This window comes from Salmo salar, chromosome 06 (assembly GCF_965601325.2).
Source record: "Salmo salar chromosome 06, fSalSal1, whole genome shotgun sequence".
Classification (NCBI taxonomy): Eukaryota; Metazoa; Chordata; class Actinopteri; order Salmoniformes; family Salmonidae; genus Salmo; species Salmo salar.
The window spans coordinates 53,456,657-53,745,014 of record NC_138296.1 but is presented as its reverse complement, the minus strand read 5'-3'; the positions used below and the strand labels follow the sequence as shown (position 1 = coordinate 53,745,014).

General features: G+C 42.6%; 4 protein-coding genes, 1 long non-coding RNA gene and 1 other non-coding gene across 7 annotated transcripts; 4 read left to right on the top strand and 2 right to left on the bottom strand.

Annotated features, from left to right (window-relative positions):
* Window positions 1-24,675: 24,675 nt before the first annotated feature.
* Window positions 24,676-32,261, top strand: tagap (T-cell activation GTPase activating protein). Of its 2 annotated transcripts, XM_045719475.2 has the most exons (10): window positions 24,676-24,812; window positions 25,459-25,543; window positions 26,260-26,313; window positions 26,814-26,862; window positions 27,186-27,349; window positions 28,900-29,061; window positions 29,270-29,379; window positions 29,892-30,072; window positions 30,342-30,438; window positions 30,627-32,261. In XM_045719475.2, exons 2-10 carry the CDS (start codon window positions 25,517-25,519, stop codon window positions 31,877-31,879), a joined length of 2,097 nt encoding a protein of 698 aa, XP_045575431.1. In that variant the 5' UTR covers window positions 24,676-24,812; window positions 25,459-25,516; the 3' UTR covers window positions 31,880-32,261. The 2 variants fall into 2 exon arrangements, with proteins under 2 accessions (XP_045575431.1, NP_001135194.1); NM_001141722.1 differs by lacking the exons at window positions 24,676-24,812; window positions 25,459-25,543; window positions 26,260-26,313; window positions 26,814-26,862 and having other exon boundaries at window positions 26,987-27,349.
* A 40,421-nt stretch (window positions 32,262-72,682) lies between these two features.
* Window positions 72,683-129,789, top strand: LOC106607585 (ezrin). Its single transcript, XM_014204663.3, has 15 exons — window positions 72,683-72,853; window positions 74,010-74,115; window positions 87,944-88,027; window positions 104,616-104,711; window positions 109,829-109,951; window positions 110,023-110,174; window positions 110,600-110,683; window positions 110,993-111,139; window positions 117,410-117,506; window positions 118,832-118,995; window positions 119,955-120,085; window positions 121,387-121,547; window positions 126,991-127,083; window positions 127,288-127,572; window positions 127,887-129,789. The coding sequence occupies exons 2-15, from the start codon at window positions 74,104-74,106 to the stop codon at window positions 128,049-128,051; spliced, it is 1,794 nt and encodes a 597-aa protein (XP_014060138.3). The 5' UTR covers window positions 72,683-72,853; window positions 74,010-74,103; the 3' UTR covers window positions 128,052-129,789.
* A 69-nt stretch (window positions 129,790-129,858) lies between these two features.
* Window positions 129,859-148,891, bottom strand: LOC106607586 (synaptotagmin-like protein 3). Its single transcript, XM_014204664.3, has 16 exons — window positions 148,242-148,891; window positions 141,040-141,617; window positions 140,506-140,721; window positions 140,132-140,199; window positions 136,941-136,992; window positions 136,112-136,178; window positions 135,933-136,011; window positions 135,449-135,570; window positions 134,960-135,082; window positions 134,461-134,633; window positions 133,815-133,917; window positions 133,516-133,683; window positions 133,264-133,372; window positions 133,033-133,138; window positions 132,341-132,546; window positions 129,859-130,339 (listed from the first exon to the last, which is right to left on the bottom strand). Exons 2-16 carry the CDS (start codon window positions 141,135-141,137, stop codon window positions 130,248-130,250), a joined length of 1,782 nt encoding a protein of 593 aa, XP_014060139.1. The 5' UTR covers window positions 141,138-141,617; window positions 148,242-148,891; the 3' UTR covers window positions 129,859-130,247.
* A 121-nt stretch (window positions 148,892-149,012) lies between these two features.
* LOC100380852 (ectonucleotide pyrophosphatase/phosphodiesterase family member 1) lies at window positions 149,013-224,766 on the bottom strand. The gene is made up of 25 exons (XM_014204667.3): window positions 224,387-224,766; window positions 216,020-216,092; window positions 215,526-215,651; window positions 214,322-214,447; window positions 213,282-213,345; window positions 211,969-212,066; window positions 209,035-209,114; window positions 208,452-208,571; window positions 201,024-201,133; window positions 200,752-200,817; window positions 200,550-200,622; window positions 189,932-190,040; window positions 188,196-188,327; window positions 182,769-182,800; window positions 182,499-182,626; window positions 179,023-179,092; window positions 167,961-168,048; window positions 167,320-167,504; window positions 167,046-167,085; window positions 166,799-166,953; window positions 164,922-165,057; window positions 164,606-164,680; window positions 151,133-151,265; window positions 150,807-150,951; window positions 149,013-150,225 (listed from the first exon to the last, which is right to left on the bottom strand). Exons 1-25 carry the CDS (start codon window positions 224,522-224,524, stop codon window positions 150,073-150,075), a joined length of 2,655 nt encoding a protein of 884 aa, XP_014060142.1. The 5' UTR covers window positions 224,525-224,766; the 3' UTR covers window positions 149,013-150,072.
* On the top strand, window positions 170,776-174,522 carry LOC145879856 (uncharacterized). The gene is made up of 3 exons (XR_014392691.1): window positions 170,776-171,774; window positions 173,302-173,359; window positions 173,520-174,522. It is a non-coding gene; the product is annotated as an uncharacterized LOC145879856 (long non-coding RNA).
* Window positions 189,783-189,858, top strand: trnaa-ugc (transfer RNA alanine (anticodon UGC)). Its single transcript has one exon. It is a non-coding gene; the product is annotated as a tRNA-Ala (tRNA).
* Window positions 224,767-288,358: the final 63,592 nt, after the last annotated feature.

Sequence of the window (288,358 nt, the reverse complement as noted above, 5' to 3'; positions counted from 1 at the left end):
TCGCACTAGCCTTGGGGTGCGTGTCTCCAGTCTGGTACCTCCACTACCAGCCCCACGCACCAGGCCTCCAGTGCGTCAGCCCAGTCCAGCTCGTCCTACTCCTGCTCCTCGCACTAGCCCTGTGGTGCGTATCCTTTGTCTGGCACATCCTAAGCCAGCTCCACGCATCAGGTCTTCAGTGCGCAGTCCCCGTCCAGAGCTTCCGGCAACAGTGCCTCGTCCAGAGTGTCCGGCGACAGTGCCTCGTCCAGAGTGTCCGGCGACAGTGCCTCGTCCAGAGTGTCCGGCGACAGTGCCTCGTCCAGAGCGTCTGGCGACAGTGCCTCGTCCAGAGCGTCCGGCGACAGTGCCTCGTCCAGAGTGTCCGGCGACAGCGCCTCGTCCAGAATGTCCGGCGACAGCGCCTCGTCCAGAGTGTCCGGCGACAGCGCCTCGTCCAGAGTGTCCGGCGACAGTGCCCCGTCCAGAGTGTCCGGCGACAGTGCCCCGTCCAGAGTGTCCGGCGACAGTGCCCCGTCCAGAGCTTCCGGCGACAGTGCCCCATAGAGAGACGGCCCACAGTCCGGAGCCGAGAGAGATGGCCCACAGTCCAGAGCCGAGAGAGACGGTCCGGAGCCGAGAGAGACGGCCCACACTCCGGAGCCGAGAGAGACGGCCCACAGTCCGGATTTGTTTTGTTGTTTTAGGTGCATCCGGGGTCTGCACCTTTGGGGAGGGGAACTGTCACATCCTGACCAGTAAAGGGGTTATTTGTTATTGTAGTTTGGTCAGGACGTGGCAGGGGGTGTTTGTTTTATGTGGTTCGGGGTTTGTTGGGCTATGTACTTATGTAAGAGGGGTGTTTGTTTTATGTGTTCCGGGGTTTTTTGGTCTATGTTCTATGTTAGTGTATTTCTATGTTCAGTCTAGTCTATGTTTAGTTCATCAGCTGTTCCTCGTTGCCTCTGATTACATTTACATTTAAGTCATTTAGCAGACGCTCTTATCCAGAGCGACTTACAAATTGGTGCATTCACCTTATGATATCCAGTGGAACAACCACTTTATAATAGTGCATCTAAATCTTTTAAGGGGGGGGGGGGTAGAAGGATTACTTTATCCTATCCTAGGTATTCCTTAAAGAGGTGGGGTTTCAGGTGTCTCCGGAAGGTGGTGATTGACTTCGCTGTCCTGGCGTCGTGAGGGACCTTGTTCCACCATTGGGGTGCCAGAGCAGCGAACAGTTTTGACTGGGCTGAGCGGGAACTGTGCTTCCTCAGAGGTAGGGGGGCCAGCAGGCCAGAGGTGGATGAACGCAGTGCCCTTGTTTGGGTGTAGGGCCTGATCAGAGCCTGAAGGTATGGAGGTGCCGTTCCCTTCACAGCTCCGTAGGCAATCACCATGGTCTTGTAGCGGATGCGAGCTTCAACTGGAAGCCAGTGGAGAGAGCGGAGGAGCGGGGTGATGTGAGAGAACTTGGGAAGGTTGAACACCAGACGGGCTGCGGCGTTCTGGATGAGTTGTAGGGGTTTAATGGCACAGGCAGGGAGCCCAGCCAACAGCGAGTTGCAGTAATCCAGACGGGAGATGACAAGTGCCTGGATTAGGACCTGCGCCGCTTCCGGTGTGAGGCAGGGTCGTACTCTGCGAATGTTGTAGAGCATGAACCTACAGGATCGGGTCACTGCCTTGATGTTAGTGGAGAACGACAGGGTGTTGTCCAGGATCACGCCAAGGTTCTTAGCACTCTGGGAGGAGGACACAAGGGAGTTGTCAACCGTGATGGCGAGATCATGGAAAGGGCAGTCCTTCCCCGGGAGGAAGAGCAGCTCCGTCTTGCCGAGGTTCAGCTTGAGGTGGTGATCCGTCATCCACACTGATATGTCTGACAGACATGCAGAGATGCGATTCGCCGCCTGGTTATCAGAAGGGGGAAAGGAGAAGATTAATTGTGTGTCGTCGGCATAGCAATGATAGGAGAGACCATGTGAGGATATGACAGAGCCAAGTGACTTGATGTATAGCGAGAATAGGAGAGGGCCTAGAACAGAGCCCTGGGGGACACCAGTGGTGAGAGCGCATGGTGCGGAGACAGATTCTCGCCACGCCACCTGGTAGGAGCGACCTGTCAGGTAGGACGCAATCCAAGCGTGGGCCGCGCCGGAGATGCCCAACTCGGAGAGGGTGGAGAGGAGGATCTGATGGTTCACAGTATCAAAGGCAGCAGATAGGTCTAGAAGGATGAGAGCAGAGGAGAGAGAGTTAGCTTTAGCAGTGCGGAGAGCCTCCGTGACACAGAGAAGAGCAGTCTCAGTTGAATGCCCAGTCTTGAAACCTGACTGATTAGGATCAAGAAGGTCATTCTGAGAGAGATAGCAGGAGAGCTGGCCAAGGATGGCACGTTCAAGAGTTTTGGAGAGAAAAGAAAGAAGGGATACTGGTCTGTAGTTGTTGACATCGGAGGGATCGAGTGTAGGTTTTTTCAGAAGGGGTGCAACTCTCGCTCTCTTGAAGACGGAAGGGACGTAGCCAGCGGTCAAGGATGAGTTGATGAGCGAGGTGAGGTAGGGGAGAAGGTCTCCGGAAATGGTCTGGAGAAGAGAGGAGGGGATAGGGTCAAGTGGGCAGGTTGTTGGGCGGCCGGCCGTCACAAGACGCGAGATTTCATCTGGAGAGAGATGGGAGAAAGAGGTCAAAGCACAGGGTAGGGCAGTGTGAGCAGGACCAGCGGTGTCGTTTGACTTAGCAAACGAGGATCGGATATCGTCAACCTTCTTTTCAAAATGGTTGACGAAGTCATCCGCAGAGAGGGAGGAGGGGGGGGAGGGGGAGGAGGATTCAGGAGGGAGGAGAAGGTAGCAAAGAGCTTCCTAGGGTTAGAGGCAGATGCTTGGAATTTAGAGTGGTAGAAAGTGGCTTTAGCAGCAGAGACAGAAGAGGAGAATGTAGAGAGGAGGGAGTGAAAGGATGCCAGGTCCGCAGGGAGGCGAGTTTTCCTCCATTTCCGCTCGGCTGCCCGGAGCCCTGTTCTGTGAGCTCGTAGTGAGTCGTCGAGCCACGGAGCAGGAGGGGAGGACCGAGCCGGCCTGGAGGATAGGGGACAGAGAAAATCAAAGGATGCAGAAAGGGAGGAGAGGAGGGTTGAGGAGGCAGAATCAGGAGATAGGTTGGAGAAGGTTTGAGCAGTGGGAAGAGATGATAGGATGGAAGAGGAGAGAGTAGCGGGAGAGAAAGAGCGAAGGTTGGGACAGCGCAATACCATCCGAGTAGGGGCAGAGTGAGAAGTGTTGGATGAGAGCAAGAGGGAAAAGGATACAAGGTAGTGGTCGGAGATTTGGAGGGGAGTTGCAATGAGATTAGTGGAAGAACAGCATCTAGTAAAGATGAGGTCAAGCGTATTGCCTGCCTTGTGAGTAGGGGGGGAAGGTGAGAGGGTGAGGTCAAAAGAGGAGAGGAGTGGAAAGAAGGAGGCAGAGAGGAATGAGTCAAAGGTAGACGTGGGGAGGTTAAAGTCACCCAGAACTGTGAGAGGTGAGCCATCCTCAGGAAAGGAACTTATCAAGGCGTCAAGCTCATTGATGAACTCTCCAAGGGAACCTGGAGGGCGATAAATGATAAGGATGTTAAGCTTGAAAGGGCTGGTAACTGTGACAGCATGGAATTCAAATGAGGAGATAGACAGATGGGTCAGGGGAGAAAGAGAGAATGTCCACTTGGGAGAGATGAGGATTCCAGTGCCACCACCCCGCTGGCTCGATGCTCTAGGGGTATGCGAGAACACGTGGGCAGACGAAGAGAGAGCAGTAGGAGTAGCAGTGTTATCTGTGGTAATCCATGTGTCCGTCAGCGCCAGGAAGTCTAGGGACTGGAGGGTAGCATAGGCTGAGATGAACTCAGCCTTGTTGGCTGCAGACCGGCAGTTCCAGAGGCTGCCGGAGACCTGGAACTCCACGTGGGTCGTGCGCGCTGGGACCACCAGGTTAGAGTGGCAGCGGCCACGCGGTGTGAAGCGTTTGTATGGCCTGTGCAGAGGGGAGAGAACAGGGATAGACAGACACATAATTGACAAGCTACAGAAGTGTTGTTTCTTGTATTATTGTCTCTTGTGTCTTTAGAGAACTGTTTCACTTTGATATCCTTTTTCTTCTGTCCTGATTTTCTCTTTCTTTTCTTCTGTTAACTAGATATTCTTTGTTGTTCTTCGTTAGCTAGCTAGCTTCTTCCAAAAGAGTGATTGAAGGTCCTATGTATAGGGGTGTTTTTGTAATGGGATTTGTGGGTAGTTGTCTCCTGTTTTGTGTCTGTGCACCTGACAGGACTGTTTAGTGTCGTTCGTTGTTTTGTATACGTGATTTGTTTGTTTTTCCTTCTTTTGATTTAATAAAGAAGATGAGTATACACGTTCCCGCTGCACCTTGGTCTAATCCTTACGATGCCCGTTACAGACTGTCCTTCACATTTACATTTTATAAAGGAACATTGGGCCTTTATTTTTCCAACAAATGTAGTAATCACAATTTACAATACTACATTCGGTAATGCTTTCTGGGCTCTTGTGCTCACCTTTATCTAATACATACAGTGCATTCAGAAAGTATTCGTACCCCTTGACTTATTCCACATTTTGTTTTGTTATAGCCCAAATTCAAAATGGATTAAATACATGTTTTCTCACACATCTACACACAATAACCCATAATAACAAAGAGAAAACAACATGTTTTTAGACATTTTTGCAAATGTATTAAATGAAATACAGAAATATCTCATTTACATAAGTATTCACACCAATGAGTCAATTCATGTTAGAATCACGCTTGGCAGCGATTACAGCAGTCTTTCTCTGTAAGTCTCTGGATTGTACAATATCTGGAATGTACAATATTTGCACATTATTCTTTAAAAAATGTTAAGCTCTGTCAAGTTATTTGCGATCATTGCTAGACAGCCATTTTCAAGTCTTGCCTTAGATTTTCAAGCCGATTTTAGTCAAAACTGTAACTAGGCCTCTCAGAAACATTCGATGTCATCTTGGTAAGCAACTCCAGTGTATATTTGGCCTTGTGTTTTAGGTTATTGTCCTGCTGAATGGTGAATTTGTCACCCAGTCTCTGTTGGAAAGCAGACTGAACCAGGTTTTCCTCTAGGATTTTCCCTGTGCTTAGCTCTATGACAAACATACCCATAACATGATGCAGCCACCACCATGCTTGAAAATGTGAAGAGTGGTACTCAGTGATGTGTTGGATTTGCCTTAAGCATAACACTTTGTACTTAGGGCATAAAGTTAATTTCTTTGCCACATATTTAGCAGTTTTACTTGAATGCCTTATTGAAAACAGGATGCATGTTTTGGAATATTTTTATTCTGCACAGGTTACCTTCTTTTCACTCTGTGGAGTAACTACAATGTTGCTGAGTCATCCTCAGTTTTCTCCTATCAAAGCCATTCAACTCTGTAACTGCTTTTTTACCCATTGACCAATAATTGCTTTTCTTTGCGAGTCATTGAAAAACGTCCCTGGTCTTTTGTGGTTAAATCTATGATTGAAATTCACTGTTCGACTGAGGGACCTTACAGATAATTGCATGTGTGGGGTACAATGATTAGGTGGTCATTCAAAAATCATGTTAAACACAATTTTTGCGCACAGAGCCCATGCAATTTATTATGTGACTTGTTAAGCAAATTTTTACTCCTGAACTTATTTAGGCTTGCCATAACAAAGGGTTTGAATACTTACTGAATCAAGACATTTCAACTTTTTATTTTTAATGAATCTGTAAACATGACTAAAAACATAATTCCCTTTTAACAATATGGGGTATTGTGTGTAGGCCAGCGACACAATCTCAATGTAATCTGTGAGGACAGATGCTGTAGACGAGAAGCAAGTACAGGGAGTGAACATGAACAGGAACAGGGGGGAAAAAACAACAATAATGCTGACACGGGGATGAAACAGACAGATATAGGGAAGGCAATCAAAATGTGAAGGAGTCCAGGTGAGTCCAATGAGTGCAGATGAGAGGGGAAGCAGGATCAGGCGTGACAATTCCACCCCCCTCTAGGGGCGCCACCTGTCCTCCCACCTGGGCAAGCCTGACGGGCCGGCTGAGGCGTAGAAGCCCGACGAGCCGGCTGAGGCGTGGGAGCTTGATGGGCCGGCTGAGGCACGACATGGGATGGGAGCATAATGAGCCGGCTGAGGCGTGGGAGCCCGACGAGCCAGCTGAGGCGTGATGTGGGATGGGCGCCTGCCGAGCCAACCGAGGCAAGGAAACCTCTCGAGCCAGTTAAGGCATGGAAGACCGACGAGCCAGCTGAGGCACCCCTGGTTCCTATGGCAGCGGCACCCGGACCCGACATCACCAACAAAACAAAAACCTCCCTGATGTTTTGAATATTGGTGTCAGCATTCTGTGAGGACAGATGCTGGAGACGAGAAGCAAGTACAGGGAGTCAACATTTAATGAAACATGGACAGAAACAGAATACGGACAGTGTCTGGACAGGAGAAAACAAAACGACAATAATGCTGACATGGGGATGAAACAGAGGAAACAGACAGATATAGAGAAGACAATCAAAATGTGAAGGGGTCCAGGTGAGTCCAATGAGCGCAGATGCGCGTAATAAAGGTGACAGGTATGCGTAATGAAGGGCAGCCTGGCGCCCTCAAGCGCCAGAGAAGGGAAGCGGGAGCAGGCATGACAGTAATTCATTTTAAATTAATACTTTCGGAAGGCATCTGCAATATTATGACCACATTCAAAGACCGGGCCGCCACACCCTCAGCCTGGTACACTTTGTCCAGCTGATTTGCTGAGAACCGGCACTGTTTATTTGGAAGCACTGTGCTAGGATTAGCCCTGGCTAGCCTTTTTGAAATTACTCTTACCACTAGCCATCTTACTCAAGCACGGAAGCACTGGCTACACAAGCAGAGCAGAAAGTAGTGGGTTTTTAGCGAACACAAAACCAATACCAAGAGTAAAAACTTGATTACTCTCACCCCACTAACAGACACCTAAGTTGGAGCCAAATCTCTTCATGTAAATTGTAAATTGCGTTACACGTTATTCCTTCATGCTAGCTGATGAGGGAAGACTTGAGGAAATGAATAAGAACTCCGATATTATAGCCAGGAAGGCCCCCGAGGGCGGGTGGGCTCAGCATCCATTGGTCCGTTGGGGGTGATTTCTGTTTTGTCAGGTGAATATGATAGGTCGTTGACTCTCCATAGTTATACAGAATGACCGACTGAAAGGGAACTCACGTCTATAGCATTCTTTAAAAAAATATATGGGGTAGATCAGCTTTAATATTGCAGAATGATTGTAGCTTCCATCAATGTAATTGTCTGAGCACTCGTTGGATGCTTTTCCTTTACTCTGCGGTCCAACTCATCCCAAACCATCTCAATTGGGTTGAGGTCAGGTGATTGTAGAGGCCAGGTCATCTGATGCAGCACTCCATCACTCTCCTTCTTGGTCAAATAGACCTTACACAGCCTGGAGGTGTGTTGGGTCATTGTCATGTTCAAAAACAAATGATAGTCCCACTAAGCGCAAACCATATGGGACGGCATATCGCTGCAGAAAGTTGTGGTAGCCATGCTGATTAAGTGTGCCTTGAATTCTAAATAAATCCCTGACAGTGTCACCAGCAAAGCAACATCACACCTCCTCCTCCATGCTTCATGTGGGAACCACACATGCGGAGATCATCCGTTCACCTACTCTGCATCTCACAAAGACACGGCAGTTGGAGCCAAAAATCTCAAATTTGGACTCAGACCAAAGGACAGATTTCCACCGGTCTAATGGCCATTGCTCATGTTTCTTGGCCCAAGCAAGTCTCTTCGTCTTATTGGTGTCCTTTAGTAGTGGTTTCTTTGCAGCAATTCAACCATGAAGGCCTGATTCACGCAGTCTCCTCTGAACAGTTGATGTTTCGATGTGTCTGTTACTTGAACTCTGTGAAGTATTTATTTGGGCTGCAATTTCTGAGGCTGGTAACTCTAATGTCCTCTACAGCAGATGTAACTCTGGGTCTTCCTGTCCTGTGGCGGTCCTCATGAGAGCCAGTTTCATCATAGCGCTTGATGATTTTTGCGACTGCACTTGAAGAAACTTTCAAAGTTCTTGACATTTTCCTGATTGACTGACCTTCATGTCTTAAAGTAATGATAGACTGCCATTCCTCTTTGCTTATCTGAGCTGTTCTTGCCATAATATGGACTTGGTATTTTACCAAATAGGGCAATGTTCTGTATACCACCCCTACCTTATCAGAGCACAACCGATTGGCTCAAATGTATTAACCTCTAAAGAAGCGGTCCCCCCCCCCACGCGCAAGATGGTTGAGCTAACGTAAGCTAATGTAATTAGCATGATGTTGTATGTAACAAGAACATTTCCCAGGACATGGACATAAATTCTTGTTAATCTATGTGCACTCACTGTCCAATTCATAGTAGCTATTACAGTGAGAGAATAACATTCTATTGTTTGAGAAGAGTGCACAATTATGAACTTTAAAATGTATTAATAAACAAATTAGGCACATTTGGGCAGTCTTGATACAACATTTTGAACAGAAATGCAATGGTTCATAGAATCAGTCTAAAACGTTGCACTTACACTGCTGCCATCTAGTGGCCAACATCGAAGTTGCGCATAACCTGGAAAAGTACATTGTGACCTTTCTCTCATTGTGACCTTTCTCCATCAAAGATGATGGGGAAAAAAGAAACGCACGTTTTTTTCTTTGTATTATCTTTTACCAGATCTAATGTGTTATTCTCTCCTACATTAATTTCCACAAACTCCGGGATGCTGGCCTTCTAGGCAGAGTTACATAGAAAAAGCCATATCTCAGACTGGCCAATAAAAAGAAAAGATTAAGATGGGCAAAAGAACACAGACACTGGACAGAGGAACTCTGCCGAGAAGGCCAGCATCCCGGAGTCGCCTCTTCACTGTTGACGTTGAGACTGGTGTTTTGCGGGTACTATTAATGAAGCTGCCAGTTGAGGACTTGTGAGGCGTCTGTTTCTCAAACTAGACACTAATGTACTTGTCCTCTTGCTTAGTTGTGCACCAGGGCCTCCCACTCCTCTTTCTATTCTGGTTAAAGCCAGTTTGCGCTGTTCTGTGAAGGGAGTAGTACACAGCGTTGTACGAGATCTTCAGTTTCTTGGCAATTTCTCGCATGGAATTGCTTTCATTTCTCAGAACAAGAATAGACTGACACATTTCAGAAGAAAGGTCTTTGTTTCTGGCCATTTTGAGCCTGTAATCGAACCCACAAATGCTGATGCTCCAGATACTCAACTAGTCTAAAGAAGGCCAGTTGTATTGCTTATGGGTCCCGTGTGGCTCAGTTGGTAGAGCATGGTGTTTGCAACACCAGGGTTGTGGGTTCGATTCCCACGGGGGACCAGTATGGGGAAGAACAAAAAAATGTATGAAATGTATGCATTCACTACTGTAAGTCGCTCTGGATAAGAGCGTCTGCTAAATGACTAAAATGTAAAATGTTATTTAATCAGAACAACAGTTTTCAGCTGTGCTAACATAATTGCAAAAGGGTTTTCTAATGATCAATTAGCCTTTTAAAATGCTAAACTTTGATAAGCTAACACAACATGCCATTGGAACACAGGAGTGATGGTTGCTGATAATGGGTCTAAAGATCTGCCGTTTCCAGCTACAATAATAATTTACAACATTAACAATGCCTACACTGTATTTCTGATCAATTTGATGATATTTTTATGGACAAAAAATATGCTTTTCTTTCAAAAACAAGGATGTTTCTAAGTGACCCCAAACTTTTGACCGGTAGTGTATATGCCAATCATCTGGTCCGACCGCATTCTGTCCCCTATCAACACTTTTTAAACTTTTGGTGCCAACGAGAATGACGTAAGAATACAGTCAAGACGACAAGCTTGACTGAGCCTCCGCCATGTACTATATATATATATCTCACTAGGTCAGGATATTTAAGCCTTCATATATCCACTAGTTCCAATATATCCATGACATTCATGATTTCCTTCAGAGCATGAGGGTGATTGATTTCCTTTACGGTCCATTGAGGTATTTAAAACAGTATTATAATCTCCCTCCTTATTGCTTGTAGGGTTGATCATTTATTATATATATTGTTACGATCGTTGTTGGAAGGATTGGACCAAGGTGCAGCGTGGTAGGCATACATCTTACTTTATTAAATGAACACTGAAAAAAAAAATACAAAACGAAACGTAACGTATAGTAGGGCTAAACAGCACAGTACCAAAACAAGATCCCACAAATTACAGGTGGGAAAAAGCTGCCTAAGTATGATCCCCAATCAGAGACAACGATAGACAGCTGCCTCTGATTGGGAACCATAACCGGCCAGCAAAGAAATAGAAAACATAGATTGCCCACTCTAGTCACACCCTGACCTAACCAAATAGAGAATAAAAAGGATCTCTAAGGTCAGGGCGTGACAGTACCCCCCCAAAGGTGCAGACTCCGGCAGCAAACCTGAACCTATAGGGGAGGGTCCGGGTGGACATCTCCCCTCGGTGGCGGCTCCGGTGTGGGATGCAGACCCCGCTCCGCTTGTGGCTCCGCCAACTTCGGTGGTGCCTCCGGACCGCAGACTGTCGCCGGAGGCTCCGGACAGCAGACCGTCTCTGGAGGCTCCGGACAGCGGACCGTCTCTGGAGGCTCCGGACAGCGGACCGTCTCTGGAGGCTCCGGAGAGCGAACCGTCTCTGGAGGTTCCGGACCGTGGACCGTCCCCGGAGGTTCCGGACCGTGGACCGTCGTTGGAGGTTCCAGACTGTGGAACTGTCGCCGGAAGCTCTGGACTGGGAACTGTCGCCGGAAGCTCTGGACTGGGAACCGTCGGAGGCCTGGTGCGTGGAGCTGGCACAGGACGTCCCGGGCTGGGGAGACGCACTGGAGGCCGGGTGCGTGGAGCCGGCACAGGATGTACTGGACCGTGGAGGCACACTGGAGGTCTGGAGCATAGAGCTTGCACAACGCGTCCTGGACAGATGACCACCTTCGCAGGGCAAGTGCTGGGAGCTGGCACAGGACGCACTGGGCTGTGAAGGCGCACTGGGGACACAGTGCGTAGAGCCGGCGCAGGATATCCTGGACCGAGGAGACGCACAGGAGACCAGGCGCGCTGAGCCGGCACCACCCGTCCTGGACAGATGCCCACTTTCGCACGGCAAGTACGGGGAGCTGGCACAGAACGCACCGGGCTGTGGATGCGCACTGGAGACACCGTGCGTATCACCGCAAAACATGGTGCCTGACCGGTCACACGCTCCCCACGGTGAGTACGGGGAGTTGGCTCTGGTTCAAACCCTGGCTCCGCCAACCACCCCGTGTGCCCCCCCAAAAAAATGTTTTTGGGGGGGCTGCCTCTCGGGCTTCCCTCGTGGTCGTGAACCCCGGTGTCATCGTTGTTCCTCCCTCGCTGCCTCCGTCTGCTCCCATGGAAGGCGATCCTTTCTGGCCCCGATCTCTTCCCACGTCTAGGATCCCTTACCGTCCAAGATATCCTCCCATGTCCAGGATGTCTGCTCCTCCTGGCCATGCTGTGCGGTCCATTTGTGGTGGGATCTTCTGCTACGATCGTTGTTGGAAGGATTGGACCAAGGTGCAGCGTGGTAGGCGTACATCTTACTTTATTAAATGAACACTGAAAAATACAAAACGTAACATATAGTAGGGCTAAACAGCACAGTACTAAAACAAGATCCCACAAACTACAGGTGGGAAAAAGTTGCCTAAGTATGATCTCCAATCAGAGACAGCGATAGACAGCTGCCTCTGATTGGGAACCATACCCGGCCAACAAAGAAATGGAAAACATAGATTGCCCACCCTAGTCACACCCTGACCTAACCAAATAGAGAATAAAAAGGATCTCTAAGGTCAGGGCGTGACATATATTTTCAAAGAAATGTGGATCATCATTATTTGGTCCGTAAGGTTAATGAGCCATATCTGTTTATGGTCCAATAAAATATTTCAAATCATTCATATATTTTGTGGATCAGTTTTGACAATTTGCACATTCGGATCATAATTCATGTTAATTAATATCATCACCCCTTTTGAGTTTGAGCCCATAGGAGGAGTATATTTCACCACCCCCCAGTCCTTTTTCCACACAACTTCATCTAAAATTGTTGAATGAGTTTCCTGTAAACAATATACATTTGTTATGTGTGCTCCCTCTCCGGCCTCAAGGTCACCAAGCTGCTCATTATAGCGCTCATCTGTCACCATCATTACGTGCACCTGCGCGTCATCAGACTCACCTGGACTCATTCACTTCCCTGATCACCTTCCCAATATATGTCACTCCCTTTGGTTCCTTCCCAGGTGTTATTGTTTCTGTTTCATGTCTCTGCGTTGTTCGAGGTTCTTGGTTTGTATTACGTTTATTTTATTGAAACACACTCCTTGAACTTGCTTACCGACTCTCAGCGCACATCGTTAATATTTACCGGATCTTTAAGCCGGTAAATATTGTTTGTCTTATTATCTGCTAAGCCATTATAATTTGAACTGGCTATACTTATTTCACCTTTGACCTTTCTGATTGGAACATATGTCAGTGATGGCTTTGGTATGCAGATAAGGCTGTTTTTCTAGTACCTGAAGAGTGAAATTTCTCCCAGAAAGAGGTGGGCTGTGTTCCAGGAAAAGAGACAGCCTTTTTCAAGATGGATTGAGGAAATCCATATGTAGTTGTTTAACTGGGGAGATGAGGAGGAAGTAGGACAACAGGAGAATGACTATCCAAACCAATTGGACCTTTCTTGACCATTTTTTTATTCTGGGGCGGCAGCGTAGCCTAGTGGTTAGAGTGTTGGACTAGTAACTGAAAGGTTGCAAGTTCAAATCCCTGAGCTGACAAGGTACAAATCTGTTGTTCTACCCCTGAACAAGGCAGTTAACCCACTGTTCCTAGGCTGTCATTGAAAATAAGAATTTGTTCTTAACTGACTTGCCTAATTAAATAAAAATGTCTGTTTGTAGACCAAAGAATCATGCCTACTATATTTGTAAGTTCAGATACATTTTACCTACTGTAAAGTTGGACACAGCTTTCACCCTATGTGACTCCTCCAAAGCTATGTGTGTGGTGACTTTACAAGAACCCTCATTCATTTCTAACAAAGAATATAGAGCGACAGATGAGGGTGGTGAATTAGGGAGGCTGTGTTTTAGTTTTCCCATGCCTGAACAAGCTGTCATTGTTTTAGCCTGAGCCTGTTTGCTCTAGAATGTTGTGGGCCTGACAATGGGACTGGAGCCCTGGTTCCACAGTGATGGGGTGGGGGCTGGGGAAACGGGCTGGACAGAGTCTGTGTACCAAATGGCATCCTACTGCCTATATATGGGCCCTGGCCTTAGGTTGTGCACTATATAGGGAATAGGGTGGCATCTGGGACACAGACAGAATGTCAGTCCATTTCCCTCAGGCACTCATGTAGAACAATCTGGACGAGAACGGTCTAAATCAGGCTTTGCCAAACCAAAACATAAACACAGAGGGGACACAGGACTGAGTTTCAGAAACCCTGATCTGAATGATGGCTGTACAAATGAGGTCCAAATGAGGTCAATTTGGAGGACCATTATAGGTCCAGCTTTGTCATAATGAGCCTGTACAAAGATATGGCTATAATGGATTTCTGAAATCCAATTGAAAATGTCACAAACTCAGTCTGCAAGTTACTGTATCTATGAATCCAAACCTTTTAACATTTTTCTGTTCCTATGCCGTTTACCCTGAAGTAATTTATTTGATCCACTTACTCAGAGAAAGTGTGAAATGGCAGGGATATGTATGTGTGACAATGTACAGTATATGCTAACATTATGATCAAACCTTCTGTTCTCTCAAAGCACCTTCGCAGTTTGGCCCAGAGGCGTCGTTCCGCCCCGTCCCTGGCTTTTGAGAAGGCTCTGGGCAGCATGCCATGGTCCTCCATCAGGTGAGTTTGCTCTGCTCCTCCTCTACTCTGTTATCACTGTAGTATCTGCTGCCACCACCCGTCCCAGGGGGCAGTAGAAACCCCCTCCACTCACAGCCAGCTGCCACTTTGTCAGATTCAATAGATACAAATTGGATAAAAAGATTTCAATGGAAAGAAATAGGATAGAAAGGTGTTTCAAACGTCAATGGATAGACACACCTCTTATTGGTTACGATCTTTTTGTTCGAATTTTATCACTTTGATACACATTTATGAACTACGCTTCTAAACCACCCTCATTTACATGTGAAAAGACGACTTATTCATTACCGTTTAACTATTTCTTCAAAAGCAAAGCACAATTCCAAGAGACATGTAATTTACACAAGAACACATTATTTTATTGCAACTCTAAACATTATTTCACAGCCTTTCATACATTTGACATACAGTACCAGTAAAAAGTTTGGACACCTACTTTTACTATTTTCTACATTGTAGAATAATAGTGAAGACATTAAAACTATGAAATAACACATGGAATCATGTAGTAACCAAAAAAATGTTAAACAAATCAAAATATATTTTATATTTGAGGATCTTCAAATAGCCACCCTTTGCCTTGATGACAGCTTTGTGCACTCCTGGCATTCTCTCAACCAGCTTCATGAGGTAGTCACCTGGACTGCATTTCAATTAGCAGGTGCGACTTGTTAAAAGTTAGTTTATGGAATTTCTTTCTTAATGCATTTGAGGCAATCAGTTGTGACTAGGTAGGGGTGGTATACAGAAGAGAGCCCTATTTGGTAAAAGACCAAGTCCATATGGCAACAACAGCTCAAATAAGCAAAGAGAAATGTCAGTCCATCATTACTTTGACTGACCTTCATGTCTTAATCAGGAAAATGTCAAGAACTTTGAAAGTTTCCCTAAGTGCAGTCGCAAAAACCATCAAGCGCTATGATGAAACTGGTTCTCATGAGGACCGCCACAGGACCGGAAGACCCAGAGCTACCTCTGCTGAAGAGGATAAGTTCATTAGTCACCAGCCTCAGAAATTGCAGCCCAAATAGATGCTTCAGAGTTAAAGTAACAGACACATCTCAACATCATCTGTTCAGATGAGACTGCGTGAATCAGGCCTTCATGGTTGAATTGCTGCAAAGAAACCACTACTAAAGGACACCAATAAGAAGAGACTTGCTTGGGCCAAGAAACACCAAATTTGAGTTTTGTTCCAACCGCCGTGCCTTTGTGAGATGCAGAGTAGGTGAACGGATGATCTCTTCATGTGTGGTTCCCACCATGAAGCATGGAGGAGGAGGTGTGATGGTTTGGTTGTGCTTTGCTGGTGACGCTGTTGCTGATTTAGAATTCAAGGCACACTTAACCAGCATGGCTACCACAGCATTTTGCAACAATACACCATCCCATCTGGTTTGCCCTTAGTCCCACTATCATTTGTTTTCAGCAGGACAATGACCCAAAACACACCTCCAGGCTGTGTAAAGGCTATTTGACCAAGAAGGAGAGTGTTGGAATGCTGCATCAGATGACTTGGCCTCCACAATCACTCAACCCAATTGAGATGGTTTGGGATGAGTTGGACCACAGAGTGAAGGAAAAGCAGCCAACAAGTGCTCAGCATACGTGGGAACTCCTTCAAGACCGTTGGAAAAGAATTCCAGGTGAAGCTGGTTGAGAGAATGCCAAGCGTGTGCAAAGCTGTCAACAAGGCAAAGGGTTACTTCTTTGAAGAATCTCAAAACATTTTGATTTGTTTAACACTTTTTGTGGTTACTACATGATTCCATGTGTTATTTAATCGTTGATGTCTTCACCATTATTCTACAATGTAGAAAATAGTAAAAATGAAGAAAAACCCTTGAATGAGTAGGTGTGTCATCTTTTGACTGGTACTGTACGAACAAACATAAGATCAAACTTCCCCCTGCTGTGACCACTAGTTGAATGGTGTCACTATGACTACACCGACTGAGGTGTCATTGGGAAAGGGGGCTACAATGCCCACTCTATGGTAACTGAGGACACAGATCTGGCCACTGTCTTAACCCACTCAGAGCTCCCTCATCACCCCCAATGTTCAAGACTAGGGGAACTCTGAAGAAACAGACAGATTAGGGGGGATGGAAATTGAAATCAGAAAACAAACAAGTGTGGGGTTGTGAGGACTGGCGAAGATAAAGTAAATATCACGTTTAAAAAAATTCATTAAAAAAATGTTTTAATGAACCATATAAATATCAGAAGGACATAGGGGAATAATCTAATAACCCCAGCAATAACTGACTGTCCATCACATTACATATTCAAGGTCAGTCTTCGAACATAAAGTGATCTTCCCAGCCTGTGGTTCAAGGGATTACTAGTAAATGCAATCCATATAAAGTTGATCTAATGTGGCTCACATTAATACAGTACTTTGACAACTGGTTGCTGAGAACTATACCCATCTATTTATTTCTCTCTCATATAGAACACTACCCAGTGGTGGAAAAATGACTCAAGTGAAAGTCACCCAGTAAACTACTAATTGAGTAAAATTATTTGGTTTAAAATGTACGTAAGTATCAAAAGTTAAATTCCTTATATTAAGTAAACCAGATGCCACTATTTTATTTATTTCCAGATAGCCAGGGGCACACTCCAACAACCAGACATAATTTACAAACGAAGCATGTGTTTTAAGTGATTCAGCCTGAACAGCGGCAGTATGGATGACCAGGGATGTTCTCTTGTTAAGTGCATACATTTGTCAATTTTCCTGTCCTGCTAAGCATTCAAAATGTAACGAATGCTTTTGGGTATAAAGTACATTTATTTTCTTTAGGAATGTAGTGAAGTAACATAAAAAGTTGTCAAATATAAATAGTAGGGCCTCCCGTGTGGTGCAGGGGTCTAAGGCACTACAGTGCTTGAGGCATCACTACAGACCCGGTTCGATCCCAGGTTGTGTCACAGCCGGCCGTGACTGAAAGACCCACGAGCAATGCTCACAATTGGCCCAGCGTCATCCGGGTTAGGGAAGGGTTTGGCTGGCCGGGATTTCGTTGTCCCATCGCATTCTAGCGACTCCTTGTGGTGGGCCGGGTGCCTACAAGATGACACTGGTCACCAGCTGGACGGTGTTTCCTCCGACACATTGGTGCGTCTGGCATCCGTGTTAAGCGAGCAGTGTCTAGAAGCTTAGCAGGGTTGTGTTTTGGAGAATGCATGGCTCTGACCATCGCCTCTCCCGAGTCCGTAGGGGAGTTGCAGCGATGGGACAAGACTGTAACAACTACCAATTGGGAGAAAAAAGGGGTAAAAGTACAAAAAATATAAATAGTAAAAGTACAAAAAATATATATACCCCAAAAAACTACTTAGGTAGTAATTTTAAGTATTTTTACTTATGTACTTTACACCATTGACAGTACCCATCTATACCATCTCAAATTCAACCAACATATTATTACAAATGTTTTTTAAACAATTTATAAACTATACAAAAAAATTAACAGTTTATAAAATACTTATAAACCCTTTCATAAAGTATAGTGTTATGAAAATGTATATGGTTTCATCACGTGGATTCATTTATGGAATTTTCCATATGACTGAATGATGTCTGGAATAAAAACCAGTCTTTGATCAGCCTCAACAGTAGTTCACACCAAGACCACCACAGTTCCAAACGGACAGGTGGGGGAGTCCACTCCAACCAGACAACTTAACTTCATCAGAGACGTCACACTCCCACCCGTTCAAAACACAAGCAAGTGAACCCTAAGCTACAGTGAGGGGGCGGAGGATGCTAGTTTCACTACAGTGGGTGGGACAAGCTTCTTTGACGTAGAATATGATCTTTAAGCCTATACTGATAATGTTTAAGTATGCTAAGTAGTGATGTCGTGTAGGCACTGTGTCTAGTGGTAAGGCCAAGTAGGTCGGAGAGTGTAACCTAGGAGAGTCCCTCTGTGATATCAATTTGAATATGTGTACAAAAAACACACATTGAAAGAGGGACATGAAGACAGAATGAAGACATAAGTTCCACATAGAATACAATGTGAATTCTCAAAACCATTTCTCTAATGCAATTTAACTTATACGTTCTCCATAAATGCACAAAGCATGGGAATGATACTGAGTGTTTTTGTTTATACTGTAAAACATTATGTAATGAGTGAATATATTTTTGTTCTGAAGAAGATTAGCAACATTGTAAAATGCTACTTGTTTTCCATGAGATACAAACAAGCAACATCTTTATGGTTAATAATTATTGTGGGAGGCAAGAAAAAGGCCTAAAAAGTCAGAGGAAACCTGAGAAGAGTCATAGCAACAGGCTGGAAGCCAATTGTCATGTGTGCTCCCTCTCTGGCCTCTAGTTCACCAGGCTGCTCGTTATGGCGCACACCTGTCACCATCGTTATGCGCACCTGCGCATCATCAGACTCACCTGGACTCATCACTTCCCTGATTACCTTCCCTATATATCCTTTGGTTCCTTCCCCACGCGTTATTGTTTCTGTTTCATGTCTGTGTGCTGTTCGTGTTTCTTGTTTTGTATTATGTTGCGTTTTATTTATTAAAACACTCACTCCCTGACCCTGCTTCCTGACTCTCAGCACACATCATTACACCAATATGAAGATATATGTATTTGCTCTACGTTTTGCATACGTGGTCCTCTCATTCTGTGTCTATGTTCAAGAAAAAATAAATGTCTGCACTCTGGTATGCTCCCATGGTGATTTAATCAGACACACACAAAAGACAACATTTTGATCCGAGTTGGATCTTCGTCAGGTTATCCGAAACGTTGTCTTTTTTATGTGTCTAATTAAATCACTATAGGAGCATACCAGATTTGCTGACATTTTTTTTTTCTTTGATACGTTCTTCTGTCCTGTTGGATGTGGATGTGCATATTATTAAATGTGTTGTCTTTATACATTACCGTACATGATAGTTTCATCTGTTGCTGGCCCTAAAACAACCAATGGGATAAAACATGGGAAATATGTGATACAATTTCCAGTATACATCACAACAACCTCTCAATAATGAAAACCTGTGCAAAGCCCATGTTCAGTAGTGGTAACACACCCAGTGCTGTTACATTCATGCCTCCCCACCGGAGATCGGGTTTCAATCCCTGTGTCCTCCTTTCTTTATCATCCCCATTTACTTCTGTGCTGTTTAAATAAAGAAAAAAAAAATCCTGTTGGTCTGAATAATAAAATCTATAATTTAGAAATAAGTCATAGTGAAAAGCTTGCCTAACATTGATCTGCTGGTAGTGTAGGCCCTGTGTGTTGAAATAACTGACCTGAAATACCCCCCAAAATGTATGAAACGATTCTGAAGTTCTGATGACAAATGATCCGATGTGGTCATATGGCAAAAATGAAAACTGACCCTTAAATCCACCCACACACGCACCGTGCAGGCACACAAACATAGTTCCTCCATAGTTCTGACCCCCACTCTCTCTACCCTAGGGAGGAGGCTCCGTGCTGGGTGTCGGTGGAGCAATGCCCTTTCGTCCTGGGTCTTAGCAGTGAGAATGCAGAGCTGGTCCTGGACGCCTGTGTTCAGATCACAGAAGGCATGAAGACCAGAAGGAGACAACTCTTCCTCTTCAGCGACGTGATCGCCATCGCCATGCTCAAGTAAGATATCTTCTTGGGGCTATGTGGGACGCTAGCGTGCCACCCGTGGTGCACCCTATCAACAGCAGGTGCATTTCAAGAGCGGCAAATTTGAAACCAAATAAATGTCAAAATTCAAATTTTTCAAACATACAACTATCTTACACCCTTTGAAAGATAAACATCTCCTTAATCTAACCATGTTGTCCGATTTCAAAAAGGTTTTACGGCGAAAGCATAAAGTTAGATTATGTTAGGAGAGTACATTGACAATAGCTGTGTGTAATGTTTTGTCAATTCAAAGACAGGGTCACCAAAACCATAAAACCAGCTAAAATGATGCACTAACCTTTTACAATCTCCATCAGATGACACTCCTAGGACATTATGTTAGACTATGCATGCATTTTTAGTTCTATCAAGTTCATATTTATATCCAAAAACAGCGTTTTACTATGGCATTGATGTTGAGGAAATCGTTTCCCTCCAATAACCGGCAGTCAAGTCAGCACCACAAATTAAATAATTAAAATTAGAAAACATTGGTAAAATATTATATTGTCATTTAAAGAATTATAGATTTACATCTCTTGAACGCAATCAACTTGCCAGATTTAAAAATAACCTTACTGGGAAATCACACTTTGCAATAATCTGAGCACTGCGCCCAGAAAAATATGCTTTGCTATACAGACAAACGGCCATGTTGGAGAGATCTAAAATCGAAAATACTATGTAAATAATCCATTACCTTTGATTCTCTTCATCAGATGTCACTTCCCGGGATCCCAGGTCCATAACGAATGTAGTTTTGTTCAAAAAAGCTCATGATTTATATCCAAAAATATCCGTGTTGTTAGCACATGATCTAAGCAAGCCGGACTTCTCGTCATGAACGAGGGGAAAAAATATATTTACGTTCGTTCAAACATGTCAAACGTTGTATAGCATAAATCATTAGTGCCTTTTTTAACCAGAACATGAATAATATTCAAGGTGGACGAATGCATTCTCTTTTATAACGTATTGGAACGAGGGTACCCAACATGAACTCGCGTGCCAGAGTCTAATCGGCCATCACCGTTCCATGGCTCTTGTTCGGTCAGATCTCACAGTAAAAGACTCAAAACACTTTGTAAAGGCTGGTGACATCTAGTGGAAGCAATAGGAAGTGCCAAAATATTAATCAACCCCTGTGTGTTTCAATGGCATAGGCTTAAAGGTAATTCAACACATCAGGTATCCACTTCCTGTCAGAAAATGTCTCAGGGTTTTGCCTGCCAAATGAGTTCTGTTATACTCACAGACACCATTCAAACAGTTTTAGAAACTTTAGGGTGTTTTCTATCCATATATAATAAGTATATGCATATTCTAGTTACTGGGTAGGATTAGTAACCAGATTAAATCGGGTACGTTTTTTTATCCAGCCGTGAAAATACTGACCCCTAGCCCCAACAGGATATGGAACATGATAAGAACACAAACTCAGCAAAAAAAGAAACGTCCCTTTTTCAGGACCCTGTCTTTCAAAGATAATTCATAGAAATCCAAATAACTTCACAGATCTTCATTGTAAAGGGTTTAAACACTGTTTCTCATGCTTGTTCAATGAACCATAAACAATTAATGAACATGCATCTGTGGAACGGTCGTTAAGACACTAACAGCTTACAGACGGTACGCAATTAAGGTCACAGTTGTGAAAACTTAGGACACTAAAGAGGCCTTTCTACTGACTCTGAAAAATACTAAAAGAAGATGTCCAGGGTCCCTGCTCATCTGCGTGAGCGTGCCTTAGGCATGCTGCAAGGAGGCATGAGGACTGCAGATGTGGCCAGGGAAATAAATTCCAATGTCAGTACTGTGAGATGCCTAAGACAGCACTACAGGGAGACAGGATGGACAGCTGATCGTCCTCGTAGTGGCAGACCACGTGTAACAACACCTGCACAGGATCGGTACATCCGAACATCACACCTGCGGGACAGGTACAGGATGGCAACAACAACTGCCCGAGTTACACCAGGAACGCACAATCCCTTCATCAGTGCTCAGACTGTCCGCAATAGGCTGAGAGAGGCTGGACTGAGGGCTTGTAGGCCTGCTGTAAGGCAGGTCCTCACCAGACATCACCGGCAACAATGTCAGCCTATGGGCTTTTAAACCCACCGTCGCTGGACCAGACAGGACTGGCAAAAAGTGCACTATATTGACGAGTCGCGGTTTCGTCTCACAAGGGGTGATGGTCGGATTCGCGTTTATCGTCGAAGGAATGAGTGCTACACCGAGGCCTGTACTCTGGAGTGGAATCGATTTGGATGTGGAGGGTAGTGTCTGGGGAGGTGTGTCACAGCATCATTGGACTGAGCTTGTTGTCATTGCAGGCAATTTCAACGCTGTGCATTACAGGGAAGACATCCTCCTCCCTCATGTGGTACCCTTCCTGCAGGCTCATCCTGACATGACCCTCCAGCATGACAATGCCACCAGCCATACTGCTCGTTCTGTGCGTGATTTCCTGCAAGACAGGAATGTCAGTGTTCTGCCATGGCCAGCGAAGAGCCCGGATCTCAATCCCATTGAGCACGTCTGGACCTGTTGGATCGGAGGGTAAGGGCTAGGGCCATTCCCCCCAGAAATGTCTGGGAACTTGCAGGTGCCTTGGTGGAAGAGTGGGGTAACACACATCAGTTTATGTTTCAGTTGTTGAATCTTATGTTCATACACATATTTACACATGTTAAGTTTGTTGAAAATAAACGCAGTTGACAGTGAGAGGACGTTTCTTTTTTTGCTGAGTTTATATATACTGTCTGCATAGCAACACACACAGACACCACATAGATTGTCTGAGTTTGCCTTCAGAGAACAGAACTGGTTAACCTGCATTTCCTCTCCCCAAAGTCCTTCAATCTCTCTTTCCCTCCCATCACTCTCTCCCTCCTTCCCACCCTCCATTAATTCTGCATCCTAAATGGTAATGTATATAGCCCAGCTCATATAGAGGGAATATGGTGCCAGGCGTACCGGTTTGTGTCAAGAACTGCAACGCAGTTCAAGAATGGTCCACCACCCAAAGGACATCCACCCAACTTGACTCAACTGTGGAAAGCATTGGAGTCAACATGGGCCAGCATGACTGTGGAACGCGTTCGACACTTTGTAGAGTCCATGTCCCGACAAATTGAGACTGTTTTGACAGCACACTTGTGACTGAAGACAGATCCTCAATACAGTTGATGCTAGGCTTTACACAAAATCACGTTCCCTCGACAAGGCCTGCAGTAAGTGCGTGGGTCTATGGATCCACACGCGACAAGGTGACAGTTTCAACGTTGTAGCTAATCAAAAGTGGTGAACTAGGCCTTGAGCGAGTGCCTTCCTACTCACGAGCTGACAGGCAGGCAGACAGACACAGGAAGCTGATCATGGAACACAATGCATTCATAAAGAGAGAAATCAGATCATTTCCTGTTTCTGAGTGATAAGCAAACAATCACTGATTTAGAAATAGATTACAATAATGAGGAATACATTAGTACCTATAGCAACCATTGGGATAGAGCAGTGGATCATGCAGGTTTCTCGGCTTGATGAGCTGAGATACAGTCCTAGCTAGGCCTGATGAAAACATTAACTGACTCTCTAAATTCTCAACCTGCTAGCCCTCATACCATCCATGATCACATAATCCTCTCTCTCTCTCTCTCTCTCTCTCTTGCTCTCTCTCTCTCTCTCTCTCTCTCTCTCTCTCTCGCATATTTAGGTCCAGTGCTAGCTACCGTCTGAAGCACAGGGTGAGTCTGGAAGATCTGTGGCTTTATGGCTTTGAGGACGAGCCAGAGGAGGAAGAGGGAGAAGGGGGAGAGATTGACCTCAGGACGTCCCTGGTCCTGGCCTGGCCCCTTGCCTTCTGTGTGGTGTCCTTCCAGTGAGCATCAGCCATCCTCTGTGTGCATACATGAGTGCACACTCATACATGTGCACACACACACACACAGACACGCAGGCAGACACTCAGGCAGGCAGGTGCGCACACACACACACACACACACACACACACACACACACACACACACACACACACACACACACACACACACACACACACACACACACACACACACACACAAATTTTCTTTTTAACCATTTTAATCATGGTAAGGTACTTTACTGTTACCCAGAAATTATTTCATATTGAGATAAAAACAGCTGCATTGCACCTGGTTTGGATGGTTTCCATAAGATTATGAATGAAGTAGGGAAATCAGAACAGTCTACACCATCACAAGATAATGGCTGGTGAAAGAGGAAATGTTGAAGCTGACCATCAGACCTAGGATCACATGTCAGGGGCTTTACAGCACTTTATCAGAAAGATTATCTTTGAAATATAGAGGGAGTGTTGAAATTGCATGGTCACAAATAGACACAACATTGAATAAAATAATTGAAAGGGGATAGAATAGTGACTGAGTAACAATGAGTGTCTGTTTTGATCAGTAATAATAGCTATCCCTCGTTGGTCTAGATATGGGTCATTTAGTCATGTTACTGGGGTCTGAGTCATGGACTCCCACAGTTTCTTTTCAAGCAAACAGTCAAATAAGACTGTTTGAACGTTGTTGACTAGAGTCATTCTTAGAGTCTGTGGTTCAACAGTTTATTGCACTACAGATTACCAGTAAGCACCAACAGTATATGAACTGGTCAATCCGTATAGTGTCTGTAATCAAAATGTAGGCACAACCAAAGATGAAAGAATAGACAGGAAAAATTAATACAAAATATGCACTTTTAAAGGCCTAACACAGTTATTACTATCATCTATACAGGTGAGTGAGGATTAGTTTAAGTTAGTCTCCCTCATGTCTCTTTCCACATGGCGACAACAGCAGCAGCCCCAACACATAGAGGAAGTGGAAGGTGTTTTGGTCGGGGCCGCCATGACGCTGCTTCCTGTCCCCATGACTGAGCTACAGTTTCCATCGCTCTAGTTAAAAGAGCCAGAAGGTGTGCTGTGTCTCTTTAGTCAGTCTGTCTGTCCATCCGTGTGTTTGCTTCGTTCCTCTTTCACTGTGGATTAGTAACGCCCATGCTGTTATTTTGCCTGCAGCTCACCTGAGGTAAAAGAACGCTGGTTGGATACTCTTCACAGGTAAACACTACTATTATCTCCATATATAATACAAATGCCACTTGATTGAGCCTTAATGGGTAACTTGGGTTACTGGGTTATACTATATGAAGATAGTCATTATGTGTAGTAACTTGCAGTATCAATGGGACTGTACTGCTAATCCCATTCAATTAGATATAATAACTATTGAAGGACTGTGAATAGAATTAGTATTATAAGCATACCTGTGTTGGAGATGGGAACTGTATTTTAGTGAATATTACAATATTCTTCATGATGTCAGAACTTATAGTTCAATATAGCATATAGTTCCAATATTTTTTTCTGTCATACAATTGTTAATGGTTATCATTATTTTCACTCATATTCAAATTAAGATTTGATCATATTCAGAATATCCATTTGATCCTCTTTTAAAACACACCCCGCAACACACTCGCTCACACACACACACACGCACACACGCACACACAACGGCAAACACACCCTTTTGACACATACAGAGAGCGGTTGTGTAGAGACCACATGTACGACAACATCCATCTAACTAGGGAGTTGTCACCCTCTATTATGGCTCGTGAGAATAACTAGGGACTGACTGGAGATCAGTGAAATATTTGTATATAGATGTATATATTTTATATATGTATTTTCCTCATTCCAGGAAAATTAAAGCAGCAAAAGAGAGGGCAGGTTCTACCACACCACCCCCAAGTGTCCTGATGAAGGTGCTGAGCGGCAGTATCACAGTAAGTCTATCGCTTAGGTCATGTCCCAAATGGCAACCTATTTCCCTATACAGTGCAGGGCACTGGTCGAAAGTAGTGCACTATAGGGAACAGGATGCCATTTTGGATGCAGCTTTATCCTATTCTCCAGTGTGCAAAATTTACAGAAACAGCTATCAGAACACCTGAAACAGAAGAAAACTGTGAACTTTATTACCATAGCGCATACTTTGTAGACTGTAGTCATAGTCCCTGATACATCGCACAGATTCTTGTTACCAAAGGCGGTGATGGCAGATACTGTAGAAACGATGGTTATACTTTCACCTGTGTCCAGCCAGTCCTTGATATCGATTTACCAGTGTTCTGCTCTGTCATTGATATCAAGATATCATTGTATTGCACCGTATACAGCCAATTTAGAGCATTGACTTGCATTCTATCTCTTGCTCTCCTGTTGATGGCTCTTGTGGCTCTGAAGAGGCATATTACCTCTATAAAGGGCCATTATCAGTAAAGACGGAGTATCAGACATTCTTAGAAAGGCGCTCAATGCAGACACACTTTGCAGCACCATTCAAGCATAATAGGCTTTTGTTTGACACCATTCAAATTGTATTTATAGAATTGGAATGAGCATACATTGACCTTTGCCTAATATATAGTATAATTGCTTCTGGGAGGAGTCACAACTTTCATCTGCACTATAAATAATAATCTCTTTCTCTTCGTTTCAGGCTAAAACTCTAACAGGTGGGGGCATGGAGCCTTCTATCAAGTTTTCGCTTGATGTGAGTTCCGTACAGTACACTTTCTGCTTCTTTCATCCATGTGTCAATTGTTCTGGTTCAACATGTGTTGGGGAGAAACACCATGTATGAGGTTATATCAGGCTTATTTTTAGGGTTTTGGGGGGAATTCAGACCACTGCAATCTGTTTATCAAATAGAAGCACTTATATAACCCAAGTGTATACATTGTAACACTTTATTGATACTGTACAGTGATTGTGCTTTTTTTAAGGAGGGTTTGTGTTGTTTCATTCAAGTGGAGGACCTTGTGTTGTTCTTGAAGGGACATTAGTTTGAAAGTGGTGGGCTTTTTTGATGGGTGTTATTGAAGGGTAAATTGTTAGGGTGATTGGGGAGTTTGAGGAGGGAGAGGGGGCGGGTTAGATAATTACCACCCCGCACCCTCACATGGAAACAGGCATGCAAACAGAGGATGTGGCTCCCCTGCCACATGTTCCTCATACATGCTCATGACTACATCTCCTGTTTTGCGTTTCCAGAGTGACGCAAAGATCCCCGCCCTGCCCAGCGGTGTAACACAGCCCATTGGTGAGTTTGAAAAACAACATCTCTGAACCACAAGGTTGGTTAAGGGCCCACAGTGTGTATATGAGTGTGGGTGTGTGCCAACTTAGGCAGAGAAAATAATTCAAACCATAGGAGAGAGAGAGAAACAGGACATGCCAATGATCAGTGTGAATGTCAAGCTAAAATAAGAATGTCAACTTATATCATGTGTTTATCTCTCTCTCACACACTCACTCTCTTTCTCATGAATGCTATTAGTACACCATAAACCTTAATGCCTCCTTTATAATAGTGTATGCTATACCTACACAAATTGCCTAAATGTTTGGCTTCTTTCGTAACAGAAAATGGTAGCAACAGTAAGTGGAGCATCTTGAGGAAGTTGAGGAGAAGCTCCACCCTCACCAGCATGCCCTCCCGTCCAGACACAGACTCCAAGAGCCATCTGTTTGGACAGTCTCTCTCCAAGACCTGCCCAGAGGACGGGACTCTTCCGAAGCCCATCAAGGTACGTCAGTCTACCAAACTGTACCACAACTATCTTTGTTCTGTAATATCTTTGTTCTGTAATATCTTTGTTCTGTATTATCTTTGTATGTCAGATTTTCATAATTTGTACAAGGTGTGGATTGAGTGAGAAATAGACAGCTGTAATGAAACATAGTGACAGCTAATGATTTGATCTGCACCTCATTCTACCAAGGTGTTTAGTTCAAAGGGTTTATTGACTAGGGCACTTGATCAATCAGGCCATTCAATTGTTACTAATAAGTGCAGTTAGTTACCAAAGCACTTGGTAATGGTTGCTAAGGACCTGCTTGTCTGCAACCCAACCACAGATTGAATCTATGTGATGTTCCACTTCCAGCTGACATGCGCAACGCACCGTTTGTCTCAGTTTGCCCCTGGCCTACCCCTCACAGAATCATTTAAGCATATAGGGCTCCCGAGTGGTGCAGCGGTCTAAGGAACTGCATCTCAGTGCTAGAGGCGTCACTACAGACCCTGGGTAGATTCCAGGCTGAATCACAACTGGCCGTGATTGGGAGCCCCATAGGGCGGCACACAATTGGCCCAGCGTCGTCTGGGTTTGGCCTTGGTAGACAGAGTTGCAAAGAAAAAGCCATATCTCAGACTGGCCAATAAAAATATAAAATGAAGATGGGCAAAAGAACACAGGCACTGGACAGAGGAACTCTGCCGATAAGGCCAGCATTCCGGAGTCGCCTCTTCACTGTTGACGTTGAGACTGGTGTTTTGCAGGTACCATTTATGAAGCTGCCAGTTGAGGACTTGTGAGGCGTCTGTTTCTCAAACTAGTCACTAATGTACTTGTCCTCTTGCTCAGTTGTGCACTGGGGCCTCCCACTCGTCTTTCTATTTTGATTAGAGCCAGTCTGCGCTGCTCTGTGAAGGGAGTAGTACACAGCGTTGTATGAGATATTCAGTTTCTTGGCGATTTCTCGCATGGAATAGCCTTCATTTCTCAGAACAAGAATAGACTGACGAGTTTCAGAAGAAAGAACTTTGTTTCTGGCTATTTTGAGCCTGTAATCGAACCCACAAATGCTGATGCTCCAGATACTCAACTAGTCTAAAGAAGGCCAGTTGTATTGCTTATTTAATCAGAACATCAGTTTTCAGCTGTGCTAACATAATTGCAAAAGGGTTTTCTAATGATCAATTAGCCTTTTAAAATGATAAACTTGGATTAGCTAACAATTGGAACACGAGTGATGGTTGCTGATAATGGGCCTCTTACGCCTATGTAGATATTCCATAAAAAATCTGCCGATTCTAGCTACAATAGTTATTTACAATATTAATAATGTCTACACTGTATTTCTGATCAGTTTGATGTTATTTTAATGGACAAAAAATGTGCTTTTCCTTCAAAAACAAGGACATTTCTTAGTGACCCCAACCTTTTGAACATTAGTGTGTATATATATATAACATGTACACACGCACATCCACAGCAGGTTGTTTGACTTGTTCATGCCATTTCTCAGCCTGGTTTGACCTCTTTCCTCCGTTGTTCCTCTCTCTCCCCACCAGGATATATTGGTGCTGCTGTGCAAGAAAGGCCCCTCCACAGAGGGGGTGTTCAGGAAGAACGGCAACAGTAAGAACCTGAAGGCCATCAGGGAGCAGCTCGACAGCGGGACGGAGGTAGAGATGGAGGCCTTGCCTGTGGTTCTCCTGGTGGGACTACTTAAGGTAAAGAATCATCCATGTGTTCACTGATTTGTCCTTTCCTTTTCCATGTCCGTCCATCTGCCTGTCCACCTGGAGCAGGGAGACAAAGGGAGAAGCAGCTCTATGACCTCCAATTAGACCTGTTAGTGTGTTAGCACCTATTGCTACTTATCAGCAGTCTTCTACTGTATTATGTTCTAACCCCCGACACCTTCCCTCCTAATTGCAGAGTTTTCTGAAGGAGCTCCCGGGTAGCCTGCTAGTGTCGGATATGTATGAGACCTGGATGAAGGCCCTGGAGACTAAGGAAGTCCACCACAGAAGCTTAGAGCTCAAAAGGTAAGGTACCAGCCATTAAAAAAGAAATAACCTAGAATCAGTTTGTTTTTATTTTTAGTGCAGCATTACCAAGTTACTACCAACTACTAGTGAGCTGATGCTAGGCTAAATGTAGCTTTAGCAACTGTACCACCTGTTAAGCCATCCCCATTGGTGAACTATATTACTGTTGTACTTGTGGGGCATAATCTTATATAAAACTGTAGGCTACATGAGAGGCCGTAGCCGTAAACATTATGCTAATGTAGGCTAATGTAGGCATTTTGGTTGAAACCCCCCCCCCCCCCCAAAACGTATTTGACATTTAGGTGTTGCAAAGAATAGATTCAGGGGGCTTTTCAATGGAGTTTTTTAGAGATTCAGACAATGAGGAAGTAGTGCCTCTACCCTCAATGTGTACACTTATTTTTAGTTTCCTCCCCCTCTCAAAAAGAGAAAACAAATTGCGAGCGGCAAACTGATCTACATTTTTTTCCTGTTCTTTCTCTCCTTCCCTCCCTTTCCCCTCTCAGAGTGGTAGACAAGCTACCAGGACCTAACATCCTCCTGCTGCGGAACATTCTGTGTGTGCTCCGTCACATCACGGAGAGCGCGGACGCCAACATGATGGACGCCAATAACTTGGCATTGTGCATTGCACCCACTCTGCTGCAGAAGGACATCATGTCCTTAGATGTGCAGACCGTGGAGAAGGTGAGAATCCGGTTCTGACTGGACTCTTTGAAGCTGCCAGTGTGGTTTTCATGTACGAAAACAACCGTGTGTGTGTGTTTGTGTCTGTGTGTGGGCCTATAGCTTTGCATTAAATGTATCCTACTATAGTCTGTGCTGAAACAGGACTGAGTTGTTTAGCAAAAGGAAATGCCAAATCTTCACACTTTAACACAATGTTACTTTCAATCACTCAACCATTGTTCTAAGTAATATTAAAATGTTTGTGTTCTTTGTGATGTTTCCTTTAGGTGATAGAGCTGACACAGTTCCTGATCGAGCATTGCTGTGACATCTTTGGAGAGGACGTCCTGAGCCTTTTGGGAGATCCTGAAGAGGATAACTCAGGTAAGTTAACTGTGCTGCTTTAGGTGCGACTCTCTGCAATGCTACACATTCTTTCACAGAAAATAAAAACATTCTGTGAACACAGGTTTCTGGGAACATGTTTCAAAAAGCTTGAAATAAAATAGAACAATGGGAATAGGAATCATACATTGTACACTGCAACTCATCAATGTTCTCTTTCTCCTCAGATTCCGTGTCGTCACAGCAACATGATTCTGCGTATGACAGCAACGACCCAGACGCTGAGGGGGACAGTATGGGGTCCACGCAAATAGAGGGTGAGGGGGAAAGGGGCGGCTCGTCCCCATCTCTCCTCTTTGCGTGCGGGATGCAATGCGGCCCTATCCCTTCCAACACCATCTTCCACACCTTCACCAACAAGAAGCCCTTCAACCGCCGCTGCTCAGAGCCAATCATCTTCTCCTCTGCCGAGAAGAAGAGCCTGATTGGCCTGGCCCGTAGTAACGACGATTTCTCCGTGGAGGGGCGGGACTTTGAGGAGCATCCACTCAAGAAGCAGATCTCTGACTCTTTCCTGCTCCCAGAATGTGGTGTTACCAACACCAGGCACGCCGCCACGCTGTCTCTCCCCAAACTCGGTGGCAGCCAGACGATGACTTGGCGGCAGCTTGACCCGTCATGCCTGTCATCCTGCTCTCTGGAGAGCGCCTCCTCCAACACATCAGACATCTCCCTGTTCACCAGCCCGCCGCTGACATCCCCAGCCTGCCAACACAGGGGCCAGTCCACACTCCATACTCCCCTCTCCGCCAAGCCCAGGGCAGAGCCCCCGAGGGCGGACACGACGGAAGTGGTTGAGCGAGGCACCCAGTCCATGAACAGTAAAGCCCTGATGAGGACCAAGAGCCTGGGGGCCTTTGGCTTCGCCTGGGGCAGTCTCAAGAAAGGCGACCTCCAGAAGGAGAAGCCTTTCTCTTGCGGGACCCTCGAGGAGGACTCCCAGAGTGAGGTGGAGGCCCCAGTGGCCAAGGCCCCTCTCAGGCAGAAGCGCCCCCTGTCTGCGGTGGAGGTCTTCCTACAGGTGGACAGCAGACTGCCCTCCCAGCCCCCTTCGTACGAGCAGGCAGTCCAGAGTGCGACTCAGCCCTCCCCACCGCATTATGGCTCCATGACTGTCAGTGCCGTCGCCGCCACTCTCAGCAGGAAGTCCCGCCCAGCCTCTATGAACGCAAACTTCCTGTACTCCTGTTCCGTCAATCAATACACAGACTGCTTCTCTCAGGGGATAGATGGTGATGTCACTGCAACCCAACAGCATTCGGTCGGGTTCCGCCAGCGAGCGATGTCTGAGTCCGTGTCAAGAGCACGCCACGAGACCCTGTCACACCATGAGACAGCGTCACGCCATGAGACTGTGTCACGGAGGTGCAGCCAGCTTGTGTTCGAGGAGTATTCTTACACCAAGGAGTCCTACGTTTGAAGGCCTTTTTCAGACAATATGTTTCACTTTTTTCACTTTAAATGTACACAAATTAAAATGTGCAACTGATAGGTTGGACTTGCTGAGTAGTACTGTTTAGAGTACAAAATTGCGATATTTTACCTGAAAAGCTATTTATAAATAGACTCCTAGTTTATCTACAGTAAAGCTATGTAAATAATCACAATCTGAATCTGCAGGTATAGAGGGTAACAATATGCTATTGTTGGTATTATTTCCATTGTTTTACTTTTGTTAATATACTGCTATGTACTGTACATAAATGTGTAAATTTGTGAAAATGTTTTCTTCCCTGTGTCTTTTTGTATGTCTTGACTCTACAACATCTTTACTTCCACTACAATAAAGGACCTTTATGTAACATTGTGATTTTGTTCTCCAGTTCTTACGGTAGGAGCACTAAAGTCCTTTGACTTGGTAATTGCATCCTCAAGCATGCAGGGCCAGTCAAACAACCATGTGCTAATGCTAATACAAGAGATGAGCTCCCATAATTACATAAGCCATACTGCTTTCTTAGTTCTGCCATTAGTGAACTCATTAATGAGGAACTAACTGGGATGGCCTCAAAGGGTCGGGGCGGTGAGCGTTAGACCAGTTAGGTCCAGCTTGCTCCTCCTTTCTAGGCCAGTTGTGCAACACCATCTAACATCCTTCATTGAGAGAACAGTATGTTCTGGCTGGCTGCTCGAGAAAGAGGAAGCCAGAAGCTGATCACGTGGACGGATTTGGTTTTTCTCTGAATCGCGCGTTGTTGCGGATGCCTTGAGCTGATCCGATGCCACTGCTTCCTCTCTCAACTTTTTAGTGAGAGAGATTTCCTCTCTTAGCGTTGGTCTCTAATTCATTATTGTTCAGCTCTAGTAGGCTCTCATTTTCCTGCAGTACAGACACACGTAATGTACTAAAGTATTAATTTAACTATTATTAAAGCCTTACTTATTCATGACTACTCTCACCAAGGAGGATTCATTTTCAAGACTTTCCTAGATTCATTTACTACGAGCATGATTAATTTCCTCAAATCAGATACTGACTCTTAGACCAGTAGCTAGCTGTAATGAAAAAAATAGTGTACCAAGCTAAGGCTCTGGTCCCAAAGCTGCCAAGTTTGTATCATGCCTCGGAACCTCACACTGCCCACCCGAAACGTCACATTCGTTAAAACGCAACATTAAAAAAGAGTGGTAAGGAGAGTTGGAAGAAGACACAATGCATGCCATTTGTTTTTGGAAGTTTCTATGGACAGTGTTTATAGAATATGAATCCATGTACAGTGGGCAGTATGTATGTTGTGTTTCATGACATTTATCATGCCTTCTAGAACACTCAGAGACTTGAGCACTTCTAATGTTCATTGTCTTGCATCAGATAGCGCAACATTTGTCTGCACTAATGGTTGAGGGACTAGCATCGCATAGGACGCCGCCCGACATAAGACAATGTCCTGTTATAGTATATGATAAAATAACATTACAGTAAATTCATACAGCACATGACAAATCAATGTTTGGTTATGATGAACCCAACCATTATATATAAGCCATACTGACCATAGAAGACAATGGAATCAAGCACTTAGCTTGATGCAGGCTGAGGCTGAAATTGAAGCTACAGAGAAGGGGGTCAGCCAAGTTACTGTGCCTGGATGCATTTAGGGCTCTATTCAATCAGATCTGCTTTAACTAACTCTTGCATAATGGTTGTTTTGGCGGTGTCGGAGGTGGAACTGAGTTAGAGCTGTCGAAACCACATGTGGCTCCTGGCATTATACCTAAAGTGGACATTGTCATTGGCTGCACAGAGTTGCATTACGAGAAATCCCATGCAGCCAAGTTTACAAGTTTGAACACTGGAATGTGAGATGTAATCTAGACCTCGATTAGGCTGATAGAAATCCTCATTATTTAGTTGAATGATTTTCAGTTTGAGCGTCATTATTTCTATATAGCCTACACTTTCTCGTTGTGAACTTCTAACTCGAGTGGAACGGGTGATGCTTTGTGACAATGATCAAGAGCAGCTGCTCACCGATTTGACATCTCCAATGCAGTTACACCTCCGACACCATCGAAAACATCAGCAGGTTTTGGCTATTGCCAGTTAACGCTTGATCTGACTGAATCAAGGCCTTAGTTTCAGAACATCGTTTTACTAGAAAAGAGACAAACGACTCATGGCTATTTTCAGTCACTATGACTGTGTGTAGACAGGCAGCCTAATTCTAATATTTTTCCCACTAATTGGTCTTTTAACCAATCACATCAGATCTTTTTCAGAGCTGAACTGATTGATCAAAAGACCAATTAGTGAAAATAATATCAGAATTGGGCAGCCTGTGTAAAGGCAGCCATAGAGCCTTACATAATGTGGGCAAGATTGACTGATTGACAAAATTAATGGATGGATAGATGTCCTGGTTTTTACATAACTGTAAGAACATGGCAGTCTACAGAAATGACTAATGAGCAGAGAGACACTATAGTACCAGGCTGTATCCTTTTACAACCCTTAATGATGACAGACAGCAGTAAATAATGTACACGCAGACAGAAGACAGGGTGAGGGAGGGCGACGGAGGAGGTCAACAAACATCAATACAGCTTCCCAAAGCCTTTTCAGAAATGGGAGATCGCATCCCTCCATCTAATCAAACAAGGATGTGAAGAGATGGTTTGAAAATAGCCCTCCTGAGAATTTTTTATTAAATATTCATAGTCTATTATTGACATGTTATTTCCACCAGTTTGTTTTACGTAAATGTTGACCATAGAGACATTGTCTATGATATTGACCCCATGACCCTGACAACTGAAAAGGGCAGGAGTAGCTCAATGCACTGACTGACAATATTTCCCAAGGGAAGATTTAATTAATTTGCTCAGTGTTGTAACACTTTCGGTTACATAAAACTTTAGCTAATAATACACACAGCACAAACAAGCAATTATGTCGTAATATCTTCACTGTGTCATACCTGCTAGCTTATAAATACAAAGTCGAAGGGATAACCTAATTGAAAACATAATTGAGAGTGTACCATAAATATTGGATAATTACTGTTAGTACAAACTTGCATCGTTGCAACCAATCACTGGCATGAAATAAAGGCATTGAAATGCAAAGCATCTTATGCAATGTTTACTTTTTTCACAGTGGTTTCACTTTTGTTACTACATAGAACTAGCCTCTCTACTTCATGTGGCTTAGATTTCTTTCTGTCACTTTTGGGGACATTTAGAGAACTGATAATGTTGTTTGTGGTTGACATGCACATTTTGTGTTGCAGTTTCATATAGTCTTGTGGCTAAGAAAGGTTTTGTGCTCCATATAAGCAGAGCAAAACAAAAACATTTCAAATGTTTGTTTTGTTTGAATTCAGGGTTTTCAAGTGAGAAAGTTTGAAACAACAAGTTGCTGTGGTTTCATGTCACTGATGCATCGACTAGTGTTCTCTCTCTTCACTCTGAAACCACAACTGCTTCTTTGTCAGAGTGAAAATGTTCAGAATGCTGTAAAATGTCAACAAGTACTACAAACAGTGTGTCAATTCAAAGTGTCAATTCAGTATACAATATATATGCCTACCACAAACAAAACCTAAAGAGAAAGTAGGCCTAACAAACCCAAAAGGAGAAGTAGACTTGCCTACAGATCAATTTTGCACACGGTTTGGATATGCTTTTAAATGACTTTGCTGGAGTCTGGAGCAGAAAAGAAATGTATAAATAACAACATATGTTGGAATCAGACAAATGCAATTCCCAAGATTACACATCCTTAGACAATTGGGAAGACTATTGGTTAGTGGACAAACATTGATAATCAGAAAATGTGCACGCCAAGGTGATTTTTCTAAATGTGAGAAGTAACAGACAAAAAAACATCTTGTCTCATTGACAGAACAGGAGAACTGGAGGTTCCCTCGGCTGATCAGAATGAAAGAATATCAAACACACAGGGATCTCATTAAGATATTTGTTAGGTTGCGTCAACAGCCTTAAAACTCAATTACATGAAAATACATAAAGAGAGTCGCACACCAGAGGGGCGGTCCCGAGGACCAGGAACGGGCCGGTCACTTCTGCTGAGGTGCGGGAACCTGACGAGCTGGCTGAGGCACGGGAGCCTGCCGAGCCAACCAAGTCTTGTGAACCTAACGAACAAGCTGAGGCATGGGAGTCTGACGAGCTAGCTGAGGCATCCTCGGTAGACTCGGCAACGGACGCTTGCCGGGGCAACCGGGTCTTGTAAACTTGACGAACCGGCTGAGGCATGGAAGCCTGACGAGCCAGCTGAGGTATCCCCGGTTGTTCCGGTAGCGGCACCCGGATCCGACGTCACCTACACTCACAAAAAAAACTCCCTGATGCTCCCCTTTGGTGAGGCGTTATTCTGTAACGTGTATGCTGGGAGTCGGGAAACAAGTTCAGGGAGTGACTTTTAATAATAAATAACACAAGGAACAAAACAAGAGTAGGGTACAGACATGAAACAACAGAACAGAAATAATAACACCTGGGGAAAGAACCAAAGGGAGTGACATATATAGGGAAGGTAATCAGGAAGGTGATTGAGTCCAGGTGAGTCTGATGAGGTGCTGATGCGTGTAACGATGGTGACATGTGTGCGTAATAATAAGCAGCCTGACGACCTCAAGCGCCGGAGAGGGAGCATACGTAACTTTCTAAAATCCTTCTATGGAAGAGATACATAGATGATGTCTTTGTGCTCTGGGGAGGAAGTCAGAAGGAACTAAATGAATTCCAAACTCTTCTAAGTGAGAATAACTCAAATTCACCATGCAGACTGATGACAGAAAAATTAACTATCTGGACTTATGGATCATTAAAGGGAATGATGCATTACACACAGACTTATACACAAAGCCCACAGACCACAACATCCTGCTACGTTCGGACAGTATGCATCCCCTTCCCCTCAAAAATGGTTTACCGTGAAGACAGTTGTCCAGGGTTAAACGCATCTGTGTCTAACAGTCAGATGTTGACAACAATGCTAAGAAAATGAGAGGCTACAAGGACAAAACTCTTGTTGATGCAATTATGAAAATATCACAAAAACCAAGAGAGGAATTGCTGAAAATCTAAACCAAAGAAGAAAAACAACGCACAGTCTTTTGTACTAAGTACACCAAGTGTTCAGAGAAAATGAAATCAATCCTGAAAAGCACTGGCATATTCTGCAAACAGACAAAAAAATTGCACACCTCTTCAAGAAACCCCCACTGGTGGTGTACAAGCGTGGCTGAAATATTGGAGACAGCCTAGTGAGATCTGACCTGGCCCCTGAGCCCACTCAGACACTCTTGGCACCCATTCCAAATGGGAACTACAAATGTGGCTCATGCGCACAGTGCAACAATACTACAAAACATATGTTAGGGGTTTTATCTATCTCATAGGGATTAATCTATCTCATCACCTGTCCATGTGGGAAAGCCTAAGTAGGACAAACAAAAATACAATAAAAAAAACACATAGCTGAACACCCCAGCTCAATCAGATGTATGAACAATGACTATCCAGTAGCAGCTCACACCCTCAAATACACAGGTATCGAGCATGTTACTCTACCAAGGAGAGGAGGTAACGTCGAGACCCTGGTACTACAGAGGGAGGCTTACTGGATCTACTATCTAAAAACACTGACCCCTAGTGGTCTGAACATTGACCATAACCTCAGGCCTGCTAAATTAAGTCTGCTAAATTAACATATTCTTTCTACAGTTGTAGTGGGCAGTAATATTCGACATGTGTATATAGAGTATATATGATATTATAAATACCTCATGTGACTCGTAATAAGACTAAGCAATTAGCCAATTAGCCAAATGTTATTGCGGGTGTTGCGAAACACTTGTGTTCCTAGCTCCAACAGTGCAGTAGTATTTAACAATTCACAACAATACACACAAATCTCAAAGTAAAAGAATAGAATCAAGAAATATATAAATATTATGATGAGCAATGTCGTATTGGCATTGACTAGAATAAATTATATACATATAGTAATTCACAGTTCATCCTGTCCAGACACAAGTTATCACACATCCATATACAGGCCATTTGGAAAGTATTCAGACCCCTTTGACGTTTTCCACACTTTGTTATGTTACCGTCTTATTAGAAAATTACAGTCTTATTCTAAACCTAAACACAAAACCCTACAATGACAAAGCAAAAAATGGGTTTTTAGAAATGTTAGCAAATGTATAAAAAAATAATAATGAAATATCACATTTACATAATTATTCAGACACTTTACTCAGTACTTTGTTGAAGCACCTTTGGCAGCGATTACAGCCTTGGGTCAGTCTTCTTGGGTATGACGCTACAAGCTTGGCACATCTGTGTTTGGGGAGTTTCTCCCATTCTTCTATGCAGATCCTCTCAAGCTATAGGATTGATGGGGAGCGTCACTGGACAGCTATTTTCAGGTCTCTACAGAGATGTTTGATCGGGTTCAAGTCCGGGCTCTGGCAGGGCCACTCAAGGATATTCAGAGACTTGATCCGAAGCCACTCCTGCGTAGTCTTGGCTGTGTACTTAGGGTTGTTGTCTTGTTGGAAGTTGAACCTTCACCCCAGTCTGAGGACCTGAGCGCTCTGGAGCAGGTTTTCATCAAAGATCTCTCTGTACTTTGCTCCATTCATCTTTCCGTCGATCCTGACTAGTCTCCAGTCCCTTGCGCTGAAAAACATCCCTACAGCATGATGCTGCCACCACCATGATTCACCATAGGGATGGTGCCAGGTTTCCTCCAGACGTGACACTTGGCATTCAGACCAAAGAGTTCAATTTTGGTTTCAGAGAATCTTGTTTCTCATGGTCTGAGAGTCCTTTAGATGCCTTTTGGCAAACTCCAAGCGGGCTGTCATGTGCCTTTTACTGAGGAGTGGCTTCCGTCTGGCCACTCTACCATAAAGGCTTAATTGGTGGAGTGCTGCAGAGATGGTTGTCCTTCTGGAAGGTTTTCCCATCTCCACAGAGGAACTCTGGAGCTCTGTCTGAGTCACCTCCCTGACAAACGCCCTTCTCCCCCGATTGCTATGTTTAGCAGGGCGGCCAGCTCTAAGAAGAGTCTTGGTAGTTCCAAACTTCTTCCATTTAAGAATGATGGAGGCCACTGTGTTCTTGGGAACCTTCAATGCTGCAGATCTGTGCCTCAACACAATCCTGTCTCGGAGCTCTACAGACAATTCCTTCAACCTCATGGCTTGGTTTTTGCTCTGACATGCACTGTCAACTGTGGGACATTAAAGAGACAGGTGTGTGCTTTTCCAAATCATGTCCAATCAATTGAATTTACCACAAGTGGACTCCAATCAAGTTGTAGAAAGGATTATCAATGGAATGCACCTCTCAATTTTGAGTCTCATAGCAAAGGGTCTGAATACTTATTTAAATAAGGTATTTCTGTTTTTTATTAGTAATACATTTGCAAAAACTCCTAAAAACCTGTTTTCGCTTTGTCATTATGGGGTATTGTGTGTAGATTGATGACGGAAAACATTTATTGAATCCATTTCTGTGGTCTGAATACTTTCCGAATGCACTGTATAGAGACGATGATCAAAGACAGGAATTTACTAGACTGTTTGTAATTAAACAAAAATAATAATAATGATATTCATATTAAGAGCAATTACAACAAATAATAAAGAATAGGCAAATATTAATAATCACACTATACTTCCCACTGGCTGTCCCTCAGGTTTGGCAGCCACATATTTGGCTGCTAAAACGACAGCATTTTTTTTTTCTCGCAGAGTATGTATTTCATTTAGTTTTCATCATTTAGGTTTTCAAATTCTTCGTTGTTTTATTAATTTTGTGGAAGAAAGTATTTCTGATATCAGAACATCTCATATCAGCTCTGTCTCTCTCTTCCGGGGGGCAGAATGAGTGCAGCTTGTCTGTCCTCTCTGGGCAGCCAGTCTATGGCCAGGCTGTGCTCATTGAGTCTGTACATACTGTTTTCCTCCTTGCTTAGTCTTTCAGTTTATTCACAGCCAGGTTGAAGTTCCCTGTGGAGCAGATGTATTTTGGATTTTTTGGTCCCAAATACTGTGTGTCTGTGTTCTATATGAGTGGAGCCCAGTAAAAATGGACATCGGTTTCCCTAACATCTGGATCTTTTCTGGGATGTCCTAATTTGTCTTTTTGAGATTGACTGTCAGGGCCCAGGTCTGACAACTGTTGCAGACGATCTAATTGCTGCTAATTGTAGCCCCACTTTTGTGGGGACAGTAGCACCAGCTGTTGATTGTTCTAGTGCAGCAGTTCCCAAACTAGGGGCCGCGACCCATATCGCCTGATATGAAAATGGGGTCTCGGGAACAATTTCACAAATCCTGAAAAACATCAAAACAAATATGAATAAATAAATATATTTATTCAGCCACTGCCTGTTCACCCCGCTACCATCCAGAAGGCGAGGTCAGTACAGGTGCATCAAAGCTGGGACCGAGAGACTGAAAAACAGATTTTTTTCTCAAGGCCATCAGACTGTTAAACAGCCATCACAGAGAGGCTGTTGCCTACATACAGACTTGAAATCATTGGCCACTTTAATGAATGGATCGCTAGTCACTTTAATAATGCCACTTTAATAATATTTACATATCTTGCATTACTCATCTCATATGTATATACCGTGTTTTATACCATATATTCCATCTTGCCTATGCCGCTCTGTCATTGCTCATCCATATATTTAAATGTATATTTTTATATTCCATTCCTTTACTTAGATTTGTGTGTATTAGGTAGTTGTTGTCAAATTGTTAGATTACTTGTTAGACATTGCTGCACTGTCGGAACTATTTAATTTTTTTTTCACCTTTATTTAACCAGGTAGGCTAGTTGAGAACAAGTTCTCATTTACAATTGCGACCTGGCCAAGATAAAGCAAAGCAGTTCGACACATACAACAACACAGAGTTACACATGGAGTAAAACAAACATACAGTCAATAATACAGTACAAAAATAAGTCTATATACAATGTGAGCAAATTAGGTGAAATAAGGGAGGTAAAGGCAAAAAAAGGCCATGTGTCACGTCCTGACCAGTATAGAGGATTATTTGTATTATTTGGTCAGGGCGTGGCAGAGGTATGCTTGTTTTGTATGGTGGTTTTTTTGTGTATAGCTTAAAGGGGTGTGTTATTTATGTGTTCTGGGGTTTTGTGGTGTATGTTTTAGTATGAGTAGGTTCTAGATTAAGTTTTCTATGTGCAGGTTTGGTTGCTGGACTCTCAATTGGAGGCAGGTGTTTCTAGTTGCCTCTGATTGGGAGTCCTATAAGTAGGTGTGTGTTTTGTTTGTCACTTGTGGGTAGTTGTATGTTAGCACTGCTTTTGTTTAGCCTGCGACACTGTTCCTGTTGTGAGTTTTGTTTATTGTTTTTTCCTCGTGGTCACATTTAAAATAAAAGATGATGAGCACGCAATCCGTTGCATATTGGTCCACTTTGTCCGACAGCGATTTCAACATATCTTCTGACGAAGAGGAATGTGACACCATGGTGGCAAAGTAAATGCAATATAGCAAGTAAAACACTGGAATGGTAGATTTGCGGTGGAAGAAAGTGCAAAGTAGAAACAGAAATAGTGGGGTGCAAAGGAGCAAAATAAATAAATACAGTAGGGGAAGAGGGTGGGCTAAATTATAGATGGGCTATGTACAGGTGCAGTGATCTGTGAGCTGCTCTGACAGCTGGTGCTTAAAGCTAGTGAGGGAGATAAGTGTTTCCAGTTTCAGAGATTTTTGTAGTTCGTTCCAGTCATTGGCAGCAGAGAACTGGAAGGAGAGACAGCCAAAGGAGGAATTGGCTTTGGGGGTGAACAGAGAGATATACCTGCTGGAGTGCGTGCTACAGGTGGGTGCTGCTATGGTGACCAGTGAGTGGAGATAAGGGAGGACTTTACCTAGCAGGGTCTTGTAGATGACCTGGAGCCAGTGGGTTTGGCGACGAGTATGAAGCGAGGGCCAGCAAACGAGAGCGTACAGGTCACAGTGGTGGGTAGTATATGGGGCTTTGGTGACAAAACGGATGGCACTGTGATAGACTGCATCCAGTTTATTGAGTAGGGTATTGGAGGCTATTTTGTAAATGACATCGCCGAAGTCGAGGATCGGTAGGATGGTCAGTTTTACGAGGGTATGTTTGGCAGCATGAGTGAAGGATGCTTTGTTGCGAAATAGGAAGCCAATTCTAGATTTAACTTTGGATTGGAGATGTTTGATGTGAGTCTGGAAGGAGAGCTTACAGTCTAACCAGACACCTAGGTATTTGTAGTTGTCCACATATTCTAAGTCAGAACCATCCAGAGTAGTGATGCTGGACGGGCGGGCAGGTGCAGGCAGCGATCGGTTGAAGAGCATGCATTTAGTTTTACTTGTATTTAAGAGCAGTTGGAGGCCACGGAAGGAGAGTTGTATGTAATTTATGCTCGTCTGGAGGGTTGTTAACACAGTGTCCAAAGAAGGGCCAGAAGTATACAGAATGGTGTCGTCTGCGTAGAAGTGGATCAGAGACTCACCAGCAGCAAGAGCGACATCATTAATGTATACAGAGAAAAGAGTTGGCCCAAGAATTGAACCCTGTGGCACCCCCATAGAGACTACCAGAGGCCATCCGATTTGACACATTGAACTCTATCAGAGAAGTAGTTGGTGAACCAGGCGAGGCAATAATTAGAGAAACCAAGGCAATTGAGTCTGCCAATGAGGATGTAGTGATAGACAGAGTCGAAAGCCTTGGCCAGGTCAATGAATACAGCTGCACAGTATTGTTTCTTATCGATGGCGGTTACGATATCGTTTAGGACCTTGAGCTTGGCTGAGGTGCACCCATGACCAGCTCTGAAACCAGATTGCATAGCGGAGAAGGTGCGGTGGGATTCGAAATGGTCGGTAATATGTTTGTTGACTTGGCTTTCGAAGACCTTAGAAAGGCAGGGTCGGATAGATATAGGTCTGTAGCAGTTTGGGTGAAGAGTGTCCCCTCCTTTGAAGAGGGGGATGACAGCAGCTGCTTTCCAATCTATGGGAATCTCAGACGACACGAAAGAGAGGTTGAACAGGCTAGTAACAGGGGTTGCAACAATTTCGGCAGATAATTTTAGAAAGAAAGGGTCCAGATTGTCTAGCATGACTGATTTGTAGGGGTCCAGATTTTGCAGCTCTTTCAGAACATCAGCTGACTGGATTTTGGAGAAGGAGAAATGGCCTTCCGGCTTGGGCGAGTAGCTGTGGGGGGTGCAGTGCTGTTGACCGCGGTAGGGGTAGCCAGGTGGAAAGCATGGCCAGCCGTAGAAAAATGCTTATTGAAATTCTCAATTATAGTGGATTTATCAGAGGTGACAGAGTTTCCTATCCTCAGTGCAGTGGACAGCTGGGAGGAGGTGTTCTCATTCTCCATGGACTTTACAGTGTCCCAGAACTTTTTGAGTTTGTGTTGCAGGAAGCAAATTTCTGCTTGAAAAAGCTAGCCTTGGCTTTTCTAACTGCCTGTGTATATTGGTTTCTAACTTCCCTGAAAAGTTGCATATCACGGGGGCTGTTCGATGCTAATGCAGAACGCCACATTATGTTTTTGTGTTGGTTAAGGGCAGTCAGGTCTGGGGAGAACCAAGGGCTATATCTGTTCCTGGTTCTAAATTTCTTGAATGGGGCATGCTTATTTAAGATGATGAGGAAGGCATTTTTTTTTAAATAACCAGGCATCCTCTACTGACGGAATGAGGTCAATATCCTTCCAGGATACCAGGGCCAGGTCGATTAGAAAGTCTTGCTCACTGAAATGTTTCAGGGAGCGTTTGACAGTGATGAGTGAAGGTCGTTTGACCGCTGACCCATTACGGATGCAGGCAATGAGGCAGTGATCGCTGAGATCTTGGTTGAAAACAGCAGAGGTGTATTTAGAGGGCAAGTTAGTTTGGATGATATCTATGAGGGTGCCCGTGTTTATGGCTTTGGGGTGGTACCTGGTGGGTTCATTGGTCATTTGTTTGAGATTGAGGGCATCAAGCTTAGATTGTAGGATGGCTGGGGTGTTAAGCATGTCCCAGGTTAGGTCACCTAGCAGCACGAGCTCTGAAGATAGATGGGGGGCAATCAGTTCACATATGGTGTCCAGAGCACAGCTGGGGGCAGAGGGTGGTCTATAGCAGGCGGCAACGGTGAGAGACTTGTTTTTAGAGAGATGGATTTTTAAAAGTAGAAGTTCAAATTGTTTGGGTACAGACCTGGATAGTAGGACAGAACTCTGCAGGCTATCTCTGCAGTAGATTGCAACACCGCCCCCTTTGGCCGTTCTATCTTGTCTGAAAATGTTGTAGTTAGGGATGAAGATTTCAGAGTTTTTGGTGGACTTCCTAAGCCAGGATTCAGACACGGCTAGGACATCCGGGTTGGCAGAGTGTGCTAAAGCAGTGAATAAAACAAACTTAGGGAGGAGGCTTCTAATATTAACATGCATGAAACCAAGGCTATTACGGTTACAGAAGTCACCAAAAGAGAGCGCCTGGTGAATAGGAGTGGAGCTAGGCACTGCAGGGCCTGGATTCACCTCTACATCACCAGAGGAACAGAGGAGGAGTAGGATAAGGGTACGGCTAAAAGCTATGAGTATTGGTCGCTTATGACGTCTCGAATAGAGAGTAAAAGGAGCAGGTTTCTGGGGGCGATAAAATAGCTTCAAGGTATAATGTACAGACAAAGGTATGGAAGGATGTGAATACAGTGGAGGTAAACCTAGGCATTGAGTGATGATGCGAGAGATATTGTCTCTAGAAACATAATTGAAACCAGAAGATGTCATAGCATGTGTGGGTGGTGGAACTGAAAGGTTGGAAAAGGTATAATGAGCAGGGCTAGAGGCTCTACAGTGAAATAAGCCAATAACACTAACCAGAAGAGCAATGGACAAGGCATATTGACATTAAGGAGAGGCATGCTTAGCCGAGTGAACATAAATGTCCAAGTGAGATTCAGACAGCTAGCCGGGCCATAGGTAGCAAGTTGGCAGAAGATGGAGGGAGGTCTGTTTTTAGCCACCTCGTGCATTTCTGTCTGTAGATTCGTGGGGTTCCGTGTGGTGGGGGGGACCAGTCCAATTGGCAATATAGTTATAGTTATAGTGGCCCAAGAAAATTGTCCGATAGACCTATTAAGATAGCAGTCGATAAGACAGCTAACGATTAGCGGGCCGCAGATGGGCATTCAGGTTACGTTGCGACGGAGGGGCCAGTTGGATAACTCCCTCGGGCAGATAATGTCGGTAGTCCAGTAATGAAGGCCCGATGGGGCTCCGCATCGGCAGTAAAATGGGTCCGGATAGGTGATTGTAGCCCAGGAGTGGCTGATGGAACTCTTCAGCTGGCTAGCTACGGAATAATTGATGTTAGCTCCGGGACCAACGTTAGCCAATAGTCACTCGGTAGCAGCTAGCTAGCTGCAAGATCCAGGGATAAATGTCCAGAGCCTGCGGTAGAAATCCGGAGATATTGAGAGAAAAATAGGTCCGGTATGCTCTGGTCTGAGTCGCGCTGTACAAAACTTTTGATAGCTTTTCGAGCTAAGGGATAGCTGATGACCGCCAACCATGGCTAGCTGAACTCCAACGTTAGCCAGTGAACTGGCCAGCCTCTGGCTAACCTCTGGCTAACCTCTGGCTAGCTTCTGTTGTGGATTTCAGATTTGAGGTAAATAATACTTAATTTTTTTTAATTGGTGAGGCACGTTGCAGGAGTGTGTTTTGAGGTTGAGTTTTTAGGAAAAAATATATAAAAAGATATGCGAAGAAAAGATGTAAATATATATATATATACACGGGACACGACAAGAGGAGGACAACGGACGTCTGACTGCTATGCCATCTTGGAATGATGCGATTGAACTAGAAGCACAGGCATTTCTCTACACTCGCAATAACATCTGCTAACCATGTGTGTGACCAATAAAATTTGATTTGATTTATAATATTATAATATCGTATTTGTATCTCAAAATCATAGTAATATGGTTAACCTTAAAAATTTGAATTAAAAATGATTCAAATCTAAAAGATACAATTCAACCAGAGAGTGCCATTAGATCATGGGAAAAGACTGTTGCACTTGACTCATTCCCACAGTGAATGGCTATGCTCTCTATGCTATGAAACCCCACACTATTGCAGAGACTTTGATATTTCCGTCTGGAATTGATATGGTGAAAACAATATGAAACTTACATCTACAGTATATAGCCCCCAAACAAAATATACAATGCCTTCAGGAAGTATTCATACCACTTGACGTATTCTACATTTTGTCATGTTACAGCCTGAATTCAAAATGGATTAAAAATAAATAAATAATTACCCATCTACACACAATTCCCCATAATGACAAAGTGAAAACATGTTTTTAGAAATATTTGCAAATGCATTGTCTACTTCACTGTCTACTTGGTAAGCAACGCCAGTGTAGATTTGTAATCCTTAGTAATCCTTCTAACCCCCCCCCCCCCTAAAAGATTTAGATGCACTATTGTAAAGTGGTTGTTCCACTGGATATGATAAGGTGAATGCACCATTTTGTAAGTCGCTCTGGATAAGAGCGTCTGCTAAATGACTTAAATGTAAATGTAAATGTAGATTTGGCCTTGTGTTTCAGGTTATTGTCCTGCTGAAAGGCGAATTCATCTCCCAGTGTCTGGCGGAAAGCAGACTGAACCAGGTTTCCTCTAGGATTTTGCCTGTACTTTTTTTAAATCATGAAACTCCCTAGTCCTTAATAATTACAAGCATACCCATAACATTATGCAGTCACCACTATGCTTGAAAATATGGAGAGTGGTGCTCAGTAATGTGATTGTATTGGATTTACCCCAAACATAACACTTTGTATTTAGGATAAAAAGTTAAATGCTTGCCACATTTTTTGCAGTATTATTTTAGTGCCTTGTCGCAAACAGGATAAATGTTTTAGAATATTTGTATTCTGTACAGGCTTCCTTCTTTTCAATCCGTCAATTAGGTTAGTATTGTGGAGTAATTACAATGTTGTTGATCCATCCTCAGTTTTCTCCCATCACAGCCATTAAACTCTGTAACTGTTTAAAAGTCACAATTGGCCTCATGGTGAAATACCGGAGCTGTTTCCTTCCTCTCTGGCAACTGAGTTATGAAGGATGCCTGTATCTTTGTAGTGGGGATATTCATTGTCTGCTTTTACATTTTATACCCATCTACCAATAGGTGACGTTTTTTGCGAAATCTTACAGATAATTGTATGTGTGGGGTACAGAGATGAGGTAGTCATAAGAAAATCATGTTAAACACTATTATTGCACACAGTGAGTCCAGTGAGTCCAACTTATTCTGTGAAGCAAATTTTTACTCCTTTTTTGTGGGGTGTGACGTTTGCACTCATGACGCAGGTACATTTTCAGCCAACTTACAAGCAAATACTTTATGAATTTATTGTTATAAATCAGCTTGCAAGGTTGCTAGCCAACTAGCCTGCTAACTGTAGCCCTACCAGCCAGCTAATGTTACCCTGGCGTGACGTTTTGCTTTGGCTGAATGCTTGGGGTCACTGTCCTTTTGAAACGTACATCTTTGCCCGAGTCTTAGGTCGTTTCCACACTGAAGCAGGTTCTCATCAAGGATTTGCTTGTATTTGGCCCCATTCATTGTTCATTTGATCCTTATCAGTCTCCCAGTCCATGCTGCTGAAAAGCATCCCCATAGCATGATGCTACCACTACCATGCTTCACGGTAGGGATGGTGTTAGAAGGGTGATGGGCTGTGCCTGGTTTTCTCCAGACATAGTGCTTTGTATTCAGGCCAAAGAGTAACATTTTTGTCTCATCTGATCACAATATTTTGGGTTACGGTTAGGGTCAGATTTAGGGTTAGGGAAATTGTTTTAGACCGTTCCCCAGACATATGCCTCATCACAATTCTATATCAAAGATCTACGGACAGTTCCTTGGACTTCATGGTACAGTTTCTGCTCTGACATGCACTGTCAACTGTGGGACAGGTGTGTTTCTTTCTAAATCTTCTTCCGACATGCTGACCACACCGCTCATGTCGCGTGCATTGCAAAATAAATGTACACATACATATTCCCACATGGATGATTGAAAATGGGTGATTGAAGGATTAACTGAGGTCCACACTCCAGTCCAGTTGGTAGTGGTAATGTATCTTAAAGTTGGTTGTCAACCGACATATAAAGTCCAAAGAAGAAGTCGAAGCCTGAAGGAGAAGAGATTACTAGAAACAAACTTTTACCCAAACTTTAGCAACAGCAAGCTAGCTAGCTAAATTGCCATAAATGTTTAATGCTTTTTGACTTGTCCACAAATTACTATAGCTGGTTCAGAGTTCGTTTTGATATTTCAACCTGCGGATCCTGATCGTGTCTGGTGTGGGTGGACAAAATCAACATGCGCGCGATAGCGGACGCACGAGCGTGAGCAGTCTGGTCAGCATGTTATTCTAAGAGTTTAACGGTGGTAGGCATTCAATATGTTGCATTACTGCACCCAACTGGACTATACTATAAATCCATTATCATTTTTGATCTAAAAAAAACATTTTAAAAACACCCTTCCAACTAACCATACACTCATTAAAAAACACACTACCCCATTCCACTACTTTGACCATATCTGCTCCTGCACTGTGCCAACGAACTGGGATGATAAAACACCACCACTCAACACACCCTGGAAATTTTCTCAAATCTCGTATTCCCAAAAATTTCACTGCAGCCGCCACAACATCAATTTTTTTGTGATTACGTTCCATTTCGGAGGTACTGTTAATAACCATTGCTCCCTAACCTAGACGAAGCTGGGCCAATTGTGTGCCGCCCTATGGGACTCCCGATCATGGCCGGTTGTGATACAGTCCACTACAGGTTACCTTCACTGATTCAACTGCACCCAAATCTTTTCCCACCCACCCTGAAACCACAAATGGATCCGCCAAAAGGCAAGGATCCACATTCCAAAAATGTAACTCCTACTGGACCAGATTCTTCTTTATCATGTACATTGATGCTATGCTCGTGTTCCAAGCTTTTCACCACACCTTCCACCTCACTTAACTCGCCCTGATTCACTTCCATTTCACCTAAAGAACTCGGTCTGGTGCACGGCTCACTCTGTTTGCACTTGACACCAATCCGCAATGTTCCTCAAAATCTAATCCATCGTCTGCTTTCCTCATTCTCTTCGACTTCTTCTTTTTCTCCCCTCTATTCCTCCTCAGAAATCCACCTTTCTGTGTCCCTGTCCCAAAATTCCTCTTCTCCTGACTTTGCTTGCGTCCCGGTGGCATCCCGATGTAACTCCATCTCTTAATTGTCCTGCTCACCTCAGAAACGTGTCTTCTCCAGGCGCAAACAATTTGAGAGCATGAGCAGCGGCCACACACAGAAAAACAACCCCCAAACTCAACTCTGTTCTACTCTCATCGTGGCGGAAAACCTTCAGCTCCCCGCTTCTTTCGTCTCTCTGAACACTGGACCTCGTTCGACGCACTCCCTCACTTGCAGCTATCAAACTCGTTTCCCCAAATAATGTATTCTGTTGCTTGCTGTTGTTCTTCTAGCTCTGAAGGTCACATTTTTCTCTCCTTCATGAGAAGGAATACTTCGAAATCATGTCCAAACAATGTAATTGGCCACAGGAGGACTCCAATCAAGTTGTAATGACATCTCAAGGATGATCAAAGGAAATTGAATGCAGCTCAGCTCAATTTGAAGTGTCATAGCAAAAGGGGTGTGAATACTTACAGTGCCAGTCAAACCCTACTCATTCAAGGGTTTTTCTTTATTTTTGCTATTTTCTACATTGTAGAATATTAGTGAAGACATCAAAACTATTAAATAAGACATATGGAATCATGTAGTAACCCAAAAAGTGTTAAACAAATCCAAATACATTTTAAATTTGATATTCTTCAAAGCATGCTCTTGGCATTCTCTCAACCAGCTTCACCTGGAATGCTTTTCCAACAATCTTGAAGGAGTTCCCACATATTCTGAGCACATGTTCGCTGCTTTTCCTTCACTCTGCGGTCCATTTCATCCCAAACCATCTCAATTGGGTTGAGGTCAGGTGATTGTGGAGGCCAGGTCATCTGATGCAGCACTCCATCACTCTTCTTCTTGGTCAAATAGCCCTTACACAGCCTGGAGGTGTGTTGCGTCATTGTCCTGTTGAAAACAAATGATAGTCTCACTAAGCGCAAACCATATTGGATGACTTATCATTGCAGAATGCTGTGGTAGCCATGCTGGTTAGGTGTGCCTTGAATTCTAAATAAATCACTGAGTGTCACCAGCAAAGCACCCACACACCTCCTCCTCCATGCTTCACAGTGGGAATGACACATGCAGAGATCATCCGTTCACCTACTCTGCGTCTCACAAAGACACAGCAGTTGGAACTAAAAATCTTGTGTTTCTTGGCACAAGCAACTCTCTTCTTCTTATTGGTTTCTTTTAGTAGTGGTTTCTTTGCAGCAATTCGAACATGAAGGCCTGAATCACGCAGTCTCCTCTGAACAGTTGATGTTGAGATGTGTCTGTTACTTGAACTCTGTGAAGCATATTTGGGCTGCAATCTGAGGTGCAGTTAACTCTAATGAACTTATCCTCTGCAGCAGAGTTAACTCTGGGTCTTCCTTTCCTGTGGTGGTCCTCATGAGGGCCAGTTTCATCATAGCGCTCGATGGTTTTTGCGACTGCACTTGAAGAACATGTAAAAGTTCTTGAAATTGTTTATCTTTGCATATTTGAGCTGTTCTTGCCCTGATATGCACTTGGTCTTTTACCAAATAGGGCTATGTTCTGTATACCACCCCTACCTTGTCAAAACACAACTGATTGGTTTAAATGCATTACACAAATTGACTTTTAACAAGGTATACCTGTTAATTGAAATGCATTCCAGGTAACTACCTCATGAAGCTGGTTTGAGAGAATGCCAAGAGTGTGCAAAGCTGCCATCAAGGCAAAGGGTGGCTACTTTGAAGAATCTAAAATCTAAAATATATTTTGATTTGTTTAATACTTTTTTGGTTACTACATGATTCCATGTGTTATTTCAAAGTTTTGATCTCTTCACTACTATTCTACAATGTATAAAATAGTAAACATAAAGAAAAACCCTTGAATGTGTGACGTGGTGAGGTTGTACCCAGGTGCAGAGAAGAGACCAGACGAGGAATCAGTAGTTAAGGATAAACATAAATACTTTTGTAAATACTTTCTGATAAACAGTAGCCGCGGGATCACAGTACAATGGGGGGGGGGGGGGGGGGGGGGGACAAACACTATGTCTCTGTTGACCAAAAATTCAATGACCTCCAAACTAAAATTCCTCTCTTCTTTGGCTTATTTCTGAGGACAGATTTTTGGCAGAGTAAAACCTCTCGCTTTTCCTTTTCATCTCTGACATTAACCAGATAGAGCTAGCAAACGCAGAGTAGATTCTCCATATGACGTTGCAAAATAGTGCATTGCGGGTAGTTAAGAAGATATCCAGAAATTTGTTAAGAAAGGAATTGTCCATAGAGCTCCGAGACAGGATTGTCGAGGCACAGAACTAGAGAAGGGTACCAAAACATTTCTGCAGCATTGAACGTCCCCAAGAACACAGTGACCTCCATCATTCTTAAATGGAAGAAGTTTGGAACCACCAAGGCTCTTCCTAGAGCTGGCCACCTGGCCAAATGGAGCAATCGGGGGAGAAGGGCCTTGGTCAGAAGGGTGAACCCGATGGTCACTCTGACAGAGCTCCAGAGTTCCTCTGTGGAGATGGGAGAACCTTCCAGAAGGACAACCAGCTCTGCAGCACTCTACCAATCAGGCCTTTATGGTAGAGTGGCCAGACGGAAGCCACTCCTCAGTAAAAGGCACATGACAGCCCGCTTGGAGTTTGCCAAAAGGCGCCTAAAGGAAGATTCTCTGGTCTGATGAAACCAAGATTGAACTCTTTGGTCTGAATGCCAAGCGTCACATATGGAGAAAACCTGGCACCATCCCTACGGTGAATCATGGTGGTGGCAGCATCATGCTGTAGGGATGTTTTTCAGTGGCAGGGACTGGGAGACAAGTCAGGATTGAGTGAAGGTGAACGGAGCAAAGTACAGAGAGATCTTTAATGAAGGTCCAGAGTGCTCAGGACCTCAGACTGGTGTGAAGATTCACCTTCCAACAAGACAATGACCCTACGCACACAGCCAAGACAACACAGGAGTGGCTTCCCAACAAGTCTCTGAATGTCCTTGAGTGGCCCAGCTAGAGCCCGGACTTGAACCAGATCGAACATCTCTGGAGAGACCTGAAAATAGCTGTGCATCAACGCTCCCCATCCATCCTGACAGAGAGGATCTGCAGAGAAGAATGGGAGAAACTCCCCAAATACAGGTGTGCCAAGCATGTAGCATCATACCCAAGAAGACCCGAGGCTGTAATCGCTGTCAAAGGCGCTTCAACAAAGTACTGAGTAAAGTGTTTGAATACTTATGTAAATGTGTTATTTCAGTTTAAAATGTTAATACATTTGGCAAAAATGTCTAAAACCCTGTTTTTGCTTTGTCATTGTGGGGTATTGTCTGTAGATTGATGATGGGTGAAAAAAACATTTACTCAATTTTAGAATTTGGCAGTAACGTAACAATGTGGAAAAAGTCAAGGGGTCTAAGTACTTTCCGAATGCACTGTAAATCTGAAATGTCAGACTACAAATTGCAATAAAAGATCACTGTCTTAAAAAACACGAAATCACCTTTAAGTAACATCAAACCAAATATGGAGTTGATTTGAATTGATTTCAGGTGATTTAGACATTCTTTTTTAAACATGCTTACCTGCCCCCATCACTTCCATAGATTTTTAGCTAGCAGTGGCTAAAGTTAGCTGAAGAAAACTGAACAATGGATTACAGTTTCTCTTGGCCCATACTACTTTCAGGGTGAGGAACCATCTAACATCAAGTTGTAAAATAGCTTAAAAGCCAATTTATGCTTGACCCAAAATAGAGTCTCTGGGCATTTCCATGTAATAGGACCCATGAGCACCAACATGTGAAGTTCATAGGATCATGTCAAATTGGGTGTCAAAAGAAAGTCTATATTTTTGAGAAATCGGCAATGGAGAAATGCCACCGTGAGGATAAGGTACGGGAACGGGACCATCAGACATGGCTGATGCCACAGGGATACATGTAACCAATTCTCAGCACAATAGATTAAATAGGTCAGTTGAAAAAGTAAATATCCATTACCATGTGTAACAGAGGTGGTTTTTTAGGGTGCTGAGTGGTGGTTTGCTCGTGTGATGAGTAACCTTGCCTGAGACCTGAAAACGTACAGTATATTAGCTCTCCGAGTGAATGCCAAGGCTTAAGTTCAGAGGGATAACAGAGGCTCTCTTATGTGCTCGGTCACCATAGCATGAGGTTCAAGACAGACTGTTTGGTGGGAAACAGAAGTGAACTATGACTTTCTTTATCTCTATTTTCTGAACAGGATTATCGGATCGCCCAGCAGCCAGAGGTGCTGGAGAGGGAAATGGTGGAGAAGATTGCGGCACGGGCATTTGCCCAGCACTTCCTGGCCGACCTGCTCCCCACGGTCTACACCACGCTGAGGGATCATGGCTACTTCTACGACCCTGTGGAGAGAGGTCAGTCTACCTCCAGGGCCTTGTGGATTGTCCCTTGACCCTTTCCCCCAACACCTTCCCTTAGACTTACAGAATCAAGTTACATAAGAGGTCATGGTACATGAGACGGTTAATGCACAAGAGAGTAGAGCAGGGACAATTTCTGTGATTTTTCTACACCTTCCTGTAGATTGTTCTAAAACCATTATTTGGTCAACAGTAATAGCCAATGCATTATGTTGATTCCTGCTATGAAAGTATCTGCCTGTCCATACTTCGCGTTTGACTACTGTGTGAACGAGCCACACACTCCCTCTCTCCACTGTGCGCATGGAGGAGAGAGAGATGCATTCTGAGAAGCACAAGCATATACAGTACCAGTCAAACGTTTGGACACACCTACTGATTCAAGGGTTTTTCTTCATTTTTATTATTTTCTACATTGTATAATATGGAATCATGTAGTAACCAAAAAAGTTTTAAAGAAATCAACATATATTTTATATTTGAGATTTTTCAAAGTAGCCACCCTTTGCCTTGATGACAGCTTTGCACACTCTTGACATTCTCTCAACCAGCTTCATGAGGTAGTCACCTGGAATGCATTTCAATTAACAGGTGTGCCTTGCTAAAAGTTAATTTGTGGAATTTCTTTCCAACTTAATGAGTTTGAGCCAATCAGTTGTGTTTTGACAAGGTAGGGGTGGTATACAGAAGATAGCCCTATTTGGTAAAGGACAAAGTCCATATTATAGCAAGAACAGCTCAAATAAGTAAAGAGAAACAACAGTCCATCCTTTCTTTAAGACATTTATTTTATATTTAAAACCTCTTGAGGATACCCTAGGATAGGGGGCGCCACAGCGCATTTTGAAAAGAAATCGTTCCCATTTTCAACGGCCTACTAATCAAACTCAGAAGATAGGGCATGCATATACTTATTATATATGGATAGAAAACACTCTAAAGTTTCTAAAACTGTTTGAATGGTGTCTGTGAGTATAACAGAACTCATTTGGCAGGCAAAACCCTGAGACATTTTCTGACAGGAAGTGGATACCTGATGTGTTGTATTGACTTTAAACCTATCCCATTGAAAAACACAGGGGTTTAGGAATATTTTGGCACTTCCTATTGCTTCCACTAGATGTCGCCAGTCCTTTCACAGTGGTTTGAGCCTTATAGAGTCAAAACTCAGTGAATGACAGGAGTTTGAAATTGCTCACAGGGGATGGGCCATCACCATTATGACGCCGGCGGCCATGTCTGCCCCCACCTTTGGAAACGGTTTTAAAGGCCATGACATCATCCCCCTCGAATCTTATTGGCTCTCTTGGTGTTAGAGGCCCTGAAGATTTATTTTATACAACGTTTGACATGTTTGAACGAACCTACATGCGCGAGGATTGCTTTCATTATGAACTTCAGAGCTGCGCTTGGAGAGAGCCATAGGACGCGCTACCAACATCAGGCTAATGGAACGTGAAGTATGGACTTTTTGACCGAAAATACATCTGTTGTGGACCTGGGATGCTTTCTGATGAAGACAACTAAAGGTAGGCGATTATTGACAATATTATAGAAGATGAGATGGTTCATACTGTTGCGTCCAAGATGGCGCCGAGCACTGTATATTAGCTCATTTTCTGAGTATCGCATCTCCTTTTATCGCAAAGTGTGATTACCCAGTAAAGTTAATTTAAAATCTGGTATGACGGGTGTTCTCAAGAGATATTCATCTATAAATGTTAGATTGACAATATACATTTAAAAAATCGTTATAGTATAGCAATTTATTGAAACGTAGCATTGTTTACCGGGACGCTTTTGAGGGGAAATTAGGTAGTCAACGTCAGACAGAGATGTAAAATGCTGTTTTTATATATAAATATGACCTTTATTGAACAAAAGAATGCATGCATTGTATAACATGATGTCCTAGGGGTGCCATCTGATGAAGTTTGTAAAAGGTTAGTGCTACATTTAGCTGTTTATTGATTATATGTGATGGAAGTGGTTGGTCGGAAAATGGCTATGAAGCTGCTTTTTACGATGGACTCATCTAATATAATCTAATGATTTGCTTTTCCTGTAAAACCTTTTTGAAATCGGACGACGTGGGTCGATTCAGGAGAGGTGTATCTATAAAAAAAATATATATATATTTTTTATTTTTGTAAAAAATTATGATATTTTTTTAATGCTAATTGGCGATATGATTTTTCGCTGGATTTTGATCCCGCTAACGGGATCAGATGCTCAAGAGGTTTTAATTAACTAACCTTTATTTAAAAACACATTCTTATTTACAATGACAACCTACACCGGCCAAACCCAGACTATGCTGGCCACCCTATGGGACTTGTGCTTTTGTGTGTGTGTCCTCTTATCATCTCCAGATATTGAGACTGGCTTCCTCCTGTGGCTGATGGCTCATGCCGGTAACACTTTGGAGAAGAACTAAGTGGCCAGAGCAGTGCTGGACAGTAAGTCGATGGATGCACTTCTGAGATTTTTCAAAGATCAATACTTGACATGTCCAAACCTGTGCAGTTATCATAAGCCTACCATGAATGCATTTGCTGTGAGGCACTCTGAGATTTAACTGGCCATAAACATTATTTTAGCACCATCTAATGGGCATTGTTTAATACTACAGATGCAATTGCAAGTTAAGAGTTAGAGGACCAGCCACCCTGGCATTGACATTGCTGCAGTGCTGATCTCAAATATCCTACAAAGACCATGATGCAGAAGCAACATATGACATGCCATTTTAAAGACATGTGTTATACCTATGTAATATCTGTGTTGAACCCACAAGAGTGCTAGACCCACAGGGGCTAAACCCACCAAGGTACTCATATGCAGACCAACATAGTTATAACATACAGCATAGAACAGAATCTAACCTGTCTGTCTTCGTTACAGTTCTCATCCATGATGTCACCCAGAAGAGGCTGGAGCTGTTCAAGCAGGTGGAGTCCCAGGACCCCTCGTTCCAATGAGGGCCTGTACCACTATGGTGGGACATACAGGTAATATCAGCAAATCCAAAATAACCAGCAATTGTTGATGGTATAAAAGCATGAATAAATCCACTGTCTGTATACTTATTAATGTTAGTTATTTGTTTTAGTTTAGTTATTTGATATTGGTGTCAGAACCATTGATGCTGTGAGGGTGTTTTTTTAATGAAAGAGACCTCCCTATTCTGTCAGGCCTGAATAACTCGAGTTTTCATACACATTTTTCATTCATGATGCATGCAAAAGTCAGACTTAAGAGCGCCCATCTCAAGTTTGGATTCAGCCGAACGATGTACTACATGTTTCTCACTCTGGCCTACACCACTCAACAGCACCTCCCTCAAGAGTTGCAATCAAAGTGATGATCGTAGGACGACATATATAGCTGTCTGAAATCACAGCCATGTATTTAGAGTTGGGCCATTGAGGTTTCTGCATTATGATGCATTTACACGACACTGTATAAAGAATTCCGTATGGAAGCAATTCTACTGGGCACAAACTGGTTAAATCAACCTTGTTTCAAGGTACATTTGTCAATGTATTGTGATGTGGACTACGTGGAAAATACATTGGATTTGAAAAAAAGTAATCAATGTAAACTGTTTTGAGGGTAAAGTTTCAACCAGAGAATTATGTCATCATGGTAACACATTTTCAACATAGACAAATCTTGTATAAAACAGGTTGAATTACACCTTTGAAACAACGTCAGATCTTCTACGTAATATCCACTATAAGAAAAAAAACTATAGACCGGGCAGCACTTCCTACTGGGGAGTTGATAGATCTACAGCTATCCCTTTGGACTCCCATCTAGGGTTTTAACCAAGCACAGCTTTGATATTTGTCAATGACCATAACCAATGTGCTATCGTAAGATTGATTGTTGATAAATCTCCACTTAATAGATTCCTGTTGATATTGAAGTCATTCCAGAGGGTAGGTTCAACAGAGCAAATTAAATGTAACCATACTTTATCAATCATACACTACATGGCCAAAAGTAGGTGGACACCACATCTAATTAGTGGATTCGGTTATTTCAGCCACACCCGTTGCTGACAGGTGTATAAAATCGAGGACACCGCCATGCAATCTCCATAGACAAACATCGGCACTAGAATGGCCACATTGAAGAGCTCAGTGACTTGGCAACGTCATAGGATGCCACCTTTCCAACAAGTCAGTTCGTCAAATGTTTTCCCTGCTAGAGCTGCCCGGTCAACTGTAAGTGAGGTTATTGTGAAGTGTAAACAAAAGTTTTGGAGCAACAATGGCTCAGCCGCGAAGTGGTAGGCCACACAAGCTCACAGAACGTCCTCGGTTGCAACACTCACTACCGAGTTCTAAACTGCCTCTGGAAGCAACGTCAGCACAACAACTGTTCGTCAGGAACTTCATGAAATGGGTTTTCATGGCTGAGCAGCCGCACACAAGCCTAAGATCACCAGGCGCAATGCCAAGCATCGGCTGAAGTGGTGTAAAGCTCGCAGCCATTGGACTCCGGAAAAGTGAAAACGCGTTCTCTGGAGTGATGAATCATGCTTCACCATTTGGCAGTCTGACAGACGAATCTGGGTTTGGCGGATGCCAGAAGAACGCTAACTGCCCCAATGGATAGTGCCAACTGTAAAGTTTGGTGGATGAGGAATTATGGTCTGAGGCTGTTTTTAATGGTTCGGGCCAAGGCCCCTTAGTTCCAGTGAAGGGAATTCTTAACGCTACAGCATACAATGACATTCTAGATGATTCTGTGCTTCCAAATTTGTGGCAACAGTTTGGGAAGGCCCTTTCCTATTTCTGCATGACAATACCCCTGTGCACAAAGCGAGGTGCATACAGAAATGGTTTGCCGAGATCGGTGTGGAAGAACTTGTCTTGCCTGTACAGAGCCCTGACCTCAACCTCATGGAACTCAAACGCTGACTGCGAGCCGGGCCTAATCGCCCAACATCAGTGCCCGATCTAGTGGAAAGCCTTCCCAGAAGAGTGGAGGCTGTTATAGCAGCAAAGGGGAGACCAACTCCATATTAATGGCCATGATTTTGGAATGAGATGTTCGATGAGCAGGTGTCCACATACTTCTGGTCATGTAGTGTATATCAATTATGTTATTTAGGCCTTTAGTATATAGCATTTGGGATGTCATCGACAGCTGTTGTTTAGGGGCTAGGGGGCAGTATATTCATGGCCGGATAAAAAACGTACCCGATTTAAACTGGTTACTACTCTTGCCCAGAAACGAGAATATGCACATAATTAGTAGATTTGGATAGAAAACACTCTAAAGTTTCTAAAACTGTTTGAAGGGTGTCTGTGTGTATAACAGAACTCATATGGCAGGCCAAAACCTGAGAAGATTCCATACAGGAAGTGCCCTGTCTGACAATTTGTTGTCCTTCTGTTGCATCTCTATCGACATTACAGCATCTGTGCTGTTACGTGACACTTTCTAAGGCTTCCATTGGCTCTCTAAAGCGTTTAGAAAGCGGAATGACGTGTCTCCTGTCTCTGGGCAAAGTACAGCAGCAGAGTTTGTAAGTGGCCTGCCTGGAAACAGTGAGACTGAGATGCGCGTTCACGAGACTTCTCCATTTTTTTCTTTCAGTCTTTGAATGAATACAACGTTGTCCGGTTGGAATATTATCGCTATTTTACAAGAAAAATAGCATAAAAATGTATTTTAAACAGCGTTTGACATGCTTCGAAGTACGGTAATGGAATATTTTGAAATTTGTTGTCACGAAATGCGGTCGTGCGTTACCCTTCAGATGGTGACCTGAACGCACGAACAAAACGGAGGTATTTGGATATAACTATGGATTATTTGGAACCAAAACAACATTTGTTGTTGAAGTAGAAGTCCTGGGAGTGCATTCTGATGAAGAACAGCAAAGGTAATCCAATTTTTCTAATAGTAATTCTGAGTTTAGGTTGCCCCAAACTTGGTGGGTGTCAAATTAGCTAGCCTATGATGGCCGAGCTGGTAAAAAGCTGGTTTTTGATATAAATATGAACTTGATTGAACAAAACATGCATGTATTGTATAACATAATGTCCTAGAAGTGTCATCTGATGAAGATCATCAAAGGTTAGTGCTGCATTTAGCTGTGGTTTGTGTTTTTGTGACATATATGCTTGCTTTGAAAATGGCTGTGTGATTATTTTTGTCAGGGTACTCTCCTGACATAATCTAATGTTTTGCTTTCGCTGTAAAGCCTTTTTGAAATCGGACAATATGGTTAGATTAACGAGAGTCTTATGTTTAAAATGGTGTAAAATAGTCATATGTTTGAGAAATTAAAGTTATTGCATTTTTGAGGTATTTGTATTTCGCGCCACGCGATTCCACTGGCTGTTGACTAGGGTGGGACGCTAACGTCCCACTGGCCCAGAGAGGGTAAATTCAACCCAGGATTCAACAAAACATTGTCAAAATATAAAGGCCTAGGTTTGAAGCTTTGGTTGATTTCAAATGGAATCTACAAGTTAATAATAAATATTTTTGAATCACGTCTCCATCTCAACCAAAAAAATCTAAGTTAAAGAATAGGACCAAATCAAACTTTATTTAAAGTGCATTTGAAATTTGATTTGATTTAGTCCTATTCTTTAACTTAGACTTTTGTTTGAAATGGAGACACGAATCCAACATATCAGTTATTAATTTGTAGACAAACTGAAATTAAAGCCAGACTCAGTGGCATTCTTCTACCCAAGTAGAAGAAACATCTTCTTCAAATGTTGATATTCGGTTGTGTTGATAAATTCAATATCCCTTTTACAATACGGTAAATAGCCTCTTAACTTGTCGACAAGTTCACAAATTATACATATATGTTGGATTCATGTCTCCATCTCAACCAAAAATACAAGTTAAAGAAATAAAAGAATATGATTAAGCCTGTGGCTTAGATCTAACTATACAAGCAATAGATACATCTCCTTTTAATGTTGATATTTGGTTGCTTTGTCAACCATACACATATTACTTTTGTAAGACAATAAATAAACGAATGTAACAGTATGTATTCAACCTTAAAATCAGTAACACATCCATGGCCACATTTGGAGGTTACTGTAACAATAAATGTCTTATGTAATCATAGAAAGTGTGCATGTTCAGGGTCGCAGGTCTGTGGAAATCTTCACGATTTGTAACGGTTGTCGTCGGATTGAAACCAAAACGCAGCGGGTATATGTGTACTCATCTTCTTTTATTAAGGAAAGAAGGAAAAACCTAAATAAACACGTACACCAAAAGAAACATAACGACGAATAAACAGTCCTGTAAGGCCATAAGCTATACATGGAACAATCTCCCACAAACTACAAAACAAAACACATACCTATATATAGGACTCTCAATCAGAGGCAACTAAAAACACCTGCCTCCAATTGAGAGTCCAACACCCAAACCTAGACATAGAAATACAAATAACTAGAAAGAACATAGAAATACAAACATAGAACATAACCCAAAACCCGGAACTAACAAATCAAACCCCCTTTAAATACAACACACACACACCCCAAACCACATAAAACAAATACCCTCTGCCAAGTCCTGACCAAAATTAAAAACAAATACTCCCTCTACTGGTCAGGACGTGACACGATTGCTATAATAATCTGCACAGAATATCAAATGGCACTGATCACTTGCACCATGTAATTGAATGTAATATCAACTGCAATACAGGTCATTTGGTTGTGCTATAAAATGAAGCACAGTGATAATACATTAAGTTGTTTTATAAATAAACCAAATATCTAACATTGTATTCTGATTTGAATTTTGTTGTGCTTTTAGATGATTGAAAGCATAGTGACAAACCATTGGGAATTCAACAAACTTGTGGCTATCTTTCTAAGTGGGGGGAAATAGATTGGAATCTCATTAATCAACGTATCTACCAAATATTACCCAATTCTCAATGTTGAAATGACATGGTGTGCCCAGTGGGATGTTCGCTCCCCATGGCAAATATTGACCAATAGCAGATCATGCCATTTTCATGTGTAAGTAAATTAGAATCCAAATTAGAGCCCTGCACGTGAATGAATTTTAAGCCCTACCCTACCCAGGCACGCTTGCTTCTGCCAAATTTAAGGCCTGGTCCTGCCTGAAGTCCGAAATCAAAAATAACTTCCTCCATTAGTAAATCCATTAGCTGCTCCTCTCTGTCTGTCACTCGCTCTCTGCGTGAAGCTCGCTCTGCATGCGTGATGCTTGCTCTGCATGCGCCCTGCTCATGGCGGCTCTGAGCCTGAGTATCCATAGCAACGGCTCCACTTGGAATGCTCTGCTCAATGAAGAGACATGAGACAGCATTTAGCTGTTAGCTACATTTCATCACTCAACTCCGACAATAATCTCTCCTATCTTGTATTTTACGAGGGTGAAGCACTTCTGACACCATGTTATGATCAGCAGAACATGTGCAAATGGCTCAGCTTCCAAATGTTAGTGATCAATGTAGTAATACCCAAGCCCTGCCTGTACCCTACTTATTGATGGAAAAAACAGGACCTACCCGGGCCTAACGCGATGTATAATGTCGGGGCACTTCGGGCTCGTGTCGGGTAGCAGTGCTCTAATCTAAATTAAAGTTTTTAACCACACAATTCTCTAAAAAGTGGGGGAGGCTTTACAGCAGTCTTTACACCTGACAACACATGCCAACTTTGCTATTGCATATAAATAAACCATTCTATTATAGCAATTCTAGTCTGCTCCCAGATCTGTTTGTGCTATCTAAAGCCTCAGTATTTTTGTATCTATTTGTATCAGCATGTTAATCCAAGGGTCCTGGCTAAATGCAAAAATACATCAGGATTACTGATTGAGCATTCCGCTCCATTCAGACAATTCCATCACTCCTATCCGTCTGCCCTTTTTCCAAACAGAATTTAATTACACTATTGGTTGATATCCTGAATGAACACCAATGGATTATTACGGATCACTGAATGTTCCCCTTTTTAATGTTTAATCTAACCCAGGCAGCACAGCACCTTTTTAATGATATGTACCATACATAATGTAATCCATTACAAAGTTAATCTCTGCTTCTGTGACCTGAATGTTAACACAATCCATTTGTCTGTTTTCTTTACAGGGAATGCATTTCTATACTAAATATTTGTATTTTCTATTATGTTTAGATTTTTTTTTTTTTAACTAGGCAAGTCAGTTAAGAACATATTCTTATTTACAATGACGACCTACCCCAGCTGGTTGTGATACAGCCTGGAATTGAACCAGGGTCTGTAATGACACCTCTTGCACTGATGAAGTGCCTTAGACCGCTGCGCCACTTGGGAGATATAACTCTTACTTTTTTACACAAATCCCATTAATCTATGGATTCATGGACAGTGCTTTTATACTAGTTTCTTATCCTTACCCTTACTCAAATCAAACTTTATTTGTCACATGCACCGAATACAACAAGTGTAGACCTTACCGTGAAATGCTTACTTACACGCCCTTAACCAACAGTGCAGTTCAAGAAAGAGTTAAGAAAATATTTACCAAATAAAAAAAATGAACACTATAAAATAACAATAACGAGACTTTATACAGGGAGTACGGTACCAAGTCAATGTGCGGGGGTACAAGTTAATTTGTACATGTAGGTTGGGTTGAAGTGACTACGCATAGTTAATAAACAGCGCCTAGCAGCAGTGTAAAAAACAATGTAAATAGTCCGGTGGCCATTTGATTAGTTGTTCAGCAGTCTTATTGTCACGCCCTGATCTATTTCACCTGACCTTGTTCTTGTCTCCACCCCCTCCAGGTGCCGCCAATCTTCCCCACTTATCCCCTGGGTATTTATACCTGTGTTTTCTGTCTGTCTGTCGGTGCCAGTTTGTCTTGTTTGTTCAAGTCAACCAGCGGTTTACGTCTCAGCGCCTGCTTTTTCCAGTCTCTCTTTTCTCGACCTCCTGGTTTTGACCCTTGCCTGCCCTGACTCCGAGCCCGCCTGCCTGACTACTCTGTCTGACCTTGATCCTGCCTGCCGACCTGTACCTTGCCCCCCTCTGGATTACCGACCTCTGCCTTACCCTGAGCCTGCCTGTCGCCCGGTACCTTTGCCGCTACTCTGGCTTATGGACCCCTGCCTGCCTTGACCTGTCGTTTGCTTGCCCCTGTTGTTGCAATAAACATTGTTACTTCAACAGTCTGCACTTGGATCTTAACTGAAACCTGACAGTACGAACTGGCCATGACTGACCCAGCAGACTTGGACCAGCTCCGCAACGCCATCTCCTCCCAAGGAGCCATCTTTAGTAGACACGAGAAGTTGCTTCACAGTTTGATGGAAGGGTTCCAGGATGTGGCCAAATGTCAAGACCTAGCTTTGGACACATTGCGGGAGCAATTCTGTGGGTTGCCTACCATTACGGTAACCTCCTGCCCCTCAGTAACCCAGCTGGTAGCAGCGGAGTCACCCCGGTTTCCTGGGAACCTTGCTTTCCTCCTCTGGAGCGCTACGATGGAGATTCCAGAACCTGCCGGGCCTTTCTTGTTTCTTCATTCCCCTCGGATTGCTCGAAGATAGCGTACATTATTACGCTGATGTTCGGGAGGGCACTCACCTGGGCCAAGGCGGTGTGGGAGCAACAATCCGCCATCTGCCTCGGTCTGGAGGTATTCGTGGCGGAGGTGAGAAGTTTGAGGCCCCGGTGTCTGGGAGAGAGGCTGCCCGGAAGTTGCTTCGGCAGGACAACCTCAGTGTGGCAGACTATGCGGTGGAGTTCCGTACGCTAGCAGCGGAGGGTACCTGGAACCCGGAAGCGCTGTTCGACACGTTCCTGCACGGATTATCGGAGGAGGTAAAAGATGAGCTGGCAGCCCGAGAACTACCGACGGTTCTCGACTCACTCATCGCTTTAACCATCCAGATCGATGGTCGGCTACGGGAACTTGGAGGGAGAAGATGTTCGATTGCGGTCCCAATCGCTCACTTAGGGATCCCACCTTGCATCTGATGAACTCCGGAAGTCCCCGTTGTCTACGTCCCTGAGAGGATCCAAGCTCACACGAGTCCCTCCATGAGCCTCCAGAGCCTGCCGATTCACCTCTTCCCAAGCCAATGCAGGGCTAGGGTGTCTCCAGCCGAACGAGTATGCAGACTTGAGACCCAGAGTTGTCTGTATTACAGTAATGCCGGTCATTGTGTCTACCTGTCCCTTCAAGAGACCTAGCTCATTCGTTGGAGTGAGTACTCTGGTGGGCCTTAAAGATCATTTTTTGTCTCCCCTTGCTCGGCCCCCTCTCCGTGCCATCCTGTGGTGGCGCGACCAGTCCAAGTCTCTCCAGGTACTCATCAACTCGGGGGGGGGGGGGGGGGGGGGGGGGTGTGATATGACATTACCCTGGCATCCGAGTGGGCATCCCCACTCAACCCCTCTCTATTTCTATGGGTGTTAGAGTGTTGGACGGGCGCTCTATAGGCCGGGTCACCCACCAGCCCCTTGTCTCCTGTTTCCAGGCCCACCCCTCTCCCCCAACTCATCGACGGCTGACTGGCGTACATGGTGAGATGGTGAGATGTCTCCTGAAGGTTCGATCTCGGGGCAGGGGATTCCAGTACCTGGTTGACTGGGAGGTTTATGGCCCGGAGGAGAGGTGCTGGGTCTCTGCTAGGAACGTCCTGGACCCAGGCCTCAATTCTGAGTTCCAGCACCGGCACCCCGCTCAACCAGGCACGCGCCCAGGTATGCAACGCTAGAGAGGGGGTGTACTGTCACGCCCTGATCTGTTTCACTTGTGCTTGTCTCACCCCCCCCCCCACACTTATCCCCTGGGTATTTATGCCTGTGTTTTCTGTCTGTGAATGTTCATCTTGTTTGTTCAATTCAACCAGCGTTTTGAGTCTCAGCTCCCGCTTTTTCCAGTCTCTTTTCTCGCCCTCCTGGTTTTGACCCTTGCCTGTCCTGACTCCAAGCCCACCTGCCTGAGCCTGCTTGTCGCCCGGTACCTTTGCTGCTACTCTGGATTATCGACCCATGCCTGCCTTGACCTGTCGTTTGCCTGCCCCTCTTGCAATAAACATTGTTTTTTCAACAGTCTTACCTGATATTTATGGCTTGGGGGTAGAAGCTGTTAAGGAGCCTTTTTGTCCTAGACTTGGTGCTCCGGTACCGCTTCCCGTGCAGTAGCAGAGAGAAGTCTATGGGTGACTGGAGTCTTTGATAATTTTTTGGGCTTTCCTCTGACACAGCCTAGTACAGTATATAGGTCCTGGATGGCGGGAAGCTTGGCCCCAGTGATGTACTGGGCCGTACACACTACCCTCTGTAGCGCCTTACGGTCAGATACCGAGCAGTTGCCATACCAGGCGGTGATGCAACCGGTCAGGATGTTCTCGCTGGTGTAGCTGTATAACTTGGTGTTTTTGGACCATGATAGTTAGTTGGTGATTTGGACACCAAGGAACTTAACTCTCGACCCGCTCCGTTAATGTTTATGGGGCCTGTTTGGCCAGTCATTTCCTGAAGTCCACGATCAGCTTTTTTTGTCTAGCTCACATTGAGGGAGAGGTTGTTGTCCTCCCTATAGGCTGTCTCATCGTTGTCGGTGATCAGGCCTACCACTGTTGTGTTGTCAGAATTTAATGATGGTTTTGGAATCATGTTTGTTCGTGGGTGAACAGGAAGTACAGTAGGGGACAGAGCACACACCCCTGAGGGGCCCCAGTGTTGACATGTTGTTGCCTGATTTGTTGTAGGCTCATGTTTCAGTAGCCTATAATCTGCAACTGGTTGCTTGTTTTATTTTCCCACTGTTAGTCATTTTACCAAAATGCTGTTTGTATGTCTCTTTAAATGATGCTGGTGTTCAATCACTCAATTCCTGTTTCTTTTCACAACAGGTCTGTGAAACTTTAATTTCATAATTTCTCATACATCCTCAACAACTCTATTTGTACTAGCCTATAGTTGAATGTAATCTCCTACCCTTTGCATTGATGAAAAGTAATGTTAAGGCCTAAAGTGCTTGACATGGTCAGGAGCTCACTGGAGCTGAGTACCATCACCTCAAAGTGTCTACTGCTTGAGCTCCTGTTCCTTTTATAGAATATTAGCTCAAAAGTATTGTGGAGCTTCTGCACCTAAATGTAAACAGTACCAGCACCCAAAATGAGTTCAGCCAACTATTTTAGTCCAAGTCGAGCACTGAATGTTTAAAACAAAATACAGTATGCTATATTTTAAAATGATTGAAAACAAAACCTTAGCTCTGGTCCGTCATATTATCCTAAATCGTTTTTTTTGTCTTCAAAACCAACCAGACATCTGCTGGAAAGTACATCAAGTTTCAGGACACATGTACAACATCTTTGTTTATTAAGAGATTGTAAAGGATTGCATCACCGCAATTACATTTTTACAAGTGGCCGCACATGTGGTGCGCTCTGACCTGTAGTTTCACTTCAGGATTTATCTCCGATATATACTGTTCTATTTTAATCCTGCTCAACTATTGGTCGGTGTACAGTTATGAAACCTCCCCAACCCCGTCACTGCGCTTCCTAGGTTGCGTTTTTACAAGGACTTGTGATTCTGACGCGCGCTATTCCTCAACTACACAAATATAAATGAAAGTCTGGTAATGCAAATATACACGTGCATTTAATATTCAGCTTTTGTTTGGTTATGACACCCTGGCTATTTTGTTATGCCCCGTTTATACTAGGAAAATATAGCGCGGTGAAACATTGTAAACCATTGGGCTTGTTCAGCCCACGAAGTGAGGAATTTGTGTATGGAGGTAAATGAGTGTCGAATTTGGTAAACCCAAAACATAATTTCTCATTTGCTACGTGAGGCTTATTTGACCGAATAAAAGTTTGGTAATGGTTGGGTAGTTACAAATGCACTGATATAGGTGGACGCACGTGTCATTTCGGCAACTTTGAAAAAACAACTTTATCTGAGTTGTGCTGTTTCAGAAAGAGGTCTCATGGATATAACCTGTATTTGCGTGGAGAATTTCTATTTAAGGGCTTCCATCATTTTAAAGTAGTCAACTAGTTAAGGATTCCTATGCGTTTGGAGCAATCAACCAATTAAGAAGAAAATGGACTAGTTGAAAATTGAGATTTCCTTAGTGGCACTTCCCATGCTGTCACAGACGCAACAATAGCACAGATACAAAGATTAATCCTCTGTCTCTATGGCCCGTTTTTCACTCGGGTATCTGCCCTGTCATTGGCTAGAACTGTCCCACCTGATCTTGCCTCCTCCCGCCTGCCTTCCATCATTCAGGGCATATATTTCCATTGTTGAGCAGTCACCCGAATATCTAGTCAATATAATAGACAATCTTTGGCTTGTTTTGTTGCAACTGAAGCAACTGACTGCAGACGAAAGTTGAGGAGTGAAGTCTGGGGAGGTGCGTCTGCTACAGCCGAAAGTCGGCGACTGGTGTGAGTTTTCCAACATCAAGGCTCAGTGCAACATGGGAGTGTTGCCATTGTTTCAAAAAAGTTTTATTTGTAATGTCGAAATAAACATGTCTCCAACTACCGTATCACACACACACAAACCATTTGTAAATATGTGTTTACATTGTACTATCAATTGGGGAGAGACTCAAATATCACATTGAATTTACATATCCACTGTATACATATGAATCGCAGCAAAGTTGCTTCCTGTTTCAGTCACATCTTTGGTCCCGTTTGCATGGGTCAAACAAAAACACTAATGATTGGTTGAAAATGTGTGCCTCCCAGAATGCAGGCGATGGTTGAGAGGCAACTGCAAAAAATTGAAGTCAACTGCAGTTGAAACTAAATGACCTTTGATCACATGGATGTCATGCAGTCGACATGTAGGCACATTTCGGCCAATTGTTATCCCCATAATGTAACGAACTTTGAAAGGTGGCGACCAACGATGGTCACAGAGTTGACAAAAGTATCCGCTTGAACACACCCATTCACTTTCAATGGAAGGAAAGCAAGAGAAGCGGAGTGGGCAGGGACCATTGACAGAAGGTTTTCACCAACAACTAATTTGGCAGGAGAATTTACAACCCCATTCATTTTCAACAAGGGCACACAGAGAAATGTGCAGGGGATTATGGGAAGGTGAGCGGGAACCCTGCTAGCTGTAGAAAAAGGTGAGCTCTGCTCTATTTTATGCAAATTTCAAGCGAAGCATTGGTGCAAAGCATTTGTCAAGAGGAGGCCGCCTCTGGTCAAAACCCACTGTGAGCGATGCGAACAGGGGCGAGGGAACTGAACAAAGTTGGGAAAGCTGAACGTTATCTTCATTAATATTGCGGTGTTGGTGACCAATCGAAGCAAACCATAGATTCCAACCCCTACCTGACCCAACCCCTACCCTACAGCTGACAATGGCTGTTGACACATAGCACAGCCTAACATACTTGTTGGTACCCACATGAGGGAGACTAACAAGGCGAGTGGCGCTTGTGAGCATGATGACTGAGAGAGCAGAACAGGGCAGGACTAAAGTTGCAGAAAGCTGAACTTCATTCAAATCCTCTGCAATGTTGCGACGCAAGTTACCAATCATAGCTCACCATAGCTTCCAACCCCGACTGGATTGGCTGGCAATGGCAGTTGACACTACCTAGCTCGCTTACACAGTATATACAGTGCATTCGGAAAGTATTCAGACCCCTTGAATTCTCCACATTTTGTTACGTTACAGCCTTATTCTAAAATGGATTAAATAGTTTTTTCCCCTTTATCAATGTACACACAATACCCCATAATGACAAAGCAAAAACAGGCTTTTAGACATTTTTTGCACATTTATTAAAAATAAACAAACTGATATCACATCTACATAAGTATTCAGACCCTTTGCTATGAGACTCGAAATTGCACTCAGGTGCATCCTGTTTCCATTGATTATCTTTGAAATGTTTCTACAACTTGATTGGAGTCCACCTGTGGGAAATTCAATTGATTGGACATGATTTTGAAAGGCACACACCTGTCTATATAAGGTCCCACAGTTGACAGTGCATGTCAGAGCGGAAACCAAGCCATGTGGTCGAAGGAATTGTCTGTAGAGCTCCGAGACAGGATTGTGTTGAGGCACAGGCCTGAGGAAGGGTACCAAAAAATGTCTGCAGCATTGAAGGTCCCCAACAACACAGTGGCCTCCGTCATTCTTAAATGGAAGAAGTTTGGAACCACCAAGACTCTAAGCAATCGGGGGAGATGGGCCTTGGTCTGGGAGGTGATCAAGAACCTGATGGTCATTTTGACAGAGCTCCAGAATTCCTCTGTGGAGATGGGAGAACCTTCCAGAAGGACAACCATCAGGCCTTTATGGTAGTGGCCAGACCGAAGCCACTCCTCAGTGGAGTTTGCCAAAAGACTCCTAAAGGACTCTCAGACCATGAGAAACAAGATTCTCTGGTCTGAAGAAACCAACATGGAACTCTTTGGCCTGAATGCCAAGCGTCACATCTGGAGGAAACCTGGCACCATCCCAAACGGTGAAGGTTGGTGGTGGCAGCAGCATGCTGTTGGGATGTTTTTTGGCAACAAAGACTGGGAGACTAGTCAGGATTAATGGAAAGATGAACGGAGCAAAGTACAGAGAGATCCTTGATGAAAACCTGCTCCAGAACGCTCAGGACCTCAGACTGGTGTGATGGTTCACCTTCTAACAGGACAACGACCCCAAGCACACAGCCAAGACAACGCAGGATTGGCTTCGGGACAAGTCTTGAACCACTTGAACCAAATCGAACATCTCTGGAGAGACCTGAAAATAGATATGTATCGAAGCTCCCCATCCAAGCTGCCAGAGCTTGAGAGGATCTGCAGAGAAGAATGGGAGAAACTCCCAAATACAGGTGTGCCAAGCATGTAGCGTCATACCCAAGAACACTTGAGGCTGTAATCACTGCCAAAGGTGCTTCATCAAATTACTGAGTAAAGGGTCTGAATACTTATGTAAATCTGATATTTCAGTTTTTTGTTATTAATTCATTTGGAAAAATTTCGACAAACCAGTTTTTGCTTTGTTATTATTGACGAGGAGGCAAAAAATTATTTAATCAATTTGAGAAAAAGGCTGTAACGTAACAAAATGTAGAAAAAGTCAAGTGGTCTGAATACTTTCCGAATGCACTGTATCACTTGTTGCCCTATCCCTCTGTACTGGTACAGATCTACTACTCACACCACTCCTTTCAGGATCCCTCCACCTTGACACATCTTCCTCTACTTTCTTCACTGTCTCAGCATACAACAATTTCTGCACAACTCTAACCCTGAAACTCAATCTTCCTCTCTCGCACTGGACATTTCTGATCCCCAGCCCCATGGGAACTCTTACAGTTAACACATACCACTACTTTCCCCAATGCTACACATTCCTTTGTCTCATGCCCTTCTGTACACTTCTCACACCTAGGATCCTCCCTCCTACACACTGATGAAACATTCCCATAAGCTTGACATCTGTAACAATGTAATTCCGGAACAAACGCTCGTACGGGATAACTTATATATCCTAACATCACTTTGGCGGGCAAAGACTCAACATCAAAACTCAAAAGAACAGACGACTTTTGTTTCACTACTCACGCTACCCTATCTGTGTTGCACTAAATGACGAGTATCATCTTCCCCTTCAGTTGATCAGCTTTCACATTTACAGCTACCCCAGTAATCACTCTTTTTCTTGAGAGCAAAACAATTCACATCTCTTGTCCCCATTTGTTTAACGCAGAGCACCTGCTCCCTCTGACCAGCAGAAACACAACAAATTATTACCAGACCACTTCTGGTTGCCTTCACCATTCCACAGCACCCAACTTTGTTTTCACCCACCATGAAACCACAAATGGATTAGCCAAAAGGCAAGGGTCCACTTTTTCAAAAAATGGCACTCCTACCGTCACAGACTCATCTTTATCCTGACCCTCTGTGCAAGCCTAGGAACTTCATCACACCTACCCCTTCCAAACTCTTCCATCACACCTACCCCTCACTCACTTCCATTTCTCCTCCTCTCTTCGATCCGGTGTACAACTCACTCTGCTTAAACTTTCTACCATTCTTCTTTAACAAACCATCTCCCATTTTCCACCATTTTTAACCAATTCAAGCTCACCCTCTTCCTCCCTCTCTCTCTTCGACCTCCTCTGCCTCTCTTTCCCCTCCATTCCTCCTCCGTATTCCAGAATATGTCCCCTCATGATAATACTGCACTTCTCCTGACATACACCTTGTTATTGCCCTCTCAAGGGATGCCATTTTTTGTGCTCAGCCTTAGCTCCTACTGTCTTTGCTAAGGTCTGCCGGACTTTGTGGTTCATTATGAGCAGACAATACACAGGAAGTCAAAACTTTCAGAATTTATTTTACCAGGTAAATTGACTGAGAACACATTCACAGCAACAACCTGGGGAATAGTTTCAGGTTAGAGGATGAATGAGCCAATTGTAAGATGGGGATGATTAGGTGGCCATGATGGTCAGATTGGGAATTTAGACAGGACACCAGGGTTAACACCCCTACTCTTACAATAAGTGCAATGGGATCTTTAATGATCTCAGAGAGTCAGGACACTCATTTAACATCCCATCCGAAAGACAGCACCCTACACAGGGAAATCATTGCCCTGGGGCATTGGGATATTTTTTTTTAGACCAGAGGAAAGAGTGCCTCCTACTGGCCCTCCAAAACCACTTCCAGCAGCATCTGGTCTCCCATCCAGGGACTGACCAGGACCAACCCTGCTTAGTTTCAGAAGCAAGCCAGCAGTGGGATACAGGGTGGTATGCTGCTGGCATAAATTCTACCAGTGAAATGAAAATGTGCTAGTTCTAGCTTGTGGTTTGGATAATTGTGATGTCTAGGATAAAAACGTCTATGATAAAAAGAGCCAGGCTGAAATTCCCCTTTAAAATAATGTGTCCCTATTATAATTTTTTTTTAGTTGTTGGCATATCCCTACTGTAGATCATTTGGGTCTTTATGCACTTTTCTACAAGCTTGCATGACTTCAGTTCTTAGTACGTGTCATTGATGGGAGTTGCTGGAGTACGAATGACAAACAGGAACTCATGCAAGCAGGCCGTAATAGTAGGAACGCTGAAGTGAGCGGTGCAGCCATATTGCCGCGCTTCGAGTTCAGCAGAGGGGAGTATCCGCGGCTGCAGCCTTGCCATAGAACCATCTCATGTCAAATCACACTTGCTCTGGTAAGACATTCTACAAAGTAACAATGTATAGCGTTATTTATACATCCAATATTTATGTGAACGCGAGGCTGTTGAGCAGAATAGGGATGCCCACTACTTTGTTTCCGCACTTGTTGCAGTACTTCTGCTGCCTCTTCCCTATAAGGGGAAAAACATCTCCAACAGGTGTCTGGGATTATTATAGTGGGGATGTGGCTCGGTAGAAAGCTAGTAGTTGAAGATTATATAGATTGCATGTGTAAAAATGTATCCTTGATGTAACGGCTACATTTTAGTCGTATTATTCCTCCAGAATCCTAAATAATAGCCTATTCGAGTCGGGTCAAATAATTCACTTTTCGATAATATCATGACATTTTACAAAAAAAAATCGCTGATTAGCCGAGTAAGCTAGCTGTTTTAGGTTAGCTGTAGATTTGGGTTTGGTAGGTGGACTCAACATGTTTTCTTTGAACAGAACAAGCGAAAAAATCCCGACCATGCGCGTGGAACATTGTATCTATTTTAACACACGTCGTGCAGCCTAACCGAGTCGGATTTGTTACTTTTGAAATAGCAGTTTTGGGTATTATTAAATACCCAAATATGTGTATCTTCTTCAGAAGTGAATCAAGCTCCTGACTATCTTGTGATTCCAACTGATCAAATTGTTACACTTGTTGCGATTAGGGTCTGTTACAAATGTAAGTGTCTGTCCCTGGCGGATAGACTACTTTGTATCCGCTTTACACCCAGTAGTAGCCAAGATGAATAAGGAAAATATATATGTTGTACACGGTGCAGCATGTAGGCTACATCGAACGTCCCCCTCATCATTTTATCCAAGCAAGGTTCACACATTGATACAGTTGTGGTACTGAAGTAAGGATCACACCTTGATGCAGTATTGGTACTCAATTAAGATATTTCCCGAGAAGGGTGGAGACTCTTTTTTTTTTTTTAAATATATATATTTTTTTACCGTATTTTTGTGATTTACGGGTGAGGCTCGTTTAATCTAAACTTCCATATTTATTCATAATAATGACTCATACAGCTATATACAAGGGCCGCGTCAACCAATCTCTATTTCGCAGCAGCGTTTTAAAGAAGGAAAGGTAGTCCCGTTTGACTAAGTATCACCGGGGGTGGCTGAAACTCGTTTTTCCTCTTTCAGGAAGGCATTGTGGAAACGTCATCTAGTAGACTACCCGAGGTATTTGGAAACCAAAGTTACAGCTCCGCGCACAGACCCAGGAGAAGGAAACAACATGCCTAAAGCTGTAAGTATTGCTGTAGTTTTATTTATTTCAACGCTTTTCATGTATTCAGAGTGTTTCTGAGTTGCCTGAAACTATGCTTGGTAAGTATTGCCAGTCATGAGTCGAGATGGGAGTAACCCAGGCAAGCAAGATACTTATTGCCACGATGTCTACACGTGATGAGAGGAGGTATTCATGGCAGTCTAGAGATAGGGGCTATTTGTGCTATAAACATGTATCATGTTTCTATGATTTAATTTGTCGTGTCACACAACTTTGTCCTCACTTACAGAAATGCATTCTCCTGAATTGAGAATATTGAATGTGAGAATAAGAATTTGGCCTCTTGTAAGTGATCACACTGTCTGAATATATGTGGTTTCTCACATGAAGTTGTCATTTTCACTAAAGTCTTACTCTCACAACCTCTTTATTTGACCTAATGAAATATCTTAGCAGTGACCTACCTAGGTACACAACTACTCAGCTTTTTGTTGAAAATTTGTCTTTGAAAGCAATTCCCACAAGTGTTGCAAAACAATGGACTTTCATTACTTTAGCTAGAGAGGCAGTAAAGGATCATCTGACCAAAATGGCCAGGGAAATAAAACGTTTATTTGATTTATATGGAATATCACACCAGCCTCTAAAATCATGTGCTCTGCTTCAACTGAGACATTTCTACTTTGCTTTTCCTGGGGTGCTTATAGCCGTAATGGTGTGAGATCTAGAGAGAAGTTGCTTGTTGAACAGTACACTGTATTGTATTCACAGTTAGTCCCCCACTTGGCCAAGACACCCCCTAGTCGAAGACTCGAGGAGTGTTGTTGGTTTGTTTAGAAATTGCCCTAGGGTTGTTAAGCGCGTCACACTAAACTGGGAAGTAGCGACATCATCAGTGTGGTGCTGGCTGCATGACACAGTTGCACTTTCTGTCACTCCTCTGTTAGGCACAAATCTTGAAAACCTTGCCTAATGGCAGATTGATATCATGGAAAAGAAAACAATGAGGCATAATCCTTGATATACTGCCACTGGCTCACTTCTCTCAACATGAATAACTGAAACTTAAGAGTTAGAGCAAGGCATTAAATATAATAAAGGCAAGTTATTACAAAGTTTTAAGTCTATTTTTAGTGAACTTGGTCTTATTTTTTTGTTTTGACGTCAATCATTTTGCAACTCAAATTAATCCTCAAAATGCTGAGTTGTTTAATTCATAGCATTCGTTGGTCAACATAGGTGTTTATGTTTTGGCTGTGGCTGCTACACACTGACTGGAAGGGCTTTCTAGAAAACTGACAGGTAGTTTCACATGATTTTATTGAGATTCTGTATTGTGCTTTGTGATGCGAAGTCCTTTTTACTGTGAAAGGTACATATTAAACATTTCTCTATTATATAGAGCTAGTAGAGTAGGCTAGAGTTAATTTGGTTAAGAAGATAAATAAATCTGACAAAAGAAAGTTGAGCAGCTGAGATTGAGTTCCTGGTTTGGTCTCGCCTCTCTCTCTGGCTCGAGTTACACTTGTTAAAAGAACACATTATCACCAAGTGTGGGACAGTGTTCACTCCTTGGCTTTCCCTAAATCCTCTTTCTGTGCAGTCGCGGCCCCTTGAACATCCATGTGACAGTCAGACAACACACACACAGCCACACAAGCCGTGGCCTTAAAACCTCTTACAGCTCCGACAACACATACTGTATGGGTGTTCCCTCCTCCTGTCCGAAACCCATTGCTAACAATTTGTTCTCTTCAATAATTGATAATTCAATGATATAATGATGCCTGCTGTTACGGCTTCTGGGCATGTTACTCTGACTAGTCGTCATGTTAGCACTTACCACATCATTATATATTTAGACATTATATATAATGTAAATACTATAGTATTTATTTCCTAATATAAGTTAATACACTGTTTAGTCAACAAGTTGGCCAAGCTGAGGTACTGGGCCCCGGTCTGCAAAACAAATCCACATATTAGAGGTTTCAGTCCTAAATACCTTAATGAAAGGGGCTCAGTAGGGGGTGTATACTACCCCCTCGCCAGTCTCCATGGGACCTAGTGCAGGGAGGTAGTGCACTGCACGTCAGCAGGTTGCACCCAGCACATTGGTTGTTTATGGCTATATGGCTCCCATGACAACCCCACATTGCAACAGCCATGCAAACCATGCACGTGGTTAAATATTGAATGGTTCACAGCACAGGGGAATGCAGGTGATGATCACCATTGGGACCAACTCATTAACTAGTGAAGGGTGTTATATACTAGACAGTGGGGAAGTGAGAGGTACTGCAGTTACTTTATGGAGTGTTTGCTCCTGTAGGGCTACGCTGATGCAAACTGGTACGTGTTAGTTTGTTATAGGCAGGCAAGTATAGGTAAAAAGTTGGATAGCTCTTTGCATACAATATTAGTTGATTCATATATTTAGGTCCTTTTCGAGTCAGTTGGGAAGTTTGTCATCAGTCTACTTCTCTTGTGGTTTCAGAATAAGAATTGAAATGTGGGTCTTTGTCCAGTTTATTTTTAGCATTAATGTTATGTTTTCTGGTAACGTTCTGGTCGACTGATACTGATTTTTCAATGCTGATACCGATTTATTGGAGGACCAAAAAAAGCCGATACCGATTAATCGGACGATTTTATTTATATTTGTAATAATGACAATTACAACAATACTGAATGAACACTTTTATTTTAACTTAATATAATACATAAATAAAATCAATTTAGTCTCAAATAAATAATGAAACGTGTTCAATTTGGTTTAAATAATGCAAAAAGTGTTGAGGAGAAAGTAAAAAAGTGAAATATGTGCCATGTAAAAAAGCGAAATATGTGCCATGTAAAAAAGCTAACGTTTAAGTTCCTTGCTCAGAACATTTGAAAGCTGGTGGTTCCTTTTAACATGAGTCTTCAATATTCCCAGTTAAGTATTAGGTTGTAGTTATTATGGGAATTATAGGACTATTTCTCTCTATACCATTTGTATTTCATATACCTTTGACTATTGGATGTTCTTATAGGCACTATAGTATTGCCAGCCTAATCTCGGGAGTTGATAGGCTTGAAGTCATAAACAGCCGTGTGCTTCAAGCATTGCGAAGAGCTGCAGGCAAACGCAGGAAAGTGCTGTTTGCATGAATGCTTGCGAGCCTGCTGCTGCCTACCACTGCTCAGTCAGACTGCTCTATCAAATATTAAATCATAGACTAAATTATAATATAATAAACACACAGAAATATGAGCTTTTGGTCATTAATATGGTCAAATCCGGAAACTATCATTTTGAAAACAAAACGTTTATTCTTTCAGTGAAATACGGAACTGTTCTGTATTTTATCGAATGGGTGGCAACCCTAAGTCTAAATATTGCTTTTACATTGCACAACCTTCAATGTTATGTCATAGTTATGTAAAATTCTGGCAAATTAATTACGTTCTTTGTTAGGAAGAAATGGTCTTCACACAGTTCGCAACGAGCCAGGTGGCCCAAACTGCTGCATATACCCTGGCTCTGCTTGCACTGGAATGCAAGAGAAGTGACACAATTTCCCTACTTAATATTGCCTGCTAACATTAATTTATTTTAACTAAATATGCAGGTTAAAAAAAATCCACTTATGTATTGATTTTAAGAAAAGCATTGATGTTTATGGTTAGGTACATTGGTGCAACGATAGTGCTTTTTTCGCGAATGCGCTTTTGTTAAATCATCACCCATTTGGTGAAGTAGGCTGTGATTCGATGATAAATTAACAGGCACTGCATTGATTATATGCAACGCAGGACAAGCTAGTTAACTAGTAATATCATCAACCATGTGTAGTTAACTATGTTAAGATTCATTGTTTTTTATAAGATAAGTTTAATGCTAGCTAGCAACTTACCTTGGCTCCTTGCTGCACTCACGTAACAGGTGGTCAGCCTGCCACGCAGTCTCCTCGTGGATTGCAATGTTATCGGCCATAATCGGCATCCAAAAATGCTGATTTACCGATTTTTGTTATGAAAACTTGGAATCGGCCCTAATAAATCAACCTCTAGTTCTGACTGAATGCCTTCACTAACTTGCATGAGATCAGATGTCAGTTTCAGTTTGCCTGTGTTTGCATGCATACGTACAGTGAGGGGGAAAAAAAGAATTTGATCCCCTGCTGATTTTTTTACGTTTGCCCACTGACAAAGAAATGATCAGTCTATAATTTTAATGGTAGGTTTATTTGAACAGTGAGAGACAGAATAACAACAAAAAAATCCAGAAAAATGCATGTCAAAAATGTTATAAATTGATTTGCATTTTAATGAGGGAAATAAGTATTTGACCCCTCTGCAAAACATGACTTAGTACTTGGTGGCAAAACCCTTGTTGGCAATCACAGAGGTCAGACGTTTCTTGTAGTTGGCCACCAGGTTTGCACACATCTCAGGAGGGATTTTGTCCCACTCCTCTTTGCAGATATTCTCCAAGTCATTAAGGTTTCGAGGCTGACGTTTGGCAACTGTCACGGGTATCGTAGGGATTGGACCAAAACGCAGCGGGAACGTGTAAACTCATCTTCTTATTTTATTAAAGAAGGAAAACAAAAAACACGTATACAAAAACAACAAACGACACTAAACAGTCCCGTCAGGTGCACGAACACAAAACAGGAAACAACTACCCACAAAGCCCATAGAAAAAACACCCCTCTTAAATAGGACCTTCAATTAGAAGCAACGAGGAGCAGCTGCTTCCAATTGAAAGTCAACCCAATAAACACCACATAGAAATAGACATACTAGAACTAACATAGCCCAACAAACCCCGAAACACTCTAAACAAACACCCCCTGCCACACCCTGATCAAACTACAATAACAAACAACCTCTTTTACTGGTCAGGACATGACAGCAACTCGAACCTTCAGCTCCCTCCACAGATTTATGGGATTAAGGTCTGGAGACTGGCTAGGCCACTCCAGGACCTTAATGTGCTTCTTCTTGAGCCACTCCTTTGTTGCCTTGGCCGTGTGTTTTGGGTCATTGTCATGCTGGAATACCCATCCACGACCCATTTTCAATGCCCTGGCTGAGGGAAGGAGGTTCTCACCCAAGATTTGACGGTACATGGCCCCGTCCATCGTCCCTTTGATGCGGTGAAGTTGTCCTGTCCCTTTAGCAGAAAAACACCCCCAAAGCATAATGTTTCCACCTCAATGTTTGACGGTGGGGATGGTGTTCTTGGGGTCATAGGCAGCATTCCTCCTCCTCCAAACATGGTGAGTTGAGTTGATGTCAAAGAGCTCCATTTTGGTCTCATCTGACTACAACACTTTCACCCAGTTGTCCTCTGAGTCATTCAGATGTTCATTGTCAAACTTCAGACGGGCATGTATATGTGCTTTCTTGAGCAGGGGGATCTTGCGGGCGCTGCAGGGTTTCAGTCCTTCACGGCGTAGTGTGTTACCAATTATTTTCTTGGTGACTATGGTCCCAGCTGCCTTGAGATCATTGACAAGATCCTCCCGTGTAGTCCTGGGCTGATTCTTGCATGGACCCCCAGGCCGAGGGAGATTGACAGTTCTTTTGTGTTTCTTCCATTTGCGAATAATCGCACCAACTGTTGTCACTTTCACACCAAGCTGCTTGTCGATGGTCTTGTAGCCCATTCCAGCCTTGTGTAGGTCTACAATCTTGTCCCTGACATCCTTGGAGAGCTCTTTAGTCTTGGCCATGGTGGAGAGTTTGGAATCTGATTGATTGCTTCTGTGGACAGGTGTCTTTTATACAGGTAACAAACTGAGATTAGGAGCACTCCCTTTAAGAGTGTGCTCCTAATCTCAGCTCGTTACCTGTATAAAAGACACCTGGGAGCCAGAAATCTTTCTGATTGGAGAGGGGGTCAAATAAATGCAAATCAATTTATAACATGTTTGACATGTTTTTCTATTTTTTGTTGTTGTTGTTGTTCTGTCTTTCACTGTTCAAATAAACCTACCATTAAAATTATAGACTGATAATTTCTTTGTCAGTGGGTAAACATACAAAATCAGCAGGGGATCAAATACTTTTTTCGCTCACTGTGCGTGTGTGTAGTGGTTCCCACTCATTCCACTCTCTGTTAGTCTGGGCGTGTTATCTTAGGATTTCCATGGCCGAGCAGCCATGGAAACATCAGCTGGAGTGGTGTAAAGCTCACCGCCATTGGACTCTGGAAACGTGTTCTCTGGAGTGATGAATCACTCTTCATCAAATGTTATAGGTCACATACACTTGTTTAACAGATGTTATTGCGGGTGTAGCGAAATGCTTGTGTTTCTAGCTCCAACAGTGCGGTAAAATCTAACAATTTCACAACGGTACACACAAATCTAAAGGAATGGAATTAAGAATCTATAAATATTTTGACGAGCAATGTCGGAGCGGCATAGACTAAAATACAGTAGAATAGAATACAGTATAGACATATGAGATGAGTAATGTAAAATATGTAAACATTATTAAAGTGACCATCTGGCAGTCCGACGGACAAATCTGGGTTTGGCGGATGCCAGGAGAACGCTACCAGCCCCAATGGATAGTGCCAACTGTAAAGTTTGGTGGAGGAGGAATTATGGTCTGGGGCTGTTTTTCATGGTTTGGGCTAGGCCCCTTAGTTCCAGTGAAAGGAAATCTTAACTACAGCATAAATGACATTCTAGACGATTATGTGCTTCCAACTTTGTGGCAACAGCTTGGGGAAGGCCCTTTCCTGTTTCAGCATGACAATGCCCCTTTGCACAAAGCGAGGTCCATACAGAAATGGTTTGTCAAGATTGGTGTGGAAGAACTTGACTGGCCAGCACAAAGCCCTGACCTCACCCCATCGAACAGCTTTTGGGATGAATTGGAACACCGACTGCGAGCCAGGCCTAGTCACCCAACGTCAGTGCTCGACCTCACTGATGCTCTTGTGGCTGAATGGAAGCAAGTCCCCGCAGCAATTAAGGATGCACCAATATGACATTTTTTGTCCAATACCGATATCTGATATTTTCCTTGCCAAAAAAAAACGATACAGATTATTTTAAAATTTTCGCAGTCTTTTTTAAGCATTCTAGCACAGTTGAAACAAAGTGTAATATGTTCATTTGTTCAGTTAGGAACAGATTGTTTAATAACTTGTAAATTAGAAAAACTACACATCATGAATGTATTTTATCGCACAACAGATATTCATGACAAATATCTTAGCTGCCCTCATTACAAAGATGGTTAAGTTGTTGGTGGCTCTTCTTTACTATCCAAACTTAAATGATTTGAAAGAAATATTGGTTTTAACTAAAATGCAGTTAGTCATTTCAGCTTTAACTGTTTAAAAAAATGACACTCTAGGCTGTCATAAACTGCTATAAATGGCACATCTTAAACTTCAATTGTGCGTGACTAGTAAAATGAGAGCAACTTTTCAAACACCTGCTTTGTTTTACATTAAATGAAAATCTTGACCAATACCGGCCATGAATGACTGGCCTCTTCTGTTGTGGGTCCTCTTCTTTGGTGCGCACTGTCACTGTGTCTGTTTCCATCTTGTCCAGCTGTGCCTAACATTTCACGTAAACCCTTTCTTGTCTGCATCGAAGTAGCGATCCTTGTACCTAGCATCGAGCAGTAAAGAGGCTCAGAGAGAATGCCACCGAATCACTTGTTCACAGCGTCTAGTAGAGTACTTTTGCAAGTTTTAACCCCACGGTCTATGTCGGCACTTTTGTTTAGAAGGCGCTTCAATGCCATGACAGAGGGTATCACATCTGCTACAGAGGGTATCACATCTACTGCAGACACAGTTGAAGAGCTTATTTCTCGAGTCAGTTGTTCGAATGGAGCTAGGAGTGTTTTCATGTTTTCAATGAGTCCTCTGATTTGTACTGATTGTTGAAGGTAACTCAGTCAGCTGTGTACACGCCAAGCACTCGTTTTTGTTCCAGCAGGCTCTCTCCATCATGTAAAAAGTACTTTATCTGGTGGAAACGTCTTGCTTAAGTTTTCACACCAAGCTGCTCCTGTATTGCTCCTGTATGCTAGATGTGAGTGTTTAAAATGACCCACTATCTTCCTACCTGTTGCCACTGTGTCAGATATGCTGCGTTGGGTCAAAACACCTTAGTTCACAGCCAGTTGCAGCGTGTGTGCCATGCATGGCAAACTGGTGACTCCGCATTCTTCCAAAACCTTTTATCACGTTACGTGCATTATCACGTAGCACAGCGTGTACTTAGTTCGTGGGGATTTTCCAAGTTTCAAACATCTTCTCAAATGCCATTTTTAAATGGCAGCAGTGGTATGCGAACCAGTACATTCTTGAGCATGTAAAAGTTTTAGAACAACAACTCGTTCAAGGGTTTTTCTTTATTTTTACTATTTTCTACATTGTAGAATAAAGTGAAGACATCAAACTATGAAATAACACAATGTATGGAATCATGTAGTAATAAAGTGTTAAACAAACAAATCAAAATGTGTTTCAGATTCTTAAAGTAGCCACCCTTTGCCTTGATGGCAGCTTTGCACACTCTTGGCATTCTCTCAACCAGCTTCACCTGGAATACTTTTCCAACTGTCTTGAAGGAGTTCCCACATATGTTGTTGGCTGCTTTTCCTTCACTCTGCAGTCCAACTCATCCCAAATCATCTCAATTGTGTTGAGGTCTGGTGATATTGGAGGCCAGGTCATCTGATGCAGCACTCCATCACTCTCCTTCTTGGTCAAATAGCCCTTACACAGCCTGAAGAATCTCATGTTTTGATTTTAACACTTTTTTTTTTTGGTTACTACATGATTCCATATGTGTTATTTCATAGTTTTGATGTCTTCATTATTATTTTACAATGTAGAAATTAGTAAAAATAAAGAAAACCCCTTGTATGAGTAGATGTGTCCAAACTTGACTGATACTCTGTGTGTGTTTTATATTTATTTACATTTTAGTCATTTTAGTCATGGTCTTATCCAGAGCGACTTACAGTAGTGAGTGCATACATTGTCCTACTTTTTTTTTGTACTGGTCCCCCATGGGAATCGAATACAGAACCCTGGCGCTGCAATTGCCATGTTCTACCAACTGAGCTAAACGGTACCGGATTCCAGTCCATTTCCTCCACTTAGCTGATCCGGTGTCAGTTGAACTTTGTCGTCAGATGGAAGATTACTATCTGGCTCCTTTACACAGCTCATCTGGAGTCAGTTTGACTCTGTGCAGTCTGGGAGCTGGGGTCCATTAAAATTCATAGTGGTGCAGGAGAGGGACCACTGGTGAGGCCCAGCTGAAAAGGGATCTTTGTTTTGCTGTGTAAATGGAGTTTTCTTTTCCCTCTTTTTTTCCCTTGCTATTTTGGATGCTGTTTCCCATAGGAGCTCCTCCCCTCCAGGTTTGGTGGTGATAATATCAGTCCTGGGTTGTGTTCAATATGGGGAAAAGCATTTTGAAATGGAGTGAAATGAGTAGGTACTTACTAAATTTGTCTAATAACATGATAATTTTCTGTTGCAACACATTTTGCTAGTTTGCCCTACTGAACAACTCCTCTTGAACTTCTACCACTCCTATTGTTTGGACTCCTACATGCAGACGAGTCCAGTCACAACTGCAAAATGGGGCTGCCCACAACAATATGTAGATTAGGCTTTTCCGACGCAAAGAAAAATAAACAACCTTTCATGCGCTTTTCTCTTGTAGTCAATTCACGTTCACTTTGAATTGTTCTTTCTATGGAGTAATTGATTTGGCCATATCTACTGCCATAGTCAAGTCAGTTATTATGTATAGGCTCAGTATGTTGCCTGAGGCAGCTAGACATCATGGCAGTGAGTAAACAGTCCGGTCAGAGCCCAGGCCCCAGCCCAGAAGACATCCCGTTAGGCCGTTTCCAGTGGGCGTCATTGTTTGCTCACTTCAATTTCTCCAGACCAGCTGCTTGAGGAGGAAATGGTAGACTGCAGGCCATGAGGCGAGTAGAGTACTGCCGAGGCGAGCCTTACTCCCTCTACCCTTGGCCTGCAGCCATCCTCCCTTGCCGCCAGCTAACACACCAGTACCACCTTGAGCAGATCAACAGAAAGAGACCAGACCATCACCACCAGAACCAGAGGAGTGGAGGAAGGACCAAAGACACCAACCTACACCTGGAGTGAGCATCCCACAGAAGGGTGCCTCCATTGAACTCTGTCACGGGCTACCAGGTGTGTCTGCTTGCTCTGAGGCTGTCCATCCTCCCCCTGCAGGACCGGAGCAGACCAGTGACCAGACAACCCCCAAGACTCAAACCGGACAGTTTCTCCTCATCTCTTCATTGAAAGACTCAATCATGGATACTCTTACTGACAGTTGTGGCTGCTTCACGTGATATATTTTCTCTACCTTCTTGCCCTTTGTGCTGTTGTGTGTGCCCAATAATGTTTGTACAATGTTTTGTGCTGCTGTTGTGTTGCTACCATGCTGTGTTGTCATGTGTTGCTGCCATGCTACTTACTGTATGTTATCTTAGGTCTCTCTTTATTCAGTGTTGTGGTGTCTCTCTTGTTGTGGTGTGTTTTCTTATATATTTTGATTTTATTCTTAATTCCAGCCCCCGTCCCCGTAGGAGGCCCTTTTGGTAGGTCGTCATAGTAAATAATAATTTGTTCTTAACTGACTTGCCAAGTTAAATAAATAAGTAAAAAGAGCCTCAATGGCATTCACAATGGCCAGGAGATGACAGAATACCCCAAAGACTCTGCTAGCAGCAGTCTCCCTCATACCGGAGTCCACACACATCTCTATAGGGTTGTCAGTGCACACCAATAACCTGGGTAAATACTGTAGGCCTCGTTTTCTCAACTGAAACATTAGACCTAGAAGCGAAAGGTGTTGGACTAGGGTTTGTTAGTGAGCTTACAATGCTGATATTGTAATGAATATTATATATTGTAGCAGGAATTTAATCGTGATGAGAACTAACCTACATGGGATTAAAGTCTTTGAAAGACTACAAACTTGACGTCATGCCTGATTCATGGAAATCAGAGGGCGCTCTCATTGCGACATACAATATTTTAAAAAACCATTTACCTCAGTGGACCTCCTTAAGCAGGCAGTCATGCCAGGTTTTTTCCTGGTCAAAAATGGGTGTAAGTGGTGGGTGTGACAGGGGGCGTGGCAATGGGCTCGGTCAGCGCAGCTCTATTTAAACATATATTTTTTATCCTGCAATTCTACACATTTCTCCATGGAGCTGAGATGCATTTTAGCAATTTTAAAGCCAATTTCCTGCAATTCTACACATTCTGCCATGGAGCCGAGGAAAAATGTTGCAGTTTTAAAGCAATTTTTTATTTATTTTTTTTATTTATTTATTTTTAATTAAAAATAAAATTTAAAGTTTACATTTTTTTAAATTACGCATTTTGCCATGACTAATGTTGTTCTTTTGCTTAAACATATAACAAAATCAATACCGGTAAATTCATTGTTTTACAGACCGAAATAGCTCATGAAACATGTAACGTGTTGGTTACGTTTTATATTTTTGTTGCGTTTTATATTTTTGTGACTTAGGAGTCCATAAACATTCCTGCATGCTCACCTCATAAGGCAGGCCTAAAAAATAATGACTTACCATGTTCGTGCGGCATACAGTAGGTCAGTCTTATCAATTATTAAACGAAGAACGGAATGGCATACCTTTTCTCTCAAAACGGAAGTGAATGGATGGCTATTGTCCAATACAGGCTAAACTCCTGATTAGCTGGTCTGTGTTGAGGGGTTATGACACTGTTGCCTCTCCACCTATCGCTATCTCCGTTAGGGGTTCCCTTCTAAAATCAACCATGTTCCTTTTACTGTAACTAACTACAGCTGCTATGGCATCCCTCGGAGTCTGTTTCCTTTCTAGGTTTCTTTCGATGTTCCTGCCTTCTAGGGAATTTTTCCTAGCCACTGCTGTTACTCTTTCGGGTTTTAGGCTGGGTATCTGTAATGAACTTTGTGACAACTGCTGATGTAAAAGGGGCTTTATAAAATACATTTAATTGAATTTGACTATAGGCCTACATGTGCAGTAGGGTTTTCACAACCATACACCAGTTTACCACACTTGGTTAGTGTGAAACGCCTCGTGATTTTCACACTCAGTTCCCTCTGATCAGTCTTTCTGTCTATTACGAGGCATAGACCTTTATTTATTTTATTTTATTTAACTAGGCAAATAAACATGGTCTGTTTAGTCTGTACATATCATCCCCGTTGAAGTACAGTACATTTATTTTTTTGTACATTTACTCTACAGCTGCTCATTCATTGTTACTTCCTAAAGCGTTTGAACAGCTACAGTTGAAGTCGGGAGTTTACATACACTTAGGTTGGAGTCATTAAAACTCGTTTTTCAACCACTCCACAAATTTCTTGTTAACAAACAACAGATTTGGCAAGTCGGTTAGGACATCTACTATGTGCATGACACAAGTCATTTTTCCAACAATTGTTTACAGACAAATTATTTCACTTATAATTCACTGTATCACAATTCCTGTGCCTTTAATCAACTTGGAAAATTACAGAAAATGATGTCGTGACTTTAGAAGCTTCTGATAGGCTAATTGACAACATTTGAGTCAATTGGAGGTGTACCTGTGGATGTATTTCAAGGCCTACCTTCAAACTCAGTGCCTCTTTGCTTGACATCATTGGAAAATAAAAAGAAATGAGCCAAGACCTTGTTGTTGTTGACCTAGACAAGTCTGGTTCATCCTTGAGCACAAATTCCAAATGCCTGAAGGTACCACGTTCATCTGTACAAACAATAGTGCGCAAGTATAAACAGCATGGGACCATGCAGCCGTCATACCGCTCAGGAAGGAGACGTGTTCTGTCTCCTAGAGATGAACGTACTTTGGTGCGAAAAGTGCAAATCAATCACAGAACAACAGCAAAGGACCTTGTGAAGATGCTGGAGTAAACGGCTACAAAAGTATCTATATCCACAGTAAAAAGAGTCCTATATCGACCTAACCTGAAAGGCCGTTCAGCAAGGAAGAAGCCACTGCTCCAAAACCGCCATAAAAAAGCCAGATTACGGTTTGCAACTGCACATGGAGACAAAGATTGTACTTTTTGGAGAAATGTCCTCTGGTCTGATGAAACAGAACTGTTTGGCCATAATGACCATCGTTATGTTTGGAGGAAATTGGGGGAGGCTTGCAAGCTGAAGAACACCATCTCAACTGTGAAGCACAGGGGTGGCAGCATCATGTTGTGGGGGTGCTTTGCTGCAGGAGGGACTGGCGCACTTCACAAAATGGATGCAGTCATGAGGAAGGAAAATTATGTGGATATATTGAAGCAACAGAACATTTGTGGGCAGAACTGAAAAAGCGTGTGCGAGCAAGGAGGCTTACAGACCTGACTCAGTTACACCAGCTCTGTCAGGAGGAATGGGCCAAAATTCACCCAACTTATTGTGGGAAGCTTGTGGAAGGCTACCCAAAACGTTTGACCCAAGATTAACAATTTAATTGCAATGCTACTAAATACTAATTGAGTATATGTATGTAAACTTCTAACCCACTGAGAATGTGATGAAATAAATAAAAGCTGAATAAAATAATTCCCTCTACTATTATTCAGACATTTCACATTCTTAAAATAAAGTGATCCTAACTGACCTAGAACAGGGCATTTTTCCTTGGGTTAAATGTCAGGAATTGGGAAAAACTGAGTTGAAATGTATTTGGCTAAGGTGTATGTAAACTTCCAACTTCAACTGTATCTCTCTTTTACTAAATAGTAAATACTAATGTTTTTGTTACTAATGTCTTTCTGTCATGTCTCTCTCTCCTCAGGTCAATGTTCGCGTCACCACCATGGACGCTGAGCTGGAGTTTGCCGTTCAGCCCAGCACCACTGGCAAACAGCTCTTTGACCAGGTCAGGGTTAACAGTACACTAATGACTGTCATATTAACACAGATGTAGGCTCTTAACTTGAGCCAGTTTGCTACAGCAGGAAAATAACCTTGCAGAAATGTGGATTATAATTAATTAACTTTTTTTTTAGGGGTCGATCATTTTCTTAAGGTAAAATCAAGTCTGAAACGTCAAAGTGGAATATACATACTACATGTTTTAACCTCTATGGGCTAGGTGGGAATCTGCGTTTACTTACTCAACAGCCAGTTGAATCCTGTGGCGCGTTATTCAAATCCTTAGATATGCTATTACTTCAATTTTTTTTTTAAATGACTATTTTACACCATTTTAAAGATAAGACTCTCGTTAATCTAACCACACTGTCCGATTTCAAAAAGGCTTTACAACGAAAGCAAAACATTAGATTATGTCAGCAGAGTACCGAGCCAGAAATAATCAGACACCCATTTTTCAAGCTAGCATATAATGTCACATAAACCCAAACCACAGCTAAATGTAGCACTAACCTTTGATCTTCATCAGATGACAACCCTAGGACATTATGTTATACAATACATGCATGTTTTGTTCAATCAAGTTCATATTTATATCAAAAACCAGCTTTTTACATTAGCATGTGACTAGCATGTGACTAGCATTCCCACCGAACACTGCCGGTGAATTTACTAAATTACTCACGATAAACGTTCACAAAAAGCATAACAATTATTTTAAGAATTATAGATACAGAACTCCTCTATGCACTCGATATGTCCGATTTTTAAAATAGCTTTTCGGTGAAAGCACATTTTGCAATATTCTCAGTAGATAGCCCGGCATCACAGGGCTAGCTATTTAGACGCCCGGCAGGTTTAGCACTCATCAAAGTCAGATTTACTATAAGAAAAATGTTCTTACCTTTGTTGTCTTCGTCAGAATGCACTCCCAGGACTTCTACTTCAATAACAAATGTTGGTTTGGTCCAAAATAATCCATCGTTATATCCAAACAGCGGCGTTTTGTTCGTGCGTTCTAGACACTATCCTAAAGGCTAAATAAGGGTGACGAGCATGGCGCAATTCGTGACAAAAGAATTCTAAATATTCCATTACCGTACTTCGAAGCATGTCAACCGCTGTTTAAAATCAATTTTTATGCCATTTTTCTCATAAAAAAGCGAAAATATTCCGACCGGGAATCTGCGTTTAGATAAACAGACAAAGGAAAACAAAGCATTCGGTCGAAGCGGGCACGCGCCTAAGCCCATAGTACTCTGAGTGGCCACTTGCCAAAAGCGATAAAGTGTTTCAGCCAGAGCCTGCCTCGATATCGTTCAACGTTTTCCCGGGCTCTGAGACCCTATGGAAGACGTAGGAAGTGTCACGTTATTGCACAGATCCTGAGTCTTCAATAAAAAGAGCCAAGATGAAACACTACTTCTCAGACAGGCCACTTCCTGCTTGAAATCTTCTCAGGTTTTGGCCTGCCATAGGAGTTCTGTTATACTCAGACACCATTCAAACAGTTTTAGAAACTTTGGAGTGTTTTCTATCCAAAGCCAATAATTATATGCATATTCTAGTTACTGGGCAGGAGTAGTAACCAGATTAAATCGGGTACGTTTTTTATCCAGCCGTGTCAATACTGCCCCCTATCCCCAACAGGTTAAATGTCCTGCAGGAAAGTTCTCCTGGAACAGGGTAATCAAATTAAGATCCTACATCTGTTGCCATATGTTTGGTATTGTTATCAGTAGTAACAAAACCCGTACCAACACCACAAGTATGTATAACAGGTTTTTACTTTTGCAATAATTCTCCATTACAGTAATAAGACAATCCATTTAGTGTGTGTTTGTTTGTGTGTGTGTGTGTGTGTGTGTGTGTGTTGGTCCTGCTCCAGTGACCCACCCTGAACCCTACTCCCCCACCTCTGTCTTCATACCTTCAGGCATGTCCTGTCCCCACACACACTCATTAATATATTATCTCAAGGAAGGTTTCAAGAGATTTTAACTGGAACTGTTCTTATCAGACCTTCCCTTCTCTCCTGGAGCTATGACGACCAGGAATGGTGCTGTGCTAAGAGCCAAGAGTTTACTGAAACTGATTAACGGTAGTGTGAGAAAATGGAGTATGATGAAAGTCTTTATTTTGATCAGATTACAATATATCTGACAATATGATTGCCAAATTGACAATATTTATGAAAGTGAATCTTCCCAAACATTGTCCTTCCCACGGAACCCAGAAATATACTGTATCTGTTTGAGTCAGTTCCTGACATCAAAGTCCGTTGACTTTGTACAGCATGTTTTCTGTACAACTTTTGAGTACAGCGTGTTTGTACGGTAAGTTCAGAGGGACAATAGGATAATGATGTATTGTTATCAGATTACTGAGTACTGTGCCTTTAGAAAGTATTCATAACCCTTGACTTATTCCATGTGTGACTCACCACCTGGATTTGGTCTTATGTAGCAAAATTTGAAATTGGTTTTTTTACATTGGTAGAAAGTAGAGACTCAGAGCTACAAAAGGGTATATCATACACGGCATTTTTGAGGAACAATGGGAAAGTAATTCTGCTTTGAAAGTTGATACACTTGTGACCTCACTTTTGAGAAAAGGGCCTTTGAATGTTTTGGTACTTACTGGAGAGCTCTCCTTTGTCTACACCCATTCAGCATTGTTCACACCCTCTTAAGCCAGCCCCAACCAATTCTTTAAGGATTCACATGTGAGGTCGTGTGCTTTACAGTGAATAGTGTAGTAAAGATTAAGACTAAAAGTGGTGGTAGCCTACAATAAGGAAAAATTCCAGGTAAACATAGTGTCCAGATGTAAAGATTCCTTAATAGAAAATTACTGAAGTAAAAGTAAGTCACCCAGTAAAAATACTACTTGAGTAAAAGTATTTGGTTTTAAAAATACTTAAGTATCAAAGTAAATAGAATTGCTAAAATGTACTTAAGTATCAAAAGTAAAAGTATAAATCATTTCAAATTCCTTAGACCAGACAGCCCAATTGTATTATTTTTTTTAAAATTTTTTTTATGGATAGCAAGGGACACACTCCAACACAGACATAATTTACAAAAAAAGCATTTGTATTTAGTGAGTCTGTGTGGTGTATGTAACAAAATAATGTTACGACCACACATCAAAATTCATTTTATATATCAATATTTTGCTAAGTGGATGGGTCTCTTCAGAAGGTGTAAACTGTACCGCCTATGCTTACTTGCATAGCAGTAATATCAGAAATAGTGTTAATATAAATAAAATATACAGTATGTACATGAACAATATCAGTAACGATAGTGATATGAGGTAGTTGTATGCATACAATCAGGGGTAAAGTGGCTGAGCAGCAGGATAAAAAAAATAATAGTAGCAGCAACGTATGGTGTGTGTATTAGGAGAGAGTCATTTGAATAGAGGGACTGCAGATAGTGCTGATGACTGGTCCGTCCAAACCACGCATGAACAAGGGAATCTATTTTCGGAGAGCCTGTTTCTGTCCTGCCCTTGACTTTGGTGCGGGCATGTGATGTCCATAGCCTTTTCGTCCCTGACCTCCCTGATCTTCTCAAAAAGATACGTTTGTCTAGATGTGTCCAGTCCAGGTGGCGCTTGTACAGGCAGACCATCTATGGGAGTAAGGATGTCAGCATTGCGCAGCAGCTGAAACGTGGTCCCGACTGAGTCGGAACGCTCCTTGGCAACAACACCAGGCTCCAGAGCATCGACGCTGTAAAACAGGAAATAACAAAAATGTTGAAGACATTACAACCTTGCACAACATCAATTCACCTCCCAAGTTTAAAAGAAGAATAACCACATACAATGCAATGAAAATGTATGAAAATGTATTCGCCTGAAGTGCTGGTAATGCTTGATCTGAAGCAGCGTCCTGAAGTACGGAGTCAGGTGTTGTTGCCAGCCATAGCTTTCCATCAGCACCGTACCATTCTCCAGTCCAACCAGCTGTGGAATGTTGACCCCTGTCACAGAGCTGTCCTTCACAATACCAGCAATCTCCAAGCAAGCCACACTTGCGAGGAGTTAAAAAGTAGATGGGACTTGGCTGCATAGGTTCAGAAGGATAGTGCACCTGCAAACAAAGTAACATTAAGATAAATTACAACTAATTGTCTCAACCCTGTCAATCTGTCTTTACACCGCTCGGTGAAATGTATTTGTTGCCTCCATTCATATACAGTGAGGGGAAAAAAGTATTTGATCCCCTGCTGATTTTGTACGTTTGCCCACTGACAAAGAATGATGATCAGTCTAATTTTAATGGTAGGTTTATTTTAACAGTGAGAGACAGAATAACAACAAAAAAATCCAGAAAAACGCATGTCAAAAATGTTATAAATTGATTTGCATTTTAATGAGGGAAATAAGTATTTGACCCCTCTGCAAAACATGACTTAGTACTTGGTGGCAAAACCCTTGTTGGCAATCACAGAGGTCAGACGTTTCTTGTCGTTGTCCACCAGGTTTGCACACATCTCAGGAGGGATTTTGTCCCACTCCTCTTTGCAGATCTTCTCCAAGTCATTAAGGTTTCGAGGCTGATGTTTGGCAACTCGAACCTTCAGCTCCCTCCACAGATTTTCTATGGGATTAAGGTCTGGAGACTGGCTAGACCACTCCAGGACCTTAATGTGCTTCTTCTTGAGCCACTCCTTTGTTGCCTTGGCCGTGTGTTTTGGGTCATTGTCATGCTGGAATACCCAGCCACGACCCATTTTCAATGCCCTGGCTGAGGGAAGGAGGTTCTCACCCAAGATTTGACGGTACATGGCCCCGTCCATCGTCCCTTTGATGCGGTGAAGTTGTCCTGTTCCCTTAGCAGAAAAACACCCCCAAAGCATAATGTTTCCACCTCCATGTTTGATGGTGAGGATGGTGTTCTTGGGGTCATAGGCAGCATTCCTCCTCCTCCAAATACGGCGAGTTGAGTTGATGCCAAGGAGCTCCATTTTGGTCTCATCTGACCACAACACTTTTACCCAGTTGTCCTCTGAATCATTCAGATAATCATTGGCAAACTTCAGACGGGCATGTATATGTGCTTTCTTGAGCAGAGGGACCTTGCGGGCGATGCAGGATTTCAGTCCTTCACGGCGTAGTGTGTAACCAATTGTTTTCTTGGTGACTATGGTCCCAGCTGCCTTGAGATCATTGACAAGATCCTCCCGTGTATTTCTGGGCTGATTCCTCACCGTTCTCATGATCATTGCAACTCCACGATGTGAGATCTTGCGTAGAGCCCCAGGCCGAGGGATATTGACAGTTCTTTTGTGTTTCTTCCATTTGCGATTAATCGCACCAACTGTTGTCACCTTCACACCAAGCTGCTTGGCGATGGTCTTGTAGCCCATTCCAGCCTTGTGTAGGTCTACAATCTTGTCCCTGACATCCTTGGAGAGCTCTTTAGTCTTGGCCATGGTGGAGAGTTTGGAATCTGATTGATTGCTTCTGTGGACAGGTGTCTTTTATACAGGTAACAAACTGAGATTAGGAGCACTCCCTTTAAGAGTGTGCTCCTAATCTCAGCTCGTTACCTGTATAAAAGACACCTGGGAGCCAGAAATCTTTCTGATTGGAGAGGGGGTCAAATACTTATTTCCCTCATTAAAATGCAAATCATTTTATAACATGTTTGACATGTTTTTTCTATATTTTTGTTGTTGTTGTTCTGTCTCTCACTGTTCAAATAAACCTACCATTAAAATTATAGAGTGATCATTTCTTTGTCAGTGGACAAACGTACAAAATCAGAAGAGGATCAAATACTTTTTTCCCATCACTGTATATATCTCTTTCTCTCTCTCGGTCAAATGTTTTAGAACACCTACTTGTTCAAGGGTTATTCTTTATTTTTACCATTTTCTACGTTGTAGAATAATAGTGAAGACATCAAAACTATGAAAAAGTATATGGAATTATGTTGTAACCAAAAAAGTGTTAAACATATCAAAATATATTTGAGATTCTTCAACTAGTCACCCTTTCCTTGATGACAGCTTGGCATTCTCTCAACCAGCTTCATTAGGTAGTCACCTGTAATGCATTTCAATTAGCAGGTGTGCCTTCTTAAAAGTTAATGTGTGGAATGTCTTTTCTTAATGCGTTTAAGCCAGTCAGTTGTGTTGTGACATGGGTGGGATGGCGTATCGCTACAGAATGCTGTGGTAGCCATGCTGGTTAAGTATACACCCTTGGGGGTGTATACAGAAGATAGCCCTATTTGGTAAAAGACCAAGTCCATATTATGGCAAGAACAGCTCAAAGAGAAACGACAGGCCATCATTACTTTAAGACATGAAGGTCAGTCAATACGAACAGTTCAAGAACTTTGAAATGTTCTTCAAGTGCAGTCACAAAACTATCAAGTGCTATGATGAAAAAGGCTCTCATGAGGACCGCCACAGGAATGGAAGACCCAGAGTTACCTCTGCAGAGGATACGTTCATTAGAGTTACCAGCCTCCAGAAATTGCAGCCAAGTAGATGCTTCAGAGTTCAAGTAACAGACACATCTTAACATCAACTGTTCAGAGGAGACTGTGAATCAGGCCTTCATGGTCGAATTGCTGCAAAGAAGCCACTACTAAAGGACACCAATAAGAAGAAGAGACTTGCTTGGGCCAAGAAACACGAGCAATGGAAATTAGACCAGTGGAAATTTGTAATTTGGTCTAGAGTCCAAATTGGAGATTTTTGGTTCCAACCGCCGTGTCTTTGTGAGAAGCTGTGTGGATGAACGGATGATCTCTGCATCTGTATTTCCCCACCGTAAAGCATGGAGGTGGTGTTAGTGTCACCAGCAAAGAACCCCCACACCATCTGTGATTTATTTAGAATTCAAGGCACACTTAACCAGCATGGCTACCACAGCATTCTGTAGCGATACGCCATCCCATCTGTTTTGGGCATAGTGCGACTATCATTTGTTTTTCAACAGGACAATGACCCAACACATCCTCAGGCTATGTAAGGGCTATTTGACCAAGAAGGAGAGTTATGAAGTGCTGCATCAGATGACCTGGCCTCCACATTCCCCCGACGAGATGGTTTGGGGTGAGTTGGACCGCAGAGTGAAGGAAAAGCAGCCAACAAGTGCTCAACATATGTGGGAACTCCTTAAAGACTGTTGGAAAAGCATTCCAGGTGAAGCTGGTTGAGAGAATGCCAAGGGTGTGCAAAGATGTCATCAAGGCAAAGGGTGGCTACTTTAAGAATCTCAAATATATTTTGATTTGTTTAACACTTTTTTTCATCACTACTATGTCCTTAATCAGTATAAAGGAGGAAATGTTGCTTACGCGTTGAGCAAAATCAAAAGCTGTAATCTATCCTGATGTCTTTGCTTGCTGGTTCAGTGGGGGCCCACAGAGAACTGCAGGTCTTGACAGGTGGTCTTGCAGTCAGCAACTATCTTCTGGTAGACAGACCGCTCACTCTGAACAAGCAGGAGATGCTGCTCTTGCTTCTTCAACTTGGCTGACCTAACAGCTTTTGGCAGATCTGAAGAGCCGATAGCACTTGTCTGTCCTCGGCTTGAGATCTGGGGCAGACAGCCCGACTACACGTACCTCTGGAAAACTCAGAAAAAATGTGAGATCAATAAAAGTAGTGCCAATCATGTTGGAGGTCAATTAAATAGTAAAATGTTTATGCTTTACATACCAAGTGTTGTCATCGATTCCTTGTAGATATGCCACACTGCTGCTTTTGTCACACGGGATGGCAGCAGCTTTCCACCAAAGGTGTTTGTCTTGGGTGGTGTCCTGGTAATACTATTGCATTATCCTCTGTGTAGTTGAGGTTCACCACTAGCTGCAAGTCCTCATGCTTCAGGTGTAACCTGTGCTTGCTTGGGCCAGCTCTCTTTTAGATGGGAGTCATTAGACCATTCTCCTTGCATGACTGGTAGAGGAGAGTCAGGCGTGTTCTACTGATGCTGAAAGACAAATTCCAGATACTAACGTTACACAAAAAGACACCCCCTTCATACATTAACTTAATGTTAGCTAGCAAGCCAGCCATCTAACCACAGCTAACGTTATCTAGCTAACAGCAAGCTTTAACTTGATCTTTTGTTTAGACATGTAACGTTAGCTAGCCAGCCATCGAACTCCAGCTGGGTAGCTAACAGCAAGCTTCAGCAATACAAACCGATTGCCATGGCTAGCTAAAGTTAACCAAAATAGGTTCAATGTTAGATTCTTACCCGTATACATGGATGAAAGCTTCACGGCAGACTGCAACCCCTTTTATTAAATAAGACGTCCTGTGTCTTTTCCCTTTAGTTTGAACAGCTTGTTTGGCCCATCGTGTCAAGTCACCCTGGCTCACACTGACCGTGTGCAATGCCATAAGAATCATAAGATCTTTCTCCCTCTGTCAACGATGCGATGGGGGTTGCCCTCAGTCAACTTCTTCTGTGACAACAACACTGTTGATTGTCACCTTTTCTTCTCCATCACTGTCATCAGAAGACTCTACAATGTCTTTTTCAATAAATGTTTTTACCTAAATCAGGGATTTCCTCATCGTCTGATTCATTTTCAGAGTCCGAGAGAGTCAGCATGGCACGATCGTCCTCCAGAAAGTAGTCCATCACAACTTTTTCCCACTGGCCTTTGTCGATAGCGTCTGATAAATTCAGGGCAGCAAGGTTCAGGGAGAGCAGTAGCAACACATTTGCAGTTCTCCATGGCTAACGTTATATCTTTAGAAAAAAATACAGTAGAAAGGATTATCTTCGCATTACGAGCAGCTCATTTTATAGACACAAGGTGTTACATCTCAGACCAATCCAAACTCATCTCTCGGAATATCCAGCCCACTCATTATCTCAGCCAATCATGGTTGCTGTCCAACTAGGCTCGTAATTTTAAATGTACTATTCGTATTGACAGATGGCATACAAGTTTGATATTAAGGCACATGAAAGTTCACATGTTCGAGAATGCATTTTGATAAACACTTTTTTTACGTTTAAATGGCTCTCCTGTGAAGTCGTGACTTGCGACATATGCCTAGTTTCCTGAATCGGCTCACATTTTGTTGTTACAGCCTGAATTCAAAATGGATTCAATAAAAACAAATCTGACCCATCTACACACAATATCCCATAATAACAAAGTGAAAACATGTTTTTAGAAAGTTTAGCAAATCTATTAAATGAAATGCAGAAATATATAATTTACATTAGTATTCACATCCTTGAGTCAATACTTTGTAGATGCACCTTTGGCAATTATTACAGCTGTGAGTCTTTCTGGGTAAGTCTCTAAGAGCTTTCCACACTTGGATTGTGAAACATTTGCCCATTATTATATTCAAAATTCTTTAAGCTCTGTCAAATTGGTTGTTGATCATTGCTAGACAACCATTTTCAGGTGTTGCCATATTTCAAGTAGATTGAAGTCAAAACTGTAACTCGGCTGCTTAGGAACAATAATTTTCTTCTTGGTAAGCAACTCCAGTGTAGATTTGGCTTTGTGTTTTAGGTTATTGTCCTGTTGAAAGGTGAATTCATTCCCCAGTGTCTGGTGGAAAGCAGACTGAACCAGGTTTTCCTGTAAAATTTTGCCTATGCTTGGCTCAGTTTCTTTTTTTTATCTTGAAAAACTCCCCAGTCCTTAATGATTACAAGCATACCCATAACATGATGCAACCACCACTGTGCTTGAAAATATGGAGAGTGGTACTCAATGTGTTGTATTGGATTTGCCCCAAAGATAACGCTTTGTATTCAGGAAATAAAGTTAATTGCTTTGCCACATTTTTTGCGGTATTACTTTAGTGCCATGCAAACAGGATGCATGTTTTGGAATATTTGTATTCTGCACAGGCTTCCTTCTTTCCACTCTTGTCAATTACTGTAATTTCTGGACTATTAAGCACACCTCAATATAAGCCGCACTCACTGAATTAAAAAAAGAAATATATTTTGAATATAAATAATCCGCACATGTCTATAAGCCGCAGGTGCCTACCGGTACATTGAAACAAATGAACTTTACACAGGCTTTAACGAAACACGGCTTGTAACAAAAATAAATAGGCTTTAACGAAACACGGCTTGTAACAAAAAAATTATAATTAGCAGTAAGCTTAAGTTGTCTTTTTGCACTGAGTCAATTCCTCACGCTGCTGTTTCCGTCTTATCATCGACTCATTAAGACCAAGCTCCCGTGCAGCAGCTCTATTTCCTTTTCTAACAGCCAGATCAATCGCCTTCAACTTGAAAGCTGCATCATATGCATTTCTCCGTGTCTTTGCCATGATGAGGGTGACAAAATGACTACCGTAATCAGAATGATGGGACGTTTGAGAGTGCTCGATTTAATCTAAACAGTAAACAAAAAAGTTGTTTGACCATAACCCGTTCGGCAATTTCATTGGTCTAATGAAAGCTTCAGGCCGCCAAAAAACTGAGCACGTCACAGAATGTGTTTTTTTGGAAGACATTTTTTTTTGGAAAGCGGGAAAAATCCATATATTAGCCGTGTCATTGTTTAAGCCGCGAGGTTCAAAGCCTAGGAAAAAAGTTGCAGGCTTATAGTCCGGAATTTACGGGAAGTTAGTATTGAGGAGTAACTACAACAATGTAGTCATTTAAAAATCATGTTAAACATTAAACACTATTATGTCACTCTGGGTGAGTCCATACAACTTATTATGTGACTTGTTAAGCACATTTTTACTCCTGAACTTATTTAGGCTTGCCATAACAAAGGGGTTAAGTAATTGACTCAAGACATTTTAAATTCTTAATTTGTACACATTTTGAAAAACATGATTGCGCTTTAACATTATGGGGGGTATTTTGTGTGTGTGTGTGTGTGTGTGTAGACCAGTGATGACAAATCAAGGGGTGTGAAGACTTTCTGAAGGCACTGTACATTGACAAGATCTTGTAGTATGTTGCTGGAACCCCTTATTGGTCCATCAGTGTACTATTACTGTATGTTCTTATATAGTGGTTGAGTCCCATGGTGTCACATTCTGTAGCTACAGCGTGGGCTGGATTCCAAAGGCACCATGGGATGTAGCAAGCCTCTAGTCCACCACGCAACGGGGAGAGGAAAGGCATTGTCTTGGCTTGCCATAGCCACTTCCTGAATAACTTGTTTGTCGGTTGTGTGTACGTGTGCGGAAACATGACCTTCAGGCCCTCTGCAGTGATATTAGCACTAGATTCCGATGTCATTCAGGATTGTCAGCATTAGATTCAGACGTTCCACTTTAGTGTCACTAAGAATTCCTTTGTCTTGGCAATTTTCCATCTGATAACCACAGGTGAAATCCACTGACGACTACTTCCTCTAGTTAGCAGTGTGTTTGTCAGAAGCCTGTGATCTAACTGGATTAGAAACCTGGCCTGGACTGGTGAAGTCGGTAGCAGAAATACCCTGCAGACACAGACCCACAGACTGACAGATAGGCGCACACAGTCAGACAGACTGGCGGTTGGTTAAGTGGAAATGCTGAGTAATACCAGTGGTGAGCTCATCCCTGGGGTGTTCCCCTGTTAAAGTGGACTGGCGTGGGGCCCTCTCTGTGGTGGGCCCTGATCATAGCCTCGCTGCCTTAGCGACGTGCAGCCCTAACGGGACGAATTGCTGCTGGCCCGCCACTCTTCAACTCATACCCACTTTGATTTCCCATAGAACTACTCAAATGCTTTTTCCTTTTAGTTTTTCTTAGGATACTTTACAAATGGAACCATATTGTGGGCCCTGGTCAAAAGTAGTGCACTGAAAACATTTACAATGTAGTCATTTTTTTACCTTGGCAAGTCAGTTAAGAACAAATTCTTATTTTCACTGATGGCCTAGGGATAGTGGGTTAACTGCCTTGTTCAGGAGCAGAACGACAGATTTGAACCTTGTGAGCTCGGGGATTCGAACTTGCAACTTTTCTGTTACTAGTCTAACGCTCTAACCACTAGGCTACGCTGCTGCCCCATAGCAGACTCTCAACCCTAATTGCTCCTGTAAGTCACTTTGGATGAGTGCCTTGCTCAAGCACATAATAGGAAATGGGGTGGGATTTGGAAAACAACCTTTGATACTGTGTATGTGTACATTCGGGACAGGCCACCTAAATAGAGGAAGGGGTAGTTCAATAGGTGGCCCACTCATGCAGTAATAACACAATACCAGAAAACGGGCTAGTCTTCAAACAGGATTTTAGTTGGTTTCTCTGTCTCCACTCACAATGCGTGTGGTCTGGATAAATAGCTATACATTAGCCATTTATCCTTTGGCCACTCTCTCTCTCTTACTGCCCATGTCTGAGTGTGCCCCTTGCCCTGAGTAATCTGGAACAATTAGTTGGAACTTTACGTTTTTCAGCGGATGCAGTGAGTAATGCCGTTTCGGAGTGGTTGCATTCCTCTCTCTCTTTCATCACAGGGCTTGGGCCCTCATAAACACTTGGAAGACTGACTGCAGTGAGAAGGCCAGGCGTGGCGGCATTTACAGCCCTGTGTCACTGTTACGACTGCACGTGATTCAGAGTACGGTATTCTTCAGTTATCCAGAGCTAGTTCTCAATCGTTTTTGTATCCTCCAGTTTTATATACATCCTTTAGATAATACTGCACATTTGATTGATGATCTGCACCCCAAAGCTAAAAAATGAGAGATTGTTTAGACGTCCTCCTGCGTGAAATAATTTTAGGATCTATTCTAGGACCCAGATAACCTAGGTTTTTTTGTGTTAGGTGAGAACAGCTCACAGGTAATCTACAGTTTGAGCTTACTTGACTCAACTGCAAATGTTTGTTTTAGACATGTTCAATGATTGGCTGATTTGAAGTGGCCTGGCAGTGAGTGGCACATTTAGTTTGTAACTCTTTGGTGCGGCCTCTACTCAAAACAAAAGCCTTTTAACTCTTGGAATGTTGATTAGTTCATTCCAGTACTCACAGTGGGGATTAGCCCTTTCTCTTAAATACTGGTATCGTCTTCGATCAGAAATACTCTTATTTGATTAAATGCTGTTTCACCCATTCGTAGAGGGACATTTTTTGGCCTCAAAGGCCTCTCGTTGTACCAGAACTCCTGTAGCTTATCCCCCCTGGGAAAAGGAATCCTTCATTTAGAATCCCCCCCCCCCCCCTTCCCCCTTTGTGTGGTTCCTGGATGCAGAAACACCATGAAAGGGCCTGTTTGTGTCCTGAAACCCTCAGGACTTTCATTCCAGGTTAGACAACACTGTCATAAACGCTCTCTCGTTTCAGGCCCGACCACTCAGTGCTCGTTGTTGTAATGCAACCCCGTCAGGTTACCCGGACCCGTATTAGGTGGTGGCTAAGTAAGTGCGGGGGCGCTTTATTTAATTTTAACCTTGGCCACTGCTTATTGGATAGGAATGGGCTTGGCATGAGTGCCTGCTGTGTGTGTTGACTGAAACTGCTTCACCCAGGCAGCTAAGCACCTGATGATTGGGTGGGGAATTTGGCAGTAGCACAAGCAGAACAGGGCCTGGCGACTGGTGAGAGTTTCTCATCCTAAATGCACGGGCTATAGACTCTATAACCCATATAGAACAGGTAAGGTTTCCCAAACACCGATTACTCCTAGCCGCAAATTCAGAATCATTCTCAATTGGAGGCACTTTTTAGTCCAGGGGTAGGCTTATTTCGTGTCCAGGAAACCTACCCATAGGTTTTGTCAGAATTGTGCACCATAGTCCATATAGAGGGTATCATAAGTATTCACCACCCTTGGATTTCTTAAAATGGTATTGTGTTACAAAGTGGGATTGAAATATATTTGTCTTTTTTGTAAACAATTTCCACAACGCTGTCAGTTGAATAATTTTGTTTTTGTTTTGATGAATGAAAAATAAAACACTAATATATTCACCCCTCTAAGTCAATGCATGTTACAAACACCTTTGTCAGCGGTTACAGCTGTGAGTCTTCTTGGGTAAGTCTCTAAGAGCTGAATACTTATTGACTCGACATTTCAGCTTTTCATTTTTTATTAATTAGAAAAAATTGTGACAATCATAATTCCACTTTGAGATTATGGAGTATTGTGTGTAGGCCAGTGACAAATCTCAATGTAATCCGTTTTTAAATTCAGGCTGTATGCAAAATGTGGAAGAAGTCAAGTGGTGTGAATACTTTCTGAAGGCACTGTATGACTCCTCAGTAATAAAACAATCCAGACGTATTGTTTAAGACCATTCCTTCTGATTGTCCCCGTGTGTGGAGGTTTATAGACCTGTTTGACACAAAAAAGAGAACATACGAAGCTCATAGAAGGAACTCTGAATGACGTGTCAGGAAACCGTGATAGAAAAGTTAAGATCACACACTATCTACTGTAGCTCTCACCTTTCTTGTCAGAAATCGCCCACTTACTGTATTTTCTGATTTTATTGGAACAACTGAATATATATGATGTTGTGGCTAGCTACTCGCTGCCTTCATTCAGCGTGGATTTCATCTGCACTGACTAACTGCTTTTTCCATTACATCTCCTGTAGAGCGGGAGCCTGGTCCCAGATCTGTTTGTGCTGTCTTTCCACCAACTCTTGCAAGACGGCACAAACCGATCTTGGACCAATAGGAGTTGGCAAGACAGTACAAATGGATCTGGGACCGTAGGTCCGGGTCTGGGAAAGATGTAATCCTATGAGGCCTGCCCAGATTTAAGCTTGGTACCTGAGTATGCCATTAACGATCGGCGCTCCCGGCCATGCCGACATTAATGCCACTGGGCTCAAAAGCCTGTTTATACAAGATGATGTACTCTGCTGGTGGTCATGCAGCCCTGGTGGTACAATGTAGTTTATTTCATACAGATGACCATTGTTTTTTACGGTGTGAATGAATGATGGTTTGAGTGGTTTCGGTTGATTACTGTCCCGAATGTTACCTCATCTCTGAGAGAAATAATGTGTTTTGGTGATAAAAGCCAGTTCTGTGTTCCAAGATGTTCTCGAATGTGTACATTACTGCTGCGTGACAGTTGTGTAAATTAGAGGTTTGAATATATATAGAGGAAATATATAGTGCCTTCAAAATATTCACACTCCTTGAATTTTCCACATATTTTTGTTTTGTAACAGACTGAATTTAAAAATGTATTCAATTGAGAGTTTGTCTTACTGTCCTACACACAATACACCATAATGTCAAGGTGGAATTATGTTTCTGGAAATGTTTACAAATTAATAAAAAAACGAAAAGTTGAAATGTCTTTAGGGAGCTGCCATAATCGACATCCACGTCTTCGGCGCCCAGGGAACAGTGGGTTAACTGGTTTACTCGGGCCCATTATCAGCAACGTCACTCCTGTGTTCCAATGGCACGTTGTGTTAGCTAATCCAAGTTTATCATTTTAAAAGACTAATTGATCATTAGAAGAGTTCCTCTGTCCAGTGTCTGTGTTCCTTTGCCCATCTTAATCTTTTTGTTTTTATTGGCCAGTCTGAGATGTGGCTTTTTCTTTGCAACTCTGCCTAGAAGGCCAGCATCCGAGTCGCCTCTTCACTATTGACGTTTTTTTTTGGGTACTATTTAATGAAGCTGCCTATTGAGGACTTGTGAGGCGTCTGTTTCTCAAACTAGACACTAATGTACTTGTCCTCTTGCTCAGGGCCTCCCACTCTTTCTATTCTGGTTAGAGACAGTTTGCGCTGTTCTGTGAAGGGAGTAGTACACAGCGTTGTACGAGATCTTCAGTTTCTTGGCAATTTCGCATGGAATAGCCTTAATTTCTCAGAACAAGAATAGACTGATGAGTTTCAGAAGAAAGGTCTTTGTTTCTAGCCATTTTGAGCCTGTAATTGAACCCACAAATGCTGATGCTCCAGATACTCAACTAGTCTAAAGAAGGCAGTTTTTATAGCTTCTTTAATCAGAACATCAGTTTTCCACTGTGCTAACATAATTGTAAAAGGGTTTTCTAATGATCAATTAGCCTTTTTAAAATGATAAACTTGGATTAGCTAACACAACGTGCCTTTGTACCACAGGAGTGATGGTTGCTGATAATGGGCCTCTGTATGTCTATAAAATATATTTTGATTTGTTTAACACTTTTTTTTGGTTACTGCATGATTCCATATGTGTTATTTCATAGGTTTGTTGTCTTCTATTATTCAACATTGTAGAAAATAGTAAAAATAAAGAAAAACCCTGGAATGAGTAGGTGTCAACTTTTGACTGGCACTGTATCTAAATAAGATTTCTGTATTTAATTTTCAATAAATTTGTAAACATTTCAAAAAACATGTTTTCACTTTGTCATTATGGGATGTTGTGTGTAAATGGGTGAAAAACATTGAATCCATTTTGAATTCAGGCTGTAACACAACAAAGTGTGTAATACGTCAAGGGGTATGAATACTTGCTGAAGGCACTTATTGAGTTCATTCAATTAGGCCAGAATCCTACATTTTTCACAAACTTTCAATGACATCGATACACGATTTTAAATTCACACATTTCAAGGATTCTGCCGTTGTGGTATATTTTAATTTTTTTGTGGCTTGTGTACAGTTTGTCAGAAAAAGAGTTAATTTACTTTTATTTACTTTCTTTGCCATCCACAGGTGGTAAAGACCATTGGCTTGAGGGAAGTCTGGTACTTTGGCCTTCAGTATATGGACGGCAAAGGATACCTTACCTGGCTGAAGCTTGACAAAAAGGTAAGGTTAATCTAATAGTACCTTTAACAAATATTTGTTGATATCTGCTCAGGAATTCTCAAACCTTTTTCCACTGTATTAATTCTTAAATCGCATATTCTTTTGCAATACCATTCTACAGTAAACAAAACCAAATGGGCCATACATTCTTTAGAGAGGCAGGTCAAATCACTCCACACTATATTTGCCTACCACTCACTCAGTCAATTAGTAACCACTCACTCACTGCATTATGGGCACCCTCTCTCACTCCTACTTCCTGTGCAGGCCAGTTGCTACTTGTTAATCTCCCTTCATTTCAGTCCCTTTTCAGTTAATTGTCATTTTTTTATGGGATTGTAGTTGTTATTATGGCCCCCCCAAAAAAACGATGAGCCCCATGGCGCTCTGGTGAAACGTAGTGCACTAAATAGGGAATAGGGTGCCATTTGGGACGCAGAAATCCAGCCCCCTGAGGTTCCCGTAATCAGCTGTGAACTCTCAGTGACTAGATAAGATACTTCTTCTCTGGGGGAGCGAGTGCTGTGTACCCAATGCAGTATGTATCGACAGTATAGTTGAAGCACAACCACCTGTTTCGGTGGAATGTAGATGTGCCTGTTTAGATGTGCAGAATTTCCAAATGCGTCAATGGTTCTCACCAGAGCTGTATATACAGTCGTGGCCAGAAGTTTGGAGAATGACACAAATATACATTTTCACAAGTCTGCTGCCTCAGTATCTTTAGATATTTTTGTCAGATGTTACTATGGAATACTGAAGGATAATTACAAGCATTTCATAAGCGTCAAAGGCTTTTATGGACAATTACATGAAGTTGATGCAAAGAGTCAATATTTGCAGTGTTGACCCTTCTTTTTCAAGACTTCTGCAATCCGCCCTGTCATGCTGTCAATTAACTCAAAATTGTGAGTGAGCCCACTCCCTTGGCTGAGAAGCTACCCCACACATGAATGGTCTCAGGATGCTTTACTGTTGGCATGACGCAGGACTGATGGTGACGCAGGACTGATGGACTGATGGTAGCGCTCACCTTGTCTTCTCCAGACAAGTTTTTTTCCGGATGCCCCAAACAATCGGAATGGGAATTCATCAGAGAAAATGACTTTACCCCAATCCTCAGCAGTCCAATTCCTGTACCTTTTGCAGAATATCAGTCGGACCCTGATGTTTTTCCTGGAGAGAAGTGGCTTCTTTGCTGCCCTTCTTGACACCAGGCCATCCTTCAAAAGTCTTCGCCTCACTGTGCGTGCAGATGCACTCACACCTGCCTGCTGCCATTCCTGACCAAGCTCTGTACTGGTGGTGCCCCGATCCTGCAGCTGAATCAACTTTAAGAGACGGTCCTGGCGCTTGCTGGACTTTCTTGGGCACCCTGAAGCCTTCTTCACAACAATTGAACCGCTCTCCTTGAAGTTCTTGATGATCTGATAAAAAGTTGATTTGGGTGCAATCTTCTCAACTTGCCTGTGAAGCCTTTTTTGTGCAATGCAATGATGACGGCACGTGTTTCCTTGCAGGTAACCATGGTTGATAGAGGAAGAACAATGATTCCAAGCACCACCCTCCTTTTGAAGCGCCCATTCTGTTATTCGAACTCAATCAGCATGACAGAGTGATCTCCAGCCTTGTCCTTGTCAACACTCACACCTGTGTTAATGAGAGAATCACTGACATGATGTCAGCTGTCCTTTTTGTGGCAGGGCTGAAATGCAGTGGAAATGTTTTTTGGGAGATTCAGTTTAGTGCATGGCGAAGAGGGACTTTGCAATTCATCAGATCACTCTTCATAACATTCTGGAGTATATGCAAATTGCCATCATACAAAATGAGGCAGCAGACTTTGAAAATTAATATTTGTGTCATTCTCAAAACTTTTGGCCATGACTGTAGACACGTACTGGTATGTACTGTATGTAATGGCTGTGGGTATCACGTCATGGAGGTCTCACAAACCCACCAACTTCACCTTACTTGCAGTATTTGGGTAGGGCTGGTTTATATTGCGTGGCTAATAAACTGTTTCTTCTTGCAGTATTAACAATGTGAGGAGCTAGACTATTAGCATGAGTGTATACGTAGTGACATAAGGGTAGTATAGTAAATACTTCGTTTACAGTGAAAGGTGTTAGGCCGGTTGTGGTTTCACTAGGACGTTTGAAGTAGAATATTATAGTGTACTGACAACCCAAATCAAATGTATTTATATAGCCCTTCTTACATCAGCTGATATCACAAAGTGCTGTACAGAAACCCAGCCCAAAACCCCAAACAGCAAGCAATGCAGGTGTAGAAGCACGGTGGCTAGGAAAAACTCCCTAGAAAGCCCAAAACCTAGGAAGAAACCTAGAGAGGAACCAGGCTATAAGGGGTGGCCAGTCCTCTTCTGGCTGTGCCGGATGGAGATTATAACAGCACATGGCCTAGATGTTCAAATGTTCATAAATGACCAGCATTGTCAAATAATAATAATCATAGTAGTTGTCGAGGGTGCAACAAGTTAGTAACACAAGAGTAAGTGTCAGTTGGCTTTTTCATAGCCGATCTTTGAGAGTATCTCTACCGCTCCTGCTGTCTCTAGAGAGTTGAAAACAGCAGGTCTGGGACAGGTAGCACGTCCGGTGAATAGGTCAGGGTTCCATATCTGCAGGCAGAACAGTTGGAACTGGAGCAGCAGCACGGCCATGTGAACTGGGGACAGCAAGGAGTCATCAAGCCAGGTAGTCCTGAGGCATGGTCCTAGGGCTCAGGTCCTCCGAGAGAGAGAAAGAAAGAGAAAGAAAGAGCATATTTAAATTCACACAGGACACCGGAAAAGACAAGAGAAATACTCCAGATGTGACAGACTAAACTAGCCCCCCGACACATAAAACTACTGCAGCATAAATACTGGAGGCTGAGACAGAAGGGGTCAGGAGACACTGTGGCCCCATCCGATGAAACCCCCAGACAGGGCCAAACAGGTAGGATATAACCCCACCCACTTTGCCAAAGCACAGCCTCCACACCACTGGAGGGATATCTTCAACCACCAACATACCATCCCGGGACAAGGCTGAGTATAGCCCACAAAGATCTCCGCCACGGCACAGCCCAAGGGGGGGCGCCAACCCAGACAGGAAGACCACGTCAGTGACTCAAGTGACGAAGAACACCAGTAAGCCAGTGACTCAGCCCCCGTAATAGGGGTAGAGGCAGAGAATCCCAGTGGAAAGTGGGGAAACCGGCCAGGCAGGGACAGCAAGGGCGGTTCGTTGCTCCAGCCTTTCCGTTCACCTTCACACTCCTGGGCCAGACTACACTTAATCATAGGACCTACTGATGAGATATGTCTTCAGTAAAGACTTAAAAGTTGAGACTGAGTCTGCGTCTCTCACATGGATAGGCAGACTATTCCATAAAAATGGAGCTCTATAGGAGAAAGCCCTGCCTCCAGCTGTTTGCTTAGAAATTCTAGGAACAATTAGGAGGCCCGCGTCTTGTGACCGTAGCGTATGTGTAGGTATGTACGGCAGGACCAAATCGGAAAGATGGGTAGGAGCAAGCCCATGTAATGCTTTATAGGTTAGCAGTAAAACCTTGAAATCAGCCCTTGCCTTAACAGGAAGCCAGTGTAGGGAGGCTAGCACTGGAGTAATATGATCAAATGTTTTGGTTCTAGTCAGGATTCTAGCAGCCGTATTTAGCACTAACTGAAGTTTATTTAGTGCTTTATCCGGGTAGCCAGAAAGTAGAGCATTGCAGTAGTCCAACCTAGAAGTAACAAAGGCATAGATTAATTTTTCTGCGTCATTTTTGGACAGAAAGTTTCTGATTTTTGCAATGTTACGTAGATGGAAAAAAGCTGTCCTTGAAACAGGCTTGATATGTTCTTCAAAAGAGAGATCAGGGTCCAGCGTAACGCCGAGGTCCTTCGCAGTTTTATTTGAGACGACTGTACAACCATCCAGATTAATTGTCAGATTCAACAGAAGATCTCTTTGTTTCTTGGGACCTAGAACAAGCATCTCTGTTTTGTCCGAGTTTAAGAGTAGAAAGTTTGCAGCCATCCACTTCCTTATGTCTGAGACACAGGCTTCTAGCGAGGGCAATTTTGGGGCTTCACCATGTTTCATTGAAATGTACAGCTGTGTGTCATCCGCATAGCAGTGAAATTTAACATTATGTTTTCGAATGACATCCCCAAGAGGTAAAATATATAGTGAAAACAATAGTGGTCCTAAAACGGAACCTTGAGGAACACCGAAATTTACAGTTGATTTGTCAGAGGACAAACCATTCACAGAGACAAACTGATATCTTTCTGACAGATAAGACCTAAACCAGGCCAGAACTTGTCCATGTAGACCAATTTGGGTTTCCAATCTCTCCAAAAGAATGTGGTGATCGATGGTATCAAAAGCAGCACTAAGATCTAGGAGCACGAGGACAGACGCAGAACCTCGGTCTGACGTCAGTAAAAGGTAATTTACCACCTTCACAAGTGCAGTCTCAGTGCTATGATGGGGTCTAAAACCAGACTGAAGCGTTTCGTGTACATTGTTTGTCTTCAGGAAGGCAGTGAGTTGCTGCGCAACAGCTTTTTCTAAATTTTGAGAGGAATGGAAGATTCGATATAGGCCTATAGTTTTTTATAAATCCTGGGTCAAGATTTGGCTTTAAATCCAGTGGTCCATTCCTAATAAATAAGGGCGTGAGATAGAGGCCAGTTGGAGTGCAGTGAGCTGTGTGCTGACTCTGCGCAGCTCTACTATACAGTAGCTCTTTCAGCACACATTCCCCCGCCACATTTGCTTCCCATTCACCCTAAGACATTTTGGTTCCTGTTTTGGAGCGAACACAGAGGAAGAGGCCAAAGTCAGTAAATAAACAAATTTATCAGCCCATGCATTTTATACATCCTCTTTTACAGAGGAATATGACAGTGCATTTTTTTATGCAGCACTGTGCATCAAAGACAATTTAACTCCTCGGGTACAATAATGTTTATCCAATCCAATCCTCATGAAACTGGTTAGCCCAAATGGCACCCTATTTCACTAAAATCATGTGAAAACGTGTTTTTGGAACACTTCACGTGCAGTTTTGAATGAATGAATCCTCTCTCTCCAACCCAGGTGTCGTCCCAGGATGTGAAGAAGGAGAACCCGCTGCAGTTCAAGTTCCGCGCCAAGTTCTTCCCCGAGGACGTTTCTGAGGAGCTGATCCAGGACATCACCCAGAAGCTGTTTTTCCTGCAGGTAACACGCACGCACACACACACACGCGCACACGTACACGTGTACACGTACGTTTTTTTTTGTGTGTCCAGGTGAAGGATGGCATCCTGAGCGACGAGGTCTACTGCCCCCCAGAGACCGCCGTACTGCTGGCCTCCTACTCCGTCCAGGCCAAGTTCGGAGACTTCACCCGGGACCTCCACCGGCCCGGCTACCTCACCTCAGACCGCCTGCTGCCCCAGCGGTAAGCACCAGTCCACTCCTAGTCCCTATGGGCCCTGGTCAAAAGTAGTGCACTACATAGGGAATATGGTGCCATTTAGGAAACAACCAAGAGCTTTTTTCTAATAGCTACTCTAGCATGAAGCACTCTACTTTCTTCATATGCAGCAATGTATTGGGGCCATGCATTCTAAGTGGTATGCTAGTATAGACATTGGAACTTAGCCAGGAGTCCAGACAATAGCTGACAGTATTGCTGTGATTGACAGGAACAGGATCACGTTTTGTGTTCGCATAGACCAGAAGAAATACATGCCATGACAAATCCAATATTGATCATAACATGAGTACCCTTTCTTCATTGTACCTCCTCTCTTTTTGCCAACTCTTCTATTCTTCCTCTATTGTTCTTCCTTTCTGCCCTCCCTCATTCTCTCCCTCTCCCAGTGTTCTGGAGCAGCACAAGTTGTCCAGGGAGCAGTGGGAGGAGAGGATCCAGGTGTGGCACGAGGAACACCGTGGAATGCTCAAGTGAGTTCCTCTCTGTGTTGGTTTGTATGAGTCTGTATGTTGGTGTCGCTTTCATAATAAAACAGGTTCCCCTGATTTGCTCTACCTCAGCTAGCAATCAGTTTAGTTTTTATTTATATTAATTTATGAAGATGCCTATTAGTTGATCAGGTCTTATCTCCCTGGGTTCATTCATACACATACATACGATACATGATGCAGTACAATAATACAACACACCACAGTACCTTACACAAGGACACAATAATAAAAAAAATCTAATTCCAAATCCCATACCATTCCTTTATTTCTCCATGTCTGATCCTGCAGAGAGGATGCCATGCTGGAGTACCTGAAGATCGCCCAGGACCTGGAGATGTACGGAGTCAACTACTTTGACATCAAAAACAAGAAGGGAACCGAGCTGTGGCTGGGTGTGGACGCCCTTGGACTCAACATCTATGAGAAAGAAGACAAGTAAGAAATAGCCTTCAGGGTTGTGTTCAGTAGGTCACACTGTAGCAAAAAAAACATTTAGCAAATAACCATTTTAAATGAGCATTTCTTATTGGACAAGTCCAGGTAGTCCCTCCCTGTTTCTGTTTCAAAATATTTTCTCCCTACTTGACACCACCCAGGTTCCCTCACTCTATTAACTAGTGCAGTGTTTCTCAATCCTGGTCCTGGGGACCCAAAGGGGTGCACATTTGAGTTTTTCCCCTAGCACTAACACACTTATTCAAATAATCAAAGGTTTGATGATGAGTTGATTACTTGAATCAAGTGTGTTGGTGCTGGGGCAAAAACAAAAATGCATACCTTTGGGTGTCCAGGACGAGGATTGAGACTGCACTAGAGGGTCAAGTCATGCAAAACTGTGTTCAAATAGTATTTGATTGCTGCTGCCTGGGGTGCCACTGACACTTATCCATGACTTCCATTGAGCCAGGCTCAATCAAACACAGCTAAAGTATTTGACAGATTTAAAATACTATTTGAGCCCAGGTTTAAATTCATGCAGTCCATCTACCCATTCTTGTTCTGCTTGACAACGATACCGGGTTGTTTTCCGGCCTTCGTTACAGTTCTGTTTCAGACATTGTAGCCTCATTCCAATGGACTTCCGTCCAGGTTAACCCACATCTTTAGTTAATCAGTACCAACGAAGAACATTCTTACCACAGCGCTCTTCCCTTCAACTGTCTCTCCCCTTTTGATGAGCTTTTACTGTTCTGTCGTACCCAAGGTTGTTATGCGAGTCTGCGCTTCACCAAATACTTTGCTAAAGCTCAAGATAAAGATACAGATTTGATCAGATTACTCACGCGACACAAGCGGTAACTGCATAATTATTTGGTAAATACTTGTTCCCAGTCAGTTAAATTACTGGGTTAAAGTAGATTAAGACGTAATATAAGTGTTCCCTATATAGTCGATTGCCCAGGGGTCACTGACCAACTGGCAGCAACACTGGTTGAGTGACATCAGACCAGGTTTCAATAGTTGTTTCGTTTCAAGATGGGCTGGGTTTGCAGTTGACACTTTTGCGACTACTCCATTGGCTCTATCGGGCCAGACAAACTCAATTAAGCACAGCAAAGTAGATAATGAAATACTATTTGAACCAATGTCTGGCAGACGTGCCAAAGTAGTGTTTTGAGTGCTGTGCACTAACCTATTGCTGGGTTGTGTTGTTGACAACGGTCGTTGCTCCCTAAGAGCTCCATGCACTGTTTGAACTCTCCATGCCAAAAGTCTATTCAAAGCAGTGTGAATACAGCTCCTTGGGCGGTTAATGAGAAAATGTATCGACTCAGCCGCCCCCAGAGGACTCTGTCTGGCTAACATTTGGTAGTGCTTTAACTCTAACTTGAGTGTGTCTTTTGGGATTTCCCACTGTCTTACTCTCTACCCACATTATTGTGGCTTGTGTCCAAATGCTTAGCTATGAATCCACACATAGCACAAATGGACAGATGTTTGAGTGTTTATTTACGACTACAATTGTTCCATAGAATGGGTTTAAAGTGAATCTAACACTCTTATTTTTACTTGTGTGTAGTGTAGTCTGATACCTGTAAATCTGGTGAACCAAGTAGAAAATGGGGCGAGAGAGACACGCAAACACAGGGCTGTGTGTCTGTGTAAGGCTCCGAGTGTCCTTGAATATGTGGGTGTGTTTGTGTTTGTGCACTCTGGGGCTCGGCAACAGAAATGCCTCTATGCTGCTGTAACCATGGTGACGCCTACTGGTTTTTCAAGCTGTGCGGGACTTAAGAATGCCAGGCTGACCTAGAGTGCATGCCCCTCAATGAAGGCGGCAGGCTACAGACAATACATAGCAGTACTACTGCCAAGGCCTCTGAGACAGAGTGCATAGTGTAGACTCCTTAGACCCTGCTGAGGCACACACACACACACACACACACACACACACACACACACACACACACACACACACACACACACACACACACACAAACATACACTAGCATACCATTGCTCCTTTTTATGTCAGATATGGCCATCATGCCAACGTTTTACTCCTTAGGCCGTTTGTCAAGAAAACGCACACACCCTCATTCAGTATAAGACATATAGCTAGCTATCAGGACAGGGTTCCATTTTGACCCTGTACTAGAAAGGAGGGTATTGGATGTGTATAGTCGTGGCCAAATGTTTTGAGAATGACATAAATATTCATTTTCACAAAGTCTGCTGCCTCAGTTTGTATGATGGCAATTTGCATATACTCTAGAATGTTATGAAGAGTGATCAGATGAATTGCAATTAATTGCAAAGTCCCTCTTTGCCATGCAAATGAACTGAATCCCCAAAAAACATTTCCACTGCATTTCAGCCCTGCCACAAAAGGACCAATCATGTCAGTGATTCTCTTGTTAACACAGGTGTGAGTGTTGACGAGGACAAGGCTGGAGATCATTCTGTCATGCTGATTGAGTTCGAATAACAGACTGGACGCTTCAAAAGGAGGGTGGTGCTTGGCATCATTGTTCTTCCTCTGTCAATCATGGTTACCTGCAAGGAAACACGTGCCGTCATCGTTGCTTTGCACAAAAAGGGCTTCACAGGCAAGGATATTGCTGCCAGTAAGATTGCACCTAAATCAACCAGTTATCGGATCATCAAGAACTTCAAGGAGAGCGGTTCAATTGTTGTGAAGAAGGCTTCAGGGCGCCCAAGAAAGTCCAGCAAGCGCCAGGACCATCTCCTAAAGTTGATTCAGCTGCGGGATCGGGGCACCACCAGTACAGAGCTTGCTCAGGAATGGCAGCAGGCAGGTGTGAGGGCATCTGCACGCACAGTGAGGCGAAGACTTTTGAAGGATGGCCTGGTGTCAAGAAGGGCAGCAAAGAAGCCACTTCTCTCCAGGAAAAACATCAGGGTCCGACTGATATTCTGCAAAAGGTACAGGAATTGGACTGCTGAGGACTGGGGTAAATGCTTTCAGATTTTTCATTGCAATGATAAATGTGGTGTGTGATTTGGTGCATCCGGTGCATTTCCAATTTTGTTTGGGGCATCCGGAAAAAAGCTTGTCCGGAGGAGACAAGGTGAGCGCTACAATCAGTCCTGTGTCATGCCAACAGTAAAGCATCCTGAGACCATTCATGTGTGGGGTTGCTTCTCAGCCAAGGGAGTGGGCTAACTCACAATTTTGCCTAAGAACACAGCCATGAATAAAGAATGGTACCAACACATCCTCCGAGAGTAACTTCTCCCAACCATCCAGGAACAGTTTGGTGGCGAACAATGCCTTTTCCAGCATGATGGAGCACCTTGCCATAAAGCAAAAGTGATAACTAAGTGGCTCAGGGAACAAAACATCAATATTTTGGGTCCATGGCCAGGAAACTCCCCAGACCTTAATCCCATTGAGAACTTGTGGTCAATCCTCAAGAGGCGGGTGGACAAACAAAAACCCACAACTTCTGACAAACTCCAAGGTTTGATTATGCAAGAATGGGCTGCCATCAGTCAGGATGTGGCCCAGAAGTTAATTGACAACATGCCAGGGTGGATTGCAGAGGTCTTGAAAAAGAAGGGTCAACACTGCAAATATTGACTCTTTGCATCAACTTCATGTAATTGTCCATAAAAGCCTTTGACGCTCATGAAATGCTTGTAATTATCCTTCAGTATTCCATAGTAACATCTGACAAAAATATCTAAAGACATTGAAGCAGCAAACTTCGTGAAAATTAATATTTCTGTCATTCTCAACTTTTGGCCACGACTGTATATGTTTACATTTCTATGAGATTCTACATAACCCAGAACACACCACGCACAGTTGAAGTCAGAAGTTTACATACACCTTAGCCAAATACATTTAAACTCAGTTTTTCACAATTCCTGACATTTAATCCTAGTAAAAATTCTCTGTCTTTGGTCAGTTAGGATCACCACTTCATTTTAAGAATGTGAAATGTCAGAATAATAGTAGAGAGAATGATTGATTTATTTCAGCTTTTATTTCTTTCATCACATTCCCAGTGGGTCAGAAGTTTACATACACTCAATTAGTATGTGGTAGCATTGCCTTTAAATTGTTTAACTTGGGTCAAATGTTTTGGATAGCCTTCCACAAGCTTCCCAGAATAAGTTGGGTGAGTTTTGGCCCATTCCTCCTGACAGAGCTGGTGTAACTGAGTCAGGTTTGTAGGCCTCCTTGCCTGCACACGCTTTTTCAGTTCTGCCCACACATTTTCTAGAGGATTAAGGTCAGGGCTTTGTGATGGCTACTCCAATACCCTGACTTTGTTGTCCTGAAGCCATTTTGCCACAACTTTGGAAGTATGCTTGGGGTCATTGTCCATTTGGAAGACCCATTTGCGACCAAGCTTTAACTTCCTGACTGATGTCTTGAGATGTTGCTTCAATATATCCACATAATTTTCCCTACTCATGATGCCATCTATTTTGTGAAGTGCACCAGTCCCTCCTGCAGCAAAGCACCCCCACAACATGATGCTGCCACCCCGTACTTCACGGTTGGGATGGTGGTGTTCGGCTTGCAAGCATCCCCCCTTTTCCTCCAAACATAACGGTGGTCATTATGGCCAAAGAGTTCTATTTTTGTTTTATCAGACCAGAGGACATTTCTCCAAAAAGTATGATCTTTGTTCCCATGTGCAGTTGCAAACCGTAGTCTGGCTTTTATGGCGGTTTTGGAGCAGTGGCTTCTTCCTTGCTGAGCAGCCTTTCAAGTTATGCCGATATAGGACTCGTTTTACTGTGGATATAGATACTTTTGTACCTATTTCCTCCAGCATCTTCACAAGGTCCTTTGCTGTTGTTCTGGGATTGATTTGCACTTTTCACACCAAAGTATGATCATCTCTAGGAGACAGAGCGCGCCTCCTTCCTGAGCAGTATGGCTGCGTGGTCCAATGGTGTTTAAACTTGCACACTATTGAAGTCTTGGCTGATTTCTTTAGATTTTCCCATGATGTCAAGCAAAGAGGCACTGAGTTTGAAGGTAGGCCTTGAAATACCTCCACTTGACTCAAAGGGTGTCAATTAGCCTATCAGAAGCTTCTAAAGTCATGACATCATTTTCTGGAAGTTTCCATGCTGTTTATAGGCACAGTCAACTTTAGTGTATGTAAACTTCTGACCCACTGGACTTGTGATACAGTGAATTCTAAATGAAATAATCTGTCTGTAAACAATTGTTGGAAAAATGACTTGTGTCATGCACAAAGTCCTAACCGACTTGCCAAAACTATAGTTTGTCAACAAGACATTTGTGGAGTGGTTGAAAAACAAGTTTTAATGACTCCAACCTAAGTGTATGTAAACTTCCGACTTCAACTGTAAGTAAAATCTCTAGAACCGGCTTAGAGCTTCTGACCGTAGCAATTTGACTGGTAAAATCATATTTTTTTTCTATGAAACACAACTCTGTGGATAAGTCATTTGGAGATGTTACCTTATACAGCACCTAACCTTTTGTTTAGAGATGACTCTAAATAAGAGTCCTTTACATTCCTTTGTAGATTCCTCATGTGTCAGCACGGGTCTGTAATTGATTGAAATACCAATTCAGGCAGCAGCAGGGTTTCCAGTTTGTCACTGTAAGGCGGTTCAGACAACATCCTCCGTATGGCCTAATGTATGTGTGTCCATTTTATATTTAGCAGGTGCTATTATCCAGAGCGACTTACAGTAAGTAGTGAGTGCATACGTTTTCATACTGGTCCCCTGTGGGAATCGAACCCACAATTCTGGCATTGCAAGCACCATTCTCTACCAACTCAGCCACACGGGACCAAGTAAAGAACCAGTCAATGTTTCTTTCTCCTGCACACAATGGACGAGCCCCGCCCGAAATTCCTCACACCTAGCCCTATTGATACAGAGGCCAGGTACAATGCAGTAGTACGCACAGTCCTGCCTCAGACATTTACATGGAATTAATCCTATCCTATTTGCACTTGTTTCCTACAACAGATCCCATGCTGTGTCCCAAATGGCAACATTTTCCCTAAATATTGCATAGCCTATAAGGTGCCATTTGAGACAGCCCCAGTGTTTCCACTAACATTAAAATAATTTGGCTTCAGTTGGTTTCAATTAAAATATTTGCCTACCAATACCCTGGATTTTGATTTGGGATATAATCGGGAATAAATCTACAGAAGAAAATTAACTAATGTCCACTATTAAGCCATGTAAAAACAATACTATACTAACACTGGTTTGCCTCATTTATCCCATCAGACTGACCCCAAAGATTGGCTTCCCCTGGAGCGAGATCAGAAACATCTCCTTCAACGACAAGAAGTTCATCATCAAGCCCATTGACAAGAAGGCCCCGGTGAGTTAGGCCTAAACGCTATAGATTCACACAAATAAGGCCATGCCAGGCTAAGCCCAACTGTACCGGGGCTAGCCTGGTTACACATCCAGCATAGTTTCTGGAACTCTGCTGGAAAGGACAATATCTATGCCAACACGTTACAGTTTGGGTCAGCCCTACAGTGTGAATCAAGCATCGGACACAGGTCTCTGTGAAGCAGGATCACAATAACACTGTTTTGATGATCGATACTATTCACCAAATCACACACCACATTTAACATCACAATGAAAACAATCTGAAAGCATTAGCAAACAGCTGCAGCAGATGTCACGATGGACCAATATAAAAGACAGTTATCCTGGTCCCAGATCTGTTTGTGCTGTATAGCCAACTTCTATGGTTGGTGTTATGAAAAACAAACAACCATAGGAGTTGGCTATACAGCACAAACAGCTGTTTGCTAATGCTTTCAGATTGTTTTCATTGTGATGTTAAATGTGGTGTGTGAAGATGGTGTGTGTGATTTGGTGAATAGTATCAATCATCAAAACAGTGTTATTGTGATCCTGCGTCATGGAGACCTGTGTCCGATGGTACAGGGAGCTGTTTTACTTTGCATTTACTGTTATTGTGTGTGTGTGTGTGTGTGTGTGTGTGTGTGTGTGTGTGTGTGTGTGTGTTGACTACCTCACCTCCCATGTTCCCAGCTCTGCCTGCTTGCCTCCTCTCTCCTCTCCTGCTCTGTCTCCTTGGGGCTATCCTCAAGAACCCTGGCTCCAGCCCCTGCTTGCACACACAGGGAGAAACACAGACACACAAAAGTTGGCGAGGACACACGTGCACAAAGACCCTGAGTGCTCTTCTAATGTTCATCAAGCCTCTACGCTCAACAGACCTCATCTCTTCTGCTCAAGCCAGTATTTGTGTGTGTGTGTGTGAGAGAGTGAGCATGCGGTCAGGCTAACTGGTCAGTAAGCGCATATGGGCAGTGTCTCCTTCAACTGAAAGGTTAAGTCATTCCTACTGCTTCCTTCAGCTGCCATTTCTACTTTCCATCCAAAGCAAATGGTCGCCGTGCACGTTGTCATGCAGAGTGTAAGACTCTAGCACAGAAGACATGATGTCTGCAAAACCGTTTTGTCTGACCCAAGTTGTTCTTTGCTCCACCCTCCTCCACCTCTTTTTTTCCCCCCCCACATCTTTCTATTTCGCGCCTCTCTCTCCAACAAATCTCCCCACCACCTTTTTTATTTCTGCCACCCCTCCTCTGTCTCATGGTCTCTCTCGCCCACTCTCAATCTCTCATCCTCCCTCTCTCTCTCACGCTCTCCTTCTCTCAGGACTTTGTGTTCTATGCCCCTCGCCTGCGCATCAACAAGCGCATCCTGCAGCTGTGCATGGGCAACCACGAGCTGTACATGCGCCGCCGCAAGCCCGACACCATCGAGGTGCAGCAGATGAAGGCCCAGGCTCGCGAGGACAAGCACCAGAAACAGATGGAGAGGTGTGTGAGTTTAGAATAGGGATGGTCAACACTCCTGGAGAACAACTGGAGGTGCATGCTTTTGCTCCATCCCTACCCAAACACCTGATCAGATTCAGAATATCACTCACAAAAAGAGATCTGTTGTATTAAATTTTATTGGTCACATACACAGGGTTAGCAGATGTTATTATAAGAGTTGTCCCCAGTAGCAAATATATGCCGTTATTCATATCCTCGAATGAATCTCTTGCTCCAAAGCTTAGCATGCTCTTCATTACAGCAAGACATGCTCAGCACCTTTTGTAGGCCTCACAGGTACTTGAAGTACTGCAGCGCTAGGTCACTAGCATAAGTAGATTACACCCAGCGTAGCGCTGATAATTCAATAACATGACCTCATTCTGTGAGTGAAGCAACATGTGTGTGACAAGGCTGTGGGAGCTGGCTAGTGTTATCTGGACAGTATGGCCTCTGCACAGCTGTTCAAACAACATGATGTAACAGTCTTTCATGACGCTGTACATGGCCGAGGTCTGTCACATACAAATCGCCTGTAGGACTTTCCCTACACTGCCAACCCCACACAAAAGGGAAAGGGGAATTATCTATTGGAGAATGTTCATTGTGTTTTTGGTCTAGATTGTTATCAATTACAATGTAATGTACATGTGTACACTAGCTGCATTGTATAATGAAAGTGAACCAGCTTATTTAAAATCACAGTACAAACTACAAAGGGTATGTGTAGAATGACAGTTTGTCTGCTACACTGTGCCCCCGAAATGTGTTTGCTTGCTTTTGTGTGTGGGAGTGCGTGCCCATGTGCATGTGATTGTGTGTACGACGTGTGTGTGTGTCTACTCAATGTGTTTAAAATCAGTGTGTGCCCTCACACACTCCGAGAGGGGCCAGTTTAATAGTTTATTAGCCAGCACACGTCATCCCTTTGTCTCACACTGGGCCTCCCTTATCTGCAGGGCCCAGCTGGAGAACGAGAAGAAGAAGAGGGAGGCCATCGAGAAAGAGAAGGAGCAGATGGAAAGAGAGAAGCAGGAGCTGGTGATGAGGCTCTACCAGTTTGAGGAGAAGACCAAGAAGGCAGAGAAAGGTAGGACTGGGAGAATAGGGTCTGACTGGGAGGACACTAGGGTCACCCAGAGCACATTTATCACCTAAATGTGTATGAGAAGGACCGGGGGTGAGAGAGAGTGTGTGTGTGTACCTGTAGAATTTGTGTGTGTTGGTGTGCATTCATACTTTGTGCGTGCATCGTTTTTATACTGCATAAAAGAGCCTAAAACAGTAACGATATTTGAGAAAATTGCTCTGTTGACGACAATTTGCATTTCAACAGTTTTAAAACTGTGGTTGTTTCAATTCCGAGGTAATAAACAGGTGGCCTTGTGCTATGTGTGACTTTGTCACTGTGGACCTTAGATAGCCCGGCGGTACCGTTTTTACAGGGTTAGATATCAGCAATCGGGCTGATAAGGCATTTCTCATCGACCTTTGTTTGTAACCCTCTTCAGTGTTCACCGTATAGTGCGTTCTCTCGGATTTACGTGGCACACAGGATTAGTATTTCCATGAATATAGCTGTGGAAAGGTTTTACAAATATACCATGGAAGTAGAGCAGCCGTGTAACTACAGTAAGTGTCGGATGGTTTGATAGTAGTGCGTTTTGCAATCGTAAGTTTGTAGTATTTCGTACTTCGTTTTGAAGGCCTGCTTCAGAGTTCGGTCCTTTATCCTTTTTTGCAGGCTGTTTTTTTTAACAGCATTTTGCAGTACTGGACATGTAGTGTAATTTGGAGGTTTCTGCTGGGCAGAATTTTCACTTGGTCATTAGTCTATCACCCTCAAATTCAAATCTGGACAACTGCTTTTTCCCCCCATTCTTCCCCTCTAATCAGGAGCTGTGTTAGACCTGGGACACCAAGTGGGTGCAATTCATGATCAGGTAGAACAGAAACAGCAGTACTTAGGACCTCGTGGGGTAAGATAAAAAAAAAAACCTGGTCTGTCAGTTAGTAATCCAGGGAGCGGTTTACATTCTCTCTGTGTAATGCTAGAGAGTTGTTAGGAAACTCATGTTTGCTACATGTGGTTGTAGTGTTTGTCTTGTTCTGTATGTTTCTCAGTGTAGCTATGTAGTGTGCATCTGTGTGCCTCACACTGTATGTATATTTGATTAAATATCTCTGTCTCATAGAGGTGTATCTGTCTATTCCTGTCAGTGTCACTCATCTCTTTGAGGCTCTCTCTCTGTGTCTGACCCGCATGAGTAGCATGTGTGTTTGGGTGCTTTCCAGGTCTTCTTTATTGCCCTAGATAGCGTAACACGTTGCAGAAATGTAAAATCTCACAACGTGTGTGTGTGTGTGTGTCTCACCTCTCCGTCTCTACAGACCTTCAGGAGCAGATGCAACGTGCCATGCAGCTGGAGGTGGAGAGGAGGATGGCGGAGGACGAGGCAGCCCGCCTGGAGGCTGAGCGTCAGGCCGCCCTGCTGGCCAAGGAGGAGCTGGCCCGCCACGCCGAGGACCAGATGCACAACCAGGAGCAGCTGGTGAGAACCACCAAACAATCATGTTACAAACATGTCACAACCCCCTTATAACCTTGCTAATTGAAACCCAACTATAACCCTACTATACTGTACATGCTGAAATGGACTTATGTATCTATATGTGACTGACCAGAGTTTGAACTCTGGCCTTCTCCTGCACGCCGCAAGACTGTTAGCCCACTGAGCTAAAGCCTAGGCACCATCTCTTTAACATATACAACTCTGAACTACACCTCACTGCAGCGAACTGTGTAGAGCTGAAATAACCACTGTTCAGTACTGAAGAGCAAACAAAACCTGTACCAGACTGCTCCTTAAGACAACGTAATAATGTCCTTCAACACCGTATAACTGGACCGCATCCCATTATGCCAGACAGTGCCCACCCTGCTCTGCACCAGACCACCCACAGGGTCACTATAACAGGCCTGACAGTAAACCTGTAGACCAGTGTGCTCTCACTAGGCTATTGACAGTGGAACACTGAGTCTGTTTTAATAGGGGCAAGTTGGACCCAGGTGATATTTTTTAACAACGTTTCGACCCTCAGGTCTTCATCAGGCAACAGCCACTCTGAACAAACCCCATAACAGAGCCCTTTGTCATGATAAACAGATATGCACCAGATAAATACACGATGAGTAACGATATATACACATGGCGCCAGTACTGAGTTGATGTGTGGGGGTACGAGGTAGTTGAGGTAGATAAAGTGACTAGGCAACAGGATGGATAATAAACAGTAATGTAGGCTACGGTGTTTAAATAAATACATTTAAATCAATCAAAAGTATTTATAAAGCCCTTTTTACATCAGCAGATATCACAAAGTGCTTATACAGAAACCCAGCTTAAAACTTCCAAAAGCAAACAATGAATATGTAGAAGCACAGATTTATTTGCTCTAATAGGGCTTTCCTCAAACATGTAATGCATCGTCATTACCCCATAGGCCCTACTAGTATGAACATTGCAACATTATCATCTGTTTTTCTCAATCTCCTCAGCTCCAGTGACTAAGCACTAGTCTAGCTTAGCAACCTGTTGAGTGTTTTCAATGGAGGCTGTGTTGGGCCTTTTTCAACCAGCCACCAATTTTACAGCTGAGAACACTTCAGAGGTTTTTTATGGTCAGACATCCACACTGTGTGTGTCGTGCTTTTGTGCTGGGCTTTGTGTGTGTGCAGTATTTACAACCCTAGACTTGACACACACACACACACTGCAAACAATAGATGCAGGTTACTCAGAACCCTTGCTTGTTTGGCTCTGGTGAAAACCAGTCAGTTACAGATGTTGTTTTGGTGCATTGCAGACAGAGGCCACCTGGTGTAGGATGAAGTTGGCCCTAGACGCTGATCTTGGATCAATACAATTTTTCCCACTAATGGTTAAGGGGCAATTCCGCCACTTTTCAACCTCATGTTCATCATCTGCAGCACCAGACCAGTGTCTACATATGCGAAAACAGCAAGTGTTTCTATGATTTGAGGTTAAAAAGATAAGGTACAAAAAAATGCTTCTGTGGCATCAGAGTAGGATTAAAAGTAAAAAAGTGATTTTCAAAATCAACGGGTTTCTAGTTTTTTCTTACTCCCCATGTCATCGTGGTACTGTGTTTGAAAATGACTGTTTTTTAAAAGGAGTTGAGTGTAAGCTGATCCTAGATCTGTGCAAAGGGGGAACTTCATCCTGTAGCGATGCCCCCTCAACTCCTTGGAGGCTATTCAGACAGAGCTCTCATGTGACCACCCTATGGATCTTGATGGGAATAGCAACTCCCATCAAGATCCATGTAGAGAATGGAGATCCAAGATTACAGACAGTGACGCTCTGATAAATTACTAACAAAATGAATGTCATACTTTTATGGATGTCAAGCTCTACCCCAGGTCCTGAAGTGCTGGGCCCTACACTGAGCACTGTACTCTAATGTATATAATACACTGCTCAAAAAAATAAAGGGAACACTAAAATAACACATCCTAGATCTGAATGAATTAAATCATCTTATTAAATATTTTTTTCTTTACATAGTTGAATGTGCTGACAACAAAATCACACAAAAATAATCAATGGAAATCCAATTTATCAACCCATGGAGGTCTGGATTTGGAGTCACACTCAAAATTAAAGTGGAAAACCACACTACAGGCTGATCCAACTTTGATGTAATGTCCATAAAACAAGTCAAAATGAGGCTCAGTAGTGTGTGTGGCCTCCACGGGCCTGTATGACCTCCCTACAACGCCTGGGCATGCTCCTGATGAGGTGGCGGATGGTCTCCTGAGGGATCTCCTCCCAGACCTGGACTAAAGTATCCGCCAACTCCTGGACAGTCTGTGGTGCAACGTGGCGTTGGTGGATGGAGCGAGACATGATGTCCCAGATGTGCTCAATTGGAATCAGGTCTGGGTAACGGGCGGGCCAGTCCATAGCATCAATGCCTTCCTCTTGCAGGAACTGCTGACACACTCCAGCCACATGAGGTCTAGCATTGTCTTGCATTGCATTAGGAGGAACCCAGGGCCAACCGCACCAGCATATGGTCTCATAAAGGGGTCTGAGGATCTCATCTCGGTACCTAATGGCAGTCAGGCGACCTCTGGCGAGCACATGGAGGCCTGTGCGGCCCCCCAAAGAAATGCCACCCCACACCATGACTGACCCACTGCCAAACCGGTCATGCTGGAGGATGTTGCAGGCAGCAGAACGTTCTCCACGGCGTCTCCAGACTCTGTCACGTCTGTCACATGTGCTCAGTGTGAACCTGCTTTCATCTGTGAAGAGCACAGGGCGCCAGTGGCGAATTTGCCAATCTTGGTGATCTCTGGCAAATGCCAAACGTCCTGCACGGTGTTGGGCTGTAAGCACAACCCCCACCTATGGACGTCGGGCCCTCATACCACCCTCATGGAGTCTGTTTCTGACCGTTCGAGCAGACACATGCACATTTGTGGCCTGCTGGAGGTCATTTTGCAGGGCTCTGGCAGTGCTCCTCCTGCTCCTCCTTGCACAAAGGCGGAAGTAGCGGTCTTGCTGCTGGGTTGTTGCCCTCCTACGGCCTCCTCCATGTCTCCTGATGTACTGGCCTGTCTCCTGGTAGCGCCTCCATGCTCTGGACACTACGCTGACAGACACAGCTAACCTTCTTGCCACAGCTCGCATTGATGTGCCATCCTGGATGAGCTGCACTACCTGAGCCACTTGTGTGGGTTGTAGACTCCGTCTCATGCTACCACTAGAGTGAAAGCACCGCCAGCATTCAAAAGTGACCAAAACATCAGCCAGGAAGCATAGGAACTGAGAAGTGGTCTGTGGTCACCACCGGCAGAACCACTCCTTTATTGGGGTTGTCTTGCTAATTGCCTATAATTTCCACCTGTTGTCTCTTCCATTTGCACAACAGCATGTGAAATGTACTGTCAATCAGTGTTGCTTCCTAAGTGGACACTTTGATTTCACAGAAGTGTGATTGACTTGGAGTTACATTGTGTTGTTTAAGTGTTCCCTTTATTTTTTTGAGCAGTGTATATATTGTCATCGTTGCACTTTACAATGGAGTGTAATGTTCTGTTTTCTCTTTTCAAAACTCGTTGAAGGGCTATTTTTACCCTGTAGGCACCTGCAATTTACCATGGGTGAGAAATTACACAGGGAACGAGAATTACCTGCCTCAACCAAATTCGTTTGAATTGAAATTTGTTTCGGTTTTGTGTTTCTTGGTCCTGTGCAGTTGTAAATCAAACAATACACGTGTAAACACCCAACCTTTTTCATTTTCAACTTATTCGAGAAGAAATTCTGAATCGTGCAAGGGTGCCAATATATTTGACCGTAACTGTAGGTCTTTCCACTCTGGTGCACCCAATGTGTAATGCACTGACACAAATGACTGATCATTGGTTGAAAGAAATGTAATAATAAGAAGATTGTGGGAGCTGTACTGTTAGATTTCAGTGTAGCTTTTGATATTATTGACCATAACTTGTTGTTGAGAACTTATGCGTTGAGAACTTGTGGTTTTTCAACCTCTGCCATTTTGTGGATTCAGAGCTATTCAGAGCTAATAGAACTCAGAGGGTTTTCTTTAATGGAAGCTTCTCTAATGTCAAACGTGTAAAGTGTGGTGTACCACAGGGCAGCTCTCTAGGCCCTCTACTCTTTACTGTTTTTACCAATGACCTACCACTGGCATTAAACAAAGCATGTGTGTCCATGTAAGCTGATGTTTTTACTTTTTTTGGAGTTACAGTATGTTTTGGAATGGGTTGCCAGTAATAAACTGGTCCTGAACATCTCTAAAACTAAGAACATTTTATTTCGTAAGTTCTAGACCTCAGCTGAATCTGCTAATGAAGGGTGTGGCTGTTGAATAAGTTGAGGAGACTAAATTACTTGGTGTTACCTTAGATTGTAAACTGTCATGGTCAAAACATATAGATTCAATGGTTGTAAAGATGGAGAAAGGTCTATCCCTAATAAAGAGACGTTCTGCTTTTTTGACACCATACGCCACAAAGCAAGTTCTCACAGTTCCTAAGAGTTGAGGAAAGACTGACCGCTTCACTTCTTGTTTTTATAAGAAACATTGTGTTGAAATTTCAAATTGTTCGCATAGTCAATTTACACACAGCACTGCCACACACACTTACCCCACCAGACATGCCACCAGGGGTCTTTTCACAGTCCCCAGGTCCAGAACAAATTCAAGGAAACGTACAGTATTATACAGCACCATGAATGCATGGAACTCCCTTCCATCTTATATAGTGCAAGTGAACAGCAAACCTGGTTTAAAAAAAACTAATAAAGCAACACCTCACTGCACAACGCCTCTTCCCCATGTGACCCACTTGTTGTGTGTATGTACTGACGTATGTGTTACTGATAGATGCACACACACTACATGTTAATGTTTTTACATGTATGAACATTTGTCTTTTGTCTGCAATGTCTTTTTCGTTGTCTGTCCCCAGTAAGACTAGCTGTCGCCATTGGTGTCTGCCAATGGGGGTCCTAGTAAATCAAATCAAACGATGTTGGCCCACACTGAAATCATTATACCTCATCACCAGATTATTAGCCCTAGCACATGTTGAGACAGACTGGCCTACTCACTCTACTGCACCACAGTACTCTCAGCTTCTCTTTTCTCTCTTCTGGAAGGTGACTTATACATTCCCCACACAGTGTCCATCCATCTCTGTCCTAATATTCACCTTTTACTCCAAATGTCTCGCCCTCACTAAAACTTGAAGTTCTCCTCCACACTCCCGTACACCCCTCTTTTTCTCCATCCCCTCCCACAGACCTGTAGTCCTTTGTCTACTGTACCATGACTGTCTGTGGCCTGTAGCCCTCCTCCGTCGTCCTCCGTCCCTCTCCCAGATGTTTAAGTCCTCTCCCTCCCTCCTCTCCTCTCTTCTGTTCTCTCCATCAGGCCGCGGAGCTGGCCGAGCACACGGCTAAGATCGCCCTGCTGGAGGAGGCCAAGAGACGCAAGGAGGAAGAGGCCGACACATGGCAGCACAGGGTGAGTCGCCCACACACACACGTGAACAAACGCATGCACACCTAATGTATGTATGCACGCACAATTGGATGTGCAAACACGCTCGCAGGTGCCAACACACAAACACAGTCACTTAATATTGAAGGTTGCATTTGTAATGTGGGGCATTCTAGGGTGTTCTGTATTAATAACTTCTGTGAGCACCATCCCCCTCCCTTCCCGCAGGCCCAGGAGGCCCAGGACGACCTGCTGAAGACCAAGGAGGAGCTGCACATGGTGATGACGGCTCCTCCTCCGCCACCCCCTCCCCCCATGTTTGTGGAGGTGCCCATGTTCGTGGACAACCACGAGGTGATGACTATGGCGGAGGAGCAGAACGACCACGACAGTGAAGAGAACAATAGCACATACAGCGCCGACCTGCAGAACGAGGGCTTCAACGACCACCGCCTGGAGGAGGAGCGTCTCACTGAGGCCGAGAAGAATGAGCGCGTGCAGAAACAGCTTATGGTAAGAGAGAGGAGTTCGCAAAGAGCTGTGTGAATTTGCAGGGATCGGTTGGTTGGTTGATGGGTTGAGTGATCGATTTGATTCATTCATTAAATCATTGTCTTGAGTTTTGTATTACTAGTAGCACATCAACCTATATGTATCTGCTGTCCTAGACCCACCCTATTCCCAGGGTGAGCTTAGGACATTTCCCCCTCTTACTCTGAGTACAGCTTGAGTTAAGTTGTTGTCCTCTTGTTGACTTAAAGTATGTCCTTGGTTTGTTCTTCCCTTGTTTACTTCTTGTTGACTCATTGACTTGTTCTTCCTTGCAGGCCCTGAGCTCGGAGCTGGCCCAGGCGCGTGACAACACTAAGCATACCCAGAACGACCTGCTCCACACAGAGAATGTGCGCGCCGGCCGGGACAAGTACAAGACCCTGCGGCAGATCCGATCGGGCAACACCAAGCAGAGGATCGACGAGTTTGAGGCCTTATAAGAGGGCCCTTTCCCCTAGGCCACGAGGGCCTCACAGCCACGTACCCTTTCTGAATAGTGTCTGAACTAATCCCGCCACTGCTACACGCACATGCAGACACACACACACGCAGACACAGAGACAGACACACTGTACATGCACGTGAGTGCACAAACATTTGACATTTTAGTCATTTAACAGACGTTCTTATCCAGAGCGACTTACATTAGTGAATTCATCACACCTACAAGAGCAGTATAAAGAGTGAGTGACACATCTGCATCGCCACTTTTACTACAGTAGTTACCCCTTAGCTCCCTAACTTACAACTTTAATAAACTGTCAGGCGGGGGGGGGGCTTTTCACATTCTTGTAAGAAAACATACTAGTGCCAAATCTTCTTTTCTTTTAGCATAACAAATCTTCTTTGTTTTGATCGCATTAAATTACATACAATCACCATTGTTTTTAACCAAAGGTGTGATGATGAGTAGTGGGACTAAACCCTAGCTTTTGATTTTCTTAAATGTTGTGTGAATGTTGAAAAAGGGCAATATGTTGTTTTTCAAAGGGACCACTCAGAAAGGGGAAAATACAGTATAATGAAACTTTTACTCTTACTCTCAGAAAAGTGTACCATGTTCTGTTTTTCCATTATATTTTGAACACTTCATTTGTTTAATATTGTTCTACAGTAGCTTGCAAATCATGAATAGTTTATTTATACGGTATATGGATCATTTAATCTTGGTATGTATATTTTTGCTATTCTAATGATCATGAGAACATTTAAATGTATCAAAGGTTCTATATCGACCAAAATAATTGTTTCATAAGGTTTTCTTTTAGATCATTAAATTAAAGAGATTTATTTGTATATTATTACAACTTTGTTTTCTTAAATGGCTGCATTGGACCTTTTTATCTCAATATGAAATTATTTCTGGGTATCAATTAAGTACTGTGATTTGTTTTAAATTAATATGGGCAAAGATCAATTTCTCAAGCAATAATTTTGCAAGGACTGTCTGGGAGTGGTCTGAGTGGAGACCGAAAACTAGCTCTTTCTTATTGGTCTATTAACTAATTTACTGCATAGTGATGTCACCATGGAAAGGCCAAAGCTCCATCCCACCAAAATAGGCTAAAATTTCAGGTGGTCTTTTCATCTCCGTGTGGAAATGTATATTTAAAACACAGGAAATCACATTTTTGACTGCACTGGGCCTTTAATTAAATATTCTGTTGCATGTCATCAAATCAGGATAAGGAGATCCTATAGGTACTTTAGATTTTTGCCATGCAGTTCACGGTAGCTAGCAGAATGTCCGAGGCATAGATGCCGCTTCTCCAGGAGCACTGTGCTTATACAAAAACATTTACTTTTTTCCCTTTGTTCCCAATCACGTCACTCTTAAGTGAGGGATAAGAGGATATGTTTTTAGTCAGTATGTTATGACATCACCCAAAACTGGTTGAAACATTGTCATTACAACCAGAAACTAGTTGAAATGAAGTTATGACATTTCAGCACATGGTGGTGGTTGTAACCCCACTAGAGGCCTTCTATTGGATGTTCTGCTTGAGGCTTCAGTCCCATCTCGCCATTGACTCTTCTTTCTCTGGATGTGTACTAGACTAGTTTTTACTGACCTTGTAACCGATGACGATGCACAGTGCAGCCGCTGTCCTTTATTTAAACTGGATTTTAGAACGAGGTGTTCAACATATTGGCAATAAAGATTATGATTTCACTTTCTGATTTTTGTCTTACTGACTTGAGGCAAATGTTCCTTTTTATTATAACAGAAACTCAAATAAAGGACAAGAAGAAACTAAGGGAAGGAATGAAAGAAAAACACTTGTATAGAGTCACCTCACAATGACTCATTAAAGAAATGTCATCAGGTGAGCATGCTTAAAGCACAAGGCATATTCCACTCAAAATACAATCTAACATGATTTCCCATTTACCTCAGTTGTTTTTGATGTCCCAAAGAAAGTATAAAAAACATGTTGGGTTGTATTTTGAATGGAACATTCCTTAACACAGAAATATAAAAACAGGTTTCATTTTGAGTGGAACATCCCTTTAATACATAAGTCATCAAATGGTACATAAATATCTAACTGGATGGACTTTCACAAAGCGAAGGCCTGAAAGTCAGTGCAAATGGAGTTAAAGGTAGCGTTAAAGTATGGCCTTTTCTGTTGACATCATGTTCTCCTGCTGTTGACATTGGCTTGCATGGGTAAACTGAAGTCATGCCACATGTTGGGCATCTGCAGCACCAGTTGCCATGATGACCCTGGGAGACACAGGGTTAACAGAGAGTGCAAGGTCAGTGACATCAGTCCTTCCTAGCTTCTTCTCACAAACAGGGAGAATCTCAATTGCATACTCCTCACGTCCTCTCTCCTCACCTTCTCAAAACCCATTGGGGAAGGTCAGAGGGGAGAGACCTCTAGCTTCCTCATCCACTGGGCTTTTAGAAAGAGGCAAGAGGTACAGTGCATTCGAAAGGTATTCAGACCCCTTGACTTTTTCCACATTTTGTTATGTTACAGCCTTATTCTAAAATGGATTTTAAAAAATGTCATCAATCTACACAAGCAAAAACAGTTTTTTTTAGACATTTTTGTAAATTCATAAAAATTAACAGTATTCAGACCCTTTGCTATGAGACTCGAAATGGAGCTTTGGTGCATCCTGTTTCCATTGATCATCCTTGATGTTTCTGCAACGTGATTGGAGTCCACCTGTGGAAATTTCAATTGATTGGACATGATTTGGAAAGGCACACACCTGTCTAAATAAAAGGTCCCGCAGTTGACAGTGCATGTCAGAGCAAAAACCAAGCCATGAGGTTGAAGGAATTGTCCGTAGAGCTCAGAGACAGGATTGGGTCGAGGCACAGATCTGGCGAAGGGTACCCCAAAATGTCTGCTACATTGAAGGTCCCCAAGAACACAGTGGCCTCCATCATTCTTAAATGGAAGAAGTTTTGAACCTCCAAGGCTCTTCCTAGAGCTGTCCACCCGGCCAAACTGAGCAATCAGGGGAGAAGGGCCTTGGTCTGGGAGGTGACTAAGAAACTGATGATCACTCTGACAGAGCTCCAGAGTTCCTCTGTGGAGATGGGAGAACCTTCCAGAAGGACAACCAGCTCTGCAGCACTCCACCAATCAGGCCTTTATGGTAGAGTGGCCAGACGGAAGCCACTCCTTAGTAAAAGGCACATGACAGCCCGCTTGGAGTTTGTCAAAAGGCACCTAAAGGACTCTCAGATGATGAGAAACAAGGCTGTGGGGATGTTTTTCAGCGGCAGGGACTGGGAGACTAGTCAGGATTGAGGGAAAGATGAACGGAGCAATGTACAGAGAGATCCTTGATGAAAACCTGTTCCAGAGTGCTCAGGACCTCAGACTGGGGCGAAGGTTCACCTTCCAACAGGACAATGACCCTAAGCACACAGCCAAGACAATGCAGGAGTGGCTTCAGGACAAGTCTCTGAATGTCCTTGAGTGGCCCAGCCAGAGCCTGGACTTAAACCCGATCTAACATCTCTGGAGAGACCTGAAAATACCTGTGCAGCAATGCTCCCCATCCAACCTGACAGAGCTTGAGATGATCTGCATAGAAGAATGGGAGAAACTCCCCAAAAACAGGTGTGCCAAGCTTGTACTGTCATACCCAAGAAGACTCAAGGCTGTAATCACTGCCAAAGGTGCTTCAACAAAGTACTGAGTAAAGGGTCTGAATACTTGTGTAAATGTTATATTTCTGTTTTTTATTTATGATAAATGGTCAAATATTTCTAAAAAACAGTTTTTGCTTTGTCATTATGGGGTATTGTGTGTAGATTGATAAGGGGAAAAACAATCTAATCCATTTTAGAATAAGGCTGTAACGTAACAAAATGTTGATAAAGTCAAGGTGTCTGAATGCTTTCAGAATGCACTGTATGCAATTGATATTCTCCCATAGTTTTCTACATAGACTCCCCAGAGAGAGCGGGGGATGGATATGCAGAAGAGAGTTCCGTCAATACCTAAAGAAATAGGTGAAACCCGTTTCCTCAGATGGCTTTTCTCTAAATTCTATTAGTGTGATTAATTCAATTCTCATTAATGTTTGACTCAGACTGTCTGACATTTTGGAGAACTGGAGTTGGTCACTTCTATTCTATTTCATCCCCTTGTACAGGCCTGGTCAAACCTTTCCAGTTAGGCCCTTTAATTGTCATGCAAACTGATTAAAATCTACTGTAAAGGTAAAACAGTCATTGATAGACAGGTAGCCATCTTACCAGCTTCCATTCTAACCCAGCCCAGGAGACGGTCTGAGAAGGTGAAGGGGATATGGTTCCAGAGATCCAGCTCCAGAGTGCAGATCTGGAGGTCGTAAGATGTGACCCTGCTGAAGAGCAGCTGGTGAGACCACTCTGGACTGGGCTTCTTCTTCAGGACAGGGGTCCTCTGGACCAGCTCCCTGGACCCGGGGAGAGTCAAGCACCTAAAACACACACAATATAAAGATAAATATATAGATGAAAACACGCACACAAACATTTTGTTCTATCCTCAAAATCCTAATCCCTAACCACTAAACCCTTACGCTAACCTTAATTCTAACCCTAACCAGTAAACTTAAAATAGCTTGTTTCCTCATGGGGATGTGGGAAATGTCCCCACAACTGAGAATGTTCCTTGTTTTACACTCCCCACACACACACACACACACACACACACACACACACACACACACACACACACACACACACACACACACACACACACACACACACACACACACACACCACACACACACACACACACACACACACACACACACACACACACACACACACACACACACACACACACACACACACACCTAACTGTATAGTAGATGAACACACATAAGTAGAAACAAAAATACACCAGTACACACACAACAATATCGCACCCCAGCAAACCCACACACTAGTCATATATTTACCCTTTAACATAGGTGTTCTGACAGGTGTTTGCTTTAGTGGGTAGGTTTTTGACACCAGTGACGAGAACAGTCAGTTGGCCAATGTCATGTGGTCCAATGTGAACCTCTGTGTGGAGAAAGAAAGAAAACAAGCTAATTTCAATATAAGGGATCATCTGACCCCTACTGCTGTAAAAACACACTGTATAGCGTCAAGTGTGTGAGGCAATGAATTGTAGAGAGCCAGCCTACCATCTGTGTGGCAAACCCAGGATGGCTGGGACATAGAGCTGAACTTCACTCTGACCAGGAGTTCTCCTGCTGTATCATGCTCTACTCTACTCCTTTCTGGGCTCTCGGGCTATAGAGAGAGAGAGAGAAGAGACATACCCGTTTTTTCCCCCCCCTAACCAACACTGCTAACCATGTTTAAATACATTTATTTACAGAGATATCAAAGGGTATTTTGTGAACGTTGCTTAATGATCAGCAGTTTTAACCTACCTTGGGACACAGGGGGTACCAGCTGGAGCCCTGGGTGGTGCTTTCCTCAAACATCCACCCCTCCAGAGGGACGAGAACCTCTCCCAGAAACACCTTCTTCAGAGTCCCAGAGTGCCACACAGACACCTGCAGAGTACTCCTGGACAACAGGGGGCGCTCCATCTGGCACTGTGTATCAGGGAATACAACACATTGGTGGGGGAAATACAGGGGATTCCTTAACAGTGCAGACTATTTCACTATTTTTACTATATTTTGTAGTGTTTCCTAATGAATATGACAGAGATTTTTCTCCTTACCTGTAAAACTTCATTATAAATGGGATCCGTCGTGTTCCTCTTGACAGTCGTCTTCAGTTTGGTGCTCTGAGACTTCTCTGGCAGTAGATAAACCTTTACATACCTGCCCATGAGGGTGACATACAGTACAAGATAAGGAGATCTAATATGCTAATGGTTCACAATACAACAGAGAGTAATAATCTGGTATCATAGGCATAGAATTACTAGAATGGGCCTCCCCATTCAAGTCAACGTTCCATGATGGGTAGGCCATCTATTTCTATCACAGGAGGTTGGTGGCACCTTAATTGGGGAGGATGGGCTCATGGTCATGGCTGGAGAAAAATCAGGGGAACGGTATCAAATACATCAAACACATGCTGCCATTCCATAGCCGTCCTCCCCTCACCAGCCTCCTGTAATTTCTATGATCTAGTGCAGGGTTTCCCAAACTTGGTCCTGGGGCCCCCCCTGAGTGCACGTTTTGGTTTTGCCCTATTACTACACAGCTGATTCAAATAACCAACTCATCAGCAAACTTTGATTATCTGAATCAGCTGTAGTGCTAGGTCAAAAACCAAAACGTGCCCCGGGGTGGGGGGTGGTGTTGCCCAGGACCGAGTTCGAGAAACCCTGAACTAGTGTATTGAGTAATACTGCTTACGGATGACACTTCTTCCTCTTGACATCTCCGTAGGCCAAGTTTCTGCAGCCATTGATTGTGATCTCCAGGCAGGAAGTGATATCGTTGAAGGCAATGGCGAACTCTAGCTCTCCCATCACACTGCTGATCTCCAAGAGATCACAGTCTGTACCAGTGCTACTAGCACTACTACCCTGTAATACAGGGTATATTACAGCTTTAAAATAACGTTACAGCTTAATATTACAGCTTTAAAATAACTTTATGACAGCATATAGACTATGCAGGTCTATTCTGTAATTAAGCATACAGATGTTTTGGATGCATTTCTCCCTCGCTTCTCTGCCTGATTTGCAAGATATGAAAAAGACATGGTAACCACATAACAAACAGTAACAACAATCTGTATCTGATCAAATGTCAAATAAATTGTGAAGTTACAGGATGTTTTGCATAAACTGCTATGTCACCAGGTTTCATCTTAATTTCTCTCTCTTCATCATCAGGCCACTCAACTGACCCTCTTTCCCCCTAAGTACTCTGAGCCGAGGGAAATGTCCTCATCAGCCCCCGATGAGGAACCGCTTTGGTCATCATTCCGGCTCTTCCTGAACAGGTTGGGAAGACTGGGACCTTTGGTTAGCTGTGAGGAGAGAAGTTGTGTCTGTTATAAATTGCACACTTTTTATTCATATTGTAGTGAATTCGGGGGTAGCGCCACCAGGACTTGAACCCGGGAACCTGCGTCTGTCAGTCCAACATCTGAGGCATTACACCAAGAGGCTTGAACCTCTTGATAAGGTCACAAGGTGTTGTTACAGTGCTGTTTTCCTAAAGTCTCTCCTGTCTGAAATAATTGTCAGTATCATAATATGATCAATACCTCACTCACATGTAGGGTGGGGGGGTAGGGGTCTCTTTGCTTTACCTCTTTTATGTGGACTCTGACATCAGAGTGTAATACTTTTATACACAGTTGAGGGGTTGATATTTATTTGGTTTCTCTTACATTGGTGGATTTGTTGATGTTCGTGTCAGAGAGGCTTTTCTGGCCAGCACGCTGTCCCTGGCTGTTGTACACTGTAAGCAGATCCTGTTCCACTCGCACATCCTCCTGTGATCTGGAGAACCCTGAAACCCGAAAGATAGGATAAATAACACACACAGACCATCTCCATACATAATATAGCACTTCTGACGTGCTGCTTGTGAACAAGCCACACTATAAATATCATACCTTATCTCGTTGCCTAGGTGCAGTTTTCTTAGCACCATGACTATGCATAAGGATAGCTTATCAACATTACGATAAGTTTTGTGATAACGTTGAGAGGAAATGTGTCGCTGTTTTGACACATCCTTTATTGGATCCTATTTTTCTCTTTAAGATGTACTTCAAATGACCTAACACATATTCAAAGATAATTTCATCTCTTAGTAGAAAAGCCCTGTTCTGCCAGAGACCTTCGTCAATATTGAAACGGATCACTTACTTCTCATGTGGCTGGTGAGGGAAACCATCAGGTCCTCCATAGACTTGGTGAAGGGTTTTTTCAAGGAGTTTTTCAGTCCCTAGATATCATCAAATCACAAAATTATTGATAATACAGACCAAATCAGAATTGTGGTTTATGAAACAAAACAGAATTTGGATATCTTCATTTGACCTTACCCCTGATCTGCTAAAGGATAGACCGTCGCAATAGGGTGGAGGGGTTGGCGGCACGACTGCTATATGACTAGAAAATGAAACACACACAGAGAATGCAATTTACAGTTATATGACACTGTATTCATTGTTTTCACCTGCCCCTATCCGTACAATGTATTGTTTTCCCACCAATTTCTAATGAAATGACATGTTTTTATTATTGGTCATTTACACTGAGTTCACAAAACATTAAGAATACATGCTCTTTCCAAGACATAGAATGACCAGGTGAAAGCTATGATGCCTTATTGATGTCACTTGTTAAATCCACTTCAATTAGTGTAGATGAAGGTTAAACAAGTTAAAGAAGTATTTGTAAGTCTTGAGACAATTGAGACGTGTCTGTGTGCCATTCAGAGGGTGAATGGGCAAGACAAAATATTTAAGTGCCTTTGAACGGGGTATGGTAGTAGGCGCCAGGCACACCAATTTGTGTCAAGAACTGCAACGCTGCTGGGTTTTTCACGCTCAACAGTTTCCCTGTGTGTATCAAGAATGGTCCACAACCCAAAGGACATCCAGCCAACTTGACACAATTGTGGGAAGCATTGAAGACAACATGGGCCAGCATCCCTGTGGAACGCTTTCGACACCTTGTAGAGTCCATGCCCTGACAAAATGAGGCTGTTCTGAGGGCAAAAGGGGAAGGTGCTCCTAATGTTTGGTATACTCAGTGTACATAACTGCATCTATCTGTGTCTACATCTCTTCCAGACTGTATGGTCACATAAGACAGCAGCATAGAATACGTTTGTGTAAATTAATAAATGAAGACCACTCATCGACTTACCTCAACCTCTGGTAGGACTTCAGTAGTTTCTCCCCAATAGTCTCATGCATATCTGTAAAGTATTAGAATATTGCTATAGCTGCCAACAGTAGTCCACACGGCTGTTTCTATCATTTTCTGCAATTCTACATATTTTGCCATGGGAGAGAGAGAACTTTTAGCAGTTTTAAATCTAATGTCATGCAATTCTACTAATTTTGCTGCAGGGCCCTAAGCTGCACTTACATTGCCTTCAGAAAGTATTCACACCCCTTGAATTTTTCCACGTTTTGTTGTGTTACAAAGTGGGATTAAAATGGATTTGTCATTTTTAGTCAATGGTCTTAACAATTATTTTTGTATTTTTTATAAAACACCACTATATCTAAGTATTCAACCTCATGAGTCAGTACGTGTTAGAATCACCTTTGGCAGCTATTACAGCAGTGTGTCTGTCTGGATTGTGCAACATTTGCCCATTATACTTTACAAAATTCTTAAAGCTCGTCAAATTGGTTGTTGATCATTGCTAGAAAATCATTTTGAGGTCTTCTCATAGATTTTCAAGTAGATTTAAATCAAAACTGTAACTTTTAGACTTTTACTCAAGTAGAATTTTACTGGGTGACTTTTAATTCTACTGAATCATTTTCTATTAAGGTATCTTTACTTTTACTCAAGTATGACAGTTGGGTACTTTTTCCACCACTGCATGTCAGTACATACTGTACACACAAGTAGGTCACATGGGGGAGAGGTGTCGCGATGTGTTTCTTTAATAATTTCTAAGATGGAAGGGGGTTCCATGCACTCATGACTCTGTCTAATACTGTACGTTTCCTTGAATTTGTTCTGGACCTGGGGACTGTGAAAAGACCCCTGGTGGCATGTCTGGTGGGGTAAGTGTTTTGTGCTGTGTGTAAGTTGACTATGCAAACAATTTGGAATTTCCAACACATTAATTTTTCTTATAAAAACACGAAGTGATGCAGTCAGTCTTTCCTCAACTCTCAGCCAAGAAAGACTGGCATGCATAGTATCTGATTACAATGAAGAGCGATATATCCCACTCTGTTCTGGGCCAGCTACAGCTAAACTAGGTCTTTCATTGCAGCACTCGACCACACGACTTGACAATATTCAAGATAAGACAAAACTAGAGCCTGCATGACTTGGTTTTTGGAGTGTGGTGTCAAAAAAGCAGAGCATCTTTTTGTTATGGACAGACCTCTCCCCATCTTTACAACCATTGAATGTATATGTTTTTACCATGACAGTTTACAATCTAAGGTAACACCAAGTAATTTAGTCTCCTCAACTTGTTCAACAGCCACACCATTCATTAGCAGATTCAGCTGAGGTCTAGAACTCGGGGAATGGTTTGTACCTAATACAATGCTCTTAGTTTTAGAGATGTTCAGGACCAGATTATTATCGGGCCACCCATTCCAAAAGGGATTCATTGACTTCATTAGCTATGGTTGCTGATGCGTATATGGTTGAATCATCAGCATACATGGACACACATGCTTTGTTTAATGCCAGTTGTAGGTTATTGGTAAAAATAGAAAAGAGGAGGCCCTAGAGAGCTGCCCTGTGGTACACCACACTTTACACGTTTGACATTAGAGAAGCTTCCATTAAAGAAAACCCTCTGAGTTATATTAGATAGATAGCTCTGAATCCACGATATGGCAGAGGTTGAAAAACCTTAACCTGTTGTTGCGAAAACATATGTGTTATGGTCAATAATATCAAAGGCTGCACTGAAATCTATCAGCATGGCTCCAATAAGGTTCTTATCAATTTATTTCAACCAATCATCAGTCCTTTGTGTCATTGCAGTACATGTTGAGTGCCCTTCTCTTTAAGCATGCTGAAAGTCTGTTGTTAATTTGTTTACAGAGAAATAGCATTTCCAATTTTTCCAACAGTTTGCTGAGAGCTGGCAGCAAGCTGATAGGTCTGCTGTTAGAACCAGTAAAGGTCGCTTAACTACTCTTGGGTAGTGGAATGACTTTGGCTTCCCTCCAGGCCTGAGGACAAAATGTTTTACCTCTAGGCTCAGATTAAAGATTTGACAGATAGTTGACTCTGTAGATACTCCTGCCATCCTCAGTAGCTTTCCATCTATGTTGTCAATGCCAGGAGGTTTCTCATTATTGAGCAATAACAATTTTTCCACCTCTCCACACTAACTACAAAATTCAAACTTACAATGCTTTTCTTTCATTATTTGTTTTTTTTATGCATGAGTATGATTCGTTGTTGGCATTTCCTGCCAACCCTTCTTTTCACTCTGTCAATTAGGTTAGTATTGTGGAGTAACTACAGTGTTGTTGATCCATCCTCACTTTCCTCCCATCACAGTCATTCAACTCTGTAACAGTTTTAAAGTCACCATGCCTCATGCTGAAATCCCTGAGCGGTTTCCTTTGTAGTGACTGGGTGTATTGATACACCATCCAAAGAGTAATTAAAAAGTTCTTCATGCTCAAAGGGATATTCTAGGTATGTTTTTCTATTTGTACCACTCTACTAATAGGTGCCCTTCTTTGCATGGCATTGGAAAAACTCCCTGGTCTTTGTGGTTGAATCTGTGTTTGAAATTCACTGCTCGACTAAGGGACGTTACAGATAATTGTATGTGTGGGGTACAGAGATGAGGTAGTCATTCAAAAATCATGTAAGCCACTATTGTTACACACAGAGTGAGTCCATGCAACTTATTATGTGACTTAAGCACATTTTTCATTAATTTGTACAAATTCAGAAAAACATAATTCGTCTTTGACATTATGGTGTAGGCCAGTGACAAAAAAAACGCAATTTAATACATTTTAAATTCAGGCTGTAACACAACACAATGTGGAAAAAGTCTAAGGGTGGGAATACTTTCTGAAGGCATTGTATGTTGCATATGTCTAGAAACAGCATTGAGTATACACACAATTTATTATTGATGTTATGGACTTTCTCCCACTCTCCCAGGCAATGTTGTAGCAGAGAAGCAACAATGCATTATTTAGTCAAAGTCAGCTGATGTAGAAGATCACTAAGCAAACAACTGAAAATACATCTTCCCGTATGAGGTATTATTTAACAAGTAATGTATAGCTGTATTTGTTGATATATAAGGCATATTATTTATGAGTGAATTATGCATATTAATTATGAGTGAATGGGGCACGTGAGGAGTATAGGAAACAAACCTGCATCAGGTGGAAATTTCTTGGCCCTCTCTTCCACAAACCACTCCCCAGACCGGAACTTCACCTCTCTGAGAAGTGGATTTTAGATTAATTAACCTTTGTTTAGATTACAAAGGAAATACTGTACCTTTTGTCAGTTAATTCTCTTAACAAGTTAAAACGCCTTAATCATTGATAAGAATTAGAGGATAACAACAATAAAAATGTTAGTCAATTTTACAGTCAACCATGGCTATAGTGCTGACATTCTATGTTATGGCACGACAGTGTATGTTATTGCACTAACATAGAAGTATATGTTATAGTAACGACATAAAAGTCTATGTTACGGCGCTGACATGACATCTATGTTATGGCATTGACATGCGTCCTACCTGTAGGCGTGGCAGACGGTGCATTTCCAGTCCAGCACGGACACGCCTACACGGCACTTGTTGCAGATGCGGTGACTGCAGCCTCGGCACACAGCGCCCGAGTTCCAGAACTTGCCCAGTGGCCTCTGACAACGAGCGCACGTCCTCTCGCTGTATTGCCGGGCAAAACTCTTTGCACCTTTCCTCCGGATGTCCTGTAGTTCCATCTTCAGCCTCCTGTAAAAGCAGATGGTGGCAGGTGGAGTTACAGTAGCGATGGCAGTTCTTTAACAACTGTACTTACAGTCCTCTTTACAGCCGTATTTTCTGTACATTTTTGAAGTAGCTGCTTTGCTGCATTCATTCAGATTGACTGCCTCATATAATTTCTAATAAACCATAAAACAACAACTATGAATCCTATATTGAGGGGCATCATTGTTCTTGTCACAGTCTCCACAGATCCTGAAAACCCCTCAAAGGGGAGTTGTTGTACAGTGTTCATGCAGTAAATGTGAAACACTTGGCTTAAGTAATGTGAATAATATTGTTTACCTGATCCTGTCCTCCTCCGTGCTGCGCAGAAGTTTGTCCCTCTGAAGAACCTCTAGAACCTTCTCTCGTTCCAGAGCCTTGAGCAGACTCAGATCCATCTTGAAAAATGGGTCTCTTTCTCTCTCTCACTTCCACTCTGTACTCTTCTTCTTTTTCTTCTTTTCTTCTTCTCTCTTCCCCACTCTACCTCTCTAGTCTCTCCTTTTCTCTCTCCTCCCTTTGTTCCACCTTCTGTTTCTTTCTATTGGGTACCGGATGCTTCTACAAGCTGGACAAAGTCTTCACTTGTTACCAGACTGAGGGCAGAATGAAGGTCATGTTCATTTCGCTGCACAGTCAAAGACATCCCATCTTTCGTCACGATATTCACAGAAGCTCTCTCCGCTTCGCATCACAGACCTCAATATGGATTGGTCCTCAATGTTTCTGCTCCGGTGACCAGCCCCACCTCTTACTCGCTGCTCTCTAGCCCTTCCATAGTGTTGCATCCATCTAAAGAGTGACAGACAGGGAGCGTAAACTTTGACCTATAGTTGCAAGGATCCTCAAAGTCCGATGACTGATGTACACTTTACTCACTAAGACAAGAAAAGAGCAACCAGTCAGTCAGTCATTGTAGTCCTCCCAATAACGGCCCACTCACTAAGGCAGAACAGTAAAATACCAACAGAATTACAATGTCATATGATATACTTTAGAATTAGATGCTGTGCGTAGAAAGTGCTACAGTATCAGACTCATTTGATAACGAATTGAACGTATCTCACCCTTCCTCCTGACTCCTGTACATTCATTTCCTCCTACGATGTCAAAGTCACAGTGCTTTGCTCAGAATAGTAAATCACATTTGGACCGGCCACAGGGCCCAGAACGCTCCTCTCACAGCAAGCTGCCTACCGCTGTAACTGTACTGTAGCAATGCTGCATTGAAGGCAGCCCAAAGCAGGACCACACACACACACGTCAACCAAATGCCAACCGCTGCATTATTAACGACCAATGCATGTTTGGAAGTGGGGATGTGAATTATGGAGAGAAAGGGGGAAAGAGCTTATCAGTGACTGGATGCCACCCGGTGTTGGTAGATAAAGGTCTGTCTCTGCCATTTGCCAGGGCAGCAGAGGGCCACTGTAAACAATCAGTGTCAAATGTGATTAGGGCCCAAAGGGGAAGCAGCAGTGTCTTTATGTCCCAAATGGCACCCTATTCCCTATATAGTTCACTACTTTTGACCAGAGCCATATGGGCCCTGGTCAAAAGAAGTGCACTATATAGGGAATAGGGTTCCATTTGGGAAGCTTTATCCTCATGTCTCAGAGAGGGAGTGGACAGGAGACTCTGACTAGTTATCAACATTATATGCTTTTAAAGGCAGGCTGCACTTTGTCCATCAGTGGTCAAATAGACATTTAAGGGCTGTAGCAGAGAGCGTGTAACAAACCAGTAGAAGCTTTGTTTTCTTTTATCAAACCATGTTTAATGATTGAGCATTATTTAAATGTTTCAAGACAGTCAAAAGTAATGGTATAATAATATAGTTATACTCCAGTTGTTGCTATGCAAACATATCTCCCACATTGTTTCTTTGGGGTGCAGGGTGTTGAAGTTGGGTTTGTAAAGTTCTTATGAGGCATTTTCAAGAGCTGTTTTTCAAATGCTGTCTTTACCAAGAGGTTCCCAAACTAGGGCTTGTCTGTTAGGAAAATGGGGTCGCGGGAGAATGTAAAAAAATACAAATAAATACAAATAAAAAAAATATATTCAGAAAGTATTCAGACCCCTTGACTTTTTCCACATTTTGTTACGTTACAGTCTTATTCTAAAATGGATTAAACCGTTTTTTCCCTCATCAATACCCCACAAGGACAAAGCAAAAACTGGTTTTTAGAACTTTTAATCAAATTTATTTAAAAAAATACAACTGAAATATCACATTTACTTAAGTATTAAGACCCTTTACTCAGTACTTTATTGAAGCACCTTTGGCAGCAATTACAGCCTCGAGTCTCATGGGTATGACAGTGCAAGCTTGACACACCTGATTTGGGGAGTTTCTCCCATTCTTCTCTGCAGATCCTCTCAAGCTCTGTCAGGTCCGACGGGGAGCATTGCTACACAGCTTTTATCAAGTCTCTCCAGAGATGTTCGATCTGGTTCAAGTTCGGGCTTTGGCTGGGCCACTCAAGAACATTCAGAAACTTGTCCCGAAGCCACTCTAGTGTTGTCTTGGCTGTGTGCTTAGGTTCATTGTCCAGTCTGAGGCCCTGAGCACTGTTGAGCAGGTTTTCATCAAGGATCACACTGTACTTTGCTCCGTTCATCTTTCCCTCGATCCTGACTAGTCTCCCAGTCCATACCGCTGAAAAACCTCCCAACAGCATGATGCTGCCACCACCATGCTTCAACTGTAGAGATGGTATTGGCCAGGTGATGAGCCTTGCCTGGTTTCCTCCAGATGTGACACATAGCATTCAGGCCAAAGAGTTCAATCTTGGTTTCATCAGACCTTGTTTCTCATCATCTGAGAGTCCTTTAGGTGCCTTTTGACAAACTCCAAGAGGGCTGTCATGTGCCTTTTACTAAGGAGTAGCTTCCGTCTGGCCACTCTACCATAAAGGCCTGATTGGTGGAGTTCTGCAGAGATGGTTGTCCTTCTGGAAGGTTCTCCCATCTCCACAGAGGAACTATGGAGCTCTGTCAGAGGGACCATTAGGTTCTTGGTCACCACCCTGACCAATGCCATTCTCCCCTGATTGCTCAGTTTGGCCGGGTGGCCAGCTCTAGAGTTTTGGTGGTTCCAAAATGATTCCATTTAAGAAGGATGGAGGCCACAGTGCTCTTGGGGACCTTCAATGCTGTAGAAATGTGTCGGTACCCTTCCCCAGATCTGTGCCTCGATACAATCCTGTCTCTGATCTCTACGGCCAATTATTTAGACCGCATGGCTTGGTTTTTGCTCTGACATGCACTGGTGTGTGCCTTTCCAAATCATGCCCAATCAATTGAGTATGCCACAGGTGGACTCCAATGAAGTTGTAGCAACATCTAAAGGATGAGCAATGGAACAGAATACACCTGAGCTCCATTTCGAGTCTCATAGCAGAAGTTCTGAATAGTTATGTAAATAAGGTATTTCTGTTTTTTAATACATTTGCAAACATTTCAAAACACCTGTTTTCACTTTGTCATTATGGAGTATTGTGCGTAGATTGATGAGGGAAAAAAAGTAATATAATCCATTTTAGAATAAGGTTGTAAAGTAACAAAATGTGGAAAAAGTGAAGGGGTCTGAATACTTTCTGAATGCAATATATATAACTATGTGTACACAGTTGAAGTCCTAAGTTTACATACACCTTAGCCAAATACATGTTCACTATTCCTGACATTTAATCCAGTAAAAATTCCCAGTCTAGGGTCAGTTAGGATGACCACTTTATTTTAAAAATGTGAAATGTCAGTAAAAAAGTAGACAATTATTTATTTCAGATTTTATTTCTTTCATCACATTCCCAGTGGGTCAGATGTTTACATACACTCAATTAGTATTTGGTAGCATTGCCTTTAAATTGTTTAACTTGGGTCAAACATTTTGGGTAGCCTTCCACAAGCTTTCCACAATAAGTTGGGTGAATTTTGGCCCATTCCTCCTGGCAGAGCTGGTGTATCTGAGTCAGGTTTGTAGGCCTCCTTGCTCGCACATGCTTTTCCAGTTCTGCCCACACATTTTCCATAGGATCGAGGTCAGGGCTTTGTGATGGCCATTCCAATACCTTGACTTTGTTGTCCTTAAGCCGTTTTGCCGCAACTTTGTAGAATAATAGTGAAGAAATCAAAACTTTGAAATAACACATATGGAATCATATAGTTACCAAAAAAGTGTTAAACAAATTTGAGATTTTTTGGATTCTTCAAAGTAGCCACCATTTGCCTTGATGACAGTTTTGCACACACTTGGCATTCTCTTAATAATATCATCTTTGTATCTCAGAATCATTGTAATGTGGTTAACCTTAAAAATCTAAATGAAAATTGTTAAAATCTAAAAGATACAATTCAACCAGAGAGTGCCCTTAGATCATGGGAAAAGGCCGTACTTGACAGTTGCTCTTGAATCATTCCCACGGTGAATGGCTATGCCTGCTACGCTATGAAACCCCACACTCTTGCAGAGACTTTGAGATCACCCTGCAATTGATATGGTTAAAACCAGGGGCGCAACTTTCACTGGAGACATGGGGGACATGGCCCCCCCACACATTCTGAAATTGCATTTTTGTCCTCCCCAGTTTTATCATTGGAATGTGATACAAAACGAGGCAACGGTGTAGTTTAGGACTATGCGGACGTCTCGGAGCGGTCGGGTAGGCTGTTTGAAGTGTTTATCCGAGTGGATACATTTTATTTTTTCAATTGTCCCCCCCACTTCTTAAACCAAATTTGCACCCCTGGTGAAAACAATGTGTATATAGAGGCACAGAAAGAAGCACAGAAACTCACATCAGTACCTTTGTCAGATAACAGTGTTAAACTTAGAATTCATGCTATTGCTAGCAATCAAGAGGAAACTGACTGAACGACTCAAAAACTCTCCAGCTTATGCTCTCCAAACGGATGCACGCCTGTTAGCAAAACTATGTGGCGCTATGGGATCAGAGCATGACAATGTTCTATTTCACACCGAGGCTTGGCGTTTATTAAGGGGGAGTGTTGGAACAATTTTTTGCATTGATAGAAGAATGGTTGTTATTCACAATGGATGTAAAAAAAATAAAAAATAAAGACTTGGTTGACTTTCTGTGTAATGAAAAGAAAATAACAGAAAACAGCACTCTTGTGTCCCGCAAGAGTGATGACTGCTCACCTCCAATGCTTGGAAGAGCACTTTGGGAACTACTTCCCAATTCGTTTGACTGTGATCCTAGTTCAGTTGACATGCTGGTAAGTGAAATCGAACAGTTGATCGAGCTGTCATGTGACCAAATGCTGCAGACAACGAATTCTCGGGTCACTACAAAGGAGTTTTGGTTCCTGACTCAAAAGGGAATACCCTGCCGTCTCCCTCTGATCATTAATGCAGAGTTCAAGACACCTGGGAACTCGGAAATCTCAAACTTCCGACTTTAGTGCGTTCAAGACAACTGGGAACTCGGAAAGAAACAAGCTCTGACTGGGAAGATTGTTTTGAAAGGTCATCCAACTGGCATGTTTCTAGAGCTCTGTCTTTCCGACCTAAAGATCACTAAAGCCATGATTTGACCTCATATTTCTCAGAATTCCCAATTGTCTTGAAAGCACCATCAAACTCATGGTAGGCTACCCTTCGCCAGCTCAGATCTGTGTGAAGCTGGATTCAGTGCTCTTGTCTGCATTAAAACTAAATATCGATCCAGGTCGGATGTGACTGCAGAGATGAGGTGTGCGCTGTCGACCACATCCCCTAACTTTGAGAAGCTCTGACATGACATGTATCAAGCACACCCATCTCATTGGTGGTGGTGAGGTAAGAGACATTATGTCAGACTCATTTGCAATTGACTGTCATAGTCCCACAATAAACGTATGTGATGGTGAGTTGAGAAGAGGATCAGAAGTACTGTTAGAATGTTTTCAGTTGACTGCCATAGACCCAAGTAAAAAAGTCAACTGTTAATAATAATAATTACATATATTTTTTCACATGGTCGGGGTCGCAAGGGCAAAGAAAACTTGGGAGCCCCTGCTTTAGTCTGACTTCAGTGCCATTGGCAGTGCTAAATTTGAGTTGCAAACTGACTGACATTTTAACTGTCATGGTGAAGCGCACTCATTTCATGAATACAGGCACAAGTTAGACCACCATGATTCAGCCTAAGTGTGGTTAAACGGGGATGATGACTTACCAGAAGTGACAGTGACCCGATCGCATACCACCACAGTAGTGACAGTAAGAGGACACCTGACTTGTGTGTGTGTGTGTGTGTCTGTCTGTCTGCTGTGAGAACTGCACTAAACTGACATGGGGCTCTCTGACGCATTTCCCTAGCAGATAGATGTTTCCTGGAAGCCCTGAGTTAGCTTGCTACTAACCGATACAGGCACCACTCAACTCTGCCAAAGAGATGTACATAGCAACAGACGACTCCACCCTTTCTGCATATTGAAAGATCACCACAGATACCAAATAAAGATCCTCGGAATAGGTTGCATTTCTCACCCAGGGTTGGGGGAAATTCCTTTTCAATTCACTAATTTCCCACCAGGGAAATGGAATTGACCTCAACACTGTTCCTCCCACAAGAGGAGCTCCTAGTGCAGTATAGTCTGTCTCTGTCTGACCCTTAGTTAACCATTGCCTCATCACTATTGAAAGCTATTTGATTTCAAAGTCTATTGTCTGGTCACACAGTGCAAACACAGAGCTTTGTGACTGTTTGACCTGTCTGGTACTGCTAGTGTTTGGTCAGCTGAGGCAGTCCTGGTCAGCTTTCCGCTGCAGCGTCCTTTGTGAGCTTCGCAGATAACCCCCATATTTCCACATACATTTACAATGATAACATTCACTCAACACTCATACAGAACTGTGGCCATTGATCTCTGTGTACACTAGACAATGGAAAGATCTGATACCTAATAGTAACCTACCATTCAATAAAATAGTCAAGCCTTTCCCCCATTGAAATTATTGATCGCTGGCATGCTTAAAGTGTTTAGTAATGGAGATATTTAATGGTATGACTTTGATAACACAAAGTGATATCAAATTTAACAAGCACAATAGAAATCTATGCATTGCTTTGCACCAGATTGAGAATAAAATAAGATGTCAAACACAATGCTCACAGTCATTAAGACAAATCCTTGCCCTTTAGATACTGTAGGTCATATACCTCTTTAGCGTACTGCTGAACATTGTAGTAACGAAATACACAGGAACGACAGTCAATCAATAGGCCTAAACTGTGGACGCCACTGGAAGGATTGACTCCTAATCATCATTCAGCAAAGTTTAAGCAGACTACCAAGCTGACAAGGCCTTGAGAAGTTCACCTCAAGGAATACGCTAGTTTCTTTATTTTATCTATAAAATGCCGTTATGGCAAACCAATCTAACAATGAAAATGAATGGTGGCACATACTGAAGAACAGTTACCAGCTGCATGAACCGTATCCTCCTAAAACAGCATCTCCCCCAGAAAGTGAGTCAGATGAAAGGGTCTTACCTCAGTGCAGCGTTGTGCTTATGAGTGGTCACCCTGAGAGAGACAGATTCTTATGAAGAGGCAATCAAGGCAACAGTGGAAACACACTTCACTTTCTGCTTCCTTCCTGCTGTCACACAAATGCAGCCTTACAGAGCGGAGGTGAATGAGGTTTGTTGAAGTGGACGAGCGTGCAATTTCTTCTTCCTTTTATTTTCTTTGAGTGCCAGTTATAGGGGGCTGCTGAGTGTAGCAGTGGCAGACATGTTTGTCAAATTACCCAGTGTTGTTGGAATCCCATTGTGAGATGTTTTGTTGTCTTGCTGTGTAAAATGACACTTTATGAGTCTCCAAGGTCACTCCTGCCCATTCTTTGTAGGGAACTGTGTACCACTGTCAGTATAGCTGTCATTACCGGCAGATGTGTGAGAAATTCAATCTTGGTTGCCACTTAATTGGACAATAATGGAGGTGTTTTAGGTTAACCCATGTCACAGTGCCCTTGACCTGTCAGGTGCTTGTTGTGGATTAATTAGTAGACACACTTCTGAAAAAGTGGTTGACATATTCCAATTCTGAATGTCAGTAGAAGACCAACTAACAGTAAGAGATTTTCCCTGTGACAGTGTTGCCTCCAAATGGAATGTTCGTTAACAACATTGGATTTTATGTACTGGATCTAGATGTTTTATTATGTATGTATTTTTTTAGTCATGCTTATTTTGGTAATACTTTCAGTTTCTGTCATGACAAAGCACATGCATACTGTACAAGCACATACAAACACACTAGTCCTATCAATAATTTAATCCCAGTTGCCGACATCAAACTTCACAACCTTACATTTACAGTTACAGAGCAATAAAAAACATCAATATTAACTAAAACTATAATCAAGTCAAACATACAATGACAACATTTGGCAAATGCGAGCATAAACATTTTCTGTTATTTGTTCTTGTAGACCAAACACTTTTTTCTTTTCACTAAATTCTCATTTTGGCGTAAATGCCATGTCTTTCAGCCAACTCCCCAAATCACACCTCAAGAGTAAAAAATAATGGCAGTGTTTCAGTCCTTCTGCAAATGGCCGATACTAACGTTTCCATTCCAGAATGTCTGAGATTTCCTGAATATGTCCCAGCTACTGTAATCACTTTGTCATATAAAATCCTATGGCATGAAAATGTGTTTTCTAAGACTGTTCCCCTCTCTTTTCCCTGGGATGAAGAATTTTCTGGGAGGTATCATTTCATATTTTTAAATGTAAGGTTGTCTAACTACACAAATACTTTGAGATCAATTGACACTAACCAAAGAGTTTATGAAATTGAACAACTCCTGTTTAATTTGTTTTTACAAAAAGTATAAGTTTGAGGAAAAACAAAACATAAATGAATAAATATAAGCCATTGCAAATAGTGCTTTTGGATAGAACTTTCTTTAAAAAAAACATACTCGTATGGATACATACACATATGGTGTTTGGGATTCAGCAGAGCAGTACATGGATGTAATGATGACTTTTTGGTACAGTGTTCTGGTAAAGTCCAAACTGACAAAGGTCCATTATATTAGACTCATAACATGGCTTCTTTCTTTTTCCACACAAAGTCTTTATGTATGTCTAATGTTGCTGGTTTGAAGTTTGAGAGATTGAAGGCCAAATTACTTTCAGGCGGTTTCTGACTTAAACAGAACTCTTTACTCCTTTTTATGCACTTAAATATAAGGATTACACCTTTTTGTTTCATGGGATCCAGAACTACACGTTTAGCCTAAAATGTTTTACCTTCATATTTGTGTAATAAGGCCCAATAAGAAAATAGTACCAAACCCTCCTGACATGATCTTAGAAAGTCTGTAAAAATGTCTTGAGCTGTAATGTTTCCTCTACTGATATCCTGTCGTGGTAGAAGCTGAGTCCAGTAAGGAGCTCTACATCTCGGACCCGGGCAGCGTGGAACTGGGCCCACTCCTGAACCCACTGTAAGTCTGAGCCATTCTGAGGAGACAACGAGACGAGGGCTTAATCACTGTAACAATATTCATAGATTACAAGCATCTTTGCAAACATTACCTCCAGAACTAGGTCAAATACACATATACTTTCAAATACCTTAACATAATTGAGGTGCACTTGATTAAGTTCAGAATTTGCACTTCTGGGACTATTTCATGGGTTGCATTGTACAGAACAAACTAAATCCAGTGGTATTTAAAAGTAACATTTGCAACCGTTGTGAAATGGCTAGCTAGTTAGCGGGGCGCACTAGTAGCATTTCAATCGATGAGTCATTCGCTCCGAGACCGTGAAGTAGCCGTTTCCCTTGCTCTGCAAGGACCGCTGCTTTTTTGGCGCTATAGGTAACAATGTTTCATGGTAGGCAGTTGTCAATGTGTTCAGAGGGTCCCTGGTTCAAGCCCAGGTTGGGGCGAGGAGAGGGACGGAAGCAACACTGTTAAACATACAGCCTCTATTTGACCCGGTTCTGATCACATTAGATTTCCTCAAAAGGATTACAGGTGACCCTATAGGAAACAATAAGAGGACAGCTTGACAGACGGACAGCCGATGTGACTCACAGCACAGGTCTCAGTGTGGTCAGGTCTATGGGGGAGGATGAAGGATGTGGTCTCCAGACGACCCTGGCAGTCAGCAGGGGAGAAGGACGAGTTCCCACAGCTGGTCAGGATCACATAGAAGTGAGTGGGGAAAGGAGCCTCGTGTCTGCAGGAGAGAGAGAGATACGATTAGAGAGGCGAATAGGCCATGGTCAATACTGTGTTATAGCATTGTATCCCCTGCTAAATGAGTTAAATGTCAATCTGAAATAAATAAATGTAATAGATTACAACTGAGAATCAAAACCCCGCGCCCACAAAGAAACTCATGGTTGATGACCACTTACAGTGTGCTAACTGTGGGAGCATCAAAGTGTCCATCGTAGTGCTGGTCAAAGATAGGTCCACTGACAACATTGACCCCATTCAGCTGCTGGGAATATTTCACCAGGAGGACATCATGGAAGTACATCCAAACATCTGAAAATATATTATCATATTTGTGACGGCATTACAAGTCATATCTGACTGTCTAAGTAACTCAGTAATGTATTCAGGACCTATATTCACAAAATGTCTTAGAGTAGGAGTGCTGATCTAGAATAGGTTTTCTGTTTCAGATCATAATGAATGTGAATAAATGGACAGGGGGATCAGCACTCCAACTCTGAAACGCTACAGGTTAGCATTTTACGTTGTTCTGGAGGCAGCTCTGCAGAGTGGTCACTAGAGCCACAAAGTCATAAATTCTAACCCCACTGCTAACCCTAATGCCTAACCCTAATCTTAAAATAAGACCAAAAAGCACATTTTTGTTTTCATGGATTTTTACAATAGCCAATTTTGACTTTGCAGCGGGCCTATCTCAGGGGAAATCGCTCAGTTTTGCCTCCAGACAAAATACTTTTTACAATAAAAGTTAATCTGCATACAATCCCAGATGTGTCGACTTCCACCATCTGCCACCAGAGCGCAGTGTCTGTAAAGTTATCAACCGAGTGCCTCTTCTTGGGAGGCCAATTTATGGGGGAAATAAAGGTAATCATATATCATACTTCATAAACCACCTTTAATGATGGATTGATTTCTCAGTGTCCATGGGCATCAACAAAAGTGACAACACATCCAACACTCTCACTTTGATCACCATGGAACCCAGAGGGTGGCATCATAATAAACAATCCTAACCACTAACATGTGATTTAAACCAAATGGCACACGATCCCCTACATGATGCACTACTTTTGAACAGAGCCGTATGGAAGCGGATCAAAAGTAATGCACACCACAGCCTGTGGTAATCTCAATTTCACATTTCCTCTATTAAGCAACACATTGACAATTTATGATTAACTAACCACAAGTTGTTACAGGAATGTAATGTCAAAACAACTCAGGCACTCACTTCGGCATTCCATGCCAAGCACAGAGTACAAAAAGGAGTGGGATTTTGAACATAACCATCTCCCTTACATTACAATAGCATAGCAAGAACGTACTGTTGTCGAGCCAGTTACACAGCATGGTAATTGAAGAATACAACACTAAAGAGAGTTTAGGGAATGGGCTGGGTTTTTATCGTGACCTCTATCTGGTAAATAGTGTTGAAGCACCCTACTGCACTACCGTCCCCTTAACACAATGTAACAGAGATCCTATGTCTACTGAATCAATGTAACAGAGATCCTATGTCTACTGAATCAATCTTACAGAGATCCTATGTCTACTGAATCAATGTTACAGAGATCCTATGTCTACTGAATCAATGTAACAGAGATCCTATGTCTACTGAATCAATGTTACAGAGATCCTATGTCTACTGAATCAATGTAACAGAGATCCTATGTCTACTGAATCAATGTAACAGAGATCTTATGTCTACTGAATCAATGGCTCACTATGACCACGGTCAGATTACAATCATAATTCACTGGGAAGCGTTTACGTAGAGACCAGTCTGAGAACTCAATTGGGCTAGAAATAAGCCTCAAACACTGATCCTAAATCTACGGCTTGTAAGATTTAAAATGTTCACTAGGGAGTCAGAAGATTCAGCAGATTCCTGCTATTAAACTAGAACCTTAGGGTGTAGTAAATATTGTAGGATGTCACAGGAAATGTATACTTTGTGATTCGAACAGGCCCTAGAATGTTCATGTTTTGAGTGAAAATTCATACTTAAATTGGCCGAGGTTAATTCAAAATAGAACAGAACAGTGCTGCAGGCCGAGAATGTTACATGCTTTAAGAGTAAGCCTAATAGAAACGAGGTGGCAGCCTTGGATGATTGCTCCTATACATTTATTAGTTATTCACTGTTTTAAGTGTTTATGAATTTTATGAAGTGTTTGATTTAGGAATCTGATTTAGAATAGATTACTTTGATCTAGACATTTTGGTACATTTGAGGTAAATTATTTATTTCCTTGATACCCTTGTGCACCTTGACTCAGGATCCTTGTTGACTATTTTGTATACAAAGGTCACAGACAAGAACGGTATCCTACTGTAAATGCCTCTAGTACACATCCCACATTTCTGAAGAAGGGATTACCGTACACACAATTTCTAAGACTGAAGTGCCTTTGTACTGGTAAAACAGACTTTTAAAATGAGGCTATGAAAATGTATAGACCGTTTGATGCCCACTCATACCAGTAGAGAACGTACCATTGATGAGACCTCATCCAGAAGGGATACAAGTAAAAAAATAAAAACATTAATGTGTCTGCACCTTTACATATTCTCCTTTGAGTTATGACATCAAGGTAGTGATTAAGAAACATTGGAATGTGCTCATGGCTGATCCTGCATACCAAAATATATATATATATTCACTCTACAGGGCCAGGAATGTCAAGGACTTCATTGTTTGGGCTGACACTCATGTTCCCCCGAAAATAAATTATGGAAGACTGGACGAGGTGACTGGATTCTACCCCTGCCGTATTTGTGCGGCATGTAGGGATTCCTGTGAAGAAGAGAGCGTATTCAGCAGCTCTGCCACTGGCAAACAATACACTATCAAACAGTTTGTCACATGCAGCTCTTCTAACGTCATATACCTTCTCTCTTGTCCATGCAATAAGCAAAACCAGTAGACAGATAAGAGCACGTATTACAGAACACAAGAGTGCTGTAAGGAGAAATGACTCCAAATCCCCTATTGCACATCATTTCTCAGAGACCGGTCACCCCATCTCCTCCATGTCCTTCTGTGCTATACAGAAGATACAACTCTCACGTAGGGGTGGTCATCTTCTTCAGACTAAATGCAGGTGGATATTCTGTTTAAAAACTACCCACCCATCAGGCACGAATGAAGAATTGTTATTGATGGGTTTTCTGTAACTGGTATATTGCCTCTTATTTGTGTTCGATACCCCATCTAGTGGTATCTCTAGCTCCCTACTCTTACAATCCTGTTTTATTTATTCTGAGGAAATGTTCACATGGTATATGTAAAAGCAAAAATTTATGATTTCTCTGTCCGCTTTTGTATATAATCTAGATTATGCATTCTATTGTACTAGGTAACACTAGCTAACACACTTTTGTACATCGCACTGTAATGTACAATTTACCTTATTTTAGCGCCCCAAAAACGTAATACTTCCAGGTCAACTGTAATATGAATACCATTGTAAAGCACAATTTCCCTTTCCAGCAAAATCTATGACGAGACATTGATGCTGCATGATTGAAGAAGGCAATGAGCTCCGTCAGGTCTTTTTAAAAACAAGCGAAACTTTCCGTATCACGAGTTATCTACTACTTGATACGGAAAAGGGGAGATAAGCTGTGTGGGGGAATTGCTTTTTTTCACCCGATCTGTCCAATTTATCACCTCTAAAATGTAAATAAAACACTATAAAGAGTTTGTATAATGTGTCATTACAGACATATTTGAAGGTTTGTGTCAAATTTGAAATTGGGTTTTTAGTTTGGCACTAAAGTTATCTTCAGAAGTAAACTGCGGCTGTCGAGAGTCATGATGGCTTGCAGTGATGATGCAAAAAGTGAATGCATTCAGTTCAATGGAGGCTCCTCAGAGGAGGAAGGGGAGGACCATCCTCAGTGAAATTTCAGTTAAAAAAATAGTGAAACATTAAAAGTGATCCTTTTCAGATAAAACTATACTAAATATATATTCATTAGGTCACCAAATAATTGGTTAAAATACACTGTTTTGCAATGAAGGTCTACAGTAACTTCAACAGCACTGTTTGGGCTAGCACCATGGTGTAGCCAGAGGACAACTTGCTTCCATCCTCCTCTGGCTACATTGATTTCAATACAAAAACTAGGAGGCTGGTAGACATGCATGGTAATTAGGACCACTTCCGGGGGATGTCCTCCAACCAATCAAAGCTTTTGCAGTATGAACTGACAAGTCCATCCAATCATAGATGTAGGATCAGAGAATTAACCTAGTGCATTGTATTGGGAGTGTGCCACAGAGCATTATGGGGATTCTATGTGTTAAGAACACCTTTCATTATCTGGGGTACACAGAAAGGTGCGAACAAAAAGCATGGGTAGACCTTTGCCTGAGATCAGTTTCATGAAGAAGGATGAAAAAGTGAGGGCGTTCAATACCAACTGGTAACAAACGTATAGCTGGTTAACAGAGAGCCTATCATCAAGTTGCCTGTATTGCACGTTAAGATTCTTTACATGCTGAACATCTTTTCTGGGATGTTGAAAACAATTCCGAATGATAGCTTTCATTGCATCATCCAATTAAGAAAAAAAGAGAGAGGGGTTGACGCAGCAATTGTTTTCGCGTGCGCTCAAGTAGGCGTTTGCACTTTCCTCCGGTATTTATTTTGCGAAAATGATAACACATAATCCCTCCGGACAGACAAGCAAAAACTCATGATATAAATGTTGCAGCAGCCTAGGCTACACCTAAACATTAGAAATCTGACATGCTGTATGGGATGAAAACGAGACTATTTTTCAGTCTAATCAAATGTAGGTTACTAATAAGAGCAGCTGCATACAGCCTATGCACCCTGTCCGTCTGGTCAGGGCAACTAATTGGTAACGTTATGTACTTATAGTCCATTTGTGTGTCAGGAGAAAATGTGAATGTGATCAAATGTTGATTATATTCTAAATTTGGCTAGCTAGGCTGCCTATACGTTTTCAATCCAAAATGATTAACTGGAATTAATCAATAAACATAATAGTGGTGACAGATGTGAGTTAATGTTTTATAAGGCTTACAGTTGTATAGGCCTGCATGATGCAAACATGCATAAAGCAAGCTCAGCCCTGTGAGTTCTATTGTCTATCAGTTGTTGTCTATGTGTCTGGGTAGAGGAAATCTCCCTCCTGATCTAGTCTAAATATAATTTATATGAACAAATATAAAGGTAGCTGCAGTTTGAATGGGTTCATCCCCCCAGTGCCAGGAGTTCTTTTAAACCATGTGACCTGATTAGGAAAAACCGGTCCCATCATAGCCCATATGAAAACCTTTAGGGTTCAGAGTTTCCTAGTTAGGTTAACATAAGGGAAAACTCCAGGCCCCAAGAGGTAAACATTTTCCCACCGCTCTGGGACCTATGGTGCCACCAGTCTGCTTGCAGTTGACAGTTATTGTCAGGTATGTGAATGATCAGGGCTTTATTCAGGAATGTTTGAGCTACTTTGATGTGTCAAGTGGGCGACATGCGCAGTCTGTGTTTGACTTTATGAATTTTGAGAATTTAATCGAGAAACTCGATGTCCAAACCTACGATGGCGCAGCATTAATGGAATGTATCTGCTATTTGTATTTACAGGCATGTCCCCTCCTATTCTATGATTAAGAGGTGATGACCACTCCACTATCATTTTCAACTCTCTCCTGACATGAACTGAAGCCACGTCTCATGTGCCGGCTCATCCACTGGCACATTTAATGTTTCCTCTCCAAGCACTGTGTGTACCCCTATCAATTTTCTCTCATTACTGTACGTAGAGTCAAATCACATACACAATCACATTACACATCAAAGATTTTACTTGGACTAACTCATTCTTAGATCTTTTGTCTGTGTAGTGTGTTGTGTTATTGTTTTTTGTCTTCCCAGTCAAATCCTGTCCTGCACTGGTCAAGCCTCTGAACACCTCAACTCACGCCTCATACCCTCATTCAATCACTGCTGTGATCCCTTTCCAACACTGTAAGTAGCCTTCTCATTCCCATTCCCCATAATATTGTACTATAAATGTATTTATTAAATGCTTTAGGTTAAAATAAAATTGTCTTTGAAACACACTTTGTGGTCTCCGTGTGTTCTGCGCCTATACCGTGGGTCTCCCATCCTCCTCAATTTGTCAAGTCACCAGCCTCCACGGATTCAGTTGTACAATTGACTAGGTATCCCACCTTACCCTGTTCCTTTCTTGTTTTTAATCTGTGAGAGAAGCGCTACACCTGGTGGTGAGAGGCTGTATGACACAGAATGAGTTGCATTATGGGTGCTGTACGTTACGCCATGACACGTCACCATTTAATGTACAGCGTCAGAGGGGTCAACTTTTCTCCAATACTAATCGGGCTATTACCATGTCAATCAACGCTTGAATAGAAACGTAGTTTACACGCCAGATTTTGATGCCAACACAGACGCTAAAGTCTAATTAGTTTAAATTGCAGTCTCGTTTGAATGCGATTGCTAAAGCAACTTGAATTGTCCTAATGGTTCTCTCTATGTTTTCATTTTTACTGGTCAAGGCACAACTTAGCGAATAAAACCTTTTGGTTGTACTCAAATCTCTGACACTAGCACCTCTATTTCAGTCTCTAAAAAGTTATAATTTTTGTTCTGGTTGCGCCATTGTATTTCATGGTATGGCATTGTATATTCCCCACGGGCTTTCAAGGGAAGATTTTGACCATATATGGCTAATTAGAGGCATTTTGAAATGCAAATAGCCGAGGTCTTGCACGAGCACTGAGACCAATTGGTATTTCTCAATCTCCTAACGGTGTGCGTAAAAAAAGAAGAAGATGTACGCTCGTAGATTGTTTGATAAACCACACCTTTTCTATGTGTATGTAACGGCTGTCGTCGGAAGAAAACCAAGATGCAGCGGAGGTTGTGTGTTCATCTTGATATTTAATTCAAAAAACAAGAGAACACTACAAAAATGAACAAAACACTCGATAGCAACGACAGCAAACAGTCCTGTCTGGTCCCAACTGAACAAAACAGAAAACAATCCCCCACAAAACCCAAAGGAAAAACCTGCTCCTTATGTGTGACTCCCAATCAACAACAACGAACTTCAGCTGTGCCTGACTGGGAGCCACACACGGCCCAAAACAAAGAAATATAAAAAACCTAGAAAAAGAACATAGAACGCCCACCCAATGTAACACCCTGGCCTAACCAAAATAAAGAACAAAAAACCCCTCTCTATGGCCAGGGCGTTACAGTGTACCAACATTCCAAATTCCATTCATAAGTAGTATTTTAGAATAGTTTCTATGCAATATTGATAAATGAGGCCTCAAGTACGTGTGCCGACGATTTACACAGATCATGGCCTGAAGCCGAAATGTTTGGGTTTTGTTTTCACCCTTTCATTATGCACTAGGATTTTTTGGGCACCATGATGTTTTAATAAACATCTTTATTTTGCATTCAAGTCTCAGCTTTGGATTTATTCCTGTTTTCAACAGCATGAAGGTCACCATCGGTTCCATTGGCTTTCCCTCCATAAATGGCCGAAAGTAACACATGTGGAGAGCGCACAGGAGAAAACAGACAACTTCTATAACACCCTAAATCACATCATTGCAGTTTACTTCCCAAAACAGGTGGTTAGGATGCATGCACAGCAGAGGATACTGATGGTAGGAGCTATAAAAGGACAGGCTAACTGTAATGGCATGAATAGAAAAGTACCAAACACGTTTGACTCCGTTCCATTATTCCATTCCAGCCATTACAATGAGCCCATCCTCCTATAGCTCCTCCCACAAGCCTCCACTGATGCACAGGATAAGGAGTGGATTTCACTTAGACTCAAAGAGCTGATTAAAAAGCAGACAGAAAGCCTTCAGTGAAAAAGACTTGCCTTCACAGCACACTGAGGAACAAAACCCAGAGAGATCAAAGCAGCAAGATCAACATTCTACCACTCCAAAATCCCCCCCAAAAACTAAAGGGAGATCCCAGCCACATGGTACCATTAAATGAAATCCCTGACCAGCACTAAAAAGACAATCTCCATTGGGTTCAACCCAGACAACCATTCTGTCATTGCCAATGCTATAAATGACACGTTTTTGTCGGTCACCACATCATTACCACCACTAAACCTGTCAAACCTACCTGCATTCTTGCCAGCTATGCCACACCCTACTGTTGAACAATAGGAAATGCACAGGAGACTACTCTCCGTTCCAACCAGAAAAGCCCCAGGTCTAGATTCATCAGGAAATTTGTAGTTGAAATATCCATCCCCCCTGACAGTCATCTTCAACACCTCCCTGTGTGAAGGAGTAGTTCCACATCAATGAAAAGAGGCAATAGTGGACCCCATGCCGAAGAGTAATCTACTGAGCCTTGACCAGCTACGGCCCCTCTCACTCACGCCTCTTCTGGCAAAAATGTGTGAAGGTTTTGTTGCTGAATGGGCAACACAGGATACCCAAAAGAACATCTCCAACCAACAGTTTGGCTGCCTCAAGGGATGCTCAACTACCCAGTGCCTTGTAAGCATGGCAGACTAGCTGTACAGAACAGCACACACCAGAGGCACTTCCAGCACATGGGTCCTGACAGACTAAAACAAGGTCTTTGATCTTGTGGATCACACCATTGCAATTATCTGTCAGACCAGAGATCATGCCATGCATTCCGTCCGTAGCCAAGTGACAAAATACCATGAGACTCTATCCTGGACCCAAGAACTCTCCTATGGCCTCCCCCAGGGCACACCACTTGGTCCAAATGTATTCGTGGCTCACGTCAATGGTGCATCAGATGATACGCTATCCAACTCCTGGGCCTTTGTGGATGACCTGAACCTCATCGAATCAAGACACATACAGTTGAAGTCGGAAATTTACATACACTTAGGTTGGAGCCATTAAAACTCGTTTTTCAACCACTCCACAAATTTCTTGTTAACAAACTATAGTTTGGCAAGTCTACTTTGTGCATGACACAAGTAATTTTTCCAACAATTGTTTACAGACAGATTATTTCACTTATAATTCACTGTATCACAATTCCAGTGGGTCAGAAGTTTACATACACTAAGTTGACTGTGCCTTTAAACAGCATGGAAAATGACAGAAAATGATGTCATGGCTTTAGAAGCTTCTGATAGGCTAATTGATATCATTTGAGTCAATTGGAGGTGTACCTGTGGATGTATTTCAAGCCCTACCTTCAAACTCAGTGCCTCTTTTCTTGACACCATGGGAAAATCAAAAGAAATCAGCCAAGTCTGGTAAATCCTTGGGAGCAATTTCCAAACACCTGAACGTACGACGTTCATCTGTACAAACAATAGTACACAAGCATAAACACCATGGGACCACGCAGCCGTCATATCGCTCAGGAAGGAGAAGCGTTCTGTGTCCTAGAGATAAACGTACTGTGGTGCAAAAAGTGCAATCAATCCCAGAACAACAGCAAAGGACCTTGTGAAGATGCTGGATGAAACAGCTACAAAAGTATCTATATCCACAAGAAAACGAGTCCTATATCAACATAACCTGAAAAGCCGCTCAGCAAGGAAGAAGCCACTGCTCCAAAACCGCCATAAAAAAGCCAGACTACGGTTTGCAACTGCATATGGGGACAAAGATCGTACTTTTTGGAGAAATGTCCTCTGGTCTGATGAAACAAAAATAGAACAGTTTGGCTATAAACGTTTGGAGGAAAAATGGGGATGCTTGCAAGCCGAAGAACACCATCCCAACCTTGAAGCACAGGGTGGCAGCATCATATTGTGGGGGTGCTTTGCTGCAGGAGGGACTGGTGCACTTCACAAAATAGATGTAATCATGAGGAAGGAAAATTATGTGGATATATTGAAGCAACATCTCAAGGCATCAGTCAGGAAGTTAAAGCTTGGGCGCAAATGGGTCTTCCAAATGGACAATGACCCCAAGCATACTTCCAAAGTTATGTCAAAATGGCTTAAGGACAACAAAATCAAGGTATTGGAGTGGCCATCACAAAGCCCTGACCTCAATCCTATAGAACATTTGTGGGCAGAACTGAAAAAGTGTGTGCGAGCAAGGAGGCTTGTGGAAGGCTACCCTAAACATTTGACCCAAGTTAAACAATTTAAAGGCAATGCTACCAAATACTAATTGAGTGTATGTAAACTTCTGACCCACTGGGAATGTGATGAAAGAAATAACTAAGCTGAAATAAATCTCTACTATTATTCTGACATTTCACATTCTTAAAATAAAGTGGTGATCCTAACTGACCTAAAACAGGGATTTTTTTTACTACGATTAAATGTCAGGAATTGTGAAAAACTGAGTTTAAATGTAAGGTCGTGGCCAAAAGTTTTGAGAATGACACAAATATTAATTTCCACAAAGTTTGCTGCTTCAGTGTCTTTAGATATTTTTGTCAGATGTTACTATGGAATACTGAAGTATAATTACAAGAATTTCAGAAGTGTCAAAGGCTTTTATTGACAATTACATGAAGTTGATGCAAAGAGTCAATATTTGCAGTGTTGACCCTTTTTCAAGACCTCTGCAATCCGCCCTGGCATGTTGTCAATTCACTTCTGGCCCACATCCTGACTGATGGCAGCCCATTCTTGCATAATCAATGCTGGAGTTTGTCAGAATTTGTGGGGTTTTGTTTGTCCACCCGCCTCTTGAGGCTGGACCACAAGTTCTCAATGGGATTAAGGTCTGGGGAGTTTCCTGTCCATGGACCGAAAATATCGATGTTTTGTTCCCTGAGCCACTTAGTTATCACTTTTGCCTTATGGCAAGGTGCTCCATCATGCTGGAATAGTCATTGTTCGTCACCAAACTGTTTCTGGATGGTTGGGAGAAGTTGCTCTCGGAGGATGTGTTGGTACCATTCTTTATTCATGGCTGTGTTCTTAGGCAAAACTGTGAGTGAGCCCACTCCCTTGGCTGAGAAGCAACCCCACACATGAATGGTCTCAGGATGCTTTACTGTTGGCATGACGCAGGACTGATGGTAGCGCTCACCTTGTCTTCTCCGGACAAGCTTTTTTCCGGATGCCCCAAACAATCGTGAAGGGAATTCATCAGAGTTCATGACTTTACCCCAATCCTCAGCAGTCCAATCCCTGTACCTTTTGCAGAATATCAGTCTGACCCTGATGTTTTTCCTGGAGAGAAGTGGCTTCTTTGCTGCCCTTTTTGACACCAGGGCATCCTCCAAAAGTCTTCACCTCACTGTGCGTGCAGATGCACTCACACCTGCCTGCTGCCATTCCTGAGCAAGCTCTGTACTGGTGGTGCCCCGATCCCGCAGCTGAATCAACTTTAGGAGATGGTCCTGGCACTTGCTGGACTTTCTTGAGCGCCCTGAAGCCTTCTTCACAACAATTGAACCGCTCTCCTTGAAGTTGTTGATGATCTGATAAATGGTTGATTTAGGTGCAATCTTACTGGCAGCAATATCTTTGCCTGTGAAGCCCTTTTTGTGCAAAGCAATGATGACGGCACGTGTTTCCTTGCAGGTAACCATGATTGACAGAGGAAGAACCATGATTCCAAGCACCACCCTCCTTTTGAAGCTTCCAGTATGTAATTCGAACTCAATCAGCATGACAGAGTGATCTCCAGCCTTGTCCTCGTCAACACTCACACCTGTGTTAACGAGAGAATCACTGACATGACGTCAGCTGGTCCTTTTGTGGCAGGGCTGAAATGCAGTAGAAATGTTTTTGGGGGATTCAGTTCATTTGCATGGCAAAGAGGGACTTTGCAATTAATTGCAATTCATCTGATCACTCTTCATAACATTCTGGAGTATATGCAAATTGCCAACATACAAACTGAGGCAGCAGACTTTGTGAAAATTAATATGTGTCATTCTCAAAACGTTTGGCCACGACTGTATTTGGCTAAGGTGTATGTAAACTTCCAACTTCAACTGTATGCTACAATTCAGCTTATAGCTGCAAATGTGTTGAATTTAAAATAAACCTTAAATATAGTACAAAACCATTAGTCCAGTGAGAAAAACATCTGCCAGTAGGCGTATACATACTAGAGGTCGACCGATTATGATTCCTCAATGCCGATACCGATTATTGGAGGACCAAAAAAAGCAGATACCGATTAGTCGGACAATTTTATTTATATTTGTAATAATGACAATTACAACAATACTGAATGAACACTTTTATTTTAACGTAATATAATACAAAAATAAAAATCTATTTAGTCTCAAATAAATAATGAAACATGTTCAATTTGGTTTAAATAATGCAAAAACAGTGTTGAGGAGAAAGTAAAAAAGTGCAATATGTGCCATGTAAAAAAGCTAACGTTTAAGTTCCTTGCTCAGAACATTTGAAAGCTGGTGGATCCTTTTAACATGAGTCTTCAATATTCCCAGTAAAGAAGTTTTAGGTTGTAGTTATTATAGGACTATTTCTCTCAATACCATTTGTATTTCATATACCTTTGACTATTGGATCTTCTTATAGGCACTATAGTATTGCTAGCCTAATCTCTGGAGTTGATAGGCTTCAAGTCATGAACAGCGCTGTCAAGCAAGCATTGCGAAGAGCTGCTGGCAAACCCAGGAAAGTGCTGTTTGAATGAATGCTTACGAGCCTGCTGCTGCCTACCACCACTCAGTCAGACTTAATTATAATAAACACACAGAAATATGAGCCTTTGCTCATTAATATGGTCAAATCCGGAAACTATCATTTTGAAAACAAAACGTTTATTCTTTCAGTGAAATACGGAACCGTTCTGTATTTTATGGAACGGGTGGCATCCATAAGTCTAAATATTGCTGTTACATTGCACAACCTTGTTATGTCATAATTATGTAAAATTCTGGTCAATTAATTACAGTCTTTGTTAGGAGGACATGGTCTTCACACAGTTCGCAACGAGGCAGGTGGCCCAAACTGCTGCATATGACCTGACTCTGCTTGCACAGAACGCAAGAGAAGTGACACAATTTCCCTAGTTAATATTGCCTGCTAACATGAATTTCTTTTAGCTAAATATGCAGGTTTAAAATACTTGTGTATTGATTTTAAGAAAGTCATTGATGTTTATGATTAGGTACATTGGTGCAACGATAGTGCTTTTTTCGCGAATGCGCTTGTTAAATCATCACCCATTTGGCGAAGTAGGCTGTGATTCGATGATAAATTAACAGGCACTGCATTGATTATTTGCAATGCAGGACAAGCTAGTTAAACTAGTAATATCATCAACCATGTGTAGTTATCTAGTAATTATGTTAAGATTTTTTATAAGATAAGTTTAATGCTAGCTAGCAACTTACCTTGGCTCCTTGCTGCACTCGGGTAACAGGTGGTCAACCTGCCACGCAGTCTCCTCGTGGAGTGCAATGTAATCGGCCATAATCGGCTTCCAAAAATGCAGATTACCGATTGTTATGAAAACTTGAAATCGGCCAACCTCTAATACATACATCATGCAAAGAGACACTGTCCTGATGGCTGGTCCTAAACCCCTTCTGTGGAAAGTTATTTCCTGAAGCTTCATCTCCATAAGAAAACAAAAGTATCCTATTGAGTGTTTGAGCTATTGCATAGCACTGGAGACTTTTCTGTCTCTTTGCCAGCTAGCCTGACCTGCTCACCTTTAAAGGCAGGATACATGGGCACCATGTTGCTGGTAAGGAATGACTCTGCCTCTGTTCCATTGGCACCCAGATCTGCATATAGAAACATTAACATAAAATCTCTAACTTAAATAAACGCAGACACTTTAAAAACTTCAATTGATTTTAATTATCAACTGGTCTTTAAACATTTTATGACACATTCCTGATCAAGCATTGGCAGCTGCTGCACAGCTGGCTATGCATGTACACAAATGTGGTACAGGCATTTAGCAAAGGGTGTGGGGGAGGTGATAGGGGTGTAACAAACAAAAAAACGTCCTTATGTACTTACTGGGTGGATGCAGCAGGCCGTAGGTCAGGGCAGGGTTATCTCTGTATCTGACACAGTTCTGACTAGAGAGCGGTGCCACACGGACGTCTGTACGGACACAGGCCTCTGCTACTGGACTCAGTGGCTGGACATTGTTCTGATAGGAGACGGGGAGAGAGAGACATAGAAAGAGGTTGTGTTAGAGCCACTATTTCTGCTTAATGATTCCAGTTCTTGAGATCATGTACAAGTTGTGTGGACTTGGTTTCTTTCGTCACCTCCTTTTTGCCCTATACAAGGTGTCGAAAGTATTCCACAGGGATTCTGGCCCATGTTGACTCCAATGCTTCTCCCAGTTGTGTCATGTTGGCTAGATGTCCTTTGGGTTGTGGACCATTCTTGATACACACGGGAAAAGGTTGAGCGTGAAAAACCCAGTAGCGTTGCAGTTCTTGACACAAACCAGTGCGCCTGGCACCTAATACCATACCCATTTTAAAAGGCACCTAAATATTTTGTCTTGCTCATCTGCCATCTGAATGGCACAGCTACAAAATCTCAAGTCTTAAAAATCTTTCTTTAACCTGTCCCTTCCCCTTCATCTACACTGATTGAAGTGGATTTAACAAGTGACATTAATAAGGTTTCATAGCTTTCACCTACTCAGTCTATGCCATGGAACGAGCAGGTGTTCATAAAACCTCTAAAAGTACTAAGATAACATATTGAATTGTTTTAGGATGGTCATACAATGGATAATTTAGCTATTTGATTTAGAATTTTAGGAACATTTTAGGTATCAAAACAATACCTATATCCCTATATTTAATAACACATTCATAAATGCCAAAAAAGACAGTCAAAATAAATCCTAAAGAATAAGGTTTTGAAGTGTCTGTCCTATATCTTGCATCCGTTTGTCTACCTTCAGAAGAGTCCCGTGACATTTGTGGGGGTTGTAGAGCAAAACGGAGAACACCATCGTGTTTGTAAGAGTCTCCCGTTTCCATAGAGTAGGCTTAACAGTTTGTAGATCATTCGGACGCTACAGACGTTTTCTTGAGAAGACCGATTTTCAGGATGTCTCATGGTCTGATAAACACCTCTGTAGCTCGGCCATCTTCCACCACAGATGTGGAAGGCCGACATAGGCAGATGCAGTGGATTGAGACGTAGCCCATGCAAAAATCTCTCTAGCTTAAACTGATTGATTTTGATGGAGATTTTTTTTATTATGCTACTTATGGTGCGTCAATAGACTTAAGGATTCATGTTTTATATACTCAGTGTATGATAGTGTTTTTCTGCTTGCTTAGTTAAAAAAAACATACATCATGTAGTTGTTTCCTTCCTTTTTTACTAGCTTTTAGACAGAAAGTAAATGGAATAAAACGAGGACGTTGCGAAAGCCTGAGATAGTTAAAGGAAAATATATACTATAGAGAGACGTCCTCTCTCCGTTAAAATCAGCTCTCTTAGTACTGATTTATGGTGAGGTTCTCACCACATAATGAGTAACACAAGATGCTGTGAAAGCCAGCACGAGTGGAGAAGATCTACAGCCAGCTAGCAGGGTCTGGGCGGCAGCTCAGCACTTCACACCAGCACTTCATACACAGCTTTACAACCTCTTTCATGTCCTAGCCAAAACACTAACAAGAGAGCAGCAAATACAGCCAATGCATCTCCAACACCACACGCTATCTATCTTTAGACATAAAAGAAAGTGTAATGGTTCAGAGATGGTTCAGAACTACGCTCGCATGATGGGAAACATTTGTTAAGATTCTGAAGACTTGCATTAGCTCCCCGGAGCTAATACCTTGGGTTTAGTTTAGCAGGCTAACACACACCTTGGTATGAACTCCGGTCGCTCACACAAGAAGAAAACGACTCACCAGTGGGTTAATTGTATAGGCGACCCATAAGGGCATGATAATATCTTTGCTGTAACCGTTGACGTAGTTGGCGTGGTGAAGGACGCAGTAGTCTGCATTCTCCTGGAGAACTCGAGGGATTCCATATGGTAGGTGAAGAGCCTTGGCTCCGGAATCTGAGGGAGGGGAGGGCTTGATTAAAAATGAAATCTATGACAAAATAGATCCATGATTACGCTATTAAAAATAGACATCAGTGTGTACTCACTGGAATTAGCCGTGATGAGTTGCCTGTTCATAGTCTTCTCCTGAAACAGGCATTTTCAGCATGTTAGTGGGTCTCCTGTGTTTCAATTAGTCAACTTCTGTCCTTCTAATGAGTGCTGCTGGGTTATCAATCATACAATGTGAGGATCAATATGACTAATACTGAGGATTTGGAGCATTAATGACAGGACAGACCCTCTGACCCCTCCCATCCCAGCTCCATTAGGGAGGATGTGAGTTTGATTGCCACCCCCGACTGTACTCCCTGGTCGTACCTCTGCTTTGGTGCGGGCGCTGCAGCTGCAGCCCAGATTGTCAGAGGGGGCAGGGCCACTCGCCTCACAGGTGGAGTCAGAGGAGAGCTCATCTGGGTACACAGGGAGGTGGGGAGGGTTCTTCAGCAGGTGGTTCAGACTACCGTGGGTCCCGTTGTTAGGAGCAGGGGGAATGTCCAACAAATCTGACAGGCAGAGAGAGAAAGAGGGAGAAAAAAGAGATTAGACTTGAAAAGGTATTTTCTCTAACTTAGTTAGCTAACTGTACATAACAGCTGTGTGTCTTGCAGAGGGCAGGTGTAGTGTTGGGACTATGGACTATGCACTCGTACCTGCTGAACTGGTACATCCTCTTTGAAACTCATCACAATGTTGAGAAATAGAAAAGTGGACTCCAAGTTCTGCATAAAAGTGGTTGAAATTACATCATAATGAGTGTAAAACCAGATTGGCTGCTGGAATGGTTTAACTTTAGAAAAGCAAACCTTTCTTATCCTGGTTACCAGTATGTTTAAATATTGTTCTACTCCGTTGGCAAGAGAGCAGAAACAGACTGGCACCCAGGCTAATCTTTTGTAGTTATGCAACAGGACATTGCCCCCTGCTCCCAGGTTAAATGGTCCATTGACTAACAGGCTTACCACACAGGAGGTTGTAGACTTCAATGTTTTCAAAAGGTGCAACGTTAGTCTTGTATTTCAGCCCTGGTCCATAACCGATGAAAATGGTCTAAAAAAATACAAAATGAATGCACTTTCACAAGAATAATTTACACATGCTATTCATAACAGTGGAGTAAACATGTATATAGCGAAAAAAACAAACAAACGCTGAACCAAAGAACCACTATTTAACCTTTTGCATGTGCTACATTTTCATTTCCGCCTAAATAATTTATGAGATAGTGATAAACAATAACTGGTAATGTTACATAGTTTTACAAAGTCTGAAACTCACCAATCTGGATTTAAAAAATAATAATTGCCGAGGACACAAGCTCAAGTAAATAGTCCAAATATTATGAAAATAAGATTTTTTTCCCTATTCAACAAAAGTGGGGCAATAGGGCTTGAATTTCCTGTTGGGGCTCGGGGGCAGTATTGAGAAATTTTGAAAAAAATATGTGCCCATTTTTAGCTGCCTCCTACACCAACTCAGAAGCTAGGATATGCATATTATTAACACATTCGGATAGAAAACACTCTGAATTTTCTAAAACAGTTTGAATGGTGTCTGTAAGTATAACAAAACTCATATTGCAGGCAAAAACCTGTGAAAAATAGATTTAAAAAAAATGTGAATTTTGTGACTGTACTATTTAGTGTCATTGTTTTATAGATACCATAGTGAGAAAGGATTCATTTCGCAACACCTACGGCTTCCACTAGATGTCAACGATCTTTATAAAGTTGTTTGAAGCGTCTATGATAAACAGAGAGCAAATTAGAATGCAAGGAAGTTGACATGTCATCACTTCATTTTTTTGCGCCTGCTCATAAATCTGAGAAGCGTGAGTTTGTCATTATTGTTTATCTAGACATAGGATAGGTTGTGTGAAAATATTACTGATGTAAAAATGGACCAAAAGATTAATGCTAAACAACGTTTGACATGTTTGAACGAACGTAAATAGATTATTTACTAGGTTTTTTTAGCTTTTCGGCGTGATTTTACAACCCCCCACCACGTTTTGTGGGAGCATAATGAACGCTAACTACTTGGTGTTATTTGGACATAAATTATGAACTTTGTCAAAAGAAACCACATTTGTTCCGGACCTGGGATGCCTTCCGGACTTGGGATGCCTGCCTTCTGATGGAGATAATCAAAGGTAAGGGGATATTTACAATGTTATTATCGATATTAGATGATGCTAACTGTATAGCATAGCTTATTGTTCTTAGCATAGCACCCCGTTTATTGCAAAATGTGATTTCCCAGTAAAGTTATTTTGAGATCTGGCCATTCGGTAGCAATTACGAGATGATAATATATTATTCTTTGAATGACAATATTATAATTTACCAATGTTTTCGAATAGTAATTTTGTTATGTTCACCGGAAGCATTTCAGAGAAGAAAAAAATCTGAATTTCACGCTACTGTAAAATGCTGTTTTTGGATATAAATATGAACTTGATGGAACAAAAAATGCATGTATTGTATAACATAATGTCCTAGGAGTGTCATCTGATGGAGATTGACAAAGGTTAGTGCATAATTCTAGCTGGTTTCTGCTTTTGGTGACGCCTGACCTTGAATTGAAAATGGATGTTTGTACTTTTGTGGCTATGTACTGTCCTAACATAATCTAACTTTATGCTTTTGCCGTAAAGCCTCTTTGAAAATCGAACAATGTGGTTAGATTAAGGAGATGTTTATCTTTTAAATTGTGTAAAATAGTTGATTGTTTGAGAAATTGAAATTATTAGATTTTTGATGTTTTGAATTTCCAGCCTTGTTAGCAATCCCGACTCGGGGTTCATTGCTAACCTGTAGCCCTAACAGGTTAAAAGTCTTTCTAAATATAGTAAAAATCTAATTATAAACAAGTAACTAAGATTTCACATTGCTTATAATAAATATGGTCATACTTAGTGACAGTGCAATATTGGACTATTTAATGTAACTGACAGCGAATTTTCTCCTAAACATCCACCGAGGAGCGCAGAGACGCCATTGAAATGTGTTCAGACTTGTTACACCTTCAGCTTTATGCACAAAGTGATTTCGTCTGTCGGTGACCAGGACAAAATGGTCTTCTTTCAATTCTATGTGAGAGCAAAATTGCAAGATTATGTTATAATACTGTAATTGCATCAAATTGTTGTTTTATGAAACATAATAAGGCGTTGTTAGAACACTCATATGTGTGTGTTCTACTGAACGTGGGCCTCTGGAAGATTTAACACTGACAGTGGATTTACGATGGATTGGTGATTAGCGTCTGTGTGCCTGACTGGAAGGTACCAGGGAGAGATGGCTCGGGGCCAGACCCTTGTCTCTACACAATGAGGACAGCATTTACAGCAGATACTGTTTGCTGTGAATTATTAGTAACATTGTGACCCATTCCATACATCTGTTGTTTGTCATGTAGACTGAAAGGGGTGTGTCTTTGCTATAAAAGGCCATGGTATCTTTTGTCGTTGGGCTCTCAACGAATGAAGCAACAAGTTTCTTTATGTTTGCAAATGTATGTATAAAAAACATTTACTAAGTAGTTTTTGAAGCACATTTGGCAGCGATTACAGCCTTCAGTCTATACTAAATATATTTACAAGTCACCAAATAATTGATTAAAATATAGTAGACCATTGCAAAACAGTAACTTCAACAACACTGTCTGGGCTAGCACCATGGTTTAGACGGAGGAGCGCTAGCTTCCGTCCTCCTCTGGCTACATTGACTTCGATACAAAACCTAGGAGGCTCAAAGGCTTCACCCCCTTCTATAGACATACATGGTAATTATAACCACTTCCGGAGGACATCCTCCAACCAATCAAAGCTTTTTCAATATGAACTGACATGTTTTCCATCCAATCATAGAATTAGGATCAGAGAACGAACTAATGTGTTGTGTTGGGATTGTGCCACAGAGCATTATGGGGGTTCTATGTGTTGAGAAGCTTGGTGACATTGCTGGACAGAGATTAAGAGTGAAGAGTGACAGTTTAGCATTTTGGGGATATTATTATTCTTTATTTTTGTGTCCAGTTAGTGCAATTATTTAAATGTTTATTTAACTAGGCAAGTCAGTTAAGAACAAATTCTAATTTACAAATGTGTCTTGCTAACTTCAGTAGCTACCTAGCTATCAGTGCAAGTGTGTGAGTTTTCTCCGCCAGAGTCGCCAATGCTGCCGGAAATGTTGCAGACCTTTTGTTAAAAAAAAAACGTTAATTCTCTGGAGTGTAGGGACAATTTGCGAATTAAAAGTGAGGGTCGACCTCTGCCTGAGATCAGTTTCATGAAGGATGAAAAGGTGAGGGCATTCATTAACAACTGGTATCAAAAGTATAGCTGGTTAACAGGGAGCCTTTCATCAAGCCGCCTGTATTGCTGGCCTTGCCTGCTTTTTGGATAGTCTGCGCCTTGGTCGAAAGGTGGGTACAGTGACCTGAAAGGTGGGTACAGTGACCTGAAGAACATCGATCGTTAAGCAAACGGCAGAACAAAAGAAGGGAGCATATAAATGCCCACATCCGATTCAAGCTTCTGGGAAAAAGCTGCATCGAGTATGACGAAGGTCTCCTGGTTTAAACTGCGCAACACAAGAAAGTAAGAAGAAGCAGCGATGTTTTGAAGCGGCTTATCAATGCCACTGCGTTTTTGGGCATGCAAGAACTTGCTCTTAGAGGACACGACGAGGGGGAAAGTTCCGCCAACAAGGGCAATTACAATCAGCTTGCAGAGGTAGATGCACGTTACGATGCCTTACTGGATATCATAAGGTGAATGCACCAATTTGTAAGTCGCTCTGAATAAGAGCGTCTGCTAAATGACGTAAATGTAAATGTACTTGCTGAACATATTGAACTTTTGATTGTCTTTTCTAGGATGTCGAAAAAATTATTCCGAATGATTTGATAGCTACAATCGCATCATCCATAAAAAATTGGATTAAAAAGAGAGAAGTTGACGCAGCGCATTTTTTCGCATGCGCTCAAGTAGGCTTTCCACTTTCCTCCGGTATTTATTTTGCGAAGATAACACAATCACTCCGGACAGACACAAGCAAATACTCATGACAAATGTTGCATCAGCCTAGGCTACACCTAAACATTAGAAATCTGACATGCTGTATGGGATGAAAACAAGACTATTTTTCAGTCTGATCAACTGTTGGTTACTAATAAGAGCAGCTGCATACAGCCTATGCACCCTGTCCGTCTGGTCAGGGCAACTAATTGGTAACGTTATGTACTTATAGTCAATTTGTGTGTCAGGAGAAAATGTGAATGTGATCAAATGTTGATTATATTCTAAATTGGGCTAGCTAGTGTAACAGTGTAGGTTCCGTCCCTCTCTTCGCCCCAACCTGGGCTCGAACCAGGGACCCTTGCACACATCAACAACTGACACCCACGAAGCATCGTTACCCATCGTGCCACAAAAAACTTCAAGTCTCAGAGCCAGTGACGTCACTGATTGAAATGCTATTAGCGCGCACCACCGCTAACTAGCCATTTCACATCGGTTACACTAGGCTGCCTATACATTTTAAATCCAAAATGATTAACTGGAATTAATCAATCAACATAATAGTAGTGACAGATGTGAGTTAATGTTTTATAAGGCTTACAGTTGTATAGGCCTGCATGATGCAAACATGCATAAAGCAAGCTCAGCCCTGTGAGTTCTATTGTCTATCAGTTGTTGTCTCTGTGTCAGAGTAGAGGGAATCTCCCCTCTTAATCTAGTCTAAATATAATGAATATGAACAAATATAAAGGTAGCTGCAGTTTGAATGGGTTCATCCCCCCCAGTGCCAGGAGTTCTTTTAAACCATGTGACCTGATTAGGAAAAACCGGTCCCATCATAGCCCATATAAAATCTTTTTACAATTGATGAGTCACTGTCGTACCTTATAGGGTCCAGAGTTTTCCTAGTTAGGTTAACATAAGGAAAAAACTCCAGGCCCCTGGGGTAAAAATTTACCCACCACTCTGGGACCTATGGTGCCACCAGTCTGCTTGTAGTTGACAGTTATTGTCAGGTATGTGAATGATCAGGGCTTTATTCAGGAATGTTTTTGGGGCTACTTTGAGGTGTCAAGTGGGTGAGATGCACTGTCTGTGTTTGACTTTATGAATTTTGAGATGTCGGAGTTTAACTTCATAGAGAAACTCGTGCCCAAACCTCGATGGCACAGCTGTAATGGAATGTATCTGCTAAATGTATTCCTATTCCCTGATTATGAGGTCATGACCATTCCATTCCCTTACCATTGTCAACTCTCTCCTGACATGAACTGAAGCCATGTCTCATGTGCCTTCTCATCCACTGGCACATTGAATGTTTCCTCTCCAAGCACTGTGAGTAGACCTGTCAGTTCTCTCATTACTGTATGTACAGTTAATCACATACACAATCACATTATTACACAATGATTTTACTCCTTACTTTGACTAACTCATTCTTAGATCTTTTGTCTAACTGAGTAGTGTGTTGTGTTATTGTTTTTTGTCTTCCCAGTCAAATCCTGTCCTGCACTGAAGTCAAGCCTTTGAACACCTTAACTCATGACTTATACCATCCCTCATGCAACCACTGCTGTGATCCCTTCGCAAATAGCCCTCTCATTCCCCATAATATTGTACTATAAATGTCTTTATTAAATGCTTTAGGTTAAAATTATGACGACATTTGAAAGACACTTGTCTCCGTGCGTTCTGTGCCTATACCGTGGTCTCCCATACGCCTTCATTTTTCAAGTCACCAGCCTCCACTGGAGTCTTCAGGTGCCTTTTGGCAAACTCCAAGTGGGCTGTCATGTGCCTTTTACTGAGGAGTGGCTTCCGTCTGGCTACTCTACCATAAAGGCCTGATTGGTGGATTGCTGCAGAGATGGTTGTCCTTCTGGAAGGTTCTCCCATTCCTAGAGGTACTCTGTCCGAGTTACCATCAGGTTCTTGGTCACTTCCCTGACCTCTCCCCCGATTGCTCAGTTTGGCTGGGCAGCCAGCTCTAGGAAGAGTCTTGGAGGTTCCAAACATCTTCCATTTAAGAATAAGAGAGGCCACTGTGTTGTTTAGGACCTTCAATGCTGCAGAAATGTTTTGGTACCCTTCCCCAGATCTGTGCCGACACAATCCTGTCTCGGAGCTCTTCGGACAATTCCTTTGACCTCATGGCTTGGTTTTTGCTCTGACATGCACTGTCAACTGTGGGATCTTATATAGACAGTTGTGTGTCTTTCCAAATCATGCCCAATCAATTGAATTTACCACAGGTGGACTCCAATCAATTTGTAGAAACATCTCAAGGATGATCAATGGAAACAAGATGCACCTGAGCTCAATTTTGAGTCTCATAGCAAAAGGTAAATACTGTAAATAAGGTAGCTGTTTTTTATTTTTAGATTATTTTTCTGTTTTTGTTTTGTCATTATAGGGTATTGTGTGTAGAATGAGGAAAATGTTTAATTTAATACATTTTTGAATAAGGCTGTAACATAATAAAATGTGTAAAAAGTCAAGGGGTCTGAATACTTTCCGACGTTCACAGGGCGCTTTGTACACAAATGTCAGCCGGAACCGTTCCAGAACTGCTCAAAGTCCCCCATATGAGGGATTTAACATCTTAACCATCTCATTTAGTTAGAATTTCCCTCCACATACGAAGGAGTCAAAACCACATAGTCATTCTGTAGACATCAGAATATGATGAATAGCTAAGTATTTGAAGTACCTTCCAAAAGGTGGGTTGAAAAGCAACCAACCGACTGAAATAATCATAAGATTAACCCTACACGTGGGCGTCTACTAAATAAAATAACTGCTATCCATGTCTGCAGCCAGACACAAAATATATATTTTCAGCACAGACTTTAATTTGACTCATTCACCTGTTCTTTTTAGAGGAGTGCGTAAAGTCGCAGGGATAATTATAATGACAACACATTCCAGGCGTGACCACATCCGGAAAGATACGCATACCTATCAAACATGTAGACTAAAACAGAGATGCCAGGGAGAAATCTAGTAAACATAGCCATGGAAGAACACCACAACCCAAAAGGGAACAATGCATACTGTTTAAAGTGATGGTATTGGCTTATTTTGGGAAGATTTTCTAAGGCCAGAAACATACACAGACAAATCATAAAAACGAACAAGGAGATGCCACGGAGAAAGAGTAAAACCTAACATAGTAAAAATGTCTCTGGCACAACAACACAACACAAATGGGAGGACATTGTAGGTGATGGTATTTCATTGGGCTTATTTTGGGAGAGACTTGCTAGTAGGAGAAATCTAAACATGGGAAAATAACACAACCCGAATGGAAGGACAGTGAACTGGTGGACTGGACAGCCTACATGATGGCATTTCAGCTTTATTTTGGGAGAGACTTACTAAGGCTCAGTCTGGGGGGGAGACAGATTAGATGGTCTGATCAATTCATAAAAGCATATACAGTGAGGGGAAAAGTATTTGATCCCCTGCTGATTTTGTATGTTTGCCCACTGACAAAGAAATGATCAGTCTATAATTTTAATGTTCGGTTTATTTGAACAGTGAGAGACAGAATAACAACAAAGAAATCCAGAAAAACGCATGTCAAAAATGTTATAAAATGATTTGCATTTTAATGAGGGAAATAAGTATTTGACCCCTCTGCAAAACATGACTTAGTACTTGGTGGCAAAACCCTTGTTGGCAATCACAGAGGTCAGACGTTTCTTGTAGTTGGCCACCAGGTTTGCACACTTCTCAGGAGGGATTTCGTCCCACTCCTCTTTGCAGATCTTCTACAAGTCATTAAGCTCTTCTTGAGCCACTCCTTTGTTGCCTTGGCCGTGTGTTTTGGGTCATTATCATGCTGGAATACCCATCCACGACCCATTTCAATGCCCTGGCTGAGGGAAGGAGGTTCTCATCCAAGATTTGATGGTACATGGCCCCGTCCATCGTCCCTTTGATGCGGTGAAGTTGTCCTGTCCCCTTAGCAGAAAAACACCCCCAAAGCATAATGTTTCCACCTCCATGTTTGACGTTGGGGATGGTGTTCTTGGGGTCATAGGCAGCATTCCTCCTCCTCCAAACACGGCGAGTTGAGTTGATGCCAAAGAGCTCCATTTTGGTCTCATCTGACCACAACACTTTCACCCAGTTGTCCTCTGAATCATTCAGATGTTCATTGGCAACCTTCAGACGGGCATGTATATGTGCTTTCTTGAGCAGGGGGACCTTGCGGGCGCTGCAGGATTTCAGTCCTTCATGGCGTAATGTGTTACCAATTGTTTTCTTGGTGACTATGGTCCCAGCTGCCATGAGATCATTGACAAGATCCTCCTGTGTAGTTCTGGGCTGATTCCTCACCGTTCTCATGATCATTGCAACTCCACGAGGTGAGATCTTGCATGGAGCCCCAGGCCGAGGGAGATTGACAGTTCTTTTGTGTTTCTTCCATTTGTGAATAATCGCACCAACTGTTGTCACCTTCTCACCAAGCTGTTTGGCGATGGTCTTGTAGCCCATTCCAGCCTTGTGTAGGTCTACAATCTTCTCCCTGACATCCTTGGAGAGGTCTTTGGTCTTGGCCATGGTGGAGAGATTGGAATCTGATTGATTGCTTCTGTGGACAGGTGTCTTTTATACAGGTAACAAACTGAGATTAGGAGAACTCTTTAAGAGTGTGCTCCTAATCTCAGCTCGTTACCTGTATAAAAGACACCTGGGAGCCAGAAATCTTTCTGATTGAGAGGGGGTCAAATACTTATTTCCCTCATTAAAATGCAAATCAATTTATAACATTTTTTGACATGCATTTTTCTGGATTTTTTTGTCGTTATTCTTTCTCTCACTGTTCAAATAAACCTACCATTATAATTATAGACGGATCATTCCTTTGTCAGTGGGCAAACGTACAAAATCAGCAGGGGATCAAATACTTTCCCCCCTCACTGTACAGTTGAAGTCGGAAGTTTACATAGACCTTAGCCAAATACATTTAAACTCAGTTTTCACAATTCCTGACATTTAATCCTAGTAAAAAGTCCCTGTCTTAGGTTCACCACTTTATTTTAAGAATGTGAAATGTCAGAATAATAGTAGAGAATGATTTATTTCTTCATCACATTCCCAGCGGGTCAGAAGTTTACATACTCAATTTGTATTTGGTAGCATTGCCTTTAACTTGGGTCAAACGTTTTGGGTAGCCTTCCATAAGTTGGGTGAATTTTGGCCCATTCCTCCTGACAGAGCTGGTGTAACCGATTCTGGTTTGTAGGCCTCATTGCTCGCACATGCTTTTTCAGTTCTGCCCACAAATTTTCTATAGGTTTGATGTCAGGGATTTGTGATGCCCACTCCAATACCTTGACTTTGTTGTCCTTAAACCATTTTGCCACAACTTTGGAAGTATCATTGTCCATTTGGAAGACCCATTTGCTAACAAGCTTTAACTTCCTGACTGATGTCTTGAGATGTTGCTTGAATATATCCACATAACTTTCTTTCCTCATGATGCCATCTATTTTGTGAAGTGCACCAGTCCCTCCTGCAGCAAAGCACAGCAACATGATGCTGCCACTCCCGTGCTTCACGGTTGGGATGGTGGTGTTCGGCTTGCAAGCCTCCCCCTTTTTCCTCCAAACCTAACGATGGTCTTTATGGCCAAACTGTTCTATTTTTGTCAGACCAGAGGATATTTCTCCAAAAAGTACAATCTTTGTCCCCATGTGCTGTTGCAAACCATAGTCTGGCTTTTTTATGGCGGTTTTCTTCTTCCTTGCTGAGCGGCCTTTCAGGTTATGTCGATATACTCGTTTTACTATGGCTATAGATACTTTGTACCTGTTTCCTCCAGCATCTTCACAAGGTCCTTTGCTGTTGTTCTGGGACAGAACGCGTCTCCTTCCTGAGTGGTATGACGGATGCGTCTTCCCATGGTGTTTATACTTGTGTACTATTGTTTGTACAGATGAACGTGGTACCTTCAGGCGTTTGGAACCAGACTTGTGAAGGTCTACAATATTTTTTCTGAAGTCTTTGCTGATTTCTTTAGATTTTCCCATGACGTCAAGGAAAGAGTCACTGAGTGTGAAGGTAGGCCTTGAAATACATCCACAGGTACACCTCCAATTGACTCAAATTATGTCAATTAGCCTATCAGAAGCTTCTAAAGCCATGACATAATTTTCTGGAATTTTCCAAGCTGTTTAAAGGCACAGTCAACTTAATGTATGCAAACTTCTGACCCACGAATTGTGATACAGTGAATTATAAGTGAAATAATCTGTCTGTAAACAATTGTTGGAAAAATGACTTGTGTCATGCACAAAGTAGATGTCCTAACCGACTTGCCAAGACTATAGTTTGTTAACAAGACATTTGTGGAGTGGTTGAATAATGAGTTTTAATGACTCCAACCTAAGTGTATGTAAACTTCTGACTTCAACTGTATGTATCCCCCTGGGTTCAGCAACAATAGCTGGGACCAGGCTCCTCAGTAGTAGCCTGGTCCTAGATCTGTTTGGAACATTTGGCATGATAATGACCATAGAAGTTGGCAAGACAGCACAAATATATATGGGACCAGGCTAGGCTACCTCTGTAGTACTTTCATCATAGAACCTTGACACGTCCAAATAAAATTTGCGTGGATCGTGTTGTGTAGCTAAGCTCCTTGTGCTCCCTTAAAGTTGAATGTGAATTCACCATAGTAGCATAGCTGTTTTATAGTTAGAGACAGGATTTTATGATGGGTTTACCTGGGTGTGTACATGGCTAAGTGTCCATACTGCAATGCAGTGTTAATTAATCCTGGTCCTGGGGATCCAAAGGGCCACAGATTTCTGTTTTTGCCATAGCACTACACAGCTGATTCAAATGAGCAACTCATCAGCAAGCTTTGCCGATTTAAACCAGGTGTGTATACTAAGGCAAAAACAAAAATGCTAAGTTTTCAATTCACTGCTGTAATTTCACACTGTATCAGCTGACATACATGCATCCTTCTCCCCTGCCCTGACCTGCATGTTTTTGAAGACGTTATCCGAGCCGTGGAATCCACCACTGCAGTACTTGATTTCTTTAGGCTGGCTGTGGAGGAAGAGATGAAAAACCATTATTCCATTCATAGAAAGGACATACACCTCCACAGAGTTATACACGGAGTGTAAAAAACATTAGGAACACCTTCCTAATATTGAGTTGCACCCCCTCTTTTGCCCTCAGAACAGCCTCAATTCGGCAGGTAGCCTAGTGGTTAGAGCATTAGGCCAGTAATGAAAGGTTGCTAGATCGAATCCCCGAGCTGACAAGGTAAAAATCTGTCGTTCTGCCCCTGAACAAGGCACTGTTCCTAGGCTGTCATTGTAAATAAGAATTTGTTCTTAACTGACTTGCCTAGTTAAATAAAAGGTTAAATAAAAAAATATATATAATAAATCATCGGGGCATGGACTCTACAAGGTGTTGAAAGCGTTCCACAGGGATGCTTGACCATGTTGACTCCAATGCTTCCCACAGTTGTGTCAAGTTGGCTGGATGTCCTTTGGGTGGTGGACCATTCCTGATACACCCAGTAAACTTGAGTGTGAAAAACCCAGTAGCGTTGCAGTTCTTGACACACTCAAACCAGTGCGCCTGGCACCTACTACCATACACCGTTCAAAGGCACTTAAATATTTTGTCTTGCCCATTCACCCTCTGAATAGCACACATACACAATCCATGTCTCAAGAGTCTCGAGGCTTAAAAATCCTTCTTTAACCCGTCCCCTCCCCTTCATCTAAACTGATTGAATGGATTTAACAAGTGACATCAATAAGGGATCATAAAAAATATATATTTAACCTTTATTTAAGTCAATTAAGAACAAATTCTTATTTACAATGGCGGCCTACCAAAAGGCCTCCTGCGGAGATGGGACTGGGATTAAAAATAAATTTAATAAAAATATAGGGGGAAAAAAACATCACGACGAGACAACACTACATAAAGAGAGACCTAAGACGACAACATACCATGGCAGCAACACATGACAACAACATGGTAGCAAGAATCATAGTTTTCACCTGGTCAGTCTACAGCTTGCGAAAGTATTCACCCCCTTGGCATTTTTCCTATTTTGTTGCGTTACAACCTGGAATTAAAATCAATTTTTGTGGGGTTTGTATAATTTGATTTACATAACATGCCTACCACTTTGAAGATGCAAAATAGTTTTTGTGAAACTAACAACAAATAAGACAAAAGAAACCCAGAAAACTTGAGCGTGCATAACTATTCACCCCCCCAAAGTCAATACTTTGTAGAGCCACCTTCTGCAGCAATTACATCTGCAAGTCCCTTGGGGTATGTCTCTATAAGCTTGGCACATCTAGCCACTGGGATTTTTGCCCATTCTTCCGCATGTACAGCAATCTAAGTCATACCACAGATACTCAATTGGCTCGAGGTCTGGGCTTTGACTAGGCCATTCCAAGACATTTAAATGTTTCCCCTTAAACCACTCGAGTGTTGCTTTAGCAGTATGCTTAGGGTCATTGTCCTGCTGGAAGGTGAACCTCCATCTCAGTCTCAAATCTCTGGAAGACTGAAACAGGTTTCCCTCAAGAATTTCCCTGTATTTAGCACCATCCATCATTCCTTCAATTCTGACCAGTTTCCCAGTCCCTGCCGTTGAAAAACATCCCCACAACATGATGCTGCCACCACCATGCGTCACTGTGGAGATGGTGTTCTCGGGGTGATGAGAGGTGCTGGGTTTGCGCCAGACATAGCGTTTTCCTTGATGGCCAAAAAGCTCAATTTTAGTCTCATCTGACCAGAGTACCTTCTTCCATATGTTTGTGGAGTCTCCCACATGCCTTTTGGTGAACACCAAACATGTTTGCTTATTTTTTTCTTTAAGCAATGGCTTTTTTTCTGGCCACTCTTCCGTAAATCCCAGCTCTGTGGAGTGTACGGCTTAAAGTGGTCCTATGGACAGATACTCCAATCTCCGCTGTGGAGCTTTGCAGTTCCTTCAGGGTTATCTTTGGTCTCTTTGTTGCCTCTCTGATTAATGCCCTCCGTGCCTGGTCCTTGCGTTTTGGTGGGCGGCCCCCTCTTTTGTTATGGTGCCATATTCTTTCCATTTTTTAATAATGGATTTAAATGGTACTCCTTGGGATGTTCAAAGTTTCAGATATTTTTTTATAACCCAAACTTGATCTGTACTTCTCCACAACTTTGTCCCTGACCTATTTGGAGAGCTCCTTTGTCTTCATGGTGCCGCTTGCTTGGTGTTGCCCCTTGCTTAGTGGTGTTGCAGACTCTGGGGCCTTTCAGAACAGTTGTGTAAATATATACACTGAGATCATGTGACACTTAAAGTCCACCTGTGTGCAATCTAACTAATTCTGTGACTTCTGAAGGTAATTGGTTGCACCAGATCTTATTTAGGGGCTTCATAGCAAAGGGGGTGAATACATATGCACGCACCACTTTTCCCTTTTGTATTTTTTTGTATTTTTTGAAACAAGTTATTTTTTTCATTTCACTTCACCAATTTGGACTATTTTGTGTACCGGTATGTCCATTACATGAAATCCAAATAAAAATCTATTTAAATTACAGGTTGTAATGCAACAAAATAGGAAAAACTCCAAGGGGGATGAATACTTTTGCAAGGCACTGTATGTCATGGAAAGAGCAGGTGTTCTGTACACTCAGTGTACATCTGCCATACAGTGTGTATACAACACTCAAATTGAGGGATTATCAATTGGACAACTGTATAAACCAACCAAACTAAAATAGCCTCTCACATCCTCAGTTGTGGCAACCTGATCAACAGGAAAAAGCTTTCCGTTCCCATTTCAGAAATCCCTAAATACTGCCCAAACATTGGCAAAAAACAAATCATGTGTCCATGGCAACCACTTTGCCCACATCTAATTTCTGGTATGTTAATAAGCATTCTGTTAAGATAAGATAAGCTATCACTTATAATTTGTGGCAGCTGTTGAAAATTTCAGGGGTCATTGTTTCCAAGTCATCTTGTCGAATATTGTCTCTTTGCAACAGACAGTTGAACCTAACAAGAATGAAATATAAAGTGGGATGATATTTTGCAAGTACCTGTAACTACTTTCAAAGTGCATGTAGGGTAAAGTGCATGTTTGCACAACGTTTAAAGTGAAGGACACAAGTAGTTCTAATCAGTACTGATTAAATTGAGCCGTGATGAGTAGGCTAACTCAAGTAACTTTGAAAGGGTACTTATTTACATAGGTTAGTGAACAGTAACAGTTACTGTGGCTTAATGCCAGACTAAAGCCAAAAGTGCAGTTAAGGTTCTGTGATCACTCCAAATGTCCTGTTTAAGAAAACATAACACGTTTCATATAGATTATGATATAATACATTATATCGGGGTAGGGGATTTGGGAGAATCAGGCATAGACTTCAGAGAAAGACAAAGAGAAACAGAAAAAAATATAGCTGGATTGTGGCATACAGTGCTGCCTGCCAACCAGGCTTCATGTAAAGATGGGCCCTCTCGATGCGCACGTTGTTAGCGAAGTGCATCCGTTTGGGGAGGTGCTCTTTCAGGTAGGGCCTCATGGGCTGGTCAGGGATCCTGCACTTCAAAATGCACAGCAAGAGGAGAGTGGAGAGTCAATGAAGGAGCAGAGGGAGAGGCCTGTCTGACATGAGGTAAGGCAAGCAGATCATTTTCAATTCATTTTATGAACAGAAATCAATGGGGCACGAATACTTCACATACCGACAGATTCTTCACCAGGCCTTCATAGTCAACTGGGGGAATAAAAACAGACACGGTTGTTAACCCAAGGGTCATTCCCCGTCCCAAAACATTTTTTATGCCTTCCCCTTGGCCCCAACGTTCTTATGTTTGCAGCTCTGGAATGTCTGAGTGTCTTAGTTTTCACAAAGTGGATTTCATCTCTGCTCAAACAGAGAGAGATTTACATTTTTAGACCGAGAGATTTAAAATTGCTTACAGATCTGCAAACATAAAATGTTATTGGTCGCATACACCTATTTAGCAGTTGGTTTGTGGGTGTGGTGACTATTTATCAGTTTGATGGCCTTGAGATCGAGAGACTGAAAAACAGCTTCTGTCCCAGCTTTGATGCACCTGTACTGACCTAGCGGGGTGAACAGGCCAAGGCGTGTGTGGCTGAGGTCCTTGATGATCTTCTTGGCCTTCCTGTAACACTGGGTGTTGTATATGTCCTAGAGGGCAGGCAGTGTGCCCCAGGCGATGTGTTGGGCAGACCACACCACCCTCTGCAGAGCCCTGCGGTTGCGGACGGTGCAGTTGCAGTACCAGGCGGTGATACAGCCCGACAGGATGCTCTCAATCTGTACAAGTTTGTGAGGGTCTTAGGGGCCAAGCCACATTTCCTTAGCCTCCTGAGCCGCCACACTTGTCTGTGTGGGTGGACCATTTTAGATTGTGAGTGATGTGTATGCCAAAGAACTTTAAGCTTTTCACCTTCTCCACTGCGGCCCGTCGTTGTGAATGGGGGCGTGCTCCCTCTGCTGTCTCCTGAAGTCCACAATCAGCTCCTTTGTTTTGCTGACGTTGAGGTTATTTTCCTGGGCCACTCCACCAGGGCCCTCACCTCCTCCATGTAGGCTGTCTCGTCATTGATGGTAATCAGGCCTACCACAGTTGTGTCGTCTGCAAACTTGATGATTGAGTTGGAGACGTGCATGGCCACGCAGTCATGGGTGAACAGGGAGTACAGGAAAGGGGATGAGTACGCACCCTTATGGGGCCCCTGTGTTGAGGATCAGCACAGTGGAGGTGTTGTTTCCTACCTCACCAAAATGGGGGCGGCCTGTCAGGAAGTCCAGGACCCAGTTGTACAGGGCGGGGTTCCAACACAAGGCCCTGAGCTTAAAGGGTACTATGGTGTTGAAGACTGAGCTGTAGTCAATGAACAGCATTCTTATATAGGAATTCCTCTTGTCCAGATAGGATAGGGCAGTGCGATGGCGTTGTCCATGGATCTATTTGGGCGGTATGCAAATTGCAGTGGGTCTAGGTTGTTGGATAAGGTGGAGGTGATATGATCCTTAACTAGCCTCTCAAAGCACTTCATGACAGAAGTGAGTGCTACGGGGCAATAGTCATTTAGTTCAGTTACCTTCGTTTCTTGGGTACAGGAACAATGGCGGACATCTTGAATTAAGTGGGGACAACAGACTGGTATAGGGAGAGATTGAATATGTCCGTAAACACTCCAGCCAGCTGGTCTGCACATGCTCTGAGGACACGGCTAGGGATTTGGGTTGGGCTGTATACTAGGGTATTTGGAAATAGCCACTGGATGTTCTAAAACTTTTGACCGGTAGTGTATGTATAACTTTATCAGCTGGATTGCCCATCTTTGCAATTTGTTTATTTTTGTTTACGCTCATTAGCATATTTAGCTAGCAGCCACCATGGAAATTCGCTATTAATTGTGCTAATTTTGTCCGCATTCTGGTAATGGGCTTTTTTGCTATATTTGGCACCCCCTTGTGTACTAAACAAGTAATATCATATATCCTGGGGTGAGAGAAGGACGGTATGACAATATGAAAATCTGGATACCGCCCAATCCTAATAGGGAGGCCTTCAGCCTTGCAAGAGTTAACACGCTTAAATGTTTGACTCACGTCAGCACAGAGAACGAGAACTCACAATCCACGAGAGGGGTGGTGGCCTGTATCGGCGGCACTGTATTTCCTTCGAAGCGGGCAAAGGAGGGGTTTAGCTTGTCTGGGATGAAGAAGTCAGTGTCCGCGATGTGGCTGGTTTTCCCCTTTATAATCCGCGATTGTCTAGAGTCCCTGCCACATACAGTACCAGTCAAAAGTTGACACCTACTCATTCAAGGATTTTTCTTTATTTTTGCTATTTTCTACAATGTAAAATAATAGTGAAGACATCAAAACTATGAAATAACACATATGGAATCATGTAGTAACCAAAAAGTGTTTAAACTATTAAAATATATTTAATTGTTGGGATTCTTCAAAGAAACCACCTTTTGCCTTGATGACAGCTTTGCACACTTGGCATTCTCTTCACCTGGAATGCTATTCCAACAGTCTTGAAAGAGTTCCCACATATGCTGAGCACTTGTTGGCTGCTTTTCCTTCACTCTGCGGTCCAACTCATCCTAAATCATCTCAATTTGGGTTGAGGTCGAGTGATTGTGGAGGCCAGGTCATCTGATGCAGCACTCCATCACTCTCCTTCTTGGTCAAATAGCCTTTACACAGCCTGGAGGTGTGTTTTGGGTCATTGTCCTGTTGAAAAACAAATGATAGCGCAAACCAGATGGGATGGCGTATCGCTGCAGAATGCTGTGGTAGCCATGCTGGTTAAGTGTGCCTTGAATTCTAAATAAAATCACAGAAAGTGTCACCAACAAAGCACCCCAACACAATCACACCTCTAAGCTTCATGGTGGGAACCACACATGCGGAGATCATCCGTTCACCTACTCTGCATCTCACAAAGACACAGCAGTTGGAACCAAAAATCGCTAATTTGGACTCATCAGACCAAAGGACAGATTTCCACCGGTCTAATGTCCATTGCTCGTGTTTCTTGGCCCAAGCAAGTCTCTTCTTATTATTGGTGTGGTTTCTTTGCAGCAATTCGACCATGAAGGCCTGATTCACGGAGACTTCTCTGAACAGTTGATGTTGAGATGTGTCGGTTACTTGAACCCTGAAGCATTTATTTGGGCTGCAATTTCTAAGGCTAGTAACGATAATGAATTTATCCTCTGCAACATACCTCTGGGTCTTCATTTCCTGTGGCGGTCCTCATGAGAGCCAGTTTCATCATAGTGCTTGATGGATTTTGCGACTGCACTTGAAGAAACTTTCAAAAGTTCTTGAAATGTTCCCGATTGATTGACCTTCATGTCTTAGAGTAATGATGGACTGTCGTTTCTCTTTGCTTATTTGAGCTGTTCTTGCCATAATATGGATTTGGTTTTTTACCAAATAGGGCTATCTTCTGTATACCACCCCTACCTTGTCACACCACAACTGATTGGCTCAAACGCATTAAGAAGAAAGTCATTTTCACAAATTAACTTAAGGCACACCTGTTAATTGAAATGCATTCCAGGTGACTACTCCTTGAAGCTGGTTGAGAGAATGCCAAGGGTGTGCAAAGCTGTCATCAAGGCAAAGGGTGGCTACCTTGAAGACTCAACTATAAAAAATATATACTGCTCAAAAAAAAAAAGGGAACACTTAAACAACACATCCTAGATCTGAATGAAAGAAATAATCTTATTAAATACTTTTTTCTTTACATAGTTGAATGTGCTGACAACAAAATCACACAAAAATAATTAATGGAAATCCAATTTATCAACCCATGGAGGTCTGGATTTGGAGTCACACTCAAAATTAAAGTGGAAAACCACACTACAGGCTGATCCAACTTTGATGTAATGTCCATAAAACAAGTCAAAATGAGGCTCAGTAGTGTGTGTGGCCTCCACGTGCCTTTATGACCTCTCTACAACGCCTGGGCATGCTCCTGATGAGGTGGCGGATGGTCTCCTGAGGGATCTCCTCCTAGACCTGGACTAAAGCATCAGCCAACTCCTGGACAGTCTGTGGTGCAACGTGGCGTTGGTGGACGGAGCGAGACATGATGTCCCAGATGTGCTCAATTGGATTCAGGTCTGGGGAACAGGCGGGCCAGTCCATAGCATCAATGCCTTCCTCTTGCAGGAACTGCTGACACACTCCAGCCACATGAGGTCTAGCATTGTCTTGCATTAGGAGGAACCCAGGGCCAACCGCACCAGCATATGGTCTCACAAGGGGTCTGAGGATCTCATCTCGGTACCTAATGGCAGTCAGGCTACCTCTGGCGAGCACATGGAGGGCTGTGCGGCCCCCCAAAGAAATGCCACCTCACACCATGACTGACCCACCGCCAAACCGGTCATGCTGGAGGATGTTGCAGGCAGCAGAACGTTCTCCACGGCGTCTCCAGACTCTGTCACGTGCTCAGTGTGAACCTGCTTTCATCTGTGAAGAGCACAGGGCGCCAGTGGCGAATTTGCCAATCTTGGTGTTCTCTGGCAAATGCCAAACGTCCTGCACGGTGTTGGGCTGTAAGCACAAGCCCCACCTGTGGACGTCGGGCCCTCATACCACCCTCATGGAGTCTGTTTCTGACCGTTTGAGCAGACACATGCACATTTGTGGCCTGCTGGAGGTCATTTTGCAGGGCTCTGGCAGTGTTTCTCCTGTTCCTCCTTGCACAAAGGCGGAGGTAGCGGTCCTGCTGCTGGGTTGTTGCCCTCCTACGGCCTCCTCCACGTCTCCTGATGTACTTACTGGCCTGTCTCCTGGTAGCGCCTCCATGCTCTGGACACTACGCTGACAGACAGAGCAAACCTTCTTGCTACAGCTCGCATTGATGTGCCATCCTGGATGAGCTGCACTACCTGAGCCACATGTGTGGGTTGTAGACTCAGTCTCATGCTACCACTAGAGTGAAAGCACTGCCAGCATTCAAAAGTGACCAAAACATCAGCCAGGAAGCATAGGAACTGAGAAGTGGTCTGTGGTCCCCACCTGCAGAACCACTCCTTTATTGGGGGTGTCTTGCCAATTGCCTATAATTTCCACCTGTTGTCTATTCCATTTGCACAACAGCAAGTGAAATGTATTGTCAATCAGTGTTGCTTCCTAAGTGGACAGTTTGATTTCACAGAAGTGTGACTCACTTGGAGTTACATTGTGTTGTTTAAGTGTTCCCTTTATTTTTTTGTGCAGTGTATTTTGATTTGTTTAACACTTTTATGGTTTCTATACCCGGAAGCTGTGGGTGGTATGAGAGTCGGACTACCTCGTCTCCACCGGCTGTCTTGGAGCAGTCTCTGGGATAATTGGAATTGCCTTGGGGGGGGGGGGGGGGCTGTACAAACGAAAAATCTAATTCAGGAAAGTAATTTCTGATTGAAATGCCGGTGAGTTACCGCCGCTCTAATATCCCAAAGTTATTTCTGGCTGTATATAATAATGCAAAGGACAAAGGGTAAGGGCCAAGTGGAAGGAAGCAAATTGGAACCGGCTGTAACACTGGATGGCATTGCAATGTAAGGGCAGGAAGACAGTTGGAAGTGACACGTTATCATCAACAAAAACTCACAGGAGTAGAAGTCTTCAGGGACTCTCTTGGGTCGGATTCGTGCAGCAGGGCCTTGGACGACAGTGAAGCCATCCACGTTGTCCTGGTATGAGTTCACGAATGCAGCCTTCTTGCAGGAAGCTTCCTCCATTCCTGCAATTACAGTACATGCGCACACAGTTCAACAGTAAAAGAAACAGTCGCTGTTGTTTGTATTGTTGTTCCTGGCAACTGGGCAGTCGGAGCAATAGGAGAAACAAGCAGAGAGAAATGGAGGACGAGAAATGACAGTATAGGACTCCAAACGGCACCATAATTACACGGTCTTATCTGTACCAGATTTCAGAGAGAGTAATAAATAAAGCCGCAACAGAGGAAGTTCATATACAGTATGTCAGCATACGATTTACTTGAAATTGTTAACACTGACTATTGATACTAGGATTCCATCCTCATTTCATAATCAATCAATTTCAAAAGCAGATGTGAAAACGACAACCTTTTTATGACTAAAAATAACCCAAAGATCAATGCATCTGTGATAAAAGCCTAAATAAAAGGATATTCCCATATGCTGTATATCATCAACCAACAAACCCAACATCAAAATTACAACCCTGCAACGTGGAGCTTATTACAAGGCCAGTTGAGCGGCCAGCAGCTACTGGCTCATCCTTTACATGCATAATTACAAGACTAGACACGTCACATGTAATGCAGATGTTGCGAGCATCTTCTTCAAAGACCTCTCCTCTGTGAACCTCCCTGGCTTCCTCACGCTCAGCTCACAGTCATGGTGTTTCAGCGTTCACACTGACCTCGTTTTACAACGGTTTCCACTCTGGCATGTGATTTCCACACAACAGGTGCTAGGTCTCAGCAAAGGCTGAGTATGTATGGCTGACAGTAAAAATTCAAACGCCCCCACAATGGAGGGCCCTAGAGCAGAGGCTATAGCTTAGAGGACAATATGGTAATATGGAAGAGTTCTACCAAAATATTGTGACTCTTGTGGTAATATGCAAATATTGACTATGATGCTAAGTGCTATGTCATTTGTGCAACTAGTACAATAAAAGCTGTTGCATGTAAATTAAATAACTCAATAAGCAAGTTTGATAGTGGATTACTAGGTTATGAGGACAGTAATGTAGCCATTATATAATAGCTATGGGATGTTTGTTATCATTCTCCTGACAGATACTGACTTGCGATATGAACTCATTGTTTTTATGGTTCACTAAGGAATGGAGGAAAATCTTTACTTCATATTTTCTTCCCTAGACCTCTCATTTTGAGTAGTAGCAGATTCTCACGATTGCATCACTTCAGATTTACAGCAGAGCCATAAAATGAATTACTTCAACACTTATCTTTCACGTCAAAAAGACATTAAATGAGTACATTTCCTCCGCCTCCCTTGCTTCCACATTGTGGAAGCAATTTTCTAGTGCTTTTCTCCTGTACTGTACTTTTCCGAGGCCCTTTGCGCCACAAGGAATAAGTCTATTCACTTTCCCATCCTACAGTATCTACCGTTAATCTGAATGCTGTGTATAAATGAAGGATGCTGATTCTACTTTTGATCGCAGAGACCACAGACTAATAGGTCCCGTGTGGCTCAGTTGGTAGAGCGTGGTGTTTGCAACGCCAGGGTTGTGGGTTCGATTCCCACGGGGGACCAGTACGGGGAAAAAAATGTATGAAATGTATGCATTCAGTGTGATCTGACTGTGTGTTGTGGCAACACTGCTCACCGTGGTCAGACAGGAGCACCAGGTTGACACAGTGGTGTAGGTTCTTCTGTTTCAGGCCATCCATTAGAAATCCCAACAACCTGTCTACGTTCAGCAGGGCCTCAATCACCTGCAAACACAGTCATTCAATTCAAATAACATTTTCTCCCACCTGATAAAATACTATACTATATTTATATACTACAGTATTCACCGTAGTGTTTTTACAGACTACTGTAGTATTAAGTGTAGTGTTTTTGCAGATGACTGTAGTATGCTGAAGTATGCAACCCCTGCTGCTATTGGACCAGGTCTCTCTTGGAAAAGAGATGTTATCTCAATGAGAAAAACCTGTATAAATTAAGGTAAAAACTTTTTTTTTAAGTACTCAATGTAGTGTTTTTGCGAATCTGACTGTAGTACACTAGTATTCACTGTAGTGTATTTGCGAATCTGACTGTAGTACACTAGTATTCACTGTAGTGTTTTCGCATACGTGACTAGTATATTGTAATTACACCTGCAGACTAGGGTTAGCTAAAATGGCAAAACTACCAGACTACGCCAATTACTGTTTAATGAGGACAACTCAACCAGAACATAAGACAGGTGGTCGTGTCACGACACCTATTGAGTTGGGTCAACAGTTCTGAGCAATGCAACGGATGAGACAAGACCTTAGTAAAAATAAATATTTTTTTATTACAATTGTAACATCTAAACGTTAGACAGGTTCTAGGCCAGGGTTTCCCAAACTCGGTCCTCGGGACCCTAAGGGGTGCACATTTTGGTTTTTGCCCTAGCACTACACAGCTGAGTGAGTGAGAGGTGCTTCGGAACAGCCGCGAGAAGGGAATTATAATATTCAGCCCAAGGGCACAGCAGCCATTGGCCGCGAAAGGCAGTACGGCCACACTAGGGGGATGCCGCTGGGAAATTCGAGGCATTATCAAGTGCTTGTCAAATTGGGAATGAGAGATGGATGAAGTATGTACCGCCTATACAACAAAGCAGAGCTCATGCCTTTCATGTGACTTTTCTCAAATCATCATTAGAGTTGCATCATGCAGCCTTAGAATGTATAAAAAAATCTAAACCTTTGTATCACAACTATAGTTGCATAAATAACTCTAAATCAAGCACATACATAACTGGTAAAAAAGTTTTAGAACACCTACTTATTCAAGGGTTTTTCCTTTATTTTTACTATTTTCTACATTGTAGAATAATAGTGAAGACATCAAAACTATGAAATAACACATATGGAATCATGTAGTAACCAAAAAAGTGTTAGACAAATCAAATGATATTTTATATTTGAGATTCTTCAAAGTAGCCAACCTTTGCAATGATAAATAAATAAAAGTACGTGGACACCCCTACAAAATAGTGGAGTTGGCTATTTCAGCCACACCGTTGCTGACAGGTGTATAAAATCAAGCACACAGCCATGCAATCTCCATAGACAAACATTGGCAGTAGAATGGCCTTCTTGAAGAGCTCATTGACTTTCAATATGGCACCGTCACCTTTCCAACAAGTCCTCAAATTTCTGCCCTGCTAGAGCTGCCCCGATCAACTGTAAGTGCTGTTATTGTGAAGTGGAAACGTCTAGGAGCAACTTCAGCCGTGAAGTGGTAGGCCACACAAGCAACCAGAACGGAACCGCTAAAGCGCGTAGCTCGTACAAAAAAAAAAAGGAATAAGGGTCTGGGCTGTTTTTCATGGTTCTGGCTAGGCCTCAGTTCCAGTGAAGGGAAATCATAACGCTACAGCATACAATGACATTCTAGACAATTCTGTGCTTCCAACTTTGTGGCAACAGTTTGGGGATGGCCCTTTCCTGTTTCAACATGACAATGCCCCGTGCACAAAGAGAGGTCCATACAGAAATGGTTTGTTAATATCGGTGTGGAAGAACTTGGCTGGCCTGCACTGAGCCAGGACCTCAACTCCATGGAACACCTTTGGGATGAATTGGAACCCCGACTGAGAGCCAGGCCTAAAAATCGCCCAACATCAGTTGCTCGTGGCTGAATGGAAGCAAGCCACGTCTAGTAGAAAGCCTTTCCAGAAGAGTGGCTGTTATAGCAGCAAAAGGGGGGACCAACTCCATATTAATGCCCATGATTTTGGAATTAAACGTTTGACATGCAGGCATCCACATACTTTTGGTCATTTCGTGTATCTAGTGGAAGTAACTGATCTAAGAAGTAATTTTGGTGTACTCTTGTAAAGGCCAGGCATCACAGGCTGAAATGACATTTTTGCATCTACCTATCCATTTTGAGATTTGTTAGCATTTTGGTCCATTAATTAGAATTTTCTAAAAGTTATTAACATAGAAATGTCGAACTTGATAAATGTATACTTTCTTTAGTTTATCATACTACCATCAACATTTTAAAATGTTAAAATGGACATACACTACCGTTTAAATGTTTGAGGTCACTTCAAAATGTCCTAGTTTTTGAAAGAAAAACACATTTTTTGTCCATTAAAATAACATCAAACTGATCAGAAATACAGTGTAGACATTGTTAATGTTGTAAATGACTATTGTAGCTGAAAATGGCAGATTCATTATGGAATATCTACATAGACGTACAGAGGCCCATTATCAGCAACCATCACTCCTGTGTTCCAATGGTGTGTTAGCTATTCCAAGTTTATCATTTTAAAAGGCTAATATATCATTAGAACACTTTTGCAATTATGTTAGCACAGCTGAAAACTGTTGTTCTAATTAAAGAAGCAATAAAACTGGCCTTCTTAATGACTAGTTGAGTATCTGGAGCATCAGCATTTGTGGGTTCGATTACAGGCTCAAAATGGCCAGAAACAAAGACTTTCTTCTGAAACTCGTCAGTCTATTCTTGTTCTGAGAAATTAAGGCTATTCCATGCAAGAAATTGCCAAGAAACTGAAGATCTCGTACAACGCTGTGTACTAGGCCCCTTCAAAGAACAGTGCAAACTGGCTCTAACCAGAATAGAAAGAGGAGTGGGAGGCCCCTGTGCACAACTGACCAAGAGGACAAGTACATTAGAGTGTCTAGTAGGGCTGGGCGATATGGCCAAAATATTATATCACAGTATTTTAACCTGTTGGTTAAAATACTGTGAGAGTATTTTAAAGAGTCTTGTCTTTAAAATGGTACCTTGGGTAGTTGGGGCTGGAGGTGTTGTTGGAATCCCCAGTCGTTAGCCAACGAACGATTGGAATTCGCAACTCGGACCATTGTCCGAGTACAGTTCAGACGCAACCCCATGTCTTGCAAAGACTGATTTCAGGTAGGTGATTACAGCTTTGCTGGAGGTAGTTGGCAGTGTTGCTACTTCAGGGTAGTTTGAGTAGTAGTCGGTAACAACGTGACTTTTGTCATACAGTCAAAAAGGTCAACTCCAACTTTGTAGTAGGGTCTGTTGGGTACTGGATGAGGAATTAGCGGCTCTGCTTGCTGCTTTGGCCTGTAGGTCAAACAGTTCACACGAAGCAGTGGTCTGGCTGATTTCCTGGTTCATTCTTGGCCAGTACATTACTTCTCGTGCTCGTCGTTTGCATTTTTCCTCACCCAAGTGGCCCTCGTGTATTTTCTGTAGCATTTCTTTGCGTAGTGTCATGGGAATGACAATCTTGTTGCCTTTGAACACTATGTCCACAACGGTGAGCTCTGCTCTGCACATCCAGTAATCATGTATTCTCCTTGGACAGTTGTTTTTCTGTGCGGGCCATCCTATCAGTGTTGTTTCTTTCAACTCTGTCATTGTTTGGTCAGCTGCAGTCTCTCTTTTGATCTGCTCCATTCTCTCAGAAGACACAGGAAGTGATGCTACGATCATGTCAACGTAGGCCTGAATCTCAGTGTTTTTCTGTGTGTCGAAGCTCTCCTTGTCGACTGCTCGAGAAAGAGTGTCGGCGGCGAACATGAACTTTCCCGGGGTATAGATCATCTTCACATCATACTTTTGCAGTCTGATCAACATTCTCTGGATTCTCATTGGACAATCATTCAGTGGCTTAGACATGATCTGACACCAATGGTTTGTGGCCGGTTTCTACTTCGAAGTCTCGTCCGTAGACGTATTGGTGAAACCTTTCGCAAGCGTATGTGCTCGCCAGTAGTTCTTTCTCCATTTGTGCATACCTTGTCTCTGCGCCTGTCAAGGCTCTGGACGCATAAGCGACGGGTTGCCATGTGTCGTCATGCTGTTGCAGAAGAACTGCTCCCAGGCCAAACTGTGACGTGTCTGCAGAAATCCTTGTGCTTTTCTCTGGATCATAGAACCTGAGCACTGGCTATTCTGTGATTGTCTTCTTTAGGTTTTTGAAGCAGGTTTCCTCTTCATGGGACCATTCCCATTCATTTTTCTGTTCCAGAAGACATCTGAGTGGAGCGGACTGTGCTGACAGTTGAGGTATGAACTTTGCAAGGTAGGTGATCATGCCCATGAAGCGTCTCACATCGTCCTTGTTCTTCAGGCGCTCCATGTTGTTGATGGCTGATGTTTTCCTCGTGTCTGGTTTGACTCCGTCCTCTGAAAGTACGTCTCCCACGAAGGTAAGCGTTTTCACACCAAACTCGAATTTGTCCTCGTTTAGTTTTAGGTTGACTTTCCGTGTCAGGTCCAGCACTTGTCTCACTCTGGCATCGTGTTCTTCTTTTGTGGACCCCCAGACGATGTCATCCATCATAGTCTCCACTCCTGGAATGTGCTCGAAGATCATGTGGATTGTCTTGTGGTAGACCTCTGGTGCTGAGAGAATCCCATATGGTAGATGAAGAAATCTGTACCTGCCCTCAGGTGTGTTGAATGTGCATAGCCTTGAGCTTGCATCATCTAGCTTCATTTGCCAGAATCCTGATGAGGCATTAAGCTTACTGAACCACTTTGCTCCAGCAAACTGCGACATTATCTCTTTTCTGGTTGGCAACTTGAAATGCTCTCTCTTGATTGCTCTGTTGAGATCTCTCGGGTCTAGACATATCCTGAGATCACCGTTCTTTTTCACCACAATAACCAGTGAGCTTACCCAATCTGTAGGTTCATCCATTTTTGTGATGACATCCATCTTTTCCATGCGTCCGAGTTCCTCTTTGAGCTTTTTCCTCAATGCAAATGGAACTTTTCTGCATGCACGCACAACTGGAGTAATTCTGTCATCAGTACATATTTTGTGTTCTCCTGGTAAACATCCAAGACTCTCAAACACATCCTCATACTCAGCCAGTAGTGAATCTTGGTCATTTTCAGTCTGTGATGTCACTACATACACTCTTTTCAACAAATTGAGCTTTTCACATGCATTGATTCCTAGAATAGGCTGTACACTCTTTTCCACAATCAGCAGCTATGCTCTGAACTGTTTTCCTTTGTGCTGTAAAGTTACTATGCAGCTACCTTTGACTGGTACGTTCTCCCCAGTATAACTTAACCTTCACCGGGTGTATTTTGCTCTTTACCTTCAGTGTTTTGTAGTCATCCTGCAACAGGTTTACCTGTGCTCCAGTATCAAGCTTGAATGGTATTATAGTTTCATTCACAGTCAATGGCACGATCCATTCAGCATTTACTGCATTGCATATTTCCACAGAATCAACAAAGAATTCTTCAATCTCCTTGACTGTGTGAACCTTTTTCTTTGTAGCCTCAGCTTTGCAGCATTTTGAGAAATTATCATTTTTCCCACAGTTGTTACATGATTTGCCATATGCAGGGCATTTTTTTGGCTTGTGGATAAATCCAAATTTTCCACATGTAGTGTTTTGATTTCTCTCTTTTGCTTGTTTTTGTTTTGTAAGGCGTTGTGTGTGGTGCTCCTCTCTTTTTATTGCATGCACTGACGTCTCATCCCTGCACAGCTCTTTAGCTTGTGCTCTGGTGGTTTCAGCTGTTCGGCACATATTCACTGCTTTATCCAAAGTTAAATCTTGCTCACGCAGCAATCTCTCCTTGAGTCCATTATCAAGTATGCCACAGACTATCCTGTCTTTCAGATTTTCAAATTCACACGTTTTGCTTAGTGTGTTCAGCTCAGCCAAATACTGGTCAAAACTGACTCCCTGTTTCAGATCATGAGAGAAAAACGTGTCTCTCTCAAACGTGACGTTCTGGCTTGGTACAAAGTACTCCTCAAATTTAGCCATTAGCACAGTCAATGTCAAGTTTGCCTCGTCTTGCTGAAAGCTATTGTAAATGTCCAATGCATCCTCTCCAATAACATGCAGAAAAATGGAAGCTTTCAATTTGTCATCTTCTCCCCCTGCACCACTGGCTGCTAGGTAGATATTGAATCTCTGCTTGAAACGTTTCCAATTGTCAGCTAGATTGCCTGTTAACTGCATAGGAGTAGGAGGACTAAGCCTATCCATGATGGAGAACAGGAACCGTGTCAATTTCTCTTACTTCAGTATGTTGCTCATCAACTTGCTCGTCAACAGATTCCAATGCAACCTCGCTCTCGCTGCTGTCACTCTCGCTGCTGCGGCTGGTTGTCCTCGCTCTTGCAAGCTAGCATCTTCGACTACTCACGTCACTTGACTTGTGGTAGAATGTTCAATTTTCGTCGCGGAAATTTGCAGTTACTCCTTTTCTCTGTCTCGTCATAGCGACTACCAATCTGACACCATGTTATGTTTGTTCCTTATATAATGACAAACCGGGGCGTAGGTTTAACTACTTTTAATGAACATATACTTCAGCTAGAAAACTCCATGTTTAGCCATGCAAGGCATTATTTAACCATCTGCCTAGCCTGCTGGGTAACGTAGTCTAAATGTTATTAACACATAACACACTGTGCAAAATGTGTCGAAAGACAATCTTTACGAAAAGCAACAGCACAACCAACCTCTTCCATCACCTGCAACTGAAACACGCGGTGGAATGGGAGGAATGCGTGAGACTAAGCAATTCCGATTCCAGTCACCCGATTCCCAAAACGTCTGCTAAAAGACAAAACTACCATAGCCGCATCCTTTTCAAACATAATCCCTCATTACAAGAAAAGTTTGAGGTGGAAGGAGAGAACGGATGCAGTGACCTATTACATAGCGAAATATATAGTCCCAATCTTTACAGCAGGCTTTAAAAAACTGCTAGGTACAGTTGACCACAAATATCAGCGACTAAACCGCAAGTATTTCACGGAAGAAGCCATACCGCGATTATAAACTGCTACACGCGAAAGAGTCGCAGAGAAGCTGGCTAGTGTTTCTTATTTTTCCACCACTGCCGATCTATGGTCGAGCAGAACGTCAGAGTCATACCTAAGTTTGACAGTCCACGACATATATGAAGACTGGACATTGCGAGATGTCTGCCTCCAGACATCTTACTTCCCCGATGATCATACGGGTGAAGTAATAGCCCAGGGTCTCAATGACTCTCTGGCATCGTGGAAGATGAGCGAAGACCGACAGGTGTGCATGACAACTGACAGCGAGCAAAAGCATTGCGCTTCAACAACTGGACCCGCCTACAGTGCTTTGGGCACAGGCTAATTAAAGTGCATTCAAAAAAGTTATTTTCAGGCCAGCTGTAAGCTAATGTGTTAGTTGTGTCATTCTGCCGATCCAATAGCAAATAACCACAGGCTGTTTTAATCATAACAAATTAACATATTATCAAACAAAATTATATAAATTACATATTCAAACAGCTAGTAGTCAAACATTCCTAAAAAATAGAATAAATGTGTGGAGTTCATTTGTTTTGCACAAATAGGCCTCGAGGCTTTGTATATTTGAATAATGAAAATTCAATTAAGTATTGTGTCATGGACTTTTTTAATTTGTTTAGAAAATAAACAAGAAATCATCTTTTTTTTCTTTTTTAGATATTACTTTAGGCCATATCGCCCAGCCCTAACTACAACCAAAACAAATTACAGCACTTATCATTTCTGCATTTCCTGAACTCAATTGCAGGGTGGAAAAAGTACCCAATTGTCATACTTGAGTAAAAGCAAAGATATGTTAATAGAAAATTACTCAAGTAAAAGTCACCCAGGAAAATACTACTTGAGTAAAAGTGAAGTATATTTAAAATCAAATTCTTAAGTATCAAAAGTAAATGTAATTGATAAAAATGTACTTAACTATCAAAAGTAAAAACTATAAATAATTCATTTCAGATCACACCATTGTCTTGTTTTTATTTACGTATAGCCAGGGGCACACTCCAACACTCAGACCTAATTTACAAGCAAAGCATTTATGTTTAGTGAGTCCTCCAGATCAGCGGCAGTAGATGACCAGGGATGTTCTCTTGACAAGTGCGCGAATTGGACCATTTTCCTGTCCTGCTAAGCATTCAAAACGTAACGAGTACTTTTAAGTGTCAGGGAAAATGTATGGAGTAAAAAGTACAGTATTTTCTTGAGGAATGTAGTGAAGTAAAAGTTGTCAAAAATAATAGTAAAGTACAGATAAAACATTTAAAAAAAAGACTTAAGTAGTACTTGAAAGTATTTTTACATACATACATACTTTACACCACTGCTCAATTGAGATAATTTCCACACTGTCATGTAGGGCTGCACGATATGGGCAAATAATCTAGGACTTATTTTTAACCAAATGTTGCAACTGCGATTTGACTTGTGAATTAGAGCAAAAAACTGTTGGAATCATGGAAATAGAATGACTATTGCAATTCTATAGTTAGAATATAGTAGTGGGCATTTTGAATGGTGTCGTTTGAGATGACAGGGAGGAGTTATTGTGACAAGGTAGGAACTAAAGTGTTGATAAGTGTTTCCTAGGGGAACCTATAAGCTTTGGCTACATTGCATGTTCTCTTAGCTACTTCATGTAGCTAACATATTCTTGCTTTGCATATTCCTCTTTGATTTAGAAGATACTGTTGCACAAACAACATGCTGATTAGGGTCTACACCATCACTGGTATTATCAGGCTGTATTAGCTACGTTTGCTCTTACTCAGTACATTTATTAACTAGCTATTAGCATTAGTGGCTAACAATTAGCAACTCAAGATTTAGGGCAACTTGCTAAGAAAAGACAAACTAGTTGTTTGCTGATGTAAGAAACACAAACTAACAGTGTCATTATAGAACGCTAGTGGATTTATGTTAAAAAGCAAAGTGAAAACAGCATTGTTGTCATAAACATTGTTGCATGTGCTGCATTGACCACGCAGACTGAACGCAAGTGTCTCGTGGTTGAGGAACATCAAATGCGCTCCTTGAGTGACAGGGGGCGTGGCTAGGCCTGTGTAGAAAGTGGCACTGAGCGAAAGAGCGGAGAGAGATGACTCAAGTAGCGAAGTAAACTATAAAAATGGACATTACCCATGGCATATCACATTTAACAAACCAAACATTCAAATATCGGTATAGAAAGTAAAGTAAAAACACAAACCGGTCCCTGCATCAATACTGGTATATCATAAAATACGGAATACCGCCCAGCCCTAGTGTCTAGTTTGAGAAACAGACGCCTCACAAGTCCTCAACTGGCAGCTTCATTAAATAGTACCCGCAAAACACAAGTCTCATAGTCAACAGTGAAGAGATGACTCCGGGATGCTGGCATTCTAGAAAGAGTGGAAGGCTCAGATCGATGGATAGTAAACTGTGTAGTATAGTACTCTACACAATATACTACAACATTCTAAAGTAAGCACTACATGATCGAGGGTTACTACAGTGTGTAGTATAGTATTCTCCAGGATACTGCAAAATTCTATAGAAGGACTATACGATCGAGGGACACTAGTGTAGAGTATAGAATTCTACAGTTTACTACAGAATTCATTTGAAAGTACAATAGTATTCTTTAGTAAACTGTACTATTTTTTATGTGGGCTGAGGGGGAACTTTTTGTGGTGACGGATACATACAAGACTAATAACATAGAACACGTTATAGACGGGTTAGCTAACAATGTCACAAAAACGATGTGCACGCTTCAATGGGGAAGAAGGCCATGTGTTGTTGTGATTCTGGAGGCTAGGTGTTGTTGTGATTCCAGATAGCAAGCAACAATTGACAAGAAGCTGCCATGTGGGGAATCGTAGGTGGCTAATTTCAGATAGTTTTTATCTTGTTCTTGATACCATGTCTTGTTTTGATTGATGTCACGTCTATGCTAATATGACTAAAATTTGCTAGACAGCTAACCAACAACTTTAACAATGTATTTGAGAGACAAGTGTTCATTGTGCAAAAGTATATATATTTTGAAATAAACATTGGAGACAAAATATAGTTTACATGTCAATCTAAGCCAAGCTGTCTGTTTTGTCCCATAGTTGGCACGTGTTGGTTTTGTTGCTAACCACCACACCATCTATACAAGGTCCAAATTTCTTGCTGACTAATTTGTCGCCTTTGTCGTAACCTAACGTAGCAGGCGTACTGAGCGGCGTTTTCTTTCTGGTCCTTAAGAGAAAAAATATATACTACCGGGGCAGGTTATCTTTTGCACTGTTGTACCAATCCAGTAAATGTGGAGGAGGAGTTAAGATGGAGTGTCGCCTTGTTAAAGTCCAAAAGTGGAAGTCACGTCACAGGCTCTCTTTCCATTTCCCCTGAAAACCTGTTGTTTCAGACCGCACAGAGGGTGCCTTTGCTGGGCCTGTTTTGATTGGTTATGAGTAGAGCTGGATCCTACCTGACTGCTCATTGGTCCGTATCGATGGCCAGCAGAGTCTGGTTCCTCCAGGTACAGAGTGTAGAAATCAGGCCTACAAGAAAACAAAAAGGACACAGATTACACACTCGGGTAAAAGAGTCCTCTCAAAAGATGGAAGTGTTTGGTCTGTCCTTCAAAATTAGGATTACAGTATATAATGGTTAGGAGATGCATAATATACCTTTCCCCTTGAGGCAAATTCAGCCATTGAAATATGGTTGAGATTCTCTCCTCGAATGGGATGTTCCTGGTAGAAAGAAACACTTTTATTCTTAGTATCACTATGGATAGCTTAAACACACTACATTGCAGAAAAATGCTCCAAATAACATTCATACTTTATATCCTACAAAACGAATATGTGGTATTCGTTATAGGATCATTAGCTATCTTATTAGCTACTCCTCTTTATTGTGCCCACAAACAGGAAATACCATTATGCAAGTCTCTCACCTGTCATACATCTTGTAGAAGTCGGGGAATCTTCCATTGATGGCCACATCAGCACCCGGCCAGAAGAATGTGGCTGACTTCAGCTTATTGTACATGGCAGTGAGCCAAACCTACAGAGAGAGCGAGAATGCGAGGGAGATAGTAGAGGTGAACTTGTAGTCAAAAGAGCATCAGAGTCTTATACACAGCTAATTTGTCATTCATTCTAATACATCAAAATAAGCAATACCTAATCCATTACACCTATAGATTTTTTCCCAATAAACGTATCAAAACTGACCTACATATGGTTCATTACATACTGTATATCATTAAATTATGTTAATTTAAATCAGACCAAGCAGTACTATCCATTACAGCATAACATTTTTCCTAACGAGCGATATAGAATTGGCCTACTTACTGTATATGTTAATCAATAACACTATTTATGGATTAAAGTAATCTTCCTGACTGCGTTCACACATGGCTAATTACAGTCATGCGCATGTTTCAAGTTTTATTAGTCATATGGGACACACACATGGTATACTGTACACCGTCCAACAAAATGTTTACTTGCAAGGTCCTTCTCGACAACACAACAATAAATAATAAAAGAATACGAACATAACGTAACTGGCTCAATAGAATATATTAAACACTTGAGCATAAGTATACTACAGGAGGGCACAATTTATAGTCCAATATTTACACGTGTTTTGGGGAAAGGGGGATAGGGGGTTAAATCTTTTTACAATTATGCAGTATTTAGCAATGATAATAAGAGTCTGGTAGCAGCAGTTGCATTGTGTGAGCATGAATGTATATACACACACAGAGTACAAAACCTTAGCAACACATTCCTAATATTGAGTTGCATCCACTTTTGCCCTCAATCCGTCAGGGTATGGACTTTACAAGGAGTCGAAAGCGTTCCATAGGGATACTGGCCCATGTTGACTCCAATGCTTCCCACGGTTATGTCAAGTTGGCTGGATGTCCTTTGGGTGGTGGACCATTCTTGATACACACGGGAAACTTTTGAGCATGAAAATCCCAGCAACTTTGCAGTTCCTGACACACTCAAACCGGTGTGCCTGGCACCTAGTACCTTTCCCCGTTCAAAGGCACTTAAATATTTTATCTTGTCCATTCACCCTCGGAATGGCATACACAATCCCTGTCTCAATTGCCTTAAATATCCTTCTTTAACCTGTATCCTCCCCTTCATCATCTACACTGATTGAAGTGGATTTAACAGGTGACATCAATAAGGAATCATAGCTTTCACCTGGTCAGTTTGTCATGGAAAGAGCAGATGTTCCTAATGTTTTGTACACTCAGTGCATTCAGAAACATTCAGACCCATTCCCTTTTTCCACATTTTGTTACGTTACAGCCTTATTCTAAAATGGTTTAAATCTTTTTTTTTTACTTAATCAACACACAATACCCCATAATGACAAAGCGAAAATAGGTTATTCAATTTCAAAACTATAACCATCGGGGTTATTCAAAACCCCGATGGTCACTGACAGAGCACCAGATTTCCTCTGTGGAGATGGTAGAACCTTCCAGAAGGACAACCATCTCTACAGCACTCCACCAAATCAGGCGTTTATGGTAGAGTGGCCAGACAAAGCCACTCTTCAGTAAAAGGCACATGACAGCCCACTTGTAGTTTGCAAAAAGGCACCAAGACTAAACTCTTTGGCCTGAATGCCTACGGTGAAGCATGGTGGTGGCAGCATCATGCTGTGGGGATGTTTTTCAGCGGGGAGACTAGTCAGGATTGAGGGAAAGATGAACGGAGCAAAGTACAGAGAGATCCTTGATGAAAACCTGCTCCACAGCGCTCAGGACCTCAGACTGGGGTGAAGGTTCACCTTCCAACAGGACAAAGACCCTAAGCACACAGCAGAGACAATGCAGGAGTGGCTTTGGGACATGTCTCTGAATGTCCAGGAGTGGCCCAGCCAGAGCCAAGACTTGAACCCAATCGAACATCTTTGGAGAGACTTGAAAATAGCTGTGCAGCGATGCTACCCATCCAACCTGACAGAACTTCAGAGGATCTGCAGAGAAGAATGGGAGAAACTACCCAAATACAGGTATGCCAAGCTTTTAGCGGCAAACCCAAGAAGACTCGAGGCTGTAATCGCTGCCTAAGGCGCTTCAACAAAGTACTGAGTAAAGGGTCTGAATACTTATGTAAATGTGTACATTTGTTTATTTTTAATACACTTGCAAAAAAATCAACCTGTTTTTGCTTTGTCATTATGGTTTGTGTGTAGATTGATGAGGGGAAAAAAAGATTTATTATATTTTAGAATAAAGCTGTAACAAAACAAAATGTGGAAAAAGTCAAGGGGTCTGAATACTTTCCAAATGCACTGTATGCGTACGTCTGTGTGATTGCATGTGTGCTAAGGTGCGGAGAATCGGAGCAGGTGGTCAGTCCAGTTCAAGTGTTCAGTAGTCTGATGGCTTGTAGATAGAAACTGTCTCTGAGCTCTGATACTGTCTGCCCAACAGTAAGGTAGTGGACAGCTTGTGGATGGGGTGTGTGGGGTCCTTGATGATGCTGTGGCCTTCCTCAGGCACCGCTTCGAGTAGATCTCCTGGATGGGTGGGAGCACGGTCCCAGTGATGTACTGTGCCGTCTTCACCACCTGCTGGAAGGCCTTGCGGTTGTGGACGGAGCGATTCCCGTACCTGGCCGTGATGCAACCGCTTAGGACGCTCTCGATGGTGCAGCAATAGTATTTGGAGAGGACCTGGTGTGGCATGTCGAATGTCTTCAGCCGCCTTAAGTAGAAGAGACAATGTTGCACCCTCTTGACAAGAGTGGTGGTGATGGTCCATGTCAAGTCCTCGGTGATGTGGATGTTCCCTCTTCTACTTCCTGTAGTCAACAATGAACTCATTTACTTTGCTGATGTTGAGGGAGAGGTTGTTGTCCCGCCACAATGCCAGTTCAATTACCTCCACCCTATATGCTGACTTGTCGTTGTTGGCTATCAGGCCTAGAACCATGCAGTCATAGGTGAACAGGGAGTACAGCAGAGGGCTGAGGACACACCTCTGAGGGGCCCCTGTGTTAAGAGTCAGTGTAGAGGATGTGTTGTTGCCAATCCTCACAGCCTATGGTCTGCCCATCAGGAAGTCCAGGATCCATGATTGGAGGGAACAATAGTGTTGAACGCTGTGGTCAATGAACAGCTAACTCACATAGGCACTGGACCCACTCTTGTACTGTTACAGCTGTGTGAATAGCGATGGAAATGTAATCTTCTGTGTATCTGTTAGAGCGGTTGGCAAATTGGAGTAGGTCCAGTGTGCCTAGCATGCTGGCCTTTGTGGGCCATGACCAGCCTCTCAAAGCACTTCATGATGACCAGGGTGAGTACAATGGGCGATATTCATTTGGGCATGTCACCTTGGTAGCACAGCTCGAGCTGCCCAGTGAAACGGGCCTACCAGACAAGCTAAATTACTTCTATGCTCGCTTCAAAGCAAGCGACACCGAAACATGCACGACAGCATCAGCTGTTCCTGACTACTATGTGATCACGTTCTCCGTAGCCGATGAGTAAGACCTTTTAAACAGGTCAACATGCACAAGGCCACAGGGCCAGACGGATTACCAGGACGTGTACTATGAGCATAAGCTGACCAACTGGCAAGTGTCTTCACTGACATTTTCTACCTGTCCCTGACTGACTCTGTAATACCAACATGTTTCAAGCAGACCAACATAGTCTCTGTGTCCAAAAACATAAGGTAACCTGCCTAAATCACTTCCGACCTGTAGCGCTCACATTTGTAGCCATGAAGCGCTTTGAAAGGCTGGTCATGGCTCACATCAACACCATTATTCCAGAAACCCTAGACCCACTCCAATTTGCATACCGCCCCAACAGATCCACAGATGATGCAATCTCTATTGCACTCCACACTGCCCTTTCCCACCTGGACAAAAGGAACACCTATGGTAGAATGCTATTCATTTTACAACAGCTCAGTGTTCAACACCATAGTGCCATCAAAGCTCATCACTAAGCTAAGGACTGGGACTAAACACCTCCCTCTACAACTGGATCCTGGACATCCTGACGGGCCGCCCCCAGGTGGTAAGGGTAGGTAACAACACATCCGCCACATTGATCCTCAACACGGGGCCCCTCAGGGGTGCATGCTCAGTCCCCTCCTGTACTCCCTGCTCACTCATGACTGCATGGCCAGGCACGACTCCAACACCATCATTAAGTTTGCCGATGACAGGCCTGATCACCGACAACAATGAGACAGCCTATAGGGAGGAGGTCAGAGACCTGGCCATGTGGTGCCAGGATAACAACCTCTCCCTCAACGTGATACAAGACAAAGGAGATGAATGTCGACTACAGGAAAAAGAGGATCGAGCACGCCCCCATTCTCATCGACGGGGCTGTGGTGGAGCAGGTTGAGAGCGTCAAGTTCCTTGGTGTCCACATCACCAACAACCTATCATGGTTCAAACACACCAAGACAATCGTGAAGAGGGCATGACAAAGCCAATCCCCCTCAGGAGACCGAAATGATTTGGCATGGGTCCTCAAATCCTTAAAAAGTTCTACAGCTGCACTGTCGAGAGCATCCTGACGGGTTGCATCACTGCATGGTATGGCAACTGCTCGGCCTCTGACCGCAAGGCACTACAGAGGGTATTGTGTACGGCCCAGTACATCACTGGGGCCAAGCTTCCTGCCATCCAGGACCTCTATACGAGGCGGTGTCAGAGGAAGGCCCTAAATAAATTGTCAAAGACTCCAGCCACCCTAGTCATAGACTGTTCTTTCTGCTACCGCACGGCAAACGGTACCAGAGCACCAAGTCTAGGTCCAAAAGGCTTCTTAACAGCTTCTACCCCAAAGCCATAAGACTCCTGAACAGCTAATCAAATGTCTACCCCCCTCTTTTACTCTGCTGCAACTCTGTTTATTATCTATACATACAGTGGGGGGAAAAAGTATTTGATCCCCTGTTGATTTTGTACATTTGCCCGCTGACAAAGAAAGGATCAGTCTATAATTTTGATGGTAGGTTTATTTGAACAGGGAGAGACAGAATAACAACAAAAATATCCAGAAAAATGCATGTCAAAAATGTTGTAAATTGATTAGCATTTTAATGAGGGAAATGTAAATGTAAATGAAATAAGTATTTGACCCCCTCTTAAATCAGAAAGATTTCTGGCTCCCAGGGGTCTTTTATACAGGTAACGAGCTGAGATTAGGAGCACACTCTTAAAAGGGAGTGCTCCTAACCGCAGCTTGTTACCTGTATAAAAAGACACCTGTCCACAGAAGCAATCAATCAATCAGATTCCATACTTTCCACCATGGCCAAGACCAAAGAGCTCTCCAAGGATGTCAGGGACAAGATTGTAGACCTACACAAGGCTGGAATGGGCTACAAGACCATCGCAAAGCAGCTTGGTGAAAAGGTGACAACATTTGGTGCGATTATTCGCAAATGGAAGAAACACAAAATAACTGTCAATATCCCTCGGCCTGGGGCTCCATGCAAGATCTCACCTCGTGGAGTTGCAATGATCATGAGAACGGTGAGGAATCAGCCCAGAACTACACGGGAGGATCTTGTCAATGATCTCAAGGCAGCTGGGACCATAGTCACCAAGAAAACAATTGGTAACACACAACGTCGTGAAGGACTGAAATCCTGCAGCGCCCGCAAGGTCCTCCTGCTCAAGAATACATATACATGCCCGTCTGAAGTTTGCCAATGAACATCTGAATGATTCAGAGGACAAGTGGGTGAAAGTGTTGTGGTCAGATGAGACCAAAATGGAGCTCTTTGACATCAACTCAACTCGCCGTGTTTGGAGGAGGAGGAATGCTGCCTATGACTCCACCGTCAAACATGGAGGTGGAAACATTATGCTTTGGGGGTGTTTTTCTGCTAAGGGGACAGCACAACTTCACCGCATCAAAGGGACGATGGACGGGGCCATGTACCGTCAAATCTTGGGTGAGAACCTCCTTCCCTCAGCCAGGGCATTGAAAATGGGTCATGGATGGGTATTCCAGCATGACAATGACCCAAAACACACGGCCAAGGCAACAAAGGAGTGGCTCAAGAAGAAGCACATTAAGGTCCTGGAGTGGCCTAGCCAGTCTCCAGACCTTAATCCCATAGAAAATCTGTGGAGGGAGCTGAAGGTTCGAATTGCCAAATGACAGCCTCGAAACCTTAATGACTTGGAGAAGATCTGCAAAGAGGAGTGGGACAAAAATCCCTCCTGAGATGTGTGTAAATCTGGTGGCCAACTACAAGAAACGTCTGACCTCTGTGATTGCCAACAAGGGTTTTGCCACCAAGTACTAAGTCATGTTTTGCAGAGGGGTCAAATACTTATTTCCCTCATTAAAATGCAAATAATTTTATAACATTTTTGACATGCGTTTTTCTGGATTTTTTTGTTGTTATTCTGTCTCTCACTGTTCAAATAAACCTACTATTAAAATTATAGACTGATAATTTCTTTGTAAGTGGGCAAACGTACAAAATCAGCAGGGGATCAAATACTTTTCTCCCCCACTGTAGTCACTTTAACTCTACCTACATGTACATATTACCTACATGTACATTGACTCTGTACCGGTACCCCCTGTAGGGTATATAGCGTCGCTGTTATTTTACTGCTGCTCTTTAATTATTTGTTACTTTTGTTTATTTTCAAAACTGCATTGTTGGTTAAGGGCTTGTAAGTAAGCATTTCACTGTAAGGTCTACCTACACCTGTTGTATTCGGCACGTGACATAAAATTTGATATTATGTGGAGCTGAGCAATTCGCCCACCTCAGAGAGATAATGAGGAGAAGTGTCACTGAAAACAACTTCCTAACACACTTTTTTCATAGAAAGCTCATTAGAGTGTATCATGATCAAAGACACATAACTACCGTTCTCACTCAATACTTTATATATCATTATATCCAGTGTGCTTTGTGACAAGGCTGAGACTTTGTATTAGTGCCATTGTCTCCTTGTCAGTTGATATTTCTCAGTCAATGTTTAGATTTGTGCAATAAGTATACAGAATGTTTTTGGCACAGTTCTGTAATGTCATTATGTCCTATCGTTAGGGTTTTTAGTAAACACAGTACAGGGGAACTGTAGTTCAGGGAAACTTCCTCAATAACATTCATCTTCCTCATCCATTTCTCCAGCTCCATGTTTTGCAGAGGAAATGTTCACTAATCCGTCTGTCTGCCTTGTCTAAGACGTATGTCATCCCAAGCTCCCCTCTTCAGGTCACAAGTTCAATTTCACAAAACACTAGGGCCACACTGCTAAAAACAATAAGCGGTACCAATAAACTAACATTGAATTAACGCCCAATGTTTGCAGTTTTTTTGTATTCCAATGTATTCACTCACTGGTTCTCCTTGATACCATTTGGCGTTGAATTTCTCAGCCACTTTCAGACTGAAGGAGGCGTTGCGGGTCACATCGTACATCTTGTTGTCCACGATCCCATGGGACTCTGGATAGAGACCCTGTGGGAGTAACACACACAGAGGTTTACACACCCGGTGCTTTGACAGCTGCAGGCCTAAGTGGGCTTGTCCTCTGTATTTTTACATCTACCGTTGAATTGACTTCATAATTTCATCACACGGGGCCACAACACTGCGTGTTGAAAGAGAAGTCTGGTGGTTAACTGAAAGGGTTGGGTAAACCAGTAGAGCTAAAATCACTGCCCAGAGTTGCACATTCGAACCACAGTTTCTCATCAGAAGCAGCATGTGCGAGCCATCAAGCCACAAGAGGAGTTTTTTTGGGGGGGATCATTCATGGTAAGTGACTGTACTTGATGGATAAGGTGATTTTTTTTTTTTTTTTAAGTGGATTCCAAAGAGTGAAGCAATTTTCAAATAAACAAGTTGTGTATACAATGCTTTACCAAAGTAACTGATGCCTGACTGGTTACATATAAACTAAGAGGAGCGACACCCTTACAGTCACAATGGTGTAGTGGTTGGGGAAGGTCTTGGTGGGATAGGCAGGTCTCATGTACGGGGTAGTGGTGCCACAGTTGCCTGAAATAGAATGAAGTCAAATAAAACAAAATAAAAACCAAGGCTGCCAAAGAAACAGCTGTGATAGGATCCTAGGATCATTTACCTAAACATAATTATTTCCCTGAAATTGTTTGAAAGGATGTCAGACTGCCAAACACGCAAGTGGCCAAAGAAACATGGAGCGCGTTCCTCTGCCCAGGCCTTGCTGACGCCTGCCAGATCTTACAAAGCCTGGATAGGCATTTTATGTATCAGCTAACCACATATGTTATAGCAATCTGCCAGTCAATAATGTGGCACGCAACCATTGGTTGATGCATACGTCTGAGCCGGGGAACCATGTCATAAGACTGTTCCCCATCAAAATCGGTTTCAACTAGAGAGATTTTTTTTGTTGCATGGGCTGCGTCTCAACCCACTGCATCCACCGGCTTTACGCATCTGTGGTTGAAGGTGGCCGAGCTACAGTTTAAAAAAAAAAATCTATGGAAGTATTTAAGTACTTTAGTGCCCATCCCCCAAAAAATCATATATATATATATATATATATATATATATATATATATATATATATATATATATAAATAAATAAATAAGAGTGGGTAAGCATACACAAAATGAATTATTTAATTTTGTGTAAATATTTAGGAAGAGGTCACACATTGAATTCGGCAGACCCCTTGACTTTTTCCACATTGTTACGTTACAGCCTTATTCTAAAATTGATTAAATTGTTTCCCCCCCTCATCAATCTACATACAATACCCCATAATGACAAAGCAAAAACAGGTTTGTAGAAATTGTTGCTAATTTATTTAAAAATAAATAACTGAAAGAACACATTTACCTAAGTATTCAGACCGTTTACTCTACTTTGTTGAAGCACCTTCGGCAGCGATTACAGCATCGAGTCTTCTTGGGTATGACACTACAAGCTTGGCACACCTGTATTTGGGGAGTTTCTCCCATTCTTCTCTGCACATCCTCTCAAGGTCTGTCAGGTTAGATGGGAGCGTTGCTGCACAGCTATTTTCCGGTCCCTCCAGAGATGTTCGATTGGGTTCAAGTCGGGCTCTGGTTGAGCTACTCAAGGACATTCAGAGACTTGTTCTGAAGCCACTCCTGCATTGTCTTGGCTGTGTGCTTAGGGTCGTTGTCCTGTGGGAAGGTAAACCTTCACCCCCAATCTGAGGTCCTGAGTGCTCTGGAGCAGCTTTTCATCTGTACTTTGCTCTGTTCATCTTTGCCTCGATTCTGACTAGTCTCCCAGTCCCTGAAAATATTCTCCACAGCATGATGCTGTCACCACCATGCTTCACTGTAGGGATGGTGCTAGGTTTCCTCCAGACGTGACGCTTGGCATTCAGGCCAAAGAGGTCAATCTTGGTTTCATTAGACCAGAGAATCTTGTTTCTCATGATCTGAGAGTCCTTTAGGTGCCTTTTGGCAAACTACAAGCGGGCTGTCATGTGCATTTTACTGAGGAGTGGCTTCCGTCTGGCCACTCTACCATAAAGACCTGATTGGTGGAGTGCTGCAGAGATGGTTGTCCTTCTGGAAGGTTTGTACCATCTCCACAGAGGAAGTCTAGAGCACTGTCAGAGTGACCATCGGGTTCTTGGTCACCTCCCAGACCAAGGCCCTTCTCCCCCGATTGCTCAGCTTGGCCAGGCGGCCAGCTCTAGGAAGAGTCTTGGTGGTTCCAAAAATGTAAGAATGATGGAGGCCACTGTGTTCTTGGGAATCTTCAATGCTGCAGAAATGTTTTGGTACCCTTCCCCAGATCTGTGCCTTGACACAATCCTGTCACAGTGCTCTACGGACAATTCCTTCGACCTCATGGCTTGGTTTTTGCTCTGACATGCACTGCCAACTGTGGGACCTTATATAGACAGGTGTGTGCCTTTCCAAATCATGTCCAATCAATTGAATTTATCACAGGTGGAGTCTGATCAAGTTGTAGAAACAGCTCAAGGATGATCAATGGAAAACAGGATGCACCTGAACTCAATTTCGAGTCTCATAAAAAAGGGTCTGAATACTTATGTAAATAAGGTATTTCTGTTTTTTATAAATTTGCAAACATTTCTAAAAACCAGTTTGTCATTATGGGGTATTGTGTGTAGATTGCTGAGCAACATTTTTTATTTCATCCATTTTAGAATAAGGCTGTAAAATGTGGAAAAAGTAAAGGGGTCTCAATACTTTCCGAAGGCACTGTATGTATATAGATGTTTGTAAGAAAGAATACTATATTTCCCCTGAAGGAGTGATGTAAAAAAATGGCTCAACTTACCCCACTCTACCTTACGACAGACACTTCAAAGCATACTTCCTTTTGATGTATGTTTTGACTATCAGTTTTGCCATGTATGAATATGTTATTCAATACTTTCTATGAGCTAATAGCAGTAAGGCCAAATTCTATCTTTCATCAAATTATTTATTTATTTATTTATTCTAAATCAAATAGCTAAATGATCCTTGGTATGATCATCTTAAAACAATTCCATATGTTAGGTTGGTATAAACCCAGGCTCAGGTCCGATATGAGAATAATTTTACAAGGACAGCTCATAATAATGTCTTGAACGGAGTGAATGAAATGGCATCAAACCATGTGTTTGATGTATTTGATACCGCTGCACTCATCACGCTCCAGTCATTACCACGAGCCCATCTTCCCCAATTAAAAGGTGCCACCGACCTCCTGTGATTTGTTGTGACCAGAAAGAGACATCTCTAGATGCTTGTAATCGGACTTCACGTCGACCAGAAACCACATTTTTACCAGAAAAATCATTACAACGTCTCATTCCAAATGTTGCCCTCTACGCCAGAAAACAATGGTGTGCTTGGGGGACTGACTTACGTAATTTGTTGATGACTGGAAGAAGACTGCCATAGGCCTTTAAATAACCTGCCCGGAAGCCATCCATAGACACCAGGATCAGAGGGGGTTTGGAAAAACTGGAGGACACAAACAAAGCCAGAGAATGAGCTGTATTGAGGTTACATTTAGAAACTCTTCTAGGGGAAAACAGAATATACATTTTCTCTGGAAAGCATGAATCTAAAACCGTCTAAGTCTGGCACAGTGGAGATGTTTACAGTGGAAACAGTTCCAGTAGCTGTGCTGTGACTATGTGGGGGAACACAAAGCAGCCCTTTGTTTGGGGGGGGAACTGACGTGAATGGACTGGATGAGGAGAGGCAGGATGGATTCAGCCCACACAGACACACAGCGAGAGGAGGGGAGGGGCAGGGCAGGAAGAGGCCTGTGGCTAGATGGCTGAAGATGAATCAGAAGATTGTGGGTTACCCCTTTCTCTTGAAAACTGAAACTTTCCACTTCCCTTTTTCAACAGAAATACAATGCAGGATAAAGCCAAATATCTGTTGAACACAACTGTTGCTTTTTCTTTCTCTCTTCCTCTTTCTTCCCCCCCCCTTTTTTGTCCCACATAACAAAGGCAGGGGTAAGTGATGTTATATTATAGTTATTTAAGTCTCTCTGTGGTTCTGTAATGGGTGTATTAAACTTATCTATACATCATGAGAGAGGGTCATACCAGGGTCCTGTAAACACTTACCACTAATAAAATAAACCCTAAATTGAAGTCGAATAGAAACACCTCAAAAAGAAATAACACGAGAATGAGTGACGTCAGTCATAAAAATAAAAGAAAAAACGATCAAAAGAAAAACAAACGTTCATTAGTTCAAAGCCCTTTGGAAAGGACTTAACACTAAAAACGGACTCGTGACAAAACCAGACATTTCCATTTCCATAGTCTAACAAGTCTGGGGTCACAGCCTTACTACTCAGCATGCACATACACACACATTGGGTTAATCCTTCTTTGTCTCACACTTAAAGTACTTTTTGTCTCACATCTATAGTAGTATTTACAAGTAGAGCAAATGGCCTCAAATTGTGTACATTACATTGGCGTCATAATGTGCTGTGTTGTCTGTAGTACCCACAGATTGTAATGTGACTTCAGCTAAGTAACAGTACTCCATGTGTAGAGTATATACTATCAAGCCATCTCAATCAAGGACTATGTGCTGTGCACCACAAGAGGACCTTCAAGTTCAACATTAGATACTATCTTCAGACTGTGGTGTATAAAAGTGTTTCTCACAGAGAAAGCACAGCAGTAGTTGTGGAAAAGTACTTACCTGTCAGGACATTGGGGTGTTTGAATGTCCTCGCACTCCTCTTCTATCCAGGACTTCACTCCCACTGGAAAATATCATCATCAACCATACTATCTTCAGGATAATTTGAGGCTAATGTGGCTAACTACCAAACACATCAAATCTACCAGACTAAAATCTAATATGTGCTTGCAAGCATTGTGCTTGGATCGCGTAGGCTAATGCAAGCTATGGAATGGTGAATGATAGCTGAAATGACCATGAGTTAAAGCTTTATTAGGGTAGTTAGAGTGAGAAGTACGCCAGTGTTTCTCAACCTTTGGGTCCCGGTCCGGGACTGGTCCTTGATGTTTCTGACCAGTCCCTCAGATGGTTAACTCTCTTGACACCAATTGAATCAGTTCTAGAAGTGCTAGATGTCAGAAGGAAGGACCCTAGTTTGTTCGTCCCTGGTACAAAAAAGGTGGAGAAACACCGGTCTAAGCATTAAAGACTGTCAAGGATAGGGAAAGATTGAGAGGGCCTTATGTTGGGGAATTCCTTCCACCACACAGGAGGAGCTAGAAAAGAGAAATACCAATAAGCAAAAATCACACACGCATTATCTCAAAGTGCATATAGGAACTATAGGGAAAACAATGTTTTACAATCCGAGGTGTGGTATTCACACTGTGTATATTCAGCTGCAAATGTACATCTTGAAATCCCTTAACGCAAAGTCCTAACATATGGTATGTGTTACTTTCCTTGGGCATACAACCCTACCAACTCTAAACAAACAACTCTCTGAGGAAAATCATAATTAAACCATGTGCAGTAAGGAAGGCCATCACCGGACAGCACTAGGTAGACTGTTTGAGTATAGGCCTTTATGTAAGATTGCACAACAGACTTGCGCCAAATACTTAGAAATATTTGAGGTGCCTTTGATATAGTGTGGAGCTTGTACTTTTGGGACTATAAAAGCATTAGATAGAAAAATTTGATGAAGGTCTGTTGAACACACAGATGTAATTTGGGGCTGCAACCCACACAGGGTAAGTTCAGTCTATGGCCTTTACCTTTGCAGGTGCTGTAGTAATTTGCACAGCAGTCTCCTGCTTTCACACAGTCATCTGAGCATGAGCACAGGCTATCGGCCAACCTTTGCTCACCACAGCGGAATCTGGAGCAGGTCCAACGCTGACCTGGAGGGGGGAGAGAGAGAGAAATAATGATGACGGAGAAAAAGTGTGAAAATATGTGAGTGTGAGGAAGAGAGAGTGAGGGAAGGAGAGAGTTTATGACAGCGAAAATGAGGAGCACGTGTGAGAGAGTGTATGCTTAAGGACAAACTCCGAGAGACAGCAGTAGCTGAGGAATCAGTCATCACTCCTACCACTGTCTGGGACTACCCTATATCCAAACATTTCATCAATGAGTGAACTACAGTTTCTCATCGAATATTCTCACAAAGCACTACACTAAAGCAAGTGAGTGATACCCATTAGAACAGACAGACCAACATTCTCTCTCTGACAGCGGTCAAGTGGACAGTCTATAAGAGGGATGCTAATCTCAGTCTCAGGAGACATGCTTCAGTGTTACAGCAATCACGGGGAAAATCAAAACAAATTCTGATTCACCATCCCTTCACTATAAATGGGCCTCGCTCCTCTCTGGAGGAAGTAGAGGAAACACATGGGTCCCATGTTGATTGGGTGGCAAAATTGTAACCACATAGCGTGGGGGAACAACACTGCCCAGATTGCCACACCACACCCAAGCTAGGGGACGGCTGGCCACAGTGACCAGCAAGGACGGTAAAATGAAAGAGGGGTATTTTGGGGATGCTGTAATGGTCAGCCTCTTCCCAGAGTCAACATTGCATCCGAAGTGAACATTCCAGTCCACATAAAACATGTTTTTGTAATCTGTAGAGGAGTCTATCCACCCACACACACCAGTGGAGGCTGCTGAGGGGAGGACAGCTCATAATAATGGCTGGAATGGAGTCAATGGAATCAAACACATCAACAACGTGGTTTCCATATGGTGGATACCATTCCATTGACTCCATTCCAGCCATTATTATGAGCTGTCCTCCCCTCAGCAGCCTACACTGACACACACGAACACTCCTTCCCCTCCACACACACACACACATAAAGAAGACTTACACCATCAAAGTAGCGCTGGTGGGTAACCTGACCCGTGCTCTCCTGCTCTACATACCTCTGGCAGTGTAGTGTTGCAGTAACACGTGATGTAGGCTGTTGAACTTACCAGGGTCTATGCACACCTCAGTGTAATCAAGACAGCAGTTTCCCTCTTTCTCACAAGACAGGTCACAGTGGCACGATGCAGACTTGTCACTGCTCCCCGTCACGCACCTGTTCTTACAGCTCGTCACTACAGGGGATGAGAAGAGTTTTATTATGTTACTCAGAATGTAATTTAAGTTACTCAGAATATCATTATTTTACTCAGAATTGGTATCATTTGACAGATTTCAAAAAAAGAAGGAATCAGTACATCTGATTTGTTATGGATGTTTAAGCTAATCCTTAAGTTTTTTTTTTTCTCAAAGGAGAGAATAGAAACATTGAAACTGGACAATTACAGACTAGAAATGCATTTCTATTTTAGCTGAAAAGTGTTTATGTACTGACGGTTTTCTTTCTGTGTTATAATCGGTTAGTTTTGCATGGTGGCCAAGCACAAGGGCTAATAGGACAGAAAATAGATTGTAAACAGAGTTGGCCAGTTGTTTTACTAACCTTTAACATTGCAGTGCTGCTTCAAGGCAAATATGACTGTTATGACGGTGATCAACAAGCACAGCAACACTACCTATTGGTGAGAAGAGAAACATCTGAAAAGTTCCCCTGTGTAGATATCAATCAAGCACATTTAGTTATAGTCCATTTTATAATCAGCAGTTGTCACAAAGTGCTTCACAGTAACCCAGCCTAGAACTCAAAGAGCAATACAAGCAGAACTAAGAGTACAGTGGCCAGGAAAAACTCTAGAAGGAAGAAACTTTGAGAGGAAGAGAGAGATAGTGGACTATACAAGACACATACGTTTGCTATTACCCGTTTCACAGTATCTTGCTGACCCAAACAGTACAGTGCTAGCTTGGATATTTTCTTTTCACATAGTCCTTTCCAGCACGGTTCCAGTATGGTGGATTCCCCATCAGGCCAGCACAGTACAGCTGCCAGCTCAGTTTAGTAGTGTGAAAGGGGTATACAATGCATGGCATCCTGATGAACCGTCATAAATGAAGTGCTTTTTGACCCTTCGATATCTTCTCATCCAATTAAAACTATTATCCCGATTGTGAGTGTACTCTACTAGCCTGGTTAAACCAGATTGAACGCTATGTAGCACTCAGTCTGATAACCAGACTACTATTCTACTTTCTCTGCAACAAGATTTATGATAACCCTGTTCTACTTCACCCAAATATTCAATCTTCTGGAGCTTGTTTTGTGGCTTTTTTTATATTGTGTACATGGGATTTTAAATCACTTTCACTGTTAGTAAGGTCAGTAAATCGAGACTGCCAAGTGACATCGCATAACACAGAAAAGTATTGTGTCGGGAAAATTATGAAGAGATGCTTGGCAGCAGTCTTTGCCTGCTGCTTTCTTGAGAAATATTATTGTAGCTATAACTGTAAATTTTTTGGGTCTAGAGTGCATCAGAAAAAAACATCTCAGCTGGACTTATGTTGAACGAAACCACAGAAACTCAATTTCAAAAATGTGACACATTTACTAGAAATAAAAACAACCAAAATTTGAATTAAATATAAACTATATTCCCCATTTATTATTTTAGAAAATAAGTCATATGACACTTTCTTTTCCATTCTAACGTAGGACTCTATTCTGTTCGGTGCACAAATAAAAAAAAAGTTACATTTTCCACATCTGGGTCTTGGCCCTCTCTAATAGAGAAGTAAAAGCAGGTCATAAACAAGCTCCCCTCCTAGCTGCCTGGTGAGCTGCTCTGCCTGGCCCCTTTTGCCCAGGGAAGGGTGAATAGCTGAGGCATGGGGTTTGTAATTAGCGGGGAGATTCAAAGACTGGATCTCAGGTGTTTAAAGTTTCAACTAAGTCAACGAATGATAAAGGGAAGATATCCAGCAGTCTTATCAACACGGCTTAAAGAGGGTCTCAATAGGGGCTAACAGGACATGTCAGGATTAGGACTGAGGTCTAATTGGTATGGAGTTCTCTCATTGTCGATTAAAACCAAGTACCAGTAATAAAGAGCTTGACGTAAAGAAGACAGGTCGTCACCTTGAAGTGCTTTGAAAACTGAAGATTTTTTTTTCAAGAATCATATGCTGTACAATGTGTGATCTGTCAGGTGTAGCTTGTGTGAGTGAGTGAGAGAGACCTGGCTGGTGTCCTGAGAAGCCAGGACTACAGTGCAGTACCTAACCGAGTTCTAGGGAAACCAAACACACTGTCTGGTGGAAACCTACTGCAGGCGCCTGAGGACACTATACTGGGGTACAGAGTAAATCTCAGAATTCCATGTTGGGAGTATATATATATATATTATACACACACACACCACATACACCTCAAAATTTGTAGTTGGAAAAAAAGGATTTAAAATTATAAAACATCTCCAGGTTTATTGAGCAAAACTCAACTCTTAACTACTCAAAAATGTAAATATATATATACACACATTTGATTCCCATGTGCTTTGACTCTTAGTGCCTTGCTATATGCTCAGCATCCTATAAGGAATCCTGTTTTTGGTAGAATTCATGGCAACACGCTCTAATACTGCCATGTGTTGTACTATTTCACTCTAAACCAACGTTCGCAGAATGATTCCTGTGGAAAATGAACTCATGTTTGACGAGACATGTTGTCCAAGTGCACACGCACACCGATTGTTGAGACATTGTTGTGGACTGAGCCATTCCTGAATTGAAGGACACAGTAATTACAGGTCAATATACAGTACCAGTCAAAAGTTTGGACAGACCTTATCATTCAAGGGTTTTTCTTTATTTTGACTATTTTCTACATTGTAGAATAATAGTGAAAACATCACAACTATGAAATAAACACATGGAATCATGTAGTAACCAAAAAAAGTTAACAAATCAAAATAGACTTTGCATTTGAGATTCTTCAAAGTAGCCAGTCTTTGCCTTGATGACAGCTTTGCACACTCTTGGCATTCTCTCAACCAGCTTCACCTGGAAAGCTTTTCCAACAGTCTTGTGGGAACTCCATATGCTGAGCACTTGTTGGCTGCTTCTCCGTCACTCCGCGGTCCAACTCATCCCAAAACATCTCAATTGGGTTGAGGTCAGGTGATTGTGGAGGCCAGGTCATCTGATGCACTCCATCACTCTCCTTCTTGGTCAAATACCCCTTACACAGCCTGGAGGTGTTTTGTGTCATTGTCCTGTTGAAATCTAATGATAGTCTGTCGTGGAAAATTGCAAGATTATGTTATAATGCTTGTATTGTATTGTAATGGTTGTAATATTCAACAAAATAGAGTATTCTGTTAACTATTGTGTGTGCGTTCTACTGAGGATGGGCCTCTATTAGATAGCACTGACAGAGGAGATTTACGATGTCTTTGGGTAATAAAGCCTAAAGAGCATTCCAGATAACATGGAGCTAATGGTTCTGTTCTATACCGTACCAGGGAGAGACAGTTCCAGTTGAGTAGGAGGACCAGACACTGGTCTATACAATGAAAACTGTTGACACAGCAGTTGCTGTCTGCTATGTTTTATAGATATCTTTCATACAAAACTTAACCTTGTGACCCATTTTATGCATCTGTGGTTCGTCATGTACGTTGAGAGGGGTGTATCTTGGCTATAAAAGATCTTTGTACTTTTGTGTAGTCACTTTTCAATGGTTCATTAGAGATAGCGCATCATTGAAAGTCAAAGTGCTTTTGCAAAAGCTCTTAATTATTAAAGATGTAGTTTAAGTATAACTCTGACTGGTGTGTGAAGTTTGTAACTCTCCTCATTGGGTAATGCAGAAATTAGCCACCACAAGTCCCACTAAGCACAAACCAGATGGGATGGCGTATCGCTGTGGAATGTTGTGGTAGCCATGCTGGTTAAGTGTGCCTTGAATTCTAAATAAATCACTGACAGCGTCACCAGCTAAGCACTCCTACACCATGCTTCACGGTGGGAACCACACATGCGGAGATCATCCGTTCACCTACTCTGCGTCTCACAAAGACATGGCGGTTGGAACCTAAAATCTCACATTTGGACTCAGACCTAAGGACAGATTTCCACCGGTCTAATGTCCCGTTGCTCATGTTTCTTGGCACAAGCAAGTCTTCTTATTATTGGTGTCTTTTAGTAGTGGTTTCTTTGCAGCAAATTGACCATGAAGGCCTGATTCACGCAGTCTCCTCTGAACAGTTTATATTGAGATTTGTCTGTTATTTGAACTCTGAAGCATTTATTTGGGCTGCAATCTGAGGTGCAGTTAACGCTAAATGAACGTATCCTCTGCAGCAGAGGTAACTCTGATTCCTTTCCTGTGGCGGTCATCATGAGAGCCAGTTTCATCATAGCGCGTGATGGTTTTTTGACTGCACTTGAAGAAACTTTCAAAGTTCTTGAAATGTTCTGGATTGACTGACCTTCATGTCTTAAAGTAATGATGGACTATCGTTTCACTTTGCTTATTTGAGCTTTTCTTGCAATAATATGGACTTGGTCTTTTACCAAATAGGGCTGTCTTCTGTATACCACCCCTACCTTGTCACAACACAACTGATTGGCTCAAACGCATTAAGAAAGAATGAAATTCCACAAATTAACAAGGCACACCTGTTAATTCAAATGCATTCCAGGTGACTACGTAAAGAAGATGGTTGAGAGAATGCCAAGAGTGTGCAAAGCTGTCAAGGCAAAGGGTGGCTACTTTGAAGAATCTCAAATCTAAAATATTTTTTGATTTGTTCATAATTTTTTGGTTAGTACATGATTCCATATATGATATTTTGATGTCTTAACTATTATTTTACAATGTAGAAAATAGTAAATATAAAGAAAAACCCATGAATGAGTAGGTGTGTCCAAACTTTTGACTGGTACTGTATAACCCCAGAGTCAATGGCTGGCATAGGAAGGCTGGCATGCTGCGCTCGGGCTTTAGGTGGGATAACCACACAGGTCGTCGGAGTGCGCCTGCTTTGTTTATTTTAAAAAGTCTGAGCTGAGTGGACATGCAGTGTCACATGGTGTGTTCCTTGGCAGGAGTTGTCCACTGTATTTTCAATTTTATGAAGCACAGTGAACTAAGCCAGTTGTTGAAAATTAAAGGGCAATCTAAATTGATGATATTGCAGCTAACGACGGGGTAGGATTGCTGGCATGAAAGGCAAACACTACGGATTAACCAACTTGGTGGGTAAGGTGGCTCATATAGCAAGAACGCTACAATAGCCATTGATTATTGACAACTATAAACTGGGTAGTTTGGGTCCTGGATGCTAATTGGCTGACACAGCATTCCAGACGTGTATAACAGACAAAATTGCGTTCGTAATCAAGTGGGAAGTGGGAATTTACCACATAAGAATAGGAAAAGTCTGCTTGAACAACCTACCAACTGGTAATTACTAGTGGGAAACTAGTCTATCATCCTGAGTTCCCACTTCTCCGACATGCTGACCTCTGATGTCACGTACTAAGGAAATTACCTTGAACAGCCTTTTCTGCAATTAAATGCAACAAAACATGTATAAAATAAAATTAATATTTTTTGAACACTATAATTTGTTTACAAGCATGATAGCTGTACTTTTAGTTTATGGTTTATGCAGCTTGTTGGCCATTAGCCAATCTGCATTTCTCAACGAGTTCAAAGCACGTGAATGCATCCAACTTGTATTTACGACTTCACAACTTGTAAATTCCCACCTCCCACTTGATTACGAACAGAGCATATACCACAGTATGATGCAAAACTACTTGTTTAATGTTATATTTATGTTGGTAATCGGTTTATATAAGTAACTTCATTGAGTTACACAATCAAGTTTGATACTTTAGGATGATTTGAGCATGAAGCGCAAAAATGCTAATATGAATACCATTGACTTGCATTGGATTGTGCCACAAATGCAAAAAAGCATTTAAATCAGTGGCCAGGTAAACATATTGCTGTCATACCTTCTCCATAGACTGCTTACAAAGTAGTGAACTATCCCTTTAAAAAAAGAGGCCCAGTAAAGTCAAAAATGTGATTTTTCTGTGTTTTATATATATTTCCACATTACGAGGTTGGACTAATACTGTGAAATTATGAAAATTATTAAGTGTAAATTTTTTTTTTTAAAGACCACCTGAAATTTAAGCCTGTTTTGGTGGGATGGAGTTTTGGCCTGCCTGGTGTAAATTAGTTACAAGACCAATAAGAAAGAGTTCAAAACCTCTCTGCCAATAACAGCTAGTTTTCAGTTTCCCCTCCCCACTCAGACCACCCCCAGACGTGTCCTTTTTATCCACGCCAAATTTGGTGCAAAACAAATCCCACCGTACCTTCTCCACTATGCAATCTGGTTTCCGTGTTGGTCATGGGTGCACCTCAGCCACGCTCAAGGTCCCAAACGATATCATAACCGCCATCGATAAAAGACAGTACAGTTTCATCGACCTGGCCAAGGCTTTCGACTGTCAATCACTGCATTCTTATCAGCAGATTCAATAGCCTTGGTTTCTCAAATGACTGCCTCGCCTGGTTCACCAACTACTTCTCAGATAGAGTTCAGTGTGTCAAATCGGAGGGCCTGTTGTCCGGACCTCTGGCAGTCTCTATGGGGGTGCCACAGGTTTAAATTCTCGGGCCGACTCCTTTCTCTGTATGCATGTATGTATATATACACATATATAGAGAAAGGAGTCGGCCCGAGAATGAATTAATTTATATATATATATATATATATATATCTCAATGATGTTGCTCTTGCTGCTGGTGATTCTCTGATGCACTTCTACGCAGAAGACACCATTCTGTATACATCTGGCCCTTCTTTGGACACTGTGTTAACAAACCTCCAAACGAGCTTCAATGCCATACCACACTCCTTCTGTGGCCTCCAACTGCTAGTAAAACTAAATGCATGCTCTTCAACCGATTCCTGCCCGCACCCGCCCGCCCGACTGGCATCACTACTCTGGACGGTACTGACTTAGAATATGTGGACAACTACAAAAACCTAGGTGTCTGGTTAGACTGTAAACTCTCCTTCCAGACTCACATTAATAAGCATCTCCAATCCAAAATTAAATCTAGAATCAGCGTCCTATTTCGCAACAATGCCTCCTTCACACATGCTGCCAAACATACCCTCGTAAAACTGACTATACTACCGATCCTTGACTTTGGCGATGTCATTTACAAAATAGCCTCCAACACTCTACACTGCAAACTGGATGTAGTATATCACAGTGTCATCCGTTTTGTCACCAAAGCCCCATATACTACCCACCACTGCGACCTGTATGCTCTCATTGGCTGGCCCTCGCTACATATTCGTCACCAAACCCACTGGCTCCAGGTCACCTATAAGTCTTTGCTAGGTAAAGCCCCACCTTATCTCAGCTCACTGGTCACCATAGCAACACCCACCCATAGCACGCGCTCCAGCAGGTATATTTCACTGGTCATCCCCAAAGCCAACACCTCCGTTGGCCACCTTTCCTTCCAGTTCTCTGCTGCCAATGACTGGAACAAATTGCAAAAAAAGAAAATCACTGAAGCTGGAGACTTATATCTCCCTCTCTAACTTTAAGCATCAGCTCTCAGAGCAGCTTACCGATCACTGTACCTGTACACAGCCAATCTGTAAATAGCACACCCAACTACCTCATCCCAATATTGTTATTTATCTTTTTGCTTTTTTGCACTCCAGTATCTCCACTTGCACATCTATCACTCCAGTGTTAATGCTAAATTGTTATTATTTCGCCACTATGGGCTATTTATTGCCTTACCTCCCTAATCTTCTACATTTGCACACACTGTGCATAGATTTTTTTATATTGTGTTATTGACTGTACGTTCGTTTATGTGTAACTCTGCGTTGTTGTTTTTGTCGCACTGCTTTGCTTGATCTTGGCCAGGTCGCAGTTGTAAATGTGAACTTGTTCTCAACTGGCCTACCTGGTTAAATAAAAGCTGAAATAAAAAACAAATAAAAACCACGCCCATGAGTAACCTAGCAACAGTCAAAGCCATGCTGATTGGTCAGAGTTTGGACGTTCCCTGTGACAAAGTGAGAGGGACTTAGCTAGTGCCTGCCATCCCACCAGCTGCACAGTTTCACGGCCTCGTTTACAATTAGCTACACGAAGGGCAAGCAACAAGTAGATAACGAACATTACATGGTTTGTCAGTAACAGTGAATCAATGGAGCTAGCTTTGCCCATTCAGCTAGAGCTAGCATCTTTTAGTTGCCAACTAGCAGAAATGTCATGTAGCTAAGTATCGCAATAGTCCTTTCGAAAACACTTAGATAACCACACTAAGCTAACGCTAGACAACACACAATACTAAATAGCGTCAGCCCAATCGGCGTTGTAAAATAGCGAAAACACTTATTCAGTTTACTTAAATCCAAAAACAATGCAGCTATCCATCTGGTCAGTCAGGCTCGCTGCAATCACTCACGAAAAAGCTACATAGTTTAATGCAACTTCATATCCAAATTCGAGAAAATGCAAGGTATGGATGGCAGTGTTTTGTTTTAGTGGAGATTCCGTCTCTATAGTATTCTTCCTTCTCTCACACACCTTTAATTCTCACAGGGAACAACCGAACTCTGACCAGTCAGCGGGGCTTTGCTAGCTTTCTCAAGGGCATGGTTTTGCACCAAGTTTGGCTGGATAAAAACGATGCCCCCCAGACAGTCCAAGCAAAATTCTTGCTTGAGAAATTGCTCTTTGCTAACAAACTGTTTATTTACCTTTTTAATTGAAAAACAAATGACAGTAAGTTACTTAATTGTTACCGAGAAATAATTTGGATATTAAGATAAAGGCTGCATTGGACCTTGAAGTAATAATTCAATAGCCTATACAATTAGATTACAGTAACGAAAATAATGCCACTCACCACAACGACTACCATGCGGTTGTTCGACCTCTTCTTGTGGACCTGTCCACTGTGTCTCACCTGCTTGTCTCGACCAGGTGAACCTAGTAAATTGGCAGCATGCTCAGTCGAATGTTCATCCTCTTTGGATATTTCCATTCTGCAGCGTTGGTAACGGCACAGTTTTTTTCCCCCTGGAGTTTGTCACAGAAATGATTTGCAGTTTTAAGAGAATAATCTGGTCCCCTTTTTTCCTTCAGATTTTGTAGGTCTCAATGAAGAACCGCCTTCTTTTTTATCTTGACTCAAAGTTTGTATTGTAATTCTTTCACCATGTGCTGCAGCCAGCTGAGCCAGGGTGAAATAGAGTAGTAGCCTATAATAGTCAAGTGTGAGCCAAGACCACGCGCGCTCAAGTCTGCCCTCTTCACGCTACCCTGACGCTAGAGGGAATATCTTAGACGCCACCATACATATTTAGAGCTAAAGTTGCAACAAGTGTGTTGTGTTGTTGTCAACCAGAACATGTATTATTACATTAATTTAGAATACAATAATAACTGCCCAGATAACACATTTTGGTTATAAGAACATTCTTGGAACGTTCCCTGAACGTTGTACCAATGTTCCCTAAGGGTTTAATGCTATTTGAACGCTCTCTTTTGGTTGTATGAAGGTAATGGGGAATGTTCTCTGAAGGTTATAAAGTTGGGAACGTTCTGGGAATGTTCTCTGAAGGTTGCCATTGTTCCCTAAAGGTTCAAACGGATGGTTTTGTTAATGTTCTTTGAACGTGCTCTTTTGGTTGTATGACGGTAGCAGGGAACGTTCTGGAAACGTTCTCTGAATGTTACAAAATTGGGATTACACAATTAAATATGAACAGTTAACATAATTAGAATTTCAGTCATCAATTTGTTTTATAAATGGGTTCGGAGAAATCTACAATCTGATTGACACACACACACACTGGCAGAATTAAATGTGAACAGTTCTGATATTTATTCTTGTAATACCAATTACCCCACTGAAGACATTTTTTTTATATACTCAGTCATAACTGACTTGATATGGGCAAATAAAACTCATGGAATAAAAAGGAAAGTTTTACGTTTTCGAATACTTAAAAATAACTGATATTGGCACAAGATAGAGGGAATATTGGAACATCACTAACGATATTTCAGTTAACAAAATGTACACTTAATCCAGTATACACTATTGTATATATTTTATTATACAAGAGAAAAATCACAAATTCTACAGAACAACGGTAGAGTCATGTCTTAAATGTAAAACTAACAATGACTCAATAATCCATGAGTTCTGCGAATGCTTTAAAGTCCAAAAGTTATGGGCGGAGTTGTATGTCAGAAGTATCTCAATGTAAATGTACTTTTAATCCATTTGTCTGCATATTTCAAGACATGGTATGAGTGAGCAGTGAGATACCTGACGGGTTGGACAATACTTTTCTCATCAATCATCTTGAAGAAATGCACACTTCACTGGAAATCAACCAATCCTCCATCGCTAACACAATGGACAGGTTAAATACTTTATTAACTAAATGTTGAAAGTGCATGGGTGACAGAGAAAAACGAAATGGTGCAGTTTGAGGCCAGTGGCAGAGAGCGATGCGGGTGCTGGACTTGGATGGGAGTGTGAGCAGGTGGGTCTGGCCAGGTGTGATGTCGCTGATGTTTGTGTGCGTTTGTATGCTGTCGTTTGTATGTGCATGTTTTGTATTGTTTGAAAAAAATCAATACAATCTTACCAAAAAATACAATATTAACATTTAACAGATTTATAATTTCAGCAAAAAATGGAGGAATGTGCAATCTGATTGGCACACACATATACATAACTCACAGGATTACACAATTGTCTTGTCTGAACACGGTCTATGGTACAGAGGTATCAAAGTGAAACAGTTCTCTAAAGACACAGGAGACAATAATACAAGAAACAACACTTCTGTAGCTTGTCAACTATGTGTCTGTCTATCCCTGTTCTCTCCTCTCTGCACAGGCCATACAAACGCTCCACACCGCGTGGCCGCTGCCACTCTAACCTGGTGGTCCCAGCGCGCACGACCCACGTGGAGTTCCAGGTCTCCAGCAGCCTCTGGAACTGCCGGTCTGCAGCCAACAAGGCTGAGTTCATCTCAGCCTATGCTACCCTCCAGTCCCTAGACTTCCTGGCGCTGACGGACACATGGATTACCACAGATAACACTGCTACTCCTACTGCTCTCTCTTCGTCTGCCCACGTGTTCTCGCATACCCCGAGAGCATCTGGTGGCACTGGAATCCTCATCTCTCCCAAGTGGACATTCTCTCTTTCTCCCCTGACCCATCTGTCTATCTCCTCATTTGAATTCCATGCTGTCACAGTTACCAGCCCTTTCAAGCTTAACATCCTTATCATTTATCGCCCTCCAGGTTCCCTTGGAGAGTTCATCAATGAGCTTGACGCCTTGATAAGTTCCTTTCCTGAGGATGGCTCACCTCTCACAGTTCTGGGTGACTTTAACCTCCCCACGTCTACCTTTGACTCATTCCTCTCTGCCTCCTTCTTTCCACTCCTCTCCTCTTTTGACCTCACCCTCTCACCTTCCCCCCCTACTCACAAGGCAGGCAATACGCTTGACCTCATCTTTACTAGATGCTGTTCTTCCACTAATCTCATTGCAACTCCCCTCCAAATCTCCGACCACTACCTTGTATCCTTTTCCCTCTTGCTCTCATCCAACACTTCTCACTCTGCCCCTACTCGGATGGTATTGCGCCGTCCCAACCTTCGCTCTCTCTCTCCCGCTACTCTCTCCTCTTCCATTCTATCATCTCTTCCCTCTGCTCAAACCTTCTCCAACCTATCTCCTGATTCTGCCTCCTCAACCCTCCTCTCCTCCCTTTCTGCATCCTTTGATTTTCTCTGTCCCCTATCCTCCAGGCCGGCTCGGTCCTCCCCTCCTGCTCCGTGGCTCGACGACTCACTACGAGCTCACAGAACAAGGCTCCGGGCAGCCGAGCGGAAATGGATGAAAACTCGCCTCCCTGCGGACCTGGCATCCTTTCACTCACTCCTCTCTACATTCTCCTCTTCTGTCTCTGCTGCTAAAGCCACTTTCTACCACTCTAAATTCCAAGCATCTGCCTCTAACCCTAGGAAGCTCTTTGCTACCTTCTCCTCCCTCCTGAATCCTCCTCCCCCTCCCCCCCCTCCCCCCCCCTCCTCCCTCTCTGCGGATGACTTCGTCAACCATTTTGAAAAGAAGGTTGACGATATCCGATCCTCGTTTGCTAAGTCAAACGACACCGCTGGTCCTGCTCACACTGCCCTACCCTGTGCTTTGACCTCTTTCTCCCCTCTCTCTCCAGATGAAATCTCGCGTCTTGTGACGGCCGGCCACCCAACAACCTGCCCACTTGACCCTATCCCCTCCTCTCTTCTCCAGACCATTTCCGGAGACCTTCTCCCCTTCCTCACCTCGCTCATCAACTCATCCTTGACCGCTGGCTACGTCCCTTCCGTCTTCAAGAGAGCGAGAGTTGCACCCCTTCTGAAAAAACCTACACTCGATCCCTCTGATGTCAACAACTACAGACCAGTATCCCTTCTTTCTTTTCTCTCCAAAACTCTTGAACGTGCCGTCCTTGGCCAGCTCTCCTGCTATCTCTCTCAGAATGACCTTCTTGATCCTAATCAGTCAGGTTTCAAGACTGGGCATTCAACTGAGACTGCTCTTCTCTGTGTCACGGAGGCTCTCCGCACTGCTAAAGCTAACTCTCTCTCCTCTGCTCTCATCCTTCTAGACCTATCTGCTGCCTTTGATACTGTGAACCATCAGATCCTCCTCTCCACCCTCTCCGAGTTGGGCATCTCCGGCGCGGCCCACGCTTGGATTGCGTCCTACCTGACAGGTCGCTCCTACCAGGTGGCGTGGCGAGAATCTGTCTCCGCACCATGCGCTCTCACCACTGGTGTCCCCCAGGGCTCTGTTCTAGGCCCTCTCCTATTCTCGCTATACACCAAGTCACTTGGCTCTGTCATATCCTCACATGGTCTCTCCTATCATTGCTATGCAGACGACACACAATTAATCTTCTCCTTTCCCCCTTCTGATAACCAGGCGGCGAATCGCATCTCTGCATGTCTGTCAGACATATCAGTGTGGATGACGGATCACCAGCTCAAGCTGAACCTCGGCAAGACGGAGCTGCTCTTCCTCCCGGGGAAGGACTGCCCGTTCCATGATCTCGCCATCACGATTGACAACTCCCTTGTGTCCTCCTCCCAGAGTGCTAAGAACCTTGGCGTGATCCTGGACAACACCCTGTCGTTCTCCACTAACATCAAGGCGGTGACCCGATCCTGTAGGTTCATGCTCTACAACATTCGCAGAGTACGACCCTGCCTCACACAGGAAGCGGCGCAGGTCCTAATCCAGGCACTTGTCATCTCCCGTCTGGATTACTGCAACTCGCTGTTGGCTGGGCTCCCTGCCTGTGCCATTAAACCCCTACAACTCATCCAGAACGCCGCAGCCCGTCTGGTGTTCAACCTTCCCAAGTTCTCTCACGTCACCCCGCTCCTCCGCTCTCTCCACTGGCTTCCAGTTGAAGCTCGCATCCGCTACAAGACCATGGTGATTGCCTACGGAGCTGTGAAGGGAACGGCACCTCCATACCTTCAGGCTCTGATCAGGCCCTACACCCAAACAAGGGCACTGCGTTCATCCACCACTGGCCTGCTGGCCCCCCTACCTCTGAGGAAGCACAGTTCCCGCTCAGCCCAGTCAAAACTGTTCGCTGCTCTGGCACCCCAATGGTGGAACAAGCTCCCTCACGACGCCAGGACAGCGGAGTCAATCACCACCTTCCGGAGACACCTGAAACCCCACCTCTTTAAGGAATACCTAGGATAGGATAAAGTAATCCTTCTAACCCCCCCCCTTAAAAGATTTAGATGCACTATTGTAAAGTGGTTGTTCCACTGGATATCATAAGGTGAATGCACCATTTTGTAAGTCGCTCTGGATAAGAGCGTCTGCTAAATGACTTAAATGTAATGTAATGTAATGTAATGTACAGGGGCGTCAAGGGCTCACTCCTCCACAGCCTCCTCTGCAACCTATAAAACAAATTAAATACTATTATCAGGGTTCTTAAGGATATTGTGTCCTTCCTAAAAGTTGCACATTATGCATTGGTAGTTCATTGGCATTTAACTTATGTTTAAAAACGTTTCAGTGCTTTGACCAGAAAAATCAGAAATCAAATGCATTTTCTGGGTTTTAAATCCAAATCAGAATGGAAAAATAAAACATGACTCAATTCAATGCTTTAATGAGGGGTGCCATTGGAAAACACTTAGGGAGGTAGAGAAGGGTTTCTTAAACTATGGCTCAGGACCCAAAGTGGTCCCTGGGTGGGCATGTGAGAGGTGTGGCGCAAGTTAATACATTTATAATCACATAAATACAATTTCTTCTTAATTTGGGTTGTTGGAGTACAGTTAATTCCTAATTTGGTTCATGAGCAGAACCACTGAGGTAGAGAATCGGGACATAACACAAATCATGTCACATACAAACAAAGGTGATGAGAGAGAGAATGCTGTATTGGTCAGAATGCAGACTGGGAGCAGGACCTCAGCAGAACCCTGACCGGGAGAGACGGTTACCACCTGGGACAAATTATTGTCACTGACTGTTGGTGTACTTTGTAAGAGCCATTTTGCCAGTCTGTGGTTGGGATTCAAGAAAACTGCACAGCGCAGAAAGCGCACTGATTACTTTCTGTGTAGCAGTGACTTTGGTTGTGATGGCAGTGCGTCACATTCTGTAAACAAAACCCAAACGCTCATTCCGTGTCACACAATCAGAATGTGCAGCCTAAGGATAGGATATACACACAGGAGGACCAAGGACAATATTAATCCTCCTCCAGACCCCCTGACTCTCTTACACGGAACCAAAACCGGCTGCGCGCATGCGCTATCGTGCATACATTTATTTTGTCCCCCTACACCGGGGGTCGGCAACTCGCGGCTCTAGAGCCGCATGCGGCTCTTTAGCGCCGCCCTAGTGGCTCCCTGGAGCTTTTTCAAAAATATGAAAATGGAAAAAGATGGTGTGAATATATTTTTTGTTTTAATATAATTTATTATCCAATGCTGTAAAAATGTGTATAATAAATATTTAATTGTAACATTTCTGTCAACGAAGATTTACGTCATAGCCTGCGACACACGTTTCTTTCAGCTCGGCGTAGTGCCAGTCAGGTGGCTGTTGCAAACAAACCGGCGGGTGTGTCATGGGCCATGGATCCCAAAGGGAAAAAGAGAAAGATAGCTGAGGAGAACAGAGGATTCCACAGTTCTTGGACCGAATCATTTGCTTACATTGCCAATGCGGAAGGATTGCCTGCATGTTTGCTTTGTAATGAGAAGTTGTCAAATAACAAAAAGAGTAACGTGGAAAGACATTTCCATTCTTCCTGACAGTTATAGGAACATGAAGAAATATGCATTTGGAGTATTATCCATCTTTGGATCAACATACCTGTGCGAGCAGATATTCTCAAACATGAACTACATAAAATCCAAATACCGCACCCGCCTCACAGATGAGAGCTTGCAGTCCTGCGTGAAGATTAAAGTTACATGCCCGATGTTGAGAAGCTGTCCAGTGATGTCCGAAAACATAAGTCACATTAAACGGGTAAGAACACAATCCTGTCATAGGCACATATTTAGTAACAAAGTGGCTGTTTTTATAAAGTGATTTCTGATTTTTGTCAGTATATATATTTGGAATGACACATAGGGATATTATTGTGTTTTGTTTCTCAGGTCCGAGGATGGCTGCATTGTATTGTGTGTGTCAAAAGAGAAGAGGGTGCTGCTGCATTTTACCGTTGCACATTTGCAGAAAACTAAAGAGAAGAGGATAATGCACAGAAATCGAACTTAAACTGTATTATTTTAATTTTATATACTTCACCTTTTCAAAAGGCTGCTGTTTTATTGCACTCTGTCTGTTGCCCAGATAAGGGGGAAAAGAGAAGAGGATTGTATCGTATTATTGAGGATTGAAAAGGACTGCATTTTATTTCCATGGGGAGGTCTGAAATTACAGGAGGCCTATTATGCACGTTGGACAGTTTGTTGTTGTTTTTGCGAATCCTAAAATAAAAATTACATCAAATATCTGATTTCTGTATTGTATTTCTATAATTTCATCAATGCAACGAAACATAATACATTAATATTATAATGGAAGTTAAACTTAAAGCACCATCGTACAGCAGAGTAGTCACGTGGTGCGTCATTCTTTCCAGGATGCGCTGCAGGTAAAATAAACGTTTAATCATGAATGCTCATTATGTATTTGTAGCCTACTTATCATTTTGATAGTAGGCTAATATAGCTAATATAGACACTTACAGCATGTGTTGCCTTCATTATAAGGCTTATATAAGGCTTTTAATTTTTTGCGGCTCCAGACAGATTTGTTTTTTGTTTTTTTGGTCCAATATGAATCTTTCAACATTTTGGGTTGCCGACCCCTGCCCTACACCAAACGCAATCATGACACGCAGGTTGAAGTATCAAAACAAACTCTGAACCAATTACATTAATTTGGGGACAGGTCGAAAAGCATTAAACATGTATGGCAATTTAGCTAGTTAGCTTGCACTTGCTAGCTAATTTGTCCTATTTAGCTAGCTTGCTGTTGCTAGTTAATTTGTCCTGGGATATAAACATTGAGTTGTTATTTTACCTGAAATGGAGAAGGTCCTGTACTCCGACAATTAATTCACACATAAAACAGCCAACCGAATCGTTCCTAATCATCTCTCCTCCTTCCAGGCTTTTTCATCTTTGAACTTATATGGTGATTGGCATCTACACTTTCATAGTATTACCATGACAACCGGCAAAACATTTAATCTTTCAATCACCCACATGGGTATAACCAATGAGGAGATGGCACGTGGGTACCTGCTTCTATAAACCAATGAGGAGATGGGAGAGGCAGGACTTGCAGCGCGATCTGCGTCAGAAATAGAAAGGAGTTATATTTTAGCCCTTGGCATAGCAGACTCAAGTTGGATTTCAAAATTGATTTTGCGACGCTCACGCACGCAACGTGTCCAGTCTGGTCAGCATGTTAGGCATCCGGCCCATGTCTCAATCAGACCCCAGTAAATGTTTGGGTTCAACCATGTACAGTTGAAGTCGGAAGTTTACATACACCTTAGCCAAATACATTTAGACTCAGTTTTTCACAATTACTGACATTTAATCCTAGAAAAAAATTCCCTGTCTTAGGTCAGTTAGGATCACCACTTCGTTTCAAGAATGTGAAATGTCAGAATAATAGTAGAGAGAATTATTTATTTCAGCTTTTATTTCTTTCATCACATTCCCAGTGAGTCAGAAGTTTACATACACTCAATTAGTATTTGGTAGCATTGCATTTAAATTGTTTCACTTGCGTCAAACGTTTCAGGTAGCCTTCCACAAGCTTCCCACAATAAGTTGGTGAATTTCGGCCCATTCCTCCTAACAGCTGGTGTAACATAGTCAGGTTTGTAGGACTCCTTGCTCGCACACACTTTTTCAGTTCTGCCCACACATTTTCTATAGGGTTGAGGTCAGGGCTTTGTGATGGCCACTCCAATACCTTGACTTTGTTGTCCTTAATCCATTTTGCCACAACTTTGGAAGTATGCTTGGGCTCATTGTCCATTTGGAAGACCCATTTGCGACCAAGCATTAACTTCCTGACTGATGTCTTGAGATGTTGCTTCAACATATCCACATAATTTTCCTCCTCATGATGCCATCTAGTTTGTGAAGTACACCAGTCCCTCCTGCAGCAAAGCACCCCCACAACATGATGCTTTCACCCCTGTGCTTCACGGTTGAGATAGTGTTCTTTGGCTTACAAGCTTCCCCCTTTTTCCTCCAAACATAACGATGGTCATTATGGCCAAACAGTTCTATTTTTGTTTCATCAGACCAGAGGACATTTCTCCAAAAAGTAAGATTTTTTTGCAGTTGCGAACTGTAGTCTGGCTTTTTTGGTCCCGTTGTTCTGGGATTGATTTGCACTTTTCACATCAAAGTACATTCATCTCTAGGAGACAGAATGCGTCTCCTTCCTGAGCGGTATGACGGCTGCATGGTCCAATGGTGTTTATACTTGCGTACAATTGTTTGTACAGATGAACGTGGTACGTTCAGGCGTTTCGAAATTGCTCCTAAGGACGAATCAGACTTGTGGAGGACTACAATTTTTCTTCTTAAGTCTTGGCTGATTTCTTTTGATTTTTCCATGATGTCAAGCAAAGAGGCATTGAGTTTGAAGGTAGGCCTTGAAACACAGGTACACCTCCAATTGACTCAAATTATATCAATTAGCCTATCAGAAGCTTCTAAAGCCATGACATCATTTTCTGGAATTTTCCAAGCTGTTTAAAGGCACAGTCATCTTAGTGTATGTAAACTTCTGACCCACTGGAATTGTGATTCAGTGAATTATAAGTCAAATAATCTGTTTGTAAACAATTGTTGGAAAAATGACTTGTGTCATGCACGAAATAGATGTCCTACCCGACTTGCCAAAAATCTAGTTTGTTAACAAGAAATTTGTGGAGTGGTTGAAAAATGAGTTTTAATGACTCCAACCTAAGTGTATGTAAACTTCCAACTTCAACTATATATATACACTGCTCAAAAAAATAAAGGGAACACTTAAACAACACAATGTAACTCCCACACAAGTGGCTCAGGTAGTGCAGCTCATCCAGGATGGCACATCAATGCGAGCTGTGGCAAGAAGGTTTGCTGTGTCTGTCAGCGTAGTGTCCAGAGCATGGAGGCGCTACCAGGAGACAGGCCAGTACATCAGGAGACGTGGAGGAGGCCGTAGGAGGGCAACAACCCAGCAGCAGGACCGCTACCTCCGCCTTTGTGCAAGGAGGAGCAGGAGGAGCACTGCGAGAGCCCTGCAAAAGGACCTCCAGCAGGCCACAAATGTGCATGTGCCTGCTCAAATGGTCAGAAACAGACTCCATGAGGGTGGTATGAGGGCCCGACGTCCACAGGTGGGGGTTGTGCTTACAGCCCAACACCGTGCAGGACGTTTGGCATTTGCCAGAGATCACCAAGATTGGCAAATTCGCCACTGGCGCCCTGTGCTCTTCACAGATGAAAGCAGGTTCACACTGAGCACATGTGACTGACGTGACAGAGTCTGGAGACGCCGTGGAGAACGTTCTGCTGCCTGTAACATCCTCCAGCATGACCGGTTTGGCGGTGGGTCAGTCATGGTGTGGGGTGGCATTTCTTTGGGGGGCCGCACAGCCCTCCACGTGCTCGCCAGAGGTAGCCTGACTGCCATTAGGTACCGAGATAAGATCCTCAGACGCCTTGTGAGACCATATGCTGGTGCGGTTGGCCCTGGGTTCCTCCTAATGCAAGACAATGCTAGACCTCATGTGGCTGGAGTGTGTCAGCAGTTCCTGCAGGAGGAAGGCATTGATGCTATCCTGTTAGGGCTAGGGGGCAGTATTGACACGGCTGGATAAAAAACGTACCCGATTTAATCTGGTTACTACTCCTGCCCAGTAACTAGAATATGCATATAATTATTGGCTTTGGATAGAAAACACTCCAAAGTTTCTAAAACTGTTTGAATGGTGTCTGTGAGTATAACAGAAGTCAAATGGCAGGTCAAAACCTGAGAAGATTCTGTACAGGAAGTACCCTGTCTGACCATTTCTTGGCCTTCTTTGCCATCTCTATCCATTACAAAGGATCTCTGCTGTTACGTGACACTTCCTACGGCTGCCATGGGCTCTCAGAAGGCGGCAAAAAGCTGAATCGTGGCTTTGCAGGCTCTGGCTGAAAAAAAGTAGCGCGTTTGGGTAGTGGCTGGTTACAGTACTGTGAGACTCAGGCGCGTGCCCGCGTCGACCGAATGCTTTGTTTTCTTTCCTCTGTTTACCTAAACGGAGATTCCCGGTCGGAATATTATCGCTTTTTTACGAGAAAAATGGCATAAAAATGGATTTTAAACAGCGGTTGACATGCTTCGAAGTACGGTAATGGAATATTTAGAATTTCTTTGTCACAAATTGCGCCATGCTCGTGACCCTGATTTACCATTTCGGATAGTGTCTGGAACGCACGAACAAAACGCAGCTATTTGGATATAACGATGGATTATTTTGGACCAAACCAACATTTGTTATTGAAGTAGCAGTCCTGGGAGTGCATTCTGACGAAGACAACAAAGGTAATCAAACTTTTGTAATAGTAAATCTGACTTTGGTCAGGGCTAAACTTGGTGGGTGTCTAAATGGCTGGGCTATCTACTGAGAATATTGCAAAATGTGCTTTCACCGAAAAGCTATTTTAAAATCGGACACCTCGATTGCACAAAGGAGTTCTGTATCTATAATTCTTAAAATAATTGTTATGTTTTTTGTGAACGTTTATCGTGAGTAATTTAGTAAATTGTTAGTAAATTCCCCGGAAGTTTGCGGGGGGTATGCTAGTTCTGAACGTCACATGCTAATGTAAAAAGCTGTTTTTTGATATAAATATGAACTTGATTGAACAAAACATGCATGTATTGTATAACATAATGTCCTAGGTGTGTCATCTGATGAAGATCATCAAAGGTTAGTGCTGCATTTATCTGTCTTCTGGGTTTTTGTGACATTATATGCTAGCTTGAAAAATGGGTGTCTGATTATTTCTGGCTGGGTACTCTGCTGACATAATCTAATGTTTTGCTTTCGTGAAATCGGACAGTGTGGTTAGATTAATGAGAGTCTTGTCTTTAAAATGCTGTAAAATAGTCATATGTTTGAGAAATTTAAGTAATAGCATTTCTAAGGTATTTGAAAATCGCGCCACGGGATTCAACTGGCTGTTGCGTAGGTGGGACGAATTCGTCCCGCCTAGCCCAGAGAGGCTATGGACTGGCCCGCCTGTTCCCCAGACCTGAATCCAATTGAGCACATCTGGGACATCATGTCTCGCTCCATCCACCAATGCCACGTTGCACCACAGACTGTCCAGGAGTTGGCGGATGCTTTAGTCCAGGTCTGGGAGGAGATCCCTCAGGAGACCATCCGCCACCTCATCAGGAGCATGCCCAGGCGTTGTAGGGAGGTCATACAGGCCCGTGGAGGCCACACACACTACTGAGCCTCATTTTGATTTGTTTTAAGGACATTACATCAAAGTTGGATCAGCCTGTAGTGTGGTTTTCCACTTTAATTTTGAGTGTGACTCCAAATCCAGACCTCCATGGGTTGATAAATTGGATTTCCATTGATTATTTTTGTGCGATTTTGTTGTCAGCACATTCAACTATGTAAAGAAAAAAGTATTTAATAAGATTATTTCATTCATTCAGATCTAGGATGTGTTATTTTAGTGTTCCCTTTATTTTTTTGAGCAGTGTATATATTTCATGATTTTGTTTAATATCTCCAAGATTTCGGACAGACGATACAAAACATTGTTTCTGATGATTTATTTTTGAACTGTTCTTTTGCCTTTTTGAATGTGTTATTAAATGTGTTACTATGGGCTTTAGTATTAGGCCAAAATCAATACTTTTTTATATACCTAAAGGGGTCCTAATATTCCAAATCAAATAGCTAAATGATCCATATTATGACCATCTTTTAAAAAAATCCATATGTTAGCTTAGTACCCCCCTTCCCCCAACATCTTAGACTAAAGAAATAAGGAGTAAAGGCAAATCTCATTTGATGCATGGAGGAGACATGAAGGAGATGGAGAGGTGCTTCCTAAACAGTCTATCAGTAACCCGTGTATCAAGTGGCTAATTAGAACCCTAGGAATGATGTTGCAATTGTGTTCAATTTGTAACAATGCCAGCCCAGTACAGCTTAGCTCAGTTTTGTTCTGTAGTGTGAAAACAAACCTGCTTCTTCGCTTGATTTTGGTGGGGCACCATCTTCAATTCCCTGGTTTCCTAGAAATCCTGGTTGGAAAATTCTGGATTTCCTGCTTATTCCCTCTGTCAACCGGCATTCAAGAATACCATGGAATTCATTGAAATTTCCCAAATGTTGTAACCCTAGACAGACATATATACACTGAGTATAGAAAACATTATGAACACCTGCTCTCAATATTAGGAAGGTGTTCTTAATGTTTTGTACACTCAGTGTACGTTAGTATTGAACCTACTGGTTATTAACCTGCAAATCACCAGGTCCTGGAAGGACCGCTTCTCCCTCCTCCCTCTCAAGCTGTAGTGTTTGATGACATTGGTAGCAATTTTGCAGAGGACCTTGCACACCATGGTGTTAAGGTCCCTTCCCACCAAGGAATGGAATAATGGATCTAAAATGACAGACAACAATGGAGTGGCACTTATCCCATCATCCTGAATTCTGTGATTTACAACTGATTGTTTTTCTTGTGGTGACCTCCTCCAGACACTTACTGAGGTCTTCCAACTCTTCCTTGGTCCTACAAGGTCTATGCAGGACTTCTCCTGGTAGGTCCTGCGCTCCAGCGGCTAGCAGCTGTCGCTGAATTGTCAGGAGTTCCACCTGGTTCTCGATAATTGTTTCCAGCTTCATCAGCACGGTTGTTTGGAATCCTGCAATCGTTAAGTCTAGTACGAAGGGTATAGTTAATAGTCAAATTAATTGTGTAACGGCCGTCGTATATAGTGGACCAAGGCGCAGCGGGTTGAGTGCTCATATTAACTTTTATTAGACCACTTAATGAACCGAAACGTAATGCAAGCTAACCCTAGCAGTGCAAAAACAACTTCCCAGAAATGACAGGTGAAAACAGGGCTACCTAAGTATGACTCGCAATCAGCAACAACGATGTACAGCTGTTCCTGATTGAGAGCCATACCAGGCCAACACAAAGAAATACACAACATAGACAGAGCATAGAAATACAAAACATAGAACATAACCAAAAACCCCAGAATACTCTAAACAAACACCCCTCTACATAAACACAAATCCCAACAAACCCCGAACCACATAAAACAAACACCCCCCTGCCACGTCCTGACCAAACTACAATAACAAATAACCCCTTTACTGGTCAGGACGTGACAAATTGAAATGTTTTTCTATGCTCAGTGAATAATAATCTCCCCATAACATTCTCACACCCTTGTCAAAATACACTAAAAGTTGGCTGTAATCTGTGATTATCCAAGTGAAATAGTATCATGATACTTTTATGCAGTAGTTCTTAACCTAAAAAACATGCAGTAAGTTTGCCCACAAGAAGGTCCGTGGGCCACGTTCAAGTGAGCACAGAACAAGAACGGTGAGTCAAAAAATATGTATTGTATTCTGCTGTAATAGACAATAGCTAAGAAAGTAATATTAAGTGTATGTTGTGTAGTAAGCTGTTAGTAGCCCATGTGTCTATCTAAGAATTTCCTCTCCCCCTTAGAATTTAGAATTTCCTCTCCCCCTCAGAATTTAGCCTACTATTCTGACTTGTTGGTGCACATGTAGCGTATAGCCTGTTGTAGAGAAATGTCATTGACTATTATAAGATCTTTTTTTCTACAAAAGGTTCAGTAATAGACCCATGTAATTCCAGTTGATTTGTGTCGTTTTGTTTGTGCATCGGTATATTGTCTATATCAGTGGATACTCATGATTGTATTTTCCTTCCTTTTTAGTCCACATAGGCCTAATAAAATGTTGTGTAGTGGCTTTCCTGGCAAGCATCTACATATTTTTGTAGCTTTTTTTTGCTTCCAACCATCTCTGATAAAACCATTTCCAGCAGACTGTCTCAATGTACTGTAACGTATACGCTGGGAGTCGGAAAGCAAGTGCAGGTGGTGAGTTTAATAATAAACAGAACACAGCACAATATAAGAAACACGAGCCGCGTATAGACATGAAACACATAGACAATACTTCCTGGGGGATTGAACTAAGGGAGCGATAGATATAGGGGAGGTAGGTAATTAGTGAAGTGATGGAGTCCAGGTGTTCCTATTGATGAAGTGCAGGTGCGTGTAATGATGAATGCCATGACCGATGGTTAGTAAACCTGTGACATCAAACTCTGGAGGGGAGGAGAGGGAGTAGACGTGACGTACTGTTTTATTGATAAGTTTGATTTATTTTAAGCAATTTGCATGTGTCTAAGTATTATGTGATTGAGATTTGCATGTCAATTAAAAAATTGTAGATGAGTGAGTGAAATGTGCAACTGATGGGATGTGAACCGTGGTCTCCCACTTATCAAAAAATTGTATGTGGAATTGCATTTTTATGAAATGCTATGTGGATGGATAATCCAAATCATTGCACAATTATAGACATAAGTTGAGGGTGTTTTCCACCATATTCAATAGCTTTGTTACAAATCCATGAAGGGAAGTGAACAAATGCCCACTTCAGGAGAAAGGACAAATTAATTGGACAAAAGCAGAGGCATTTTGGAGTCGACCCGGACTAATGACTATCAAATTTCATGAGTTTTTAACACTTTTTTGGTTACTACATGATTCCATATGTGTTATTTCATAGTTTTGATGTCTTCACTATTATTCTACTACGTAGAAAATAGTAAAAATAAAGAGAAATGCTTGAATGAGTAGGTGTGCCCAAACTTTTGACTGGTACTGGCTGTCACGCTTCATTTGAAAGTTGATGCCAGATGGTGTATTGTTTTGATGTGAATGCTACAATGTTTAAGTTTTTGTAAACCATTTATCTCTGCTGTCTTGTGGGACAGTTGGGTGGAGAGATGTCTGAGACAAAATGCATCACATGTTAACATTAACAGACATTAAACAGACATCTAATGTATGTCAGACTTAATTTGAAAGTTCAGGCTCTAAGTATGACACAAAAAAATAAGGTAAACTGTTTCCACGTGAATGCTTCAAGGTTTTTAAATACTATCAAGTTACTGTAGGTCATTTAGCTCTGCTCTGTGACACTTTCAGGTGAGCTTGTTGGAGAAACTTCTGTGAGACAAAATGAATCACATGGGGCTACAGGTTAGCAATGAACCCCGAGCCGGGATTGCTAACAAGGCTGGAAATTCAAAACATCAAAAATCTAATAATTTCAATTTCTCAAACAATCAACTATTTTACACAATTTAAATGATAAACATCTCCTTAATCTAACCACATTGTTCGATTTTCAAAGAGGCTTTACGGCAAAAGCATAAAGTTAGATTATGTTAGGACAGTACATAGCCACAAAAGTACAAACATCCATTTTCAATTCAAGGTCAGGCGTCACCAAAAGCAGAAACCAGCTTGAATTATGCACTAACTTTTGTCAATCTCCATCAGATGACACTCCTAGGACATTATGTTATACAATACATGCATTTCTTGTTCCATCAAGTTCATATTTATATCCAAAAACAGCATTTTACAGTAGCGTGAAATTCAGATTTTTTTCTTCTCTGAAATGCTTCCGGTGAACATAACAAAATTACTATTCGAAAACATTGGTAAATTATAATATTGTCATTCAAAGAATAATATATTATCATCTCGTAATTGCTACCGAATGGCCAGATCTCAAAATAACTTTACTGGGAAATCACATTTTGCAATAAACGGGGTGCTATGCTAAGAACAACAGGCTATGCTATACAGTTAGCATCATCTAAAATCGATAATAACATTGTAAATATCCCCTTACCTTTGATTATCTCCATCAGAAGGCAGGCATCCCAAGTCCGGAAGGCATCCCAGGTCCGGAACAAATGTGGTTTCTTTTGACAAAGTTCATAATTTATGTCCAAATAACACCAAGTACTTAGCGTTCATTATGCTCCCACAAAACGTGGTGGGGGGACTGTAAAATCACGCCGAAAAGCTAAAAAAACCTAGTAAATAATCTATTTATGTTCGTTCAAACATGTCAAATGTTGTTTAGCATTAATCTTTTGGTCCATTTTTAACGTTAAACATCAGTAATATTTTCACACAACCTATCCTATGTCTAGATAAAAAATGAAGACAAAACTCACGTTTCTCAGATTTATGCGCAGGCGCAAAAAAATGAAGTGATGACATGTCAACTTCCTTGGATTCTAATTTGCTCTCTGTTTATCATAGACGCTTCAAACAACTTTATAAAGATCATTGACATCTAGTGGAAGCCGTAGGTGTTGCGAAATGAATCCTTTCTCACTATGGTATCTATAAAACAATGACACTAAATAGTACAGTCACAAAATTCACATTTTTTTTTGATCTATTTTTCACAGGTTTTTGCCTGCAATATGAGTTTTGTTATACTTACAGACACCATTCAAACTGTTTTAGAAAATTCAGAGTGTTTTCTATCCGAATGTGTTAATAATATGCATATCCTAGCTTCTGAGTTGGTGTAGGAGGCAGTTAAAAATGGGCACATATTTTTTTCAAAATGTCTCAATACTGCCCCCGAGCCCCAACAGGTTTTAACAATAGCAATACAATACAATAAACAATACCATAAAAAAGTATTTGATCTCCTGCTGATTTTGTATGTTTGGCCACTGACAAAAAAAAGATCAGTCTATAATTTTAATGGTAGGTTTATTTGAACAGTGAGAGACAGAATAACAACAAAAAAATCCAGAAAAACACGTCAAAAATGTTATAAATTGATTTGCATTTTAATGAGTAGTTTAATAAACTACAGATGAAATAAGTTATGATGAACTTCACAGGGTGGTGAATGTGCAAGGTGATGAGCTTGATTCTCCTTTCCACTAAATATCGAGGGTCTTATTCTGGTGACATGATGATCGATGCTTGACTGCCATTTGACAAATATTCTTGCTCTTATCCATAATAATCTCATCATATAGACCAGCCTACTTGCACTGTACCTGCCAGCTGTTGGCTAGAGTGCTATTCAAAGCAAGTAGAGTTCAAAATGTGATGGAAACACATTGAATTTTAGATTTTTATTTGGTACATGAAAACGTATTTTTTTTGTGTGTGTGTGATCGTCACAAACTGATTTTTATGTGCAACAAGTCTGTTGAAACAGACTACCGGTGGGAAAATGCGCATATTTTCTTTATGCAGATTTTAGAACATTCGCATGAAAATCAGTTGCCAATTTATGGAAACCTAGCTACTGACACAAAAACATTCCACCTTGTCGAGCGTATTTTGGTTTTGCCAACATTTGGAGAGTTTACCAACAAATGTTTTGTTTCCATGAGGCCGTTCATTACATTTTTGTACTTTACTCGCATAAAAAGGTTGGATGGAAACCTGGTTACTGAAACTGTTTTTCCATCCTGAAAATAACCACTTACACCGCCTAAGAATTTTCTATACAGACAAAACCATGTAATTAGCTCTATTGATTGGAATTTCCTCTGTATTAAAGGGATAGATCAAGATTGTGTCTGATGAACAGGAACAGCTAGCACGCTAACTGTTCCTGTAGACTTCTAGTCATTGCGCTCACGCAAGTTAGCATTGGCTCATGAAACTACCTCTGACTTTCTTCATACTGGGCGCAGAGACATAAAAATGGTATCCACAATGGTATTCTTTTGTAGCTAGAGATATCATAAAAATAAATATTTTTCACAGAAAAATTTAATAAAAACGTTTTATTTTTATTTTATAAAATCAGGATGGTAAGTTGGTGGTTGAAGTCACCCCTCTAGTGATGTGGGGGCTGTGCTTTGGTAAAGTGGGTGGGGTTATATCCTGCCTGTTTGGCCCTGTCCGGGGGTATCATCGGATGGGGCCATAGTGTCTCCTGACCCCTCCTGTCTCAGCGTCCAGTATTTATGCTGCAGTAGTTTATGTGTCGGGGGGCTAGGGTCAGTCTGTTATATCTGGAGTATTTCTCCTGTCTTATCCGGTGTCCTGTGTGAATTTAAGTATGCTCTCTCTAATTCTCTCTTTCTCTCTTTCTTTCTCTCTCTCGGAGGACCTGAGCCCTAGGACCATGCCTCAGCACTACCTGGCATGATGACTCCTTGCTGTCCCCAGTCCACCTGGCCGTGCTGCTGCTCCAGTTTCAACTGTTCTCCCTGCGGCTATGGAACCCTGACCTGTTCACCGGACGTGCTACCTGTCCCAGACCTGCTGTTTTCAACTCTCTAGAGACAGCAGGAGCGGTAGAGATTCTCTCAATGATCGGCTATGAAAAGCCAACTGACATTTAATCTTGAGGTGCTGACTTGTTGCACCCTCGGCAACTACTGTGATTATTATTATTTGACCATGCTGGTCATTTATGAACATTTGAACATCTTGGCCATGTTCTGTTATAATCTCCACCCGACACAGCCAGAAGAGGACTGGCCACCCCTCATAGCCTGGTTCCTCTTTAGGTTTCTTCCTTGGTTTTGGCCTTTCTAGGGAGTTTTTCCTAGCCACCGTGCTTCTACACCTGCATTCCTTGCTGTTTGGGGTTTTAGACTAGGTTTCTGTACAGCACTTTGAGATATCAGCTGATGTAAGAAGGGCTATATAAATACATTTGATTTGATTTGCGGACAGTGGGTTCTGAACAAAATGTATACATTTTTTAAATGGAGACTGGGAAGGCAAAGGGGCATGTGCAGGTGCGGACTGGGACCAGAAATCAGCCGGGGCAGTTGTAACACACCAGACCATTTTTTTTTCTTGAGGTGCCCACACCATCCCATCATTAAGCTTGCAACCAGAAGGCCTGCAAGAAAGTTAGCAAAAATAGATAAGATCTTGCTACCATGGAAAGGAAAATACCTGTCTATTTGTGGAAAAATCACCCTGATTAACTCTTTAATCATATCACAGTTGACCTATTTGCTTATGGTTTTGCCTACACCTAGTGACCTGCTTTTTAAATTATATGAACCAAAAATATTCAATTTTATTTGGACCGGCAAGCCAGATAAAATTAAAAGGGCCTATTTATATAACGAGTATGAATTCGGAGGGCAGAAATGATTAAATATTAAAGCATTAGACCTCTCACTAAAGGCATCAGTCATACCAAAGTTATACTTAAATCCAAACTGGTTTTCTAGTAAATTGGTACAAATGTCTCATCCTATGTTCAAGAAGGGCCTTTTTCCCTTTATTCAGATTACACCTGCCCACGTTCGGTTGTTTGAAAAGGAAATAATCTCCAAAATATCTTTATTTTTTAAACAAACATTAGATAGTTGGTTGCAATTTCAGTTTAATCCACCTGAAAAGACAGAACAAATAATACAACAAATATTGTGGTTAAATTCAAATATAGTAATTGACAAAAAAAAATGTATTTTTCGAAGACATTTTTAAAAAAGGTATAATTTTAGTGAGTGATATTATAAATAGGACTGATGGAGTGATGTCACACATGCAGCTAACACAGACATATGGAAATGTCTGCTCTACCCAAAATTACAACCAATTAATTGCAGCATTACCACAAAAATGGAAGAGGCAAGTAGAAGGGGAAAAAAGTAAGGAACTTGTATGTCGGCCCTGTATTAAAGAACATAAATGGTTAAAGAAAAGTGTGATAAATAAAAACATATACCAATTTCATTTAAGGACCAAAAAACTGATAGCTGTGCCATATAAATTGCTAAATAGTTGGGAAGAGATTTTCAATGTGCCCATTCCATGGCACATGGTTTATGAATTGATACGCAAAACAACGCCGGATTCAAAACTTAGAATTTTTCAATTTAAATTAGTATACAAAATTCTTGCAACTAATAGAATGTTATATATATGGGGGGGTACAATCTTCCCAGCTCTGCAGTTTCTGCTGTGAGGAGGCAGAGTCATTAGATCATTTATTTTGGTATTGTCCATATGTAGCTCGTTTTTGGTCACAGGTCCAGGAATGGCTGAAGAATTGCAACATTTGCCTAGAACTAACGCTGCAGATAGCAATACTGGGTGATTTGAAAAGCCATAGTCAATCAATTTACAATCTGTAGAAGCTATGAGAATAGAAAGGTTCAATTGTTTTGTGAAGCATCACAGCACAGTTGAAAAATATAAGGCAAATAGAAATCCGAAATGGATGATGTTAATGGTTAGATGGGAGGGGTTGAATGGAGCTGAAGGGTGGGACTAATAACAAGATAAACAATGTAAAACATACGGGGTCTGTAAAATGTATATAGGTTCAAAACTTTTGTGATATAGCACAGTTACAAATAGAAATCAAACTGGATGGACATCAGAAATAGAGGAAGGACTAAAAACAAACAAAAAATAACTATTGTAAAATAGACTGTGTCTGTAAAATGTGTATAAGATGAATAAATTGAAGGTAAAAGCCAAAGTGTTTATTAGTTTACTCCAATTGGGCGATCGGTGGTAGGGTTTGCGGGGAATAATAATAAAGGTATATTCTTTAAAAAAGTATGTATGTCTAAATAGGTATGTGTATGTATATATGTGTATATGTATGCATGTGTGTATGGATATATATATTTACCAAAAAATTAAATGGGGGATTGGAAATGATGCAGACAATTACATTGAGGGAAGCAATATTCTTTCCGCAATATTAAGCTGATCCACACCTAAAAAAATTAAAAATAAAAATAAAAATAAATAAAAAAGAAGGCCTGCATGTAAGATAGGGGAATACACTCCTATGGCTACTACAGTTGAAGTCGGAAATGTACATACACTTAGGTTGGAGTCATTAAGAAACTATAGTTTTGGCAAGTCGGTTAGGACATCTACTTTGTGAATGACACAAGTAATGTTTCCAACAGTTGTTTACAGACAGATTATTTCACTTATCATTCACTGTATCACAATTCCAGTGGGTCAGAAGTTTACATACACTAAGTTGACTGTGCCTGAAGGCTACCCGAAACGTTTGACCCAAGTTAAACAATTTAAAGGCAATGCTACCAAATACTAATTGAGTGTATGTAAACTTCTGACCCACTGGGAATGTGATGAAAGAAATAAAAGCTGAAATAAATCATTCTCTACTATTTTTCTGACATTTCTCATTCTTAAAATAAAGTGGTGATCCTAACTGACTGTCACGCCCTGACCTGAGAGAGCCTTTTTATGTCTCTATTTAGGTTTGGTCAGGGTGTGATTTGAGTGGGCATTCTATGTCTGTATTTCTATGTTGGGGATTGCTTTGTTTTGGCAGGGTATGGCTCCCAATCAGGAACAGCTGTACATCGTTGTTGCTGATTGGGAGTCATACTTAGGCAGCATGTTTTTCCTTTGGGTTTTGTGTGTAGATATTTTCTGTTTAGTGTGTTAGGATACATGACAGGACTGTTTGGCTGTCATCTGTGTTTCTTTGTAAAGTGCCTTTTTTCATCTAAAATAAAAGATGAACAAATTCCACACTGCACCTTGGTCTACTACTTCAGACAGCCGTTACAGATCTACCCACCAAAAACGGACCAAGCAGCGTGGAGGGGAGCAGCACCAGGAGTGGAGGAAGCAGCGTGCTCGGGAGGTGACGGCATCCTGGTCGCTGGAGGAATTGGAGGGAAGAATAGACTGGACTTGGGAACAGCTATTTGACCATTGCAACAACCTGCCGGGAAAGCAGGTGGAGGTGAAGAGGCAGCCCCAAAAATTATTTTGGGGGGAGCACACGGGGAGATTGGCGGAGTCAGGCGTTAGACCTGAGCCAACTCCCTGTGCTTACCGGAAGCGGCGTGGTACTGGTCAGGCACCGTGTTATGCGGTAGAGCGCACGGTGTCTCCAGTGCGCGCTCATAGCCCGGTGCGCTACATCCCAGCCCCCCGCAAGTGCCATGCTAGAATGGGCATCGAGCCAGGATGGGTTGTGCAGGCCGTGCGATCTAGACCTCCAGTGCGTCTTCAGGACCCGGTCTATCCTGCGCCCAGAGCCAGGCCTCCTGCATGTCTTCCCAGCCTGGTGAGTCCTGTGCCTGCGCCCAGAGCCAGGCCTCCTGCATGTCTCCCCAGCCTGGTGAGTCCTGTGCCTGTGCCCAGAGCCAGGCCTCCTGCATGTCTCCCCAGCCTGGTGAGTCCTGTGCCTGCGCCCAGAGCCAGGCCTCCTGCATGTCTCCCCAGCCTGGTGAGTCCTGTGCCTGCGCCCAGAGCCAGGCCTCCTGCATGTCTCCCCAGCCTGGTGAGTCCTGTGCCTGCGCCCAGAGCCAGGCCTCCTGCATGTCTCCCCAGCCTGGTGAGTCCTGTGCCTGCGCCCAGAGCCAGGCCTCCTGCATGTCTCCCCAGCCTGGTGAGTCCTGTGCCTGCGCCCAGAGCCAGGCCTCCTGCATGTCTCCCCAGCCTGGTGAGTCCTGTGCCTGCGCCCAGAGCCAGGCCTCCTGCATGTCTCCCCAGCCTGGTGAGTCCTGTGCCTGCGCCCAGAGCCAGGCCTCCTGCATGTCTCCCCAGCCTGGTGAGTCCTGTGCCTGCGCCCAGAGCCAGTCCGGAGCCGCCCGCCAGTCCGGAGCAAATTCCACGCTGCACCTTGGTCTACTACTTCAGACAGCCGTTACACTGACCTAAGACAGGGAATCTTTACTAGGATTAAATGTCAGGAATTGTGGAAAAAACTGAGTTTAAATGTATTTGGCTAAGGTGTATGTAAACTTTCAACTGTACATGTAGGCTATGGCCATATAAGCTATCATATAGACCCGGGATGTGGATGGGCAACAGCCCTCTTTTTATAGGCCTGTGGATCAATTTACAAAGTAAATAAATGTACAGTGTGTGTGTCTATATATTGTTTAGGAACTCAGTCGAGGTCTGAACTTACTGGTGAGAATTAGAATATTAGAATACCCAAGGTGCAATCTCAAAATGTGGTTGTGCATCAGCAGTTTTTCTCGTATGTCAGTGACAGTCACTCAATTAGTCCATGTCAGCTAACATTGTTTTGATTGGTAAGTTAGCTTAGTGGTCAGCTATCGAAACTTGTAGTAATCATTGTTGAATTACCGACCGGTTGTCCCCCATTGATTTTGTCACTCTCACACAGATATCATATTAAAAACGGCAAACATTTCTCTACACCCATGGCAAAATGTGTAGAACTGCAGGACATTAGCTGTAAAACTGCAAACAAAATGTTGCTTAAGGCCCCCAAAAGGCTAAGGCTGGCTCTGAGTGCATGTGTGAGTATGGATGTGGGTATGCAGACCCATGAGTCACTGTGGTCCCTTAATGATGAGTTCCTATTTTTTTGTGGCCCCCACCCCATCAAAGTTGCCCCTCCCTGATATAGATATACTTTAAGTTCTAAGGTGAGATGAGGCCTCACATCCCCACTTACCAGCCCCTTACTCGTCAATAAAGGTAGCGTACCAAAACATTCCACGTTCTCTACCACCATGAACAAATCTAGGTCATGAAACCATCTACTGAGTGAGGCCTGCTTAACCACCTGAGTCAGTTATTGCAAGAGTCTTGGAAATAACTCTCTTAAAGTGTATCCATATTCGCAGCAATTATCGCTAATGAATTCTTTGCTAATTACATCTAGGAAAATGCATCATGGTCTCCAAGGCTAGGCCTATTTACTGTATTCATCTGGGAGCAGTTGAACTGCACAGTTTTGCCTTCTATCTACCTCCACAAGATGGTAGTGTTGTAACTGTCAACACTAGAGCCACAGTGGATGAGGCTACAGTATTACACAGTACAGTACCGTTTTCACAGCATTTTGTCTAACGACAGGGAGGCATATTTCTTTTTATTCAAACCCGTTTTCCGAAGCATCATACGTGTTTGTTTTTACAGCATTGGGGTCCAATTATGATGTATTTTGGGCTCCAGTATGATTAGTGTCCCACTGTCCCTTAGAGATAATTAGTGCTCATGGTGTGATGATGGGGATCACATGGCCAGAGCTGAGGCAGGAACACGGTTATCTCTCCCTCGTGTGACACTCAGGATTTACAGCATGCCTGGGGTTTACTTTTCCCAGTGCTGCGTGTTTATCTTTGTGTGTGTTTGTATCTGTGCAAATGTGCGTAGCTGTCTGTATGTGTGCACATGAGTGTGTGTTTATTTACTGTGTGATGTGCAGTGTGTTCTATGCTCAGTGAACTGGTTGTGCCACAGCAGTGTGTCTCAGCAGAGAGCCTACAGCTGTCCCCAACCCAGCTGGCTATTAGAATATGACCTTATTTGTGACCAAAACATTCAGCACTTAGTGTCTCGATTGCACATTCTCCCTTATTCTTAGAATCTGCTCCCATATTTTGTTCTTGAAAATGACTATAATGTCAATTGGATGGGATGGAGATTCACGGTAAGATCCATACAATTATATTGCTACCAGGGTTCAATGGTTGTGTCCTAATGGCACTCTATTCCCTACCCTATTCCCCCTATGGGCCCTGGTCAAAACAAATGAACTATATAAAAAAATAGGGTGCCATTTGGACCACAGAATGACTAAGGCAGAAACATACCAGTCAAATCCATTAGGGAAAGTAGTCATTGATGGCCAACATGAGCAGAAATAGATAAGCAACAAGTGACAGCGTAACCTCCCCTGGTCTCATACTGCTGATACCACAATGATTCATGGGTAATGATGTAACGAATAAGGTCAGAATGCCCTAACTTTATCTCAGAGCTCGTTGTTTCTGTTTCTTTTGAGTGTTTGGAATTTGAAATAAAATGTACTAACTTAGCGGCATTGTGTTTGAACAATCAAACCACCTCAGAGGTACTTGAAGGGAGGTCGAGTGGCTCCTCCATCCCAGACGAACAACGACACAAATCATCTGTTTGGAAGTGGTGGGAGGCCCAACTAACAACAAACGTTCCCACAACTTTAGAGTCTCATTAGGTCACTACCTAACGTTTTCATAGGAATGTTCTAACGACGAGCAAGGACTTTTCCCAACAGACTATTCCCTTAATGTCAAACAGAATTTACCCAGAACGCAATTTCCATGATCTCAGAATATTTAAATTAATGTTCTAGACACGCTTCATGGGAATGTTGCAAGAACATTCCTGTGTCCAGTTTTCTAAGGGTTAGGAAAATATTCCACCAAACTTACACAGAATACAGTTGCCATGTTCTCAAAATATAAGATATTAATGCTCTAGACAGGTTTCATGAACATTCCTGTTTAGAAGTTGTGAGGACGTTGCTTGATGGTCCCAAAGAAACATTCCCCACCCCCCCCATTTTTTTTTCATCATTACACATCACTCCTCGTTACTGTGGCCAAGCCCATCAAGGCTTTAATTGGTGAACCACTGATACATTCACAGCGCTTTGTCTGTTGGCAAGGTTAGGGACACTCACATAACGCTTTTAACATAGTGTTTTCAAATGACATATTTGGCACACTTTGACATCCATGATTACATTGTGCATGTTCATTTATACAATCCTTATTATGCAACATGTCCTCCCCTGGGAGGTTCCCGGCATTTCGATCACGTCTGTGTCAGTTATCAGTTAATCTGAACATTCTCTCATCATTGATTAGATTTTCTTATTTTTGCCATTTTAGGGCTTTTTATATAGTTGTCTAATGTTGGTGGGGCATATCCCTTTTTGGGACAGTGATTAGGGTGTTCATCATTGATGCTGGTGGCATTGGTTTGAGACCCTCTAGGGGAGTCACACTACTCTCACGTTCTTAGCAATATACAATATCTTAATGTCAGTATTTGACAACATTTACAACACCCCTAACTGATCTATTTAACCTTTATTTAACTAGGCAAGTCAGTTAAGAGCACATTTTTATTTACAATGACAGCCTACCAGAAGGGAAAAGGCCTCCTGCGGGGACAGGGCTGGGATTAAAAATACAAATAAAATACAAAAATATAGGACAAAACACACATCATGACAAGAGAGACACCACAACACTACATAAAGAGAGAACTAAGACAACAACATAGCATGGCAGCAACACATAAAAGCACAGCATGGGAGCAACACGACATGGTAGCAACACGACATGGCAGCAGCACGACATGGCAGCAGCACAACATGGTAGCAGCACAAAACATGGTACAAATATTACCATGTTCTAATTATAATCAGTTTCTCATTGAAAATGGTACTCTGTAGGATTACTGCTTGAGCGCAAATTTTGACCACATTTCACTACCTCTCATAAATTACCAATATCTATTCATTCTATATAGCTGAGCATCTCTCCCTTGTCTTCTTCAAATGTACTTTGAAGTCAATCTCAGCTCTGTAAGGCCAGGAAATACAACCTAATAGGGATTTTTCCCCCCTTTATCATATCATAATAAACTTTTACCAGTTGAGTGTGGACACAAATATAAGACTTATAAGACATTTGGATTTAACATGCGGGGAAATATTGTCTTATAATATGCAAATTAGGTGATATTTTATTTAATGTTTTATTAATGTTTGCCTTATTTTACCAGGTAAATTGATTCTCATTTACAGCAACGACCTGGGGAATAGTTACAGGGGAGGGCCTATCTCATTAAATATGTGCATGCCAAGCAAATACATTTTTCTGGACACTGGATGAAGTCAGCCTAAACAGTTTTGTTTTATTTTGTTAAGACACTCAAAGACCGAACTTACAGTGCATTCGGAATGTATTCAGACCACTTGACTTTTTCCACATTTTGTTACAATACAGCCTTATTCTGAAATTGATTAAATAAAAACTGTTCCTCATCAATCTACAAGCGAAAACAGCTTTTTAGACATTTTTGCAAATTTCTTAAAAATAGAAAACTGAAATATCACATTTACTTAAGTATTTAGACCCTTTAATCAGTACTTTGTTGAAGCACCTTTGGCAGCGATTACAGCCTTGAGTCTACTTGGGTATGACGCTACAAGCTTGGCATACCTATATTTGGGGAGTTTCTCGCATTTTTCTCTGCAGATCCTCTCAGTCTGTCAGGTTGAATGGGGAGCATCGCTACACAGCTTTTTTCAGGTCTCTTCACAGATGTTCGATCGGGTTCAGTCCGGGCTTTGTCTGGGCCACTCAAGGACAATCAGAGACTTGTCCCGAAGCCAATCCTGCGTTTTCTTGGCTGTGTGCTTAGGGTCATTGTCCTATTGGAAACTGAACCTTCGTCCCAGTCTGAGGTCCTGAGTGCTCTGGAGCAGGTTTTCATCCAGAATCTCTCTGGAATTTTCTCAGTTCATATTTTTCTCGATCCTGACTAGTCTCCCAGTCTCTGCCAATGAAAAACTGAAAAACATCCCCACAGCATGATGCTGCCACCACCATGATTCACCGTAGGAATGGTGCCAGGTTTCCTCCAGACATGACACTTGGCATTCAGGCCAAAGAGTTCAATCTTGGTTTCATCAGACCAGATAATCTTGTTTCTCATGGTCTGAGAGTCCTTTAGGTGCCTTTTGACAAACTCCATGTGGGCTGTCATCTACCTTTCCCTGAGGAGTGGCTTCGTGTAGCCACTCTACCATAAAGGCCTGATTGGTGGAGTGCTGCAGAGATGGCTGTCCTTCTGGAAGGTTCTTCCCTTTCCACAGAGGAACTTTGGAGCTCTGTCATAGTGACCATCGGGTTCTTGGTCACCTCCCTGAACAAGGCCCTTCTCCCCCAATTTCTCAGCTTGGTTGGGCGGCCAGTTCTAGGAAGAGTCTTGGTAGTTCCAAACTTCTTCCATTTAAGAATGATGGAGGCCACTGTGTTCTTGGGGACCTTCAGTGCTGTAGACATTTTTTTTAGTACCCTTCCTCAGATCTTTGCCTCGACACAATCCTGTCTCGGAGCTCTACAGACAATTCCTTCCATCTCATGGCTCGATCTTTGCTCTGACATGCACTGTCCACTGTGGGAACTTATATAGACCAGTGTGTGCCATTCCAAATCATGTCCAATCATTTGAATTTACCACAGGTGGACTTCAATCAAGTTGTACAAACCTCTCAAAGATGATCAATGGAAACAGGATGCACCTGAGCTCATTTTTGAGTCTCATAGCAAAGGGTCTGAATACTTATGTAAATATGGTATTTCAGTGTTGTATTTGTAATAAATGTGTAAAAATGTCTAAAAACCAGTTTTCTCTTTGTCATAATGGGGTATTGTGTGTAGATTGATCAGGGAAAAAATATATTTAACCAATTTTCGAATAAGGCTGTAACGTAACAGAATGTTGAAAAAGTCAAGGGGTCTGAATGCACTATACTGTACATAGCAGATTGTGGATAAATACTTTTTTCATTTTACTATCTGTAAAATAGAGAAAGCAGTGTTGGGGTGTTGTGAGCTACACGTAGTTAAACTAATGATTAAATTACATTTTGCAGTAGCTTGGTGGTAGTTGAACTAAATTTGATGTTTTCAGTAGTTAATTACTTTTTTGCGATTAAGCGGTTTAGCTAACTCCTGTAACTACTCACCGTGCTTCTACACCTGCATTACTTGCTGTTTGGGGTTTTAGGCTGGGTTTCTGTACAGCACTTTGAGATATCAGCTGATGTAAGAAGGGCTATATAAATACAAATATAAATTGATTTGATTTGACTACATTTTTGGCAAAATTTTAATAAAATATGGGTAAGTAGGCAATCATTTTCTTTCTTTTTCAGCATCAGACCTGCCTAATTCTAACAGTTTTTGCGTTTAATAAGAAATTACATCTTCTGTTAATATCTGACTCCAAAGTGATCTGTTCTTGCAATTTGTAGTCTATGACATTTCAGATTTAGATAAGAATTTTCACGAAGTAACTCGTTTTTCAAATGAACTTCAGTTAAGTAAACTCTATTTTTATTCAATGGAGTTTAACTTCTCCATTGTGAATTAATTGGTAGCTTGGTAAACTATATTTTTGGAGTTGTTTTTCCAACACTGAATGAAAGGTACTGTACGTAAAATGAATTTTTGGTCCATTTTGCAGAAGAAAATGTCATCTCGAATAAAAAACACTTTGTTTTAAAAGCACCGTGTGTGTCCCTAACCTTGCCAACAGACAAAGAGCTGTGAATGGATTAGCTCTTCACCAATCAGGGCCTTGATGGGCTCGGCAACATTAACAACGCTTGTAATGAAACCATATTTTTGGGGGGAGAAGATTTCTGTGGGACTGAAACACATAAATGTTCCTGTAAACATTCCCATGAAATGTGTCTAGAACTTTAATATATTATATTCTGAGAACATGGCAATCATGTTCTATGTATGTTTGGTGGGACGTTGATGGCATATTCTCCTAAAACTTTGACATATTGAAATCGTCCTTCTTTTCAGCAATATCCGTCCCAGATGTCATATACTGTACATCAGCCATCAAGACTATCCAAACCAATGAGAGGTTGATTTTGCAGGAGTAGCCTAGCTGGTTGTTTACAGTATTTGTGTACTGGAGGAGGACAACCTGAGATAACTAGCAACTTGAAATGCTCGCTTTGTGTGTATCAAAGAGACCGCTTGTAGCATTATTCTTGTTCACAACAATGTTGTTAACATGCAGAGTGGGCCCTCCTGGCTGTCACTACACAAACATAGTACAATGCTGGAGGGACTTGTTTGAAGCTGCTTTTCCTCAGTGGTTGTGCTGGGGTTTTGAAGTTGTGGAGGCAGCTCGGCTGGGGCTGGAGAGGGAGAAGAGAGAAAGCTCACTCCTCTTTTTTGCCTCTGGGTTTGGTTTTGATTTGATCATGCAGTCCGCGTCCCCCCCTCTTCTCTCACTATGCGTCATGTACCCCTACTAGTTCTCACCGTTGGGGGGTAGTGAACTACATCTAGTTTAACTAGTCATTTAAGTACACTTTTTAGTAGCTTGGTAGTTTAACTCAATTCATATCTTGGTAGTGTTTTGAGTAGTTAATAACTTTTTTGTTATGTAGCGGTGAAGGCAGCTAACTACAGGAACTACACACAACTTTTTTTAAATAAAAATATAATATGGTAAAGTAGGCAAGAATTTTCCTGTCTTTTTCAACATCAGACCTGCCTAATTGATCCTCGAAACAAAGTTTTTGTGTTTAATAGGCTAAATTAAACATTCTGTTAACATCTGACTCCATAGTGATCTGTTCTTGCAATTTGTATTCTATGACATGTTAGATTTAGACATGATAATGTAGTGTATCACGAAGTAGATTCGATGTAGTGAACTAGTTTTTCAAAGTAACTTTAGTTAAGTAAACTTTACATTTTACAATATTTTTTTGGTCATTTAGCAGACGCTCTTATCCAGAGCGACTTACAGTTTGTGCATTCATCTTAAGATAGCTAGGTGGGACAACCACATATCACAGGCATAGCAAGTACACTATTCCTGAATAAAGTAGTTATCAGCAAAGTCAGATCTATAAGGGGAGGGGGTGGGTCAAGTGCAAGTGTTGGTTCAGGAAAGTTTATTTAATTAGATTTTTTTTTTTGGGGGGGGGTGGATCGAGTTGAGGGGTATTATTTAAGATACTCTTTGAAGAGGTAGAGTTTCAGGTGCTTTCGGAAGATGGGCAGGGACTCTGCTGTCCTAGCTTCAGGGGGAAGCTGGTTTCACCATTGGGGTGCCAGGACAGTGAAGAGATTGGACTGGGTGGCTTCCTGTAGGCGTGGGAGGGCCAAGAGACCAGAGGTGGTAGAACGCAGTGCTCGGGTTGGGTTGTAGGGTTTGAGCCGCCTATGGGCGGCTCTTGAGTTTCAAATTTGGGGAAAATAACAAAAATGCACCTTTTATAATGAAGCATTACATGCATAATCGCATTTGCAGTCACTTTTAAGAACACTATTTTCACACTAATTGATTGCATTTTGATATGTGGTTATCCCACCTAGCTATCTTAAGATGAATGCACTAACTGTAAGTCGCTCTGGGTAATGTGCAGTCTCTCCAGTCTCCAGCTCCGGTTCCGGCCCCAGCCCCCACACCACTACCTGTCCCATCTGAGCCGGCCCGCGAAATACCCTTGTCCCTGCCGGAGCGCTTTGATGGCGCGCCAGCGAGATGCAAGAGATTCCTTCTACAATGCGACCTGTACCTCGCTCGCTATGCCGAGGCTGTTTCCGGGAGAGACAAGGTTGCCACCATCATCTCGGCACTGACCGGACGGGCCCTGGACTGGGTGCCGCGGTCTGGGAAACGGGCGGACACAAGGTTGAGTCCTACAAGCACTTCACCCTCCTCTTCCGCTCGGTGTTTATCATCCTGTGGAGGGCCGAGTGGGGGGTGAGCGCCTACTCTGACTATGCCAGTGATCTAGGACCGCCTCGGAGTTCGCCCTGGAGTTCCGATCCACCGTGGCCTCCACCTGATGGAACGAGTCGGCTCTGGTCACCGTGTTTCGCAGCTGACTGCGAGAGGAGGTACAGATGGGCCGTTAACGAGAATCTCGTAATGCTTTTTGGCTTGTCTAATGACCCTTCAGTCTTCCAGGCCTTTTAAAACCTCTTGAGGATACCGTAGGATAGGGGGCGCCACAGCGCATTTTGAAAAAAAATCGTTCCCATTTTCAACGGCCTACTAATCAAACTCAGAAGCTAGGGCATGCATATACTTATTATATATGGATAGAAAACACTCTAAAGTTTCTAAAACTGTTTGAATGGTGTCTGTGAGTATAACAGAACTCAAATGGCAGTCAAAACCCCGAGACCGATTGAAACAGGAAGTGGAATTCTGAATTGTGGACTCGACTTCTCATCTTTCCCTATAAATAACACCGTTAACCATGGTTCAGTGAGCACTTCCTATTGCTTCCACTAGATGTCGCCAGTCTTTTCACAGTGGTTTGAGCCTTATAGAGTCAAAACTCAGTGAATGAGACGAGTTGGAAATTGGTCAGGGGATGGGCCATCACCATTATGACGCCGGCGGCCATGTCTGCCCCCACCTTTGGAAACGGTTTTAAAGGCCATGAAATCATCCCCCTCGAATCTTATTGGCTCTCTTGGTGTTACAGGCCCTGAAGATTAATGTTTTACAACGTTTGACATGTTTGAACGAACCTACATGCGGGAGAATCGCATTTTATCCGGAACTTCAGCCCTGCGCTTGGAGAGAGCCATAGGACGCGCTACCAACAGCAGGCTAATGGAACGTGAAGTATGGACTTTTTGACCGAAAATACATCTGTTGTGGACCTGGGATGCTTTCTGATGAAGACAACTAAAGGTAGGCAATTATTGACAATATTATACAAGATGAGATGTGACATGCGATTGTTTCCAAGATGGCGCCGAGCTCTGTATATTAGCTCATTTTCTGAGTATCGCATCTCCTTTTATCGCAAAGTGTGATTACCCAGTAAAGTTAATTTAAAATCTGGTATGACAGGTGTTCTCAAGAGATATTCATCTATAAATGTTAGATTGACAATATAAATTAAAAAAATCGTTATAGGATAGTAATTTAGGGAAATGTAGCATTGTTTACCGGGACTCATTTGAGGGGAAATTATTTAGTCAACCTCAGACAGAGATGTAAAATGCTGTTTTTATATATAAATATGACCTTTATTGAACAAAAGAATGCATGCATTGTATAACATGATGTCCTAGGGGTGCCATCTGATGAAGTTTGTAAAAGGTTAGTGCTGCATTTAGCTGTTTTTTGATTATATGTGATGCAAGTGGTTGGTCGGGAAATGGCTATGAAGCTGCTTTTTACGATGGACTCATCTAACATAATCTAATGATTTGCTTTTCCTGTAAAACCTTTTTGAAATCGGACGACGTGGGTCGATTCAGGAGAGGTGTATCTATAAAAAAAATATATATATATTAATTTTATTTTTTTTTAATTATGATTTTTTTTTAATGCTAATTGGCGATATGATTTTTCGCTGGATTTTGATCCCGGTGACGGGATGAGACGCTTAACAAAGTATTTTGGGACATGCTGGGACGGGGCGTAGTGGTTTGTATAGACAACATTTTGGACTATTCTGCTGACCGCGCTCAGCATGTCTTGTTAGTCAGGTATGTGCTAGGAAGACTGTTGGAACATGATCTATATGTTAAACAAGAGAAGTGTTTGTTTTTCCAGCGGTTCGTGTAATTTTTGGGCTACCTCATATCCACGGAGGGAGTGGAGATGGAGGAGCAACGCATCAGCGCAGTCAGCTCATGGCCCATCCCCAACTCTGTGAAAGCAGAGTTGGGGATGGGCCAAAGCTTGTTGCCTCCTTCCTCTGACTGGGCTCACGTCGGCCATGCAAACCGCGGAAGCTTTTTTTATGCACGTCTTCCGGCACTACGGGATCCCGGAGGACATTTGACCCTCAGTTCAACTTATGCGTATGGAAAGCATTCATGGAACCCCTGGGGGTCACGGTCAGTCTCACCTCTGGGTACCGTCCTTATGCTAATGGACAGGTGGAGAGGGTCAATCAGGAGGTGGGAAGGTTCTTGAGGTGTTACTGTCAGGACCGGCCGGGGGAGTGGGCGGCCTCCTCCACGTCTCCTGATGTACTGGCCTGTCTCCTGGTAGCGCCTCCATGCTCTGGACACTACGCTGACAGACAGCAAACCTTCTTGCCACAGCTCGCATTGATGTGCCATCCTGGATGAGCTGCACTACCTGAGCCAGTTGTGTGGGTTGTAGACTCCATCTCATGCTACCACTAGAGTGAAAGCACCGCCAGAATTCAAAAGTGACCAAAACATCAGCCAGGAAGCATAGGAACTGAGACGTGGTCTGTGGTCACCACCTGCAGAACCACTCCTTTATTGGGGGTGTCTTGCTAATTGCCTATAATTTCCACCTGTTGTCTATTCCATTTGCACAACAGCATGTGAAATGTATTGTCAATCAGTGTTGCTTCCTAAGTGGACAGTTTGATTTCACAGAAGTGTGATTGACTTGGAGTTACATTGTGTTGTTTAAGTGTTCCCTTTATTTTTTTGAGCAGTGTATAAGCACCCCACAACTTATTATTATTGGGAAAACTTTTAGTACGATTATTTGTGAAGTAGACAATGGTCCGTGAACCTTGCTTCAAAATAATGTGAACACTATTTGTGTTGTACCATCCTTCATATCATTTATCTTACAAAACATATACAGTACTGCAAGGACCATTAGTAAACCCCAACAAACACGTTGAGAAAAACCTTGTTTTGCTGAGTGAAGGTTATTGGCCAGAAGGCACGGGCAGACGGACAAACTGAGAAACAAACAGGCATGTGTTCAGACAACTGTGTGAGACACAACTGTAGTGCTAAAGATGAAAAGCCTTATCACTTTGTAGTAGGATTCACAAAGATCCAGCATTACCCAAACTGTGACCTCACAACCAATAGAGAAACTGAGAGAACAGCTAAACTAACCTTTACATTAATAGTTGGGTACATATGACAGCATTTTACTTGCGTTCATGGATGTGGTTCGGTGGGAAAATCCTTGGCTCAAAACCACCAACTATATACAATAAAAACGAATTGTTATCAAAAACCAAAATGTTGGTTCCAAAAACAATGGATAAAACGGCCACTAAATATGTACACATGTACAGGAGCTCTCTGTCTAGGCTGCTACCAGGGCAGCATGACAACTATCAAATGATATGGTCCTCATATTTTCCTTTTATTTGAGGTTGTGGCATACAGGTGGATCTACAAAATAGATGCCTGGGACATTGATTTATCTCAACATAAGACCACATTGAGGTTTGAAAAAATTTGACAAACTTTGATTTTGGAGTGTAATGTCTCTTTAAGTAGTTTAACAGCAAGCACATGTTAATTTGAAGAGGATTTACATTCATATGGTGTTTGGGAATGGTCAGTTGGATGCAACCAGCATTTAATCAGTCAAGGTAGTACTTAATTAGACATGAAATGCATGCCAGCCCCTAAATGAGGTAATCAATTTCAGTAATTATACTACTTCATGGGGAATGATTATACTTTGACACAGAACACAGTGGTCAATCGCACCACTCTACCATTGCAATATGTCAAGAGGTCTTTGGGCAGAACAGAGGGCATGTACACAGTAACGTACATGTGACTCCTTTCTCACAAGTTGGGTATGATTGGGTATGATTCATACAATACAGAATTGAGGGCCTATTTCCTACCATAATGCCATGATGAGAGGCAGGCAAGAAGCCAGCAAGGGGCAGGTGTTTCTTACCCACCGCAGCGGCATGGCTCATACATTTATTCAACGATCGGAAGGACACAGTTCGGAATAATTACCCAACAACAGCGGGCCGCAGCGGGGAGGGAGAGTGGCGGAGAGCAGAGCAAACAACTGGCAAATTAAATTCTTTAATTGAATGTCAGCAGGAGGCTGAAGGCCAGGATGAACTTCATGTAATGAGACGCGGACGGCTGATGGGCACCCCTCTCAGGCTGCTGGGGCTGGTGGAGGGAGGGGGACATGGGAGTGATGGCTTCTTCTCTCCCTGGTTGGCATTGGGGTAATGATGTCCTGATGCCCTTATGTAATGTGCTCTCCCTTAACATTAAGTCATCCTTGCACCCTCAAGCCTTTCCATCTATGGGAAGGAGCAGGGAGGACATATTGGTGGAGGGGGGAAAAGTGTGTGTGTGTTATTATTATGAATGTTTGCTTAGGGACAGATGGAATAACGTTGACACAGAAATGTACAACAGTAGCTTCCATCTAATTGGCAACAAATTTTAATGTTCTAAAATCTGCGTAAAGAAAATATGCGCATTTTCCCGCTGGTTGTGTGTTTCCAGCAAACCAACTTGTTCAGGATACAAATCAGTGCATGTTGATGTAGTGCACAGAAAATGTACTTTTTCACTTAAGTTTTCATCTACTGAATAAAAATCTAAAGTTTATTTTCCACTCGACCGATAGTTTTGTCACAGAAAACTTTCACGTTAAATATCAAATGTACTCTGATCTTGGCATGTGCACTCTAGCCAACAGCTGGCAGATACAATGTGGGTGGGCTGTGCAGGTAAGCTAGTCTACATGATGAGATTATTATATGGATAAGAGTGAAAATATTTGTATTTGTCAAAAGGGCAGTCAAGCATTGACCATCATGTCACCAGAATAAGACCCTCAATATTGATTGGAAAACAGCACCAAGCTCATCACTGTGCACTTTCACCACCTTGTGAAGTTCATCATAATTCATGTAATCTGCAGGCCCAATAAACTGCATGGTTTCCCGAGTCGTAGTGGGAGGACCACACACCATATCATCGCATAACTCCAAGTTTATTTCGATATGATGGTTATTATATCAATATTTGCGCATAAAGGTGTTCCCACCATAATTTCTCGCATAATTAATTTTACCAACATGTCAGATCCCATGTCGAACGGACAAATTATTTGTCTGCATTTAGAAAATCTTACCTAAACTTCCTGTTTCCATCACAGCTGTCGTGATTTTTATATTGTTTGACTTTACTTACTGTGGATGGAAACGTGGTAAGTAAGATGCATTGCAACATATCACGTTAGCTTGCCCTAAATTACAGTGCCGATGCCCGTCCCTAGATAGACCATGAAATGACAAGAACATGCAGAAAGTGGGTGGGCCTATGCCCTCCAAGACCCACCCATGGCTGCATCCCTGCCCAGTCATGTGAAATCCGTAGATTAGGGCCTATTGAATTTATTAGAATTGACTGATTTCCTATTATGAACTGTGAAATCGGCTACACAAAATCAGTAAAATCGTAGAAATTGTTGCACGTTGCGTTTATATTTTCTTTCAGTATAGATGTTTATGAGCAAGCAGTTGCTGATGCCTATGTCATGCATGATAATGCATTCTGCATTGCTTATAATGCATAATAAACCAGTGGAGGCTGCTGAGGGAGGTGTGTTAGATATGAAGGCGTTTTGCCTGATTGGGCACAACATCAAAGTGCATTTTGGCTTCAGGAGAAGACATGGCTTTGTGTCCTCTGTCCAAAAGCCCTAGACCCTTTAAAGTCTCAACTAGGTTTTGTATATGGGACATTGAGAATAGTTTGGTGTGTAAATTGCCCATGATATATTTTTGGATAAGATCAAATAATGTGATTACTGTTAGGCTATATGTTTTACATTGGGGACAAGATATGGAAAGATATGTGTTCAATCAAATGTATGAATATGAAGACCTTTAAAGGGAAAGAATACATTTAAAGGGTTGCCATTGAGTTGACACGTTGATGTATTTACCCCACACAGCTTTAGAACAGCACGATGAGAGTTAAAATTTGCTTAGAATCCATGATGTTTTCTTGCACATCTTAGATTTGCTGTCTGTGTGCATCAAAGACACTGATCGTGGGCTATGAGCATGTCACCACAACTCGCAAAACTAGGACAAACATGACTGGGTTTATTGTTTTTACAACCCACGAGACACACTGATGACTGTTCGACTAGACTAGACAGAATCACTAAATCTCAAAATTGCAAGAAATTACACATTATTGTTGTTGTTGCAGCCAGGGAATGAATCATATAATAAAGGAGATATAGTGTATATTTGCTTGGAAAAACATTGGTAATGGGCAATCATTTTGGGTTGGTGGCACTTGTGGAGGACAGGCTCGTGGTAATGACTGGAGAGGAATCAGTAGAATGTGTTTGATGCCATTCCATTCGATCTGTTCCGGCCATGAGCTGTCCTCCCCCCAGCAGCCTCCACTGGTTTATTATACATTATAAGCTACATTGAGGGAAAAAAGTATTTGATCCCCTGCTGATTTTGTAAGTTTGCCCACTGACAAAGAAATGATCGGTCTATAATTTTAATGGTAGGTTTATTCGAACAGTGAGAGACAGAATAACAACAAAAAAATCCAGAAAAAACGCTTGTCAAAAATGTTATAAATTGTTTGCATTTTAATGAGGGAAATAAGTATTTGACCCCCTCTGCAAAACATGACTTACTACTTGGTGGCAAAACCCTTGTTGGCAATCACAGAGGTCAGACGTTTGTTGTAGTTGGCCACCAGGTTTGCACACATCTCAGGAGGGATTTTGTCCCACTCCTCTTTGCAGATATTCTCTAAGTCATTAAGGTTTCGAGGCTGACGTCCGGCAACTCGAACCTTCAGCTCCCTCCACAGATTTTCTATGGGATTACGGTCTGGAGACTGGCTAGGCCACTCCAGGACCTTGATGTGCTTCTTCTTGATCCACTCCTTTGTTGCCTTGGTTGTGTGTTTTGGGTCATTGTCATGCTGGAATACCCATCCACGACCCATTTTCAATGCCCTGGCTGAGGGAAGGAGGTTCTCACCCAAGATTTGACAGTACATGGCCCGTCCATCGTCCCTTTGATGCGGTGAAGTTGTCCTGTCCCCTTAGCAGAAAAACACCCCCAAAGCATAATGTTTCCACCTCAATGTTTGACGGTGGGGATGGTGTTCTTGGGGTCATAGGCAGCATTCCTCCTCCTCCAAACACGGCGAGTTGAGTTGATGCCAAAGAGCTCCATTTTGGTCTCATCTGACCACAACACTTTCACCCAGTTGTCCTCTGAATCATTCAGATGTTCATTGGCAAACTTCAGAGGGGCATGTATATGTGCTTTCTTGAGCAGGGGGACCTTGCGTCGCTGCAGGATTTCAGTCCTTCACGACATAGTGTGTTACCAATTGTTTTCTTGGTTACTATGGTCCCAGCTGCCTTGAGATCATTGACAAGATCCTCCCGTGTAGTTCTGGGCTGATTCCTCACCGTTCTCATGATCATTGCAACTCCACGAGGTGAGATCTTGCATGGAGCCCCAGGCCAAGGGAGATTGACAGTTCTTTGGCAACTCTGTGGCTCAGTTGGTAGAGCATGGTGTTTGCAACGCCAGGGTTGTGGGTTCGATTCCCACGGGGGGCCAGTACAAAAAAAATAATTAAAAAAATGCATGAAATGAAATGTACTAATATAATACTGTAAGTCGCTCTGGATAAGAGCCTCTGCTAAATGACTAAAATGTAAATGTTTTGTGTTTCTTCCATTTGCGAATAATCACACCAACTGTTGTCACCTTCTCACCAAGCTGCTTGGCGATGGTCTTGTAGCCCATTCCAGCCTTGTGTAGGTCTACAATCTTGTCCCTGACATCCTTGGAGAGCTCTTTGGTCTTGGCCATGGTGGAGAGTTTGGAATCTGATTGATTGATTGCTTCTGTGGACAGGTGTCTTTTATACAGGTAACAAGCTGAGATTAGGAGAACTCCCTTTAAGAGTGTGCTCCTAATCTCAGCTCGTTACCTGTATAAAAGACACCTGGGACCGAGAAATCTTTCTGATTGAGAGGGGGTCAAATACTTATTTCCCTCATTAAAATGCAAATCAATTTATAACATTTTTGACAAGCGTTTTTCTGGATTTCTTTGTTGTTATTCTGTCTGTCACTGTTCAAATAAATCTACCATTAAAATTATAGACTGATCATTTCTTTGTCAGTGGGCAAACATACAAAATCAGCAGGGGATCAAATAATTTTTTCCCTCACTGTATGCAGAATGCATTATCATGCATGACATAGGTGTCAGCAACTGCTCACAAACATCTATATTGAACAAAAATATAAACGCAACATGTAACAATTTCAAAGATTTCACTGATTTTGTGTAGCCGATTTCACAGTTTATAATAGGAAATCAGTCAATTCTAATAAATTCATTAGGCCCTAATCTATGGATATCACATGACTGGGCAGGGATGCAACCATGGGTGGGTCTTGGAGGGCATAGGTCCACCAACTTGGCAGCCAGGCCCACATGCTGGAGAGCCAGGCCCAGCCAATCAGAAGAAAGTTTTTCCCACAAAAGGGCTTTATTACAGACAGAACTACTGTCTGTAAATCTCACCCACCCCAGACAATCCCACAGGTGAAGAAGCCGGATGAGGCCAGTTGGATGTACTACCAAATTCTCTAAAACAACATTGGAGGCAGCTTATGGTAGAAAAATTAACATTCAATTCTCTGTCAAGAGCTCTTGAGGACATTGCTGCAGTTAGCATTCCAAATGCACATTCCCTCAAAATTTGAGATATCTGTGTCATTGTGTTGTGTGACAAAAGTGCATTTAAAAAAAAACTGGCCTTTTATTATCCCCAGAACAAGGTGCACCTGTGTAATGGTCATGCTGTTTAATCAGTTTCTTAATATACCATACCTGTCAGGTGGATGGATTATCTTGGCAAAGGAAAAATGCTCACTAACAGTGATGTAAACAATTTGTACATCAAATTTGAGAGAAATACGTTTTTTGTGCGTATGGAACATTTCAGGGATTTTTTATTTCAGCTCATGAAACATGGGACCAGCATTTATATTGGTCATTGAACCATATGACCAAGGCTGTATAATGAATTTATGAAGCATAGTTTTACTTTTTTGTAAGGTCACAACCATCACAAAACCAAACTTCACATGGTGTCACATGCAGTGCCCAGTGACTCCCCAGCCAGTGGCTGAGTTGCCTTTGCACATCCCAAAGGATATGCTTCAAAGTATGTGCCATCAAAGGCCTGCTCATGTGAAAGAAAAATGAATCACTCTTTCTCCACATTTTAAAGGGACACGCTAGAAATACAGTGTCGCAGGTCTGCTAACCACCGGTCCTGGCAACCCACATTGCGCACACCTGACAACCATCTTTGCGCACACCTGCTCCCCATCGTTACGCACACCTGGACTTCATCACCACCCTGATTACTCTTCCTTCACATAGCCCTCTGTAGCCTTGGTCATCAGGCAGTATTGGTGTTCAGTACGCTTCTCATTCAGTACGCTTCTCCTGTTTTGTATTTTCTTCATGTTTATTATTATTAAACACACCATCTGCACCCACTTCCTGACTCCCTGCGTATACATGACAGAGTACTGCCTCTAAATATGGAAGCAGCAGAAGAGAAAGACATCTCCCAGACGATCGATGAACAGGGTCACCTACTTTGCCAACACCACGATTAGCTGGCACAACTGGGTGCGGCTATGGATTAGGTCCTCCGCGTCCTTCACCGCCTCAACACCACTAAAGAGGATTCATCTTTAAATTGTGAAGGGCCTTCTACCACGAGTTGTCCCAGCGAGTCAGTCCCCCAGTCTACCCAGCAGTCTTCCCAGGTCAGCGATGCCCAACCTTTAAATGTTCTTCTATTTTTCTGTCTTATTGGATCATGTTGTCAGGCATGGTTTGTCTGACAGATGTTATTTTTATGTAAAATATTCTGTAACAAGTGTTGTTTTTGTGCTCAATGGTGGATCTATTCATAATTATTTAAGAGATTTATGAAAATGTATAACACTCCAAATGCCGTGTCTTCCTACTCCAGTGCTCCCTCTATTTCGCCCATCAGACGGGAGCCACGGTAATTTCCCTGCTGACTGGGTTGGGCGTTGGAGTGGGCTACGGCCATCTGGGGGAGAGGAGGGGTTCATGGCTCTGTTCAGGGCGGTCTTCGACCATCCACCGGAGGGTAGAGTGGGAGGTGAGCCACTATTCCAACTCTGGCAGGTTGCCCAGACCGGTGTGGAGTACGCCGTCACCTTCCGGACCGTAACAGCCTCCAGCGGATTGGGATGAGCCGATGCTCCCCACCCTATTCTGAAGAGGACTGCGCAAGAAGGTCCAGATGGAGTTGGCATGCCGGGACGACATCCTTTCCCTGGACTCACTCATCGCGATGGCCATCCGTCTGGACAACCTTCTTTGCGAGCGCCTGCGTACCCCTCGTCCTCCTCCTTTGGCCGTCCTGAGGCAGAGCCTGAACCCAGGGAGATAGGGGTCACACACCCCTCCGTGGCAGAGTGACGTTGCCGGAGACAGCTGGGGCTGTGTCCCTATTGCGGCGAGGAGGGGCCAGAGCTCCAGTGGTGTCTGATACGTCCCATCCCGAAGTCCACTGGGGCAGAGGGACGGCCCCGTGATCATCCATCTCCCAGGGTAGGCATGTACTCTGCCAAACCCTTCCTTGTTTCCATTTCTCTGGCTGGCTGTCCCTCAGGAATTGTCTCTACGGCTCTAGTGGACTCCGGTGCCGCAGGGCATTTCATCGACCAGGCCATCGTCTCCCTGAACATCACCGCGCACCCTCCTCTCTTTTTCCGGTCCAAGCCTTGGATAAACAATCATTGGGATCCGGCACTATCACGCACATCACAGCACCACTCACCCTCACCATGGGAACCTTGTGCCAAGAAAGCATTCCCTTCCTCATCACTGCTCCCGTACAAAGTCCTACTCGGTATCCCGTGGTTCCAACGTCCTGACCCCACCATCTTCTTGTCAAGGATTAAAATCCCTGCATGTTCACCAGGATTTTGGAAGACCTGCTTTCCCTTACCTTGTTGTTCCATGTTGGATGAGAATCCTGTGAGTGCCCTCCAGCCATCATTACGTCCACCAATATCACTGGGCCTGTGTTTTGGGACGTACAGTGGTTCTTCCTTTAAAAGTTTTGAGCTTATGCTGCGACCGTTTGTGGTCAATGGTGGCAGATTGTGGTAAATTGCATCATTCTGGCAACAATGGCTGACAATGGCTGACACGTGCCATTGAATTCTGCGGCACCCCGCAAGCTGTGCTGCAATATGCCGCAACCTTTAAAGGAAGAACCACTGTAGATGTGGACATCTGCCAGGCGTTGTCATTTTATCCCTCTCTCTAGTCTCCCTACCGCTCTCCAGGTTGCTGAGGACTGTTCCAGCAGGTCTTCCGGCACTATGGCCTTCCGGAGGACATCGTGTCTGACCGTGGCCCCGAATTCACTTCACATCTATGGAAAGCTTTCACGGAGAAGCTGGGGGTCGTGGCAAGCCTCACATCCGGGTACTGGCCATCTGGGTACCGGTCCAATGGGCAGGTGGAGAGGACCAACCAGGAGCTGGTGAGGTTCCTTAGGAGTCACTGCTAGGACAGGCAGGGGAGTGGGCCTGGTTCCTTCCCTGGGCGGAGTACGACCAGAAGTCACTTTGTCACATCTACACTGGGCTGACTACCTTCCAGTGCATCCTGGGGTATCAGCCGGCCCTGGCCCCATGGACTCTGAGCCGGACCAAAGCCCCTGCAGTGGACGAGTGGTTTCCACCCCCAGAAGGGCAGGCGGATCGCCACCGCAGTGAGGCTTCTGTGTTCCAACCTGGTGATCGCGGCTGGCTCTCCACCAGGAACCTCCCGGTTTGCCTTCCCTGCCGGAAGCCTGGTTCCCTGGCTGGTGCCATCCCCTGTGACACCCCTCCAACTCCCCTGGACATTGATGGGACTCCCGACGTCAAGTCCCTCCTGCCCTCCCGACATCGTGGGGGTTGGCTCCAGTACCTGGTAGACTGAGAGGGGTACAGTCCTGAGGAGCGCTGTTGGGTCCCGGTGGCGGACATTCTCGACCCTAATATCATCTGGGATTTCCATCTCCGCCGTCTGAACTGGCCCACTCCTCGCCCTCGGGGCCGTCTTCCTGGCCAGCGTCGTCCTGCGGCTGGATACTCGCGTCCAGGGGGTACTGTCACGCTTACTCCTGCTCCCTCCCTCCGGTGCTCAATATCGCCAGTCTACTAACCACCGGTCCTGGCAACCCACATTGTGCACACCTGGCAACTATCATTGCACACAGCTGCTCGCCATCATTATGCACACCTGGACTTCATCACCACCCTGATTAATATACTTCCTTCATATAGCCCTCAGTAGCCTCAGTCATTGGGCAGTATTGGTTTTGGTTACGTTCAGTACGCTTCTCCTGTTTTGTATTTTCTTCATGTTTATTATTATTATTTTTGCACCTGCTTCCTGATTCCCTGCGTATACGTTACAGATTCGAAAAACAGCAAAAACGTCAGGCCTGCCTGATGTAACCACTTAAATTCGTAGATGGAGCTATTTGTATTTGTATTTATTATGGATTCCTAATAGCTGTTGCCAAAGCAACAGCTACTCTTCATGGGGTCCAGCAAAATTAAGGCAGTTTATACAATTGTAAAACATTACAATACATTCACAGACTTGACAACACACTGTGTGTGTGTGTGTTTGTGTGTGTGTGTGTGTGTGTGTGTGTGTGTGTGTGTGTGTGTGTGTGTGTGTGTGTGTGTGTATGCATGTGTCTGTGCCAATGTTTGTGTTGCTTCACAGTCCCCACTATCCATATAGTGGTTTTTGAATCTGTTTCTTAAATCTAATTTTACTGCTTGCGTCAGTTACTTGATGTGTAATAGAGTTCCATGTAGTCATGGCTCTACGTAGTACTCTGTGCCTCCCATAGTCTGTTCTGTTCTGGACTGGACTTGTGGAATGTCTTGTGGGGTATGCATGGGCGTCCGAGCTGTGTGCCAGTAGTTTAGACAGACAGCACGGTGCATTCAACACCTCTCATAAATAAAAGTAGTGATGAAGTCAATCTCTCCTCCACTTTCAGCCAGGAGAGATTGACATGCATATTATGAATATTAACTCACTGTGTACATCCAAGGGTCAGCCATGCTGCCCTGTTCTGAGACAAAATTGCAATTTTCCTAAGTCCTTTTTTGTGGCACCTGACCACACGACTGAACAGTAGTCAAGGTGTGACAAAACTAAGGCCGCACTATCAACAACCTGCCCTGCCTTGTGTTGTTAATAAGGGTCGGCCCCTTTTTTTCCAATTTTCACCTAAAATGACATACCCAAATCTAACTGCCTGTAGCTCAGGCCCTTAAGCAAGGATATGCATTTTCTTGGTAACCATTTGAAAGGAAACACTTTGTAGTTTGTAGAAATCTGAAAGGAATGTAGGAGAATATAACACATTAGATCTGGTAAAAGATAATACAAAGACAAATCTTTGAGATGCAAGAGAAAGGCCATAATGTACTATTCCAGCCCAGTTGCAATTTAGATTTTGGCCACTAAATGGCAGCAGTGTATGTGCAAAGTTTCAGACTGATCCAATGAATCATTGAATTTCTGTTCCAAATTTTGTATCAAGACTGCCCAAATGTGCCTAATTTGTTTATTAATAACTTTTCATGTTCAAAATTGTGCACTCTCCTCAAACAATAGCATGGTATTATTTCACTGTAATAGCTACTGTAAATTGGACAGTGCAGTTAGATTAACAAGAATTTAAGCTTTCTGCCAATATCAGATACGTCTATGTCCTGGGAAATTGTCTTGTTACTTACAACCTCATGCTAATCGCATTAGCCTACGTTAGCTCAACCGTCTGCAGGGGACCCACCAATCCTGAAGAAGTTTTAAAGCAGTATCCAAATCCATAGGATGTAGTGTTCACAATATAATAGCCATTTCTAGGAAAACCCAAGTTCCAAAGGCTTGGCCTAATATAGTGTATGAGGTCATACAATAAGTTTTGCGGTGATTCATATGTTGATGATGTAAAGAATATTTGCTGGTCTGTGGTGTGTAATGAGGAGCAACCAGACGCTGCACTTGACGCATTTATGAAACTACTTATTCCAGTTACTAATAAGCATGCACCCATTAAGAAAATGACTGTAAAAACTGTTAAATCCCCTTGGATTGATGAGGAATTGAAAAATTGTATGGTTGAGAGGAATTAGGCATAAGGTATGGCAATTAAGTCTGGCAGCCCAACTGATTGGCAAACGTACTGCAAATTAAGAAATCATGTGACTAAACTAAATAAAAATAAAAATAAACTACACTATGAAACAAAGATAAATTATATAAAGAATGATAGCAAAAAGCTTTGGGGTACCTTAATTGAAATTTTGGGAAAAAAAGCCAACTCATCTCCTTCATTTATTTAATCAGATGCCTCATTCATCACAAAGCCCACTGATTTTGCAAACTACTTTTAATGACTTTTTCATTGGCAAGATAAGGAAACTTAAGGATGACATGCCAGCAACAAATGCTGACACTGATCCAAGTATATCGGATCAAATTCGGCAAGACAAGAATTGTACTTTTGAATTCCGTAAAGTCACTGAGGAAGAGGTGAAAAAATTATTGTTGTCTATCAACAATGACAAGCCACCAGGGTCTGACAATCTAGATGGAAAATTACTGAGGATTATAGCAGACGATATTGCCATTCCTATTTGCCACATCTTCAATTTAAGCCTACTAGAGAGCGTGTGCCGTCAGACCTGGAGGGAAGCTAAAGTCATTCTGCTACCCAATAAAAGTAAAGCCCCCTTTACTTTCTCAAATAGCTGACCAATCAGCCTGTTACCAACCCTTAGTAAACTTCTGGAAAAAAAAAGTATTTGACCAGAGACAATGCTATTTTACAGTAAACAAATTGACAACAGAATTTCAGCATGCTTATAGGGAAGGACACTCAACAAGCACAACACTTACATAAATGACTGATGATTGGCTGGGATAAAATGATGATAAAATGATTGTGGGGGCTGTCTTGTTAGACTTCAGTGCAGCTTTTGACATTATTGATCATAGTCTGCTGCTGGAAAAACATATGTGTTGTGGCTTTACACCCCCTGCTATAATGTGGATAAAGAGTTACTTGTCTAACAGAACACAGAGGGTGTACTTTAAGGGAAGCCTATCAAATACTATAATCCAGTTAGAATCAGGAATTCCCCAGGGTAGCTGTTTAGGTCCATAGTTTTTTTTCAATTTTTACTAACAACATGCCACTGACTTTGAGTAATGCCAGAGTTTCTATGTATGCGGATGACTCAACACTATACACATCAGCTATTACAGCGACTGAAATGACTGCAACACTCAACAAAGAGTTGCAGTTAGTTTCAGAGTGGGTGGCAAGGAATAAGTTACCCCTAAATATTTCTAAAACTAAAAGCATTGTATTTGGAACAAAACATTCACTAAACCCTTAACCTCAACTAAATCTTGTAATAAATAATGTGGAAATTGAGCAAGTTGAGATGACTAAACTGCTTGGAGTAACACCAGATTGTAAACTGTCATGGTCAAAACATATTGATGCGTAGTAGCAAGGATGGGGAGAAGTCTGTCTATAATTAAGCGATGCTCTGCCTTCTTAAAGCAAATATCTGCAGCATTAGTAAAAATGTGATCAATACATGTTGATGATTTAATTCCTGTGCTGTTTGTACAGTGGGGGAAAAAAGTATTTGATCCCCTGCTGATTTAGTACGTTTGCCCACTTACAAAGAAATGATCAGTCTATAATTTTAATGGTAGGTTTATTTGAACAGTGAGAGACAGAATAACAACAACAACAAAAAAGAAAAACGCATGTCAAAAATGTTATAAAATGATTTGCATTTTAATGAAGGAAATAAGTATTTGACCCCTCTGCAAAACATGATTTAGTACTTGGTGGCATAACCCTTGTTGGCAATCACAGAGGTCAGACATTTCTTGTAGTTGGCCACCAGGTTTGCACACATCTCAGGAGGGATTTTGTCCCACTCCTCTTTGCAGATCTTCTCCAAGTCATTAAGGTTTCGAGGCTGACGTTTGACAACTCGAACCTTCAGCTCCCTCCACAGATTTTCTATGGGATTAAGGTCTGGAGACTGGCTAGGCCACCCCGTCAAATGATGCGGTGAAGTTGTCCTGTCCCCTTAGCAGAAAAACACCCCCAAAGCATAATGTTTCCACCTCCATGTTTGACGGTGGAGATGGTGTTCTTGGGGTCATAGGCAGCATTCCTCCTCCTCCAAACACGGCGGGTTGAGTTGTTGCCAAAGAGCTCCATTTTGGTCTCAACTGACCACAACACTTTCACCAGTTGTCCTCCGAATCATTCAGATGTTCATTGGCAAACTTTAGACGGGCATGTATATGTATTCTTGAGCAGGGGGAGCTTGCGGGCGCTGCAGGATTTCAGTCCTTCACGGCGTAGTGTGTTACCAATTGTTTTCTTGGTGACTATGGTCCCAGCTGCCTTGAGATCATTGACAAGATCCTCCCGTGTAGTTCTGGGCTGATTCCTCACCGTTCTCATGATCATTGCAACCCCACGAGGTGAGATCTTGCATGGAGCCCCAGGCCGAGGGATATTGACAGTTCTTTTGTGTTTCTTCCATTTGCGAATAATCACACCAACTGTTGTCACCTTCTCACCAAGCTGCTTGGCGATGGTCTTGTAGCCCATTCCAGCCTTGTGTAGGTCTACAATCTTGTCCCTGACATCCTTGGAGAGCTCTTTGGTCTTGGCCATGGTGGAGAGTTTGGAATCTGATTGATTGCTTCTGTGGACAGGTGTCTTTTATACAGGTAACAAGCTGAGATTAGGAGAACTCTCTTTAAGAGTGTGCTCCTAATCTCAGCTCGTTACCTGTTTAAAAGACACCTGGGACCGAGAAATCTTTCTGATTGAGAGGGGGTCAAATACTTATTTCCCTCATTAAAATGCAAATCAATTTATAACATTTTTGACATGCATTTTTCTGGATATTTTTGTTGTTATTCTGTCTCTCCCTGTTCAAATAAACCTACCATTAAAATTATAGACTGATCATTTCTTTATCAGTGGGCAAACGTACAAAATCAGCAGGGGATAAAATACTTTTTTCCCCCACTGTAACTACCCTGTTCGGTTGACTGACAACCTGATCCAGGTTGCAAGGAATGGTTACAGTTTGACGTTTTTTCCTGAGTGGGCAGCTTGATGATAGCCAGTCAATATTTAAATCACCCAGAAAATATACTTCTCTGTTGATATCACATACATTATCAAGCATTTCACACATTTTATCCAGATACTGACTGTTAGTACTTGGTGGTCTATAGCAGCTTACCACAAGAATGGGCTTTAGGCGAGGCAGATGAACCTGTAGCCATATTACTTCAACAGTATTTAATATTAGATCGTTTCTAAGCTTTACAGGAATGTGGTTCCGAATATAGACCGCAACACTGCCTCCGTTGGCATTTCTGTCTTTTTGGTAGATGTTATAACCATGTATTTCTACCACTGTATCATCAAAGGTGAGTTTCAGAGATAGTCAGAATATGAATGTCATCTGTTACAAGCAAGTTATTGACTTCATGGACCTTGTCTCTTAGGCTACATTTGTTAATATAGGCTATTTTTAGCACTTTTCTAGGTTTCGTGATTGTTTTTAATGCTTTACTGGAAGCATATCAGAGGTAGACTTACTTATGTTATTGACATTGGAGCTGACAGTGCACGGTGAGCTGCATAAAGTGGTCTTCCTACTATTGCACACCGCCTCAGTGCTAACAGTGGAACTCTGGTTTATAGGCTCATGATTACTGCTTACAATAGCTGTAGGATAAACAGATGTATTCAGTGCAATTAGGGGTACATAAATTAAATTACTTACATTGTGTTTGCCAATGCCCCTAAGATCATGTACATTTGATGCAGCATTATGATGACTCATTGTCACAATGGTAGGGATTAACTGAGCTGGTCTTGGATCATTTACCAGTCATTGTTTCAACGCAGCTATGGATGCAAGGACTGAGAAATCAGTTCTAAATCGGTTCTAAATCAAATAATTGGTCTTTAAGGAGGCAGCAAAGGCTTGGGTGGATGGATGGAATGGAGGATAGTGTGCTTTGTTTTTCAAATGAGTGTAAAGTAGGCCTCTTTGTGGCTATGTGGTTCCACAGCCTTTAACTTGTATTTCTCTTGCGTCTGCTGTTTTGAGATTGCTGAGCTCCTTTTTGTTGATGAATGACTGAAAATCTGAGCGATCTTTGTGACTTCAAACTTGCTTCCACAAGAACAGTGCACTAAGATGGTATCTTAGAAATAAATAATGCTATTTTGACTGGTTATGTCCTCCTTTCCCAGGAGCGGGCTCCTGCTGACCTCATCATTAGAATCTATACATCAGATACTGGAGTGTCAATCACCTCATTTTAGAAACCTATGACACAACAACACAACTTCTCACATTGGAAGGCATGTGAGTGGCCAAAATGAAACATATTTAAACTAAAACAATAATTGTGCGTAAGCTCATGACATCATTTTCATACAGCTTCACAAGTTCACACTACAGTGGTTCATTTAAACATTGACTGAAATGAGATGCAAACAAATGTGACTATCTTACGTACTGTAACTAACACAATCTCATCTTACCGTGTTCCCTTACCACTTCCAAAGACTGACTGTACGATACATTTGGGAGGTATTGCATAATGAAAACATTCATAAGCTGAAGTCTTGTTTTCCTAATAAAGTTATTGATATTCATGTACAGTCCTATTTATCATTTAAAAGGCTCCCTTGAGGTAACAGAGGAGTGTTTGTGTCCAGACTTCAATCCCCAAAATTACAAAGTTACACTTCCTTAATTCTCCCATGAGTGTGTCTCTACTGTACTTCAACTGTTTGTGTTGTCTTTATCTACAGTAATACACTCCAAAGAGTGATGTCTCTGGGTCCCTGGCTTTCCCCGCCTCACTGCCTCTACTTCATGTCCCCTGCCCAAATTGTAGTAATGAAGGGCCCCGGTCAACCCTTATCGCCCCAGCCAGGGGTCAAGCTTGGTCACTGACGTATGGCCACGGCCCAGGACATGACCCCCCATCCACAGTGCTTGGGGCCTGAAGACTCGAGCTTGGTGTTTGGAGCATAATGTCTCCAGATTAAATGTGAAGTGATACAGAATAAAAGGTTGTGGATGTATTCCTAGGTTAAAAAAATACAAACTTAAGCAAATTGAATGTGCACATACAGTAGATACAGCTGAAGTTGGAAGTTTACATACACCTTAGCCAAATACATTTAAACTCAGTTTTTCACAATTCCTGACTTTTAATCCTAGTACAATTCCCTTGTCTGGGGTCAGTTAGGATCACCACTTTGTTTAAGAACGTGAAATGTCAGAATAATAGTAGAGAGAATGATTTATTTCAGCTTTTATTTCATTCATTACATTCCCAGTGGGTCAGAAGTTTACGTACACTCAATTAGTATTTGTTAACATTGCCTTAAAATGATTTAACTTGTGTCAAATGTTTTGGGTAGCCTTCTACAAGCTTCCCACAATAAGTTGGGTGAATTTTGGCCCAACCCTCCTGACAGAGCTGGTGTAAATGAGTCAGGTTTTTAGGCTTCCTTGCTCACACACGCTTTTTCAGCTCTGCCCACAAATGTTCTATAGGATTGAGGTCAGGGCTTTGTGTTGGCCACTCCAATACCTTGACTTTGTTGTCCTTAAGCCCTTTTGCCAGAACTTTGGAAGTATGCTTTGTTTCATTGTCCATTTGGAAGACCAAGCTTTAACTTCCTGACTGATGTCTTGAGATGTTGCTTCAATATTTCCACATAATATACTTTCCTCATGATGCCGTCTATTTTGTGAAGGGCACCTGTTCCTCCTGCAGCAAAGCACCCCCACAACATGATGCTGCCACCCCCGTGCTTCACGGTTGGGATGGTGTTCTTCAGCTTGCAAGCGTCCCCATTTTTCCTCCAAACATAACGATGGTCATTATGGCAATTTTTTTTCATCAGACCAGAGGACATAGTAGTCTGGCTTTTTTATGGCGGTTTCGGAGAAGTGGCTTCTTCCTTGCTGAGCGGCCTTTCAGGTTATGTTGATATAGGACTCGTTTTACTGTGGATATAGATACTTTTGTACCCGTTTCCAAGGTCCTTCGCTGTTGTTCTGGGATTGACTTGCACTTTTCGCACCAAAGTACGTTCATCTCGAGGAGACAGAACGCATCTCCTTCCTGAGCGATGTGACGGCTGCATGGTTCCATGGTGTTTATACTTGCGTACTATTGTTTGTACAAATGAACGTGGTACCTTCAGGTGTTTGGAAATTGCTCCCAAGGATGAACCAGACTTGTGGATGTCTACAATTTCTTTTCTGAGGTCTTGGCTGATTTCTTTTGATTTTCCCATGATGTCAAGCAAAGAGGCTCTGAGTTTGAAGGTAGGCCTTGAAATACATCCACAGGTACACCTCCAATTGACTCAAATGATGTCAATTAGCCTGTCAGAAGCTTCTAAACCCATGACATCATTTTCTGGAATTTTCCGAGCTGTTTAAAGGCACAGTCAACTTAGTGTATGTAAACTTCTGGAATTGTGATACAGTGAATTATAAGTGAAATAATCTGTCTGTAAACAATTGTTGGAAAAATTACTTGTGTCGTGCACAAAGTAGATGTCCTAACCAACTTGCAAAAACTACAGTTTGTTAAGAAGAAATTTGTGGTGTGGTTGAAAAACGAGTTTTAATGACTCCAACCTAAGTGTATGTAAACTTCCGACTTCAACTGTAGATTGATGTACAGCTAACTGACAAAATAAAGTAAACACCAACACAAGGTGTCGTAATGGGACATTGAGCCACCACGAGCCACCAGAACAGCTTCAATGTGCCTTGGCATAGATTCTACAAGTGTCTGGAACTCTATTGGAGGGATGCAACACTATTCTATGATAAATTCCATAATTTGGTGTGTGTGTGGTGGAAAATGATGTCTCAGGTGTTGCTCCACAATCTCCCATAAGTGTTCAATTGGGTTGGGATCCGGAGACTGACACACACACACACACACACACACACACACACCACACACTAAACCCCCTATGCTCCTTTGAGACCACTCTTTCAAAATCCGAGATAATGTTGTGTGGAAAAATGTTTATCCGAATGTGCAAATTGTCCAAACAGATCCGCAAAGTAGATGGATTGTTTTAAGTATGTTATTGGTCCATAAACAGATGCGGTCGGACCATCAAATAATTGGTATATACAGTGCATTCGGGAACTATTCAGACAACTTTCCTTTTTCCACAGTTTGTTAAGTTACAGCATTATTCTAAAATTGATAAAATAAATGTTGTTCCTCATAAAGCTACACACAATTTTGGGGAATTTTTGCACATTTATTAAAAATAAAAAACATAAATACCTTATTTACATAAGACCCTTTGCTATGAACCTCGAAATGGAGCTCAGTTGCATCCTGTTTGCATTGATCATCCATTAGATGTATCTACAACTTCATTGGAGTCCACCTATGGTAAATTCAATTTATTAAACATGATTTGGAAAGGCACACTCCGGTCTATATAAGGTCCAACAGTTGACATTCCATGTCAACCAAGCCATGCGGAACCAAGCCATGAGGTCAAAGGAATTGTCCGTAGAGCTCCACGACAGGATTGTGTCGAGGCACAGATCTGGGGATGGGTACCAATTTTTGCAGCATTGAAGGTCCCCAAGAACACAGTGGCCTTCATCATTCTTAAATGGAAGATGTTTGGAACCAACAAGACTCTTCCTAGAGCTGGCTGCATGGCCAAACTGAGCAAATCACCGGAAAAGGGCCTTGGTCAGAGAGGTGATGGTCACTGTGACAAAAGCTCCAGAGTTCCTCTGTGGAGATGGAAAAACCTTCCTGAAGGACAACCATCTCTGCATCACTCCACCAATCAGGCTTTTTTTTTTAACCTTCATTTAACTAGGCAAGTCAGTTAAGAACAAATTCTTATTTTCAATGACAGCCTAGGAACACTGCCTTGTTCAGGGGCAGAACAACAGATTGTTACCTTGTCTGCTCGGGGGATTCAATCTTGCAACCTTCCGGTTATGAGTCCAACGCTCTAACTACTAGGCTACCTGCCGCCCCACTCTTTTACGGTAGAGTGGCCAGACAGACACCACTGCTCAGTAAAAGGCACATGACAGCCCATTTGGAGTTTACCAAAAGGCACCGAAAGGACTCTCAGACCATGAGAAACAAGATTCTCTGGTCTGATGAAACGAAGATTGAACTCTTTGGCCTGAATGCAAAACGTCATGTCAGGAGGAAACCTGGCACCATCGCTACGGTGAAGCATGGTGGTGGCAGCATCATGCTGATGGGATGTTCTTTTAGTGGCAGGGACTGGGAGACCAGTCAGGATCGAGGGAGAGATGAACGGAGCAAAGTAAAGAGAGATCCGTGATGAAAATCTGCTCCAGAGCGCGCAGAACTTCAGACTGGGGTGAAGGTTCACCTTCCAACAGGACAACAACCCTAAGCACACAGCCAAGACAACGTAGGAGTAGCTTTAGGACAAGTCTCAATGTATTTGAGTGGCCTAGCCAGAGCCTGGACTTGAACCCGATCAAACTTCTCTGGAAGACCTGAAAATAGCTGTGCAGTGACGCTTGCCATCCAAACTGACAGATCTTGAGAGGATCTGCAGAGAAGAATGGGAGAAACTCCCCAAATACAGGTGTACCAAGCTTGTAAGGTCATACCCAAGAAGACTTGAGGCTGTAATCACTGTCAAAGGTGCTTCAACATAGTACGGAGTATAGGGTCAGCACTCCACCAATCAGGCCTTTATGATAGAGTGGCCAGATGGAAGCCACTCCTCAGTAAAAAGCCACATGGCAGCCCGCTTGGAGTTTGCCAAAAGTCACCTAAAGGACTCTCAGACCATGAGAAATGATGAAACCAAGATTGAACCAAGGTTCACCTTCCAACAGGACAACAACCTTAAGTACACAGCCAAGACAACGCAGGAGTGGCTTCGGGACAAGTCTCTGAATGTCCTTGAGTGGCCCAGCCAGAGCACAGACTTGAACCTGATCTAAAATCTCTGGAGAGATCTGAAAATAGCTGTGCAGGGACGCTCTCAATCCAACCTGACAGAGCTTGAGAGGATCTGCAGAGAATAATGGAATAAACTCCCCAAATACAGGTGTACCATACTTGTAGCGTCATGCCCACAAAGACTCGAGGCTGTAATTGCTGCCAAAGGTGCGTTAACAAAGTACTGAGCAAAGGGTCTGAAAATGTATGTAAATGTGATACTTCAGTTTTGCTTTTATTAATACAAAAAAATGCTTTGTTATTATGTGCTATTGTGTGTAGATTGATGAGGGAAAAAACTATAGAAACCATTTTAGAATAAGGCTGTAATGTAACAAAATGTGGAAAAAGTGAATGAATCTTTTCTGAATGCACTGTATAATAATACTCTTAGCACATTTTTTTTTTCATTTACAATCTGTAGAAACTGAGGAGAGAAAGGTTCAGAGCTTTTGTGAAACATCATAACACAGTTGAAAAATAAAGGAAAATATAAATATTTTTGAAATATACATATATTTAAAATAATATATATATATATATATTTGGAAATGATGATGTTACGCTCGATGATGGAAGGATTGGACCAAGGTGCAGCGTGGTAGGCGTATTATCATACTTTATTAGATGAACACCGAAAACAAAAACAAATACAAACGAACCGTAACGTTCAATAGAGCTACACAGCACAGTACCAAAAACAAGATCCCAGAAACTAAGGTGGGAAAAAGGCTGCCTAAGTATAATCCCAAATCAGAGACAACGATCGACAGCTGCCTCTGATTGGGAACCATACCCGGCAAACAAAGAAATAGAAAAACTAGAATCCCCACCCAAATCACACCCTGACCTAACCACATAGAGAAATAAAAAGGCTCTCTAAGGTCAGGGTGTGACAGATGCAGACAATTACATTGATAGAAGACACAATCTATTTTCAATATTAAAGCTGATCCACCCCCTATTTTTTCGTCATATTTAAAAAAATACTGAGCTATATTGTAAATATAACATTTTGTTTTTTTGATTTATACTAATACAATATTAAGAGATTTTGTTTAACAGTTAATACAAAAAACTATGCTGGTGGATCTTGATTTATGGGTCTATTTTGCTTCCACTGGTCATGGGGCCCTTGTGAAGGGCAATGGCATCATGAACTTTACCCACTACCAACACATTTTGACAAAGACCTTGTTGCCTCAGCCAGGAGGCTGAAACTTGACCGCAAGTGGATCTTCCAGCTAGACAATAATCCCAAAAACACATCAAAATCCATAAAGAAATGGTTAATTGACCAAGTCTCTGGACTTGAACTGCATTAAAAACCTGTGGTTTGACTTGAAGAGTCTGTAAGCGCAGACAGAGGATATCAACGATCTGGAAAGATTCTGTATGGAAGAATGGTCTAAGATCATGAAGCATTTTAGAAAAAGGCTGAGTGCCATAATCCTCGGAAGTTGTGGAATTGGTTTAATAATAATGGCGCCGAAGGAGATGGCCGCCGTTTTACAATCCCGTAACCAATTGTGCTATTGTGTATGTTTTTTCTCGTTATTTGTAACTTATGTTGTACATAATGTTTCTGCCATCGTGTCTTACGACCGAAAAGAGCTTCTTGATATCAGGGCAGCGATTACTCACCCCGTACTGGAATTATTCTTCATCAACTAGTCGGACGGGAAGGATGTACTCGAGACACCCGACAAGGCCCTCATTCCCGTCATTCGCAGGAGGAAAATACAGAAATATCATGGACGACGGTCCAGGTGCCTTGTAAGGATCCGTCGCCGAGAGGGTAATCTACCTTTACCATTGGTCCTATTAGCCAACATACAATGAATCAATAATAAAATAGACTAACTACGAGCACATATATCCAACGAGACATTAAAAACTGTAATATCTTATGTTTCACTGAGTCGTGGCTGAACGACGACATGATTAACATACAGCTGGCAGGTTGTACGTTTTTTCGGCAGGATAGAACAGCGGCCTCTGGTAGACAAGGAGCGGGGCCTATGTATATTTGTAAACAACAGCTGGTGCACAAAATCTAAGGAAGTCTCGAGGAATTGCTCGCCTGAGGTAGAGTATCTCATGATAAGCTGTAGACCACACTATTTACCAAGAGAGTTTACATCTATATTTTTCGTAGCTGTCTATATACCACCGCAGACCGATGCTGGCACTAAGACCGCACTCAATGAGCATACATACGGACATAAGCAAACAGGAAAATGCTCATCCAGAGGCAGCGTTCCTAGTGGCCATGGACTTAATGCAGGGAAACTCAAATCAGTTTTACCTACTTTCTATCAGCATGTTAAATGTGCAACCAGAGGGAAAAAACCCTAGACCACCTTTACTCCACACACAGAGATGCGTACAAAGTTCTCCCTCACACTCCATTTTGCAAATCTGGCCATAATTCTATTCTCCCGATTCCTGCTTAAAAGCAAAAACTAAAACAGGAAGCACCAGTGACTCGGGCAATAAGAAAGTGGTCAGATGAAACAGATGCTAAGCTACAGGGCTGTTTCGCTAGCACAGACTGGAATATGTTCCAGGATTCTTCCAAAGGCATTGAGGAGTACACCACATCAGTCACTGGCTTCATCAATAAGTGCCTCGATGACGTTGTCCCCACAGTGACTGTACATACATACCCAACCAGAAGCCACGGATTACAGGCAACATCCGCACTGAGCTAAAGGGTAGAGCGGGACTCTAACCCGGAAGCTTATAAGAAATCCCGCTATGCCACTCCGACGAACCATCAAACAGGCAAAGCGTCAATACGGGACTAAGATTGAATCGTACTACACCGGCTCCGATGCTCGTCAGATGTGGCAGGGCATGTAAACTATTACAGACTACAAAGGGAAGCACAGCCATGAGCTGCCCAGTGACACGAACCTACCAGACGAGCTAATTTACTTCTACGCTCGCTTCGAGGCAAGTAACACTGAAAAATGCTTTAGAACACCAGCTGTCCCGGCCAATGTGAGTAAGACCTTTAAACAGGTCAACATTCACAAGGCCGCAGGGCCAGACGGATTACCAGGATGTGTACCCCGAGCATGCAGTGACCCACTGGCAAGTGTCTTCACTGACATTTTCAACCTGTCCCTGACTGAGTCTGTATCAACAACATGTTTCAAGCAGACCACTATAGTCCCTGTGCCCAAGAACACTAAGGTAACCTGCCTAAATGACTACCCACCCGTAGTACTCACGTCTGTAGCCATGAAGTGCTTTGATAGGCTGGTCATGGCTCACACAGAAACCCTAGACCCACTCCAATTTGCATACCGCCCCAACAGATCCACAGATGATGCAATCTCAATTGCACTCAACACTTTCCCACCTGGATAAAAGGAACACCTATGTGAGAAGGTGAGAAGGCTATTCATTGACTACAGCTCAGCGTTCAACACCATAGTGCACTCAAAGCTCATCACTTAGCTAAGGTGCCTGGGAATAAACACCCCCCTCTGCAACTGGATCCTGGACTTCCTGACGGGCCGCCACCAGGTTGTAAGGGTAGGGAGCAACACGGGGGCCATTCAGGGGTGCGTGCTCAGGTCCCTCCTGTACTCCCTGTTCACTCATGACTGATTGGCCAGGCACGACTCCAACACCATCATCAAGTTTGCTGATGACATAACAGTGGTAGGCCTGATCACCGATAACGATGAGACAGCCTATAGGGAGGTCTGAGACCTGGTTATATGGTGCCAGGACAACAACCTCTCCCTCAATGTGATCAAAACAAAGGAGATGATCGTGGACAACAGGAAAAGGAGGACCGAGCACGCCCCAGTTCTCATCGACGGGGCTGTAGTGGAACAGGTTGAGAGCTTCAATTTCCTTGGTGTCCATATCACTAACAAACTATCATGGTCCAAACACACCAAGGCAGTTGTGAAGAGGGCACGACAAAACCTTTTCCCTCTCAGGAAACTGAAAAGATTTGGCATGGGGTCCCCAGTTCTACAGCTGCACCATCGAGAGCATCCTGACTGGTTGCATCACTGCCTGGTATGGCAACTGCTAGGCCTCCGATCACAAGGCACTACAGAGGGTCGTGCATACGGCCCAGTAGATCCAGGACCTTGACTTGGGGCCAAGCTTCCTGCCATCCAGGACCTCTATACCAAGCGGTTTCAGAGGAAGGCCCTAAAAATTGTTAACGACTCCAGCCACCCTAGTCATAGACTGTTCTCTCTGCTACTGCATGGCAAGAGGTACCGGAGCGACAAGTCGAGGTCCAAAAGGCTTCTTAACAGCTTCTACCCCCAAGCCATAAGACTCCTGAACAGCTAATCAAAGGGCGACCCAGACCCATCTTTTACGCTGCTGCTACTCTCTGTTTTTAATCTATGCATAATCACTTTAACTCTACATACATGTACATATTACCTCAATTGCCTCGACTAACCGGTGCCCCCTCACATTGACTCTGTACCGGTACCCCCTGTATATAGCCTTCTTTTACTGCTGCTGTTTATTTACTTGTTACTTTTATTTTCTATTTTTTACTTAAAACGTATTTTAAAAAAAATTTACTTCTTAAAGCATTGTTGGTTAAGGGCTTGTAAGTAAGCATTTCACTGTAAGGTTGTTACGGATACAAGTGTGTATCCTGTGTGTTTCTTTTCTCTCCTTCTCCCCATCACAGGTGACAATCATCAGTCCCCAATCAGAAGACACCTGTTCCTTCTCCCTCAACCAATCACAGTCCCTTTCCCTTGGTTTAAAAACCCAGTCAGTTGTTTTCTCCCAGAGCTCATTTTTATCTCGCGAGCTCATTCTCACTCTGTGATCAATCTTTGTGCTCATTCGCTCTTGTGTCCAATCTCTATCTCCCCGTGTCTCTCTCTCTCTGTATTGATCTCTTTTGTTTTTGCAAACTACATGTCACATTTGTCCGGTAATCCTGTGAGTATTGTTTTGTTATTTGACTGTTTGTTTGTTTGGTGGGAAAAGGGGGTACCAAGACAAGTCGCCCATGGGCATACATTACCCGTAGGAATACTGTGTCTAAGTACCATAGTTAGAACTGGGCGGACCACCCACTGTATTTTTGGTTAGTTAGCTAGCTGTTGTTGAAATAGGCTAGTCTAGCTTAGGGGTGGTTTTGGATTATTGTTTCGTTGCTTGGGTCCAGCTCAGCCCCTTTTCCCACACCCCTTTACCGTGTGTTTAAAATAAACCTTTTGAGTTTGACGGTAGATTTCAGTTGTCTGTGGTTTTTGGTTCTCACTGTTACATGTCACGATTATAATTTGCATGATTTATGTTACGGGTCTCGTATCCATCCCCCCTAGACCGCTGGGCCAAAGAGGTTCGTAACATAAGTGGGGGCTCATCCAGGATCTGTCATTACTGACGCCCATACCGCTCATGCAGATTGTTATTGTGTGGTTAGTCAGTGTTGAGCGTCATAAGCATTAGTGTTTGCTATTTGTTGGCTTTTGTGTTTGGTAGTAGTTCAAGATGGCTACTTTTGAGTTGAAATCCTTTTTGGATAACCCTTTGTGGGAGGTGTTTAATAAATGTCGTAAAATTGATTTAATGACCTTGGCAGAACATTATTCATTGTCTATTTCTCACAATTTAGTTAAGGCGGAGGTTAAGAAACTAGTGTTAAATGTATTGTTGAAAGAGCAGGTGCTTGTGTTACCGCTGCCTGAGCCTACTACCCCTGTAGGGGATGTTGCTGCTCCTGTAAGCCCGTCGGTGTCTGAGACCGAAGGCGAGGCTAAAGCTCCAGCTACATTGCCCCGTTTTGATCCACTCTCCCCACTGTCAACTGGTGATGCCAGAAGGGATGTCCGTTCTATACAGTTTCAACTGGAGGCAGAAGAGAGAGCCCAAATTAGGCGAGAAAATCTCCAGTTAGAAATGTGTAAACTTGAGGCAGAAAAAGAAAGAGAACAGCGGCAGTTGGAAATCTGTAAAATAGAGGCTGAAAAAGAAAGAGAACAGCGGCAGATGGATTTCAAAATGCGCCAAATGGAACTGGAAGCAGAGACAGCGAGGCTAGCCTTCGTTCCTACTGTGCCTGTTAGTGAGTCGTCCTCACCAGCTGTAGCTTCCAACACGTTTGACATTAGTAGGCAGATTGCCTTAGTACCTTTGTTTAGAGAGTCAGAGGTTGACTCCTATTTTTGTGTGTTTGAACGTATAGCTGTAGCCTTGAAATGGCCTGAAGAAGTATGGTGTTTATTGCTACAATGTAAATTAACTGGTAAAGCCCAAGAGGTTTTATCAGCGCTACCTCTGGAAGATAGTTTGAACTATGAAGTGGTCAAAGCTACCGTTCTTCGCGCTTATGAGCTTGTGCCTGAGGCATACCGACAGAGATTTAGGTCTCATAGAAAGTCTTCTAATAAGACTTATGTGGAGTTTGCTAGAGACAAGGGAAATCTGTTTGATAAATGGCATGCTGCTAGTAAGGTAACTAATTTCAACTCTCTCCGGGAGTTAATTTTGTTGGAAGAGTTTAAAAATTGTTTACCCGAACGCATTGTAGTATACCTAAATGAACAGAAAGTATCCTCCCTGTCAGAAGCGTCTGTGTTGGCAGACGAGTTTGTGTTGACGCACAAGAGTGTGTTTTCGGCTCATACTGAGAGTAGAGCTACTGAGTTGCCTACTTTTAGTCCTGGTCGGCCCGCAGTATATCAAGCACGCCAGAAAAATGAGCGTCCCTGTTTCTATTGTCATAAAGTGGGACATATGATTAATGATTGCTTCCTACTAAAACGCAAACAAGGGATGCCTATTCGTGCAAAGCCGCCGACAGGTGTTGGGCTAATTCGTACTGTTGTGAGGTCTGAAACGAAACCAGTGCCTCAGGGTAAATGTAGTTTGAAAGTCTCAGTACCCGACCGCAGTTACGAACCGTTCATTTTCGAGGGGTTTGTGTCCATAGCGAATGACGAAGCATCTCAGCGTCCTGTTAAAATCCTTAGAGATACTGGTGCGGCACAGTCATTTATATTGTCTGATGTGTTGCCCTTATCCGACAATACATACTGTGGTTCCAGTGTGTTAGTTCAGGGTATTGAAATGGGTTTTGTCCCAGTGCCATTGCACTTTGTGAATGTACACTCTGAGTTGATCAGTGGAATATTCAGAGTGGGGGTACGTCCTATGTTGCCAGTAAAAGGTGTGACCTTTATAATGGGTAACGATATTGCTGGAGGAAAGGTAGTACCCGTATTGGAAGTGTTGGATAAAAGTGACCACTCTCTCTCCAATGAGTTGGCACAGAGTTATCCCCATGTGTTCCCCGCTTGTGCTGTCACTCGTGCTCAGGCAAGACAAGTGGGTGACGTGATAGATTTGTCGAACACTGTTCTGTTCAAAGAAGATGATCAAGAGGATGGGTTGTGTACTACCTCTGCGAAGCTGATCACCTCTGACAAACAGACAAGGGAAGAATCGAAGTATGTTGAACTTATTGCTGAGGCAATACAGTTACCAGTCACTCGTGAGCAGCTGATTGCTAACCAGAAGGTTGACAACAAGCTTGCTAAATGTTTTTCTAGTGTTGTCTCATTGGAAGAGGTAAAGAAGAAGAATGTGGCTTACTTTCTTGATGGTAATCTCCTCATGCGTAAATGGACATCCCATGGTGGCGCGGAGGGAGATTGGAATGCTGTTTACCAAATAGTGATTCCTACAGCCTTTCGACACAATGTGTTATCCCTTGCTCATGATCACCAGTGGTCTGGACACTTAGGGATCACGAAGACTTATGATCGGATCCTTCGACATTTCTTTTGGCCAGGTTTAAAACAAGATGTGGCTCAGTTCTGTCGGACATGTCACACATGTCAGGTTACAGGAAAACCAAATCAGGTTATTCCTCCTGCTCCTCTTTGTCCTATACCTGTCATAGGTGAACCATTTGAACATGTGGTGGTTGATTGTGTTGGACCGTTACCGAAGACAAAATCGGGTAACCAGTTTCTGGTAACGATAATGTGTATGGCAACAAGATACCCCGAAGCCATTCCTCTGAGAAGGATTACAGCTCCAGTGGTGAGTAAAGCCTTAATTAAGTTCTTCACGACATTCGGGTTACCTAAGGTGGTACAAACTGATCAAGGTACAAATTTCCTGTCAAAGCTCTTCAAGCAGGTGTTAAAATCCTTGTCAGTTGCGCACCGTGTATCAAGCGCATATCACCCAGAGTCTCAGGGTGCGCTTGAACGATGGCATCAGACACTGAAGTCTATGCTACGTAAATATTGTTTGGAATCTGAGAAAGATTGGGATGAGGGAGTTCCTCTAGTTTTGTTTGCTGCTCGTGAAACTGTACAGGAGTCCCTAGGGTTCAGCCCAGCTGAACTAGTGTTTGGTCACACAGTGAGAGGACCAATGAAAGTCCTTAAAGAACAGTTTTTGTCCCAAGAGTTGTGTACGGAAGAAGAGAATGTGTTGGACTACGTTAGTCGCTTTCGTGAGCGCCTACACCAAGCCTGTGCTCTCGCTAAGGAAGCTCTGTCTTCCTCACAAACAAGTATGAAAAGACACTATGATAAACAGGCTGTTTCTCGTCCACTACAGCCAGGTGACCAAGTGCTGGTGTTATTGCCTGTTCCAGGATCTTCACTGTCAGCTCGTTTCT

Coding starts and splice junctions, on each gene's coding strand:
- tagap (XM_045719475.2), top strand. CDS start 25,517: ATGAAGGTGCTGAGCGGCAGTATCACA. Junction 27,350..28,899: donor CTCTTCCGAAGCCCATCAAG/GTACGTCAGTCT, acceptor TCTCCCCACCAG/GATATATTGGTGCTGCTGTG. Junction 30,439..30,626: donor TCCTGAAGAGGATAACTCAG/GTAAGTTAACTG, acceptor CTTTCTCCTCAG/ATTCCGTGTCGTCACAGCAA.
- LOC106607585 (XM_014204663.3), top strand. Junction 110,684..110,992: donor GAACACCGTGGAATGCTCAA/GTGAGTTCCTCT, acceptor CTGATCCTGCAG/AGAGGATGCCATGCTGGAGT. Junction 111,140..117,409: donor ATCTATGAGAAAGAAGACAA/GTAAGAAATAGC, acceptor TTATCCCATCAG/ACTGACCCCAAAGATTGGCT.
- LOC106607586 (XM_014204664.3), bottom strand. CDS start 141,137: ATGGATCTGAGTCTGCTCAAGGCTCTGGAACGAGAGAAGGTTCTAGAG. Junction 134,634..134,959: donor AGTACTTAGGGGGAAAGAGG/GTCAGTTGAGTG, acceptor CCTGTATTACAG/GGTAGTAGTGCTAGTAGCAC. Junction 132,547..133,032: donor CAGAACACCTATGTTAAAGG/GTAAATATATGA, acceptor TGTGTGTTTTAG/GTGCTTGACTCTCCCCGGGT.
- LOC100380852 (XM_014204667.3), bottom strand. CDS start 224,524: ATGGAAATATCCAAAGAGGATGAACATTCGACTGAGCATGCTGCCAAT. Junction 216,093..224,386: donor ACCGCATGGTAGTCGTTGTG/GTGAGTGGCATT, acceptor TCTCACCAATAG/GTAGTGTTGCTGTGCTTGTT. Junction 166,954..167,045: donor ACTCATCACGGCTAATTCCA/GTGAGTACACAC, acceptor CCCCTCCCTCAG/ATTCCGGAGCCAAGGCTCTT.